The 288,358-nt window shown below is 31.0% G+C and overlaps 2 protein-coding genes across 2 annotated transcripts; one reads left to right on the top strand and one right to left on the bottom strand.

Moving 5' to 3' along the window:
• Positions 1 to 84,952: 84,952 nt before the first annotated feature.
• On the top strand, positions 84,953 to 267,901 carry Bicra (BRD4 interacting chromatin remodeling complex associated protein). Its single transcript, XM_065515237.1, has 7 exons — positions 84,953 to 86,095; positions 255,453 to 255,610; positions 255,807 to 256,088; positions 256,229 to 263,412; positions 264,214 to 264,312; positions 264,377 to 264,515; positions 264,611 to 267,901. The coding sequence occupies exons 1-7, from the start codon at positions 86,065 to 86,067 to the stop codon at positions 267,503 to 267,505; spliced, it is 10,788 nt and encodes a 3,595-aa protein (XP_065371309.1). The 5' UTR covers positions 84,953 to 86,064; the 3' UTR covers positions 267,506 to 267,901.
• Positions 267,902 to 276,070: 8,169 nt separating this feature from the next.
• Positions 276,071 to 282,911, bottom strand: alpha-Man-Ib (alpha-Mannosidase class I b). Its single transcript, XM_065498204.1, has 7 exons — positions 282,470 to 282,911; positions 282,107 to 282,397; positions 279,275 to 279,824; positions 279,053 to 279,201; positions 278,800 to 278,991; positions 278,544 to 278,731; positions 276,071 to 277,012 (listed from the first exon to the last, which is right to left on the bottom strand). Exons 1-7 carry the CDS (start codon positions 282,584 to 282,586, stop codon positions 276,364 to 276,366), a joined length of 2,136 nt encoding a protein of 711 aa, XP_065354276.1. The 5' UTR covers positions 282,587 to 282,911; the 3' UTR covers positions 276,071 to 276,363.
• Positions 282,912 to 288,358: the final 5,447 nt, after the last annotated feature.

Genomic DNA, 288,358 nt, shown 5'->3' with positions numbered 1-288,358 from the left:
AGAGAAGACAATTGGTTACTTTATACATTCCAGGTAATATAACGTGAAGACAATTATCTCTAAGTAATCTAGAGTGTAGCCACTTTAAACATTTTGTGTGTAATTCGTACAAACTGATTTTATACAAATTGTGTTGATATAATTCTCATACAGTTTATTTTTATTTTTGATTAAGTATACTGATATCCCATGTGAAATGTCGTGAAGTCAATAGTCACTTTAGTGTCTCTTAGTAATCAATACTGAAGTCACTTTAAACGTTTATTTTGCACTGCACTTTAGAAAGTAGTTATTTTACCCACTAGAACTAATCTATTGATGAGTTGTCGAGGAAGAACTGTCTGTGATATGTCTTTTTAGCACCCGTACATGTTAAAATAATTAGTTATGTAGCTGATCAAGTAACCAGTTAGGTAGTTAGTAAGTTAACTGACGTATAGTAACCAGTATGTGAATCCAATGCGTTGACTAATTTGGACCAGTCTCATTGTAATAAAATAGCTATTACAATGAGACTGTAATTTATCTGTAACTAGTTGTCACCCTAAAAGATGATTAAAATCAGTAGTTCGGGACTGTCTCCTAGAACTGCTGGGTACAGATAAATATAATACTAATACTGCAGTAAAACTCTACATAAATCGATAAACAAAGATACCAACATATATTAACACACACACAGATACAAAAAATTATTATTATTATGTGCCCCATTAACACCATACCATAGTTATGACTAAATATTACAAAATCCATAAATTGAAATGCAATCCTAAAAAACAGCTAAATATTTAGCATAGCTAAACATTTAATCCAAAAATCCGGTTAATATTTAAGCATGATGTTAAATCATTAATTTTAATAAGTAATACAAGTTTAACAGAATAACTATCTGTATAAAAAAAATAATAATTGCAACTGTTTACAGGTAAAATTACTAAGATTTTCTTTAAACACAAGACTCTCACACAAACGAGTCTTCATCAAAGATTTTCAGCAAATACAAACAGACAAACAGACACAGATATGTTGTGCATATAAAGAAAAATGCGAACAGCAGCAAAAACTTATCAATATTTTCATAATATTTTTATTTTATTAATGAAAAAAAAAACTCATTCATTTCTACCACATACTTATTACCACATCTAAAGCGGTCTTTTCTTTAAGTTTTCAAAAATACTTAAATGCTGTTTGCTTTGGCTACCAGCTATGATGAAGATGTTGCTGCTAAAGTTTTCCATAGAAAGAAAAGCACCAATGTGTTACAACAAGCTGTTGCTGTTTATTTATAAATATTTGTTGCTTCCTTTTTGAGCGCTGTGTTAAATTAAAACTGCTGTTATGTGATCCATCATAAATTTAAACAAAAAATATAAACAGTCGTGTAATTTAATGAAAACTGGAAATTTTTTAGCGAAGCGATAGACATTTGATAAAAAGAAAATTTGCATACGCTCAAAGAAATAATGTTGGATCACAAAATTTTTCTCTGCGCAACACAAAGACTTGTTTTCTATCTTAAAAAGAGCGAATAATTTTCTATAGAAGATTTAATTCTCTCGAAAAGAGAGAAACATTTTCTTTAGAAAATTTCACTCTCACAAATAGAGATTTATTTTCTGTAGAAAGAGAGACAAATTTTCTTTTTGAGAGGCACTAATTTTAACAAATTTGTCTTTGCTTGTCTAATAAAATTTAAAAGGAAAATGTACCGAGAGAAATTTTCTATAAAAAAATGTGTCTCTGCTATTACAGAGTGAAATTGTCTATAAGAAAATATGTCCTTGTTAGTACAGGGAGAAATTTTCTATAAAAAACTATGTTTTTGTTAGTACAGATTAAAAAGTTCTATAAAAACTACGTTTCAGTTAGTACGGAGTGAACATTTTTATAAGAAAATATTATCTTTTAGTACAGAGAAAAATTTCATAATAAAACTTGTCTCTTTTTGTACAGAAAGAAATTTTCTATACAAAAATATGTATCTGTTAGTACAATTTTCTATAAAAAAAAAATATGTTTCTGTTAGTACAGAGTGAAATTTTCTACAAGAAAATATATTCCTGTTAGCACAGACAGAAATTAATGTATCTCTGTTAGTTCAGAGATACTTTTTCTCTAAGAAAAGGGAGAAATTTTCTATAAGAAAATATGTATCTGTTAACATAGGGAACATTTTTCAGTAAGAAAATATGTCTCTTATAGTAGAGAGAGATTTTCCATAAGATAATGTGTCTGTGTTATTCCCGATCTGAAGATTTTTTCTCTTCGTTCCATAAAAAATTACTCAATGTTTTTAGCTTCTATTTTTAAACATTTGTACAATATAAATTTATTCAAAATATTGAACTTTTCCCATCTTTCTGGCAACATATTGATTCCGATCCAAAAGTACTGCTCATCTTTTGAGAGCCTTCGATCGAAAGAAATAGTAGTCGGATGAGGTTTGGTCTGGACTTTAAAGCGGGAGAGGCAAAACTTCTCAACCACTCCATTCTAAATACTTTTTAACAGGTATTGCAACATGTTGTCAATTGTTGACATTATGATATATTACAGCTTCATGATATATCACAACTTCAAACGAATCAATTGCATTCGTTACAGGTTCCTTGTGATGGTCTGATCAGATCCCAACACATCATAATAGTTAGGACCCTTTTGGTTCTACCAAATACTGGGAATTACCTTAGCGCCATGGATATTTGACATTGGTGTCGATTCAGCTGGTTGGCCGGGCTTCACATACGATCTCTGAAATCAGGTTAATTTTAAAGCTGTGAAATATGCTTATTTTGGATTCCTTATGCAGAGTCTCTACGCGAGGAATCCCATATAAAAATCATGTAATCTTTCATGCGAAGTGGTAACAGTATACAAGAGCTCTCTGCCTTACAAACCTGCTTCCGAGGAAGCACAATTTTTTGCTGGGAGTAAACACACATAAGCTTCTAGAAAGTTATTGAAGTCATCGAAAGTTCGTACTTAAAGAGGGAGACTTCATAAGTTCACCACAGCCTATTGAATCAGGCGTACCCCAAGGAAGTATACTGGGTCCCTTCCTATATTTGCTATATACTTGTGATATGCCAACTAACAGTCGAACCCACATATCAACATTTGCTGATGACACAGCTATTCTAGCCATTCATGAAAACCCCCAAGAAGCATCTGTACTTTTACAAGACCATATACTCGACATAGATAGGTGGTTAAAACAATGGAGAATAAAAGTAAACGAGCAAAAATGTATAGATCTTACATTCACATTGCGTAGAGAATCGTGCCCTCCAATCCTAATAAATAATCATATAATACCTCAACAAACTGAAGTTAAATATCTAGGTCTGCATCTAGATCGACGTCTTACCTGGAAAAAGCATATAGCTACGAATTTGACTCAAATGAAGTTAAAATTACTACAAATTTACTGGCTAATTGGTAAAAACTCGAGATTGCGTTTAGATTGTAAACTTTTGCTGTACAGCTCAATAATAAAACCCATATGGTGCTATGGAATTCAATTATGGGGCACGGCCTCAGCTTCTAATATTGAAAAAATTCAAAGATTCCAAAATAAAATATTAAGAATGATAACAGCAGTGCCCTGGTATGTGAGAAATATCAACATTCCTGGTGAAAAATTAAGTAAAAAAACAAGCGGAGTCATATTTGAAAAAGTTAGAAGTTCACCCTAACCCACTTGCACGAACAATAATAAGAAGTAATGGCTACATCCGACTAAGAAGAAGGAATCCAACAGACCTGCGCTGATGATAGGATCTATAAATTAAACATAATTTTTCATCCAACTGTGGTGGGACGTAAATAAAAATTAATATTTAAGATTTGAACAAATTATTGATAGTTCACATTATTTTATGAATAAAAATACGAAAAAAAAAATGAATGGTTCGGTGCAAAAATTATTTTATTATTAATGACGTTCAAGCATAATTTCCCAAATTTGCCTGCTTTTGGATGATTCCGCACACGTTTTGCAAGCTCTTGTTGAGTTTGACAGCAATCTTCCTGGAGTAATACATCCAATTCTTGGTCTTCAAACGTTTGTGGCTGGCCTGGTCGATCTTTGTCTTCCGTGTCAAAATCACCACTTCTGAAACACCATCTCTCGTACGTTGAAACTGATGGAACACATTCACCATAAGCTTCAGTGAGCAATCTGTGTGCTTCACCTTTTTTTCAAATTAAAGAAGTAAAGCAAAACTTTATTGGTACAAAATTCTACATTTTCGAAGCAAAAAAACTTTGTTGTTTACACTATAATTTTCAATAACTAAGTGAGAATAAATGACAGATATGTACGTACCCTTCAAAATAACATAAAAGTTATTAAAAGCAAAAACCATAGACAACAACTAGATAGCTAACTGAGAGCCAAACACCTAAGTCTGTTGTCAAAAACCTAATTCATGAGAATGTATTGCATGTATTTTGTTTTTGTATCACCCGTATTGTGAAAAGATAGTATTTTTTTTACTCTATCCTTCCATTCTATGCGTTTATTCTATGGCAAAAACCTCGTTCAAAAGATGACTTAGATGGTCATACTCCCAATAGTTTTGTTTCTATAAAATGTTAAAGAAAATACTATGGGATGGCTTTGAGTGTAATTGTTTATGGATTTTAAATTTTCTTCGTACTCTTGTGGCGTTATTTTGTTAACACAAATTAACAAATTAATCCATTTTGTTTTTAAGAAAAAAAACTATTTATTTACATGACTACTGCCACACATGTTTATCCAATATCAATTTAGCTTATTTGTTTTATAACCATTAATTAATTGGCAACACATATGGCGGTTATAAATAAATATATCTAAAATATAGGTGGATATATAAAATGTGGAAAACGTTAACGATATCAATTTACATTATTTCCAGATTGTTTTTTTTTAATGTTAAAAGGCAGCTAATTTTCTTTCCGACTTTGTTTCTTATCAAATTTATTTTTCTATTAAATAAAATTTATTTTAATTCAACTTTTCCAATTAAACTCTGTTTCCTGTAATGAACGGATTCTTAAAGTTTTACTACCCCACATTAGCTTTTACCTTTACAGCCGAAACAGTTTCCCCACCAACAAACAAAAAACAAAAGAGTTAAAAAACATGCGTATGTTAATGGCATTTTTACGAGCCACTAAATATTTAATGAGTTTTATTGTTTAAGCGCCATAATAAATGTTTATTAATTAAATAATTTTCTAATAAAATTGATAGATAAATAAACAAATGTTTAAGAAAGTTGTAGAATTTGCCGCTACAAGGAAAGCCAGCCAGCTCTAGCAACTAGAAACGAAATGCAAACTTAAACAAAAAGTTGTTGGGAAAAATCCAATAAAATGAGAGGAGGTAAAAAAAAACCTTTACAACTGTCTGTCTGTCTGCTTGCCTGTTACATGTCACAAAAAGCCATGAAGTCAAACAAACACAATACTTTGATATTAAAGATATTAAACGATAATTTGGTATTCCAAACCATGATGTTGTCTAACAAAAATGATACAAACAGTGAAGGAAAGCAACAAATATTTTCCGTTTTATTTGTGCAAATAATCGACAAACGTACAAAGTACAAATCTCTGCCATAGACAATGAACAAAACCAAAAAAAAACTCCTCATCTTCTTCTTAAGACAATCAATTGCATTTGTTGTGAAAGAATTAAATGGAAGAAGAAAAAAATCAAACGACAATTTACCGCCAATACTGATGATGATGACGATGAGGTTGGAGAAATGTTTTTGGCAAAAAAAAAAAAAACAAAACAAAACTCAAGAAACCAAAATAAAACGTTTAAAAGCTAAAGATGGTTGTCATTTGACCACAGGTGCCAGCACGTAATGGCCTGTAAACTTAAATAACAATATAGAAAAACATTTTACCATAACAAGTACGAGTACTTAACTTTATTTTCCGTCAGTTTTTTTCTGTGGCTGCCACATGCATACATTCAACCCGACCCAACCATATGGTTTACGGTACTTGCTAACAACTTAACAAAGAAAATCACATACAATTTATTAATTATTTTCCTAAAAGCTTAAAAACATTCATTTACAGTACTTTAAACTGATTTCATTTGAAATCTCTAAAGCTGCAAATATTTTTCAAAGGTTCATTTTGGGTTTGAGTCTAAAGTAAAACACATACATGACTGACTCCCCCCTTGAGAATTTTGTTTGTGTTTATTAAGGTGGAAAGTGTTTTTCTAGCCGTTTTGTTAATCTTATGTTAAACATTTAGTTTTTTTCAAGTCTTCAATCAATAGTCAAGATCAAGGTTGGTCTTAATGTACAGTGGTTCAATAACAAAACTATTCCTATAGAATATATTTCTCTCTGTACAGATACAAATATTCTCATATAAAAATGGGCCTTGTATAAACAGAGAAACATTTTCTTACAGAAAATTTCTCTCTGTACAAACGAGAAACATTTTCTTATAGAAAATTTCTCTCTCAGTAAACACAGACACATTTTCTTAAAGAAAATGTCTCGCTCTACAATGGAAACGCATTTTCTATCTGTAGAATCAGAGACATATTTTCTCAATGAAAATATTTCTCTGTACAAACATTTTCTCTCTTCTCTTTTCCAACTGAGACACATTTTCTTAAAGAAAATTCTTCTCTTCTTTCTCCATCGCTTTGAAGTAAATACAAAATAAAATAAATAAGAATGTATAATCCGACCATATAATACCCTACACTTACTATCGGCAAATCAATATTGTATTAAAATTCCAATAATTTTATTTCGTGAGTGATTTTTGGAAGTCATCTGAATTCTAGAGACCAATATCTTGAAGTTCAGGGTATTGCGATCAGATCGAGAAATACGGAGTTGGAGTAGTATGTCTACATTCCGCCAGTTGTCCTACAGGCTACTATCCCGACATTAGGACCTTATAGGATGGTGATACACGTTTGGTCCTAGGGGATTTCAATGCTCATAGACCCAACGATTTCATCGTCTCTGAACTTACATCAACCAAAAGAAAGCAGACTGGCACGGCTTCAGAGAATTTAGCGTCCGCATCTTCAAATGCAGATTCCTTACAACGTGCTCAAAGAAGAGAGGAAGTTTCGCAAAATCGTCGCCGCAGTAGCCGCTCGCTTCATTCCCGCTGGAAGAATATCCGTATTGTGCCACTTCCCTGTAGAAGCAGCGGGACTCCAGAAGAGCGGGAAGCAGAAGAACTGCAAACTAAGTTCTGGAGTTGGCAAGTTGTTGTCTACAGTTCGGTCGCTCTCTCGAACCCGACAAAGAAGGATGATAGGGTAGCGATTAAGTTTGCAGACACTACCATATCCGACCCTAAATTTATTGAGCACCCTGAGAGAAACGAGACGAAAAGAAATATTGATCTTCCAGTCTCGAACACAACTTTACACTCCAACTGAAGTTGCAGAAGCCATCAACACAGCTAAGCCTTCAAAGGCAATAGGACCTGATGGAATACGCATGCTGATACTAAAAAAACTAGGCGAACGGGGAGTCGTGTACCTGACAACGGTTTTTAACCTGTCAGTAAGGAGCTTAACAATACCCGATGCCTGTAAAATGGGTCGAGTGATCACATTGTTAAAACCTGGTAAAATCGTGAGCGAGTGACAATCGTACAGTTCGAATTCGCGCCTGTCACCTGTAGCGAAGATACTCGAAGCTCTTATCCTCCCCCAACTGACCCGTCAACTACCAGCATAGATTCCGGAAGATGCACAGCACCACCACAGCATTATCCGCCATAGTCACTCAGATCTCACAGGGCTTAAATCAGCAGAGGCCTTGTGAACGGACTATCCTAGTGGCACTTGACCTGTCGAATGCCTTCGATACTGTCAGTCACGCCAAACTCTTTCAGGACATCCTGCAGTCCACTAACAACACGAAGAGATGGATAGTGAACTATCTGAGTGGCAGGCAGTTCGTTTAGTGACAAATGCTCAAAACCCCGTAAAGTTAAACGCGGAGTCCCTCTGGGTGGGGTCTTGTCGCCGCTCCTGTTTAACTTCTATCTCTCTAAACTCCCAGTACCCCCACAGGGTGTGGAGGTAATCACCTATGCGGACCACTGTACCATTTTGGCGACAGGTCACAACGTTAATGAGCTTTGCGGTTTGGTAAATGGTTATCTCAACGAAATCCACAATTTCTTCACTGCACTCTTCACCACCTGGACGAAGGAGGTAAAACTCAACTTAGGCATCATGGTCGACGGCGTATAAATTCCGACTGTGAACCACTCTATAATTTTGGGTGTCATTTTTGATAGCCTTTTTACCTGCTCAGTACAATCACACATAAACTGTGAAATAGGAACTAGGTCCTCAAGGCACTAGCCGGCAGCACTTGGAGTATGGACAAAGAAACCTTGGTATCAACCTACAAGACGATTGGCCGGTCAGTGGTTAACTATGCTGCTCCAGTGTGGTCGCCTTCGTTAAGTGATACTCAGTGGAGAAATATTCAAAGCTGTCAAATTACCTCGGAACATCACCTTCAAGAGGAAAATAAGGTTCTACCGGTCGGAGAACATAATGTTATGCTGATGCAACAGTTCATTCTGGGATGTCACCGGAGGAATCATTCAAACTTTAACATCACACAGTTGGAGTCTGCCCCGAGGCATATCAGACAGGAACTTAGAAACTACGAGGAGAGCACACATAGGTATGTGCAGGATACATTTGATCGCAGCTCGTATATGACAGCTTTGAACAACATTCACAGAAACGCGATCGGCAGGGTATAAATAACTGTGTATAAAATAATTTTCAAATTCTTTCACTTGATTTTGCTTCACTGTCCTATTGTACGGCTATAAATGCTATTGGTATAGTTTTATTTATCTTTTTTTTCTTAGCTGCTATTCAAAATCCCCTCCAGTATGTCTCGCACCAGCCAAAATCTCTGTTGTATTGTAGTTTTCTGAAAACTATTTTGTATTCAGTTAACGAAAAATATAAAAATACTTGACATCAATTTTATATAAACGATAGTAAACGAGTAAGCAGAAAGAAAAAAAAGGAAACCTGTAGTAAAAGTGTTTTCATTTTCCAAATATTGATCATGATATAGCACAATGTGATCATGATGTGGATGGAGATGATGTCGATCGATGCTGTTGTCGATGATCTGTTGGTGTTACACTGTTGCCTTTTTGGATGTGTTCGAAAACAAGGTGAGAAAATACTTAATGCCTCTACTTTAGCAACATCAATGGCTAGAAAAAACTATAGTTAATATCTATCTAATTCGTAGTCGTATGTACGATCAATGTTGTTTTAGATATTGGCAGTTTAACTCAAGTGTATATTTTTTTTTTTTTGCAAAATAATAAAAATAATTTTGTACTTGGCTATAGAAAAACACTTGATGATTCTCAACAAATTCAAGTACTTACAATTTATACAAAAATGTGTTGTGTTGATCTTACATACATTTTTTGTGTTTTTTTTTTTTGTATTATAATTCATGAAATTGAAAAATTATTAACACTAATAGAGGTCGTTTAATAAATTGTGTTTTTAGTGTTATTTTGATCTTTAAAATATTTAGTTTACTAACATAAATTGCATACAGAGGGCAGCACTATAACATAATATGTGTTACTAGCTGAACCCGGTGCGCGTTGCTGGCCTTTAGAAAACATCTGTTTTATACTGCATCTCGATCTCGATTTTATTTTGCAGTGTCGGACAAAACTAAAGCACGGACAGGTTGGTACTTCGGAACACTTATTATCTGAAACATTTATTATCTGTAGCCAGATGACAAAGTTCTGGCTGATTAAAAAAAGAAACTGATGTATTTAAGGCAAATGGAATATTTATAAATTCATCCTAAGGCCATGGGTCATACAATGTTTCTTGTTTTTGATGTGCCAACTCGGGAGCATGCCAGATACAAAAGTCAACGATTGGCCTTGTGCTTTGTTAGTGGTTATATCAAAGGCAAGTCTGAGCAGGAACTGTAGCCGCTTTAATTCAAATGGTAAGTCGTTGGGAATTATCGGTATGTGTGGAATTTGTACGTCTTCCCCTTTGAATCTGCTAGCGATGATTGTTGCCTCAATTAAATTTGGTGAATATTTTTTCAATCTTCAATTTCTTTCCACTTCATAATTTTGGCGCATTTAAGTTGCAGAGAAGCATTATCGGTGATCCAAGCTTCAATGTTAATACAGTGTGTTGGCATTCCGGCTGGTTCCAATGAAGTCAAAAATTCAGTAATATAATTCATATTTATTTATTCATTTTATTGATAATTGCCTTTGGATTACGAAGCAATTTCTAAAGTGCCATTGTGTATTTATGATTTAAGGATTGTGGTCATGACGGAGTTTTTGCTGATTTTGCAAGTTGGTCGCATTCAAATTCAAATGCGTCCGCCGCCAATAACGTCGCACAGAGGGGCCAAACATACTAATTTTGCAGATTAATTTGAAAAAACAAATTTCAAGTATCGTGAAAACTGAAAGAGCATTTGACCCCACTGTGTGTCGATGCGATTCCCGATGATACCACTGCGTTCGAAACGACGCCAATATTAAATTTATGAGGAATGTTTTGACTGTCCCTCCGTAAGCATTTTTTTGTTCAGTAACCAAACGTTTGGTTTGAGTTTTCACATATTGTTTTTGCTGGTTCATATAGAAGTGACGTTTTCGCACTAGCTCTCTGTCTTGCAAACTGTATAAGTCCCGTATTGAAGAGGGCATTCCTATATCAGTTTAGACTTTGTTGTTAATGGATATGCACTTGACCTCAATCAGCAGTAGAGCTTGATTGAATACTGCTGGTTAGGATCAGTTACGCGTGATTGTAGTTCCGCGTGATCACAGTTCTCGATGGTGAGAAAGTTGCTAAAATAATTGCAAACAAAGTGCGTATTTGTTTTGGGTAACATTTGAGTGATGTGTTGTGTTCCAATGCTGATCATTTTCAAGCAGCCCCATATCTGAAATTTGTTTCACGATAAGTCTTATCACAGCCGTATAATCATTTTTCGGCTTCTGGTCTAGAGCTATTTTGAATAATCGAATAAGGCTGTTGTGTTCGTGTAACATTGCTTGAAGACTCGAAACAATTTCTCGTCTAACTTCAGTACTGATTGCGCAACGGTATTCGGCTTCTGTAGCTTCATTTCCAGTGAAATAAATTTGAAAGAACTTCAGAACATCATTGGAAAGCGAGAGCAACTATCAAATTCTGTGGTACATTTGGCCTTGAACTTTAAGGGTGGGCATGAAGTCGACGTTGTTTACGTATTAGTTGCCCCGAAGGAAGACATTTGAAAGCTTGATTTGTACTTTCGGATATTTTAGGTGGAAGAACAACTTTAACGTTCGAACAGCACATTCCCGGGGATTTCTTAGAGAACTTCAAAACACTTCAATGTATGTCCTTGTAATTCATGTAGTCATCATCCTTATTGTAATGAAATGCCGCCAACTTTAAATCGATTATTATTCTTGATCGAGCCATTTGGGAGCATTTGCTTCTAGGCATTCGATATTTTGTTTGTTTCGGTGAAGATGCACTGCGAAGAATTTGTTGAAGCCGTGATTCGAGGTACTCTTTCTGTTTCCGCTTCTCTAGACATTGATGGCCTTTCCCGATTTTCTTTCCCTGATCTTCTATGATTTGGTTGTGATTTTAACAATGACTGTTTTGGTGGAATTTTTGTAAATTTTCGCTTAAAATAATTTTTAATCCAATTTTATTCTTGCATAAAATTCTAAAACACTTGTTACAGGACTGAGATTTAACCCAAACATTATATGATTTTTTTTTATCAATGTACCTTTGTAAAACATTTCAGTTATTATGTTCAATTTTAATTATGTTCATTTATTGTTAATCTGATTAAAATGAGTGACGAGAAAAAAGTACGAACTAAAATTATTAAATATTTTCAACAAAACCTTTTTTGTAGGACCAAGAATCAAAGGTCTGCCGTCAAACTGATTCCAATATTATTAAACAGTATCGGGAGAACTTGTTCGTTGATAGAAAACCTGGTTCATGTAGAAGGAATGGTCCACATGATGATTTTTAAGCGAATAAATAGAAAGCATTTTCATAAGAGCTCCCAACACATCCGGTAGGAAAGCAGTCCGGTTAGCTTAGTACTCAGACTATTTGGTACGAAAAGTCAAAGCCAATGCAGATTTAAAAACATACCAGGCTCAAAAAGTTCCTGACAGGAACTGTACTAAAAATTTAGAGGCCAAAGACAGAGCACTGAAATTGAAGTCAAATTGTATACAAAAAATATACCTGCAGCATAATGGATGACAAAACGTACATACGTATGGAAAATTTGTTCGCAGCTTCCGGGTCAATATTTTTATGTTGCTGATGGTCGAAGGAATGTTGTAGAAAAGTTTAGGATCCAAAGCAGAAAAGTTGTGGCAAAATAAGCCAAACATTTGCTACAATGGGCTCTATAAATACCGAAACTTAAATCAAGGAATGTTTACAAAAGAGGATGCTTCCATTCATAAAACTTCCTAATGTGTCCACTTATTTTTGCTCTGATTTGGCATTGAAGAACACAAAGATAACCGGGGCTTACTTGTTTTATCTAACGATATGAAGATTTGGTATGTACCGGACATGTGCTGCAATCTATTCCTTTCCTTCGTTTACTACAAATCATTTGCTTCAGAGTACACCACTCTGAATTAAAATTTCAGGATGAAAATTGTTATTGTTTGAAAGTTTGCAATGAAAAAAAAAACATTTAAAATTTTTTTTGACAAATTTCTTTTTTTTTTTTTGCCAAAATATTTTTTTTGTTTTGTTGTCAAAGCGGTATTGTGTACAAATTTGTTTTAGCCAGGCCCTACGGCCAATAGACCGAAAATCTAAAATCTGACTTTACAATGTCACCCGCTACAGTGTTTATATCAGCGAAATGCAAACTCACACCTCTACAGTTTTTGATATTGTAGTTGTATGAGTTGAGAATTATTCTCTGGCAAAAACAAAAACAAATAGCTGAAATAATGAAATAAACATGCATAAAAGCGTAACACAACCTGCTTCTATCAATGCTCATGCGAGACTGACTGTTTTTATACAATGTGTGTGCTTGCGTACATGTAAAAACAAAATCAAGAGAGCTCATTTGAGAGCTCATTGCATTTCGCTGGTTTATATAGATTTGAAAATTTTTAAAATTTACGGTGTGGAACATTTCCAAAAAACCATATGAAAATTGCATTTGCATCATGAATGCAGTTTTTCAAAACAAATATTTTGTATAATTATTCTGTCTAAACAAGACATATGCATATTATCTTTCAAATGTATCTTAAATCAATAAAATCCAACATCAGCTTCATAAGATTCACAAACCAATTTTTTTCTCTTTTTATAACATTCAAATCGCGAATAAAATCGATAGATTTCAAAAATTATAAAAAAAAATCTGAAGAGCGTGTGTTTACCTAATATGATCAATAATGGAAGACCCAAGATCAATTTGTTGATGTATTTCATGATATATTGAATATTTAAAATTTATCTCTTGACATAAGATGAAGAAACAATAGACAACTCAAGACATCAATATTAGTTTACTCAGTCAAATAGTTTGGAAACTAAGATTAAATATTATTAGATTTTTTCTTTGAAACCGATAGAGCATAGTAAACTAAGTTTGTAATGCATAAACATAAGTATGTATAATATGTGTCAAAACATTATAGTAAATTGTTGTAGGTTTTTGTAAAAAACCATTAAACAAATTTATGTCATTAAAGTAGAAACAAAAAAGAAATTATATTTGTATTGTCAAATACCATTTCAAACAAATAGGCATTTATTACCCATTTACAATTAATCACACCACGGTGATTAATAGCATTTGCTAATTTTTAGATTCTAAATGTGCTGTAAACAAATGTTTTGAAAAAACTGAATTTCTACTTTTGTTTTTTTTTATTAGCAGTTATAAGTTTCAGCCAGTAAAAGTCTAATAAAACATGACTTTAAATAATTTCACTTTTTTTCTAGCTGCTATTCTATTTTTTACACCCATAAACCTTTTAAAAGCTCATTTTCACACATCATTAAAATGAAATTTTTTTTCTTTCGTTGATTTAGAATGGTGTGTATTAAATACACGCTGGAACAAACTAATGTCATTTAAAAGTAAAAAAAAGTTTAAAGATTCTAACATGTTTCATTATTTTTTAATATTTTTGCTATTATTACTTATGTACTTCTTAAATGCTTTAATACTTTTATTACAACTAAACAAAAGCAGCTGAAAAAGAAATACAAGTTAATGGAGTAGGTTAGGGCTTGTATGACAATAAAATTTAATAAAAAAATTTCCAAAAATATGGCCTATTGTTAAGGCATTTTTTAAAATACTAAAATTATTTATAGAACGGTTCTGTTAGAAATTCAACAAATAACTAATAAAATGTCATACCGGTTTTGGTAACATTTTAAAATGAACCTTTTTTAAACGACCTTAGACTTAAAGAAATGTGCTTTGAAATGTTTGTTTCGTTTTTCATTCACAAATGAAAGTGAATTACATAGTTTGTTAGTCGTTTTCTTTTTTTTTAAGTATTTTCTGTCTAATAACACAGTGCAACAGTGAAAAAAACACACGATCATGACAGTATAGATTCGACTCTACTACTAAAGGGTAGTAAAACCCTATACTCAGTTTGCCCATTTTGGTGACCGATTTTTTTTTATGGGCCCCCAAAGTTTCTGAAAATCAGTGGGGCCTCTAAAAAAGGTGTCATCAGGTTTTGGTTAACAGCTAATTCAGACTTTGTGCTACGGCTTAACTTTATATGGCAATAATATAGCTAAGAGTCCGCCAAATAAATTTTGTTAAAATTTGTTTCCAAAAAATAGCTTTTTCGTGCACTTTTGTTGAAAAAATATAGGAAGAAAATTTTTTTTTTTTACTTTTTTTAGAATAACTTCCAGGGACTCCTAATTTTTCAATAACAATATCTCGCAAAGTTGTAGCTACGGTAAATTTGAATAACTCTCGTGAACATATCAATGCAATCCGAACATACCTAGGTATTCTAAATAGCTGTCAAAAATCACTTTGTAGCTTAAAATTTGTAGTTTTTTTTACTAATTTTTGACTCTAAAACAATAATTTTTTGTTAAAAATGTATGTTCGAGTGTATACTTCTCTATTGTGCTAGAATAACGAAGAATGGGCAAATCATTATCGGTATGATCCGGGCGCATAACTTTATCCAATCTTGATCATGCAAGACCGGCTTGATGCAAGATATGAAAAAACTTTAAAATTTTTGAAAGTGGGCAAGGTTTGTGGAACTTCTGAAGTGTAAATATAAGCTTTTTATATAAGTTTTTGATATCGGTGGAAACCTTATGACTTAAAGATTGACATTTTAGTGAAATGAATAATTTTGTGACGTCATTTACCTTAAAAACTAACTATATTATAAAATGGTGATTTTCCATCTAGAAAAATAAAAACTTTGAATTAATGTAAAATTTGAACAGTTACAGACATCACAATAAAATTTGGAAGTAATATAGACCTAAATATTCGTAAGTCAATGGCATCACTAATGTTGCCATTCTTTGTTTTTAAACACCGAAATTCCTAAAACGGCGAAAATTTGTTCCAAAAACTAAGTTTTTTTTAGAAAATAGCCCACTTTGACGTTATTTACAGCATGATAGTAAAAACGTTCTGTATGTATATAAACAACATATGGGGCTATACAAATGTGATGAGCTTTTGAGGGTCGGTGTTTTGCGTTTTTAGAATTTTTTACTCAAACCTAATTTTTTTTTTTCAAAATTGCCCAAGTTTGGATAGGGCTGGGGGGTACAATGTCCGCTTAAGTTAGTCAAATTTTACCTTATATGTTTTTGCATTAAGTTCTCTTTCCAGATCATAAAAAAATTTATATAGTCCCGAAGAAAATTAGTTTTTTATAAAAGAAAAAATATGGGGACTTTTTTGGGAAAAAACTTAAAAAACACACGCATACAAAGTTGAAATATATAAAAAGATGCTTCAACTTTGGATGCGTGTAACTTTTTATAGGGACGAAATAATTGTTATCAGATTTGTTTTATTTTCTTTAGAATTTTATCGCAAATATACGTCATATATAAAAAAACAAATTTCGACCTTTCGTAGGCCCATCAAATTTAAAATACGAAAAAAAGATCGGGCAAAATTTAAAAAAATATTAAACCCAAATATCTCTTGAACTAAAAGAGATAACTACAGATAAAATCATATTTTTTGTAGACCTTCTCAAGGTCTATCTATATTTGAAATTGCAGCTCATTCGGATCATAAATGACTTTTTGGCAATTTTTTTATAAATGTGTGACATTGAAGGTCCACCCACTGATCCCCAGTCCGAACACCTCAGCCGAGTAAATAATACAGCACAACATAGAAGTGTGGACTTGATAATACTATTTTTACAAAAAAATCTTTGTTTTAGCGTCAAAAAATAGGAAAAACGAAAATTGTTAAGGTACAAAGTGATCTTTATGTGCTATGTAGAGTGACTAGACACATTCAGAATGCATTGGTATGTTCACAAGAGTTATTCAAATTTACCGTAGCTACAACTTTGCGAGATATTGTTATTGAAAAATTAGGAGTCCCTGGAAGTTATTCTAAATAAAGTAAAAAAAAAAAATTTCTTCCTATGTTTTTTCAACAAAAGTGCACGAAAAAGCTATTTGTTGGAAACAAATTTTAACAAAATTTATTTGGCGGACTCTTAGCTATATTATTGCCATATAAAGTTAAGCCGTAGCACAAAGTCTGAATTAGCTGTTAACCAAAACCTGATGGCACCTTTTTTAGAGGCCCCACTGATTTTCAGAAACTTTGGGGGCCCATAAAAAAAAATCGGTCACCAAAATGGGCAAACTGAGTATAGGGTTGTACTACCCTTTGGTAGTAGAGTCGAACCTATACTGTCATGATCTTGTGTTTTTCCAAAAGTCTCCATTTGTTGCATAGTGTAATTTGTCGCCTCAAAACTAGACTCAAAGTGGTTTTTGAAATTGAGATTATCTAAAATGTCATTCAATTTTGTGTGATTTTGTTTTAATGGAAATTTACGTGGGAAAATACGATTATGGATTTAATTTATGGCATTGGGAAGTTTGTTTGTCACAGATTTCTTTTGATACATCCGCCTAAATGGGCAGGTGATTAGATGAGGTGATAATGAGATTTTAAACAAACGGTACATTTTCTTTATTCCATCTATGAAATGCAGTTCATATTAAAAAAGCTTAAAAAGCTAATCTGCTGCATTTCGAGGTAAAATAAAAAAGGGGGTATTTTGATTTTGTCATTCCGTTTGTAACAAATCAAAAAGTATATGAGGCATTTCATGTCAAGTGAACAAATTTCGGTCCAGAACTCTCTGAGTTAGAGGGGGTCCAAATTTTACATTTTGGCCAAGCAGCTGTTTTTTCTTATCTGTAACTTATTACCTATTGTTTTTAGCAAAATGTGTCCCAAATAGTTTAGATATCTCTTTCTTCAATTTTTCTAAAAAAAAATATTTAAAAAATAAAATAAAAAATGTTTAATAATTTTTTTCCGAAATCAAAACTTTTTTGACTTTTTTTAAAATGGGCCGTTTTTTTTCTTAAAATAAAGCTTAGATATTTTCCTTGAATGACCTATTTGGTCGCTTAGTGGGATGCGAGTGGGATATCTATCAAAATAAATATTTTCTAACTCAATACAATTTTTGACTTTTTTTGCAAAATCTAACTTTTTTCCAAAATGGGCCCTTTTATAATTTTTTTTTCCTCAAAGGAAAGTCTAGGCACATTCCCTCTAACTCAAAGAGTTCTGAATCGATCTTGTTGGAAAATTGTGTCTGAATTACTATCCAATGGAACTAACCTTGGTACAAATTTCTCATCGATTTCAAAAGTTGGTTCAGTTGACATGAAATCCCCCATATATATTCTGGGTCCTTATAGAATTCTAAGACGATCTAGCTTAAGACACGATCGGCCCGACAGGGAAAGACTTAGGAGAATGAAATTTTTGTCAAAAATTCTTTGTTGATCAGAAATGTCTGGTATCGGTCCATTTTTGAGGTCTATTTCCAAAAATTACTTAAATAGGTATAAATCTCTTATAAATATCGTCATCAGTTTGAAACATCAATACTCCTCATGTACACAACAATTCAATACAAACAATCATCATGTACAAAAAAAACATCGTACGAAATTTTATAAAGACGGAAGTGGTCCTTATAATGATAAGGACCACTTCCGAAAATCTCATTAATCTACCTATACATAAATAACTTATAAATATCGATATCGAAATAAAATTTGACACCGAGCAGTTGTGTGTATGCAAAACTCATATTACTGCATTTTGTGACTAACAGTCCATAATTGCCATAACTCCCACATAACATCCACTTTCGTTATAGATAACGAAGTCGATATAGCCATGTCCGTCTATCCATCTGTGCGTCTGTATGTTGAAATCAACTTTCCGTAGCCCCCAAATAACTTACAAATATGATTGATACATAAATATATCGGGAATTCTCCCTGCTCGGTTTCTACTTAGAAAATCGGCCCACAAATGGCGAAGATATAAAACCGCGACAACCTCGATTTTTGGCTTATTTTTTATCTTTATTTGGATTACTAATTCATTAATATAGACAATATGGATATCTAATGATAGATTTTTCAAATTACATTGCAACGATGCACAGTGGAGCAGAATCGAATTTATTTCGAAATAAATCTGGCATTTCTAAACGGCTCGTCCGATCGAAATAAAATTTGACATCAAAGGAGTATTCAAGCTTAAGTTATTAAAATGGGCCCTACAAATGCTGTTAAATGGAAACAAAATTTAGTTTTAGAAACTCAATAAATATGTAATAAAATCAATGTTGCCACAACCTTAAAATATTTGTAACCATGTTTGATTAAATAAATAACCAAAATGTTAAAAAAGTAACCAAAAAAAAGATTATTACAGACGTCATATTTTTAACAGAAGTTTGAAATTTAATTTTTTTAATACATTTTACACAGGTTTTTATACTTTAAGATAAATTTTATGTCAAGATTTCAACATTTAGAATATTATAAAAATACGTTCTTAATAGCTGAAAAAATGCTAATGGGGGCCAGTGCGTTGCCCCTCAAAGTTGGTCAGCAAGGGTCTCAATTTTTTTTAAAAAATTGCCAAAAATCCATTTATGATCCGAATGAGCTCAAATTTAAAATATAAATAGTGTTTAAGAAGATCTACGCTTATATGTTAGGTTATCTCTATTAGTTGAAGAGATATTTAGGTTTATTTTTTTTTTTTTCAATTTTGCTCGATCTTTTTATGGTTTTTTAGATGTGGCAAAATTTTTTATAAAATATCACCTATATTGGCTATATAATGTTAAATAAAAATAACTTGGAAAGTTGGAACATGTAAAAAGTGACGTATTTTTAAGAGTTTTTCCCAAAAAGGCCTTTATATTTTTTCTTTTGTAAAAAAATTTTCTTCGGGACTATATACAATTTTTATATGATCGGTAAAGAGAATTTAAAGCAAAATCGTGTAAAGCGGACACAACACATCCCAGACCTATCCAAACTTGAGTAAAAAATTTTAAAAAGACAAAGCACCGATTCTCAAAAAAGCTTCACATTTGTATAATTCTATATGCTTCTTAAATATCTACAAAATTTTTTTAACTATCACCCAGTAAATAACGCCACAGAAGGCACTTTAAAAAAAAAAAAACTCAGTTTTTGGATCACATTTTGCCTGGTTTAGGAATTTCGGTATTTGAAAATAAAAAATGTCAAAATTTGTAATGTCATTTAAGGAGTCTAAGATATTAGTTCCAAATTTTGTTATAATATCTTTAACCGTTAAAATTTTACATTAATTCAAATTTTATATTTTTCTTTATGGAAAATCACCATATTATAATTTTTTAAGTTTTTAAGGTAAATGACGTACCAAAAATTCATAAAATTATTTAATTTTACTAAAATATCAATCTTCAAGTCCTAACGTTTTCAACCATATCAAATACTTATGTAAAAAGCCTTTATTTACTTCTCAGAAGTTCCACAAACCTTGCCCCATTTGAAAAATTTGTACGTTTTTTTCATATATTTCATGCAAAATGTTACTAACATATCAAATGTAAATTTTAAATTCAAAAACATACTGACTTAACAGAAAGTTAGGTGTAACACATTTTGCATGCAATATATGAAAAAAACGTACAAATTTTTCAATTTTCGATCTCGTTAGGATCGTATATTTAAATATTGAAAAATCTGTCTATAACAAAATGTTTTGAAAAAAGTAACCAAAATGAAAAATAAATACACATCTACACATCAGGAAAAAAATAACCAATTTTGGTTATAAATAACCAAAACGGCAACACTGAATAAAATCCTTATTTACTAACAAAACTCAATGAAATTTCCCACATTTTTTAAATTTGTCATTCTAAATAACAAAATTGTCAAAAGGTCAAAGGAAATCCCGCAATTCCTTAAAATTGGAGCGAAAATCCCAAAAATGGTATTTTTTACAAATTTGCCCATAGGTTCCATATTTTTTTCGGGGCTGGGAAAATACTTTGGGGATAAATAGGCGACTTATCAAGGTTTCCAAAGCTGCGTTCGATTTTCAAATTCCTTCTTTGGGATTTTAGAAATTTTTACAAAAAAACAAGTAAGAGAGCTATATTCGGCTGTGCCGTATCTTATATACCCTTCACAAAATTATACTTCAAAATAAAAATTTTAAATATTTTTAGATAAAAAAAATTTTTTTTTTCCAAAGTAGTTTTTTAATTTTTTGGAAAAAATTTTTAGAATTGTTTTTTAATTTTTTATATTTAAAATAAATTTTTTTTTTAAATTTAAATTTTTTTTTTGTTTTTTAATTTTTTTTAATACTTAACGAAAAAAACTTTTGGTGAAAAAAAAAAATTCGGGATAAAAAATAATTTTTCCGATTTTGACCCATTGTAGGTCCAACTTACTATGGTCTTATATACGTCATTGCATTGAAATATCTATCATTATATATCCATATGTCTATATTAATGACTTAGTAATCCAGATATATCTCAGCTATTTGTGGACCGATTTTCTCGTTTGGGGGTTTCGGAAAGTTGATTTCAACAGACAGACAGACGGGCATGGTTTAATCGACTCCACCATCTATAAGGATCCAGAATATATATACTTTATAGGGTCGGAAATGAAAAATGTAGAAATTACAAACGGAATGAAAAAATTATATATACCCTTGCAACGAAGGTGAAGACTATAAAAATAGGTCAATTTTCGAAAGGCGTAAGGCCGACACATTTGAAAAATAGTGCACATTTTTTATACCAAAATGTTCTCCGTAAAGATACGTTACAGATAAACATAAAATTTTTACATGTTCTTAAAGAAAGTTCTTTTTTAATAAAAAAAGAGTTAAGTGACCTTTTCGCCCAAAAAATAGCAAAAATCTAATATTTTTTGAATTTTTAAATTGAAAATCGTTTATTTTTAGATTCATAATGGATATTGCTCTGAAATCTTTTGTATATTATTTGTAATTTAGTTGTCTAATTAACAATTCGACTCCATTCGGTCCAAAAATACGCCTTATATTTTTAAAAAAGTGGACCAAGGTATGGCAAAATTTTAAAATTTCAAATTTGAAATGCCTATAACTTGGAAATTATAAGAGATAAATAGCACACGTGAGCATGACCTAGCCGAGAGCTATACAAAAATATAAAAATATTTGAAATCGGATGGGAAACAAAAAAAGACACGTGTTTAAAAATTTTACATGTCGAAGGTATTGAGCACCCATAGCGCCGCCTCTGGAGCATTTGTAGGGCCCATTTTAATAAACTCGAATACTCCACGTCAAATTTTATTCTGATCGGACGAGCCGTTTAAAAATGCCAGATTTATTTCCAAAAAATTTCGATTCTACTCCACTGTGCGATATATATGGCTATAGTAAGTTGAACATACAATGGGTCAAAATCGGGAAAAATATTTTCTAACTCAAAATTTATTTTTTTTACCAAACAAATTTTTTTCATAAAAATTTTTTTTCTCAAGTAAATTTTTAAAAAAAATTTTGAAAAAAATTAAAAAAAAAATTTTAAATTTGGTTTACCTAAAAGTATTTAAAATTTGTTTTTTAAAGTATAATTTGGTGAAGGGTATATTAAATTCGACTCAGCCTAATATATAACACTCTTACTTATTTATATTCAATTTGTTAGAAAAAAAACACCAACTTCCGTTTATTATTGAAAACTCATAAATTAAATAATTTAGTAGCTGATAACAAAAAGCTATTTTATTTTAGCTGCCTCTACTTGTTTAAATCTTTAAATCATTTTTAACTTATTGACTGATTAGCAATCAACATCTCTGTTATAATTAAAATGAAATAAGTTTTCAAAAATACAGTTTAATGCATTTTTGTACAAAAACAACCATAAACATTTTCTTTATTATAATTAGACATAGTTATGCTAAATGCAAACTGAATTTTCATCTCTATCTGTCTGTCTCTACTCTTCCCATGTCATAAAAATACGTTTTTTTTTTTAATTAACAAAAAACATTTTGCGTCCCTCCTATAAAACTCCCATTGTTTCCTGCTAAAAGTTATAAAAACTTAAACAAACAAATTAGTGTTTTATATTTTTCCTTATTTCCATTAACTAATAGCTCTTACTCGTACCTATAATTCGTTATTTGTTTAATATTTTTGGTTCAATATCAATAGTTAATTAGGGATAAAGGCAAATGGTTGTTCTTGTTGAAATTGAATTAGTTTCGTTTTACGACCGTGTTATTAGTTAGTATTGAGTGCATTTTATGTTGCTAAACCTTTTTTTTGGTATTGTTGTAAGTTAGCAGACGATATAAACGTCTAATTTGCACGGAATGCTCATAAATCTATATTAATCACTTTTTGTAAAATGATTTTCTAGTATAATATAATGAAGTATACATATTTTAGGTTCATTTACACTGGAAGAAAAAATATCAGGTAAGCCTCCATTTACGAGGTACTTTATTTACACGAATTCAAATTTGCAACAATTTTTTTAAATACGCGACTTTTTTTTCACGATTTTTATATAACGCGGCAACAATGATGAGTCTACCGAAGATGAAAGCACAAATGCCACAACCGATACTTTTGATTCTACTAAATTAAGGCAACTTTTCAAATGGCTTAAGAGTTGGTTGAATTTTCTGCTGAAAATGATCCTTAAGGATCAAATCAACAATCATTCAAATTCATTTGAATATGCTGTTAAAAAATTCGTTGCATTGTATGAAGAGCTTTTCAAACAACAAGAAGCGGAAATAAACAGAAACGAATAACAGATTTCTTTTTTGAAAACTAATTGCATTTTTTTATTATTTTTAAATTACTTTGTTAATTTTCATGAATTTTTTGTTATGTTTTTTGTTTCTTATGTATTGGAATAATATTTTGTTTTCTTAATAGACATTTTTTTCTTAATTTTCGATAAGAAATAATTTTTTAGTTGAGTTTTTTAATTTACTTTAGTTTTAAGTTTTTAAAAGTTCAAATAAAATAGTTTACTTATTTACTAACTTACGATTTAACGAGATATTTAGGTCCCAATTTCGTTTTTGTTATGTGACTGATGTAGTGTTTTACGCGAAATAAAAAATTATTGGCCCACAGAAGCATTTCGTTCAACTGATTCAACTAATCAGCAAAATACATATTTGTTAAAAAGAAGTCCTTCACTTTGAGTAATATGTAAATCTTATTTTTTCCACTAGTGAAACTTATGAATTTCAATTCAACAACATACAGGAAATTTGCTGAATCTTACCGTTTTGTATTGTAAAATATTTTGTTCACTGCATTGCCGACTACTGCATTACCAAACATTGGAGAAACTACAAGCTGGAGCTAATTACTGCGAGTAAATTATTTTGAAGCCATTAATGGGACTTGTGGAAAACATAAGATAAGATACATATTAAATATGAAAGTGTAGGAAATTGTGTAATATTTTCTAAAATGTATAAAATTTTTAATAATAAAGAAATTCATAGATGATTTTTTTTTTGCAAAAATAATAAAAAACAAGTAAGAAAGTATGGTCGGTCAAGCCCGACCATATAATACCCTACACTAAGTAAAAGAGCAAAAACATTTTTCTTTTAAAAATTCAATAATTTATATTTTTGAGTGATTTTCGGAAGTGGGCCTTATATTGGGGCTATGACCAATTATGGACCGATCACCATGAAATTAGGTCGTGTGATTTGTGTCTATATGAAAGTTTACTACGTTGAATTTTGTGCGTATACCAATATTTATAAGCGATTTATGCACGTTAAAGTGATATATGGGAGCTATGACTAATTATGGACCGATCGTAACAAAATTTGGTGACATGAATTTTGTATATATAAAACTTATTTGGAGCGCAATTTGTGGAGATACATATATAAATTAAACATTTATGACCGATAAAGTCCAATACCCTCCCCACTATGGTGGTGTAGGGTATAAATATTGGAAAATTAAAATTTTTATAATGCAATAATAAGTTTGTTTAAAAATCTTTTTTAATCAAATTTTACAATAATATAGACAGTTTTGATTAAAAAGTAAAAGTGGAAAAACAATGTAAAATAACGTTGAACTTTTATTATGATATAATTCAGAAATGCAAATCTATATACATATGTATATAAAAATTAAATGGTCCATGTAATGGCATCACGTGAGAACGGCTGGAGCGATTTGGCTGATTTTTTTTGTATTCGATTCGGAATGTTTAGGAGATGGTTTGTAAAGAAAAAAAAAAGAAAAATACGGAAAATTGAATTTTTAATATATTGCCTTCTTTTGGAGAAACTTGAAGATCTAAGTCATCTAGTATCATATAAAACTGTATAATTTTATTTAAATTTTTTTAAGGTAAATTAAACATGTTCGATTAAAGAAGTGGCCACTTAAAATCGGTACGGATTAAAGCGAGCATAACTTTTAAATGCAACAACGTATGTTAACATTTTATAAATGAAATTAAAGGTAATTTATTAAGCTTTAAAAAAATATTAGTGTAAGTTTATGCGTCTTTATTGCGAATAAATTTTCTGGCTTTTCTTCTTATGCCTCCTATTAATAGCTGCACAACTTTTCTTCCCACTTCTACCGTTATTCCAGCATATTTATTCCACTTTGTTCTCATCAATATCTGGTTATTTACTGTACCTGCACTCTTTTTCACTGTACGTTTAACAATTGCCCAATATATCACGATTGGACAAGATTTGTGCAATTTGTTTAATTGATGTGTTTTGGTATAACATCAATATTATTCTCTTTAAACCCCTTCATAGTTGTATTTGAGTAATGACAACTTGTCATTGAGTAATGAAAACTTGGCTAAAACTTTGTATCAGATGTATGATGTCATATCGAGCCCTTAGCGCTAAATTATCGTAAGCGACAAAACACAAAATTTTCCGGGAGAAGGTTTTTTTGATTATTTTGAAATTTATAGAATTAAAAATATTGTGATGCGATATAATATGATTTCATACAAGCTATTTGTCTATTTTTCAAAAATATTTATAACTTTTTACAATTAAATATTCATGGAATACTTTATTGAAAACTATGACAAAAAATATTTTTTATTGAATTTTTGCATAGATACAAATTTTTCGAATTGAAATTAAATTTTTATTTATGAATAGTTTTTAATGAAATTTCACAGTTATGTAGATTTTTCTATTTAAAATGGAAAAATAAAAACGAATTTTGAAATTTATTATCAGCAATCCCGTATTCCCAAACAAGTTTTGAAAAATTCCAAAAATGGGAATTTTTAGTTTTTTGGCTATAATATCCATACCATGATCGATGTTATTGGAACCCTTTACAAAATAATTAGTAACATATTGGGCCACCTAAAATCGGTTACTATATTTTGATATCGAAAATGTGATTTGAGAATTTTTGCCCTAAAGTTTAATTTTACATAAAAAATAGGGGTTTTTTGAATTGACCTGGTCCCCTCGATAACAACAATTTTTAAATTGTTTTTTATTTAAAATATTTTATGAAAACTTAACTTTCAGAAAGTATAAATTCCTTATACATTCTCTTAGAAATTTGTTGCGATAACTTAAAAAGGAAAAAAGTTATTTTTTCCCAAAAAATTAGCGAAAAATCGCCTTTTTAAATTGTTTAAATTCAAATGCATATAACTTTGGACTTAGTCATTATTTTTAAACAAGTATTTTTCTATTTGACACATACATATGTTGTTAGTCCAATCGGGAAATATTTGGATATGCTGTTATCAAAAAACTAGAGTAGGGTGGGTAAAAATGTTGAAAATTTAGATTTCAAATGCGAATATCACCAAAGCTATAAGAGATAATTGATAGCTATATGTGTAATTTTTTTGAAATCGGACCACAAACGAAGAAACAGGATCGTTTTTAAAAAGTAACATGCCCGAGGTGTCCTACTTTGAGGACCTTTGGTCGCGCCTCTGGTAGGCCCATGAGTTCCATGTTCAAAGCTTAAACTCGACAACACTTTTACCTTGCGCATGTGAAATTTCATTCAAAACAATCTAACCATTTAGAAGTTACAGATTTATTTCCATCTTTTTTTCTATACCACTGTGTTTCGCTTACGATAAAATTCGTTTACGGTAAAATGTAAACATTGACTTACGATAAAATCTTACCCCCTATAATTTTGAAGTTATTACCAATTTTGATATTCTGAGAACGCTAAAACATCAGTCGGTACATAAAATTTTAATTTTTGCAATAAAAAAACATTTAGAATATGTCGCTTACGATAATTTGGCGCTAAGGGCTCCATATAAATGACAGCAATCGCTCTTCCAAACTCTCTTTTTATATATAATTCTGAAAATTCTTTAAAAACATATCTCAAAAGCTTGACTCTTCAAACCGCAGCTGCGGATTGCCTGCAAAATTAATATTTTTGTTCAATTTTAAGTAATCATATATAAAGGTCACACAACCTCAAGCTGCCGAGACGTAAAATTGTTGAACTGATATCTGCCGAAAATCAGATTTGGGCTATCTTATAACCCTACAAAGACGGATTTTCTAGATATTTGTGCACAATTTTTTCTCTAGCATCTTTTTCCATTGTGTCTTTAATTTTTAAAACTAAAGATAATGACTTTGCAATTCATTTTAGAATAACGGTAGATTTGTTGTTAAAAACGTGTGTAAATCTTTTTCCATTTTGATAACAGGGGGCGTTGTTATGATTACTACAGTGCGTACCGATTTTAAGTGGCCACTTCTTTAAAATTACACTATTTCTGCAGCATTTTATGTAAAAAATTTTAATTTCGTGACATATCCTTCAAATATGCTAAATGACACGTGTGAAACCTGTTCTGTAAGATAATTTAATATAGTTACATCCAAATTTAGATCATTAGCAGATAATTAAATATTTGAGAATAGAATTTTTGTACAGCTCGTCTTCATTATCAATTTTAAACAATTTGCAATTTTAAGAAGACAAATTTTCTTTCCATGTATCTAACAAACTCTTAAATATACACATTTAATCCCCCTACACTCATCATATAAGTCAGTTAAATTATGTTTAAAAATGTTGCTTACTTTTAGATTTCAATGCGTTTTAATGCCTTCATCTCTAGTTTTTATATACCTATTTTATGTATCTATGTATGTATATATTTATGTTTGAACACATGAATTGTTCGTGGTGCATGTTCAATAAATATTAACAATATTTACCTTTCAATACTCGCAATAAAAACGAAAACTAAAGTACACGTTGCTCTATTTATTAGTTTTTCTGTTTATGTTTTTAGTTAGCTTTTTTTCTTCAGCTTTATTTGTTGTAACTCGTAGAGTAATTTAAAACATAATACATGTGTGTACAGATCACCTGGAACAGCTAATGACAAGGCCATAGCTGCCGTTCAGTTAGAACTACGTTTTGGGAAAAAAGGAATTTTTAGTGGAATCACATGCGACCTTAGATGCAGCTACATAGAACATTTATTTAAAAATGTTCTAAAGGAATATTAGAATTAATGCTCAGATCCTAGCAGATTTTGAATACCAATCGGCATCGGCTGAATCAGGCTGAATTTGACCGATGACATGGGTTATGTTGGCTTTGAGGTCCGCTGTAGTTTATTCGCATCCACATATGATTTAAGAAACCATCACAAGAAAAAGTATAACAGGATCAAATCGTATGATCTTTATGGTCAGTTCACATCATATCCACGTGAGACGACCATGTCTTCAAATCTCTTGTGCAGAATGTTCAATGTGGCATGAGCTGTGTGGCAATTAGATCTGTTTAAATCACATGTCATCCATTCTACCCAAAACAAGTTGGTAGTCATCGATATATAGCGCTCGCCATTGACGATGATGTCCTGGCCAACGTCGTTCTTAATGAAATGTGGACCGCTGACGCCGCCAGCCCAAAATCCCCACCAATCAGTGATTTTTTCGGAATGCATTCGACGCTCTTGAATCTCAGACAGTTCGGCAGATGTAGCTTCAACAAAATGGCCGCTATTAACTTTCAATTTTCACTATTTCCAAATAACAAACTGTAGCTACCAAACGCCATAAAATATTTCCATATGTTTAAAGCTCTCCAGGACTACGAGTCTATTTTATGTTGTACTTGTTCGTTTTTCACCAGTTGTTCAACTGGGATGCATGTTTGTTGCTGTTACTTGAATTGTTAACAGCAAATGTTACGCTGTCATGTTGTTTTCATATAAAAATTTATCTAAATACATGCAGTTTTATTTAATTTTCCTTTTTTTTCATTCTTTATTACTAAAATGTTGGAAATTTAATAGTCAGTTGGGATTGGGTTGTTGTTACAGCTTTCAAATAGATGGTTTGTAGTTAAAATTAATAAAAAAAAATGAAAAACAAAAGTAGAAGAATAGTTGAAAATATTCAATTTTATTCTGCATAGACCTTTAAAAAAAAACTTGTATTGCGTGTTGTTTATAAATCACATTTAGTACTTAGTTACTTGGAAAGAATTTTATAGGTAGTTAAAATTTAAATGATCAATTAAGAGTGCTATATTGGGATGTCCGAAATCTTATGAATACCCTTCATAATAGTTCAAGTTATTGTTATGCTATGTATCCATTACTTTTTTCCAATTGTACTTTTTGAACATTTTCCATCGTTCTGGCGAGAATTTCGGCCAATATGTTCTTGATGTCTTGTAAGATATTCTGTCTCAGAGCTTCCAGAGTTTGCAGCTTGTCCACGTAGACCCAACAAAAAGAAGAGTGTCTTGCCCCCATCACAAATCGCCAAAACTGGATATAATGGACCAGTATACATTAATTCAAAGTGTTTGTACTATATTCAAGCAGTGCAGTTGTTAAATCCTGATGTGGATCATGTACAATATAGTAATCATCCGTATAATTCCCCATTTGGAGCATATCGCTCTTCTACAGGCAGCCAATATTTTACTATGGTCCTTCCTGAATAGTCCTGTATCGAGTACTAGTCTTTGGATTTTCACTTTTCTTGTTTTGAAAGACAAACGCTTTGTATTGAATACACAAATTTTCGTATTATCCTGGTTTGATTTTGAGTCCTCTCTCTCTCCGGTGCAGTTATTTGATATTGTTACATTTTTACCTTTTAAAAGCAGTGGTTTATTTCCTTTAAATAAACCGGATACTTTTGATTGCAAATAAAAGGAGTTTAGTAGTTTAAAATTTGTAACAACTCTTTATTTATTTATTTAAATTTATACAAAAACAGTTTAAATAGTCACTCGCGTTTATAATTCGCAGAAATACGCACACTTAAATTATACAAGTATACACTGGTAATGCAGTTGATGTTTACAGCTCACAGTAAGGTAGAATCGATTTTTTTGGAAATAAATCTGGCATTTCTAAAACGTTAAATCTAATTGAAATATTGACTTGACATTTTTTTTGTAAGACCAAAAATTAACATATCTAAACAAAAAAATTAGTTCGGAATTAATGTGGCCTAATATTTGCAATCCTATTAAAATTTTGATACAAATTTTAGTTTTAGAAACTCAATAAATATGTAATATGTAATGAAATCGTTACTTAAAGACAACCGTTTTTTAAATTTGTCATTCTAAATAACAAATTGTAAAAAAACTTATCAAAAGGTCAAAAGGAATCCCGCAAATAACAAAAATTGGAGCAAAAATCGCAAAAATGGAATTTTTTAAAATGTTTCCCATAGTAGATCCTATGGGACTGGGAAAATGCTTTGGGGATAAATAGAGAACATATCAAGGTTTCCAAAGCTGCTATCCGTTTTCTGATCCCAGCTTTGGGATTTTAGAACATAAGGACCAATGTTGAAATTTTGATAAAAAATAGGTCGATTTCCGAAGGGCATAAGTCCAACATATTCGAAAAATATAACCTATTTTTTATATCAAAATGTTCTCCATAAAGATACCTTACAGAAAAATATAAAATTGTTATATGTTCTTAAATAAAGTTTTTTTTTAATAAAAAAAAGAGTTAAGTCACCTTTTCGCAAAAAAAAAGCAAAAATTTACTATTTTTGGAATTTATAAATTGAAAATCGTTTATTTTTGGATTCATAATTGATATTGCTCTGAAATCTTTTTTATATTATTGGTAATTTAGCTATATAACTAACAAATTCGACTCCATTGGGTGCAAAAGTACGCCCTATATTTTATGGCAAAATTATAAAATTTAAAATTTATTTTGAAATGCCTATAACTTGGAAATTATAAGAGATAAATATCCAAAAATATAAAAGTCTTTGAAATCGTATGGGAAAGAAAAAAATGGCACGTGTTTAAAAATTTTACATGTCAAAGGTACCCTTTGTAGGGCCCATTTTAATAACTTAAACTCCTTGGCTACGCCCACGTCAAATTTTATTCTGATCGGACCAGCCCACAGAGGGGCCAAATATACTAATTTTGCGGATTAATTAAAAAAAACTAATTTCAAGTATCGTGAAAACTGAAATTACCAGCTTAAATGGCACAAAATTCTACATCAGCAGGCAAAAAATTAATGTGAAATAAGAAACGGTATTTTTATAATCACGTGTTGAAATTACTTATGTGAGAAAAAAACTTAAAAAAGTGTTAAAAAAAACAATTGCGCAAATAAATACTATTTGTAATAAGTAATTTCAAAAAATTAACAAATCTAATTATGCAACCATCATATGCAGGTATTTATCGTTATGTTTTGGTTAAATTTAAATTTGAATTATTTGTGGAAGTGGCTTTTTTATTAGTTTTTATATAGGAAGTGCAAAAACAATGGATTTTATCAGTTCAAATGGACATAAAGTTATTAGCTGGGCTCAGCTGGGCAGAGAATTTAATAAAATTTAAAAGCCTGGACAGTTAAGCTTTGTTTCAGAAAAAATTATGTTGCGCATCGCTTCGCCTCATAAGTTATATGTAAATTAGTAACAGCTTCACCCGTTAAGTCTACCAACAAAAAGCACTTTGCGATTCTGATAAACGTTTTATCGGTGTCGATGTTATTGTCATTATTTTTTTTTATAATAGATGTACAAGTGTTATGATTAATAATACGAGAGTCACGTGTGAGTCAGTCCTGGATGTGGCTATATTCTTGTATTATAATGAGATAAACAATAATAAACTTTAACTAATTACTTTTCTTTATTTCAGTTTAGTTTACCATCCGTGGAGTTTCTAATCGTGAATGAATATCACGCGGAATTTTAACAATTTAACTCTCACGCACTCACGCTTGTATATGCTTGTTTAAAAGTTTTTTTTGTGATTAATTCGAAGTTTTTTCTTGTAGTTAATTCGAAGTCATCCGATAGCAAGCATAATCGCGACCGCGAGAATTTTAAAGTTTTATATCGGGAGCCAGTTATCACTCACGTAGCCATTTGTAGTTTTTATATTATCTCATTTTAAATATTGTGTTATATATATTTCAATGAAAGTGCATTTAAACTTTGCAGGAACCGACAGGTGTTGGGAGAGATCTCTATTATTCAACCTCTCATTACTAGTTAATATAATGTTATCATCTTAAAACAATATTGTAGTTTTTCTTATCAATAACATGCATAAATTTAGTGTGTCTCACTGATGTAGTTCTATAGAGGAGAATTAATAATTCATTGGTATGGGGGGAACCCGATTCCACCCTCGTATATCCTTCCGATTTTGGTGGAAATTGTAGTTTGTTTTTGGGGCAAAAAAAAAATTTTTGTTACAATATTAGTCTAAGAGCTACCCACGTAAAATTTTGCAAGCGTCGCTATTATTGTTGTTGAGATATTAATAAATCCGTAAAAAAGGGCATTTGACCCCACTGTGCAGCCGTTTAGAAATGCCAGATTTATTGCCAACAAATTCTGCCCCACTGTACAGTGTATATAATAAACTGCAACCTCTGCCACTATTTATAGACAGCGCCATCTTTCGAGTAGTATCTACAACGATATTTACGGACAAAACAAGTATATTCGAATTCTAGAGCTTTCGATGTTAATGTTAGCAGCTTCAACATTTAGTGTTGCCATACTTACAAACAATGCTAATAACTGCATGCTATCAACAGTGTTGATAAGTAGAATCTTCTACTGATGGACATGTTTGTAAACATGATGAATGTTACAGGCAATCGGTACAGACTGTTAAATTCAAATCGCTATTGCAAATTCGTAACAATATGTTTGTCCTGATCAATATTGCTACGTCATCCCCATAAGAGACGTATTTTAAATATTCATGAGGTAAAATCCTTAGTAGACTATGTAGGGTAAATATCCAAAGTAGGGAGCATAAAATACCACCTTATGGTTCTGTCTCTTATTTTTGTCTCATTTTCCTAGAAATTTATACAACTATTTAACTATTTACCAACATGTGACTTATATAAGTGGTTTAGATCCAATTATCATAAGGAATATATAAGACTCAAGGTTAGAACATTATATAAAGCTATTTATATTTCAATAAATAAATCTGTGGCATGTATGCCTACATCAGATTATCTTTCAATAGAGTTTTCAACTTCATATAGAGCTGCCTCAAAGGATCTACTCTTGATATTGTCGCAAAGATGCGTTTATGTTTTTAATTTGGAATTTAAACACCAAGACTTGTGGCGCAGCCTCAAAGACCCAAAGTGAAGTACCTCCTGGATTATGAAAAACTAAAAATGATGCCAAATTTGAAAGATTAGAGAATATTCAGCATAAAGTTTATAATTTCCATAAAAATAGTTCTTCTACGGAAGGCTCTGGACCTCGCAGTAATACAAACTTTGAAATTATTTTTCATTTAAAATGATTAATTTTAGAAAAATATTAGCTTTGTTCGAATAAATTTCTAGGAAAATAAAAAATATTCTGAAAAATTCAAAAAGTAAACGAACGAAATTCAAGCAAATTTTTTCTACTTTTTTTTCGACATATGGGAGGATCCATATCAAAACGGACATAAAACTGCTATTATCGGATTTGACATCTTCAATTTTAATGAAATTTACCACACATATTACGGTTCCAAAGGGTTCCTCAAATAAATGACTTTTTCATCGGAAGCCCTTTCCATTTCAAAAATATCGCGATTTGAAAATTGAAACATTTTTTAAAATTGTCTAAAATTATATTCATTGAAAATACCCAAAGTCCGAAATAATTTTTGATTCCATTTTAAAGGCAAAGATATTGTCCTTAAAATGGTGTGAATAAAATTGTTTAATTCCAAAAGGTTAAAGGTCAATTTTCTGAGTTTATATTTCAATGTAAAAAATAAAAATCGCGGTGTTAAAAATTCAAAAATAACATATAATGAGGACACCTTACTCTCTATTATATTCGTGCAAAATAATTTCGATGGAGACTCGATTAGTTCATAAAGAAAAACGTTATTAAAACTACGTTTTTTCATATAAATTCATATAAAAATTTAAGCATATAGAGAACAGAACACAGTTGAATCAATTTCAATTTATATGGTAAAACACAGGTCCTTAAATTTGTATATGAATTTATATTTTTAACACCGCGATCTTTGATATTTTTTACATTGAAATATATGCTCCTAATATTGACCTTTAAGCTTTTGTAAGTAAACAATTTTATTCACACCATTATAAAGACAATATCTTTGGCTTTAAAATGGAGTCAAACATTTTTCTAGTCTTTGAGTAGTTTGAAAGTTATGGACAATTACATATAAGTTTAGACAATTTTAACAAATTTTTCAATTTTCAAGTCGCGATATTTTTACATCGGAATGAGTTTCCATTGAAAAAGTAACTGATATGAGGAATATATTGGATATATTATGTATGTGTTAAATTTCATTAAAATCGGAGATGGTAAATCCAACTGCTGTCTGCTTTCACATGGATCCTCCTATATTGAGGAACTGGTACTATTTGTACTTTTCGATAAAACGAACAAAACATTTATGACATTTGATGAAATTTAAATATTTCACTAAAATTGTTTCCAAGATTTCTTAGTTATTTGAATTTATAAAAAATGTGTTTTCAGTATTCGCCAAATTACACAAGTTTATTTCTTAAGTCTTTTGTTTTTTCATATAAATTTCTCCCCGTAAAACTAAAAAACAAAAAATACAAAATTATTAAATTTAATTTAAAGCCAACATAAATATAAAAATTATTATTATCATTATAACTAGCAAATATGACCCTTATTTTCACGTTATTGAAACATATTGTTCAAATGTAGCACAGACTCGTAGATACAACAAATAAACAACCCAAGAAAACCTATCAATTGCATTTAAAAGAAAGTGAATGAATTGTTATGCATATTTCCCGCACATTAAATAAAATACAAACAAAAAAATAAAACAAAAAAAACGATAAACCAAACTGTAACTGAAATAGAGTACAACTATAATTATAGTTTAGGTCACACATAAAATGCTCCAAAAAAATTAACCAACAAACACACATCCATTGACTGGGGCAGAAACTGTTGAATTTTGTTTAAATGAAAGTGAAGATGATCGTTTAAAAATACCAACAATCTACAAAAAAAAATAACCGTTAACAACAAGGGCTACAAAACAAAAGTGTTTACAATGAAAAGAAGAAAAAACAACCCATGTTACCAATAAGCGTTAACTTATTTTTTTGTTTTTTAAAAAAAATTTCATGGAAAACGGCAGTCAAAAGGTTTTCCTATGTTTACAAGACGATTACAAGAAAAAAATTATTTACAATAACACAACAATACTGCTCATATAATGAAATGAAAATAAAAGTTAAAAAACGTTTAATGTAGTTATGCTTGTATGTTTGTGAGTTTCTGTCTGTTCATGATTATTATAAAACGTTTAGAAAAAAAGGTCTTGTGTCATTGATGCACCACAACAAGCTTGCATTTGTTTTGGACGGACACAGCAGCGGGCTTAAACAAAGTTCAAATAGCAAACACATACTCACACGCCCCTTGCAAACACGAAAATGCTGGAAATAGAAACATATTTGAGGCACAGTGGTTTTTGGAATTTTTTTAAGTTAGAATTTAATTTAACAAATTTAAGATTAAAATATTATTGACTTAAATATTTTTGTAATAAATCCAAAATATTAGCTTTTTCTTGCCATCGAAGACTTTCAGTTTTTCTGAGCTCTTAAGCGGATATCTATTGATTTTTGTGATACTTCGACTGTCAAAATAGGCAATCACGGAATTTATGAAGATGGGTTTTAATCTCATTCAATTAAAAAGATGGAGAACCCTGTGTTCAATTATGAAATGGCTGCATATCGCCAAGCATCACTGGACAGGATTAGCCTTATTGAGTTGCAATAGGTGTGATGTTGAAAGTTTCTATTATTTCTGGAGCAAATATCCAAATAACTTATTCGATCAGCTTCATAAAAGGGCGTCCGTGCATCGCGACATTTGGTAAATCCACCTATTTTTGGGGCTACCAGATGAATCCTGAGGACTTCTGCACTAATCATCATACATATATGAGCTACTAAGTACTCCATCGCGAGCTTTGGCCCAAAATTCAGCGGTCAGGCTCAGTACTGTGAGGGATGTCTATTTAACATCCCACAGTGGGCAGAATCAAAATTTGTTGCAAATAAATCTCATGGCGTGGGCGTAGACAAGGAGTATTCGAGTTTAAGTTATTAAAATGGACCCTACAAGTGATCCAGGGGCGTCGCTATGAGAGCTCAAAGTAGGGTACCTTTGACATGTAACATTTTTAAACATGTGCCATTTTCCCATCAGATTTGAACGACATTTCAAAAATTGATATTTTAAAATACCTTGGTTCGTTTTTTTAAAATATAGTGCGTACTTTTGGCCCGAATGGATATTTTTGAAGGACGGATATTAACTTGAAATCTTTTTTATAAGGCCAAGAATTAACTTATCTAAACAAAAAAAATTAGTTCAGAATAAATGTGGATCAAATTTTTATAAAAATTTTTGTATTAGAAACTCAATAAATATGTAATATGTAATAAAATCTTTATTTATTAACAAAACTCAATGAAATTTTCAACGTTTTTTAAATTTATTATTCTAAATAATAAAACCTTGTCAAAAGGTCAGAGGGAATCCCGCAATTCCTAAAAATTGGAGCGAAAATCCCAAAAATGATATTTTTTACATTTCCTTTGAGACTGAGAAAATTCTTTGGGCTGAATATTGAACACGTCAAGCTGCTTTCTGTTTTCTTATCCCAGCTTTGGGATTTTAGAATATGTGTCCTAAAGTTGAACTTTTTATAAAAAATTGGTCTCATTCCGAAGGACGTAGAGAAAAATAGGACATGCTTTTTATACCAAAATTTTCTCTGTAAAGATACCTTACAGAAAAACATAAAATTGTTATATGTTCTTAAAGTATGTTTTTTTATTAAAAAAAGGGTTAAGTCACTCTTTCGCCCAAAAAACAGCAAAAATCTACTATTTTCTGAATTTTTAAATTGAAAAAGAATATAAAAATCTTTGAAATTAGATGTCGAAGGTACCCTACTTTGAGCCACCATAGCGCCGCCCCTGGAGCATTTTTAGGGTCCATTTTATTAACTTTAATCAAATACTACCTGTTTTCGCCATATTTTGTTTCCAAAAAATTTTGATGCCCTACTGTGCATGCGTGTAAATATTGATTACTACACAGTAGGGTGAACGGCCCGGTTTTTAATAACCGGCTATAACCGGTTTTTTTGGTTAAGTCGGTTTCGGTTTTTTCGAAAAGCTCACATTTCAAATATCGAAGAAACCGGGTTTTTCTCCTCGAATAGCCGGTTTTTTCTAAAAGTATTTTTTTATGTTTTAGTGTATTAAAAACTTTAAAAATATTCAAATTCCAAAAGACTTTTTTAAAACAAATACTTCAACTATTTTAAAAGATTTTTTCAGCAAGTATGATGAAAAGAGAGAGATATATATTAGAGCTACTAAAGATATATTGAAGTGCTACCAAAGCTCTGAAAAGATTTAACTTAATCGTGGGTAACAAAAATTCAAGATTTTTGCTCCAGGTCAAATGTGACCCAAGAACTTTAAGTGCAAATAATTTTATAGATATTTTTTTGAATTTGTTTTTCTAAAAACCTAACGTAGTTTTTTACATTTTAAATTAAATGAAATTCAAAAAAAAAAAACATCTTTTAGAAAAATTCCATTTTAATTTCAAAATGGGTAAAATTTTACCCGAAGATCATGTGAAGGGTTAAAGAAGTAATCAAAATTGTAATTAAAAAGTATTTAAGCATTTTGAACAGGCTTATTTTTTGTTTTAGAACTGGTTTGGTTTTAATAACTATTATTTTAATACATAATACGTTTTTTCTTCTCATTTCTAGGCGTTTTAATATATTGCCAAAAAAAAAACCGGTTAACCGGTTATTATTAAAACCCCGAAACCGAAACCGGTTTATATTAAATTGCATTTTTTCGAATAACCCAAAACCGGTTTCTAAAAAATGTCGAAGAATCGATCACCATACTACACAGCCATACCTTCCTTGACATATGTTTTTCTGTATCGATTGAGGGCGGAATTTTATATTCCCCGATTTCGAATTGGGAGTTTTTCAGGCTACATGATAAATGTAATCTAGATTTCGTCCATTAAAAGGAAACACTGCTTTAGGTACTACAAGATATTCGGTGAGAATATCCGGATTTTTATCGTCAGTAAACCTGTAATTAAATCTCTCAATCCCAAAATATCGGATGTCTCTCAATGAGATGGCGTGACATTCTAACCTGGAGTTATTCAAGATGTCGGATCATTCTGATGCACCTATCAATTTTATCTCGCAGGAACTGCCCAAAGCTGGCTCTCGCTTGCTAGATGACGATATCGATATTTTGATTGGTGTACCGCTATCACGATGTAAATCTCATATACAACTCGATCTTTATGGATCTGCTCAGACTTTTATTACTTGCTCGATATCGATATATCCCATATACGATTATCAAAAGTCAGCTTCTTTGGCTCATGATGACTACTTCTGATTCTGATAGCCGTGATGACAAAACACTACTGTAGAATTTGTCATCATGAATACGAAGAGGAATCTTAGGAACACCTTCTCCGTCTTTACCCTGTTCTATTTGGGACTAGGACATCCACAATAGGTAGTACTTTATGGCAAGCCTGCTTTAGACTAGACACCTCTTCCCGATGACCTCAACAACAATATATAAAGGACAACAGAAATTATGTTTCAGGAATTTTAGAGCAACATTCAGTTCGGAGCTATATTTCATAAAAGCCAGTTATCGTATATGTAGAGTACAAGCAGATTCTTAACAACTATGCCTAACATCGAGACTCGAGAATGTTTAATTTCCAAAAACTTACATACGGCTGAATAATTTGTATATTAGCTGTATAAAAACTCTAAAATTTTGGCCACATATTTGAAATAACAAATCTGTTTTAACTAAATATTCATTGTAATCATTTTAACTCAAGTATCGAAAAACCAACTTTCCTTTTCCCTTTAATGAACATATTTATTCCAATTAATTTTTAAACCATAATTTCAAAATTATTGCAATAACTTCATTCCCATTAACTGCAACCACTGTACTACTTCTACCTAAAGTCAATATTTACCTAGCAACCATTAAAATCATGTAAGTCTTACATGCAACCAAGTAACCATGGTCAAGACAATTGAATCTTCTTTTGCTTCTTCCACATTTTACCCAATACATGCATGTGAAATAAAAGATGATGATTTCAAATGACTCTCACTTTTTTTCAATGGTTTTCAAATCAAATGAAAAAAAAAAAATCTCATCATTTAAATGGGCATAATTTGAAAACCCAGAGAAAACACCAACAAGCAAATAGGAGGCACACATAACTACATTTCTACCTCAAATACCACAAACAAAAAATATACAAAACTTACAGTAAAATTATTCTTATTCCAGATTATTGATAGCCAAAGGCAAAACAAATAATGCACAAAGCGTAAAAAAAAACAAATCATTTGAACTCATGTTTTCATCACTTACACTGCGCCATTTAGTTACACACTCACATGTTGTGCAGTCATAATAATTAATGAGAATTGGGTTTTAAGTGCGATCACAAGAGATTAACAATATTTTCTATGTGAGAGTCTTAAATTTTCCAATGATTCATTTATCTTTAAATGCTTTGGAGTTGTGGTCTATTGTTACAAAAATATTTGTAGATTTTGGGGGCGTGTGATTTGCTTTGTTTATTTGGATATCCAACTAGATATTCACTTTGTATGCCTGAATGTTAACATTTCTTGTTTGTATCTGAATGTTGTTGAAATGATATCAGTGGGGCGTCATAAAATCGCACTCTATGGTGGGTCTCCAGGCTGTGTTGCTCTGCTTTGTTTAATGAAAAGGTTTAATTATTCATTGAGTACAAGTACTAATATTTACAATTATCTACATATTTATTTTTATGCTTTAGTTTTTTTTTTTTTTTTGGTTAAAAAAATCTTAATGAATCTATTTTTAATTCATTGGGGAATGGAAAAGATATTCTCATGGGAACATAAGAAAATAACTTTCGATTTTAAATAAAGTGGTTATTGTATAGTTTGATTGTATTTTAAACTAATATAAAAGAAATTAGGGCAATTAAATCAAAACCATATTTTCATCGATTCATTAATGAGTTTTTGATGGTGGTTTAAATGAATTTGCATACTCTAAATAGAAGTGAACTATCGACACAGTCGTCATGTGATTATTTAATGAACGGTTGTAGATTACATTAAAGTGGACCTAAATACCAAGATATTTTGTGTAGCCTTAAAGTTTTCCATAATAGATTGAGTTCTCAGATGTATTGAAAGATTTAAAACATATCTTGATGACAATATCTCCTCACCAAACAATTTCCTTCTACATGACCTCAGTAGCGGCCGGTCACAGATTACATGCTCAAGCTTACTAATGGTATCTAAAACCACAATGTAAAATACATAAAATCCCCTAAGTACCCTAAGGTCGCCTTTACCGACATATCCCACTATCCAGATTTTTGTCTGACATATTAGTTAGGGATCGCATAAAAGTACAACAACAATTCGAACCATATATTCCCATGGGAATTGCCCATTGAAAATTTGATTCACAAATACACACTCCGATTCCGGCATTTGTATGTTTGGACCATTCACATGCAATTATGTATGAAATATAAAATCCGAATACAACCCATCCGAAATGTAAAATTTTCCACTACTCTGGCTCACATATCAGCCTGAATTTGACCGATGACATAGGTTATGTTGGATTTTAGGGCAGCTATGGTTTGAGGATTATTCTCATAGACCTACTACTTAAAAAAATTCTACAAGAAAAAGTATAACGGAGTCAAATCGCAAATCATTCGTGGGAAATGTAAGTAGCAAAGGAAATAGCACCGAACATGTCATTGAATTCGGGCCAAAAGTAGTTAGTAATTGACCAATAGAGTTCGCAGTTTACCATGATGACCTGGCCAATGTCTTTCTCAAAGAAATGTGGACCAATGACGCCGTCAGCTCGAAATCTACACCAATCAGTAACTTCTTTGGTCGCTCTGAGATCTTATTTGAATTGGTAACCTCGCAATTTGACAATTTTGTTTTTTTGACATAACCATTTATGCAGAAATGGTCCTCACGATTTACACGTGTTTTTGAATTCTATATTCGTGCATACTGATTTGGCAAAACAAACTGAATAGGTTAGGTTCCATGGGCAGCCGTTACTCAAGCTGCTCACTTGGGTCCATTCAAATCTGATCCCATTGTGATACTCAAGGAGTAAACTGCAGGTTATTTACAATACCTCCGATGTCTCCAAGTTAAACCAACCAGATTCCCTGATGAAGGAGTAGATTCGTCTAATATTCATCCTTGATAGCTCATCCAAGCATGATAGGAATGGAAATCCGAGGTTGCGTTCCCTCAGGTTTGTCAGAGCCAGGCATTGGAAGATTCTACAGTAATCATTATACAGTAGGCCCATTCCAATTAAACAGTGACCTGTAATAAAGGAGACAATTAGCCTTATTTGCTCACGAAGGTATTCTATAAGTAGATTCATCCTGCTGGCATCATGTATGGACCAAGTCGACCTCGTTGTAGCACAGGAAGGTTCATTAGTTTCGTGCTGTCTCATATAGAATCTGCTGAACAGCCATCTTGCATTTAACATGGGAAATACCAGAAAAGGTGTCGATCGCACCCCTTTTGGCCAATTCATCTGCTATATAATTACCCTGATTTCCACCGTGTCCAGGGACCCATATAAGCGTTATGCTAGAATGTCTTGCTATCTCATTTAGGGATACCCGGCATTCCTTGGTTAACCTAGATGTCATGAAGTCAACAGCTATTCCGTTAACGGCAGCCTTGCTATCAGTAAATATACATACACACAGCCTCAAAAGTGAGTAAAACCAGCGAATTTTTTGATTTTCTTAGGAGCATGAAAATCATTATAGTCCGACTTGATTCTTTTTTTCACAACAGAATCTATTATTCAACCCATTCTGCAACAAACCGAAACTTTTAAATTTTAATCGATAGATAAATTTTAAGATTTTCATTATCTTAAAAAAATCAAATAATTTTTGGTGTATACTCACTTTTGAGGCTCACTGTATATGCACGTTTAATGGCAGTAATTTCCGCCTGAAGAGCACTACAGAAGTTAGGTAGCCTAAAGTTATTATCCCAAAGTTTTTAATATAGAAACCTCCAACCTTTCCCCTATTAGAACCATCAGTATATATCCGTATGACTTTGTCTGGGTATATCCGTATGACATCGTCTGGGGGGAAGAGTCCATGATGCCATAAATTACTATTCGGGATCATAATATGGAAATGTCTATCGAAAATAGGTTTTTCGATGCAGAAATCGACATTACTATGTATGTGCCCATAATAATTCAGTATCCTATAGTGTCCAATGTCCTTACCAGACCACGAACAACCAGTATTTAGTCTCACAGCAGAGTTGAGAGCCATTTGTATCACCATCAAATCCACTGGTAACCAGTTTAGAATAGTAAAAAGTGCCTTAGTGCCTCCTAAATTTTGGGTCGTTATAAAATTCTAAGACGATGTAACTATGTCATAATAGGGTAAAGAGAGACGGACTTATTAGATGAAATGTTCCTAAATATATTCTTTAGTGATTGAAAATGGGCAAAATCGGTTCTAGAACAAAATGTCCTTCGTTGTTTAAAAACAATTAAAATACGAGGAGACTTAGAAAACTGAAATTTGCCACAAATAGTTACTGCTGTGGCGGCATGGTGTAGTGGTTAAAGTGCTTGCCTACAAAACCAAGCACCCCAGGTTCGATTCCTGGCAGAGGACGAAAAATTTTCATCATGGTTTTCGAGTTTTTAAAATAAACACCCCTCTAAAACAATACATCCCCTCTAAAACAATACTGACCACCGCTTCCAGATGGAAAAGAGGATAACATCATGATAAAGGTCAGGAACCCGCCACCCCCTGGGAAAAAGGTAGGAATTAAAGAATTAAATTAGCAAGGTTCCCCACCAGTACACCAAATACACAGAGGGCGTTGTTTCTAGACAACGACAGCTGGCAGCACCATTATCCTAGACCAGCTACAGCAGACCAATCATATATTTAGTTGGAACAACAACCGATTAACGAAACTGACACAAGGCAAAAATAAGAACAGGCTAGATCTTATGGCAACATCCTACATGTATCCTTGGACCCGCCACAGCAGACCAATCACCTACTTAGCAGGAACAACAACCGTTTAACGAAACTGATAGAAAAAATAACAACAGTCTGAAGTACATGAAGACGCACGATACTCCAATAACAAGGAGTGCAATCTTACATGGGAAATATGCGAAAAACAACTGCAAAATAAATCGTATAAGATGGAAGATGCTTTGTGGAAGCCAAATGCTCCCAAGAGGGGTAATGGAGAAAAAAAAAATTACTTCTGATAGTCAAACATTTTTTGTTTTTGCAAAAACAAAGTAAAATTTTTTTTTTTAAGAATAAACTATTGAGAAAAATTTTGCTAAAAGCAATACGTTGATGAGAAAAACACCTGTCTCTAACTTATAGAGTTCTTGACCGATCTTGTTGAAAAATTGAGTCTAAATTACTATCCAATAGATCTAACCTTTGTACAAATTTTATCCCGATCGGAAGAATCGGTTTCAAAAATTAGTTCACTTTACATGAAATCACCCATATATTTTTTACAGTGGGTCAAAGTTTTAATTTTTTGATCGAAGGGAGAATTATACTAAATAAAAAAATGTTTTACGGTAATGTGTAAGAGAATTCCTATTGTCAGTGTTATATTGTGGACACATTTATCGAGAAAATAAAAAAAGGTCCTTTCAAAAAGGAAATTTAAGGAATTAATTTTTAAAAATTTTTTTTTAAAAAAAGTGAAACCCAAGGTGGTGTGTAATTTTGCTAATTAAGCGTAAAGAGCTTTATTTACAAGTTTGGTATCATGAGTGACCCCCTTTGAAATTTTCCGGCATAATTTTTCGTAGAATATTTCAATCCTTAAATGAAGTGAAAGGACTTTTTTTACTTTTCTCGATAAAAATGTCAAACTGACCCCTAAAGAGAGGAGCTATAGGGTTATTAACATAAATTTCGACATATGTCATATAAAGTTTAAAGAAATGAATCACCCTATCAAATTCTGTACAGTTCGAATCATAACTGATTCAAGTCCCCATAGAAGGCAAAAACAAGATTTGGCATTGCCGAATAAAACACTCTTGCTTACTTTTATATATATCTAAGTTAACCCTGATCACAAATAATAATAATATAAATTTCATTTTAAAAATTCATTAAACTTAAAATTCAATCTTCTTTAGGAAGATTCATACATGTTTACATTGCATTATTTTATAACCAATTAACTTTTTATTTTTATAAAATTAATAAAAACCAACAATGAATTCTTAACTGTTTCATATTTTTTCAGAAACAATCATAACACTCCGTTATTCGTACATGGCTGCTGGGGCACTTTTAATAATAATTGTGATAATTTTCCAAAGAACAACACATCTCTACACACAAATATACAATTGAAAAAAAAAATCGCAAATGAAGTCATTTTCCGCAAAACCCTACTAACACAAACCATTTAGCACATTTGACCATATTGGGTGCAATGCAGCAAAGTCCGTATGTAAGGATGTATGTAGAACATCAGCACCAACTAACCATCCAACCAACCAACCAACAAAATCACATCCATTTAAAGCCAGTATCCATTACAAAAATCTAATTCATATGTGAACGTCAGGTATGTCGTTTTGTGGTGATTGCTGTTATTGCTATTTCTATTGCTGAAGATGTTGATGTTGCACAAGCAAAAAACAAAACATTTGTTAATTAACACATTTTTGCAACAGTTAAATGTTCATAAGCAAAAATACTTTAACCATAATTTATGGACTCATTCTGCGCTTTTCGCAGAGTTGCTTGCGGAAAAACGAAACAGCAAATATTTAGTAATCTTCAAAGCTCTAAAGCTTTCAAATAAACTCAAACATTTATGACACATACTCACAATGAAAATTGTAAATACCAACAAATTATACACTAAAATTAAACATGGATTGTGGTTCAAGAGGTTCTAGGTTCGTTTCCTGCCAATTCTTATTTGAAATGTTTTCCCTGTAAATTTTAAAAAAAATACCTTCTTAGTTTTGACCGGGGAATATAGAATTAGTCAGTTAATAGGTTAGCTCTCTCTGTATAATTTCTCAGAAATTTCCAATTCGAATTCCTAAGATATGCTACGTTTGGTATAGTGTCCTTATGAAAGTGTTCGTCTTTAATTCATTTCGACTTCCTCTTTACACGCTCTACAGATTGTTGTCGTTGGATATAGTCAGGCGAGCCAGATGAGATTTCAGTTATGTATGTCCTTTTAAGATATTAACTAGTATTCTGAGTGTTGATCTATTTAGGCTCAGAATCTCCTTTCATGAGCTTTTATTTTAATATTTATCAAAATTTGTTAATTTTGTTCCTACCTTTCATGTTCAAGTTGCCTGAGACACGTTAATGGCTTGGCGAATTTTTAATAACTTTAAAATTTTTGACCAATTTCTGTTTTTTATGTCTCATTAGAACGACAATTACGTACACATTTCGATTCTTTTAAATTAAATTGCAAAAGTAATTTTTTAATGGCAAAATTTTTACAAAAACTGAAAAAATGCATTTTTCCCCTTGTAAATGCATCTCAAAACTTCAGAGGGCTTGCGGCACGTCTTAACCCCAACCGATTTACTTAAAATTGTTTCAGGATGATTTTTTTACTAATGTTCACCAAACCAGAGGGTGAGAATGGCCAAACTCCATAATGATCACTAGGGTGGCTCTTAATAAACAAAAGTTGTTGAATATTGGTAAAAAATCATCCTGAAACAATTGTAGGTAAATCGGTTGGGGTTAAGACGTGCCGCAAGCCCTCTGAAGTTTAGAGATGAATTTAGAATATTTTTTAAATTTTTTGTAAAAATTTTGCATTCAAAAATTACTTTTGCAATTTACCAAAAATCCATTTTTTATATAAAAACTCAAAATATCTAAATTCGCTAATAACTTGGCCAATAAACGTTTAATCAAGAAAAGGAGCTCGATCTGTGTTCACTCATATTTCTGACCAAAATTCGATTTTTTATATAAAAACTCAAAATATCTAAATTCGCTAATAACTTGGCCAATAAACGTTTAATCAAGAAATGCAGCTCGATCTGTGATCACTCATATTTCTTAACAAAAATAGATTTTTTATATATAAACTTAAAATATCTAAATTCGCTAATAACTTGGCCAATAAACGTTTAATAAAGAAAAGGAGCTCGATCTGTAATCGCTCATTTTTCTGACCAAAAAGCGATTTTGTATATAAAAACTCAAAATATCTAAATTCTCTAATAACTTGGCCAATAAGCGTTTAATCAAGAAAAAGAGCTCGATCTGTGATCCCTCATATTTTTTAACAAAAATCGATTTTTTATATAAAAACTCAAAATATCTAAATTCGCTAATAACTTGGCCAATACGCGTTTAATCAAGAGAAGGATCTCGATCTGTTATCGCTCATATTTCTGACCAAAAATCAATTTTTTATATAAAAATTCAAAATATCTAAATTCGGTAATAACTTGGCCAATAAGCGTTTAATAAAGAAAAAGAGCTCGATCTGTGATCACTCATATTTCTGACCAAAATTAAATTTTTTATACAAAACCTCAAAATATCTACATTTGCTAATAACTTGGCCAATAAGCGTTTAATCAAAAAAAGGAGCTGGATCTGTGATCACTCATATTTCTGACCAAAAATCGATTTTTTATATAAAAACTCAAAATATCTCAAATCGTAAGTAACTTGGCCAACAAGCGTTTAATCAAGAAAAGGAGCTCGATCTGTGATCACTCATATTTCTTACCAAAATTTGATTTTTTATATAAAACCTCAAAATATCTAAATTCACTAATAACAACAGTGAAAAAAACACACGATAATGACTATATAGGTTCGACTCTACTACCAAAGGGTATTAAAACCTATACTCAGTTTGTCCATTTTGGTGACCGTTTTTTTAATGGGCCCCCAAAGTTTCTGAAAATCACTTGGGCCTCTAAAAAAGATTTCATCAGTTTTTGGTTAACAGCTAATTCAGACTTTGTGATACGGCTTAACTTTATATGGCAATAATATAGCTAAGATTCCGATAAATAAATTTTGTTACAATTTTTTCCAAAAAATAGCTTTTCCGTGCATTTTTGTTGAAAAACTATAGGAAGAACATTTTTTTTTTTTACTTTTTTTAGAATAACTTCCAGGGTCTCCTAATTTTTCACTAACAATATTTAGCAAAGTTGTAGCTACGGTAAAGTTGAACAACTCTTGAGAACATATCAATGCATTCTGAACGTGTGTAGTCACTCTAAATAGCACATAAAGATCACTTTGTACCTTAACAATTTTCGTTTTTTCTATTTTTTTACGCTAAAACAAAGATTTTTTGTTAAAATATTATGATCAAGTCCACACTTCTATGTTGTGCTGTATTATTTACTCGCATGAAGTGTTCGGAATGGTGATCAGTGAGTGGACCCTCAATGTCACACATTTAAAAAAAATCGCCAAAAAGCCATTTATGATCCGAATGAGCTGAAATTTAAAATGTAGATAGTCCTTGAGAAGGTCTACAAAAATATGCTTTTATCTGTAGGTATCTCTTTTAGTTCAAGAGATATTTAAGTTTATTTTTTTTTAAATTTTGCTCGATCTTTTTTTTGTATTTTATATATGATGGGCCTACGAAAGGTCGAAATTAGTTTTTTATATACGACGTATATTTGCGATAAAATTCTAAAGAAAATAAAATCAACCTGATAACAATTATTTCGTCCCTATAAAAAGTTACACGCATCCAAAATTGAAGCATCTTTTTATATATTTCAACTTTGTATGCGTGTGTTTTTTAAGTTTTTTCCCAAAAAAGTCCACATATTTTTTCTATTATAAAAAACTAATTTTCTTCGTGACTATATAAATTTTTTTATGATTTGGAAAGAGAACTTAACGCAAAAACGTATAAAGTAAAATTTGACTAACTTAAGCGAACATTTTACCCCCCAGCTCTGTCCAAACTTGGCCAATTTTGAAACAAAATTTTAGGTTTGAGTAAAAAATTCTAAAAATGCAAAGCACCGATCCTCAAAATCTCGTCATATTTGTATAGCCCTATATATTGTTTATATACATATAAAACGTTTTTACTATCATACTGTAAATAACGTCAAAGTGGGCTATTTTCTAAAAAAAACTCAGTTTTTGGAACACATTTTCCCCGTTTTAGGAATTTCAATGTTTGAAAACAAAGAATGGCAACATTAGTGACGCCATTGACTTAAGAATATTTAGATCTATATTACTTCCAAATTTTATTGTGATGTCTGTAACTGTTCAAATTTTACATTAATTCAAAGTTTTTATTTTTCTTTATGGAAAATCACCATTTTATAATATAGTTAGTTTTTAAGGTAAAATACGTCCGAAAAAACACAAAATTTATTCATTTCACTAAAATGTCAACCTCCAATTCAGAAGGTTTCCACCGATATCAAAAACTTATATAAAAAGCTTATATTTACTCTTCAGAAGCTCCACAAACCTTGCCCACTTTCAAAAATTTTGATGTTTTTTCATATCTTGCATCAAGCCGGTCTTGCGTGATCAAATTTGGATAAAGTGATGCGCCCGGATCATACCGATAATGATTTGCCTATTCTTCTTTATTCCAGCACAATAGAGAAGTATACACTCGAAAATACATTTTTAACAAAAAAATTTTGTTTTTGTGTCAAAAAATAGTAAAAAACTAAAATTTTTAAGCTACAAAGTGATTTTTGACAGCTATTTAGAATGCCTAGATATGTTCGGATTGCATTGATATGTTCACAAGAGTTATTCAGATTTACCGTAGCTACAACTTTGCAAAATATTGTTATTGAAAAATTAGGAGTCCCTGGAAGTTATTTTAAAAAAAGTAAAAAAAAAATTGTTTCTTCTTTTCTTTCTTTAACAAAATTTGGCAGACTCTTAGCTATATTATTGCCATATAAAGTTAAGCCGTATCACAAAGTCTGAATTAGCTGTTAACCAAAAACTGATGACATCTTTTTTAGAGGCCCAAGTGATTTTCAGAAACTTTGGGGGCCCATAAAAAAAACGGTCACCAAAATGGACAAACTGAGTATAGGGTTTTACTACCCTTTGATAGTGGAGTCGAACCTATACTGACATGATCTTGAGTTTTTCCAAAAGGCTTCATTTGTTGCATAGTGTAACCTGGCCAATAAGAGTTTAATCAATAGGCCCATAGCATGAAAATACATTATCCTCTAGTAATGTCAACTTTTCCGCATATATTTTCTAGTAACTGAAAATATAAATCTCACCAATCTCGAGAGAACCATAAAAATGTTTTTACACCAATTAAATTGCGCTGTCTGATATTTGTTTTTTACCATTCATCCAGTAAAATTTTCAATAAACATCTAATTTCTCCTTATGGATTAAGTACATTGTTTCTATTATATAACATTTTATCTATAAATAAACATAAATACGGACAAACATTCATTATTAATGATGTTTTTTTCAAACTCAAAATATCAAATCTAACAATATAAACATTTAGTGAGGAAATAACGATAAGACAAATACGTATTAACGTTGCTCAAAAAATGAAAACCACACACGCATGCATTCAATGTACACAACATACATTGTGTTGCATCCCAGCAGTTCTAGGAGACAGTCCTAAACTAGTGTTTTACCCATTATTTAGGGTGACAACTAGCTACCTAACTGGTTACATGATCAGATACATAACTAGATATTTTAACATGTACGGGAGCTAATGGACCTCAAATAGTCAGCTAAAAAGCCACCTAGACGGTCCAATAAACGATTGCTTGTAAACAAACATTACACGGAATATCAGTATACTTAAGAAAAAATAAAAATAAACTGTATGAGAATTATAACAACACATAAAACTAGTTTGTACGAATTACTTACGTTAAAAGTGACTACACTCTAGATTACTTAGAGACACTTAAGTTACAAATGACTTCAAGCTAGATTACATGGGTTGTATAAAGTAACCAAATGTCTTCTATCTGCATTACAAAGAGTACATAGGTGACAAATGACCCAAAATATATAAATTGGAGTTAGCCAAGTGATAAGACATTTGTGACAATTACTGTCTATAAGGGATACATTGACTACTTGCTTAACAGCTGGGTTATGCAACCAACTCTCCTCCACACTCACACTCTTTTAAAATACAACAAAACAAACTTAGCAAGTTTGCAACTTTTTGTTTTATTGTTTTATTTTTAATTTTGTCATTTTGTATCAAGACTCTTAAACAAGTGACAAGTATTAATGTTTCAGCTAACGACAGTTGGTCGGTCGCAGAAACAAACGGCAACAAGCAGAATCCACAGCAGGCCACAACATCTTGAAATCAACTCATCGGTTAAAACAATTTATTACCACACATTGCAAAATGCGTTTTGCAATGATTTGTTGCCATCTTTTCCATTTGGCAAACATGTGTTAAATTATACACTCGTATGTACAAACATATGTATGCAACACACTCGTCAAATGCTCCCAATAACTGGATCAACTGGCTGTGATGTACCATTCATTTGCTGTTGCAGTTGTTTTGCATCTTTTACTAAACATTCATGTTTGGCTCTATCTGTCTGTCTGTATGTCTGTCCATGGAACTACTCGTAGCCAAAGTCTCATTCTCTATAACTTTGTCTTGTTTGTTTGTTTAACTTAACTATCTATGCTGTAATATTCATGCAACTTACAGCACCTAACGACATAATCTTTTTCTTGCCACAAGAAGTTTATATGAAGTATATTGAGAAACATAAAAGAAACAAAATCCGAAAAAAAAGATAGTTAAAACTGTCACACTTGTTAATAACTTCCACATGATCAACAAACAGCAACAGACAATGTTATGAAGTGTGGGGCCTAATTGGCCAAACTGTGGCACATTTTTATGAAAATCTACTAGTTTTTACTGTGTCTCAATTTTAATAAAACAATGGGAAATAATGTCATCCATATGAAAATAAATATTGTTACATTTTTACCTTTTAAAAGTTTGGTTTATTTGCTTTAAATAGCAACTCTTTAAATAGTACTATTATGATTTTAATATACACACACTTAAATTACCCTTTATAATGTACAAGAATGCAGTTGCTGTTAACTATAACAGCGCCTAACGACTACAACCTCTGCCACCATTTATACACAGCGTAGACTTGCCACCTTTTGAAATTTCCAAAACGGGACACCACTAAATGATCAGAGAACGATGTAAAAAATATGGAAAATTACCTAGTGTGGGTTATAGGACTTGCTGAGTACATTACAAATTGTGTCAAAAAATTTCAGAAACACCTTCAAATTCAGAAGTTATTCTGAAAAAACCGTTTACAGTGAGTTTTTCAACTTATCGATCTGTAACTCAATCAGTTTTTGTTAAATTTTTATTTTTTTTAACGTGTTGGGAAAGAAAACTTATAACGCTTCAAAATGACATGCATTTATTGATACATTTGTAAGTTATAAGTATTGTTTTTGTTACGATCTTTTTTGATTTGAGTCGCTTTTCATTGCTTATTTTGATATGAAAGCTTATAAAAATTTATATCAATGTATAAAGAAAAGTTCTTAATAAAACATGGTTTTAATTTTTCAAATCGGATGAAAACTGTAAAAGTTATTCAACTTTTCATTAATACCTTTTTGAGTATTTTCTCCCCCAGCGCATATAAATGTAAAAAAAAACAGGGTAAATATTTTCGAACTTTTTTCGAAAAAGTTTAATAACTTTTGCAAATATAAACCGATTTTAATAAGTAATATCTCCTTTTTTCTATATAAAATTGTCTTTAAAGCACTGTGCAAAAAAAATTGGTTTTCATAGAAAAAAATTAAAATAACTATTGTTGAATTTGAAAAATTACGAAAAAAAAAATAAAAAAAAAATTTAACTTTTTTAATAACTTAAACAATTTCTTAGATTATTTTTTAAAATTTTGAAATCGGTTTTAAAATGTCTGAGTTAGAGGTATTGAAGTACTACCTACCCTAAAACACTTGTATCAAAATAACTCAAAATTTTGAGGGTGTTCAAAATCTTTGAAAACGGTTTTAGCATGTCCTCACCTAGGCATACAACCTCCATTAGGACGCTTTTCAAGTTCTGACAAAAAGTGTTATTTTGAAGCAGTGTTATTATCCTATTTTATTTATTAAAATCAACAATAACACATTAATTTTAATTGTGTAAAATCTGGAGAACTATTACTGTGAAAGTCTTCGAACTTTCTTGTCACTATACGGAGATTGGCTGAAAATGGGCGAGACTGAAATAGTTATTTTCAAATATCTTGAGTTCTAAAAATACCACACAAAGGAAAATAAATATTTTCAGAACTATAATTGCGATATTCCTCAAACTTGTCCGATAGCTCACTTATCATTTTACATAGTTTGGCTGTAAAATGGTCGGGATTGGATTAGTGGGAGTGACACCTCCCATACAAAGTATATAGTTAATTTCGAATATCTGGAGTAATTGAAATGTATTTAAACTTTGTATGAATCAAATTCTTATCACTGTACAGATTTTAGCTAAAATGGTCTAGATCGGAACAGTGGGTGTGAAACTTTCCATTCAAAGTACATAGTTAATTTTGAATATCTGGATAATTAAATTTGCGAGATTCTTCAAACTTTGTCTGAAAATTAATTTTTTTATAATTTTACCTAATTTGTTTCACCTCATTAAAAAAATAGTTTATAAAATCTTTAAAATTTTTTTATTTTACTACGTAGGAGTAACGAAGCGCAGCGTGTTATTTAATAAAGTTTACCTATTTCAGTCCATAATTTAAAATTTATATTTTTAATCGCTTTATCAGCTTTTTTATTATTATTTGAAGTAATAAATTCGACAAACTCAGTCCATTTCAATGGACCAACAACTCACCTTTAACTAAAGGTACAAGCATCCTAGAGCGTGCCATTTATTTTTCATGAAAGTTAAATAATGTTTACTAATGAGTTTATTGAAACTCATAGAAGTTAATGCACTAAGTACCTATGTATATTGTTAAATAGTGATATTCAGTTTTTAGAAAATACTATATTTCAAAAAATAAAGCATCCTTGTTTATCGGTATTTCCAATTTTTGATTTTTTATATTTTTTGTGGTAATTAATGAAAAAGTTGTTTTTTTTAAACGGGACAAATGGCGTCCCGTTCAGAGTATCGCCGGGACACGGGACATTCGACTCTAAAACTGGTCTGTCCCGTCGAAAACGGGACGGTTGGCAAGTCTAACACAGCGCCATTTTTCGAGTAGCATCATGATTGTTCTTAACGGACAAAACTAGAATATTCGAATTCTACAGCTTTCAATGTTAATGTTAGCCGCTTAAACATTTAGTGTTGCCAGGTTTTGGATAAAAAATCATTTTATTTTTCAACAGAGTCTTCTTTGTGCTCTTTACACTTTGTCCAACTTTTCTCCAATTTTCGTATCCCTTTCAAAAAATAAGATTTGTCGATGTCATCAAAATAGGTATTTGTTTGTGAGATGATTTCATCGTTGGAGTCAAATCTCTTTCCGCCGAGCCATTTCTTCAGGATTTGGAAACAAGAAATTGTCACTCGGGGCTAAATACGGAAAATAGAGAGGAAGAGGAAGCTCGTCGTAGAATAATGTCTGCACCCTTGCATTGTCCTGGTAAAAAAGAACTTTCTTGGCCAAATACATAATTTTTTCCAAATCCTCATTAAATCGATCCATGAAGTTGGCATAACATTCGCCCTTTTGTAGGTAGTAAATGTGAATTATATAGCGTGCATCCCAAAAAACGGTCGCCATGACTTTATTGACTTTATTGGCTGGGTCTTGGCTTTCTTTGGCGCCGATTCATCCCGATAAACCCAATGTTTTGACTGTTCTTTGTTGTCGGATGTGTTGCGATGGTTCCACGTTTACGAAACGGTGCAAAAAATCGTCCATATCTCTTTTGAACAACGCCAAACAATCCGACGAAGTTGTGACACGATTGCGTTTTTGGTCGATTGTGATCAAGCGCGACACCCCTCTTGAGGAACGCGTTTCTTGCAGAGTTCCCATATTACTGATCAAGCTTAGCCTTGAAAATAATGCTTAATGAGGACACGAAATTCACTTTTTACCAGTTCTTGCTCATATCACGCGGTAGTCTGCTATCAATTGCTATCAAACACAAACTCAATAACGCAGCTTGATCAAATTTAGACAGTAATCAACTGACAGATGCCTGTTGACAGGAGAAGTGTTGGCCATTCAGTTAGAAATACTACTTTTTTAAAGAAAGGAGTAGAAATACTACTTTTTTTGAAAAATTAGTAGAAATACTACTTTTTGAAAAAGGAGTAGAAAAAAAAGAGTAGAAATACTACTTTTTTTAAAAAAAAAGGAGTAGAAATGCTACTTTTTTAAAAAAAGGAGAAGTAATACTAATTTTTTAAAAAAAAGGAGTAGAAATATTACTTTTTTAATAAAAATTAGTTGAAATGCTACTTTTTAAATAAAAAGGAGTAGAAATACTAATTTTTTCAAAAAAATTAGTACAAAAACTACTTTTTAAAAAAAAGGAGTAGAAATACTACTTTTTTAATGAAAGGAGTAGAAATACTACTTTTTTAAAGAAAGGAGTAGAAATACTACTTTTTTTGAAAAAGGAGTAGAAATACTACTTTTTTGAAAAAGGAGTAGAAAAAAAAAGAGTAGAAATACTACTTTTTTTTAAAAAAAGGAGAAGTAATACTATTTTTTTAAAAAAAGGAGTAGAAATATTACTTTTTTAATAAAAAGGAGTAGAAATGCTACTTTTTAAATAAAAAGGAGTAGAAATACTAATTTTTTCAAAAAAAGGAGTACAAAAACTAATTTTTAAAAAAAAGGAGTAGAAATACTACTTTTTTAATGAAAGGAGTAGAAATACTACTTTTTTTGAAAAAGGAGTAGAAATACTACTTTTTTGAAAAAAGAGTAGAAATACTACTTTTTTGAAAAAAGAGTAGAAATACTACTTTTTTGAAAAAAAAGGAGTAGAAATACTACTTTTTTAAAAAAAAAGGAGTAGAAATACTACTTGTTTTAAGAAAGGAGTAGAAATACTACTTTTTTGAAAAAGGAGTAGAAATACTACTTTTTTTAAGAAAGGAGTAGAAATACTACTTTTTTGAGAAAGGAGTAGAAATACTACTTTTTTGAGAAAGGAGTAGAAATACCACTTTTTTAAAAAAAGGAGTAGAAATACTACTTTTTTTTAATTACCGCTAAAATACCTTTATCTTTACCTTTATCGAAATAATCCAAATTATCAATACCGTTACCTTTTTTGAATCGAAAGCGAACCTTGAATTTTCTTTTCAAACTACACAATCGTCAACCCATAAATACACAGAAACCCCCAATTGTGAAATAAAGTTTTCCCACAACTGATCTTTACATAGTGACACACCTCTTGCATAAGCGACAGCAACAAAATGGCTCAAACTCTAATACAAACTACTAATACCACCATTTATCTTAAACGTACGCCAATACACTACTTGAGTAGTCATTTGTGCCGACTTCAGATGCTTTTTTTTTATTCACTACATGATGCTTTACTCATACAACTGCAGACATACATATATTTGTATACTGTAATTTTCATTCCACACTTATTGTCTTTTAAATATTTAAAAAAAAAAATAAAAAACCATTCGAGCATCAGGAACAGTCACAAGTAAGTACTAGTACAACAGTTATGATGTACTGACTCCGTATGAAGAAGTCACACTTCTTAGTAAGTGTATGACGATATTTGCCTTGGTTCACTTAAATGTCTTTGCTTATCGTTGACGGTGGTGGTGGTTGTGATTGCTTTGTTGGTGCCACCACAGATCTCTACTCGTATCTGGAATAGTAGACTGAATGCATATTTATCTTCCATTAACTCGCGGTTATACCAGGCCAGTTAAAAAATAATAATAAAAAAAAAATGAAAATCTGAAATAGAAAAACCCGTCATTAACATTAGCCTTAAGATGTTTAGAGACAATGTTGTCGTACTAGTTCCAGATCAGTTAAGCAGGCTTGCGAGCTAAAGGATTGTATACCATAGCAAAAACTAAACAAAAAACTAAATTGAAGGTGGAGTTTTAAATTAACACAAACGACAGGTTATTATTACACAATAATTTAGAACATATTGCAAGTGTATAAACTTGCTAATACAAGGTGAGTGTGTCGGTATTTCCTATGTGCCATTTTCATTTAGTACTTATTTGTGTATCCTTTTTATTCATTTCATTGATTTAAATGTTTAGATATAAGTTTCCCTGTTGTTTGGTTGCTAATTTATGATTTCAACTCAATTTTCAATAAATTTCTTAACACCTCTTTAATGTTAAAGCGGCGGATGTTTTATAAAAAAAAACACCGTTAAAAGGATAAATAACTTCAATAACATGCTTAGGTTTAATTAAATTGTCTAGCATGAAATTTTAATTAAGGTTTTAAAATTTCATTATTAACAAGTGTGCTGTATTCTTCGCTGCCGAATCTTTACTTACGGGTACCTTTAATTCAAACTAGAAGTAGAGAAACTATGATCAGCAAACTCATGATCATACACATATTCTATGCATTGTCCCTAGTGTGCTGATGACTCTTCTCGCACTAGTGGCTTCAAACTAGTTCAGTTAAAATTGTTTTTCTTTCTAAATCGAGCACTTAATGGCCAAAATCTCATATGAGAATTTTTCGCACTTTAATTATACGTTCCTTAAAGGTCGTACTTTGTTGGTTTCTATTGAAGACATTCACAAAAGCGTCCTAAAAAGATGACCTAACGGATCAGGAGAGGTATCACACTTCTTACTGTAATGGGAATTTTCTCTAATTAATTTGACCTATTGCTTTCTCTCAGATTCCGAAAAATAAATTTGTGACGTCATCCATTATTATCAGCGTGAACATCCAATGCTTAATTCAAGGCTCTAAACTCCAACTTTATAAAGTCGAAATGCATTCTGAATTGCCAGACGCAAATTGGACAACACCTTACTGGGTTAGTATAGGTTCAATTAGACGAAATTTTTTGTGCAAAGAAATATTCATATCCCCTTGGTCGCGGAAGGGAAGGGTCGCATTTAAATAGATCGAATCTCTTTTACTTATTGACTATTAATAACCTTACAATTATAATTTGGTGAAGATTTTGAAAAAAACTTTTGCTTCACATTATATAATAATTATTTAAACCTAACAATACTTATAAGTAAAATATTATACAAAACTATTTAAAAAATATTGTAAATATGTAAATATTAAACGCATTTGAGTGCCCGATTTTGGGACTATATTTGCAAAAAATGTATTTTATTAACTGTTTGTTTATTTGCAGTTTAAGTTAATAATTTTTTTTGATAAATAAACGAAAAAAAAAAATAGATCGAAATTAAGTGATCTACGATTACCGCTTGTAAGATATTAAAAATTCTCTGGAACGGGAAAAGACCAGTTCTTCCCAGGACTAGTCACTATGTGATTAGACTTATTTGGGAACGAATGCGTTATCACCGTAACAACCTTCAAAGAAGTTGTATGAACGAAGTAAAATAGGAAACGCTACAACAACTGATATGTGACTACGCCAGTGATGTTCATCCCATACAACAATTGTTTAAAAAATTTAAACACATTTGTTACGCTCTTTTAAAGAGCGTAATAAATGTCTCATTTTTTCAGAAATTCAATAAGCATTGTTGTTGGTTGGTTTTTGGATGAAGCATAGCAAACACACGCGTTTCAATTACAATTGAACACAAAAAAAACAAAGTTAAAAATAAATAAAAAATTTGAGAGTATTTCGGCCGTATAATGTATATTCTTTCATTTCCTTAAAATTTAAATTATATTCATTTAATAAATTGGTTTTATTTGACAAAAATTCTAAATTTAAACTTTCTTCATTTTGTTGTTATTTTAAGTGTTTGACATTATGTTTGCTGGGTAGCTCTCTCACCAAATATCTTCATTTTTATTTTTGAACATTACTGGACTACGCCAGTGATGTTCACGCCATACAACAATTGTTTGAAAAATCTACACACATTTGTTATTCTCTTTTAAAGACTTTTGTTCATTCATCGCTGAGCATGCGAAGAAAACACATGTGACGGACTATCGTCATTTTTTTCAGAAATTTGTTAAGCATTGTTGTTGGTTGTTTTTGTTCGAAGCATAGCAAACACATGCATTTCAATTACAATTGAACACAATAAAACAAAGTCAAAAATAAATACAAAATTTAAGAGAATTTCGGACTTACAATGTATATTTTTCATTTCCTTGAAATTTAAATTACATTAATTTAATAAATTGGTTTTATTTGACAAAAATTCTAAATCTAAACTTTCTTCATTTTGTTATTATTTTAAGTGTTAGACATTATGTTTGCTGGGTAGCTCTCTCACCAATACATCTTCATTTTTATTTTTGAACATCACTGTAGAGTGTGTAGTCACTACGCACTCTACAGAAGCGCAGGCTAATGGCATTTCGTTTCTGGATTTTGTGTCAGAAAATAAAACACCAGAAAGAGGTATCATTCTTGTCTATCTCAAATATTTGTTACCGACGGATCTAGAAAAGTTGTTGTTATTGTAACAGTTAAACTGTTGTCGAACGTAGATCCAATTATGTGGGAATGAGTCAAATTTGTAAAAGTAAACGGTTGGTACTCATGTCGTCTGTATTGGAAGGGGCAATTTTTAAATATTTTGAATAGAGCTTAAGTCTAATAAATAACAAAAATTATTTCAAAATTTATTTTTTGTTGTATTAAACATTTCGATTTCGCGATAGGGTTTCTCCCCCTGGATACGCGCCTAATCTGAGGACTCAAAAGCCTTGAATACGCCGATGATATATGTATTTTATCACAAGGCTATCACCACATGCCCCACATCCCTCGAAAGTAATGAGTTGAACCTAAACTAACACAATAATTGAACTGCAGGTCAAAATTCGGTATGAAGAACATGAACCTGGAAAAAGCTACTGAATATTGGCAGAATACGAATAAAGACTGAAGGCAGAAGATATAGCCGTTGAAATTTCAGAGGCTAACCAGACTACGGACAACATTTGGCGTTATATACATCGTTGGAAGCGTATTTGGAAAGTATATCAATAGATATCCATATTGTCTACATGGGAGGGTCAATAAGTCTGTGACTATTTGAATTTCCTAGCTCTTAACTGAATAGACAACACTGCTTCTGTCAACAGACATCTTTCAGTTAACTCCTGTCAAAATTTGAACAAGCTCGTTATTTATTGTTTATGTTTGACAGCCATTGTTAGCTGACTACCTCGCGACTTGGGGAGAAATTGAAAAGTAGTGCACATCGTCTACCCATTCAGCATTACTTTTAGAGGAAACCATCACTCAAGTAAAGACTAAGCTTGGTTACTAGGGTATTCAATCGTTTAACCGTTAATCGGTTAACCGATTAATTTTGCACGGTTAACTGTTCGAATAATTTAAAATTGACGATTTTCAAATAACAAATAAACCGATTAATTTGTGTCGATTAACCGATTAACCGAAATTCCTCTTTTTTACACTTTAAAATTTTTTTTTGTGTTTATTTTTCCCTTTCAATACAAATACAAATTTCAAATTAAAATTAGATTTTTTTAACATCCAATAAACATGATTAGTGAGTATGTATAACAACTGACATATTTAATTTACATGTCTTTGAAACTTTGTATTTACATTTATAGACGAAACTTTTTTTGAAATGAGTCTTTTATCATAACTAAACGAAACTATTAAATTAATCAAAATCTAAAACAATCCAAAAAGGAATATTCTTTATCATGCTTTTGATTTCTCCAACATATACAATCAGCGAGAGAGTTTTTTTTCGAAGTAAAGTTTTATTAAATCTAAAGATAATAATCGTTTAAATTATATTCTTTTTATAAAAAAATATTTCAGAAGATCTCACTAAAACCCTAAAAAACTCACACATCGCTCATTTGCTGCAACAACGTCATAATTCAAAAAAAGTCGTTTCGAGAAAAACACCTTTGAATATTTTATGACATTTTACTATTTATTAAATAAATTTTCAACAAATCATGCGATTTCAGAAATATAAATAGTAGATGTTAATATCTTTCTATTCTGTATTTAACCCAAATTTTTAATTATCAAATATACGAGAAAACATGAATTTTAATTTTGATGTTTACAAGAAAAAATACTGCTGCAGCAAATAGGCGATATGTTTACAAAAATAATCTCAAATACCGCATTTGCTTTTTTTTATGTTTTTGTACACAAAATTCGTTGTTGTATTTTCAATTTAAAATTAAAATAGAAATTATTCGGTTAAACGAACAATTTTAAATTAACCGATTATTAACCGAATAAATCTAAACATCGATTAATTATTTGCTCGATTAAACCAGAAACCCGATTAATTGAATACCCTATTGGTTACTCTGCACCATCAATTTCAATGGTAAAAAAGGGGTTTACTGAATTTCGTTGTGGACATACAAGCACGGAAAATGCCGAACTTTCAGGACGCCCAGTTGAGGTCTATAACCCTAAACAATTGAAAAAGATCTGAGATTGAAAGTGCGAGAGATTGCGAAAGCCATAGGCATCTCACATGGCTCAGTGGTTTGCTCACAATCAGCTACACAAAAGGGTACACACATGTGCAATTTCTATGGCAAAAATCCACGAATTTGGCTACAAAATGCTCCCTATTACACCAATATAATAAAAACCAAATTTTTTGATGAGATAAATCAAAGAGACTAAGTTGTAAAATAAAATAATTTTTTATCCAAAAACCTGTGTTTCGAATTTAAATAGCAACCGAACCAGGACTATAGCAAATATTGATAAATAAATCATATATGTAAGTTATTTGGGGGTTGAATTCAACAGCTAGACGTTCAGACAGACTAGGCTATATCGACTCTACTATCTATAATCACCCAGAATACGAGTATATACTTTTTGGGGTCGCTTTATATTATAGTGTAGGGCACATACTTATATAGATTAGACGTCGCATACCTTATTTATAATTAATTTAAGCTGGATAAAAATGGAACAGATTGAAAGGAGAACCTTAAATTCTTACAGGAATCACAGTACATACATTTTAACACATTTGGAGATGACAATTTGAATCGGAATAAATCAATGAGATCTAAAATAAAAATGTTGGTTAAATTCAAGAGCCTTCTGGAACCAAATTCAAATAATACAGTAAAAGGAACGATTCGGCAGCCATTTCCCCTTCCAGAACTATAACTGATCGATAATTGCTCATTTGATCACATATACATAAGTATTAAGTAGCTTTTAAAATCCCAACTCCATTGAACTTCAGCTTGCTATATTTCAACCAAACATTCACAGAAAATTAACATATCTTAACTATTAGGTTTTCCTTTAAATTTTACTTTCATTTTCTAACAAATTTTCCAGCTATTTAAGCAATGGCAAAAAAAGTACTCCATACTAAATACAGCAAAACAAATTCACACGCTCCATTTGGCCAATGGAGCAACTGCAAAACAGAAACAAAAATCCCAACATTTGGAATGATCTTTAAACAAACAATTTGATCAAACATTGTGTCCAACTGACTCGTATAAAATAGAGATGCAATGCAAGTTGCAGTAACACAATAAGGAGCTTGTAGTTTAAACATTAAACATTTTGTATAAATAACCTTTATTTCTTTTACCAGTTTTTTTTTATCCGTTTATATTTCAACTTTAGAAAATGGACACAAGCATAAATTTATATGCAACACATACGGACGGACGGACGGGAGCACGGACGACTGCTGAAGTAGTCTCTGACTCTGACTCATTTTTCGATTAAATAGAAAGATGCCAAATGCACTTTAACAAAAAGCGTACAAATATATAAATAAATAGACATCTTCATATGTGAATCTGAGACTGAATTTTTTTTATAAATTTTAGCCTGTGAATGAATATGAATGTTGTATAATATAATATTTTTTAGTTTTCTCTAAAAAATTTCGGTTTTTTTTTTGTTTGTCCATTATTGTAGTTGTTAAATTTTTAAAACAACAAAAAATTTCACTGTCAGTTGGTCAGATTTCGAAAATGAGAAACAACATCCAGTCAATTGAATATAAAATAGAAATATAATAAACTAAGAAGTCATAAGGTGGCCAAATAACATATTCATACACAGACTATCCAATTAGACAAGTACCCTACTTTATGTAGGTTTTCCTTAATATTTTTTTTTAGTTTAACAAAGTTTATTTAATTACAGAACCTGGTATTGAAGACTGTCTGTCAGAAATCAAGTCTAAACCTCCTACACTGACAGATTAATTGCCTACTAATTAGTCTAGAATATTGTAAAGGTTCCACTGTATAAAAACTTCAGATATTCAATGAATATCTCATAAGTTTTGTCAAATTTCAGCAAAGCAAACCTGCTGGTGAAAAGGAGGCAAATTCCCTAGGAGGGAAACTAAAAAGAACTACACCATTTTGAATTGTATATCAGAAGTTTCTAATTGTTTTTCAGAAATTTCGGAATATAGCTGTTCTTGATAAAGATCATTTGGGACGTCCAATTTTGGATCACTTTTTTGAGCATTGCTGACCGTATGTCACGAATAACGCGAACAATATTGGACACCAAGGCGTCAATTATTGCTGTTTTATCAGCATAAATCAGTGATTTCACGTGACCTACAGGAAACAATTGAGATGTGTCAAATCGCACGACCTTGGAGGCTAATTGTCAGGTCCATTTCTCGAAATAAAGTTATCGCCATATTTTGATTCAATAAATCGATGATTGTGATCGGCTTATGGCACTTAAAGTCATCCTATTGAAACCGCATCGCGCCCGGATCAATGTCATCCATATTTTCAAAAAAAAAATATCATCGATCGTGGTGCGGTAACGATCTCCATTCATCGTAACTCGAGCTCCGGCTTCTTTTTTAAAAAAAATAAGGTCCGGTGATGACGCTGGCATCACACCACCAAACGGTGTATTTTTCTGGATGTAATGGATTGGTCTGTTGCGAATTGGTATAAATTTTGTTTATTTATAAACCCTTTAAGCCAAAAATGATCCTCATAGCTGATCACAATTTTGCGATAAAACAGTTGTCTATAAGTCGATCGAATCGATGACTGATTTTTAAAGTAAATTTTTATAATTTGATGGCGTTGTTCAAACGTCAATCTATCATGATGATTTGCCAGAGTATACTGATCAAAAATGTCAAAAAGTGAGCAAAGTATGACAACTAACCCTTCATAAGTTCTATCGGGCTTATATCATCAAAAGTATCGAGTTCAACTAAATCAAATAAATTATAATACAGTGTTTAAGCTTAATGTTTTCGTGAGTTTTATGCGGCCCCCTGTTAATGTTTATACGGACCCCCATTTGAGAAACGTTGCTCTATACAGTCACTGTTAAGTCGTTATCATCAGTCTACATAAATGTTTCCACCACTTTTCTTATTTTTGCACACAAACAAAAAAAAATTGCATTTATTATGTAGTTTTTGGCCAGGTTAACCATGATTTTAAGGAAATCTGCGCAATACAAACTATTGAAATGAAAGCAAACTTAAACTTTAATACAAAAAAAACCTGCAACCGCAAATATACTGTGTTCACATGTGGTACAAGAAATTGTTACTCTTTTTTCTTATTTGTTTAATCTTACTACAAACTATGAGTATGAATTTTAAATTTTCTTTTTACAAACAAGCAAAAAAAAAGAAATAAAGTTGATTGTGAAAATTTACGTCCCCCTACAATTTAATGTAAATGAATTGTTATTTTTTTTTGGCTGGAAATAAAAGTTGTAGTTGCGCATTTGACAAGAGTAGAAATGTGGAATTTACTTTGTTTTTTTATTGGTCAATATAACATTTTGTATGCGAATTTGGGTCAATATTAGGATATAATTTGTGAAAAAAAAGAAACTGAATGAATCTATTTAAGTAATGAAACTTAATAAATCTTCCAAAAAAGAATTCTTTAAATATCTTGGATATGTTTACATAAATGCTTGAGCTCTCATTCCATAGATCAATGTAATATTCGTTATTATACATTTAAGATTAGTATTAATCCGGTTTATATGGAGAAAAATAAATCAAATTTTCATAGATTTGCATACGTTCACATTCTACAGTCTTCAGTGATTTACGAGTATATATATAAAAAAGTAAAATTACTCCCTCTCCCTATGTAGATCCACTAAATAGGGATTTTTTGCAATTCAAAACGGGTCAAATCAGTAACCTTATATCTTCTAAACAAATACAGATACAAACAAAATTTAAAATGCTCTTCATCTACTTAACAAATTAGCTGAGAGATCTGCGGTACTTTTTTGAAGATCTTACCCTTTAGGGTAGAAAAGGTGTAAAATCTATGCTTTGGTACTTTTTTGGCACTTATGTATCTTTTAAATCAACAAATATAGAATTAAATTTTAAATCATATTCTTAACATTTCAAAAAATTACAAATTCAGATTTAGTACTTTTTGGAAATTCGAACCCTTAGGTATACAAATTTTATTTATTTTTTGTACTTTTTTCACAAAATATGTTTTTCTATAAATTGACATAAACATGGTATAAGCTCAAACTATGATACTAAAACTTATTTGAATCAAATATTTATCATAACAACTTGGACAAAAAAAAGTACCAAAAAGGGGTATAAAAGGGAAAAAAATACTTTTTATCACTAATTATTAACCTAATTTTGATAAAAGGTTAAACATTGGTTCCTCCAGTCATACAAACATTAACTAAAAGTTTGTTATTTGGAACTCGAGTGCGAAGGGTAAGATTGGAAAAACAGTTTGGTACTTTTTAGATTAATCCAAACTCGTTTGAAACAAAATGTGTCACAAAAATAATAGCCAAAATGGAGTATTTTAACAAAAAAGTACCCGTCAAGATTTATATTGGCGGGCACTTTTTAAAAATTATTTAACATATCGACATAAGAGTTAGCTGATATGCTTCTGAGTGAAGTAAGAATTAAGGATAGGGCGCTCAAAGGTATTACGGTACCATAAAGTGAGAACAAATAGTACATTTTTGTTCCTCTAATGCTACCATTTGAATTTATGATTATCGGCCCATAATTGGTCATTGATGGAGGCTAAGAACCAGAAAACACATTAACCTACACAAATATTAAAAAAAAATACTGTACTGAACCAAAATTTTACACCGATCAGCAAATTGTATCCAAGAATCATACCAGGTTACATACAGCATACAAGATTTTTTAAATATCGGTCCATAATTCGCCATAGCTCCCATATAAGGTCCACTCAAATACTAAGAAATTAAGTTACAATATTATATGGCGATAGGCCCATAATAGTTCATAGCTCCCATATATTGAACCAAAATAATACACAGATCAGTAATTTGTATCCAAAAATCAATTTTGAATTTTGTATATGTCGGTCCATAATTGGCCACAGCACCCATGTAAGCTCCACTTACGATAATAACTTACGATAATAACATAAAACTATTGTTAAGATGAAATTCAATTAAAATACATAGAAATCACTTGAACTTTGTCTAAATATATTTGTATACCCCCTGTAGGAAATGTCAATAGTGAATCTGTGCTGACTTACTATTGACACAGTCACCAGTACTAATGACTTCTTATACCCCAGACAATGTTATTTACTATAGACATTTAACATGTGCTTGTCATTGACTTCGGCACTATAGACTATGTAGTACTTATGCGACCATATGTAGACATTGGACCAGAGATTCACTAGTACATTTTAGCAATTCTAGTCCACATTTTTGAATCTTTTTATTGAATTTTCACTCTATTAATAATCCCGTTAGAACTATTGACTATGCAGTTCTTATGGGACCATATGGAGATATTGGAACCAGATATTCAGTAGTACATTATAGTCATTCCAGTCTACACTTTTTAAACGTTCTATTGGAAACAAACTCAGTCCATACACTTGCATATATTCTTTTAAATAGCATGTTTTATTGAATATAAAAATATTTTTAACATATAAAAGTAAAAAAGGTACAAGTTGCGTTCTTTGCCAGAAGATTCGTTTTAGTTCTTTTTTGACTTGCTGTGACTTGTTTACTTAAAAAATTTTTTCTTTTGACGTTGAAAAGGAGTTTTTAATGTGCAGATTCACTGAAAGTGGATATAGTAGATGGGTATTAAAAAAGTGGTGATATTTTAATCAAATATGCATAATGGAAAATAGTTTTAGACATTTTTTACCTATCAGAGCCGAAAATATATTGCGGAAAATATATTTGCCGAATGATCCGACAGCATTAAAATTCAGAATTATATTGGATCCAAATATGTTATGTAGTTTACGTTCGGCATTACCACCGAGAAGTATCATAATTTGTCGTATCTAGAGAATATAAACTATCAATTTTATATTATTCGTTAATTTCAATCTGCATAAATTTAAATACTTACATACGGGTCTCTTTGAATAGCTAAAATATCGTCCAACTCTTTAAATTTTATCTCAAAATTAATTGGGAAATGTCCATTATATTAGTTACAACAGCTTTTTTTTATTTTAAACAAAACAGAAAATAAATTAATATTATTTCAGTTGTCAAACATTTCTCTACACATAAACGGCAAAGTAAAAAGTGTAGACGATTTGTAGACAATGTCACCAATTTATTCGTCAAAAGTGGTGACTTGAAGACACTTAACCCCAGGTTTCCTTCAGGGGGCCCCTTCGCCTTCAAGAAAAACTTTTACATTCCGTTTGTAATTTCCACAATATAATTTTCCGAACCTATAAAGTATATATATTCTGAATCCTTATAGATAGCGGAGTCGATTAAGACATGTCCGTCTGTCTGTCTGTTAAAATTTTCTTTCCGAAGCCCCCAAATAACTTACATACACGATCCATACATCAATATCACCGGAATTCTTCCGGCTCGGTTGCTATTTAAAATCGAGAATATCGGTAGACTAATGGCTGATTTTTTACCTATATCTGGATTATTAAGTTAATAATATAGACAATATGGATATCTAAAGATAGATATTTGAAAGACCTATATAAGACCATAGTAAGTTGGATCTACAATGGGTCAAAATCGGAAACGCAATTTTTTTTTCACCAAAAGTTTTTTTTTAGATAAATATGTATTAAAAAAAAATTAACAAAAAAAATAATTTTAAAATTTAAAAAAAAACAATTGGAAACATTTTTTCCCAAAAAATGAAAAAACAACCGGAAAAAAAATAAATTTTGTTTACCTAAACACATTTAAAATTTTTATTTTGAAGTATTATTTGGTGATGGGTATATAAGATTCGGCGCAGCCGAATATAGCCTTCTTACTTGTTCTTTATTCGAATGATACTTTCTTAATTCTATAAAAATAAAAATCAAATGTTGTTCGTTGGTAAATGCATCAATTGAAAATGGCTGGACCGATTTGGACAATTTTTTTTAAATGTTTTTTGTTTGTTTTTAATGTTGGCAATAGTCCACAAAAGTTTCTTACAGAAAGAAACATTTTCTACGCCCACTAATACGCCCACTTATCAAATACATCTGTATAAGGAGTGAGATCGAAAAATTCTTAACACACGTTTTTCATTACATTTTTTAACCCAAGTATTATTTGAATTTTTTTTTGATCAAGTTACCTTTGAAAAACATGTCAGTTATTATGTGTAATGTCAATTATATTAATTTTTTTGTTAATCTGATTAAAATGAGTGACCAGAAAAAAGTGCGTACTGAAATTATTAAATATTTTCAACAAAACCCAACTTGGTCTTACAAAAAGTTGGCCAAGCATACAAAGGTCTGCCGTCAAACTGTTTCCAATGTTATTAAACAGTACCGGGAGAACTTGTCAGTTGATAGAAAACCTGGTTCAGGTAGAAGGAATGGTCCACATGATGTTTCTAAAGCCAAAAAAATAGAACGCATTTTCAAAAGAGCTCCCAACACATCCGGTAGGAAAGCAGCCCGGTTAGCTCAGTGCTCGGACTATTTGGTACGAAAAGTTAAAGCTAATGCAGGTTTAAAAACATACAAGGCTCAAAAAGTTCCTGACAGGAACGCTACTAAAAATTTAGAGGCCAAAAACAGAGCACGGAAATTGAAGTCAAGTTTTATAAAAAAATATTCTTGCTGCATAATGGATGACGAAACGTATGTTCTGGCAGATTTTTCGCAACTTCCAGGTCAAAAATTTTATGTTGCTGATGCTCGAGGGAATGTTGAAGAAAAGTTTAGGACCCAAAAGCAGACAAAATTTCCCAGAAAGTTCTTGGTATGGCAAGCAATATGCAGTTGCGGCAAAAGAAGCCACTCATTTGTTACAACGGGCTCTATAAATACCGAAATTTACATCAAGGAATGTTTACAAAAAAGGCTGCTTCCATTCATAAGACTTCATAATGTGTCCACTTATTTTTGGCCTGACTTGGCATCCTGTCACTATGGCAAACAAGCCCTTGAGTGGTACAAGAACAATAATGTGGTATTTGTACCAAGAGAGGCAAATCCTCCAAACTGCCCGGAGCTAAGGCCAGTGGAGAGATATTGGGCTCTTGTTAAAAGAGAATTGAAGAGTACAAAAAAGGTGTCCAAAAGTGTGGTAGATTTTAAACGGAGATGGACTACATGTTCGAGCAAAGTGACAGAAAGCACTATAAAAACGTTAATGGAAGGGTTTCCGAAAAAGGTTCAAAATTTCATCACTAGTGATTAAAACTATAAAAATAATTTTTTTTGTAAATTGTAATAATAATTTCAATCAAATAAAAAAAAAATTAAAGCTGTAAGTTTAGTGGTTTCTTTTTTATAAACATATATGTATGTTAAGAATTTTTCGATCTCACTCCTTATGTAACCCAAGACAGATATGGCTGTGATTGGAGTTAGTGGGGAAAATTCCAACGATGAAGTCACTCAAATTCAAATGGGCTGCTATTTTAGCAGTAACGAAGAAATTTGACGGATTTTTCATTCATTCATATCCAACTGTTGTTCATTTAGCCGTACATCTGGAAAATAGTCAAAGAGTGTAATTTACAAGGAGTTTCTACAACATTGACCATATTGAAATGTGCTGGAATGATTAATTTGCCCGAACGCTGCTATACTCCGAATCAATCGTCAAAGAAATTTCAACGGCGGAAACAAGAAAATCCCATTCCAGGTTTGCCCCTATTTATTTCTCACCGACGCATTCGGTCGCATTTACACAGTCCATCCAAGTAACGATGAGTGTTTCTATTTACGTTTGGTATTAGTCAACGTTCGTGGCCTAATATTAATCCATGATTTGCGAACTATAAATGGTGAATTGTGTGACACCCACATCAAATACGAACATTGTTTTCGATAATTGTCTCCAAACCGACTGATTTGTGGAGCTAATACAAAGATGCTATGTGTGATGTTCCACAAATGTTCCACTGTAGAATCGACAACAAAAATATGCGTACGACAATCTTATTAAAGTTGTGAATGATGGAACTGGCGGAATTTTTTTGGAAAAACTTTTTTGATTGCGTTGATTTTGGTAGCGAAGGAGGTGCGATGATTCTGTTGGCTGGTGATTTACGACAAACATTGCCAGTGATTCCAAGGTCAACGCCAGTCGATGAACTTAATGCTTGTTTGAAGATGCCCGTTTTCTAGAAACACGTCAAGAAACTAAAATTGACTGTGAAAATGGGCGTTGAGCTGCAGAACGATCAATCTGGAGAAGTATTTTCAAAATAATTGCTGGACATTGGTAACGACAAAATCTTCGTTGACATTTTCACCGGTTGCATTAACTTTCCCGTCGCTTTCTGTCAGTTCACCGAACCAAAATTCGAACTCATCCGAAAGGTGTTTCCAAACATTGTACAAAATTACAAAAATCATGATCGAACGTGCCATATTGGCTGCGAAAAAACATTGATGTCGACGAATCGAATTTAAAGATTCAAAGTGAAATTGCTGTATTAGTTTAGATTCTTCAAATTTCCAATAATTCCTTCATAGTTGATCTACATAGGGAGGCGAGAATGTATAGTTCAAATTTCATGTCTCTACCTTTTGGCGTTTGGACTGGGCGATCTTGAATCAGTCAATCACTCAGTAAAGTTAGTCTTTTATATATGAGAGTGGGTCAATAATTTCGCGATATTTTGAATTTCCCGGCTCTTAACTGAAAGGGAAACCCGGCTCCTATCTATAGGAATATAAAGAGATTTGACTCCAACGTGTTTCAAAAAAAACCTATTTTGATAACCTTGACAAATCTTATTTTTTGGAAGGGATACAAATATTGGAGAATCATTGAACAAAAAGCATAGAGCTCAAATTAGACTATTTTTAAACTAAATATAATAAAATTAACAACAATACAATTTGAGTTAGATTTTAAAGTTGACTAATCCATCTTTAAATCTTCCTCAAGTTTAACTAACCAAGCATAAAGAGCAAAACTTAACCAACCTCTCTCAAATCCAGCCTCACATACGACAATTTTCACTTCTTTATATCACATTAACCATTGCAACAAAAAAATACGAAAATAATAATAATAAAAAAAAAACGAAGAATATCACAAAACCCCGAGGTATTCAGTTTATGATGTATTGTCTTTTTTCTATTGCCAACAATTTGAGAATGATAAACTTGTAATAAAAATTTGTAAACACTATTTATGGGATTTTAATGTTACAGAACTATTTGAGACTTTATTCCATTTATTTTTTTCTTCTGCTTCTCATGTGCCAAACAACTCATGTTCTGCAACAAGACTTGTAAAAGAAAAAGCGACCGACGACGACTTTGATCTTGAGAAGAAAAGAAACCAAACACCACCATTCAGGCGCATACAAAACAATTTCAAATATCAATAGAATTGTAGTAAAAACTGAAATTGAACATAAAAACCAAAAAAATTAGAAGAAAAAAATATACAAAAATATTGTCAGCCACAAAATTGCAGCAGCAATAACAACATTTATGAATTGACATTTTGCCAAATTTGGTTAAACTTCATAAGTTTTCTTTAACAATTTTATGCTATTTTTTTGGTTTGTTTGGCTTCGTTCATTGTGATAAAAGCGTAGTATGGGCTTTTGAAGCTTAATAGGCGGTATTTTTGTTTTTAAGTCTGTCTGTAGTTTGACATCCAGACGGACAGACTGTGAGGAAATATCGCTGTATTTGTGCTAATAAAATATAAATTATACATGCGGTTTGTTAAGGTAATAAAATGTTCAAACAGAAACATTTCATTTTATTTATTACGAACAACAGCGAAAGTCAAACACTTTCTTTAACATTTTTTGTGAAATAAATCCATATAATGGTCAGCTGCTCTCCAATATTTTCTTATTTATATCCTTATCATTTCATTAAAAAAAAACTCAAATTGTTTTAACAAGTGATTTAAGTGATTTGATGGTGCTGCAAACAGTAGTAATGGCAGTTATTCCCTTTGTTCTTGCCTGCTTCAGCGACCCTCTAAGCCTTTAATGCTCGATAATCTTTTCATTCTACGCATGCGTCACGCATATCATAAATTTAGTGATTGGTGGAAAATAAATAACGCAGTAAGAAATACATTGTACTGTTTTTCTTAACATATCCATTTTATTTATACACATTTATGATGCTCATAATGATGTGGATGATGATGATTTTGTTGCAACATTATGTTGCAACTACTACTGTGTGCGGTTTCAGCTGCGTTTAAACTTTAAAGCGTTGAATGGCTCGTGTTTTATATTATTATTGTTGTTTTTGTTGTTGTTGCTGATTGTTTGTTTGTTTGTTTGTTTGTTGATCTCTGAATGCTTTTATTTGCTAAAAACTTTTTATAACTTCTGACACAAAGTAGCAAGTTTTATGAGTATCTTAATATTTTGGGGTATCTATGTATGTGGAGAGTAGAATATGCCAAACTATACAACCGGCAGTAACTCTAAAACCAAAAAAAAAACAAACATATGAATCTATAAAGGAATTTCAAAGCACAGTGGACAGTGATGCTGATCTCCAAATAAATGATAATACATATGGAACTTCTAAACCATTGGCTTTGTAGCATTGAAGCAAAATAGAACGCCCCCATGCTGGCGCCAATTCAAGACACCAAGTGTTTTCAGAACTTGTTACACCTGGTCCTTCCAACTGAGATTGTGAAGCCCTTTTCTGCATTGCCAATCAGTGGGTTCTTCGTTGTATGCCTTAAGAGCTGGATCGTCATTTTCCATTCGCCAAACGTGTCCGAGCCAGCGCATGGTTCATTCTAATTCGGCATCCATCAGCAACCCATTTTTCCATAAGAGCCCTTCCGAGCCATTTAGTTCTGCACGTTGCCAGCATTGGATAGTCGCATAGAACATGTTCAGAGGTTTCACTATGAAGTTCACAAAACCTGCATTCTCAACATTACCTAAAATAAATTGGTGATACTTTAATCCACAGTGTCCGATGAATAATCCACCCCTACCGAGGGAAAGTAATGACTGGGATCTACGTCTGGATAAGGTAATGAACTTTTTGGACTGTCTTAGTCCTGGTAAATAACTCCAAAAATCTATCAAATTCCTATTCAACCCAGTAACGAATACGTTCTACAGGGTATCCATCTACGTGGTATGCCAAAGAATGGTTAAGGACCTATAAACGAGCGTCGGGCGACTCAAATTGGCAAGACAATCAGCGGGTACATTGTCAGCATGACATTCATGGACAGGTACCCAGCACAATGTGAGTTCTTAACAACACCATACCTCATCTCATACGATGATAAGGCTGTAAGAGCAGCTTGGCTATCTGACATAACAAATAGCTTAGTATTCCTAAATCTCCTTCTTAAACATTCATTGGAGCATATAAGGATGACGTAAATCTCCGCCTAAAATATTGATGGGAATGTACACTTTGGGATACCCGTGTCAGCCCCAGCCACAGTATCACCATTAGCCTGTTTGGAACCAGCGCGTTCATTGCCAGCATGACCTTCATTGTCAGGTACCCACGGGATATCCCCGGTAATCTGGATGCACTCCTATAGGCCTCCTCCATTACAATATATGTAGGGGTGGAATGTATAGGATTGAACCCAGAGCATGAGTGGGACATATCCTCATGGACCCAGTAATAGAGGCGTTATTCCTTGTCAAGAAATATTCTCGCGGTCATCTGTTCCACTTTTTTCCATCATGCCAATACAGCATATGTTATTATTGGCCTAATTTCTGTAATAAAATACCAGTAACTCGTCTTCGGTTTTAACCTCCACGTTTTACCAAAAAGTCGCCGGCAGGCATATATTGCCCTAGTAGCTTTTTTGATAGTGTTGGATGAATGAGAATTCCAATTGAGAGCCCAATCAAGTGTAATTCCAAGATATTTTACCTCCTTATAAAACCCTATAGATGCCATTTTATGAGTCTAATAACTCTCCGTTTGGTAAATGATACGAGAATTGTCTTGACTGGGTTAATGGTTAACCCCCTTTCCAAGCATCACTTGGCGGTTATATTCTGCATCATTTCCCATATCGTTAGGTCATCCCACCCCGTAACAGAAATTACTAAGTCGTCGACGTAACCATATTTGCGAAACCAAAGTTGTTAAGATCTTCCAGGAGTTCATCAATAACTAGAAGCGATAGTACGCCCCTTGTGGACGTTCCTTAGTTGCCCTAATAATCTTCGATGATCCTCCTAACTCCAACTTAATAACCCTGGATGACAGCATTTCCAAAATTCATTTCCTTATAAGGATCCACTTATCTATGCAGTGCGTATTATCGAAGACCCCCTGAATGTCAATATACTCACAAAGCGAAATGTAATTGACACCTATGGCCTTCTCGATTAGTGTCGTCACATGATGAATGGCAATCAACGTCGATTTACCAGGTTGATAAGCAAACTGGAAGCGGTGTATTGGATTCAGGGTGCCCCGATAGACCAGTCGATAGTGTGCTGGACTATTAATCTGAGGGTTGCGGGTTCGATTCCCGTCAGAGATTCTGGGTGTATATGACGACAAGCAAAACGCTTGATTGTTTAAAAAAAGTATATATAACTATCGAGTATTTTCTCCATCGTTTTCAAAAAAAAACAAGCTGACACTAATTGGTCTATACGATTTTGGCAGTTGTTCTGATTTGCCCCCAGCCTTAGGTATAAAGACCACTTTTACCTCACGCCAAGTCGTTGGCACATGACCAGTCAGTAGACTTGACTTGAAGATTCTCGATAATTGGGGGACAATAATGTTGCCTCCTTTTTGTAGAAAGTATGGAAAAATTCCATCTGTTCATGGAGATTTTAATAGGTTAAATTTAGATAAGGCACACTTTACCCGTTCAACACCAAAGACTCTACCTATCAACCGGCGATTACCTTTTTATATTGAGGGAAACCATGTTTGAATCGGAGTTGGAATAAAAGGCATTGAACCAGGAAGGTGAGTATCCAGAAAAAATGTACAGGTCTCCTCCGGTGACTCAGTGTAGGTACCATCTGGACGTTTCAGCATACAGAGACCATTGGTATGATCCCGAGATAAGGTATTTTGCAGCCGAATAGTTTCCGGCAGATTATCAATGTTCTCGCAGTAGCTACGCCATGTTGATCTTTTTGATCTCCTGATTTCCCTAATCGTCTTGCATGTACTCTTAGTTTCTCAAGACAACAAGGTACATCCCTCTTCGGCCTCCTTGAGGTTAGTTGAGAACTGAATTCGAAAGCATTACGAATATTCGAACTTAATTCATTGGCCTCAATAATGTTTCAAACAGATCAGACCAGTTATGCGATCGTTGGTTAGTTGCTTGACGATCGTAGTCACCACTGTAGAATTCTGACTTTTATGATTGTCATCATTATGTTGTTATTGTTGTTGTTGCTGTTCCCGCTGCTGCTATTGTTGTTGTTATTTACAATGAATATGATGGTGTTGTTTATATAAGGAACCGCTTTTGAAATCTCTCTTACACTCTCGAGTGGGGTTCTATTATTTATTTATGCCTTTTTTTCTATCATTTTTATTATTCGTTCTTCTTTTTTTTCATTCGTTCGTACGTTCGTTCGTTCATTCATACATTCTTCTTTATTTGAGTTTAATGTTTAAATGCCATTTTATGTCAATATTATTGCAAATAAACATTAGACAAGCAACCAACAGCCAGCAACAGGCAATAACAACATCACATTAACCAGCAACACAAAACACAAGTAGCAGCAATATCTTTTTCTTTTTTTCCCCTGTGAAGTTTGTTCCTTTTTAAACAAATAGTAGAGAAATATTGCATAATCATCATTTTCATAATACTTGTGAACAAAAGGTTTTATAAATTTTCAACTATAATCACAAAATAAAAATAGATAAAAAATTATTTGAAAAAAAAACCTAACAGAAGTTGCAGTCAGTAAGTATCATCATCATATTCATTACCGGTGGGTACTTGTTGTTTTTGCTGTTGCATGTGTCAACAATTGTTTGTTTAGATCTCTATGTCGGTACATGAGTTGCAGCATTTGCATCAGCATCATCATCATCTTCATCCTCTTCTAAAGAAATATTACCCTCCTCTTGCGCACTCGTGCAGCGCAGTAGCAGGCAGCATTTGTTTATTACTGCTCGTATCTTAAAGCATTAATCGCATTGCGTGCCTTTCATAATTCTTTTAATTTATTTATTTGTTTGTTTGATTTTTTTGTAATATTTTTGTTCTGTAATACAATTACTTATTATGAGTATGAGTTTCAATTTAGTAATAAGTGGCAGTAATACAATCATAACTACTCTAAGTACTGACAGACGGACAAACGGACAGTCAGCCCGACAGATGGAACGTTGCATATACAAAACTTGCTCATATATAAAATAATAATCGAAAATTGTAATGTTCCTATTACTGTGTGGCAAGAAAACAAAAGTTTAAAACAATTGTGGCAGTTGAATGGCATTAAATTTAATTACGGAAGTAGCTACCAAAAACGAAACAAACAAAAAAGATTCAATTAAACATAGTGCTTCTGTTCTACATATAATTAAGAGCCATAATCAAACTAATTCTAAGTTCATTTTAACATTGTAATATTTTACAAGGATTTTGAGCAGTATAATTTTGTATTCTATGAACATACCGCAAGCGATCTCTTTAAAAATGTGTACTTTTAACAAAATCATAAATAAATGTATATGACAGGATGTAATAGGATAATATGATAGAATAAGATAGATATAGAATATATGATATATACGACTAAATTTAATCGATATTGTTTTTGAAAAAATCTGTATTTGAATGATGGGAATGACTAGATATAAATGATTGTAAGACAATTAAGGCGAGGTATATCTCTACAGTTTCTTGGGAACAACGATCTATCCTTAATCAGATTTTATTTGAGTAGATTCATTAATTTTTTATTGAAAATATAACAAACTCATTAACAAATATTTCTTTTTACAATATATCTTTCACACTGAATTATTTGTGCTACCCTGCGCATTTTCTGGGTACTGGTCCAATCCGCAATAGTGGGAAATGAACGAGCTAACAACATCGCCATCAGAGGTAGGGATCTCGTTGAGACAAATTTGAACAAATCGAAACCGTTCGAGGCAACAAGATCGGATTTAAAAAAAAACAAGTAAGAGAGCTACACACAGCCTCAAAAGTGAGTAAACACCAGCGAATTTTTTGATTTTTTTAAAATCATGAAAATCATTATAGTCCGACTTAAATCTTAAACCGAATCTATTATTCAACCCAATCTCCAACAAACCGAAACATTAAAATTTTAATCAATGGATAAATTTTAGAATTTTCATTATCTTAAAAAAAATCAAATAATTTTTGATGTATACTCACTTTTGAGGCTCACTGCCGAACCTTATATATCCTTCACCAAATTATACTTCAAAATACAAATTTTAAATATTTTTAGGTAAACAAATTTTTTTCCAAAGCTGTTTTTTTTCATTTTTTGTTAAAACATTTTTTTCGAAAAGTTATTTAAAATTTTTTAAATTTAAATTAAAAAAAAAATATTTTTTTTTAAATTTTTTTTTTTTGGTGAAAAATATTATAAAATATTTTTTCCGATTTTGACCAATTGTAGGTCCAACTTACTATGGTCTTATATACGTCGTTGCAAAGGTCTTTGAAATATCCAGATATAGGTGTTTTTTTCCTCATATCTCAGCCATTGTGGACCGATGTTGCTGATTTTAAATAGGAAACTTCTTGAAAGCATGTCTGACAGAATTATTGAAGATTTGGATCCCGAAGATATCTGGGGCTCGATTCTGGTTCTGTGAAACGGTGAAGTGAAAAGTTTTTTTTCATATTTTCGTAGAGTTTCTGATTCTCGTTTAATGAAAAAATTATAAATAAATTCAAATGTTTTCATATGAAAAGAAAAAGTTGAATAAAATAAATTGAAGAACTGGAATCGGAATTTGTGTAATTAGTTTTGTTTACATTTGCAACCATGTGTTTTAAATATATTTTTATGTTGATATTTTTTACTGGACAAAAAATGTCCAGTAAAAAATATCATGATCTCTATCTATGAACTGTCACTTTTAACACTCTCTTGCTCTCTCGTTACAAGTCTTCAGAAAATTGATTTCAACAGACAGACATGGCAATAAAGTTTTTCATTAAATATTTTCAATTATTTTGAAATACAATGTATTTTATTTTAATAATAACTGCGGATATACTTCAAAAACCATCACGTGGTTGTATGCCAAAAGGTGAAGGGTATAAAAACTGGGATAGAGAAGCTCAGGTGACTCTCTGGTCTAGCGAAACAGTGGGTAGGACCACAAGAATCCGTAATTAGTTGATTTGTTCACATTTACAGACCATTCTAGTATAAGAGCACAGCTATATTAAATGGACTGTGCAGAATCTAAGGAATGTAGGGCATATGGGGAAGATATACATAGAAATCATGGAAAATAATTTTCTTTTATAGCGTTTAAGCATAATTTCGGACATGAAAAATCGTCTTTCAATGGTACCCAATTTTCCTGCTTCTGGATGAATCCTGCTGCTCTCAAACATCTTGAAATTGCCCAATGATTTTGCAAGCACTTGTTAAGTTTAACAACAATCTTCATGGAGTAATGCCTCCATTTCTTGATCTTCAAACTTTTTTGGCTGGCCTGGGCGCTCTTTGTCTTCCGTTTCAAAATCGCCACTTCTGAACCGCACAAACCATCTTTCTCACTTTGAAACCGATGGAAAACATTCACCATAAGTTTTGGTTAGCAATCGATGTGCATCTGTGGTACTTTTTTACAAATTAGAGAAGTAAAGCAATACTTCTCGCATATGAGGATTCGTTGGTACAAAATTCGACATTTTCGAAGCAGAAAAATCTTTGTTGTTTACACTAAAATATTCAATAACTAAGTAAAAATAAATGACAGATATGTACCCTTCAAAATGACATACATGTATTTAAATTATTAAAAACAAAAATCAAGTTCAAAAAATACCCCATCTGTTGTAAATCCCGCATTTTTAAGTCATACACCCAATAAATTTTTAACAAAAATTTTATTTATCAACCATTCTTGCAAAATTTGCACAACTTGTTATCGTAATGTTAGCTTTATCTACTACAATAAGCTACAAAAATATGCAAAGCTTATAGAGTCTATAGAGTTCGGAAATTGTTATTGTTTTTCTCGATTACTTCGTTTAGTACTTTTTAGACCCTACACCACCATAGTGGGGAGTGTATTATGCATTTGTGCTGATGTTTGTAGTGTCCAAAAATATAATTCTAACATCCACCTTAAAGTATACCGATCGACTCAGAATCACTTTCTGAATCGATTAACCGATGTCTGTCCATCTGTCTGGTTGGCTGACTGGATCGAAGCCTATTGAAGCTAGATGAAAAATGAATTTTCCCATTTAGCTTAAACTGCCACAAAGCTGGATGGGCCTGGTATATTTCCAGAAACTGGCTCCAGAATACATTCTTATTATTTTCTGCCATTTTTTTAATTTTCAATATTTGGTCTGTATCAACACAAAATTTTATTTTATTATTAAAAAAAGTTCACAAACTGTGAATCTTAATCAGTTAATCTTACCTTGGAAAATTAAGTTTTTCTCGGTTCGAGTAACAACAACAACGTTGGCTGTGCCGAATCTTATATACCCTTCACCAAACTATATATTTCAAAATACAAATTTTAAATATTTTTAGGTAAACAAAATTTATTTTTTTTCGAATTGTTTTTAAAATTTTTTAAAGTTAAAAATTTTTATTTTGTTTTTTAAATTTTTTTCTTTTTTGGTGAATCGGCTTTGTGTATATTTATATTGTTACGTTTTAACCTTTTCAAAACGTTTGTTTATTTCCTTTAAATAAACCGGATACTTTTGATTGCAAATAAAAGCCGTTTAGTAGTTTAAAAATTGTAAGAACTCTTTATTTATTCAAAATGTACAACAACCATAGAATTAAATAGCCACTTGATGATTTGTATACACGTTTATAAATTCGCAGAAATACAGACACACTTTATAATGTACACGAATTTACTTGAAAAACACAACACACTTTAAGGCACTCAGTTGATGTTTATTCGAAAAGCGTCTCTGATAAACTCTTATTAACTGAATATTCGAATTCAAACAGCGTTGCCAACTTACGATCAATGGTCAACTGAAAGCTTTTATTTAATAATGCCCACAGATATGTTACAGTTTGCTATTACAGCACTGTTATTTGAAAGCATTATGCTTCTTTTAAAACAGCCCTTAAATCGTTATATTTGAATTCAAGTACAATTTCGTAACAATATGTTAAAATTAGTTTATCATAAAGAAAGTAAATATGTTTGTTTTGTGTTCTTTGAAAATTAATTAAATTATTTTTTTATTTAAATTTTTAATAAACTCTTCTTTCGATTACGAAATTCGGTAAGTTTTTTATATGTTCTAAAATTGAATTTCTTATGGTATTTTTTTGGCTCATGTACCCCCCAAATCTAAATCGCAAAAACTTCATATAAAACAAGTAAGAGTGCTATATTCGGCTGTGCCGAATCTTATATACCCTTCACCAAATTATACTTCAAAATTTTAAATATTTTTAGGTGAATTTTTTGGAAAAAAAAATTTTTCGATTGTTATTTAATTTTTTTTTTTTAAATTTTAAAAAATTTTTTTTTTCAAATTTTAAAATTTTAAAATTTTTTTTTTTGCTTTTTCAATTTTTTTTAAAAAAAAAAATTCGGGTTCAAAATTTTTTTCCCGATTTTGACCCATTGTAGGTCCAACTTACTATGGTCTTATATACGTCGTTTCAAATGTCTTTGAAATATCTATCATTAGATATCCATATTGTCTATATAATGTCTTAGTAATCCAGATATAGGTAAAAAAATAGGTCAAAAATCGAGGTTGTCTTGGTTTTTTCCTCATATCTCAGCCATTTGTGGACCGATTTTGCTGATTTTAAATAGCAAAATTCTCGAAAGCATGTCTGACAGAATTATTGAAGATTTGGATCCCGAAGATATCTGGGGTCTTCAGAAAACTGATTTCAACAGACAGACAGACAGACAGACAGACAGACGGACAGACAGACGGACAGACAGACAGACAGACAGACAGACAGACAGACAGACAGACAGACAGACAGACAGACAGACAGACAGACAGACAGACAGACAGACAGACAGACAGACAGACAGACAGACAGACAGACAGACAGACAGACAGACAGACAGACAGATAGACAGACAGACAGACAGACAGACAGACAGACAGACAGACAGACAGACAGACAGACAGACAGACAGACAGACAGACAGACAGACAGACAGACAGACAGACAGACAGACAGACAGACAGACAGACAGACAGACAGACAGACAGACAGACAGACAGACAGACAGACAGACAGACAGACAGACAGACAGACAGACAGACAGACAGACAGACAGACAGACAGACAGACAGACAGACAGACAGACAGACAGACAGACAGACAGACAGACAGACAGACAGACAGACAGACAGACAGACAGACAGACAGACAGACAGACAGACAGACAGACAGACAGACAGACAGACAGACAGACAGACAGACAGACAGACAGACAGACAGACAGACAGACAGACAGACAGACAGACAGACGGACATGGCTTAATCGACTCCGCTATCTATAAGGATCCATAATATATATACTTTATAGGGTCGGAAATGAAAAATGTAGAAATTACAAACGGAATGACAAACTTATATATACCCTTCTCACGAAGCTGAAGGGTATAAAAATGGTTTGGCTGACGTCAGCCGCGGTGTTGCCACCAATGCAAAATATAATCAAAGAAATCCACCTTGATTTTTATATTTGTTAATGTAACTATGATTTTTGTTGGCAACGTAATAAATTAGTATTTGGTATATTATATGGTTCTCGTCTCGGCTATCACAACATTTCTACAGTGTAAAAAACGTATGTTTACTTACTACATTAATAATGAATTGGTAATTTGGCTATAGTAGCACCGTTTTATCAATTAAAGAAAATGTATATAATGATAATGCAGAATTTGTTTTAAAAACGGTTGTTGTCTTGGGTATGTTTTCCCGTGATAATAGAGTGCATTTCAATTTAAGTTGCCGGTTCAAATTTTTCAATTTAATTTTAATTTAGTTTTTTTAAATGAAACAAGTATATTCTTCGGCTGTACCCATTTTAATACTTTAACATTAATTTCTGTGAATTTGTCAATAATTAAATTGGAAATGTAGCACATAAAAACTAAATCATACTAAATTACAAATGTTGGTGAAAAAAAAACTTGATGAAAAGGAACTAGCTTATCCCCCAACAATAAATTTCAGTGAATTTATCAATAATTGGGAATTCATCACATTAATTCTTACCAAAAAAAAAAAACATGCAGTACATGATTATAAACAGTTTTCTTTTGATATGAAATTTAGTTGTATTGAATCTTATTTGAATACCATAATTTTTAAGATATTTATGCTCAATAAAGTGTTTCTCGGAAGTTTGCCTTATATGGGAATTATGACTAATTATGGACAGATCGTCACAAAAATTGGTGGGATGTTTTGCGTATATATGAAACATATTATTTTGAATTTTATTTTATTTATACTAACATATTTCAGATATTTATCCACATTAATGAAATTTTCGAGAATGGTGCTTCTTGGGAGCTATGGAAAATTGTGGACCGATCGGTACTAAATTTGGTAGTACGAGTTCAGCTTATATAAAACTTATTTATGCTGAATTTGTTTTGGATATCTTTATAATTAAGATATATATGAGATGGGGCAGTTGTATGGGGGCTAGGAGAAATAATGGATCGATTCTAACCAAATTCAATTTGTACCAAATTTTGAAGAATTATGCATTGTATCATAGGTATGGTTATTGTTGTTGTTGCTGTTAGAATGGAACTTTTCCGGGTGTTTGTTTGCAGATAATAATAATGCGAAATGTTATATTGCTGTTGGTAAATGTTGTGGGACCACGTTCATTTAAACATTTGCGAACAGTAAATGACCACTTATGCTTCTTCTCGATATCAAATATATAAACATAATAATATATAAACATGCGTGCTCAGTTGCACAGTAATTAATCCGAAGATCGGTTCTGGAGGCAATTGTTAGAAATCGGAAATGCAAAATTCGAATTCCATTTTCCCAAATACATATTATTCAAAATTACAGGAATCACGATTGGTTGAGAGAACGCGCAATACTCGCACCAAAAAATGTGCAACGCAATCAATTATCACATTCAAGAAAAGTTACCAGGTCCGGTGACATCATACAAATCTGTTAATACCGCAATGAGTCAAGATGACACAGTCAATTATCCAGTTGAATTTTTGAATTCATGGGAACCACCTTATATCTTATACCGCGTATTCCACTGAAACAAACAGACATATAAATTCAAGTGCTTGCAATTCCCAGTGTGTCTATCATTTGCCATGTCCATCAACAAGGCGCAAGGATAAATGCTTCGTGTATGCGGATTGAATTTGGAGGAGCCATGCTTCTCTCATGGGCAGCTATACGTGACCTGTTCAAGAGTTGGCATTCAAAATGCTTTATTTATTCATGCTCCAGATGGAAAAACGAAAAATGATATGTATCCATTAAGAATTTAAATAAGACCTCAAAAATAAAATAAATTCTTGAAATTTTCATATAAAAAAAATTCTAGAGCTTTTCATTCTTTTTAGTGTAATGAATGAAGCACTATAGACCCAACTTACGTTTATAGTGCAAATTTTTCATTTATAGGCGACAAAACAAAAAAGTTAAAGGCAAAATAATGATTCCTCTTCAACCACCTTGAAGGCGAAACAATGTTTGCCGGGTCAGCAAGTTATTTATAATTATAAATATTTTATCGATGGTCTCGATTGGAATAACATTTCGTGATTAAGTAATGGGCTTATATTGATTTTGTCATTTCCGTTGGAAACTTTTGTTGTGTTAAAGATGTTTAATTTGCTTTTGTATTGGAATTGACAAACCTTACATTTTAAGAAATGTCATAAACAATTTTTTTAAAAACTTACTTATTTTTTTAATTGTTCTTTTTTCTATTTTGTACATCGACATTCTAAACGCCCTAAAACCAAAGAATAATAACCCTGAAACTTTCTGAAATATTAAAGTACACAGATAACAGTTATTAAGTAATTTAAAATATTTTTTGCAATATGATTTAGATTCTAGAAATGTTTGAGTGTAGAAATGATTCAAGAACAATAATGGATGAACAAGCTGCTGGACAATTCCTATTAAAGGTTAAGTTATTTATACATTTCCTTTAATTAAACCGGATTCTTTTAATCTGTATTTATAGAATGAGATTTTTTTTAACAAACGTTAAAAAGATTAATCAATCTTGGGCAAATTTAAGATACATTCTGTAATGTGTGTTATTATACAAGATATGGTAATACTGATTATGTATAGACTTACGCCTAATAAAGACAACTCTGTTGTCAGATGTTACAATCCCACCACTCTACAAGAAAAAACTGTATACACACCACAGACAAAAAGGTGAAGTCTGCCACAAACACACGTTCGAGGTTCCTTTACCAAATTTGCAAAATTTACGGGTTTTAACGTAAAATAATTAACAAAATTTAGTGAAAAACAATAGATCAAGGTAGACTCAGTGAGTGTGCATAAAAATTCATTTAAAAAAGTTAAAATATTAAGAGTAAAATGTAAATAAAATCTGTAGACGTTCCTAGTGACAAAACTTTTTTTTTTTACTACAAGCAGACAAGAAAGTTTGTGTGTCTGTTTTTAATGAAAAAGAAGACACATAGAAGAACAGACAGTGATGAAGTGCAACAAATAATAAAGCGTTCACAAAATAATTGCCAAGCTTAGTGATTTAAATTTAAAAAAACAGTGACAAAGTTTTTGAGAATTAAAAAATTTTAGTTATATTTTATTTACAAACTAATTTTTTCTTCGTACTTTTTTTTACTACAAATAAATGCAGTTAAAGAGAGAGCAAGAAGCACTATTAGTAATTATAACAATAGCTATCTCTTTCGACGAAGAGAGCTCATAAGTAAATGGCAAAATTGAAACATTATTGTGAATGATTTGTTGCAGTGCAAATTACACCACCTCTTGAGTGATTGTGTGTGTTTGTTGTGATTTCTGATCTGACAATTGACTTTGACGTTCTCACCACAGTTTTCTTTTAAATGGCTGCGTCGACGGCAGCGTAAAGTTTTTACGTGTAAAGAAAATCCCTAAAAAATATGGGAAAAAGTTAAAAATTAAAAGAAATTACACAAATGAACCAATTAGTTTGCAATAAATTAAGTGTAAACCAAAAATTTGTGAAAAATCAATTTTATTAAGTGAAATAAAATTTTCAACCATCTTTGTTGTAAAATTAATGAAGAAAAAATAAAATTTCTAATTTATTTCGTTTTATCTCACCGTACGTACCACTGCCCAGAATGTGTGATTTGGCGACGTGTATGTGTGTGCGTATGTGAATTTGATTAAAAGTGTTGTATTGTGTGAATATTGTTTCACCTCGTCGTTTTAATTACCTTAGTGCGTCGACGTCTGATTTTGTTTGTTCTCCTAACCTACCATTCATTTCATTTGAATATCAAAAAATTTTTGCGGTATACTAAAAAATTTATAACGAAAGAAAAGTTGCAAAGAAAATACCTACATACCAACCAACAACTTTTGAAAACTTGAAAATAGTTAAGAAAAATGTTTTTAAAAAAAATTATATAATTAGTAATAATAATAATAATATTAAAGCGAATGTGTGTGAGTGTGTGTAATTTGAATCATCCAAATGTGTCAACAAGTTTTTAAACCTTTTCTTCCATTTGCTGTTTATTACCACAAGGAGTTCAAAACTCTGGCCAGTTTTTCTCGTCAACAACAATAGTTCTGGGATTTATTTAAATTAGCTGCTCTTCACAATACCAACAACAAAAAACTGCCAATGAGTCGACGACAGTCATTGGATCGACCAGGTATGTAAACAATTATTGTTGTTGTTGTATTACAATTATTATTTTAAATAAATTACATAGCGGCTGATGTCTGTTATATTTATTTATTAATTTTTTTTTTCATATTTTGGCCAGGTATTTTTCTATTGTCATTGAATTTTTTTTGTGGCAGCTCCTTTTTAGTTCGTTTTGCATTTTTATTTATTTCCACCTTTTTCTATGTGTGTTTTTACATGAATTTCACCATTTCATTTGCAGCTGCTTTGTTTATTCTTTGTTTTTGTTTCATTCTCTTTTTCTGTTTTGGTGTATTTTTTGTCTATGTGTTTTTTTTTTGCTTCCAACGAAATTCACCATTTGTTTTGAGAGAAATGTCATGTGTGTTGAGTTGGAAAATAAAAATGTAAACAAATGTTTGTGTGAAGAAGACAAGTTTAATGGAATGTAAATAAAAATGCAGTCAAATTATTTAGCAATTTTTGGGAAAGTTTTATGGAATGTTTTTTGATTTTATTTAATTGATAAACAAAAATATATTTCGAATGAATATATTCAATGTGGTCTATCCTAGATTTGCAAGAAACAATCAAGTTCACAATTGTTTTAAAAATTTAAAAGAAAAACCTATTTTGAATTTCTATATCTTAAATAAATATACATTCAGAATGCAAAATCATCTGAGTTTTTAAATAATTAATTTTGAAATCTATTATTGTATATAATTGCAAACTAGGTATGTTTTATTACTAATTTAGTTTATAAATCATTCATTTAATATATGAAATGTATGTCTTTCATTACAAGTCTTTTTTTGTGGGCTATCAAAAAAGCCTCAAACCTGGAAATTTTCTTGAAATAAATGCAAAACATGGACTTGTTTTATTTTATATAGGTATTTAAACATATTTTGCTTTCAGAGGCCAGCGCCGCGGCGCGCCGATAATACTTCAAAGCATTTGCGTCTAAATTTTGTAGGTTTCACTCAATACGTCATTTATTGAAATTACCATAATTGCTAAAATTTTACATTGAATGACTTATAAAAAGTGCAGTTTTATAAATTGACTCTAATCTAAAACATAATAAATAGCGACCGTTAGAGAATCGTACATTTGAACTTAATTATTGAGTCTGAAGGAGGCAAATACCATGGAATTCTAGATTCTAAGCTCTACTAGAGGTGCAATATCGATTGAAGAAAGGCACTATGTGCAGTTTATGTCTGTAAGAAAACCTTTGGCGTCTTAAGCTTTATATCGTACACTTACACAACTATTATGGTGGTATTGTCTGGCATTACTTGCTGTTTGAATTCCACTCCTCAAGTTAGTCTAAAGACGATGCTGGATATACACATCTGCTCAAAATAATAGATACACCAAAATTTATTTTTTAAAAACGAAAAAAATAATGGTATATTGTAAAATTATAAAAAAAATTCAGTCGATTTTTATTTATAGTTAAAAGGAGAGTAAAAAACAAAAACAAAATATTTCATAATTAATAATAAATATTATAAAGTAAATTAAATTTCTTAAATTTCGAAAAATTTGGTGCTCATAATAATAGATACATTTTTAAAAATTCTTATTAAACAAAAGCTAATAAATTTTATCTTAAAAAAAATTAGTTTATTATTAAAGTAAAGCTAGTATCCAGTATATCCACCTTTGTTTTGTAAAACTTTCTCCACTCTTCTGGGCATACTGGATATCAAGTTCTGACACTTCTCCAATGGAATCTCGTACCATATTTTTTGCGTTTTCTCCCATAAATCGTCTTTATTTTTGAAAACTTCCTTCGAAAGCCTTATCTTTAATTCACTCCACAAGTTTTCTATTGGGTTTAAATCAGGGGATTGGCTGGGCCAGCTTAAAACAGGTACGTTATTCTCCAAGAACCAGTTTTTAACTAATTTGGCAGTCGTTTCCAAACAAATTTATTTTTGTTTCGTCGCTCCATAAAATATTTCTCCATTTTTTTTCGCCTTCACACCCGGACCATTGTAAGTGCTCTTTAGCAAATTCTAATCTTGTCTTGATATTTTTTTGGCGCATTAGTGGCACTTTTCTGGCAATTCTTCCCGGCAATTTAGCTTGTAAAAGACGAAGACAAACTGTTTGTGGACTGATTTCGTTACATAGCTCCGCAGAAATAGCTTTCGATGATATGAAAGGGTATTTTTTAACCATAAGGACGATCCGCCTATCTGTTTCTGGACTGGTTTTCTTTGGTCTACCGCGAGTTTCTCTTTTTTGTTTTTTAGATAAAGCATTTTGGACAAAATGTAAAGATCTTCCTATGCTCTTTGCTATTTCCCGTAATGATTTTCCTTGATTTCTCATCGTTTGAACAATTTTTTTCTCATCTTCGGTACAATGATGATTTCGTCCCATTTTCTTCAAAAGAGTCCTATTTTTTATAAAATTGTTGCTAAAATTTAAATTATACTTACTGTTCCACGTAAATAGGATCAAAAAATTGCACAAAAAAAAAAATTGTATATAAACAAATTACAAATTACTGATGTGTATCTATTTTTATGAGCAAATAATTTTTTCTAATTCAAATAAATTCGTTTTTAAAAATCAACATGAAAGCAAATAGTTGCCAGATTTTTGACTGACATGACATTGCCAGATAGAAATTTTAATAATATGATGTATTCTTAACGCTTGCGAGGAAATTTTCAATGTTACCGCCATTTAAATTTTTTCCAATTAGGTGTATCTATTATTTTGAGCAGATGTGTATGTACCTCCCCTCGTAATATATATTTATCAAATCCATCTCTGCTAAGTCTGCTCTAAGACTTAATAAGTCAAACGAACTGATGTCATGGCCGTATTGGTCATGACACCATCCTACAATAGGTAGACAGGCCAATCTTGGGGCAACGAATGGACCATAGAGTTCCCTTATGTCGTTTTCCATTTAAATAGCTGCGAGAAGAATTTGGGAAAATTCTACCATAAATATCTACGTTGACTGCCTTGCGTCAATCGAAATGTCGTAACAACTGTATTAATCCTCTGGTAAAAACTTAGAAAACACTTTGTTGGGTTAATATGGGTTCCAGGTCACGATGGCATCCGCGGGAATTAAATCGCTCTTTCACAAACTGACATTTATACATCCTTGGTTGCAATATCGAATTTGTCAGATATCCAGAATGGTCTGGCAATCTGTTGCAAGAAAAAGTGCCAATACCCTCTTGACTCTTGGTAGCGATTCGATAAAACTTCTATCGTGTTTAATTACTGAGCACTGTAAGATTGGATATTCGTCGAAATGTATGGTTAGTTTAGACGAAGCAGAAGAGGAATCGGTAAAGATGGGAGATTATTACATATTACATAATAGCAGACCGTTTCAATCGCCCAAATATAAAAAGCTATTTAAATATTTTTTTTTAACTTTATAATTACTTTCTTTTTACTACATTTATTAATTTGTCAAATATTTACTCTAATAAGTCAACATCTATTACTTTTCTCTTACTTCGCAAAAATTTTGAATATTAAGTAGTTTTTTTGGAAAAATACCTAAAACGTATAATCAAATAACTGTCAAACAAATAAAACCCCACAACAATGACTCTTATCTTATTGTGTCAAACTTAAGTTGACAAACTTTTAATCAAATGCCTGATTTGCATTTGTTTAATATATATACACACATTTACATTAAGACCATGACCTACAAAAACATTCAGACATTTGCTTTTTTTTCAATCATATAGTTTATTCGCGCAATTTAGGAAAAAAATAATGCTTGAGCACAAATTGAAAAACACTAAAGGGAAATTTTACTTTTATTCCCCTGAAAAGTAAATTAACTGATAAAAATCCCACTAAAATACATATATAAAAATTAAATTCAAAGAAAAGAGTATTTCATTATCTTTATTACACAATGAATTGATCAATTAAAGAGACTTTAGATTTTAAGTAATCGGCCATTAAAATGTGCATTAAGACTAAATAAAAACTTAATCGGCGACAAATAATGCTGTATTTAATTATTCATTTTAGTATTCATAACATGTCTAGCTGTTGGTTTTATCTTTTGAGTACAATTTATTTTTGCTTAATAAACTGTATTGAGTTATTATTGAAATCCAAGCGGTGTGTATGACTAATTTATTTATTTATAATAATATATAAAAATGTTTAAATTAGTGATAGATTCAGCAAATCTAAACTATAGCTTGCTCCATTATTTTTACCCAAATATTATATTAAACAATACAACATACCAGTTTTAAAAGAATTTCTATTTCATTGGCTGTAAAGGAAAATGTTTAATATCCACTTTATTTGATTTACTTTTACTTTTTCTGTTTACAAAGCTGATTTTTTCTATAAAATTTAAATACTACCATATTTATATGAAAAATTTTGAGGAATGCATATCTGATTTGAATTAAAAGCATGAAAAACACAATCACGTGATTTAACTGAACAGCGCTTTAAGCTACGTTTAACTGACAATCATTCAACTTCAACTAACAATCAGTCTACTCAGCAATCACTGCTGCTACAACAACAACAATTAAATAAGCCTCTCTTAATGTAACAATATACATAATAAGTGTTTAAGCTTAGTTTAAATATTTTTATTTTTTAGTTTACTTATTTTGTTCTTTGTTTGTGGTTTAGTTTAATATTCTTTCTATGAATCTTTGTAGATTTTTGCTTAAACTTGGTTTAATTCAGATTAAGCTTAGTTTAACCTTTCTGATTTTCAGTTTAAGCCTTTTTAATTGTTTTAAATATTAAACGAAACAGAAACAAACATCATTCAGTTACCTATAATGTAAACTTGTGAGAATATATTTATTATTGCTTTTAGTTAAACTTGAGATTTTTCACACTTTCAAAGATGCTTTGCGAAATTTTACTTAAACTTAGCTTCTTCTGTTATATAAATTATGTTTATCCAGGTATAATATGAGTTTAAGGATTTTAAATTTTAATTTGAAGTAAACCAATTATCATTATTAGAAGTTGAACGTGAGTTTAAGCTTAGTTTAAATAATTATTTTTTCAGTTTACATATTTTGTTCCTAGTTTGTGGTTTTAATAGTATTATTTCTATGAATCTTTATAGTTTTGCATTAACCTGGTTTATTTTAGTCTATGCTTTGTTTAATCTGTTTGATTTTAAGTTTAAGGATTTTTAATTATTTTAAATATTAAAGAAAATAAAAATAAACATCACTCAAACAAGGTTTAACTTTTTATGAATAAAGTTTATTATTGCAATTATCTGGAGGTGATAAGATTCAAAGATTCTTTATGTTATTTTACTTTAGAGTAAACATTTATATTATGAGAACTTAAGCTTAGTTTAACGTGAATTTAAACGTGCTTATTTGTTCCTATTGTTTTGCGTCAACCCTTCAATGCATATTGTTGCCAATTGTCTACATTCCAGTTCAAATTAATTTTAGACGAATTTAACCTTGATACTAATTCAGATTCTAATTCAGAAAAATCAAATGGAGAACGAAAAGTTTCAGTTAAAGAAATTCTAAATCAAACTAAAACTAAACTAAATATAATAAATAAAAATCAACTAAATATTTGATAATTTATAGAAAAATAAAAGTAAAAATCATTCATTTAAGGGTTAATCTGTTTGATTTTAAGTTTAAGGATTGTTAATTATTTTAAATATTAAAGTTTATTTATTATTGCAATTATCTGGAGGTGATAAGATTCAAAGATTCTTTATGTTATTTTACTTTAGTGTAAACATTTCTATTATGAGAACTTAAGCTTAGTTTAACGTGCATTTAAACGTGCTTATTTTTTCCTATTGTTTTGGGTTAACTTGAATTTTTTCACACTTTAAAAGATTCAAACTTAGCTTTTTCTGTTAAAAGTTGTATTTATCCAGGATTTAAAATAGTTTTAAATGTTAACCTGAAGTAAACCCAGCCATAGGGGAGAATAAAGTAAAATTTATTTGACATTTTTCTTTTTTTGTGGGGGGAAATTTCCTATTTTACTTATTTTGATCATAGTACGTGGTTAAATTTTATTGGTCAATTCACAAGCTCTCTTATCATGTCATATTGTCATAATGTCCTAATATTTCACAATGGTTTTTATTGCTTTTCAAAAAATGTACTAAAATAATACTACTCTGTATGCTGTTTATTTTGTTATCGTAACCAACCAGAAGAGACCTGTGCCGAATGCCTAAGAGTCGGTTAAGCCGAGCTGCCGAGTCGTGATATATTAGGACATTATGACAATATGACTGATAAGAGACCTTGTGAATTGACCAAATATTTTTTTCTATGAATCATTATAGATTTTTGCTTAAACCGAGTTTATTTTTGTTTATGCTTGGTTTAAGCTATTTGATTTTCAGTTTAAGGATTTAAAAAAAACACAAACAACAGCAATAATATTTAATTACTTTTAGTGTAACAATGTGCATTATTATAGTTTAAACTTAGTTTAACTTTTTATTGAAGAAGTTTTTCCCAATTTCAGTTAAAATATGAAAATTTTCAACCAGGTTTTATTTAATTTGTAGGTTTTAAAATAGTATTAAATTTTATTATAAATATTATTGAGTGTTCATGTGTGTTTAAACTTAGCTTAAAAATTTAATATTTGGTTAACTAGGTTTATTTCAGTTTAAGCTAGATTTAATCTGACTGATCTTGAGTTCAAGCATTTTTAATAGTTTTTAATATTAAACATAATAAAAAAAATAGTAATAATGTACATGAAGGCTTAAACTTAGTTTAACTTATCATTAACAAAGTTCATTTATAATCGCTCTTATATAGTAATGAGGCTTTAAATTCTTTTAAAAATTCATAAAAGCACTTTTACCATATAATTCTCTTCATGTTTTTAATTAATTTCAAGTTATCAATTAGTTTTGAATTATGCTAAGATTAGATTTTGTTAATTTCAAGCTGACTAGAATGATATTATTTATTAATTTGATTTACTTATAATTTCTATTAAACCTTATCTTAACTAATTAACTTCCTATTAGCCAAAACATTTCATTAGACAATCCCTCAAACGATTGTCAACAGAATGACAAGAGGCTTAAACCTATTATTAACTATATGTATGTATGTACTTTAAAAATAGTATGTATTTACAAAGTTTAAACAAAAGCAAACAATGGAAAATATTTCATCACTCTGCCATGTCATGTTTTGTGGTCAGTTAAGAAAATAGTAATTTTGCTGTTGACTTTGCTGGTTTGTTGTTTTTTTTTGTATTTGTTTTAATATTTTTAAAAAGTTTGTTTTATTTTGTTTTTGTTGCTTTGCTTTAATGTTGAGTGGTGTGTAAAAAAAAACAACAAAATACTTTCTCTTTTTGCTTAGAGCGGGAATTAAACAAACGAAGAATAGAAATTAAAGAAATGTATGGCAAAATGTTGATTTTTTTATTTGAATGTTTATAGTTTATGGCGGGTTTTTTTGTTATTAAGCTTTTTAAATAAAATGAAAATTTTGTATTTGTTAATTTATTAAAAAATTGCTAATATTGGCAAAGAGAAAAAGTTGTATAGTAATAAGGCGGTAAATGATAAAAGGTTGTTTGATTGAAACAAAACTATTGAGTATAAAAAAGAACAAAACTAAGCATGCAAAACATAAACTGGATAAAATCAAATCCAATTCAAAGGCTGGCTTTAGTGTAACAAAATATTTCAATGAATGAAATTTTATAATTTTTTATACTTATTGAACTTTTTATTTAAATTTTGTTTGCTTAGTTTATTTCGTATTTCATATATGCCTTTATTCAATTAAGCTTTTTATTTTTTTTTATTGAATTTTCTATTAATAGTCTCTTAAAAAATATTTACTCACTATGAATAACAATTAGTTTTGTATATTATGATAATTATTCAATGATATTTATTCTATTTTTAATCAAATAATTGCAATAGTCTTTTAAACAAACCATTAAACTTGTTTTTCTGTATTTTTTTTATTTTTTTTTTCAATTTTGTTTTGTATATATTAGTTTTCTGAATCAGTTTAATTTGTTTCCATCTATTCAGTGATTGATGTACAACGTATAAATATGCGAGGTATAATTTTAAAGTTATTATAATTTCGAAAAAAATTTAATTCACAATTATTAAAGAATATTTTAAAAAACTGACATTTTATTTTAAATTTTGTATTTAATTTTTTTTAAACACTTTTCAATTATCCTACTTTGTTAATAATGTTCATTATATTTTAATGATAACTTTTAACCTCTTGTGTAGCATTTATTGGGGTTTTAATTTTTAGTTTTGTTTTAATATATATTTTTTTTTATTTTTAAAATGCCATTCAACATGCATTTAGTTCGTGCGATTTTGCTCAACTCATTTCACTTTCTCCACTTTCTAATGATATTCTAATAAAACAAACAAGTTATTTAATTCTTTTGTTTACAGTTTATTAAGCACATTTAAGTATTTAATAAACTGCATACAAAAAAACTTAAAATAGCAAATGAGCAAACAAAATATTTAGTTTATTTGAAACTGAACGAAATGAAGGATTGTTTTTTAATTACATTTAATAATGCAATTTTAATTTGTTTTATATATTCCTTATGGCTTTTAGCTTAGTATTTGTTTTTTCTCCGAACAGAACAGCCATTTTTTATAAAACAATTTTATAATTTGCACGTGTTGTTGACCGCTATATCATTCCATGGTGATTTGATAAAACAAACTGAATAAATGACAGCCAATTCGATAGATGTAGATTCATGGAAGTCCCCATTGGGAGATCCTTTATTAAACTGAAATAAATCAAATATCCTTCAAACGATTTTGGTTTATAATAAGGCATTGGAGTTTAAGCTTTGTTTAACTTTTATTTAATTCAGTTTATTTAGTACAGCTGTTTGTTAGGGCTTACATTTAATTTCTTTCCATGAGTCTTTAGAAATTTTAACTTAAACTTAGTTTTTTCAAGTTTAAACAAAGTAAACCAAAGTTTAGGGATTTATAATAATTTAATATTTTTTACCATAGTAAAATAATTATCAGTCAATGAATTTTAGTTTAGTAATGTATATTAAGATAGTTTAATCTCAGATTAACTTACATATCAATGTAATTTATTTTTTTCGAGTTTTAACTAGGAAGTCCTTATTAAGATACCCTATATTAAACTTAAATAAATCAAATATGCTTCGAAGGATTTTGGTTTATAATAAGCTACGTTATTTGAGTTTAAGCTTTGTTTAACTTTTACTTAATTCAGTTTATTTAGTACATCTCTTTGCTAGGGTTTACATTTTTTATTATTTTCATGAATCTTTAGGAATTTTAACTTAAACTTAGTTTTTTCAAGTTTAAACTAAGTTTAACCAGAGTTAATAAAAGTTTAGGGATAAAGTCATATTTTTGACTGAAGTAAAAATTATCAGTCAATGATACATTATTGAAGTTTAAACTTTGTTTAACTTTTACTTAATTCAGTTAATTTAGTACAGTTCTTCGATAGGGTTTAAATTTTTTATTCTTTCCTTGAATCTTTAGGAATTTTAACTTAAACTTTTTTCAAGTTTAAACTAAGTTTAACCAGAGTAAAAAAAGGTTTAAGGATTTATATTAAATTCATATTTTTGACTGAAGTAAAGTAATTCTCAGTCAATGAATTTTAGTTTAGTAATGTATATTAAGATAGTTTAATCTCAGATTAACTTACATATCAATGTAATTTATTTTTTTTCGAATTTTAATTAGTAAGTCCTTATTAAGATACCCTATATTAAAATTAAAGAAATCAAATATGCTTCGAAAGATTTTGTTTTATAATAAGCTACGCTATTCAAGCTTTTTTTAACTTTTACATAATTCAGTTTATTTAGTACATCTTTTTGCTTGGTTTTAAATTTTTTATTCTTTCCATGAATCTTTAAAAATTTTAACTTAAACTTGGTTTTTTCCAGTTTAAACTATGTTTAACCAGAGTTAATAAAAGTTTAGGGTTTTATATTAATTTCATATTTATGACTGAATATTAAGTGTATATTAAGAGAGTTTAATCTTAGTTTAACTTATATATTAATGTAGTTTATTTTTTTTTTTGAGTTTTAACTAGGAAGTCCTTATTGGGAGACCCTTAAACTTATATAAATCAAATATATTTCAAAGGATTTGGTTTATAATTAAAATTTGTTTAATTTTTACTTAATTCATTGTAATTGTACAGATGGTTTCACAACCTCATCATGGCGCCTTTTTTCGCCAAATCATCAGCAACACAGTTTCCAAAAATATCTCCGTGTCCATCCTATTTAAGGATGCTCGGCATTCCCGTACACACCTTTCAGGGATTTTATTGCGACTTGACTATCAGTATATACGAATATCCGTGCCTGATCTTGTTATTATAACTGAGCTTGAGTAATGCTACAATCATTTGGAATTCTTATTAAGTATTCATTATGTTAATTAATGGTCAATTTTGTTATGCCCATTTTTACTTTGAATTTTAAGGAGTCTTTAAAAATCCTTAATTACTAGCAAACATTGTTTAAAAAAAGTTCTACCTTCAGAATTCCTTAGTAAATAATAATTTAATTAAGATTGTTCTAGCAATTTCTTTTACTTTAATATTTCCTGTTGCCAAACCCCCTAAGGAAAAGAAATGAAAACTTTAAAAGCATTCAAGGTCATCGTTTGTTTTTTTTTCATGTGAACATTTTCTTTTTACAAAATATAACAAGACAAATTGATTTAATTCTTATAAAAAATAGACAGACTGTTTTTTTCTTTCTCTTTTTTTTACATTTAACTTACCAAATCCCTATAAAAACCAATGTAACGATGACTCCTTGTAATATATTTTATTAAACTGGGTGACGTTTGAGTTTTGTTGGTTTTTTATAGGAATTTCAAATAAAACAATGAGAGAAAATACAACTGTCTAGACTTGTTTCTCTTGAAGATAGAATTATGTTTATCAATGTAATTGTTGGGTATTAAAAGGATATTTTTTGAAAGGTTGCAATAACTTAGAGGATAACTTAATTGTTTTATTGGCAGATAATTTAGTTGTAAATTGTTTTAAAATGTATTATAAAAGCGAGATTTGGTTGGCAAAGTAAAGATATGCTGTTTGCCAAATATCAAAATATATTTATTTGGACAGTTAACTGCAATAGCTTCTTGAGTAAATAACATTATAGCGAAACTACACACAGCCTCCAAAGTCAGTATATTCCACTGATTTTTTTGATTTTGTTAAGATCATGAAAATCATTATTATAGTCCGACTTAAATCTTTTTTTTTTCAGTACCCAATCTATTATTTAGCCCAATCTCCAGTAAATTTTCATTATGTTAAAAAAAATAAATAATCTGTGGTTTTTACTTTAAAAATAAATTATTGATGATGGAGCTCTTTTAGATTGAAATATTTTTTTTTCGAAAAACAGCAATCAATTGCTGTTTAATGTTTGAAATGGAATTTTTTTGGCTTTGCTCAGAATGCGTAATGCAAAACAACTTTTCTGAGCGAAGCCATTTTTTGATACAACCCAGAGGAGGAAACCTTTGCGTACGGCCGAAGGCCGTCAATGCAAAACAACTTTTCTGAGCGAAGCCAATTTTTGATACACCCCAGAGTAATTTCATTATGAATTAATCCCCAATTTTAGAAATGAAAAAAATTTTAGAATGAACTATGTCCCTAATTTCGTTGTTGGTTTTTTCTATATAAAATTTTGGGTCCTTTGTTCTTTGGGGACTTAGTTCGTAGCGACTAAAATCAAATGCTACTTATATGTTCATAACGAAATAGCTTAAGCATACAAATATCATTTTAAGGACAATTGTACAAGGCCATTTTTATGACAATTTAGGCTCTTTTTACGACGAGAACTACAGGCGATAAGTTCTCGCTTTCTTTAAAAGGCTCCAAGCAGATATTTTGATTGAATGTAAGGGCTATGAAGATTCTCAGTGCCACAGAAGCGCACAATTTGTTTGTTTATGTATCCATTCAGATGAACATGGGCCTTCTCAACCAAATGATTCCTTAAAAACATTGGCTGTATGACTTCAAAATTCAGGATATTTTTAAATTTTTTTATTTTGAAACATTTGTACAATACAAATTTATTCAAAGTCTTGGCCATTGTTAGCTATGATCTTATCCCATCATTCTGGCAACATATTGATTCCGAGTTAAAAGAACCGATCATCTTTTGAGGCCAAGAACGAAATCCAATTTAGGATACTCTGTTCTGAAGTGAAGCATATCCCAGAGAGAGCATTCTGCAGCGGTCGAAATAAATAGCAGTCGGACGGGGCAAGGTCTGGACTATAAGGCGGGTGAGGCAAAACTTTCCAACAACTTCAAAAAATAGTTTTTAACAGGTATTGCAGCATGTGGCCTAGCGTTGTCATGATGGAATATTACGGTTTCATGTCTCGCTTCATACGAATAAGTTGCGTTCGGTACAGGTTCCCTGTGAGGGTCTAGTCAGATTTCAGCAGTTCCCACCAAATACAGATAATTGTCTTAGCGGCATAGATATTTAGCTTTGGTTGGCCGGGTTTCATATACGATCAAAAACTGATTTTCTTTTATAGTGTTCAAGCAGGATTTCAGACATACAAAATCGTCTTTCAAGGTCTTGTTGAATTTTACAACAATCTTCATGTAGTAATGCCTCCAATTCTGGTCTTCAAACTTTGTTGGATGGCCTGCACCATTTTTCTCTTTCGGGTCAATATCGGCACTTCTGAACCGCTCAAAACATCTCTGAAACCGATGCAACACATTCACCATAAGCTTCGGTGTGCTTCAGAGGCATATTTTTTTTTTCAAATTAAAGAAGTAAAGCAAAACTTCCCGCATATGACGCTTTGTTTTTCGAAGCAAAAATGAACTTAAGTGAGAATAAATGAAAGATATGTACCTTTCAAAATTACACATAAGTTATTAAAAACCGCGATCGAATTTTTACGCCATCTATTGTAAATCCCTCATTTTTAAACCCTTAGCCTTCGTGAGAAGGGTGTATATAAGTTTGTCATTCCGTTTTTAATTTCTACATTTCATTTCCGACCCTATAAAGTATATATATTCTGGATCCTTATAGATAGCGTTGTCGATTAAGCCATGACCGTCTTTCTGTTTGTCTGTCTGTTGAAATCAACTTTACGAAGCCCCCATATAACATACATACACGATTCATACATCAATATCTCCGGAATTCTTCCGGCTCGGTATTTAAAATCGAGAAAATCGGTCCAAGACAACCTCGATTTTTGACCTATATCTGAATTACCTATATCTGAATTACTAAGTCAATAATATAGACAATATGGATATCTAATGATAGATATTTCAAAGACCTTTGCAATGACGTATATAAGACCATAGTATGTTGGACCTACAATGGGTCAAAATCGGAAAAAATACTTTTTAATCCGAATTTTTTTTCACTAAAAGTTTCTTTTTTCGCTAAATATTAAAATAAAATTAAAAAAAAAAATTTAAATTTAAAAAAAATTTCAAATTTAAAAAATATTTTTTAACCCGAATTTTTTTTCACCAAAAGTTTCTTTTTTCGCTAAATATTAAAAAAAAATTTTAAAATTTAAAAAAATAAAAAATGAGTTGAAGTTCTGTGATATTAGTATTAAGTTTGACTTATAGTATATGTTTGTGTTGTAATGATTATTTATTTATTTATTAATTCTGTGTCGTGAAGTCCAGTTTTTTAAATAATAAGTTAATTGACAATGTAAACAATAGAATTTCAATTCAACAATAAAAGAAAACCCCTGAAGAAGTTTGAAACAAACAAACGAAACGTTGGGTAAATAATAATAAAAATGAAAATACTTTGATTTTTATTTACACATTTGGTAACAAATGATTGACCATAAATAGCCCGTAAGATTGGAATCTTAAAAAATAAAAAAAATAAATATTTTAATTTTAAAAAAAAAATTTCAAATTTAAAAAAAAAATAAAATTTAAAAAAATAAAAATCAATTCGAAAATTTTTTTTCCAAAAAATGAAAAAACAGCTTTGAAAAGAAAAAATAAATTTTTTTTACCTAAAAATATTTGAAATTTTTATTTTGAAGTATAATTTGGTAAAGGGTATAAGATTCGGCACAGCCGAATATAGCTCTCTTACTTGTTTTAATTAAAAAACACCCAATATATCGAAACAAAACTAAGAGTTATGCTTTTAAAACATAGAATACATCGAACTCATTTTAAACTTTATAAATGCATTAACAATCAAGGTATTTTAAACAAATAAATTGATTGGTTGGCGATGTTGCTGTAGCTGACTACAGGTCGACGATAGCTGCCAACGGCATTTGTAGTCGAGTAGCTGTGTAGCCTGCTTTATTCTAAGCATTTAAAGCATTAAGGTTAAAGATATACTGTGGTACATTTTGGGTTTATTTGCATTATTTGTATGAACTTTAGTGTTTAACTGTGTCCATAATTAAGTTTTTTATAATTTTTTTTGTCTGAACTAACACCGGAACATGTCTCAACAGGAATAATTGTGTAAAAGAAATGGGAGACAGCCATATTATTAGTTACTTAGTTTTTAATATTAATTTATTACTTAAAATAGAACTATAATCTGTTTCTCCAATTAAACAATGTCATACACAAGCAATTCTAAAATAGAAGCTTCACTTTTCATTTCGTATGCTTAGATTTTTTCGTACAATGTTCTAAATCAAAACTAATTTCATAATTTAAATATTATTACTCCAAAAACGTGTTTGTCATTACACAAAAATCAGACTCTTTAAAATAAAAATTAACTCAAGTTTGTATTTTATGAGCATTTACAACTTTTGACAAAAAGCGGATGTAATAAAGGCAATTACTTCCTATAGACATATTACAAACAATCTACTTTTAATACAAACTAAATTTATTTATTGCACAAGTTCTATTTTATTAACATTAATCGCTATTAATGACATACTTTTATCGTAATATTCTCTTAACACTGGAATTATTAGTCATATTAAAATAATTATAAGCAAATAATTTAAAATTGAATAGTTTTCTTTTTATTTCTTATTCCAAACATTTAGTAATTTGCACGATTCTAACTATTTGAAGACAGAAATAAATTTTATTTATTACTACTAGTAAATATTTCTTATCAGTCAAGGAAACAAAAAAACTATGGAGAAGACAAAATACATTGGACTGATTTTATTTCTTATATTTATTATATTCTTATCAGCAAATTTCAAGAAAAAAAGCAAATATCAAAGAAAAACATTGTTTTAATAAATCTACATTTGTTAGAGTTGCAGTTATTGTTATACTAAAGCTATTTAAGAATTATAAATACTAGAGGGACACAAAAAACAGCGATAAGACAGTTTTACACGTATGTTAAATGTTGTTTTAAAACAATAAAATTAAACTCTGAAAAGCCAAAAGAACTTTAAAAGATATTGTTTTAAAAAAACTAAATAATTGTTGAGTCATGCTGTTAAAAACATATAAAACAGCTCAAGGGCAAAAATATTTAACTAATGAAGTAACTAAATAATTAAATAAATAATTTTATTCCTAATTTTAACTTTAATGTATTGGCTATTCTTTAAAAAATATCATTTCTAAATATATCATATTTAATAGCCTCTATAAAGTTTTTCTAATCCCTTAAAACAAAACTTTGCCCTTTTAATTTTGCTTAATTTGTTTTGTATCTCAAAACTTTATTGTTTTTTTTTTTATTTGTGAAGCTGTGAGAGTTTTCATTTTATAGTTTTAAGTTCGTGCACCCTTAGAAAAACATCTCAAATATTTAAACTTTTCTCTTTACGTTGGCGTTGTTGTAGTCGTCATAGGAATTACTTTTTTGGGGGTTTTGTGTTGTCTTTATATATTTGAGGGTTAATCGCCGTTATGCATTTTCTCAGTTGTTTTTAAGTCGTCAAAAGATATGTATCTATCTAAAATAGCAAGACCAAATCAACAACAACAACAACAAACTTTAATAGATGCTATTTAAGTTTGAGGTACAGAAAATGTACACAAATTCTAAAAACGTGCGCCATCTAAAAGACGTGCCAACGTCGTGTGGGCTCCATTGAGAGTTATTGAAAAGTTTTCTGCTCTCTCCCTTGAAAAAATCTTGTAAAAACTCTGAGCATCTATATAAAAACAAGAGAATTATTATTATATACTCAAATTAAATGTACTACTTGTCGTTCTGACTATGGTCGTAATAGATTTCGTTGTTGTCGACGATGTCTGTGTCATCGACACAGTCGTCAATTGTTTCTATGTATTTTGTTCCTTTTTATCGTCCTTTTTACTTCAAAAATTTCCTGCAATCATTTATGTTTGGTAAATTGTTTTTGTATGCATGGACATAGACTGTTATAAAATTCATGACATACACGAAGAATGTATTTGAGCCTTTTATAATCGCATGTGCGTTAGGCACACGTCTAAGAAAATGAGTTGCCAGATTCAGGATTTTTATACCCTTGACCAGGTGCTGCAAATTTGGTTAAGTTAATTTGGGTTTTTTTTTCACAATACTCCTCGAAGAATGATAGATTCCTTATCATCAGCGGAATTCAAAGATGCAGTTTACTTATCCTTCAATTATTTTAGACAAGTTTTAGATTCTCTACAGGATTTCGTTTGTATACACCCCGACGAATTATTACACATTGTGTATGTAGCAAGTCGGAAGTTATCATCCTTTATTGGCTTCTATACTGAATCAAGGCCGGGTAAGTTCGCTCTGACCCGTGTTAATTCATCCACAGTTTCACTAAATCCAAAATTATTGCGATCACAGAAAAAATTATATTTCAATACAAACATTTATCCCATATTGTACTGGTTTCAATTATTTCATAATTAAATCAAGTATTCATTTGCTTAAAAACAAAATTTCTTGATATTTTCTAATGAATTTTGAGTTTTCAATTTGATTATTTTGACAATTGAATATACAATTTTCGTTATTGGTTGAATTTCAAATACAAAAATTATTGAATAGATAATTTTCGTAATTAAAACACAAAAATGTGTTTTCAATTACGAAAATTATCTATTCAATAATTTTTGTATTTGAAATTCAACCAATAACGAAAACTTTATATTCAATTGTCAAAATAATCAAATTCAAAACTCAAAATTCAATAGAAAATATCAAGAAATTTTGTTTTTGAACAAATGAATACTTGATTTAATTATGAAATAATTGAAACCAGTTCAATATGTGACAAATATTTGAATTGAAACGGTTTAAGAAATAGTTTTTTCTGTGATGAGGACATCCGCAGAAACACCCAGAGTCTTTATCTGGACTAGGTCACGGACAAAGGAGGTATTGCATTAATTACTCTTTATGACAACATCTACAGAAGTCAATTTAATGCTAAACGTGACCTCTAAACAAATCTATCTGAACCCGTAAAATATCCATTGATTTGCCACGGTCATATAGGGGTCAAATTAGTCTCTATGTGGAGCATGTTGTCAGTGTAAACCACACAGAGAAAACAGATTCGTGATAGCAACCGAATTTTTCGAATGATTCGGTTGCAGATATAGAATTTTTCGGTTCTATCAAGAGAAAGACAGTTGATAAAGAAAAAATTAAGTTGAAGCAACCAAACTTTTGTTACACTTTCTAAAATTTTGTAGCCACAACTGTAAAATTCGGTTGCCAGGGTAGAGTCATTCAATTGGCAACAAATTCGGTTGCTATCACGAATCTGTTTTCTCTGTGCAGCTGCTTTCAGCAGACCCATAAGTTCTGCGCTGTTTAGACGACTTATACCATGATAGCAAAGCACCAACCAACAAATCCAATTACTCGTATTATAGACTAGAACCGGTTTTAGCTCTCAGCTACATTATTGCCAGTTACGTCAGCTAGTCCCGGTACCAGCTCCACCAATAGCAGTACATCATGTAGTACTTAGCCTGTATACCGTCCTCTTTAAAGACATCTATATTCTTTGTAGAATGCGTTTAAAAAAATCAAACAAATCGGTTCATAAATGGCGCTGAAATTATATTTTCCTAAAGAAAATCATTGTTATCAGTAACTATCTGTTTGTAAAGAAAATCGACAAATTCTAAAACATCCCTGTTATCGATAATAGAACTTCCTGAAATCGATAATAGAAAATAAAAAAAGCCTGTAATCGATAACAATTTTGTTTTTAGGAAATCCCTTTGTTCGGATAAAAAATTTATTTTATCGATAACAAAATTGTCTAGAAACAAAATTGTCAAGAAACAAACCTGTTATCAATTACATAGAAAAAATTCCTGTTATCGATAACAAAATTTTCTAGAAAAAAATCCCTGCTATCGATAACAACATTTTCTAGAAAAAATCCCTGTTATCGATAGCAAAATTTTCTAGAAATAATCCCTGTTATCGATAACAACATTTTCTAGAAAAAAATCCCTGTTATCGATAACAACATTTTCTTGAAAAAATCCCTGTTATCGATAACAACATTTTCTAGAAAAAATCCCTGTTATCGATAACAACATTTTCTATACAAAATAACTTTAATCGATAACAAAATTTAAAAAAAATCCTTGTAAATCGATAGCATTATAAAATAGAAAAATCCCTGTAATCGATTTTTTTTGAAATCCCTTTATTCGAATAAAAACTTATTTTTTTTAAGAATCCCTGTTACCGATAACAAAATTATTCTAGAAAAAATCTTTGTAATTGATAACAACATTTTCTAGAAAAAATCCCTGTTATCGATAACAGCATTTTCTAAACAAAATATCTGTTATTGTTATCTGTTATCGATAACAAAATTTTCAAAAAATCCTTGTAAATCAATAACATTATAAAATATTAAAATCCCTGTAATTGATTTTTTAGAAATTACAAAATGTTTTCATCTGGCAACTTCAAAATCTACCTTGATGATTGTTGCTCTTAAATCGTTGCCACATTTGCCGTATATCTATATGTTCTATGATGTTATTGTTGCTTTTGTTCCAAAAATACATTCCACCGCCCATACAAATGTCTCAGGATATTCTTATTGTCGCTGCTGTTGTTATTATTGTTATTGTTTCTGTGTATCGTTTATTTTTATTAGATACATACACAAATTTTATTAGTTCTCACAAAATTATGAAGACAAACAAAATCACAAATTTTATTCAGGTCACAAAAAGTGTCAAGTACTTTAAAATTTTTAACAAGAAACATTCTAAATTCATTATTTTAGCAATACATGATCACAAACCAAAGTTTTATATTTAGCAATAGAATATTATTTTTAACTAAATCCTTTTTTTTGATTAATTGCTTCGGCACTTTTGTTTAATTTCAGCTTAACCTTACAATTTTATTTAGTTTCTTCGTTCGTTGTTGTTGTTCTACGAGCTTTTGTTTTTTTTTCTTTTTCTATTATTCCGTGTTGTATGTACTCATTCATTTAATCGATTTGTAGCTCTATTTTGTTAAGGGTTACTTTTGTTGTTGTTGCTCTACAATTCTGTTGTAGGTTTCATTTTTATCCCTACTCCTTTTAACTTGTTTAATGCCTTGTGTTTGATTTCAATTTATTTTTCCTGCAACCAACTTATAAAGGATTTCTGCTGTTTCTTGTATTTTATTTACATTTGCAATTTTTTTGCAATAATTTTTTACTATTTGACTTTCTCGCTGCGTTGGGTTGTGTTGCTTCCATTCTTCCCCTCCCTAGTCTTGCAAAATATTTACTCTCTGGAGAGTGTTATTATTTTGTTTCCCATTTCATTTTTTAATTCAACCCTTTTTTACCGTTTTATTTTTAATACATACACATGCACTATTTTGTTGGTTTTTGTAGCACTCTATTTTATTTTTTCATTACATTAACGGTAAAAAGAAACATAAGAGAAAAAAAAAACATTAAAAAATCTGTGCAAATGTTTGTTTTTCTATTCATACTCGTTGTTATTGTTTTATTTTCTTTTTGTTCTATTTGTTAATTTCATCCTGTAGTAATTAATTTTCGTCTGTTTGAGTCTACGGTGCGTCTTTTGATGTGTTGGGAGTGAGAGAGTAAGTGAATGACATGATTTATAGGAAATTTGACAACATGGCCTAGAAGTTTTTGAATAAAGGAATCAAAAGTACTGGTTTATGTTTGTTATATCTGTAATTAGTAAATTACAATACTTTCGGCTAGAAATCATAAAATCTTTATAAAGGATTAAAATTATACAATATGATGCTAACTAATGTTAAAAACGAAATAAACAATACCCTCTTTAGAAGGAATGCTGAACAATTTATAAGAAATATTAATGTACTAATAAAATACAAAACAAAAAGATAATAAAATATTTAAGGAAATCTTGTAATTGATAATAGAATTTTGTTTAGAAAAGTGTGTTAGGTTAGCTAGTTATAGTCGGCTCCATAATTTGGTCTATTTGCGATACCCGGAAAGTATCATATCTTGTCGATCATAACATATCGATGCCAATGTCGCAATCCTTATTCCCGATAGATCAGGGCAACCCATCTCGTCATCATCCACTTCTGCAAAAATCTTCAAAAGGTAGATTCATTGTCCTCGCATTTGCTGCCATCAAACAGTTAAAAACATCTATCAGAATCCGTTCCTGATACCCATTATAGTCGCCGACCTACAGAAGACATATAGCGTCTATTTAAGCCTCTATGCCGAGCATATAGTTCGAAAAGATCATCTGATGTCAGCTTTTCCGGCTGTATAGAGTGATATATAGATGACCAATAAGTATATTGGTCTACTGTTGATTGCGGAAGAACCGCAATATACCCAGTTCACACGGAGCATTATTGCCAGGTTCATTAGCATGATCTGGCACCCAGAATAGCTTCAGGTTTGAATGTCTAGTCATCTCATTAAGATACACCCTGCGTGTACCCATCAATATGTATTGTAGACACCAGAAAGATATCGGTGGTTTACTTGATCTGGAAGCCCGAAACTAACCCCCCTCCGAAAACGGGGAATGTAAAAGCCACCATCAACCTATTTCCAGACTTAGATCCACCTGTATACATCTCGAAAGTGAGCCGTTCCTGATCGATATAGAGAATCGTCTGTCAAGGAATGATCTGACATTGACAAATCCAAAAATGTTCGCATGGCCAGCATTTCCAAGCATCCATACACTGAGCCTGTCAGCCGAGTTTAGATCCAACTTTTTGGACATTGATTTTCATAGGAAACTGCGTAGCACACCTGTGACTATACAGAAGTGCAGAAGTCCGCCGGATCTTTTCTATAATCCCGAAGTAGTTGGATTTATCAAGTAACATTCAACAAAACAGTGCACCGTACATAAGTATGGTCGAATACCGATTTTGATCATGTCCTTATCCGTCAAGGATCTGGTTGTGACCCTGAGTAAATATTCACATGGCCAGTATTTGCAAGCATCCATACGCCTGTAATACTGAGTCCCTGACCTCCGAGTTCCGTTCCAACTGTTTTCCGTAACAAACTGCGTAGCACACCTGTGATCATACAGAAGTGCAGAAATCCTCCGGTTATTTTCGATAATCCCGAAGTTGGATAATTCGAGTTCAGACCCAACTGTTTGGCCATAGATTGTCTTAACACATGTGATCATATTGAAGTGCAGAAGTCCAACGGATCTCTTCTATAATCCTGAAGTAGTTGGATTTTCACCAAAAAGTACATCGTACATTAGTATGGTCTTAATTACCATGTAAAATAGCAAATTTCAGCAGGTTGTCCTCCTTACGGACCTTGGATATGCATACATGGCATATCCTCTCCTCGCCACTTTTGCCCCTTTGCATGCTCTCTGTGGTTAATTATTTTCTTGTAGTAGTGTTGAACCGGATCTATCGATGATCGATGATCGCAGATCCAAATCGATGATCATTTCCATGGCTATCAAGAGGAAAGACGACGATTTAATGGGATTAAGGTTCTTTCGTCTAGATTGACATACCTTTCCGCATTTAGAGATGAAGATAACAGAGTCCAAGAAGTCTAGTACGAATATATCCGAATCCATCTTAAGTAGAACTAAGCTAGGCAGACCGAATATATCCAAATCAGCCACAGGATATTTCCGATAGCGGAATTTTCTCTATTGTTTGAAAAAAAACTTTATTATCGATAACACGATTCTCGAGAAATTCTTGGAATCGATAACTCGATTTCTTGTTATTGAAATATTGTTATAGTGTCTATTTATATTAGATTTAATTAAATTAATTAACTAAATACATTAATCCTCAACTCTTAACATATAAAATGCATTTTATAGTTTATTAAAATTTCATTGCTCTCGAAATAATTTCTAAAATATTAAATAACAATTAAGGTAATTTCCATAAACATTTTTAAATGTATAATGCAAACAAACAAATAAAACGAATGCAAACCACTCATTTAAACAATTCAATTAAAGCGGCAGACAACAATACACACAGCCTGCCTGTAATAATAATTTTGAACTTTGTGCAAAATATTTGAAAAAAATAAAAATAAAAATAAAACAAACTAAAACGTAACAAAACCAGCCCACAAAAAAATTTAAAAAAAAAATCACAACAAACAAAATTCATGAACACTGCCGCCTCTCTTTCCATTATTTATTTAAAAAAAATCCAACATACATACAGACAGACATAGGGCAGGCATATGCAAACTTACAAATACATAAACAAAAGCTATATACATGCAAAAATAATCACACGACTACAATACCAGACGAGCCCCCTGTGGTTTATTTTCTTCATTTTTGTTGATACTTTTTTGAAAAAAAAAATATATATGTATATTTGGATATACAATAAAATGACCGGCCTATAGCAATTCCGGTATTACATTCGAATTATAATTAAATGCAAAAATAACAAAAAAAGAACAAAAATAAGCATAAACTTTTTGGTTTATTGGTGTGAAATCGGAGTAGACTTAACCCAGCTGTTCTAGGAGACAGTCCCGAACTAGTGATTTTACCCATCATTTAGGTGTGGCAACTTGTTACTTCAATAGCTACGTGACTAGTTAATTTAACACGTGAATGTCCTAAGCACCCTTTTTGATTACAATGAGACTATCCGATAGCTGGTCCAAAGTAGTCAACGAATTCGATTCACATTCGCATTGGATTCACAACCTACATATTTACATAGCGTCAGTTACTTTATTAGCTATCTAACATGTTACTTGATCAGCTACATAACTAGTTATTTTAACATGTATGGGTGCTAATTGACCTCAAATAATCAGTTAAAAACACATGTCATAGACAGTCCAATAAACGATGGCTTTTAAACAAACCTTCCTCTGAAAACTCTCCAATAAGTAACTTCTGGTTGATAAAATAACTACTTTCTTAAGTGCAGTACAAAATAAACGTTTAAAGTGACTTCACTATAGATTACTAAGAGACACTAAAGTGACTATTGACTATATGCTACGTTACATGGGATATCAGTATACTTAAGCAAAAATAACAAGTAAGAGAGCTATATTCGACTGTGCCGAATCTTATCCCTTCACCAAATTATACTTCAAAATATAAATTTTAAATATTTTTAGGTAAACAAAATTTATTTTTGTTCAAAGTATTTTTTCCCAATTTTTTGTTTTCGATTTGTTTTTTTTTATTTTTTTTTTATTTTTTTTTATTTTTTTTTTTTTTAATTTTGTTTCTTTCAATTTTTTTGGTGAAAAAAAAAAATTCGGGTTAAAAAATATTTTTTCCGATTTTGACCCATTGTAGGTCCAACATACTATGGTGTTATATACGTCGTTGAAAAGGTCTTTGAAATATCTGTCATTAGATATCATTAATGACTTAGTAATCCAGACATAGGTAAAAAAATAGGTCAAGAATCGAGGTTGTCCTGGTTAGGAAACCAGTCGAAAGCATGTCTGACAGTATTATTGAAGATTTGGATCCCGAACATATCTGGGGTCTTCGGAAAATTGATTTCAACAGACAGACAGACAGACGGACATGGCTTAATCGATTCCGCTATCTATAAGGATCCAGAATATATATACTTTATAGGGTTGGAAAATTCTATTGTGGAAATTACAAACGGAATGACAAACTTACATATATACATATACTCTTCTCACGAAGGTAAAATAAACTGTATGAGAATTATATCAACACAATTTGTATAAAAAAAATGTTCACGAATTACTCACAAAACGTTTAAAAAGACTACCCTCATCTAGATTACTTAGAGACACTTAAGTGGCAACTGCCATCACGCTAGATTACCTGGGATGTATAAAGTAACCAATTGTCTTCTTTCTGCACTACAAAGAGCACATACAAATGACCAAAAATATACAAATTGAAGTCTGCCAAATGATAAAACATTAGTGACAAATACTGTCTATAATGGATACACTGACTATTTGCTTAACTGCTGGTTTAATAAACACAGTCTTTCATACATGTATCATGTACACAAACATATAGGTAGGGTAAAGTAGAAAATTTTCATTAACAATAAAACACTTGAATGTTACACCATCAATATTCCAAGTAATCCATGAAATCTCCAACATCATAAACATGTCCGCCAGTCAGCATTTGCTCATTGATGTTTAACCAAAATATTCAAAATGTTGTTTAGGCTTCCAGTTTGATTCAATTGAAAACATAACATTTATTTTACACATTTGTTGTATTAAGTCATTTTTGTCGTTATTGTTGAATATTTATGAGTTTTTGTGAATTATCCATAGTCTGCTTCAGAATATTTGTGAATTGTAAACTTACCTCCTCCTAGACTTGTTTTTTTAATGTAAACAATATTTAAGTAGAGAACGTTTGGTTGAAGGTTAAGGTCAAAAAGAGACATCGTCCTCAAACAATTTTTGTTTCTGTTAAGTTTCAATGTTGTGCAATTCCAACTTTACACTGGTCCTGAGTAGTTTTATAAATAGGGCTTTTCAGGAACAGTATCAAAAGTGTTAGCTGCCTCAAATGTAGTAAATATTTTGTTCTCAATAAATTTTGTAAACAAAAACTTGTCTTCCAAAAAAAAAATTATATTTATATGAGTAAACGAACTCCAAAGTAAACATGATACGATTTCACTATGAAGAGGAAACTATCCGCCTGTGATACTTAATAACCTTAGCATTCACTTGAATAAACGTTTCACTTATCGTACATAGAAGCCATGATGTTCCATGTTTTAATTTCCACTGAATTGTCAGTGAATTATCAGTTGGCAGTCAATTAAAAGTCTTGACTGTCAAGTCATCTTGTAAGGAGTGAGATCGAAAAAATCTTAACATACATAAATGTTAATAAAAAATAAACCACTAAACCTACAGTTTTGATTTTTTTTGTTATTTGATTGAAATTATTATTACAATTTACAAAAAATATTATTTTTATAGTTCTAATCAAAAGTAATGAATTAATGAACCTTTTCCGGAAACCCTTCCATTAAGGTTTTTATATAGCTTTCTGTCACTTTGTTCGTGACAATCTTCCACACCTTTGGACACCTTTTTTGTTCTCTTCAATTCTCTTTTAACATGAGCCCAATATCTCTCACTGGCCATAGCTCCAGGCAGTTTGGAGGATTTGCCTCTCTTGGTACAAATACCATATTATTGTTCTTGTACCACTCAACACCTTGCTTACGATAGCGACAGGATGCCAAATCAGTCCAAAAATAACTGGACACGATAAAAAGTTTTATGAATGGAAGCATCCTTTTTTGTAAACATTCCTTGATGTGAATTTCGGTATTTGGAGAGCCCTTTGTAACAAATGTGCCGAAACTGCATATTGCTTGCCATACCAAGAACTTTTTGGGAACATTTTTTGCTTTTGGGTACTAAACTTTTCTACAACATTCCCTCGAGCATCAGCAACATAAAAATATTGACCCGGAAGCTGCGAAAAATTGTCCATAAGTTTCGTCATCCATTAAGCAGGAGGTATATTTTTTTTTAAAATTTGACTTCAATTTCCGTGCTCTGTCTTTGGCCTCTAAATTTTTAGCAGAGGAACTTTTTGAGTCTTGTATATTTTAAAACCTGCATTGGCTTCAACTTTTCGTGCCAAATAGTCAGAGTACTGTGGTAATCGGACTCTTTTGAAAATGCTTTCTATTTATGGGCTTTAAGAACATCATGTGGACTATCCTTCTACCTGAACCGAGTTTTCTATCAACGCTCAGTGGTTTAGAAACTCTTTTGTTTGGAAATAATTCGGAATCTAAGGAACTGTTGCAGATATTGAAATTTCACATGCTTGGAGCTGAAATGTTGTCGAATTGGATTTTGGCGATTTTTATAAAAAAAATTGAGGTGACCAACTTTGAGGCGCCACGTACTGGCCCCCATTACCCCTAGGAAGCTGAATAACAGTAAATCAATTCGAAAACACTTCAACTCCAAGCATGTGGAATTTCTGCAACAGTTCCTGAGATACAGAATTATTTCCCAATAAAAAAAAACGTTTCTAAAACCACTGTGCAATGGACAAGTTCTCCCGATACTATTTAATAATATTGGAATCAGTTTGAAGGCAGATCTTTGATTGTTTGGCCAACTTTTTGTAGGACCAAGTTGGGTTTTGTTGAAAATATTTAATAATTTTAGTACGAACTTTTTTCTCGTCCCTCATTTGAATCAGATTAACAACAAATGAACATAATAACTGAAATTACTTTTCAAAGGTAATTTGATAAAAAAAAGTCAAATAATACTTGGATTAAAAGTTTTAATATCTCGAAAATTCTTTATCCTCAAGCAATGTGAAATTTTCCACAGATATTTTCTAGTAATAGATATTGGTGCTGGGACACAGCCGAATATAACACTCTAAGTTGCTTTTTTTTAAATTTTTCATTAATTAATTTCCCTCTTTTAGTTGTATCTACTTGCAATCATCCATTCTATTTTTATAAAGATTCTTTAAAACTGTCTGAAGGATTCTCTTTTGTGTATTTGTTGTTGCTTCATTATACTGTATTCAACAACCTTTATTATTATTATTATTAATTTTGTTGTTGTGGTTTTTCTCTTATTTGTTTGCAAAAAAGATAATATCATAAAAAAATACCATAAGGTTATGTTGAATTTGTTGGCTCGTTATAACATATTTCCCTTGGATTCTTCATGTTTTTTATTTCTTCACTTTACTGCTGCGTATGTGTTGTTTGTGTTGTATTTGGAGTGTGTAGTATTTAGTATATTATTACCATATTTACCGCCTATGGAGTCAAGTAGAATTTACTCTGCTTTTAATGTAAGTAAGCAAGTAAAATCTTATTATGCTTGAGTGCCGAGTAAACAAACTGTTTTATAATTCACTCTATTTAATTTATTTTTCTTGCCATCGTATTCTTTGGCATCGTTTTTATTATCTTGTTCATTGGTAAACTTGACATTTTAGTGTAACTGTGCTTAATTGTTCAAATTCTGCTATTGCATTATTTGTAAATGAACTGGGGGAAGAGTTAATTTTCTAAAAGTAAAATCCCATAAGTAAATACTTACCAGATAGTCTATAGGGTAATGGGAATTAAGTTTTGGGTTACAATTTATACCACTTCCAAGATGTTATTTGGTAAGTGATCTCCTTACTAGAAAAAACTCAGCTCCCTACTTTATAACATCTATATTTTGTAGTTTAGCCCCTTACTATTCACAGCCCCAATTATTTTAGTCCTAAATAAATTTCGGTAAAAAAATTCAGTTTTTCTGAATTTTAAAATTTTATTATAAATTTTCTGTTGATATAACATATTTTTGTAAACAATTTTTTTACATTGCAAAATATACATAAAAAATTCACAGCATCTGTTTTTAATTTTCAATTGTTTTTATATAAAAACAACTGCTCGTACAAGTACCCGAAAAGAAAAAGGGGAATAATGAAGGATTTTATGCAATTTTTTTTTTGTTATACAATATATTTTATTTTTCTTTTAATTTGGTATACTTCGTTAAATATGCATGTATGAGTATGTACAATATTTATTCAAGTGTCATCGATTCTCTGTTCAAAATGTGCAGACATACAGACTTGACGACTACTACACATTGTAGGTAGAGAAATAACCCAGCAGTTCTGGTTGAGTTTCCAGAACTTGTGATTTGACCTCTTGTTACAGAATTAGCTTTGTGACTAGTTAATTTTAACTAGTCCCAATCCAATTGTAGCTACATACGTTACAAATACAAATCTCCGGATTATACAAGGACAATTAGTGACAATTGACCCGCTCATAAATTACTTAGAGACAATAAAGTGACAATTGATTTCACATTAGATTACCAGTAATCTATAAAGTAACAAAGTGACTTAAATTTGTATTACCAAGAGCACATACGTGTCAAATGACCCAAAAATATTGCAGTCGAAAAAACCTTAATACACGTTTTTCCTTAAAACTTTTAACACAAGTATTATTTGATTTTTCTTTTTGATCAAGTTACCTTGAGTTTATGTTCATTTGTTGTTAATCTGATTAAAATTATTGACGAGAAAAAATATTTTCAACAAAACCCAACGTGGTCCCACATAAAGTTGGCCAAACAATCAAAGGTCTGTCGTCAAACTGACTACAATGCTATTAAACAGTATCGGGAGAACTTTTCCGTTGATAGAAAACCTGGTTCAGGTAGAAGGAATGGTTCACATGATGCTTCTAAAGCCAATAAGTAGAAAGCTTTATCAAAAGAGCTCCCTACACATCCGGTAGGAAAGCAGTCCGGTTAGCTCAATACTCGGACTATTTGGTACACAAAGTTAAAGCCAATGCAAGTTTAAAAACATACAAGGCTCAAAAAGTTCCTGACAGAAACGCTGCTAAAAATTTAGTGACCAAAGACAGAGCAGGGAAATTGAAGTCAAATTTTATAAAAAAAAATATTACTGCTGCATAATGGATGACGAAACGTATGATCTGGAAATATTTTCGTAGCTTCCGGGTCAATATTTTTAAGTTGCTGATGTTGAGCAGAAAATTTTATCAAAAAGTTCTTGATTGCGGCAAAAGAAGCCAAACATTTGTTACAAAGGGCTCTATAAAAAGAGGATGCTTCCATTGATAAGACTTCTTAATGTGTCCACTTATTTTTGGCCTGACTGAGTGATACAAGAACAATAATGTGGTATTTTTACCAAGAGAGGCATATCCTCCAAACTGCCTGGAGTTAAGGCCAGCGGAGAGATATTGGGTTCTTGTTAAAAGAGAAATGAATAGCACAATAAAGGTGTCCTAAAGTGTGGTAGATTTTAAACGGATATGGACCTGTTCGAAAAAAGAGACAGAAAGCACTATAAAAACCTTAATGGAAGGGTTTCCGTAAAAGGTTCATAAATTCATCACTATTGATTACAACTATGAAATAATTCGATCTCTCTCCTTAATTAGACAATTGTTAGCGTTTTAATTGTTGAATAATATTACAAAAATAATGAAAGTTTGGCGGCCAAAGTTTCAAGCAAAATCATTCTAAGTGATGAAGCATATTTTCGCTTTGATCGCTTTCTTAATCGTCAGAGAACCCACATGTGATTGTCAAAAAAACAAATGAATTTACAACGTGTCACTATTTAGACTGGAGGCATCATTGGAATATACTTCTTTGAAAATGAGACTGATCGAGCGTGACTGTTACTCGATATCACGTCGTGATAACATAACTATTTTTGCTTAAATTTGGTGATATTGGCCGTGAAAGAATTTAATTAATGCATGATACATTACCTGGCAGTGTACTCTCTCTCGTTTCGGTGATCATAATTGATCCCTAGATCGTGTGATTTAACACTTTTGGAGATCATTTTATGGTCTAATGTCTTTGCCGATAAGCTTACAATCAGCCTTACATTGAAGGGTATAATTCAACGATGCATCAACGAAATTCAGCCACAGCAAATATGTTTATCTCTTGTGACCTTATCCTGTGTACTTTATGATTCAATAAGAAAATAATAATCTAGAAAAAAACCGTGTTTTCTATTTAATTAAATTCTTGCGTAAAATTTGGACATTTATAATAAATGATTTGAGGTCTCTACATCCAAAACAATTGAAAAAATCACCATATGGTGTTGGCCGATCGGAGATTGAAAGTACGAAGATTGTGGAAGCCTCATGGCTCAGTGGTTTCAATTTTGAATGAACACTTGGGTATGAGAAAGCTTTCCGGTACACACGTGTGTAGATTCCATGGCAAAAATCCACAAATAAGGCTACGAAATGTTTCCTATTAAACCCTATTTTCCGGATTTAGCCCCTAGTGACTATTTCTTGTTTCCAAACCTGAAGAAATGTCTGATCATCTCACAAACAAATGCGTATTTGGATGACCTAGACAAATCTTATTTTTTGGAATTGATAAAAATTTGAAGAAACGTTGGACAATAGTTCTCAAAAGAGGAGACTATATTGAAAAATAAAATAATTTTTTTTATCCAAAAACCTGTGATTCACTCAAAAATACACGGACTTTTTGACCCAACCTCGTATATTCTGGTGCTTTATACAATTTTGAGATGATCTAGGTACAGGGAAGCACCTAGGGGGATGAAATTTTCTTGAAATATTTTCAGCCGATAAGAATTTGTCTCTTCTTTATTGAAAATATGCTAAATTGGTCCATCCAAAAAAATCTGTTGAAGACACGAGAGACGGACACAGGAGAATGTAATTTTAAACAAATATTATCTGTTCATTGGAAATATTTGGAAATAAAAATTGGAAAATCGGTCCAATATTTAAAAACGATTAAAACATGATAGCTCCTAAACAAGAAGACCTAAAAACCCAGTCTTATATTTGTAGGGAGTATATAAGATTCGGCACTGCCTAATATAGCACTCTTACTCTTACGCTCTTTGACATTTTGAATAAATTTTGCGTTCCTGGTAGCTTACTGTGATTTTTTTTTAAATAACTCGAAACATTCTTTATTATTGTGTCGTTGCTGGGATATAATGCGCCATTTTTGTTCATGAGCAACTCACTCCTTAGCTGTTTTTTCTTTTAGGAGATTGTGAAGGATTTGTTTAATTTACTTTTATACTTTTAAGTTCAGTATATTTCATTATGGCTGAAGAACGAATCTTTGTTTTATTATATTTATTTAAAGAAAAATCTTATTTAGAAAAATGTATTACATGTTTTTGTCGGTTTCTATATCACTACTCAAGCTGCTGTTGTTGTCTACTGCTGACGTGTGCATTTTGAAGTTCGTTGTCAATAACAGCAAAAGTAATTGCTGTTTTCTAAGAAATACCTACGATATTTTAGCTTTTAATGTTATACATACTATGAAAAAAAGAAAAATTATGTATGTATATTAACTATTCGTTTTATTTTCGTTTCTTTTCAGGTAAATTTCCATTACATATCTGTATCCATATTAAGAGACTAAATCAAGTAAGTCAAATAAATGTTGAAAAATGTGTGTTCAAATGATGAAGATAGAAAAGAAAATTAAATCATAAGAAGCTTTCAAACATTAATAGATTTTTATTAAATATGTACATATAAGTAACAATGCTATATTCTTAAATACCATCTAGTTTAAATGAATAAGGAATGAGATCGAAAAAAGCTTAACATACAATAAAAATTAAACCACGAAACCTACTGTATTTATTTGTTTTTTATTTGTTTTAAAATGTTATTAAAACTTACAAAAAATATTATTTTTATAGTTCTAATCAATAGTGATGAATATATGAACCTTTTCCGGAAACACTTCCATTATGAAAGTCAATCTCCGTTTAAAATCTACCACACTTTTGGACGCCTTTTTAGTGCTCTTCAATTTCTTTTAACAAGAGCCCAATATCTCTTCACTGGCCTTAGCTCCAGGCAGTTTGGAGGATTTGGCTCTCTGGATACAAATACCATGTTCTTGTAGCACTCAAGACCTTGCTTACTATAGTGACAGGATGCCAAATCCGGCCAAAAATAAGTTGACACATTAAGAAAGAAGTCTTATGAATGGAAGCATCCTCTTTTGTAAATTCCGATATTTATAGAGTCCTTTGCAAGAAATGTTTGGCTTCTTTTGCCGCAACTCGGTTGATAAAGCTAACATTTTGGCTGAATTTGCAAATAATTCGAATTTACAGGAAAGCAATCAACCACTACCCGAGCTTGAAAGAGTATCAGTAACCATGCCGAATATATTCTTTCGCGCTCGCGCAGTTAAAAAGGTTTTAGCGGATCTCAATATAAACAAGTCACCTGGACCGGATGGTATACCAGCACTGGTCTTGAAGCAGTGTTCTTTGATGCTAGCCCGTCCGTTAGCCAACCTTTTCAGCATATTATACCGTGCCGGAAAATTTCCTATATTTTGGAAGGTTGCTAATGTAACGCCAATTCCAAAAAAGGGAGAGGCTAACAACCCTGAAAATTATCGCCCAATAGCAATTTGCTCTGCACTTTCCAAAGTAATGGAGAGTATGGTTAACCATCATCTTGTGAAATATCTAGAGTCGAACAATTTACTTAGCGACCGACAGTACGGCTTTCGTAGAGGACGCTCTACGGGGGACTTGCTTGCCTTCCTATCGGAAAAATGGTGTCGTTCCATTCACCGTTTTGGCGAAAGTAAAGTGGTGGCTCTAGATATTTCTAAGGCATTCGATAGGGTGTGGCATGGTGCGCTCTTATCAAAACTTATTGCTTTTGGTGTCGGTAACGACTTCTCTCGATTTATATCGAGCTTTCTCAGAGATCCCACTATACGAGTTGCTGTAGATGGGATCTCATCAAATGAGTTCAAGATTAATTCAGGGCTACCGCAAGGCTCCGTTCTTTCTCCTACCCTTTTCCTTATTTTTCTAAATGACCTTCTAAGTCAAACTTCCAACCCTATCTATTCTTTTGAAGATGACAGCAACATTTGCCATTCATATTCATTCAACTATAGGCCAAGCCTTTTGGAGATTGGGGCAATGAGGCAAAACATGAATGATACACTTAACCAAGATCTTGTGACAATCTCCGAATGGGGTCATGCGAACAGAGTCGATTTTAATGCACGTAAGACTCAATGTTGTATGTTAACACACAAACGCACGACAGATCATGTTGCTTCATCTGTTTCTATGGGTGGTGTAAATATTAAGGAATCAGAAGCTCTCGATGTTCTAGGCATGAGAATTCAGTGTGATGTTCGCTGGACAAAACTTCACTTCATCTGATCTCCTTACTATTTACACCACTTATATCCGACCCAAAATGGAATACAACTCTCATGTATGGGTCGGTGCTTCGAAGTCTATTTTGGAGTTACTCGACCGCGTACAGGAGAGGGCGAAGGTGCTTATCGGCGACAGTAGGGTATCCAGCTCTATTGATTCTCTGAGTGCTGGTCCAAGCAAAAAAAAACTGCTTATTGCTTGCCATACCAAAAACTTTTTGGGAAAATTTTCTGCTTTTGGGTCCTAAACATTTCTACAACATTCCTTCGAGCATCAGCAACATAAAATAGTGACCCGGAAACTGCGAAAAATTATCCATACGTAAGTTTCGTCATCCTTTATGCAGCATGTATATTTTTTGTATACAATTTGACTTCAATTTTCGTGCTCTGTCTTTGGCCTCTAAATTTTTAGCAGAGTTCCTGTCAGGAACTTTTTTAACCTTGGCTTTAGAAACATCATGTGGACCATTCCTTCTATCAACGGACAAGTTCTCCCGATACTGTTTAATATCATTTGAATCAATTTGATGGCAGACCTTTGATTGTTTGGCCAACTTTTTGTAGGACCAAGTTGGGTTTTGGTTAAAAATATTTAATAATTTTAGTACGCACTTTTTTCTCGTCACTCATTTTAATCAGATTAACAACAAATGAACCTGATAGACATTAAAAATAATAACTGACATGCTTTACAACGATAACTTGATCAAAAACGAATCAAATAATACTTAGGTTAAAAGTATTAATGATCAACGTGTGTTAAGGTTTTTTCGATCTCAGTCCTTAACATACACTTTAAATGAATACTACATAAAATTACCCTAAATTCAACATTGAGTCTCATTAACTTTAATTCCCAGCAGTTAAGCAAGTAGTCAGTGTATTACTTATTGACAGTAATTGTCACTAATGTCTGATCACTGGGATAACTCTAATTTATATACTTTGGGTCATTTGAGACATATGTGCTCTTTGTAGTGCAGAGAGAAGTCAATTGGTCTGTCTCTAAGTCAATTAAGTGTCTCTAAGTAATCTAGAGTGTAGTCACTTTATCCAAAAAAGTAATCTATTGGAGAGTTGTCGGAAGAAGGAAGGTTTGTTTACAAGCAACCGGTTATTATACTGTGCTATGGATATATTTTTAACTGATAATGTGAGGAAAATTAGCACTATTCACGTAGCTAGTTATGTAACTAGTTATCATCCTAAATGATATGTAAAATCACTAGTTTGGGACAGCCTCCTGGAACTGCTGGCTTGAGTAAAAAGCATGTTGCAAAATATTTTCCAAAAAAAAAGTATTTATATTTTGGTTTATATCTTTGTTTCTAATGAACCGATTTTGTTGATTTTCAATAACAAACTACTTAGAACAATGATAAATATTCTAGGTAAATTTCATCAATTTAAAGTTTGCAGTTTGTCCATAAGCGTGTTTTACACAGACATCTAAATAGTCTTAGAATTTAATCACACAGAGAAAACAGATACGTGATAGCAACCGAATTTGTTGCTAATCGAATGATTCTATCTCTGTGGCTACATTATTTTGGAATTCGTAACAAATGTTTGGTTGCCTCAACTGAAATTCTTCTTTATCAATTGACTTTCTGTTGTTAGAACTTAAAAATGCTATGTGTGGAACCGAATCATTCGATTGGCAACAAATTCGTTGTTATCACGAATCTGTTTTCTCTGTGCAGGACTTAATTTTTATTGAAATTATGTATATGGCCAATATTGTAATAAAACATTTTAAACATAAATCTAATTCAATTTCATTAGCAAAGTTTTAAGCAGATAATTTTAAAAGTGGTTTATATTTTAAGCACTTAAACAACTCTCATAAAAATTAAAAACATAAAACATTTATTACTTTTTATTAAACGCCAACACAAAAACCAATTCCAGTGAATATAAATAAAATCATAGTAAAATAACTGGTGCATATTTCGTCTACACTTTGTCCCATAAGCCATGCATGCCTGCTTTAATGTAGAATGTAGAACATGAAACATTTTTTGGAGAATTTGTTCTAAATAAACTTGAAACAAAATGCGTGTAATAAAATACACGTTAAACGGAGTGAAACTCATAAAATTAAAACACCCTTGGGAATTTCCCAAAAGTCTAAGCTTTGGCATATTTAGCACCAACAACTGAACTAAACTGAACCGTCAGTCACTGCCACAATTGTGGAAGTTGGGAAAAGTGAGAAAAAGAGTGTTTGAATGAATGGGCTATAAAATTACCTAAATTGTTGCATTAAATATTGTGTTTATAACCCAGAAAATTAAAAAGAAATACAAAAAAAATAAAAACACCAAACAATTTAGGAGTTTACTCCTTTCCTCCCAGATCCACAGCACATGCCATAAAGGGGAAGAACTTAAAGCAAACATAAAACCTTTGACGTGACAAGTTTTATTAAAATTTTGTGAATCGTAAAATAACAACAATTGTTGTAAGGATCAAAAATTCAAAAACCAAAAAAACAAAACACAAAAATGTTTTGTATTTATGCAGGTTGCATGTTATAAGGGTAGACACAAGAGAAACGTTTTTTTCTGTTTTTTAACAAGCAAAAACATGCGTGTTAAATAATTTAACAATTAAAAACCTTTAAACAAATATAAATTTACCTCGTTTTAGGTCACATAATTTAGGGGAAATATGCCGCTATTATTAAGTTGTTAAATTAAGTCTTTGTAAAACAATATTTACGGGTGTGAAATAAAGAGTTTCGAATTAAAACTTAAATACACAATTAACTGTTTACAGTAATTTACTTTTGCAAATATTGCTAGTGTAGTAAAAATGCAAAATTTTGCATAACATTCAAATATATCTATCGATAACAGCGAAAATATTTTAACCAACAATTAATTTAAATTTGATTTTAATTTTTTAATACAATCCACAATTAAATAGAATCATTTACATTAGCTGTTGAAATTACATATGGGCAATTCCACGATAATGAAAATCACGACTGAAAAAACAAAAACCGTTGAAACTTTTTTTCAAGATGATTTGAATAGGATAGGAGAATAGGAGAAAACACAAAATGTTACTAATAGGGGGGTCAGACGGCATGTATTGCTTGTGTATTGGGACATGTATTCGATACATATGGAATTCCATGTGTATGTCAAAATTCACATTATACATACGATTCATAATTTCCACGTTCAAACGTACATATGTAATTGTATGTGACATAACCTCTATTAGTTTATATGTTTGTTGTTTTTAACAATATATTTATTTGAAACATTTTTAAATAACAATAAATATATTTAATGCAATGAAACTTATTTTGTTATGATTTTTCTTTACTCTTTTTTGTTTTTTTTTTTTTTTTATTTTGCACTCACACAGTGTTGTATTTCAAAATACAACACTGTTATACACACGAAAATAGAACATGCTCTAATTGCCAAAAATGTCACGAGTAATACACATGTATTTTACATACACAAAGTTTCATATGGATCACACGCCGTTTGACCCCCCTTTAAGTGAAAGTATTTGGAGCTTATTACAACAATTTAAAGGCAAAACAAAATAGTTCAAACTAACTATATTTATTTTTTTAATTTAATTGGTTGTTTTAGGCTAAGATTGCGGCGAATTTATAGAATTTATATTGTTTTATTATAAGAGAAAAATCGGTTTAACTAAAAAGGTGTAGTTTTGAAAAAACCGGTTTTGGTTTTTTTCTTTTAAAAAAATCGTTTATCCGGTTTCGGTTTTTGTCTTCAAAAAAACCAGTTAAGCGGTTTATATTAAATTTTTATTCAATATGAAAAATACGCTAATTTCAAATTTGTGAATTCTTAAGGCAATTATTTTATATATTGTACGAAATATTGTCAAATGCTTAAATTTTCTACAAAATGAATCAATGTTTTTAAAAATGCTATCAAAGTTTTCCAAAAATATGTTTAAATGAGCTTTTCAAAATATATTTCATTAAAACTGGTTAACCGTCTTACAAAAACCGGTTTTTCAAAAAACCGAAATGTTAAAGAAACCCGAAACCGGTCGAGTTTACAAAGATGAAAAAACCGGTTGACCGGTTTTGGATACTGTAACTTAAAAATTACTTCCGTTTTATGTCCATTTATTTCGAAAATCCTCCCATTTAAGATTTTATAGTTGCTTCCGTTACCTTTTTGGACGAGATGTTCTTTAATTTCCTGTGTTCTTTAATTATTTTGTTACAAGTGACGAATACCTTTCCATAGGCTGAAGTTCGGGACAGTTGGGTGGATATGGCTCCCGAGGTACAAAATTGTAGACACTCCGTAATATATATTTCTATGTTTATCGTGCCTGATGTCACACATTATTGGATTCTTTTGACACAACTGAAAATGACATGCCACACAAGAAATTTCTTGGGGAATTTTGATTATTTTTTTTGTACGCTATTGTTCTTGAACATTACTTCGTTTATCAGCCACATAAAAATCTTGGTACTCGGAAGATAAGTCTGCCAGTAAGGAGTGAGAGCGAAAAAACCTTAATACACGATTTTCCTTGGTTAAAACTTTTAACGCATGTATTTTTAGATTATTTTTTATGAAGTTACTTTTGAGTTAATCTGAAAAAAAATTTGTGACGAGAAAAAAGTGGGAACTAAAATTATTAAATATTTTCAACAAAACCTAACTGGTCCTACAAAAGGTTGGCCAAATATTCAAAGGTCTGCCGTCAAACTGATTCCAAAGTTATTAAACAGTATCGGGAGAACTTGTCCGTTGATAGAAAACCTGGTTCAGGTAGAAGGAATGATCCGCATGATGTTTCTAAAGCCAATAAATAGAAAGCATTTTCAAAATAGCACCCTACACATCCGGTAGGAAAGCAGTCCGGTTAGCTCAGTACTCGGACTATTTGATAAGAAAACTTAAATCCAATGCGGGTTTAAAAACATACAAGCCTCAAAAAGTTCCTGACAGGAACTCTGCTAAAAATTTAGAGGCCAAAGACAGAGAATGGAAATTGAAGTCAAATTTTATAAAACATATCTGCATAATGGATGGATAAACGTATGTTCTGGAAAATTTTTTGCCGCTTTTGGGTCAATAATTTGATGTTGCGGATGCTTGAGGGAATGTTGTAGAAAAGTTTAGGACCCATAAGAAGATAATTTTCCGAAAAAGTTCTTGGTATGGCAAGCAATATGCAGTTGCGGCAAAAGAAGCCAAACATTTATTACAAAGGGCTCTATAAATAACGAATTTTACATCAAGGAATGTTTACAAAAGTGTATGCTTCCATTCATAAGACTTCTTAATGTGTCCATTTATTTTTGGCCTGTTTTGACATCCTGTCATTATGGTAAGCAAGGTGTTGAGTGGTACAAGAACATTAAGGTGATATTTGTACCAAGAGAGGCAAATCCTCCAAACTTCCTGGAGCTAAGGCCTGTGGAGAGATATTGGGCTCTTGTTAAAAGATAATTGAAGAGCACTAAAAAGGTGTCCAAATGTGTGGTAGATTTTAAACGGAGATGGAGTACCTGTTCGAACAAAAGACAGAAAGCTCGGAAGTGTTTCCAGAAAATTCATCACTATTGATTAGAACTATAAAAATAATATTTTTTTAAGTTGTCAATCAAATAAAAAAAACTTTTTTATTAACATTTAAGCATATTAAGATTTTTTCGATCTCAGTCCTTAACAATTTATATCAAACCTAGTACGTGTTCAAACAGATTTCTGTTATATGTTTAATTAAATCTTTTCGACAATACCTAAAGATTTGTTTTTAAAGTTTTTGTTTCCCTTGTAGAATTTTAAAAAAAAACTAACAATTAAAAATCACTGATAGATAATTTGTTGGAAAAATATTGCTTTAACATTTTGTGAACTTCAAATCATAAACAAGAAAATAAACTCTTAATTTCATAACAATTCCCAAAAATAAAAAAATTGCAAACATTTTAACAAGAATCGAATTTAAGACCGAAACTTGACCCACATTCTTTTGTGTTGAGTCATGTTTCACATTCACTACATCAGCACCAGCAACAAAAGCAACAATAATAATAAAAAATAAAATTAAAAGAAATCCACAAAAGAAAGTAAATGTTACTGAAATAGCTCCTTGTTATTCACAACTTACTTTCAAGAGAATTTTTATGAATAATGAAAAAATTTCACTTTCTATTTTCTGTTATCAGATGATAAAAATAAGAATTAAAAATTCAGTTTTATTTTTGTAATTTGTTCACAAATAAAAACTTCAATGACCGGGTTATAAACTGCAATAGTTAACATATATTCCTTGAATTGAAAAGTTTTATTAGTTCTAAGGAAAACCCTTTTTGTATGACCTGTTTCCTTTGGAAAAGTAAATCAATTTTCTATGCCTTTGAGTTGAGGTACATGTTAAAAGGATGTTAAACATTTTACTGTAGCACCACTTACTTTTGCCACTTGCAACTGTCTAAATACTTTTGTTGTTAATTTAATTTCGTAACAAACTTTTATAGAATCATTTCCGTTTGTGGGTACTTGGTTCTTATCTCATTTAGTTTACTACAGTTTGTTTCTTAGTTTGTGCATATTGAAGTACTATTTAGTTTGGAATTTTGTGTTCCAGTTTAAAAGAGGTTACCACAACAGATGAATTGGGAATGAATCATATTGTTGCTTGTAGACAGACTCCTCTTCCAAATAACCCTTTTTTCTACTTGGGTCAGACATGCATAAGGCTACACTCTACATATATTTTATCTGTATGGTGTTTTGGGAGCATCAAGTTAAAAAGCAATAAAAAGTTTTTAATAAAATAAAATTTCTATCCAAAAAATGTAGAGCAGACAAAGTTTGTTTTTAGAAATGTGGAAGCAAAAAAGATCGACATAATAGTAAAAACATAAAGATATAAAATAAAACTATTTGTTTTTGAATGCATTTTTATGTTTTTGTATGGGGAGGTTTGTTGTTGATTTGTTGTCTAAATGTTTTGAGCAAACAAAAGTTAACAAAAACATGTGCGAATAAAACAGACAAAAGGACTGCAATTTTTCATATCACTGAGTTTTCGTGTCATTAACCTAGTGACCAAAACACAATTGCAAACATTGCATAAACTATTCAAAGTATAGAAATAAAAACTACTGTTGCAGTACACTGTGCAAAACGATGTGTTCAAATAAAGGAATTGCAATTTTAAAAGCTGATAAAATCAACTGGTGTAAGAAATGAGTCTGCAAAAAACTTCAACATATATACACTTTAATCAATAACCTCCCCTTTAAAATTATCAAATGCCAAATAATTGTTTAAAAGGCAAATTATTATTCATTACTTATAAATTGAAAACTCGCTGTAATCAACATTAATATAACGTGATGTTCCGCCCTCTAAAAACATCCTCAAACAAAACTATTCTCAAGAGAATGAGCTGTCTCCAGGAAACCATTCTCTGTTCTCAATATTAAGAAGTCAGACATTATTCCTCCATCTGGTCCTTAACCCCAGACAAGTAAGCGGAAGCCGTTTATCACATATACGAGGTCAATAAGTCCGTGACTTTGTGAATTTCCCGGCTCTTAAGTGAAAGCGCAACACTGTTCCTTTCAACAGGCATCTGTTAGTTGTTAAGGACTGAGATCGAAACAATCTTAAAGAGCCCAATATCTCCAGGCAGTTTGAAGGATTTGCCTCTCTTGGTACAAATACTATATTATTGTTTTTGTACCACTCAAGACTTAGCTTACCATAATGACATGATGCCAAATCAGGCAAAAAATAAGTGGACACATTTATGAAAGGAAGCATTCTCTTTTGTAAACATTCCTTGATGTAAATTTCGGTATTTATAGAGCCATTTGTAACAAATGTTTGGCTTCTTTTGTCGCAGCTGCATATTGCTTGCCATACCAAGAACTTTTTGGGGACATTTTCTTTTTTGGGTCCTAAACATTTCTACAACAATCCCTCGAGCATCAGCAACATAAAAATATTGACCCGGAAGCTGCGAAGAATTTTCCAGAACATACGTTTCGTCATCCATTATGCAGAAGGTATATTTTTTGTATAAAATTTTACTTCAATTTCCGTGCTCTGTCTTTGGCCTCTAAATGTTTAGCAGAGTTCCTGTCAGGAACTTTTTGAGACTTGTATGTTTTTAAACCTGCATTGGCTTTAACTTTTCGTACTAAATAGTCGGAGTACTGAGCTAACCGCACAGTTTTCCTACCGGATGTGTACGGTGCTATTTTGAAAATGCTTTCTATTTATTGGCTTTAGAAACATCATGCGGATCATTCCTTCTACCTGAACCAGGTTTTCTATCAACGGACATGTTCTCCCGAAACTGTTTAATAACATTCGAATCAGTTTGACGGCAGATCTTTGATTGTTTGTCCAACATTTTGTAGGATCAAGTTGGATTTTGTTGAAAATATTTAATAATTTTAGTACGCACTTTTTTGTCGTCACTAATTTTAATTAGATTAACAACAAATGAACATAATTGACATTAAACATAATAACAGACAAGCTTTTCAAATGCAACTTGTTCAAAAAAAAAAAATAAAATAGTACTTGGGTTAAAAGTTTTAAGGAAAAACGTGTGTTAAGGTTTTTTCGATCTCACTCCTTATAATATGCCTCTTCATCTGTACTGAACATATTGAACTAGACAAGAAAGACGTAGGACAAAGGGGGACGGATCAACTGTCGATACAAAATAAGTCAGATTTTCCTATCGAGATGTCCAAGAATCTATCAGTATGACGCACACGTATGCTTACACAGAGAAAACAAATTCGTGATAGCAACCGAATTTGTTGCTAATCGAATGATTCTATCTTCGTGATCGAATTTTAGAGTTGTGGCTACAATATTTTGGAATGGGTAACTAAAGTTTTGTTGCCTTAACTGAAATTCTTCTTTGACAACTGACTTTCTGTTGTTAGAACTGAAAAATGCTATGTGTGCAACCGAATCATTCGATTGGCAACAAATTCGGTTGCTATCACGAATCTGTTTTCTCTGTGTAGAACTTTCCCCAGGGATGAAACTGGAATCTGTCTGTTACATATCCTAAGACTCTCCATGTGAGCTGAAGATATTCTTAACTAAACAGGAAAGGTGTATGTCAATACTTTTTACTTTTGCGATATCAAAGAATCTTTTCCCATACAAGCAACCAGAATCAGTCTCTATCATAACCTTAACCTCTCCATATTTACTGAAGATAGTCTGTACAAGACAGGAAAGGTGTAAGACATTAGAGAACGTATCAAAAGTATCTAGATCATCTAGAGCCCACACAGGAATCCATTCATCACCAATCCAAACATGATTTCTTATGGGTTTTTATACCCTTCACCCTCGTGAGAAGGGTATATGTATATAAGTTTGTCATTCCGTTTGTAATTTCCACAATATAATTTTCCGACCCTTTAAAGTATATATATTCTGGATCCTTATAGATAGCGAAGTCGATTAAGCCATATCGGTCTGTCTGTCTGTTGAAATCAACTTTCCGAAGCCCCCAAATAACTTACATACACGATTCATACGTCAATATTTCTGGAATTCTTCCGGCTCGGTTGCTATTTAAAATCGGTCCACAAATGGCTGAGATATAAGGAAAAAACCAGGACAACATCGATTTTTTACCTATTTTTGACCAATATCTGGATTACTAAGTCATTAATATAGAGTCTATATTAATGATATTATAGACAATATGAATATCTAATGATAGATATTTCAAAGATCTTTGCAACAACTTATAGTAAGTTGGACGTACAATGGGTCAAAATCGGAAAAAATATTTTTTAACCCGAATTTTTTTTTCACCAAAAGTTTTTTTTTCGCTAAATATTAAAAGAAAAAAATTTAAAATTTTTTTTAAATTTAAAAAAAAACCGACAAATTTTTTTTTTCCAAAAAATATAAAAAAAAAACTTTGGAAAAAAATTTGTTTACTTAAAAATATTTGAAATTTTTATTTTGAAGTATAATTTGTTGAAGGGTATATAAGATACGGCACTGCCGAATATAGCTCACTTACTTGTTTTTACTACAATACGTTTCTTTTCATCATAACAGTGAATGTTTTCCAATTTTCTAAACATACTACAGATTTTAGTAACACCAAAATAATCAGCAAAATGTGTAATTATGATATTTGTATGCTTAGATTATTTCATTCGGAACATAATATATCCAGATTTTGTACTTTAAACAACTTTTTACTTTGTATGCTTACAATTTTGTTTGATATAATACTATTGCCCAATTCACAATTGATGTCGCGACATGTCGTAGTGTTGTAGCATTGAATGTCATAAATATTTTTCAAACAAATTTTTCGAAACAAAAACAAAATATTAGTATAAAAAATTACGACATACAACGCTACGACACCAATTTTGAATTGGGCAAATGTAATAAGCATAGTATTTCCTCAAACATAATTAAAAAAAAAACTAGAAATTATCTAATTTTGATTACAGTTATAATTTGTATGCTTAGATTATTTCCAGTTTTTGTCCTATATCGAACTTTTTGTATGCTTAGATTTTTTCCTGTAGTACATTTTTTTTTGATAAATTACTCTATTTAATAAGCAAATGTTATGTCCCCTTTAACATGCTTTTTATTTCAGTGTATAAATATAACTTAACTACTCTTGCGTGCGATAATAAGAGTATTTAAGGGCCAATCAAATCAAGCATGTGCATAAAAATACAACAAAAAAAGAGATATTATATTGTGACCAACAACATTAAAAGACATGTTAACTAATTATGTAATTACAAGTACTTAATTTAATTTTATTATGTACGAAATATATATTATTTCAGTATCATCGTCTTACCTTCGTGACGAGTCATACACATTTTGCTGTCTTTATGCATAAATTTAAAACGTTTAAATTGTTTCTCAGAGACTTTAAACAAATTTGAAGTGGTCACTCATTCATGTCCAATCAAAATTACTGTATTTTTGTGGGTTGTTCTTCAATTAATTCATTTATTATCCACTAAAAAAAAATTCTGAGACGGGGTTTGTTGGTTTCTTTATAAAGCCCCCATGGTGTTTTACTTGTTGTATAATCGGTTTTAATCTTAATCCAATTATTTACTTGACCACTTGGTGTCATTTTGATTTTTTTTTATATTTTCTTCCATGTGTCTGTTTGTTTTTTGTAAAATAATTTAAACAAAAAAACAAATTTGTTCCATTTATTTTGTCAATAAATAGGAAATCAGAGTAATTTAGTTTTTGTTTTACAGGATATTTAGAGGAATGTTTAAATAATAATTTATTTTTTAATTTACAGAAAACAAAATCAATTTTATACTTTACAATTTGATATATGATGCTTAAAAGATTTTGTTTAAGCTTAACAAATATAGAAGACTTAGATTTAAGCCAAACCGTCAGTTCTGCACAAATTCATGCTACTACTCCTTAGATCTGGGATTAGATTAACACCATAACAACTTAAAATGGTAAAAACAGGAAAAGTGAACAACGAAAAACTATAGCTAACAGCCATACAGCATATAATCTTTTAATATTAGTTACATACACTCCTATTCATCATGATTTTTGTTTTATTTTTATTTTTTTTTTTTCAAAGAATTGCAAACATTTAGCAATAATAATAATAAAAAAAAACTAAAAGTAAAACATTTTGTAGATACAAGCTTGAAAGATAATTTTCAAAAACAAATTACCTTTTAGTCTCGCTTGAATAGTCAGAGTCAAGCAACCAACCCTACTCTAAGCAACCAACCAGCAAATCAGTCAGTCAGCTTACAAGTGCATGCTACTTACGGATACTTACTTATGAGTACCAAAGGATGCTTCTCTATTGTTAAAAAATGAAAATTATTTTTGATTACTTTTCAAGCGAAAACAATAAAGTAGATTTATGTTTTTAATACAGTCGCATAATATGGAGAGTAAAAAAGAAAATTACATAAAGAACGAAAATATCTAAGCAAACAAAACAAAACAAATAGAACAAGTAAGAGAGCTATATTCGGCTGTGCCGAATCTTATAAACCCTTCACCAAATTATACTTCAAAATAAAAATTTTAAATATTTTTAGGTAAACAAACTTTTTTTCGAATTGTTTTTAAAATTTAAATTTTTTTTGTTTGTTTTTTAAATTTTTTTTTAATATTTAGCGAAAAAAAAATCGGGTTAAAATTTTTTTTCCGATTTTGACCCATTGTAGGTCCAACTTACTATGGTTTTATATACGTCATTGCAAATATACGTCTTTGAAATATCTATCATTAGATATCCATATTTTCTATATTAATGAGTTGGTAATCAAGATTTAGGTCAAAAATCGAGGTTGTCCTGGTTTTTTCGTCATATCTCAGCCATTTGTGGACCGATTTTGCTGATTTTAAATAGCAAACTACTCGAAAGCATGTCTGACAGAATTATTGAAGATTTGTATCCCGAAGATATTTGGGGTCTTCAGAAAATTGATTTCAACAGACAGACGGACGGACAGACAGACGGACATGGCTTAGTCGACTCCGCTATCTATAAGGATCCAGAATGTATATACTTTATAGGGTCGGAAATGAAAAATGTCGAAATTACAAACGGAATGACAAACTTATATATGTATACCCTTCTCAAGAAGGCGAAGGGTATAAAAATCTTAGTAGTCTAAGATTCTTAATAAAAGTCGTATCTTATTATTCAGTATAGAAAGATAGATATTTCCTTGACTACCCGCATTTCAAAACTACAGCCCACGACCTGTGGAAACTCTGCAATGATACGTTATTACACAACATTGAAAGTTTTCAAACACAGATTTTCTGAGAAGCTTGTCTAGTTTTGTCCTTAACATTCTTAATAACGTTTTTATCTCGAACAACTTGAACTGTGACTAATTAGCCCAAAGTTACCATTGACAAGTCGTATTAAGGTTTTAAAAATTGTTCACACAGTGTCACATCTCGCTTAGAAACATTTGGATGTGTCCTTAGAAGCTTGTTCAATTCCTTCTTAGTAGTTTTGTTTTACCTGTTCCAGGTTGCGCCTTAATCATCATCGTTCTGATCACATGTCACAGTATATCTTGAATTATTGGCGCTCTTCTCTTTTTCTCTTTATTGCGAAACCAAGCAATTTTAAAATGTTCTGTCATATTTCTAGACTTCGGCCCAATATTTGGTTTCGGATTAGTTAAAAAATTATTTTTCGGTCAGTATTCGATCATAATGATGAAGAGTCAAAAATCAATTTGATCAAAATGAGGAAGTCACTGTGTCTCACATTAATATTTCTAGACTTCGTGTGAATATTTGGTTTCGAATTATGACAATAATCGGGTTCGAACAGATTTTGGGTACAATTTGACCGAATTTAGTCAAGGATGAGGAATATATGAAATCTCACTCAAGGAATGAGATCGAAAAACCTTAACACATTTGTTGTTAATCTGATTAAAATGAGTGACGAGAAAAAATTAAATATTTTCAACAAAACCCATATTGGTTCTACAAAAAGTTGGCCAAACAATAAAAGGTCTGCCGTCAAACTGATTCCAATGTTATTAAACATTATCGGGTGAACTTGTCCGTTGATAGAAACCCTTGTTCAGGTAGAAGGAATGGTCCACATGATGTTTTTAAAGCCAATAAATAGAAAGCATTTTCAAAAGAGCTCCCAACACATACGGTAGCAAAGCAGTCCGATTAGCTCAGTACTCGGACTATTTGGTACGAAAAGTTAAAGCCAATGCAGGTTTAAAAACATATCGGGCTCAAAAAGTTCCTGACTGGAACTCTGCTAGAAATTTAGAGGCCAAACACAGAGCACAGAAATTGAAGTCAAATTTTATAAAAAACAAGTAAGAGAGCTATATTCGGCTGTGCCGAATCTTATATACCCTTCACCAAATTATACTTCAAAATAAAATTTTTAAATATTTTTAGGTAAACAAAATTTTTTTTCCAAAGTATTTTTTTTTATTTTTTGGAAAAAAAAAATTCGGGTTAAAAAATATTCTTTTCCGATTTTGATCCATTGTAGGTCCAACTTACTATGGTCTTATATACGTCGTTCCAAAGGTCTTTGAAACATTTATCATTAAATATCCATATTGTCTATATTAATGACTTAGTAATCCAGATATAGGTCAAAAATCGAGGTTGTGCTGGTTTTTTCCTTATATCTCAGCCATTTGTAGACCGATTTTATAAATTTTAAATAGCAACCGAACCGGAAGAATTCCGGAGATATTGATGTATGAATCGTGTTTGTAAGTTATTTGGGGGCTTCGGAAAGTTGATTTCAACAGACAGACAGACGGACATGGTTTAATCGACTCCAATAGCAGACAATTTTCCCAAAAAGTCTTTGGCATGGCAAGCAATATGCAGTTGCGGCAAAAGAAGACAAACCATTTTTTACAAAGGGCTCTATAAATAACGAAATTTACATCAAGGAATGTTTACAAAATAGGATGTTTAGAGGATTCATAAGACTTCTTAATGTGTCTACTTATTTTTGGTCTTAGTATGGAACTTTTTGAGCCTTACATGTTTTTAAACCTGCATTGGCTTTAACTTTTCGTTGGGTTTTGTTGAAAATATTTAATAATTTTAGTACATACACACTTTTTTCTAGTCACTCTTTCAAAGGTAACTGATCAAAAAAAAAAAATAAATCAAATAATACTTGGGTTAAAAGTTTTAAGTAAAAACGTGTGTTAAGGTTTTTTCGATCTCACTTCTTATATTGTACCATCACAGAATCTAGTTGATTCGAAATGGAGATGTCGATTGAGGGACCTGGTGTTTACCCCTTTTGTATCGCAATGTGATCAGTATTTGCTGCCCAAGGTACCTCTCCTAAAGCATTATTTTTTGGTTGGAATAGTTAACTAATTTTGTTCGTCCTGTACCATGTAGTTAATGCAATTGTATGCATATAAAATACGAGAGTTAATAACACTAGTGCGGTCCCGATATATTGATGATCGGTCCATCAATGGCAGATTTATAAGCAAATAATATTAATTCTATATACACAGATCTGTTAGAAATAAGTTGTTGAAAGTCTCTATAAAATGACGAAATATATGTAGTGTATAAGTGGCCAGCAAATAAAATTAATTTTGATTTTTTTTTACCCTAATCCTGATTATTTCTGATTACGACTTTTACACTTAAGGGATTAAATACCCACCTCGAATTTATATAAATAAAATAATATTTATAGTAATATTTCCTGCATAATCATCTTTTTGGGTAATTTTGAAATGAAAGTTATATAAGATTTTGCACGTTTTTGTCTCGAACAACTTGAATTTTGACTGTAATTCACACAAAGTTACCATTGACTAGTCGTATTAAGATTTTTCAGAAAATTGTTCACACAGTGTCACACCTCGCTTAGAAAAATTTGGATGTGTCCTTAGAAGCTTGTTCAATTCCTTCTTAGTCATTTTGTTTTGTGAATATACATAGCTGTCTAACTTCTTGCTTTTCATTTTGTATGTATTTAGTGTTCTGAAATGTGTTCGTTATTACTTTATCAATGTGAATGACATATTTAACTTAATTTTTTTTACAAACATTTCTGGATGAGTGTAAATAATTTGATGTCGGTGCAGCAAAAGTCGGGACTTTATTATTTCTGCAGCAATTAGGGTGAACGATTATTAGTATTTTTCTAACGTATGTTTTATAAAGAAGAGTCCTTGTCGTTTTTGAATAAATAACAATTTCGTTTGGGATAAAAATGGCTAAATCATTTAATAAATTATTGCTTTTGGTTAAGATTCCAATAGTTAAATAAATACAACGGTTAAAGTGTTCATTCCACGATCAGTTATATCAATGTATCCTTTGAAAAGCTGTTATTATTCGAAAAATCAACATTTCTATAAAAAACCAGCAGCTGTAAAACCGAAAAAACTGGTTCTTACAATGGATCACCCTAATTTCAATATAAAAAAAGTTGAAGCTTAAGGGTACAAAGTAATCATAAAAATCATAGAAAAAAGGAATAATAACAACAGCAAGAAATCACAAAACATCTGAATTTTTTTTTCTCCTGTAGTCAAGGTAAAATTGGTGCTACACAATATTTAAAAATGCTCATGACCAAATAGCTATAAAAGAAAAGAGAAAAACTATTTCAAGTTTAAGTCTGAAATCCCAGTAAAAACTACAAACAATTATTCTTGTTGTTGTATTAAGGTTAAAGCACGATATTATAAAACTCAAACAATACAATTTTTCTTTTTTTCTGTTTCACATTGGTGTTGCTTTTAGCTTGTTGTTTGGGTCATCATTTTAATGTTGTCTGTAAACGTCAGTCAGCCAGTCAGAGTTAGTCAGTAGGAATATGTTTGTAGAGGGAACAAAAAATTCATTTAGCACCGGGAAATTGTTACTGACTGTCAGTAATAGTGGCAGAGTACAAGTACAAGTGCAAGTAGTAGATATGTAGTTAGAGGCAGGCAAACTGGAGAATGGAGTGTGGAGTAGAAATTGTAATGACAGTTAATGTATGTCTGTTGATTTTTTTTTGGTTTCATTCCTTCAATGTTTCCTAGCTGTTCTGGGCGACTGTCTTGAACTAGTGATTTTACCTATCATTTATGGTCAAACACTAGTTATATAATCAAGCTATGTGGCTAGTTATTTTAACATGTCAATAGTGTCAATTGATTATACATAGATTACAAAGCTACTGTCCGATAGCTGGACCATGGGAGTTACTACTAGTTATTTTAACATGTACCAGTTCTCACTCAACCTATCCAGATACCAGCTACAAAGAGACAGTCTAATAGTCTGTTCTTAGTAGTTAAAATATTTTCTGGTGGGTAAAACAACTACTTTCTAAAGTTCAGTACAAAATAAACGTTAAATGTGACTACATTCTAGATTACTTAGAGACACTAAAGTGACAATTGACTACATTATAGATTACCTGGGACGTATAAAGTAACCAATTGACTTCTCTCTGCACTACAAAGACTACATACATACGTGTCATATGACCCAAAATTATATGAGTACAGCCAGTAATTTGCTGAACTGCTGGGTTATACTTATTACACATCCATCATGATTCATGAACCATACATTTATTTGTATGTTTAGCTATGAAAAGTTTACGGTACTTTAATAATCTTAACAACAAATGATGGTAAATAGCAACCAACGAACCAAACCAACAAACTCTATCCAACTATGTAACCAACCAGCCATTAAGACCAAAAGCAAAACAAATAAAGTAGACTTCTTTCATTCTTTCTTTCTACAAACGTAATGATTAAAATCTTTTCAGTTGCTGAAGTAACACTGAATAGAAAAGCAGTTGTTTGTAGTCCTAACCGAAACTGAAATTGACATTAAACAACATGTTGCCAAGAGAAAAAGTGAGAATTTATTACGAAATTAAGAAATAAAGTAACAACAAAATGTGAAAAGTAAAACAGCAACATAATGTAATAAATGTTACAGTAAACGACTGTTAGTTAAAAGTCAAACATTAAAACAATTATTAAGTTAAGAATTGTTGTTGCTGTTTAAACTTAACACGCAACTTACTGTAAAGAGGCAGTGGCGTGGCAGATTCCAATGTAAGAAGTGGTAATAATTGGGAAGAAATGCAGTATTAGACTGCCACTCCACACATTTCTCAAAAATCATGACAGATCGGATATTGTTAACCTACAGAGAGCCTCAAAAGTAAGTAAACACCACAAATTATTGGATTTTTTTATGAAAATCCTAAAATCCTATCCATCGATTACAATTTAAAAGTTTCGGTTTGTTGGAGATTATGCTGAGTAAGAAAAAAAAAATTAAGTTAGACTATAATGATTTTCATTTCAAAAAATTCACTGGTGTTTACTGACTTTTGAGGCTCTCTCTCATGTTTCATGCCTCAGACCATCAGAGATATAAAAAAGCAGTCACGTCAGTGAGATAATATTATTGGGAGTATGACTTAAAAATGTTGGATTTCTCTTCTGAACGCGGCTTTTGTTTTTAATAACTTCTATGTCATTTTGAAGGATACATATCTGTCATTTATTCTGACTTAGTTATTGAACATTATAGCGTAAACAACAAAGCGTCGAATTTTGTGTCAACAAAGCGTCATATGGCGGAAGTTTTGCTTTACTTATTTAATTTGGATACAAGTGACGCTGATGCACACCGATTACTCACACAAGCTTATAGTGAATGTGTTCCAACGGTTTCAACGTGCGAGAGATGGAGGCAATACTCCCTGAATATTTATGCCAAACTTAACAAACTTGCAAAATCATTGGGAGCTACTCCATCCTCAATTTCAAACCGTTTGCAAGCAGCAGGATAGATCCAAAAGCTGAGAAATTGGGTACCATACGAATTGAAGCTGAAAGACTTTAAAATACGATTTTGTATGTCTGAAATGCTGCTCGAACGCTATTAAAGAAAATTATTTTTTTTGCAGCGAATCATTACTTGCGATGAAAAATGGATCCATTACGATAACCAGAAGCGTAAGAGATCATATGTAAAGCCCGACCAACCAGCCGAATCGACACCAAAGCCAAATATCCATGGTGCTAAGGTGGGAGCAAATGGGTCCTTTCTATTATGAGCTGTTAATATCTGGCCAGAACATCAGGGAACCTGTACGCGCCCAAAAAAAATCCCTCCAGTTCCATCTTTCATAAGAGCGTCGTACGCATATTTTTGTTGTCGATTCAACAGTGAAACGTTTGTTCCATCACAGGTGGCATCTTTGTATTTGCTCCACAAATCAGTCGGTTTGGATGTTGAGGTAATTATCGAAAACAATGTTCGTATTTTATGAGCATTTGACGAAAGCGCATTATCGAACAATCGCAAGCGTTGACACGCTTCTATATACGTGTCACACAATTCACCATTTATAGTTGGCAAATCTTGGAATGATGTTGGGTCACGAACGTTGACTAATAACAAACGCATATACGACCTAATGTGGAAAATAAATGAGGAAAACCTGAAACTAGATTTTCTTGTTTCCGCCGTTGAAATTTTTTTTTTTGACGATTGATTTCAAATATATCATCATAGCAGCGTTCGGGCAAATTTATCATTTCGGCACATTTCCAAAAATCTGGTCAATGTTGTAAATGGCGGTCGATCAACTTGTAATACATTCTCCTCAGTAATGTACACTCTTTGACCATTTTCCAGATGTACGGCTAAATGAACAACAACAGTTGGATATCCCTCATGAATGGCATAGCCACTACATGCAATAACTAACTCCAATCACAGCCATGTCACTGCCTTTGGTCACATATTTGCAGATGTATTTGATAAGTGGGCGTGTACAATTTTCTTTCTGTAAAAAACCTTTGTGGACTATTGCGACATTTAAGAAAAATTAGCCAAATCGGTAAAGGCGTTCTGCGATTTTAGATACATATATCGAAAAAAAGTGGGCGTGGACAAATTTTAATTCAATAAAAACTTAAATTGAATTACTACGAACATTCGATGCAGCCGTTTCCCGATTTTAGATAAATCAAAAAAAGTGGGCGTGGTCAATATTTTTTCTTCAAAAACCTAAGTTTAAAAAAAATTTGAAAATCGCTCCAGCCGTTCTCCACTGATGCAATTACCAACGAACGACATTTGATTTTTATTTATATACAGTGAGCATCAAAAGTAAGTATACACCAAAAATTATATGATTTTTTTTAGATAATGAAAATCAAAAAATTTATCTATCGATTAAAATTTAAAAGTTTCGGTTTGTTGGAGAATGGGTTGAATAATATATTATGTTGTGAAAAAATATTTAAGTCGGACTATAGTGATTTTCATCATCTTAAAAAAATCAAAAAATTCGTTGGTGTTTACTCACTTTTGAGGCTGGGTGTAGATAGAAGATGAAGAGGTTGGGAAGTTTTACCTCACCCGCCTCTCTGGGATACGATTCACTTCAAAACAGAGTATCCGAAATTGGCTTTATATGTTCTTTGCCTCAAAAGATGAACAGTTCTTTTTCTACGGAATCCATATATTGCCTGAAAGATGGGAAAAGGTCATAGCTAACAATGAATTTATATTGTACAAATGTTTCAGAATTCTGACGTTGGGTATAGCAATACTACAAAGTTTAAAGTAGGACAAGAAAAAATAAAACATTAAACATGAAAGATAAAACATTAGGAAACATCTATTCTTAGATTAACTAATCTGATTATTAATTGACATTTGATATTCAAGACAAAAACTAATATTATTAACTAGCAAAAGTCATTATCTTACCGATTAACATGTTTTGTATTGACTACTATACACCCTCTGCATTACATAGACGCAATTTAGTAGTGTATGGCTTATAAACTGATATATGAGTGTATTAATTAAGTCTAAAATGAAAATAAAAATTAAAAATAGCCATTACATTTAATTCTCTTTTTGAAAGACTTCCTTCCAACAGAAAGTGTTATTGAATATTTAAAATTCCAAATTCCTTTAATTTTCTCCCACAAATCTCTACGTTTCACAAAAAACACTTAAGCCAAAGTTTAGATAATCAGTCAAGTAGGAAAAAGACATATTTGCTCTCGTAATAATGTCAAAGTAAATATTGTGCATAAAATGATGGATGTAATCACTCTGTCACTTACGCTCTACAAATAAATACTCTTTCCTCGTAAACATATAAATCTCAGGCAAAAAGCACAGCTAAAGTGAAAAATATTAAACCTGTTTCTTTTGCCACAAATATTATGAAGATGATAATGAAGATTGGTGCAATAACCTACACACCACCATCCCATCATCGACCGCACACACATGTGTCATTTATAACAGCTGATATTTTAACTTTAAGAATCTCATAACAAATCAAAATTCTAACATTTTTTAAACATTATTTTTTTGTTTCTTTTCTTAAACCTTTTCGACCTTTTTTGATTCTGTGCGGTGTCTTGGTTGGCTCTATGTAATTGTTATACGTTTTTTCAGTTCTTCGGTTTCATCTGAAGTTGTGTTTTATTTTATTTTGTTTCGTTTTTTCTTTCAGTTTAAACTCTTTGTTTTTATCTTCTTTCTTTTGAAATAGAGGTTCATTGTTCTTGCTATTTTATTCATTTGGGTTTAATTGTTTTTTGTGCTGCAGATACTTCTTATATTTTGTGTATTGGAAAACAAAAAAAAATCTGCTCATCATCATTATCATGTTGCAAAGATCATGTGTCTGATGTTAATGCTGTTTTCTTGTTTATTTTCTTTGCCTTCTAAGGATACAACGATTAAAAGGATGATGATGCTGGTGTATTTACCAGAAGAGCAGCTGTTTTTATTTGTTTTATTATTAACAGATAAACAAACAGCAACTTGTGTTAAAAAAGCAGGAGAGATGAAGAAAAAAAGGAAATGAATTAATGAACACCTTGTCTTTTAGTTTTGTGTTCCTTTTTTTTGGTCTTTAAACGATATTAATCTTTTAAAGGATAATATATAAATATTTAGAGTATGTTTTGTTTTCAATTTACACAGCTAAGTTCATTAAGATAGTATTAATATTAGTAATGCTGAGTGGGATTTAAATTTATTCCCAGAATTAAGTATTTCCGAAATAGGATTTTTTACTCTCACTTTATCAATTATGAGTTTTATGGTTTGTAAGTCTTCTGTTCTCTATTAGATATATGTGGCATTATATTAAATTTGATATTCTTTACACACCTCGAAATTTATGTTCTAAATAAATAATTCATTAACAGAACTGGAAGTAAGGAGTGAGAACGAAAAAACCTCAACACAAGTTTTTCCTTAAAACTTTTAACCCAAGAATTCATCAAGTTACCTTTGTAAAGCATGTCAGTTATTAGTTATTAGTGACGAGAAAAAAGTACATACTAAAATTATTATTATAGCAGTCCGGTTAGCTCAGTATTCGGACTATTTGGTACGAAAAGTTATAGCCAATGCAGGTTTAAAAACATACAAGGCTCAAAAAGTTCCTCTGCTAAAAATTTAGAGGCCAAAGACAGAGCACGGAAATTGAAGTAAAATTTTATTAAAAAAATATAACTGGATGACGAAACGTATGTTCTGGAAAATTTTTCGCAGTTTCCGGCTCAACATTTTTATGTTGATGATGCTCGAGGGAATGTTGTAGAAAAGTTAAGGACCCAAAAACAAAAAAATTCCCAAAAAGTTCTTGATATGGCAAGCAACATGTAGTGGCGGCAAAAGAAACCAAACATTTGATACAAATAGCTATATAAATACCGAAATTTACATGAAGGAATGTTTACAAAAGAGGATGCTTTCCATTCATAAGACTTCTTAATGTGTCCACTTACTTTTTTGGCCGGATTTGGCATCCTGTCGCTATGGTAAGCAAGGTCTTGAGTGATACAAGTACAATAAAGTGGTATTTGTACCGAGAGATGCAAATCCTCCAAACTGCCTGGATCTAAGGCCAGTGGTGAGATATTGGGCTCTTGTTAAAAGAGAATTGAAGAGCACAAAAAGGTGTCCAAAAGTGTGAAATGCATCACTATTGATTAGAACTATAAAAATAATACTTTTTGTAAATTGTAGTAATAATTTCAATCAAATAAAAAAATCAAAACTGTAAGTTTAGTGGTTTCTTTTTTATAAAAAATTATGTATGATAAGATTTTTCGGTGTCACTCCTTATGCTTTCATTGGTACAGAAATAAGTATAAATAGTTTACGAAATGTCAACAAGGTAGACAAATTAAATATGAAGATGCTTGACAGTTATATAATTAAAACTGAAAAACTATATTTCCAACAAAGGTTGTAGCTAATGTAAGTATGTATCACTTCCCTCATTATTTTCGGGATACAATTAGCAGCTGATTACTAAATGTATTTCAACACAACTTTAAGAAGGTCATCAAAGGAAAACAAAAATAGCCACATCAACATAATTCCAGATTCATTAAATAAAATAAGTATTAACAGCTAAAAATAACTTGAAATGTCAAAGTTTAGTTAATGTTGTCTTAATGACATTTATAAATAGAAAAGGAATTAAATAAATTTAATATGAAACAAAACAGTAAAGGAAATACTAAAAATAAAAGGTATTAAATATACAAATCACATAAATGAATTACGAGTGTAATCTGAGAAAAAATCCTGAAGATGGAACCTAAATAAGTCTTATAGATTGAAGCGAACATATTTTCTTTTGCCATACAATGCAGAGAACCAACACAAAACAATTGAAAAGAAATAAAGCAGAGTTTTATAAAGAATCATAAAATTACGATATCAGTTTGAAATCTGAAAAATGGTTGTCACAAACATATATTTGTTTACTGCAACCATAAATATGATTGACATAATCATGTGAATCGTAAGTTAACCATATTATGGTTACCACGATCATATAAATAATTACTGTGGCTATAATATTGTTAAAAAACTTTTAAAAATGTTGAAATGGTTACAGTAAACATGCACAACTATATTTTTTTCTTCGTTTTTTTACTTCGTTTTACTTTCCCACATCAATAATAAAGTGTGAGATAAACATTTTTGGCTGACGAAGCGGTTGATGTTTTTGAAACAAATCAGATCAATGAAGAAGCGAAAGGCCATCCGATTCAAGGTTAAAGATTGTCCGGAATTCCTCTGGTAATTATATTTAAAAGTCCAACCATTTGGACCACTCTCGTCATACAAGCTGTAGATTCAATTGAATTGCCACGGCTATGAACAGGATAGATTATTGGACAGCGGGGCGATTATGTTGTCTTAATATTTTAGGCGATTCAATTCCTCCTACAATGAATTCTGCAGAAGTAGTCATAACGATAAAGAGAGGGGACTCTAGTGTAAAACATTGCCTTCGCGGGACATGTAACCTAATTATGGTCTCATTTAATCACGATGTAGCGGATCTATTGAAGGTGGACGTCAAAAATTTTAATTCTGCGATACGTGTGATGAATTCTGTTGGTTCTGACCTCTATTATGTCAGATTTTAGTCCTTTTCAGGTTACAGGAGGGGTCCCAATTGTTTCGTTCTCAAAAAATATTCTTCCCCGAAGGCAAAGCACGTGTGGGAACAGGAAAATAAAAATTTTTAATGCTTCGATTTAAGCAACGAATTGGCTTTGTTAATATGTTTTGCCCTTTTTAGGTAACACAAGTGGTCCCATGATGCCTTCAACAGACAGACGGACGGACATAGCTAGATCGTCGTACCCGGAATATATATGCGATAAATATTTCGATGTCTTTTTGATGGAGGATATAAAAACTGATGGACAGCAAATAAATGTATGATTTCTCATGATTTCTTATCAGTTCATAGCGATAATGATGATTTTGGCGACTGACAAATGCAAAATTCTTTCAACAAATGATTTCAAAATGCGTATCCGTTTTTTGTTTTATAGTAATATACAACTAAATTTTAAAGTGTTGATTCTCATTTTTAAAATAAAATTATACAATTTTATAAAATACGGTTATGTTTTTTACCTTTTAAAAGCGGTGACTTATTTCCTTTTAACTGTAAATAAGAGCGATCAGTAGTTTAAAAATTGTAACAACTCTATTTAAATATAAACAACAATTTAAATAGTCATTTTCTTTTAATATACTCTTTAAAAACGCACTGGTAATACAGTTGATGTGAAGTCTAACAGCGCCTACAATACACTAACTATCTGCAACTTACTGTTATTATTTATATACACAGTGTCATCTTCTAGTGGTTTCATGAATTGTCTAAACGGACAAAACTAGAATGTTCCATTTCTAGAGCTTTTAGCAGCTTTAATGTTAACAGCTTTAACAGTTAATGTTGTCTACTTATAAACAATGTTAATAATTGCGTGTTATGAACATTGTTGATAAGTAGATGTTTCTAAACATGATGAATGTTGCAAGCAGCCGTTACAGGCTGAAAATTTAAATCGTTAGTGCAACTTCGTAACAATACTTTACTTTTTAATTATTTTTTCCCAGGAATCTGTGGAAATGAAAATTTTCATTTCATTTTCATTTCTCGGTTAGAAAAATTATTTCTGGAAACCCCAAATTCTCTAATGATAACTGAATAAAATGCTTATTGTAATGGGTTTAATAAATTGTTTAGGAAATGCCTTGGATGGAGTTCTTTACTCTTAATTTAAAAGAACTTCTCAGATTAAGCTCGTATGAAAATATATTCATGTAGGCATACTTACATACATATATAAGTAATTTTTCCATACTAATGAGGGAATTACATGTTACTCAGCAACATGCTAAAAATCTGACTGTTTGATTGGTTCGAATAAATGTATTTAACACGAAATGTAGGCGCTGCTATTTATTTACGTGTTTTTTGGTTTTTGGAATTTCGTTTCCTCTTTAAAACTGTCATGATTATTATTTATGTGTGTTAGTAAGTGTTTGCTTGTGTCTGTATAGTTTTTTTTTATATCCTGTTGAAATGTTTTCACTTTTTTTTTCACTATTTTGTATGTATTTATTTAGTTGTTTGTTCCATTTGTTATTTATTTCATTATTATATGTTTGGCCAGTGACTGGTTGAGTGAGTGCATGAGATGTGTGAGAGCTGATATTGCATTGTAAATAAATAGTAAATGTTGCTGTTGCTATTGCTGTTAGTGTGCAGCCGTCGTTAAACATTTTTGAAATGTTTATTGACATTTTGTAAACTGTGGCATTAAGTGGAAAACTATTTTCTCTTCGTATACAATTTTATATCCTGACATGATTTATGACACATTGCCCTTGAGTGTAAATACTCGATGGTGTGAATGTGAGTTGTTGCTTGCCATTTGCCGGCTTTTTAAAAATCCCTTTAAAAAGTGATGGAATGTAGGAAAATGTTGAACAAAAAAAAAAAAACATGACTATTTAGACAAATTAGCAAGTTATAATAGTGAGTTTGTTTAGTAAAATAAAATTTAAACGGATTTTAAAATTTCAAATGATTTATTTAAGCTAAAATGCGCTTTGAGTCATATATATTGGAATGTGTGTGCGTGTCCTTTAGTTTATGATTTCACTTTCATAAAGTGTTACAGTTTTAAGTTTAAATTGTTTAAATTTTAAATTGTTTAATATTTTAAATTGATTTTTTTCTTTTTTATACTAATTAATTAATTTACTTTTTATCTTTTCAGGTAATTATTTGCGAAAAACTGTGTTCTTTTAAAAGGGAATTTTGTAAGTTTCAAAATTATGTGTATTTTCTATAGAAACCAGTGTGTATAGCTGACTTTTATATAGAATATTTGTGTGTATAACAGTTTTTTCTATAGAAAATGGTATGTATAACAGTATTTTCTATGTAAATTTTGTGTATAACAATATTTTCTATAGAAAGTTGTGTGTATCACCGTCTTTTATATAGAAACTTGTACGTATAACAGTCTTTTCTATAGAAAGTTCTGTGTATCACAATCTTTTCTATAGAAACTATTATGTATAACTGTTATTTCTATAGAATATAGAAATATTAAATTTTTTCCTAACTTATCAAATAACGTTTGTACATAATTTTCAAAATATTTAATCGTCCTATTCCATCTGATTCCTATTTAATTTAATTTTTCTAGGTCCATTATTATAGAAAATTCAAAAAGTACCTCAAATAAAGAAAAAGTACCATAAATCCCCACTTGTGGATTCCCACTCGCTCAGGTCCATATAAGCTTTTTTCATGTTTTTATGTTCATTGGTGAAGAGAATACAAAAAGTACCATTCAAATAAAAAAAAGTCCCATACTGTCACTACTTGTAGCATAACGTTTCTAAGTTCATTGGCGAAGAAATAAAAAAAGTACCATTCGAATAAGAAAAAGTACCATAAAGTCCCTCTTTGAATTCTCACTCATTTAGAAAAAAATATCAAAAAACAAGTAAGGAAGTATGGTCGGTCAAGCCCGACCATATAATACCCTACACTAAGTAAAAGAGCAAAAACATTTTTCTTTTAAAATTTCAATAATTTATATTTTTGAGTGATTTTCGGAAGTGGGCCTTATATGGGGGCTATGACCAATTATGGACCGATCACCATGAAATTAGGTCATGTGATTTATGTCTATATTAAAGTTAACTATGTTGAATTTTGTGTGTATACCAACATTTTTAAGCGATTTATGCACGTTAAAGTGATTTTCGGAAGCGGGTCTATATGGGAGCTATGACTAATTATGGACCGATCGTAACAAAATTTTGGTGACATGAATTTTGTATATATAAAACTTATTTGGAGCGGAATTAGTGGAGATACATATATAAATTAAACATTTATGATCGATAAAGTCCAATTTCGGGAGGACATTTGTACGGGGGCTAGGTGAAATAATGGACCGATTTCAGCCAGTTTCAATAGGCTAGGTCCTTGAGCCGAAAAAATAATATGTACCAAATTTCATCGAAATATCTTCAAAATTGCGACCTGTAATCGACTCAGAAAGTGATTGTAAGACGATCGGTATACTTTAAGGTGGGTGTTATACTAATATTTTTGGGCGTTACAAACATCTGCACAAACGCATTATTGCTATTGTGGTGTAGGGTATAAAAATTCAAAAAGTGCCACTAGAATATAGCAAAGGTAGGTTTCCCACACACTCGGTCCATATAAACTTTATTTCGTGTATCTATGGTAATTGATGAAGAAATTACTAAAAGTACCATCGAGTAAAGAAAAAGTATCTAGAATTTTCACTCAGTTAGGACCATACATGCTTAATTTCATATTTTTAGGTTCATTGTTATAAAAAAATTTAAAAGTACCATTAGAATAAAGAAAAAGTACCATAAAGTCCCCACCTTGAATTTTCATACATAAAGTACTATTCTAATAATTAAAAATTACGGTAAAGTCTCTCCATTGAATTTCCACTCAGTTTATTAAAGAAAATTCAAAAAACCCTTAAAAGAAGAAACAGTACCACTAAATACAACTTTTGCGGAAAATTCAAAAAATACCTGATTAGAAAAAGAAATAGTACCACTAAATACAACTTTGCGGATTCTCACTCATTCATTTTATTCAGGACTATATGTGTCTACTACCAAGATTAAAGGTTCATTATTATAAATGTATTCAAAAAGTACCATAAAGTCTCCCCCTTGGATTCTAACTTATTTAGGATCATACGTGTCAAACTTCATTTGTTTATTATTATAAATGTACCATTAGAATACACAAAAAAGTACTATAATGTTTCCCCCTTTTATTCATATTCACTCAGAACCATATTTCTAAGTCCATTATTAAAGAATATTCAAAAACTACCATTAGAAACACGAAAAAGTACCTATAATTCATTTTCTCACATTTCTCACATTTTGGTACCTAAATACTATCCCCTATTCCTAACTCTTCACACAGATACAAGTTAACTAACTTTAATGGCGATAAGTTAAATAATTTAAAATATTAAAAAAATACCATTAGGAGAAAAGTACTAATTGCTCTTTTCCTTCTTGAACACCCGTCAAAAATATTCCATTTTGTCAACAATGTTTGTGCTACAGACATGTCTCAAACAATTAAAATCTGTATTAATATGCTCAAGAACAATATGTTTTTTTCTCTGTTTGTTAATTTTTGTATGAATCCAGGAACCAATGTTAAAAAAATTATCAAAATTGGCTTAATAACTTTAAATAAAATGTATTTTCCCGTTTTTACCCCCTTTTTTGGTAACTTTCTTTATATCGTGGTGGGAGCTAATAATAAAATATTCGTGTGTTTATGTCAATTTATAGAAAAACTCATTTTATGAAAAAGTACCAAAAACACCATCTTTATTCTTAAGCATTTCGCATTTCCAAAAAGTACCAAATTTATATTTGTTAATTTTTGATAAATAAAGAATAAGCTATAAAATTTGTTTCTATATTTATTGGTTTAAAAGTATCAAAAGTATCAAAGGTATCAAAAGAGTACCAAATAAACTGTTTTTACCGTTTTCTCCCCTAAAAGCTTAGAATTTCAAAAAAGTACCAAACACTTGTCAGCTTTTTTTTTAAGTTGAGTAACATGCAATCTTAATTTTTTTTGTATCTTTATCAGTATTGAAGATATAAGGTTACCGAATTTACCCGTTTTTACCCTTTAAACGTTCGAATTTCCAAAAATCCTTCTTAGTTTGTTTTGGGTAGGGAGGAACCCACAGTTAAAATATCATGCTTCAGTCAGTAACGTTACTCTTTTATATATAACTAGCTGACCGGACCGGCTTCGCTCGGTATACATTTTTAATTCGTATGGGAGGTGCCACGCCCATTGTACCTATATATGTCAATTCTGAATCTAAACCATCCACTCGAACACACAAACAATTTCATCCAAATCGGCCCAGCCGTTAAGGAGGAGTTCAGTTCAGTTACGTACAGATGAATTATATACATATAGTATAAAGATAATTCAGTAATTTATATTAGCCTTTTAAATTTTTATTTTGTATGCTTAGATTTTTTCATGCAGAGTAGCTAAAACCTTGTATTTTACATAATGTACAACGAATTCTTTGAATTTTCTGTTTCTTGTGGTCAAGAATCTATTAATATTCTTTGTGCTTTAAATTTGTTTTGAAAGGTTTTCTTTTTTTATTCTTGTTAAGGTTTAATGAGTTTCATTTCAAGTTCCCCTCAAATAAACTGTGCTGGCTGTTTATACTCTTCTTCAAAATTTTTAATACTTATTCCTCTTTCTACTCAATTCTCTTCTCTCTTTAGCATGTCAAGTTCATTTATTCGTTTTGTGTTCTTTTTTGTATTCAATCACAAAAGATGAGTAAGAGCAAAAAAAATTCTACACAAATTCTCAAGCATTCTTTACGGCATTCGACACGGTATTTTAAATGAAATTATAGAAGAAAAAAAGTTCATATTTCAGCTAAACTTAATGATTTTATATGTTTTAATTGTGTTTAATTAAGCTTTAATAATACAGTATTAAAAATACTACTCAGCTACAAGCATTTGAGGTAGATTTTTTTATATTTTGTGTAACAATGAACTGAAATTATTTTTGACTCCTTTTGTGTTCTTACTAACGTTAGAAGACCAACTGGTGGGGAGTTTGTTGGTTTCTTTGCATTGTTTTGTGTCAGTCATTGAACCTTAATTTTGTGTTTTTTATTTTGGGAATTTCATTCATGTTTTTGAGCCAGTTTTTGTGGCGTTAATTTTGTTATAATTTATTTTAAGTGTTGAGGAGGAGAATGCGTGTGTAAGTTTTAGGTCGGTGGTTATTAGTTGAAATCTTAAATGTTTTTTTGTGTGTTGTTGGTGGTTATTGAGAGCTGGTTATTTAGCCACGGAAACGGAAGTAGTGTAAATGTAACTGTGTGTTTTTATTATTATAGTTTTGTTTTGTTTTCAGTTTGAAGACTCATTTTAAAAGATCTGTCATTAATTTGTATTTAAATAAGATTCAAATATGTAAATAAAACATTTGTATTTTGCTAAAAAGTACTTAAAATATTGAACTAAAGACTGAGATCGAAAAAATCTTAACATACATAAATGTTAATAAAAAAGAAACTACCTACTAAACCTAATGTTTTGATTTTTTTTTTATGTAATTGAAATTATTATTACAATTTACAAAAAATATTACTTTTAAAGTTCTAATCAATAGTGATGAATTTATGAACCTTTTCCGGAAACCCTTCCATTAAGGTTCTTATAGAGCTTTCTGTCACTTTGTTCATCTCCATTTAAGCTAGTTCATCTCCATTTAAAATCTACCACACTTTAGGACATCTTTTATGTGCTCTTCAATTCTATTTTAACAATATCTCTCCACTGGTCGTAGCTACAGGCAGTTTGAAGGATTTGCCTCTCTTGGGAAAAATACCACAATATTTTTATTCTGCCCCTCAATACCTTGCTTACCAAAGTGACGGGATCCCAGATCAGGCCAAAAATAAGTGGATACATTAAGAAGTCTTGTGAATGGAAGTATCCTTTTTTGTAAACATTCCTTGATGTAAATTTCGGTATTTACAGAGCCCTTTGTAACAATTGTTTGTCGCAAATGCGTATGGCTTGCCATACCAAAAACTTTTTGGGAAAATTTTCTGTTTTTGGGTCCTAAACTTTTGTACAACATTCCCTCGAGCACCAGCAACATACAAATATTGACCAGGAAGCTGCACACATACGTTTCGTCATCCAGAAATATGTTTATACCCTTCACCATGAGTGGCAAGGGTATATATAAGTTTGTCATTCCGTTTGTAATTTCTACATTTTTCATTTGCGACCCCACAAAGTATATATATTCTGGATCGTTATAGATAGCGAAGTCGATATAGTCATGTTCGTCTGTATGTTGAAATCCACTTTCCGTAGCCCCCAAATAACTTACATACATGATTCATATATATCGGGAATTATTCCGGCTCTGTTGCTATTTAAATTGATATAATCAGCCCAAAAATGGCTGAGATATAAGGAAAAAACCGTGACAACCTCGATTTTTGGCCTATTTTTTTTACCTATATCTGGATTACTAAGTCATTAATATAGCCAAATTGAAGATCTAATGATAGCTATTTCAAAGTCCATTGCAACGATGTATATAAGGCTATAGTAGCTTTGACCTGCAATGGGTTAAAGTCGGAAAATATTTTTTAAGCCGAATTTTTTTTTCATCAAAAAAATATTTTTGTCATAAATTCAATTTCCGAGCTCTGTCTTCGGCCTCTAAATTTTTAGCTGAGTTCCTGTCAGGAACTTTTTGAGTCTTGTATGGCTTTAACATTTCGTACCAAATAGTCCGAGTACTGAGCTAGCCGGACAGATTTCCTACCGGATGAGTTGGGAGCTCTTTTGAAAATGCTTTCTATTTATTGCCTTTAGAAACATCATTCTACCTTAACCAGATATCAACGTACAAGTTCTCCCGAAACTGTTTAATAACATTGGAAACAGTTAGACGACAGATTTTTAATTTAATAAATATTGTTACGAAATTGTACTTGAATTCAAATATAACGATTTTAACGGCTGATTAAAAAGTAGCTAATGCTTTCTAATAGCAGTGCTGTAATAGCAAACTGTAACATAACTGTGGGAATTATTAACATTGAATAAAAGCTTTCAGTTGACCATTGATCGTAAGTATGGCAACACTGTTTGCTGCGACCGTATATTCGAATTCGAATATTCAGTTAAAGAACATTGTAGAAAGTACACCACAGATGGCGTATGTATTAGAATGAAGGCAGTTAAAGAGCAATCTAGAGTGCAGATGACAGTGTTATAAATAGTGGCAGAGGTTGCAGTCGTTAGTGAGTTGATCAGAGACGCTTTTCGAATAAACATCAACTGAGTGCCTTAAAGTGTGCTGTGTTTTTCAAGTGAATTCGTGTACATGGGTCTGTGTAAAGTGGGTCTGTATTTCTGCGAATTTATAAACGTGTATAAAAAACATTGAATGAATATTTAATTCTGTTGTTGTACATTTTAAATAAATAAAGAGCTGTTACAATTTTCAAACTACTAAACGGCTTTTATTTGCAATCAAAAGTATCCGGTTTATTTAAAGGAAATAAACCAACGTTTTGAAAAGGTTAAAACGTAACAATATTAATAATTGCTAAAATGCGTGGTTATTTACGATTATTTATTATAAACAAATTTATATTGCAATAATCATATATTTTGAACCACTAAACGTCATTGTATGCTTAGCATTTTTCGTTTAAAATAATTTCACTTTGAAAAATTTCTTCACCGTTTTGAAGTTTCAGTTTTTTAAATTAATAAATATCCAGCAGAGCATTTCAAATAACTAAAAATCAATTAAATGTATTTAGAAATGGCATGACAGTGAAATAAAAATTAATTTATTATAATAAACCACATGAGAATGATTGTTGGTCAACAATAAAGACCAACAAAAAAAAGCATAACGCTAATAAAATTATAAATCCTTTTGTGTTGGGATTTTTAGCAAATCTATGGCCACAACTAGAAATTGGTGTTTTATTAATTAAAATTATTTTATTTACAGCTAAATACATATAAATTTATGCAACAATTTATATATTTTTGTACAACATAACCAAGGGTATTTTCACATTTTATCAGGAATAAAACAAATAGAACATAAATATGTTAACAAACTCATCAAAATGTTAATATCTACATAGTTTCCTTTATTTTCAATTTAAATTAATTTCTCTTGATTATAATGACCAGCATCATCACCAATTCGATGTTGTTGCTGGTAATTGTATCAAAAAAAATGATGCTTAAATTATGAAAATAATTTCAATTCCAATTCATTATTTCCCACTGCCAAGTTTGAAGAATTGTGAATATTTTTGTATATGATCTTCTGACAATTTTTGTTTGTTGGCTTTTGGCCAAATTGTAAATAATTTTTTCTATTTTGAAAAAAAAAAATAATGTCAAATTATACCATGAAATGCTAATTTTTCACAGTGTTTAAAAATGTTTTCGTTTCGTTTTCATTTGTGCTTTTAAATTTAAACATAAATACTTTTATAGATTATAATTTATTAAGGTTTTTTGTTGTTAGTTGTTAGAGTTTTGTTTTATTTTTGAAATAATAAATTTCCAATGTGCATACATGTTCTATTTTTAAAACAAATTTTCATTCATTTAGTTAAATATTAATTTAGATTTTTTGGTTGGTGTGCTAAATTTCTATAGCATTTCATCAAATTGTGATGTTTTCTTGGGTGTGTGGGGGTTCCGTTTTAGATATTTCTTTGGACAAATGCAATTAATAATGCTTTAATTAATTTTAATTAACGTGTCTTAACATCATTTTATATTTAATAACTTAACATTTCGGGAGAACTTGACTAGAAAACCTGGTTAAGGTAGAAGGAATGGTCCACATGATGTTTCTAAAAAAATAAAATGCATTTTCAAAAGATCTCCCAACACAACCGGTAGAAAAGCAGTCCGGTTAGCTCAGTACTCGGGCTATTTGGTACGAAAAACTAAGGCCAATGTAGGATTCAAATCATACAATGCAAGCACTATGCAGTTGCGGCAAAAAAGCCAAACATTTGTTACAAAGCGCTCTATAGATATCGAAATTTACATCAAGGAATGTTTACAAAAGAATGTGTCCACTTATTTTTGGCCTGATTTGGCATCCTATCACTATGGTAAGCAAGGTCTTGAGTGGTATTTGTACCAAGAGAGTCAAATCCTCCAAACTGCCTGTAGCTAAGGCCAGTGGAGAGATATTGGGCTCTTGTTAAATAAGAATTGAAGAGCACACAAATGGAAGATGTCCAAAAGTGTGGTAGATTTTAAACGGAGTTGGACAACCTGTGCGAACAAAGTGACAGGAAGCACTATAAAAACCGGAAAAGGTTCATAAATTTATCAGTATTGATTAGATCTATAAAAATAATATTTTTTGTAAGTTGTAATAATAATTTCAATCAAATAAAAGAAAAATCAAAACTGTAGGTTTAGTGGTTTCTTTTTTATTATCATTTATGTATGTACTGTAACCGCATCCACTATTTATATACAGCGCCATCTTTCTTCATGAATGATCTTAACAGACAAAACTAGAATATTCAATTGCTAGAGCTTTTAGCAGCTTCAATGTTTAGTGTTGCCATACTTACAAACAATGCTAATAACTGCGTGCTGCGCCACTTTGTTTAAAGTTTGGTCATATTTTTTTATTGTGATTTATCACATTCTTGATTAATGCTGAAGACGCAAACTCTGGATCGCTCTTCCTCACTTATATACATAGATTCGACGAGGATGATTTCATTAATTTATTAAGAATTCATAAAGGTTTAAAAACAGGTTTCTTTAATATATTTGAAATAATTAAATCCAATTGAATGATTTATTTAATGTGGAAATTTGACAACCTTATTCAACTTTGTATGCTTTGATTATTTCATGCGTTAAAATCATGTTTTTAGAAATCAAATCAAACTTCTTTGGCATAAAATTATTAATTGCTTTTACTTGGCATATTTTACGTTGCATATATTTAATTAAAAACAAATAGCAGGATATCAAAAGCTCTTTGAGTTTGCCAGGCTCAATTTAAAATTACCTTTACAGAAATAATAACAAATAACAGTTTCATATGTATGCAAACATTTATATATAAATATTTAATTATATTTCAATATGAATGTATGTATCTTAGCAATTGCAATACTGAAATCAAATAACTCACATATGTATATGTTTACGAAGAAAATGTATTATAAAAGAAAGTAATTAAAAAAAAAATGTTATATTATACATGCTGGCCATAGAAATTCGAGACTTCATGCAGCGGAATGATGTTATATATCTTAATAGGGTTTTGAAAAACAATTTAATAATGAATAATTTTCTCGAACTTATTAATTTAAATGTAATACATTGAAATAGTGTATAAATTTTTCACACACACAGTAAAGAGAAGTAATTTACCAGCTACACTACGTATTTTGTCAGCATTATTCGTGCCCTGTGGTCTTGCAAACGATAATTGTAACTTCAATACATCTTAGTTACAACTGACCTTTAGCACGAATAATGCTGACGAAAATCTTTGCAGCTCTAAAAGTATATTTCATTATACTAGTGTTTAATATTAGCTTTTTCTATGTTTTCATAGCAGTCAATAATCCAATAATGAAAATAATAAATATTTTGACAGATTAAAAGCAACATATCAGCAGCAATATTCTAAAACCACACAAAATGATATGAAAAATTAAACCATTAACGTCTGATGGGTAGAAAAATACCCACAAATAGAGATTGTTGGGTAAATTCTAATTAGAGCTGTTTTCATAATACACAACGAAGACCGATTCGTAATAGCAACCGAATTTGTTGCCAATCGAATGATTCTGTGACCGAATTTTACAGTTATGGCTAAAAAATTTTAGAAGTCTGGTAGCTTCAACCGAAATTCTTCTTTATCCACTGATTATCTGTTGCTAAAACCGAAAACTTCTATTTGTGCAATTGAATGATTCGATTGGCAACAAATTCGGTTGCAATTACGAATCTGTTTTCTCTATGTAGATAAAGCCAGGGTCATGTCTTGGGTGGGGAATCAAAGCTCCTCAAATTCACAAATTAAAAAAATCTAAACATAAATGACTCAGAAAATACTTTTCTTGCCTTATAGCTTTAGATGTCCTCTATATTAAAAAAGTATATTCGTCTGGGTTGATCTCCATATTTTAGACTTTTGGTAGAAAATAGTAGTAAACCCGATTTTATTATATTTATATTGAGAAATTTCTGACAAATTCAGCAGAACCACGGATGCATTATTACCATTGATTCAACAACAGGCAGATGAAAATGCAACTGTAAGTACTTTTATGTATATTTGTTTATTTCTAGAGCTTTCTAGTAGTCTCCGAAGACCATGGAAGTTTAAATTCTTCATACTAAGGAGTGAGATCGAAAAAATCTTAACATACATAAATGTTAATAAAAAAGAAACCACTAAATCTACAGTTTTGATTTATCTTTTATTTGATTGAAATTATTATTACAACTTACAAAAAATATTTGGTCAAATTAGCAAGGTCTCCTATCATATTGTCATAATGTCCTAATATTTCACGATTTGGCGGCTCGGCTTAACCGACTCTTAGGCGTTCGGCGCAGGTCTCTGCTGGTTGGTTACGATAACACAATAAACATAGCTTACATAGTAGTATTATTTTACCTCAGGTCTCCATGTAGCAATATTTATTGCTGCAATTGTCAAATTTGATTGCGTCAATGAAATTTGCAAGTGTAGACCGCAAATTGCCATATGTAGCAATCCATTGCGCAATGATTGCTCTACTGATTGCCTGAGCAATTATTGCTAAGCAATAAACTGTCAGTTCAGTTGTCATTAATGTAAAATTTCTTCTTTCTATGATTCGGTGCGATTAATTTCTACATATTAAATTTATTTAAGTACGAAAAGTAAAAAAACAAAGAAATTAGTGAAGAAATCATTCAATACAAAATATAAGCAAAATACACCACAGTTTTTCATAGAACTTCTCGCGTTGAAAATAAAGCAATCAGCAATCACTGTTCTTCTGCCGACGTTATTGCTTGTGCTTAGCAATAAAAATTGCTACGTGGAGACTTAGGGTTAGGACACTTTTTGTTTGAAAGGCATTAATAACATTTTGAAACCATTGTAAAATACTAGGACATTATGACATGATAGGAGACCTTGTGAATTGACCATTTGTTTTTAAAGTTCTAATTAAAAGTGATGAATTTATGAACATTTTCCGTAAACCCTTCCATTAAGGTTTTTATTGAGCTTTCTGTCACTTTGCTCGAACAGGTAGTCCATCTCCGTTTAAAATCTACCACACATTCGGACACCATTTTTGTGCTCTTCAATTCTCTTTTAACAAGAGCCCAATATCTCTCAACTTTCCTTAGCTCCAGACAGTTTGGAAGATTTGCCTCTCTAGGTACAAATGCTACATTATTGTTCTTGTACCACTCAAGACCTTGCTTACCATAGTGACAGGATGCCAAATCAGGCCAAAAATAAGTGGACACATTAAGAAGTCTTTTGAAGCATCCTCTTTTGTAAACATTTATTGATGCAAATTTCGATATTAATAGAGCTTATTTTAACAAATGTTTTTATTATTTTACCAATAACTTTTTGGGAAAATTTTCTGCTTTTGGGTACTAAACTTTTCTACGACATTCCCTCGAGCATCAGTAACATACAAATATTGACCCGGAAGCTGCTAAAAATTTTCAAGAACATAAGTTTCTTCATCATGCAGCAGGTACATATATTTTTATTTATAAAATTTGACTTTGGCTTTCTATTTATTTGCTTTAGAAACATCATGTGGGCCATTCCTTCTACCTGAATCAGGTTTTCTATCAACGGACAAGTTCTTCAGATACTTTTTAATAACATTGAAATCAGTTTGACGGCAGACCTATGATTGTTTGGCCAACTTTTTGTAGGACCAAGTTGGGTTTAGTTGAAAATATTTAATAATTTTAGTATGCACTTTTTTCTCGTCACCCTTTTTAAACACCCTTTCAAAAGTAACTTCATAAAAAAAACAAATAATACTTGGGATAAAAATTTTAAGGAAAAACGTGTGTTAAGGTTTTTTTCCTTACAATGTCAATAGTTCTACAGATCATTTCATATCTATGAGTTAGTGGAGAGACTTTCCGGTATAGATATGATACACTAGTTTAACTCTTTGCGGTTTGGTGGTTAGTTTACTAACCACATTTTCTATAGTCTTGAATACAGAGTTTATTGTCACCTATAGCCATTTTGCTAAACAATTATATTTTTTTAAGTCATCGTTTATGATTTTTTGCAAAACTTTGCCGTCAGGATGCTCTGGTTAGGATAAATTTCACTCATTCAATAAAAAAAAGCACAGAGTGTTTATTATTCATCGAATTCAATGTTAATTTGATATTTCGGATGTTTAGTGAGAAAATTTAGTAAAAAATATTCGATATCAAAAATATGTATACGAAATAAAAATTTTTATCACAGCTATTTTTAATGCCAACCGCCACGGTGGTTAGTAAACTAACCACTTCACTCCACAAAAAATCTTGGAATGGGATGGTTTTTTTATGTTTTGATTAATTTTTTCTTATTTTTTAAAATAAACTAATCTTGATTAAAGTAAAAATGCAATTGTTTTTAGGACTATAGAAAATGTGGTTAGTAAACTGACCACCCAACCGCAAAGAGTTAATAGCTATTTTTCAGATTGTTACGTTAAAATAGGAAAAAAAGGAGTGGTTAGAAAAATACACAGATGACACAGGTTCAGGTGCATAAGATAAAAATAAAATATATTGTACATATAAATATAAATGTCTTAAACATCGTTTGTATGAAATTTCTTAAAAATTCCACAATTGAATCGAGGATTAGGCGTTAAAGGGTTAATTTCTTCTTTTGAACGAGTAAAATTCACTTCACGCTCTTTTAATTTTATTTCAATATTCAATAGTCTGCCAGTAATTGTTAGTTTTATTTAACATTAGAAAATTGTTGTAGATTTTATAGAAAGGATATACAATTTACATTGCAAAAATTATTCTAATTAAATACTACAATTAAATAACATTATCTAAATGTATATTTTAATATAAATAAAATAAACATATACATGTAATAGCCCTGCAAATCTAAAAGTAGCCATAAACAATTTTGTATTAACTAAAATGTTTTATATACAATACACTAGTTACAGTTGTGACCACTAGTATTCTTTAAAGTAGTGTAGTGATTTAAAGCACATGATAACATTTGGTTAGCTCTGCATTAAAGTCAATTCGCTGAAAAAATATAACCATATTAAGATATTTATGTGAAGTACTACTTGTGTAGCGATTTTACTAGCCACTGGTAATCAAGTAGGAGACAATTGTAATAATTGCCAAATAAAATCCTTGGAAATGTGTTATTATGTTGTGTACACAAACTGCCGGAATATTTCTGTACCATTTTAATTGATTATATAAATGTGTATCATTATATTTGTGGATTTCAAATATTTATATAGAAATAATCCTCTTCTATGAACACAGGCATCAGCATTAATAGATGAAAAGTATTGAAAGATATTTTTGTAATGAGAGTGTAAATTTATTCATAACAATAATGCAACTCGTAAGCTAGTCAAAAGAATTGATATATGTACATTTGTTTGTGTGTTTTTGTTTCTATTTGCCATTCATTATAATTAATAGAAAATCTATAAAGTTTATTGAACTGGAAAGCATATTATTTAATATGGATACATCATACTTACACATGTAGAAATTTTGAAGGCACAAATAATATGTAGCAAAAAGTTTTGGATTATGGTCTGTGGCTGTGGCTATTGGACATTTAAAAAGATGAATTAATGTAAAATATTGAAAATTCAAAGGGATTTGGAAACTGAATATTTTCTTTCGTTTTCTTATGGGTTTTTAAATGTATGTCTAAGTTTGAATCTTTGCTTGGTTTACACTTTTTGTCTATATCTCTCTACAGAAATATAGCGGATTTTAAGTAAAATTAGAAATTTTTTTACTTTTTTTTATCTTAAATCGTAAATTTTAGATTACGAAAATACAAATTGAGTTTCTATTTCTATTATTAATTTTTGGGATGATCCATCCTAAAGCAGTCGGATTTATCATCTCCGATTTTAGCAGTTATTATTTATTGCAAGTGTTTATTAAATCATAGACTTTTTGGCTCTAGACCCTTTTCAGTCCAAAAATATGACGTCTTAAAATTTAAAAAAATTTAAGAATTTCACAAAAAACAAGTAAGAAAGTATGGTCGGTCAAGCCCGACCATATAATACCCTACACTAAGTAAAAGAGCAAAAACATTTTTCTTTTAAAATTTCAATAATTTATATTTTTGAGTGACTTTCGGAAGTGGGGGCTATGACCAATTATGTACCGATCACCATGAAATTAGGTAGTGTGACTTATGTCTGAAAGTTTACTATGTTGAATTTTGTGAGTATACTAAAATTTTTAAGCGATTTATGCACGTTAAAGTGATTTTCGGAAGCGGGTCTATATGGGAGCTATGACTAATTATGGACCGATCGTAACAAAATTTTGGTGACATGAATTTTGTATATATAAAACTTATTTGGAGCGCAATTTGTGGAGATACATTTATAAATTAAACATTTATGACCGATAAAGTCCAATTTCGGAAGGACATTTGTATGGGGGCTAGGTGAAATAATGAATCGATTTCAGCCAGTTTCAATAAGCTTGGTCCTTGGGCCGAAAAAATAATATGTACCAAATTTGATAGAAATATCTTCAAAAATGCGGCCTGTACTCTGCGCACAAGGTTTACTTGGACAGCCAGCCAGCGAACCAGACGGACGGACATCGTTTAATCGACTAAGAAAGCGATTCTAAGTCGATCGGTATACTTTAAGGTGTGTGTTAGACTATTATTTTTGGGCGTTACAAACATCTGCACAAACGCATAATACCCTCCCCACTATGGTTGTGTAGGGTATAATAAGGGGCAGAAAGAACCCTTTTGTAAAATTTTATAATAATTTCGATAGCCAGCCTTAATGAATAAAAATTTCTTTATGTGCAAAACTTAAATCTTTGATGTTATAATCGTTATATTTACAATTAAACACAAAACAAAATCCCTAGAATTTTCCATTTAAAGTTTATATATAGTTTTTTTTATTTATTTTATTTTCTATTTTATTTATATAATACCCAGAAAACACAAACAAAAATATACTATAAATAAAGAGTTGTATTAAAAATTTATTATAAAACATCAAAAAGTAAAAAATTCATAGGAAATTGAAGGAGTTTTTTTTTTTGCTGCTGTTGTAGTTGTGATGCATGTTAATAAAATATTTTAAATACTCAGCAATAATTACATCCCAAAGGGATAAAGGTAGTAATAAAGTGGCCTTTCTTAAGGCCTTATTTGGCAGACACAAGGACTTTCAGAGTGTCAGTGGAAGCAATTCCTTGCCTACTAGCTCCTTGTTAGATGACCGATAGAAGGACTACTTAAGAAAGGCTATTTATTGGGTGATCTTACATTAAAGGCCTGCATGGAGACTTTCCGACTTTCACATGTAATGTCTGCACAGGTACTCATATTAACTCTTTCAGCCACGTTTTTTTGTGTCTAAGTTTAACCCTCTAACACCCAAGAGTGCCTCAAAACACCAATTCGGGGTTGTCACAGAATCCAATCATTGTCGGAATCGGTTTTAAAAACGACAGAAAAAGAACATTGGTCTCGTTTTGCACCTGTTTTGTTTTGAAGTTGTATCCGGGACTATCGGTTTATGTCTTACTAGATTGAAGCGCTTGGTGAATTCGATAGTTAGATTTGCTTTTAACATTCGACGTAGAGAACATATTTCCGAGTCTGTGAAATGCTTTCTTGGTTGTTCTCTTAATGAATTTGTAAAGCTTCGTAATTTGCTAAAGTTTTGTAAAATTATGAAAACTGGTAGACCTTCTGTTATATGCGATGCATTTATTTTTTCTCCTCGCAACAGAAATCCTCACTTTGTTCCCCCTATGATATTTAAATCTTTTTTCAGTAAGTCTTTCGTTGTTAGGATCACAGGTTATTGGAATAGTCTGACATTTGAGTTGTGTGTTTTCACGCACTCTAATAATGTTTTCAAAGTAAAACTTTTACAGACCCTTTGTGATCTCTTCAATTAATGTTGTTCTTGTTTTCGTTATCCCTAACTGGACCGTATTTTATTTGTCTCTTTTTTATTAAATCTTGACATACTTATCTATACTTTTTTTATCACCCATTTGATAGTATTGTAACATGAAATTTACTGAATATTTAAACCTTGTTTTTTATACTTAGGTTTATTGTATTACTATGTAATATTATTTTTGCCAAATTGGCTTTTTATTACTGAATAAAAATAGAAGTAAAATTAGTTTCTAAAAAAATTATTCAACAACTTTTTTTTTAGCTTTTTAATGTTTCCCGGTTAGAGGGTTAAAATCAAAACAATTTGCATTTTTACTTTAATCAAGGTTAGTTTGTAATTAAAAGTAATAACCAGGGAAACCAAAATATGCAAATGCATGTTTTTTCTGGTGAGTCTAATGAGCACATGGATAAGATATTTACACGTTTCAGAACTATTTAAGAATTTTGGCATCGATTTGTTAGTGCATATTTTACCCTTAAATACATATTTTTACATATATTTGTTTTAAGAGCATATTTATGTCATATTTTGCGTTTTTAGAGCATATTTTACTGTTTAATAGCATATTTTGAGTTTATCAAAAACAAATTTTGTCTTACTTATTTTTCGCTGTTGTGTTACAGGTTTTTACTTCCTTTGTTTAAAATTCAAAATTGAAAAATAGATGGCTTTTCACCAAAAAAAAAAATTTAAAAAACAGACATTTTTTTTAAATTTAAAATAACAATTCGAAAAATTTTTTTATCCAAAAAATTAAAAAACAGAAAAAAATGTTCACCTAAAAAAAAAAAAATTTTTTTTCCAAAAAATTAAAAAACTGAAAAAAAATTTTTGTTCACCTAAAAATATTTAAATTTTTTATTTTGAAGTATAATTAGGTGAAGGGTATATAAGATTTGGCATAGCCGAATATAGCTCTCTTACTTGTTTTAATATAAAATAAGCACTATTTTAATATAGCTCCATCTAAATATCAAATTTTAGTTCTAATTCAAACTCAACCATTCTAAGTGTTAAAGAAATATTGTCTTTTAAATTTGCTCCTGTAACATCAGTTGATGTCGAAAGAAAATTTTATATGTATAAAAATGTTTTCAGATCCAATAACAACGATTTTTATTTGAAAATTTAAGTAAATTTTTTTTGGTTAAAAATTATTAAAAATTAAAAGTTTGTTTTTTTAAGAGCATATTTTTTAAATTTTAAGAGCATATTTTAAAGTTTTTACTGCATATTTAAAGCGCCTAAAATGTTTTTTTTAGAGCATATTTCCGGTTTCCCTGGTAATAACAACTAAATCAAAACATAAAAAAACCACCCCAATCCAAGGTTTTTTATGGAGTAAGGTGGTTAGTTTACTAACCACCATGGCTGTTGGCTAAAAATTTTCGTTTCGTATACATTTTTATGAAATCTAATAGTTTTGACTTGAAATAGCAAAGTAACACTGAATTCGATAAACGACAAAAACACTCTGTCCTTTTTTATTGAATGCGTGAAAGTCTCTTAAAAAAACTGATTTTTACAATATTTTCAAATTAATATATTTATCCTAACCAGAGCAACCTGACAGCAAAGTTTTGCAAAAAAACATAAACAATGAATTCCAAAAATTTAATTGTTTAGCAAAATGCCAATAGATGGCAATAAACTATGTTTTAAAGACTATAGAAAAGGTGGTTAGTAAACTAACCACTAAACTGCAAAGAATTAAAAGGCCAGAAAAGGCAAGCCTAATTTCGGAACCTTTTAAGACAATATTCTTAATGAATTCAGCATACAACTGAGTCCGATCGAATATTTAGTTTTGATATGAGATTAGGTCTTAATACCAGTATTCGGAATTCTGGCAAAATTTGTCTTTTATAATGTGTAAATAGGTCTTTTAAAAGGCCCTACAGCTGAAGTCCTAACACGTTATCCCGCTGGGTTACTACTACTGGATTTGCATCTACAATTGTACATATATAGTAACCATTTGAAATTTGCGTTCATATAAAAGCAAGTGCATATGAAAAATCAATATTTATTTTAGCAAAAAACCAAAATATATATATGAAATGTAAGTAAATGTTGAAATATGAAAATGTAAAATATGTATTTTTACTCTTGATTCTTATTTTATACAATTGAAGTACATATATCTACAGTCATTACTACGTATCCCAGAACAATTTCTTTTATTAAATCCAACAAGCAGACACTCCATATGTACTTAAAAGTACAAAAATGTAAACATTTACAGGAGAGTATAAAAATATTTTTATAATTTTCAAAATGTCTACAATATAAATGATAAATGAGTAATTTCTTAATAACAACTAAATATTTTGGTTCCTGAGAGTCCTAAAATATATTCTTCAATTTCCTTTTGGAGTTTCTACAATATCCATTTGCGAAAAGTATATATATGTATCATTACAGCTATACGAACTTCTGTATATCGGATGAAATCCACTTTCCGAAGCCCTATAATAAACTTAGGAGCATTAATGTTACATCAATATCGGGTAGGATTCAAATTAAAATTTCTTTATTATGTTATTTAATTAAACAATTTTATAGCTCTGCTGTTTGATTTATTTATACTTGAAAGTCATGTAGAAACAATTACATACATACTATTTATATTTATTTATTTGTAAGTATATAAGGAGTGAGAACGAAAAAACCTTAACACAAGTTCAATTATGTTCATTTGTTTTTAATCTGATTAAAATGAGTGACGAGAAAAAAGTGCATATTAAAATTATGAAATATTTTCAACAAAACCCAACTTGGTCCTACAAAAAGTTGGCCAAAAGTCTGCCGTCTAACTGATTCCAATGTTATTAAACAGTATCAGGAGAACTTGTCCGTTGATAGATAGGAATAGGAATGACCCACATGATTTTTTTAAAGCCAATAAATAGAATGTATTTTCAAAGGAACTCCCAACATGTCCGCTAGGAAAGCAGACCGGTTGGCTCAGCACTCGGACTATTTGGTACGAAAAGGTTTAAAAATATACAAGGCTTAAAAAAGGTCCTGACAGGAACTCTGCTAAAAATTTAGAGGCCAAAGATAGATCAGGGAAATTGAAGTCAAATTTTATACAAAAAATATTTGTACCAAGAGAAAAAAATTCTCAAAACTGCCTGGAGCTAAGACCAGTGGAGAGATATTGGGCTCTTGTTAAAAGAGAATTGAAGAGCACAAAAAAGGAAGGTGTCCAAAAGTGTGGTAAATTTTAAACGGAGATGGATTATCTGTTCGAAAAAAGTAACAGAAAGCTCAATAAAAACCTTAATGTAAGCGTTTCCGGAAAAGGTTAATTAATTCATCATTATTAAATCAAAGCTGCAGGTTTAGTGGTTGCTTTTTTATTAACATTTGTGTATGTTAAGATTTTTTTTCGATCTCACTCCTTAAATATCTACATGTATTTATATACAACTCACAAAAGTAAAACCTCAAAAAGATATTTCTGTTTAATATTTGTCATTTTTATATATTTGCAAAGAATTTCTTTTTAAGAATAAATGTAATTTATTTTATATATTTTATTTGAATGTGCATAAATAAGTGTGTTTTTTTTTTTAATGAAATTCTCCTACTAGACATACAACATTGTATATGGGCAATTCCATGAGAATGACAACCACGACTGAAAAAACAAAAACCCCTGAAACTTTTTTTCAAAATGATTTCAATAGGAGAAAACTCTAAAAAGTTACTATTACTATAAGTGCAAAAATAATAGTTTAAAAAACTAAGATCCCAATTAGCATGTAGTATGAAATGAATTTGAGTCTGATTGTTTTATTTGCTATTATCAAATTGTTTATTGAAACCGAATGTATATTTTCAATTTATTTTTTAATTTTTGTATACATATATTTACAGAATATATATTGTTTTATTAGAAAAGAAAAATCTGTCATGTACGGTATGTCACGTACGATATTTAATTTTATTTATTATAAAATCATCCAAAGATTGTTTTTATTTAAACAATCATATTTGGTTTAGCGTAAGATTCGCAAATTTTCGCATATTTCTACATGTACCTCAAAATTACTTCCGTTTTATGTCACGTACGCTATACCCTTATTTCGCTTGATATTTTGGACAACAATGTTTCGAAAGAACTTATTTTTTTTTTTTTGTAAATATAGTACCCTCTGAATGGAACATAAAGAACAAATTATACTCTTTGCAAAATCTATCTCGTACAATCTAGGCGTACAAATGTCACGTACGATATTAAATTTTATTTATTATAAAATCATCCAGAGATTGTTTTTATTTAAATATGACGGATTGTAAAGGAAAAATATTTGGATTAGTGGAAGTAATTTTCGCATATTTCTTCATGTACCTCAAAATTACTTCCGTTTTATGTCACGTACGATATACCCTTATTTCGCTCGATATTTGGAGAACTATATTTCGAAATAAACTTTATTTTTCGAATTATTTTTCAAATACTCTTATTTTTGCAAAATCTATTTCACTCTATAGGCGTACAAATGTCACGTACGATGACATGGAATTGTCCATATGTAACTAACTATTGCTGTAACTATATCAACAATGAGTTGGATTATTTCAAATATTTACTACTGCTTTTACTTTGTTCTAACTAAACATATTTGTTTTTTCATAATATGTGCATAGATATGTGTATATATTTTTATACCCTTCAGCTTCGTGAGAAGGGTATATATAAGTTTGTCATTCCGTTTGTAATTTCTACATTTTTCATTTCCGACCCTATAAAGTATATATATTCTGGATCCTTATAGATAGCGGAGTCGATTAAGCCATGTCCGTCTGTCTGTCTGTCTGTCTGTCTGTCTGTCTGTCTGTCTGTCTGTCTGTCTGTCTGTCTGTCCGTCTGTCTGTCTGTCTGTCTGTTGAAATCAATTTTCTGAAGGCCCCAGATATCTCCGGGATCCAAATCTTCAACATTTCTGTCAGACATACTTTCGAGAATTTTGCTATTTAAAATCAGCAAAATCCGTCCATAAATAACGGAGATATGAGCAAAAATCCGAGACAACCTCTGAAAATTTCATCAAAAAACACAATGTATTGCATGCTTTGAGAAAAAAACAACAAAACGTATGGTTGGATGTGCAAGCTATGCGTATTTTGTTTTTTTTTGTGTTTTGTTTCTTTTGGCGTTGTTGTTGTTTTTTATACAACTAACCGTTTGTTTGGTTGTGTGGATGTGCAAGCTTTGCGTATTTTGTTTTTCTTTTGTGTTTTGTTTCTTTTGGCGTTGTTGTTGTTTTTTATACAATTAAACGTATGTTTGGATGTGTGTTGGTTTCATTGCCTTGCGTATTTTGTTTTTGTTTTTTCTTTTGGTGTTCTGTTTCGTTTGGCGTTGTTGTTGTTTTTTGTGTTCTTGATAAATTTAGGATGCTGTACGCTGAAAGTGGGCAATGTACATTAGAGTGCTCCAAGATTGTATGGACGGAAAAAACTTTCTAGGTACAGGCCGTCCCCCCCTCTAGAATTGTTCTATGTATTGTAGAAACACGTTGTGTAAAATATTAGGATGATAGGATAACGCTAACTGGTGGCGCAACGACGCTGAAGTTTTGAGGTGCATTTACAAGGGGAAAATATGCAATTTTTTCAGTTTTTGTAAAAATTTTGCCATTAAATAACGACTTTTACAATTTAATTTAAAAGAATCGAAATGTGTACGTAATTGTCGTTATAATAAGATATAAAAGACAAAAATTGGTGAAAAAATTTTAAAGTTATTAAAAAATCGCCAGGCCATTAACATGCCTCAGGCCACTAGAACAAGAAATTTATGAACAAAATTAACATATTTTGAGAAATATTAAAATAGAAGATTATTTTAACTTAAAATATATCCATATTTACTTGTATATGAGTTTTTGTCCTCGTAGGATATCGTTAACCTATTCGCAGATATGACCAAAAAAATTAAATTTTTTAACGGCAGTTTCAGAACTCCAATTTCAAATTTTTAAAAATTTTGTTAAACAAATTTCAGAATTTTTTGATCATCACATGGGGATTTATTGACAACATAATAGGGAATAAAAATGTGAAAAAAGTATGTCAATACCTCCTATAGTTTTTCCGTACCTGCGATATAAATTTTGCGATTTTCGAGAAAAACTATTTTTTTGGCCATATTTTGGGGAATGACCAGAATTTCCTTACTGTAATGATTTTTAAGTAAAAGCTATTCAGAATAATATAGTCCAGGTAATTTTAAATATAGTCTGAAAGTTTTACTAAAATCGGAAAACTTTAACCCTTAAATCGTGAAGGTCAAAGGTCAATTTTTTCAATATTTGGAATTTCTCATGGAAAGATAGCGAAATATTATATATTTTTGGGCCGGTTTTTATGAAACTTAAGAAAAATATAAAATGAAGTCTAGTATTCACATTAACAGTACAAAAATGGAAATTAACCCTTAATAGCACTTGGGGTCCAAATGACCCTCAACTTTTAAAATCACGAAAAACACATTAATTTTGACCCCAAGTACTCTTAAGGGTTAATTTCCATTTTTGTACTGTTAATGTGAATACTAGACTTCATTTTATATTTTTCTTAAGTTTCATTAAAATCGGCCTAAAAATATATAATATTCGCTATCTTTCCATGAGAAATTCCAAATATTGAAAAAATTGACCTTTGACCTTCACGATTTAAGGGTTAAAGTTTTCCGATTTTAGTAAAACTTTCAGACTATATTTAAAATTACCTGGGCTATATTATTCTGAATAGCTTTTACTTAAAAATCATTACAGTAAGGAAATTCTAGTCATTCCCCAAAATATGGCCAAAAAATTAGTTTTTCTCGAAAATCGCAAAATTTATATCGCAGGTACGGAAAAAGTATAAGAGGTATTGACATACTTTTTTCACATTTTTATTCCCTATTATGTTGTCAATAAATCCCCATGTGATGATCAAAAAATTCTGAAATTTGTTTAACAAAATTTTTAAAAATTTTAAATTGGAGTTTTGAAACTGCCGTTAAAAAAATTAAATTTTTTTGGTCATACCTGCGAATAGGTTAACGGTATCCTACGAGGACAAAAACTCATATACAAGTAAATATGGATATATTTTAAGTAAAAGTAAGCTTCTATTTTAATATTTCTCAAAATATGTTAATTTTGTTCATAAATTTCTTGTTCTAGTGGCCTGAGACACGTTAATGGCCTGGCGATTTTTTAATAACTTTAAAATTTTTTCACCAATTTTTGTCTTTTATACCTTATTATAACGACAATTACGTACACATTTCGATTCTTTTAAATTAAATTGTAAAAGTCATTATTTAATGGCAAAATTTTTACAAAAACTGAAAAAATTGCACATTTTCCCCTTGTAAATGCACCTCAAAACTTCAGCGTCGTTGCGCCACCAGTTAACGTTATCCTATCATCCTAATATTTTACACAACGTGTTTCTACAATACATAGAACAATTCTAGAGGGGGGGACGGTCAAAATTCGCAATTTTATTTTTTTGGAGCACTCTAATGTACATACATATATACTAATTATAAAAAATAATAATGCATCCACAACAAAGGTGAAGGGTATATAAGATTCGGCATAGCCGAATATAGCACTCTTACTTGTTATATTTCTGACTGTTGTTGATAAGTGATATTGTTGAGTACTTGTATTTATTGTTGTATTAAATTTATGTTCAACACAGCAGGTGTATAAATTGCAATTTAAATAAAACATAAATTAATTTATATTGCTAAACTACATGCAACCCTGCACTTAAGATTTTCATTTTAGAATGTCGCATTCAGCATAATAAATACAAACAAATACTCCCATTTTCATAATAAATTTTTGAATTTATTAAAGCTTTACAAAACCTAATTTTTTATATAAATTTAACGCGTTTCAATAACCCAAAAGTCTAATTTCTTTTTAGTCAAAGCTTTTTTGAAAAAAAGGAAACACTGTAGATTGTCCCGTTTCACTTTAATCACATTAAATATGTTCCCTTTTCCCATTTTTCGTTCATTAACTTTGCTCACGTGAAAAAATTCCCCAATTTTTAAATGGAATTTTGTAAACAATAAACAGCTATTGTGAATAATATTCAGAATATCACGATAGCACTTTTCCTTTCGAGGGAAATGGATATTTCATGGGAACATTAATTTCACATGTTATTGCCGATAGGGGTGAATGTCTTTTTTAATTTTGTTCAAATGGCAAAGTTTTATTTATGATTTTACCAACTATTAAGACAAAGTGGTCGACGTCAGAGCCGCGTTTGTGAGTACTTTTCTTCAATTATCTACACGAAATATATGCAATGCAATATATTTAATGCCCTTCTTTAGGCCTCTCAGGTTTGGGAACAATCAAAAGGAAATTTAGTATTTTTTTAGGCATCTAAACTTACACGTTCCAAATTTGTAAAAAATTTGCTTTATAAAACTAAAAGCTTCTAATTTATACTGGCTAATCAGCCATCATACGAAATTAGGCCTTAACTGCAAAGTCATCCTTTAGAAGACAGTTTTAAAATCAATTTGAACCTACGGAATCCAATTATAGGGAACAGCAAGCAACAGATCTCAATCCAAAATTCTTGGAACCATGACGAGAGCTCAATGGTAAACATTTATTAGAAAATAGGTAACCTTTATCTTATGACATCCTTAGAATTCCATTTCCAATTTTTGTCTGGTTTTTCCCCACCAGTATAAACTAATTTTTGTGAGAACAAAATACAAAAATTAACGACATGAATTTCGAGATATCCGTTTTTAAAGGATACTATTTTCAAATGTTTAGTTTTTATTTTGAAACATCTATACAATATTCAATTTATTCAAAGTATTGGCCATTGTTAGTGATGACATTTTCTCATCTTTCCGGAAACATATGGATTCCGAGCAAAAAGAACTGCTCATTCTTTGAGGCCAAGAATGAATCAAGCCAATATCGGAGACTGTGTTCAAAAGTGAAGAGTATCACAGAGAGAGCAATCTGCATCGATCGAAATAAATAGTAGTCGGACGGAGCAAGGTCTACCTACACCTTTTTCAATTGAAAATGAGAACTTTTCAATTCAATTCAGAAAATATCAATTGGAATTGAGATTTTTCATTTGATATTCAGAAAATCCCAATTGAAAATGAGATATTTAATTTCAAATTCGGAAAAGAACAATTGAATTTTAAATGAAAATTGTCAATATCAATTTTTCTTTTCCGAATTATAAATGAAAATTCTCATCAATTGTTCTATTCCGAATTTGAAATTAAAAATCTAATTTTCAATTGGGGTTTACGGAATTTCAAATAAAAATTCTTAATATCAATTGTTATTTTCTGAATTTCATATGAAAATTCTCATTTTAATTTGTTCTTTTCCGAATTTTAAATGAAAATTCTCATTTTCAAACATTTCTCACACATTGAAACCGATGGAACAATCGAAATTATCTTACTTTTAACAAATGATCTCATATGAAAGTAAATTCATTATACTTTCTAGAACGTTTTGATCATAATTATTGATAACACTGTTACGTACACATAAATTATATCAATATTTCAGATATATGTTTGAAATCTGATAAATCGGTACATAAATGTTAAAGAACAAACAAATGTTTCTTTGTCCGAATAAAATGCATTTAACTTATTCAAAACTTCTTTCTCCTAGTCATTATAAATTAGGTTAATCAGTAATAGCAGTTTTTGTTGGCTGGAATACTAAGATTCCTTATTTTTCTTATACTTACATATTCTCGACTTGAAAAAAATAAGCATAAAAGATGCTGTAAAACATAAAAAGGAGACAGGCATCATTAGACGAAAGTGTTAATGTTTGAAGAAGTGTAATAATGTTAATGTTAATTATTGTAATAATGATGATAATGACATCAAAGCATACATGTGTATCTATTAAATGATGCTACTGTTGTTGCTGTTACATCATTGTAATTATAAATCTGTTTGAATTTGAAAAAAAAAAAACATTTTAATGATAATTTTTCTCATTCAGAATTACCTGTAAATGCAAAATACATTAGGGCATATCATAAGCTTCTCTCAACCAAAACCCAGCAAGATTCTAATTGGAAAAATTTTGACTTATATCTTAGCATGTATTTGTCAGTTAAATATACATACAAGGGCGGGTCAATAACTCCGTGACTTTTTGAATGTAACACAGGTTTTTCTATAAAAAATCATTTTATTTTTCAACAAAGTCTATTTTGTGCTCTATAAAATTTGTTATGCCTTCCAAAAAATTTGATTTGTCGAGGTCATCAAAATAGGCATTTGTTTTATGATTCCATCGTTGAAGTCAAATCTCTTTCCGCCGAGCCATTTCTTCAGGTATTGAAACAAGAAATAGTCACTCGGGTCCAAATCCGGAGAATTGGTCGAATGATGTCGTTTTTATACCCTTCGCCATGAGTGGCAAGGATATACACATCTGCTCAAAATAATAGATACACCAAACGAAAAAAAATAATGGTATATTGTAAAATTATAAAAAAAATTCAGTCGATTTTTATTTATAGTTAAAAGGAGAGTAAAAAACAAAAACAAAATATTTCATAATTAATAATAAATATTATAAAGTAAATTAAATTTCTTAAATTTCGAAAAATTTGGTGCTCATAATAATAGATACATTTTTAAAAATTCTTATTAAACAAAAGCTAATAAATTTTATCTTAAAAAAATTAGTTTATTATTAAAGTAAAGCTAGTATCCAGTATATCCACCTTTGTTTTGTAAAACTTTCTCCACTCTTCTGGGCATACTGGATATCAAGTTCTGACACTTCTCCAATGGAATCTCGTACCATATTTTTTGCGTTTTCTCCCATAAATCGTCTTTATTTTTGAAAACTTCCTTCGAAAGCCTTATCTTTAATTCACTCCACAAGTTTTCTATTGGGTTTAAATCAGGGGATTGGCTGGGCCAGCTTAAAACAGGTACGTTATTCTCCAAGAACCAGTTTTTAACTAATCTTGAACTATGTTTTGGGTCGTTGTCCTGCTGGAATGTCCATATTAATGGCATATTTTCCGATGCATATGGAAGCATTACGTTTTCCAATATGTCTCTATACCCACTAGCATTCATGATATCTTCTATTCGGAATATCGGACCAACACCATTCCATGAAAAGCAACCCCAAACCATTATGTTTCCCCCGCCATGTTTTACCGTCTTTTTTGTAAATTTAACGTGGAATTCTTTTCCTTTTGGTCGGCGTACATTTCTTTGGCAGTCGTTTCCAAACAAATTTATTTTTGTTTCGTCGCTCCATAAAATATTTCTCCATTTTTTTTCGCCTTCACACCCGGACCATTGTAAGTGCTCTTTAGCAAATTCTAATCTTGTCTTGATATTTTTTTGGCGCATTAGTGGCACTTTTCTGGCAATTCTTCCCGGCAATTTAGCTTGTAAAAGACGACGACGAACTGTTTGTGGACTGATTTCGTTACATAGCTCCGCAGAAATAACTTTCGATGATATGAAAGGGTCTTTTTTAACCATAAGGACGATCCGCCTATCTGTTTCTGGACTGGTTTTCTTTGGTCTACCGCGAGTTTCTCTTTTTTGTTTTTTAGATAAAGCATTTTGGACAAAATGTAAAGATCTTCCTATGCTCTTTGCTATTTCCCGTAACGATTTTCCTTGATTTCTCATCGTTTGAACAATTTTTTTTCTCATCTTCGGTACAATGATGATTTCGTCCCATTTTCTTCAAAAGAGTCCTATTTTTTATAAAATTGTTGCTAAAATTTAAATTATACTTACTGTTTCACGTAAATAGGAACAAAAAATTGCACAAAAAAAAAATTGTATATAAACAAATTACAAATTACTGATGTGTATCTATTTTTATGAGCAAATAATTTTTTGTAATTCAAATAAATTCGTTTTTAAAAATCAACATGAAAGCAAATAGTTGCCAGATTTTTGACTGACATGACATTTCCAGATAGAAATTTTAATAATATGATGTATTCTTAACGCTTGCGAGGAAATTTTCAATGTTACCGCCATTTAAATTTTTTCCAATTAGGTGTATCTATTATTTTGAGCAGATGTGTATATAAGTTTGTCATTCGGTTTGTAATTTCTACATAATTTCTATATTCTGGATCGTTATAGATAGCGAAGTCGATATAGCCATGTCCGTCTATCCGTCTGTATGTTGAAATCAACTTTCCGTAGCCCCAAAATAACTTACATACATGATATATACATCAATATATCGGGAATTCTTCCGGCTCGGTTTCTATTTAAAATCGAAAAAAATGGTCCATAAATGGCTGAGAAAAAACCGGGATAGTCTCGATTATTGGCCTATTTTTTATACCTTTCACCATGAGTGGCAAGGGTATATATAAGTTTGTCATTCCCTTTGTAATTTCTACATTTTTCATTTTCGACCCCACAAAGTATATACAGTGCAACTTCGACAATCCGGACACATATAGTTTTAGGCTCGGTCGGATTATCGAGTTGTCCGGACTATAGCAGTGAAAATTCTTGAAATAATCTGAGTGAATTAAATCATGAATCTACTCTTTTGGTGCATATATATTTATTCTAAAACCAAAATTCCTCTAATCCTGATTTTCTGCTTATTTCATAACTTTTCTATTTCCTAAAAGAAATTTTTATATTCAGTCCAATTATGATTAAAAAATTCGCTGGAGATTTTCCCTTCTCCCATTTTTATTGAATTTGAATATCAAAAATGGGAAAAGGGAAAAAACTCTCGCGGATATTTTATTCATAATTGGACTGAATATAAAAATTTCAATACATTAATTTGGTTCAAATGTTAACGGGTCCACATTATAGGTATACGGAATACATTTTTTTATCTTCTAATTATTTTTTTTTCCGAATCAAGACTTTTGTAAAATATCCACTATTACTTTGAAGTTAATGTGTTTTATGTTTGCGAAATTAGACAAACACGTTTTTTTTTTTTTTTTTAATTTAATTTTTGTTCTTGCATAAAGAAACATTTGTCCGGATTCTAGAGGCAAAAATTTTAAATTGTCCGAAAAATATAAGCGTCCGAATTATTGGAGTGACCGGACTGGCGCATGTCCGAACTGTCGAAGTTGCACTGTATATTCTGAATCGTTATAGATAGCGGAGTCGATATAGCCATGTCCGTCTTTCCGTCTGTGTGTTGAAATCAACTTTCTGAAGCCCCCAAATAACTTACATACACGAATGATACATCAATATCTCCGAAATTCTTCCGGCTCGGTTGCTATTTAAAATCGAGAAAATCGGTCCATATAAGGAAAAAACCAGGACAACCTCGATTTTTGACCTATTTTTGACCCATATCTGGATTACTAAGTCAATAATATAGACAATATGGATATCCAATGATAGATATTTCAAAGTCCATTGCAACGATGTATATAAGGCTATAATAAGTTGGACCTACAATGGGTCAAAATCGGGAAAAATATTTTTTAAGCCGAATTTTTTTTTTCATAAATTTTTTTTCCAAAAAAAAAATTGGGAAAAAAATTTAAAAAAAAATAAAAAAAATTGGAAAAAAATTTTAAAAACAATTTAAAAAAAAATTATTTTGTTTAAATAAAAATTTAAAAAAAAAAATATTGTTAAGTATAATTTGGGAAAAAACTTTAAAAAATTTGGAAAAAGAATTTAAAATCAATTTAAAAAAAAAAAATTATTTTGTTTAAAAATTTAAAAAAAAAATATTTTTAAGTATAATTTTAAATAATTTAAAATTCGGCACAACCGAATTTTTTTCAAAATTATTAAAACTAAAAATGGAAATGATTGTGTGTCAAATTTGAAAATTTTTTTTATAATTGTTTCATTGAATGAATGATATGTATATCGATGGCTTAATATAAAAAGGACCTAATCGTGTTTTTTTTTTTTGTAAGTCCAGATTTTCGTTTATTGCGATAAATGGTACGATCATATATCATAATTAGCCAGAAAAAATCACGACATAAAAAAACACGAGTTAGGGACTTTTTATATTAAGCCATCGATATAGTGTTTAGAACTATCACCAAAGGGCAAGATAATGCTGATGAAGTTTGTAGTGTATCAGAAAATTTGCTGATTTAAAAATTGTGTTTGTTTAGTAATATGTTGTTTTCCTCCACAAAAATATCTTTCATCATTTACGTATAGAATAATTGAAATCCTAAAATATTTTGCTGGGCTATTAGCACTTATTCATTGATTCATGCCTTGTTGGTCTCTGCTGTTTAAGAAATTATCTCATTATGTTAATGCAACTTGTGAATGTCTAGAGTGGCTGTAAATACATTTTTTTCTGAGAAATGAATCCCATACTTATGACATTATTCGGTTTGTAACACATTTTACTTTAGTGGCAGCTCATTGGTATGAAATATTTGTAATTCGCATTTTTCCCCCAGGTTGTTAAATTTGTTATGGATTTTAAATATCAGCTTGATAGCTGAGCTTTTAACCTCTGAAATATTGCTCTAAATAATAATAAAAATATTAAGCAAAAAAAGTATTTAAAATTAGTTTCATCTTAAGCCTTAAGTATTTTGTTAATATCCTGATTATTTTAGGGGATCTTAGTATGATGAATTACAAAAATAACGTAAGAATTTATGTAAATTTTATTTGAATATGAATGTAAACAAATGTTTTTTCACTCATCTTTTTTCGTTTTTATTTTGTGAATTGAACTTGACATTTTCATGTGTAGACAAAACATAATTAATTATGACACGCATTGTATCTGATTTATCTATGTATGTTTGCAGACATGTGGCATGAGAAGTTTACATCTGTAAAGGCTAATATTTGAAATTGTTTACATAACATTTTTTATGATTTATACCGGTTTGGTTTATTTATACACTGCAAATCTATTTGACTAAGGTAACGAGTTTTCCTAGAACTCACTGATCAGAAGTACTTACAGAAGTCGTTATGAGTTAAAAGGAAAATAGGGTATATTATGGATACGAACAAGTTATGGGCTGGTTTCGTATTTCGGAAAAGCTGTGGCGAAGTACAGCGAGGTCAACTTAACGAAAAATTGTATAAACTAAATGAGAATTATACAGCCCAATTATGAATAAATAATTCCGCGGGATTTTTTTCTCATTGAAATTGAATAGGAAAAATGAGAAAATAATTGGGCTGATAATGATTTTTTATAATTTGAACTTTTCGTGTCTACATTTAAGTCAGTTGAAAATTTAATATTTGCATGAAGTGGTCTAATAAATAAGCCATAACTAAATTACTTCGAATGTATTTGTTATGCACTAGTTATTACTGAGTTTTTCTAGGTTAATTTCAATATTCGAAAAAAAAATTGAACAATTATAGACAAAGGTAAAGATCAGTGAGCTATGACCCTCAATAGAGTTTGATAACAAACTGTCACCCATAAGTACCTTTGCTATTTCCTGTTTGCGATCGAGAAACTCTGAAATCTCTATTTTGCAGCACTTTTCGTTTGAATAGGTATACACGCTGAAAAAAAAACATGGTTCGAAACTACAACTATACCGTGTTCTTTGTAACAATATATTGTTGTCTGACACAAATAATTGTTATTTGAATTTGGATTTCAACAGTATTTTAGTTGCTGTAATCATTTGTATGTCCATCACAATTATAAATTTGAATATGGTTCACTGAAACATAATTATTATTCCAGCAATTAAAAAACGGTAAATAGGCAAACATATTCAGCCCAATTATGAATAAGAATTCCTCGGGAGTTTTTCCCCTTTTCTCATTTTTTCTATTCAAATTCAATGGAAAAAAACTCCCGGAAAACAAACTCCCGCGGAATTTTTTATTCATAATTGGGCTGATTGTGATATATTTCCATATTGGATCGATCTCTCATTTTAAAAGTTGGGTATCTAACTAAAAAGTATTTAAAGATTTGACAATCTAATCAGAAAACAAGAAATCTTATATACCCTTCACCAAATTATACTTCAAAATTTTAAATATTTTTAGGTAAACAAAATTTAATTTAATTTCGATTGTTTTTTTAAATTTAAAATTTTTTTTTTGTTTTTTAATTTTTTTTTTGTGAAAAAAAAAATCGGGTTAAAAATTTTCCGATTTTGACCCATTGTAGGTCCATCTTACCATGGTCTTATATACGTCGTTGCAAATGTCTTTGAAATATCGTTCATTAGATATCCATATTGTCTATATTAATGTCTTAGTAATCCAGATATAGGTCAGAAATAGGTCAAAAATCGAGGTTGTCTTGGTTTTTTCCTCATATCTCAGCCATTTGTGGACCGATTTTGCTGATTTTAAATAGCAACATTCTCGAAAGCATGTCTGACAGAATTATTGCAGATTTGGATCCCGAAGATATCTGGGGTCTTCACAAAATTGATTTCAACAGACAGATAGACAGACAGACAGACAGACGGACATGGCTTAATCGACACCGCTATCTATAAGGATCCAGAATATATATACTTTATAGGGTCGGAAATGAAAAATGTAGAAATTACAAACGTAATGACAAACTTATATATACCTTTCTCACGAAGGTGAAGGGTATAAAAAACACAATCACTTCAACTTCCTTCCAATGTTAGTCAATATCGATAACGCTAAATAATCGCCCCCGACTATTGTTTTCAATATTGCGGTAAAGCCTCAAAAACATTACGCGATTCGTTATTTAAGGAGTGAGATCGAAAAAATTTTTAACCCAAGTATTATTCGATTTTTTTTTGTAAAGCATGCCAGTTATTATGTTTAATGCCAATTATGTTCATTTGTTGTTAACCTGATTAAAATGAGTGACGAGAAAAAAGTACATACTAAAATTATTAAATATTTCCAACAAAACCCAACTTGGTCCTACAAAAAGTTGGTCAAACAATCAAAGGCCCGCCGTCAAACTGGTTCCAATATTATTAAACAGTATCGGGAGAACTTGTCGTTTGATAGAAAACCTGGGGCCGAATTACCGCATTCGTGATCGAATGAACTATCGTATCGAAAAAGAATTTCGATATCGTAATTATAACAAAATGTATTAAATTTCATGCTCGATATCGAATGCCGTAATCTCAAATAAGAAAATTACTATCGAATTTACTCGATATCGAATGCGGCAATTCGGCCCCTGGTTCAGGTAGAAGGAATGGTCCACATGGTATTTCTAAAGGCAATAAATAGAAAGCATTTTCAAACGATCTATCAACACATCCGATAGGAAAGCAGTCCGGTTAGCTCAATACTCGGACTATTTGGTACAAAAAGTTAAAGCCAATGAAGGTTTAAAACCATACAAGGCTCAAAAAGTTCCTGAGGGAAACTCTGCTAAAAATTTAGAGGCCAAATACAGAGCACGGAAATTGAAGTCAAATTTTATGAAAAAAAAATATAACTGGATGACGAAACGTATGTTCTGGAAACTTTTTCGCAGCATTCAGGCCAATATTTTTATGTTGCTGATGCTCGAGGGAATGTTGTAGAAAAGTTTAGGACCCAAAAGCAGAAAATTTTTCCAAAAAGTTCTTGGTATGACAAGTAATATGCAGTTGCGACAAAAAAGCCAATCATTTGTTACAAAGGGATCTATAAATAGCGAAATTTACATCAAGGAATGTTTACAAAAGAGGATGCTTCCATAAGACTTTAGACTTCTTAATAAGTCCACTTATTTTTGGCCTGATTTGGCATCCTGTCACTATGGTAAGCAAGGTTTTGAGTAGTACAAGAACAAACTGCCTGGAGCTAAGGCCAGTGGAGAGATATTGGGCTCTTGTTAAAAGAGAATTGAAGAGCACACAAATGGTGTCCAAATGTGTGGTAGATTTTAAACGGATTAAAAACCTTAATGGAAGAGTTTCCAGCAAAAGGTTCATAAATTCATCACTATTGATTAGAACCATAAAGATAATATTTTTAGTAAGTTGTAATAATTTCAGTAAAAAAAAAATCAAAACTAGGTTTAGCGGTTTCTTTTTTTATTAACATTTATGTATGTTAAGATTTTTTCGATCTCATTCCTTATGTCTGGGAAGTTTCAATTGAAACCGTTTATATAAAAAAATGTACGACATATTAAGTTGTTTCTTTAAATTTAGAATTTTTCGAAAGAAAAAAACTTCTGTTTATAGAATGTTCTTTTGAGTGGGTGTGGTTCATTTCCAATTATTTGAATGTTTGTTTTTGTTATCCCTTTAAAAAAAAACCAAAAATCCTCCCTCAAATTAAGTCGTAGATCACTCGTTTCCAGACATTATAAAAGTCAACGAACTGTAACAATATTAGAGGTTTTAATCCTTGTTAACTTGTGTCGTTGTTAATAAAAATAATTATGGAATGAGAACGATAGACATAGAATTATAGATGTATATTGCACTCTTCACTTAGCACTTAGCTATAGCAGGCAGAGTAGCACTGTTTTATGAATATTATAAACCAAATAAACAAACAGACAGACAAACAGATAGACAGTCAGTTAGACAAACAAATGCTCAGTTATGTTATTTGTAATTCGTTTGAAGTTTACGCTTCAAAAATGATGGTAATGATGATGATGAGGAGTGTCATAATGTTGACAACATTAACCAGTGTTTTTGTGTACAAATAACCCAGACTACAGCCTGATAAAGGAAGGAAGGATTCCTTGCAATATTAGCATCATCATCGCCAACATCCTCAGCAAGCGCCTCTATAACAATCTCATCAGGTTTTGTCAATAGAATACGAATACAATATGATTATGAAAATAACAACAGTGAGACATTAAGACGAAAAAGGTGGTGGTAGTTAGGTAAAAGGGAAATGTTGGGGGAAATATATATTCAAATAAATAATTATTTATATATTTTTCACATATCTGTAGTATGTTGAATTATGTGGTGAGACATAAAACACATGTGCAATCCATTTAGACATTCATCCGCTTGTTTGGCGGTCTCTCTCATACTCTTCGTCCGTTCTTTTTGCATTTGTTACTTGTTTGTCTACGGAATGTTGTGCCACCAGCCATCCATCCGACCCTTGTGGCCTGCCCTGCCACCCTTTTCTGTGTTCTCATGTTGTTGTTGGCATTACCAATAATAACAAACATTATAAACTTGAATTACATTTTGTTTGCCCACAGTTACAGACCAACACAAAACAAATCGGAAACAGTTGTCAACCTCAAATGTGAGTGTATGTATTAAAGTATTTGAGTGTTTGTGTGTGTGTGCGCCTATGTATAAACAATGGAATTTTCATCTATTGATTTTCTTTCCTGTGGACAGCATTTTTTCACCACCACAAAAACTAAAAATATTTTCAAAATAATCACGCACTCAACATTACAACCCTTGTCAAAAGTCAAACAAACAGGTCCGTCCACTGCACAAAATAATTGACCGGAGATTATAAGGATTTTTATATCATACGCAGGACAATTACGTATAGGTGTGAATTCGATTTGTATTCGAATTTATGAAATTGAAAGAAAGATTTTTTAAATTTTTTCAATAACCTAAATGTTTTACAGAATATATAAAAAAAAGAATCATCTGATCAGCTTTTGACACTTTTTAAGATTATTAGTACGCACTTGCTGTCCATTCTTATCCTCAGATGATAGAGTTCAGAATAGTAGTGAGAATTTAAATTTAAGGCCGCCGAATTTCAAGATCATGTGGGAGCATAATGCTAAAAACTCGTATTGCCATGCTTTCAGAAAAAGTTCCAGCTATTTTTCTTTTTCTAATGTGACACTGACTGGCTTTTTTCTCAACTTTTAAGCCAAATTTGATTACAACAGATGAATGTACAATTATGAGTGGATTTCTCTCTGGTTTATTATTATCTGAGAAATTTTTCTTTAAAATTTTATTTATTTATTGAATCTGCCTTTCTTTAGCCTAACAATAACTATTAAATGTTATAACTAAAATTAAAACTAAATGATCTATAGCGAGAGCTTCGGTGAACAAATGGACCTCATCTTAGAGGGGTGGAAGATCGGTTCTAGCCTTGATCGTGTTTGGCTCTGTGCAATAAGTCTTGCAAGTTAGTTCGGGTGGACTTTTAGTTTTATAATCACTCCTATCGGCAATAACATGTGAAATTTTGTTCGCATGAAATATCCATTTCCCTCGAAGGGAAAATTGCTATCGGGAATATCACGATGAACTTTACATTCACAATAGTTGATTTTGTTCGTAGCAGCTGCTTATTGTTTACAAAATCCCATCTAAAAATTTCACAACAAGGGACATTTTTTCACGTGAACAAAGTTGATGAACGAAAAAAGGAAAAGGGAAAATATTTCATGTGAAATATTTATTCGCGATAGGGGTGAATGTGTTTTTTCATGAACATTCTTGAGCTCATCCTTAACTAATGGTCCCTATGGATGTTCTCATTTCTTATGTAATTAAGGACTGAGATCGAAAAAAACCTTAACATACATTTTTCCTTAAAATTTTAACCCAAGTATTATTTGATTTTTTATACCCTTCACCTTCGTGAGAAGGGTATATATAAGTTTGTCATTCCGTTTGTAATTTCTACATTTTTCATTTCCGACCCTATAAAGTATATATATTCTGGATCCTTATAGATAGCGGAGTCGATTAAGCCATGTCCGTCTGTCTGTCTGTCTGTCTGTCTGTCTGTCTGTCTGTCTGTCTGTCTGTCTGTCTGTCTGTCTGTCTGTCTGTCTGTCTGTCTGTCTGTCTGTCTGTCTGTCTGTCTGTCTGTCTGTCTGTCTGTCTGTCTGTCTGTCTGTCTGTCTGTCTGTCTGTCTGTCTGTCTGTCTGTCTGTCTGTCTGTCTGTCTGTCTGTCTGTCTGTCTGTCTGTCTGTCTGTCTGTCTGTCTGTCTGTCTGTCTGTCTGTCTGTCTGTCCGTCTGTCTGTCTGTCTGTTGAAATCAGTTTTCTGAAGACCCCAGATATCTTCGGGATCCAAATCTTCAATAATTCTGTCAGACATGTTTTCGAGAATTTTGCTATTTAAAATCAGCAAAATCGGTCCACAAATGGCTGAGATATGAGGAAAAAACCAAGACAACCTCGATTTTTGACCTATTTTTTTACCTATATCTGGATTACTAAGACATTAATATAGACAATATGGATATCTAATGATAGATATTTCAAAGACATTTGCAACGATGTATATAAGACCATAGTAAGTTGGACCTACAATGGGTCAAAATAGGGAAAAAAATTTTGAACCCGAATTTTTTTTTAAAAAAAAAAAAATTGAAAAAACAAAAAAAAATTTTAAAATTTAAAAAAAAAAATTTTTTAAAATTTAAAAAAAAAAAAAAACAAATTTAAAAAAAAAAAAATTTTAAATTTAAAAAAAAAAATTTTAATTTCAAAAAAAAAATTAAAATAACAATCGAAAAATTTTTTTTCCAAAAAATTCAAAAAACAACTGGAAAAAAATTAAATTTTGTTTTCCTAAAAATATTTAAAATTTTGAAGTATAATTTGGTGAAGGGTATATAAGATTCGGCACAGCCGAATATAGCACTCTTACTTGTTTTATCAGTTATTATGTTTAATGTCAATTATGTTCATTTGTTGGTGATCTGATTTTTAAAATATTTTCAATAAAAGCCCTACAAAAAGTTGGCCAAACAATCAAAGGTCTGCCGTCAAACTGATTCCAATGTTATTAAACAGTATCGGGAGAACTTGTCCGTTGATAGAAAACCTGGTCAGGTAGAAGGAATTGTCTACATGATGGTTTCTAAAGCAAATAAATAGAAAGCATTTTCAAAAGAGCTCCCAACACATCCGGTAGGAAATCAGTCCGCTTAGCTCAGTAATCGGACTATTTGGTACGAAAAGTTAAAGTCAATGCAGGTTTAAAAACATTTAAGGCTCAAAAAGTTCTTGACAGGAACTCTGCTAAAAATTTAGAGGCCAAAGACAGAGCACAGAAATTGCTGCATAATGGATGACGAAACATATATTCAGGAAGTTTGTTCGAAGCTTCCGGGATGTTTAGTACCCAAAAGCAGAAAATTTTCCCAAAAAGTTCTTGGCATGACAAGCAATATGCAGGTGCGGCAAAATAAGCCAACTATTTGTTACAAAGGGCTCTATAAATACCAAAATGTCCATCAAGGAATATTTACAAAAGAGGATGCTTCCATTCATAAGACTTCTTAATGTGTCCACTAATTTTTGGCCTGACTTGGCATCCTATCACTATGGTAAGCAAGATCTTGAGTACATTGAAAATCAGGATAATCGGTCCACAAATGGCTCAGATACGAGAAATAAACCAGGACAACCTCGATTGTTGGACTATTTTTGACCTATATCTGGATTACTAAGTCATTAATATAGGCGATATGGATATCTACTGATAGATATTACAAAGACCTTTGCAACGACGTATATAAGACCATAGTAAATTGGATCTACAATGGGTAAAAATCGGAAAAAATATTTTTTAACCCGAATTTTTTTCTCACAAAATACAAATTTTTTTTAAACGGAATTTTTTTCACAAAACAAATTTAAAAAAACAAAAATTTTTTTTTAAAATTTAAAAAAATAATTTTAAATTTAAAAAAAAAATTATTTTAATTTTTCGAATTTTTAACAATTCGAAAAATTTTTTTTCCAAAAAATTAAAAAAACAACTGGAAAAAAAACTAAATTTTCTTTACATAAAAATATTTAAAATTTGTATTTTGAAGTATAATTTGGTGAAGGGTATATAAGATTCGGCTCAGCCGAATATAGTTCCCTTACTTGTTTATTAATATTTATGTATACTAAGATTTTTTCGATCTCACTCCTTACTTAAACTCGTTTGAACATGAATCGAGTGTAATTATTTCCTAGATCTGTGGCTTGAAGGAACGTTCATATTTTGTTGTTGAGTGTACAGTTAAGGCGAGGATCCTGTTCAACAATTTGGAGAGGGGAGGTTAAATAAATTAAAATTTATTTAACATTTTTCTTTTTTCCATTTCTATATTAAAACTTTTCGGTTTTGAGGGGAAGAATTTATTGTTTTCAATGCCCTTTTGATACTGACACATTTGGTAGACTTAAGTCTTTCGAGTAGTTTTTATTTTCTTGTTTCCCATTTTTCCTATTCAAACTCAATTGGAAAAAACTTCGTGGGAACAAATTCCCGGGGAATTTTTTATCCATAATTGGGCTGAATATTTAAGAATTCAGATTATTAAAAAAAAAAAAATCTGGGATCTCATAAAACAATTCTCCAATAATACTCGTAAATATGGTCCATGTTATGTCTGGCAACAAAAACAAGGTCATTCACAGTAAATACTATCATGTAATGCTTGATGTTGTTATAGACAATATTGAAAATTTCAGTTGCTCGGTAAATTGAAATCAATATAAAAATGATTATAATTGAACGACGTCGTGACCATGCTACAGCTGTTACAGTCTACACAGAGGGTGAAAATATTAAATGTAGACATATAAATGAGAATGTCTACATTATTTACACCTTTGGCCAGACAATTTTAACACAAACATATTAACAGCAACAACAGGAACCTATCACGAGGTCTGTCAGTCTGTCTGTCTGCTGTTGTTATACAAAAATTACCAAACAGTCAAATAGTTATTGATTCCATATTTCAACTCTCAGGTTTTTTTTTTTTGTTTTGTTTTAATTTTTACTCGTTTTTCATCCTGTGTATCTATACCGGAGGGGTTTTGGTTGTGTTGTACAAAAATCTTTCCTGCTATTCAAACAAAATTTATGCAAATTCATTGAACATGAAGTTATTGACTTGTTTTGTTGCTGCTGGTCGGTCCGTCGGTCGTTTGGTTGCTTGTTGTTGGCTGTATATTTGGTTGGTGGAGTTGTTGCTATTTTCGAACAATTCGAAAATAATTGGATTGCAATAGTCCCTTGTGTGTTGGTACGATTGTGCATATTGAGTTGTGTTAAATAAGCTTTGTTTTCACTCATGTATTGGTATGGTCATCATTATCATCATCTTCATCATCCTCTCCATCGTCGCTTACATTCTCATTTAAGTTGGCTTGATTATGCCTGTTTAATGACGATTATCCTTGGAGATAAGTACATTTGGCGGATTTGTGACTTAGTGGAAATCATTTAGTTCCAATTATTTGTTAGAGGGACAAGAATTGAATATTTACATAGAATTGGAAATTTTCTTATTCTAAATACGAAGGTAAAAATAACAAGTAAGTGTTTGTACATACAATTATGGACCGATCCTTACTAAAGTTGGTAGCATTTTTGTAACAGAATAGCGACCCTTTAATTGTGAAAGGGAACGTTAAGTAGATCATTTTTATACCCTTCACCTTCGTGAGAAGGGTATATATAAGTTTGTCATTCCGTTTGTAATTTCCACAATATAATTTTCCGACCCTATAAAGTATATATATTCTGGATACTTATAGATAGCGGAGTCGATTAAGATATGTCCGTCTGTCTGTTGAAATCAATTTTCTGAAGACCCCAGATATCTTCGGGATCCAAATCTTCAATAATTCTGTCAGACATGCTTTCGAGAAGTTTCCTATTTAAAATCAGCAAAATCAGTCCACAAATTGCTGAGATATGAGGAAAAAACAAGGACAACCTCGATTTTTGACTTATATCTGGATTACTAAGCCATTAATATAGACAATATGGATATATAATGATAGATAATTGGACCTGCAATGGGTCAAAATCGGAAAAAATATTTTTTAACCCAAAAACCCAAAATAATTTTTTTAAAATTTAAAAAAAAAATTTTAAAATTAAAAAAAAAAAATTTTAAAATTTAAAAAAAAAAAATATTTTAAATTAAAAAAAAAAATTGTTTCCAAAAAATTAAAAAACAACTGGAAACAAAATTAATTTTGTTTAATAAATATTTAAAATTTGTATTTTGTAGATTTTTTTAAAAAATGTGAAACCCAAGGTAGCGTGTAATTTGGCTAATTAAGCGTAAAGAGCTTTATTTACAACTTTGGTATCTTTGATGTCCTTTTTGAAAAGATTTTTTTTTTATTTTCGCAAAAAAAAGTGTCAAACTAACCCGTAAAGAGAGGAGTTAGAGGGTTAAGATGTTCCACAAAAATTATCCCCATAAAATTCTACAATATAACTCTGACAATAAGAATCCTCGCAGACATTAACTTACAACATTTTTTTCTTTTAGTATAATGCTCCCTTCGATCAAAAAATTAGAACTTTGACCTGCTGTAAAAAAAAAGAAACTAAGAGCACTAGAATATAAGTTTATCCTACAAAAATTATTTACTCAACAAGCCCTATCCGAATTATAGAATTATATTAATTATGTTCCAATCAAAAAGTCTCAATTTTGTTATTATAAGACAATTCTGACTGTTCAAGTCATTTTCAAATGGGGACTGGGGACAAATGTTGCCCGATTTTTGCCATACTTTACAGTATAATTTCAGAGTATTTCGAACTAATTTGTGCAACATTTGGCATAATCAGGATTGTGGCATAATCAATATATTTATGACTGCTCGAACAGTATTTCGGAGGGACATTTGTATGGGAGCTAGGTGAAATCATGGACCGATATTTCCCATTTTATATACCAAACAAACCTTAGTATTTGTGGAAAATTTCAAACTTTCGTTTGGGCCATATCGTGTTTTCAACAGACAGACAGACAAAATAAAATTGAATTAGATCAATTTCCTAAGTGGGAAATGGATTTCGTTAATAATGCTTCATTAAAACATATTTTGTTAGATTTTTTTTCTTTCAGAAATCTCAAATATTATAAAGTCTGTCCTTTGGCACTTTCTTCTGAGTAAATGAGTCTAAAACAACATTAACCATTTCATTAGTGTAGACCAACACTACTTAACAATCACATGCTACTAACCACTGAAATGTCATAAAGTGACAGCTGTCACTTACAACTGATACGATATGCACAAAATTTAAAACAACTTGCCTTAATGAAACAAACGGCCAAATAAACAATGTCAATAAATATTAAAATCCAATACGTTATTAAGAATATCATGCACTCATACGTCATTATGACCAATAACTCCACAATACACATTACAATTTCCCCTATAAGTATTTCAAAATATAAAATATTGAAAATTTGATTTTATGTACGCGTATATATCAACAATATTACGGTTGACAAGTCAAACCAGGGCCAAGCCCCAATATTACAAAACTATTAAAAACTGAAAAAAAAAACAATGTGAATATACATAAGTAACGACAACTGTAAAGTGCATGTTATATGTGTGTGTTTTGTTCGAATGAACATTCGCTGAAGAGTAAGTAAAATTGTTAAGACCTGCCGGCCAAATAAGTATGACGACGATTATTATTTAACCACAAACTGTATAACAGCGAGTTCACAATGCAAATATTATGGGTAAAAACATGGCTACATATATACAAATGTATATTTTGTATTTGTTCATCAACAATTCAATACTTGTGTATATAAGTAGGAGGGAGCACGAAAAAAATTATGGGTACGTTTAGATTTTTAAATTTGTTTACATATAAGCGAAATTTATTTTTTACTGGGGATATGCAATTTGAACACCCTGATTACATTTTGATTATTCATATCGTTAATTAATTGAATTATTTTAATTTATATCCAAATTATTTACAAATTTTAATAATTATTTGAATTTTGTGTAACTTTTGTTTTCTTTATATTTATAATCAATCTTAGTTTTGTTTAATCGTGTTAAATCTTATCCTAAGTGTATGCTTAGTTTTTCTAAAAATTGACATTTGGTAAAAAGTACAAGAAAGAATTTTTATAATTTTCAGTGAATATCAATGCTGTGTCTGAATATATTGTTTTTAAGTAATAAGGAGTGAGATCGCAAAAACCTTAACACAGGTTTTTCCTTAAAACTTTTAACCCAAGTATTATTTGATTATTTTTTTTGATCAAGTTACCTTTGAAAATTGTGTCAGTTATTATGTTTAATGTCAATTATGTTCATTTGTTATTAATCTGATTAAAATGAGTGACGAGAAAAAAGTTCGTACATATTATTCAGCCCAATTATGAATAAAAAATTCCGCGGGAGTTTGTTCCCCGGGATTTTTTTCACATTGAATTTGAATAGGAAAAATGAGAAAAGGGAAAAAACTCCCGCGGAATTTTTATTCATAATTGGGCTGTTAAATTTTAAATATTTTCAACAAAATCCAACTTGGTCCTACAAAAAGTTCGCCAAACAAGCAAAGGTTTGCCGTCAAACTGATTCCAATGTTATTAAACAGTATCGGGAGAACTTGTCCATTGATAGAAAACCTGGTTCAGGTAGAAGGAATGGTCCACATGATGTTTCTAAAGCCAATAAATAGAAGGCATTTTCAAAAGAGCTCCCAACACTTTCGGTAGGAAAGCATTCCGGTTAGCACAGTGCTCGAACTATTTGGAACGAAAAGCTAAAGCCTATGCAGGTTTAAAAACATACAAGGCTAAAAAAGTTCCTGCCAGTAATTCTGCTAAAAATTTAGAGGCCAAAGACAGATCACGGAAATTGAAGTAAAATTTTATAAAAAACAAGTAAGAGAGCTATATACGGCTGTGTATATATATTCTGGATCCTTATAGATAGCGGAGTCGATTAAGAAATGTGCGTCTGTCTGTCTGTCTGTCTGTTGAAATCAATTTTCTGAAGACCCCAGATATCTTCGGGATCCAAATCTTCAATAATTCTGTCAGACATGCTTTCGAGAAGTTTTCTATTTAAAATCAACAAAATCGGTCCACAAATGGCAACAAGGATAACCTCGATTTTTGACCTATATCTGGATTACTAAGTCATTAATATAGACAATATAGATATCTAATGATAGATATTTCAAAGACCTTTGCAACGACGTATATAAGACCATAGTAAGTTGGGCCTACAATGGGTAAAAATCGGAAAAAATATTTTTTAAACCGAAGTTTATTTTCACCAAAAAAAAAAAATTAAAAAAAATTAAAAAAAAATTAAAATTTAACAAAAAAATTTAAAATAACAATTCGAAAATTTTTTTTTCCAAAAAATTAAAAAAAAACCACTCTGGCAAAATTAAATAAATTTTGTTTACCTAAAAATATTTAAAATTTGTATTTTGAAGTATGATTTGGTGAAGGGTATATAAGATTCGGCACAGCCGAATATAGCTGTCTTACTTGTTTTTGGCCTGATTTGGCATCCTGTCACTATGGTAAGCAAGGTCTTGAGTGGTACAAGAACAATAATGTGGAGAGATATTGGAGTGTGGTCGATTTTAAACGGTTGAACAAAGTGACAGAAAGCCTACAAAAACCTTAATGGAAGGGTTTCCGGAAAAGGTTCATAAATTCATCACTATCGATTAGAACTATAAAAATAATATTTTTTATAAGTTGTAATTATAATTTCAATCAAATAAAAATAAGAATTTCGAGGTTTCTTTTTTATTAACATTTATGTATGTTAAGATTTTTTCGATCTCACTCTTTACAACTTAAAGAAGCTTTCCAAACTACACCCTTTCCTATTGCATTGCAGAAGTTTCTAATAGTATTTCAGAACCAGCTGGGAATTAGAGAAAATTGCCAATTGACCTGTTCGCAATGACATGCTTGTAACAAATTTCTCCCTTCAAAAGCTAACAAGTGGGTTGGTGGGTAACTATAGCAATATTTTGTGGCTAACAAAATCGTCAGCGCTGAATAGGCTGCAGGCTATTTACTTCCAACAAATAATCCAAATGTGTAAAATTAAATGTTTGGTAATATTCAGTATTAATAATTCACAATCAAAAATATATGTTAAAACTTTTATTATTAATAATTATTAATTTTTTATCAACAGTAACATCAAGAGAAATTTATAAAAATATCCGTAATTATATATTAATGTTAGTAGTGTGTGTCTGTGTGTATTTGTGGGCATCCACGTTTCCTGATAAAGTTTTTGTCGTCTGAGCTTTTAATAACATGGAAAGCAAAAACCACAAAACACAGTTAATAGCAGAAGTATGAAGGAAGTAATTCATTACTTTTACAAACCGAAACTATTGCAGGCCTTCTTTTAGCTCTTTCAGCCACGGATTTTAAAAAAAGCCACACCATTACAAGGTTTTTATGGAATGGGGTGGTTAGTTTATTAACCACCATGACGGTTGGTATTAAAAATAATTATGATACAAACTTTCGTAGCGTATAACTTTCTTTGAAAGCTAAAAATTTTGACTAAATTTTCTGATTACCTTATGTATTTTTCACTCAAAGAATTAACTCCTTTAAATCTACTAACCCACACAATACACCTTGTTTGTTGCAGTTTAAAAGCGAAACAGATTTCACACAAAAAAATATTCATACATATATTTTTAGCTCTTAATAAAAAAAGCAAACAAACTCTTAACTTGTCGTTTTTAACTTGACCAGTTTATGGCGGTGGTATTTAAATCAACGTCATTCATTCTCCAAAACATCAACGTTTTTTTCCTCGTTTTGTTTATGATGAGTTTTATAATTTTTCTTTTTTTTTTTTGCTGACTTTTTACGACAAAAAAACCTACAATCTTTTATATGTGCATGTTCAAGCATATTAATTGTGGATGTCATCAGAAGTACAACAAATATAAAATATCTGTTTATACGAAAATCATAAAAAAAAAACGCAGAAAGCGTTTGTGTATGCAACATTTTGCGGTTTGTTTTTGTTTGGCGCCATGGCATTAACCCATCATCATCATCAGCAGCAGCAGCAGCAAGCAGTATTGTTATTGTGATCGTTTTTCGCAGTTTTAAAAACACCGGTTAAAAATTATTGTGAAATTTTTGTTTTAACTATTCCGCTCATAGTTTTTTGTAGTGTGTTTATATTACAGATTCTTTTTTGTTTGTATCATTTAAAATGTCCAGTCGATTTTGTTATAGTTTTTATATAACATGTAGGTACCTACGTCTGAATTGCTAGCAGTTGAGTGAGAGCAAAATCAGTTGCAGTACAACAGTGCTGATCACTTAATTAGCACATTATCCCGGTTATTAATAATAATGTCATTGATATAATATTAAGTTTTAACAGGTAAGAGACCTATATTCGTGTGCCGAATCTTATATACCCTTCACCAAATTATACTTCAAAATACAAATTTTAAATATTTTTAGGTAAACAAAATTAATTTTTTTCCAATGTTGTATTTTTAATTTTTTGGAAAAAATTTTTTTTGAATTATTATTTTAAATTTTAGTTTTTAAATTTAAAAATATTTTTTATTGTTTTTAAATTTAAATTTTTTTTTTATTGGCGAAAAAAATTCGGGTTAAATTTTTTTTTCTAATTTTGACCCATTGTAGGTCCATTTTACTATGGTCTTTTATACGTCGTTTCGTTTCGAATTTTTTTTTTAAATTTAAAATTTATTTTTTTTTTAAATTTTAAACATTTTTTTTAAATTTTTTTTTTTGGTGAAAAAAAAAATTCGGGTTAAAAAATATTTTTTCCAATTTTGACACATTGTAGGTCCAACTGACTATGGTCTTATATACGTCGTTGTAAAGGTCTTTGAAATATCTATCATTAGATATCCATATTGTCTATATTAATGACTTAGTAATCCTGATATAGGTAAAAAATCGAGGTTGTCCTGGTTTTTTCCTCAAATCTCAGCCATTTGTGGACCGATTTTGCTGATTTTAAATAGGAAACTTCTCGAAAGCATGTCTGACAGAATTATTGAAGATTTAGATCCCGAAGATATTTGGGGTCTTCAGAAAATTGATTTCAACAGACAGACGGACAGACGGATATGACCTAAAATGGAATACAACTCTCATGTGTGGGCCGGTGCTTCGAAGTATATTTTGGAGTTATCCGACCGCGTACAGAAGAGGGCGAAGGTGCTTATCGGTGACAGTAGGGTATCCAGCTCTATTGACTCACTGGAACATCGTCGCAATGTGGGTTGTGTTTCACTGTTCTACCGATACTACAATGGTATGTGTTCTGCAGAAATTAGGGAACTTGTTCCCGAAACCCGTAGTTTTTTTCGCAACACACGTTCTTCGGCAAGGGCTCACCAATTCGTTGTCGACTGGAAAGTGGATCGCACCACACATTACAGAGAAAATTCGTTCTTTAGCTGTACTGTCCTTTGGAATAAGCTTCCTCCTGAAGTCTTTCCTGACACTTTCAATATAGGAAAATTCAAATCTAATGTCCACAAACACTACTCCCTCTATTCTCCCATAACCTAATTTCCTAGTTCCAACACAATGCTTTGCATGAGTAGGGGTCATCCCCTGAGTGCTGGTCCAAGAAAAAAAAAACTTATTATACCCTTCTCACGAAGGTAAGGGTATACAAAATGTTTGAATATCTTCACAGAATCTTCACTTAATTTAAGATCCATATTTTTCCCTATTACTAAATATTTGTCGAACTATATATAGAAATGTAGGTATGTATTTTAAGTATCTGTATTAACGATTCATTATAGTAAATTTGTTTTACTAGCGCCCATATTTTTATAAAATATTTCTGTATCTATCCGTATTAAATGTACGTTTTTTTTAATATTTATTTGAGGAATTCAACATTTATTGTTAACGCTTACATGCATATTTTTACTAATTAGCAAAAATTTCATTCACGCATGCATCCATAGCATACAGATACATACATTTCTACACTTAAATATGTGCATTAGTACGTATCCCAGCAGTTCTAGGAGACAGTCCCGAACTAGTGATTTTACCCATCACTTAAGGTGGGAACTAGTTACTTTAGTAGCTACGTGGCAAGTTATTTTAACACGTCCATGTCCTAAGCAGGTGGTCAAATTGACCCTTTTTGGTTACTATGAGACTGTCTAATAGCTGGTTCATAGTAGTCAACGCATTGGATTTGCATACTGGTTAAATAGCATCAGTTACAAACCTTCCTTCGAAAATTCTCCAAAAGATTGCTTCTGGTGGGTAAAATAACTTCTTTTTAAAGTTTAACACAAAATAAGCATTTAAAGTGACTTCACTATAGATTACTAAGAGACACTAAAATGACTATTGACTTTACGTTATGTTAGATGGTATATCAGTAGACTTAAGCAAAAATAAAAATAAACTGTATGAGAATTATATCAACACAATTTGTATAAAACCAGTTTGTACGAATTACTTACAAAACGTATGAAGTGACTACACTCTAGATTACTTAGAGACACTTAAGTGGCAATTGTCTTCACGCTAGATTACCTGGGATGTATAAAGTAACCAATTGTCTTCTCTCTGCACTACAAACAGTACACACGTGTCAAATAATCCAAAATATATAAATTGGAGTCAGCCAAATGATAGGATATTAGTGACAATTACATTGACTACTTGCTTAACTGCTGGGTATTTATTTATATATTTGTTTGTTCGTGTATATCTGGAGCTTAAACAAAACCAACAATAACAACCATGACAATTACAATTTGTAAATCAGAAAGAAAAAAATGTAAAGTAGAAATAACTCGTAAAGTAAATATTTTTATCATTGATGAGTTTTGTATTTTTATTTTCACTCTTTTTATACATATTTTATTTTATATTCATTATTTATATTTATACATTTTTTTCTATTTTAACGTAATATGTAGTATTTAATTGTTGTAAATGTGAATGACTGTTTTATTTAGTACAACTTTATTACGCTTAAGTTGCTTTTTATAGCCAACATAAAAAATTTTTGATTTTGTCATTCCGTTTGTAACACATCAAAATATTTGTCTGGGTCCTTATAATATTTTAAGGCGAAGTAACTATGTCTGTCCCTCTGTCTACCTGTCTGTTGCAAATACGTTATAACCCAAACGAAAGGATCAAGGTTCAACTTTGGTTTTATATACGTCGCGACGCGTCGTTGCAAAGGCCTTTAGATATCCATATTGTCTATATTAATGACTTAGTAATCCAGATATAGATCAAAAATAGGTCAAAAATCGAGGTTGTCCTGGTTTTTTCCTCATATCTCAGCCATTTGTGGACCGATTTTGCTGATTTTAAATAGGAAACTTCTCGAAAGCTTGTGTGACAGAATTATTGAAGATTTGGATCCCGAAGATATCTGGGGTCTTCAGAAAATTGATTTCAACAGACAGACGGACAAACAGACGGACATGGCTTAATCGACTCCGCTATCTATAAGGATCCAGAATATATATACTTTATAAGGTCGGAAAAGTATATTGTGGAAATTACAAACGGAATGACAAACTTATATATATCTTCCTCACGAAGGTGAAGGGTATAATAAAGAGTGATTTTTAACCATGAATCGACTTACAAACGAGCAACGCTTGCAGATTATTGAATTTTATCATAAAAATTCATGATCGGTTAAGCAAATGAATCGTGCTCTTTTTTGCCGGAAAATTGTGTTCAGAGACGAGCTCATTTCTGGTGGATTATAGACCGGTCAAAGACGGCGAAGCACAGTGGGGGAAATGAAAAAAAAAGTGAAAATAAATGTGTGACTTCTAAATCGATAGTCCGATTTTAATAAAATGTCCCAGGGCTATAGAGGAGGTGTTGCTGAGTTTATGTTTTGAATTTGAACTTTAAACACTAAGGTGGGTCGGAGCCTTAATGGCCCAAAGTGGGGTATCTCGGGTATATGAATAATATGGGGCCGATCAATTAATTGACCACATAGATCGTGTGATTTAACGCATTTAGACTATTTTGCGGGCAAGCCCGCAACGGTTAACCCACTGAAGAATTTATTCTTGAGATACCGGCCGATATGTTGGAGAGAGTATGCCAGAATTGGACCCAGCGTATAAACAATTTAAAGCGTAGCCCCAAAATTCTAGTGTTTATAACAAAAATAACAACAAAATCATTTCTTAATCCCATTAGAAACATATTCATGATCTTTTGTTATTTGTTTATCCCAACTTTCTGTTATAGACCATTAAATCTTATTGACATGTTGTGAGAGTCTTAAGAATTTCCCGAACAATAACAATTTGTATTAATGTACTTGCTAATGACCATCATCAGCCAAAACAATAACAGCAGCAGCAGACGTCAAAATGTCTAGAAAATAAAAAAATAAAAACATTTTGGCAATAATAATAGAAAAACTTTCATAATCAAATAATATTGATAATATTAATTGATAATGTGGTTGGATAACATAATTACTTTTAAAATGTAGTGAAAATTCTATATTTTAAAAATTGTTAAAGGGTCGGTGGGGTGTGAATGGTATGTTAGTGTTACAATAACTTTTATATTTTTCCCTTCCCTTAGTTTATTTCAAAACTAAAACTAAAAGCAAACGTTTCCGGTGTTTAAATTGAAAACTGAACTTGAATGTTCTTTAGTTTTTATACATAAATAATTATGCTCTAAATAAAGTATGTCATGTCTTTTTTTCTTTCTATATTGCCTCATTTTTCCTTTGTTCGTTTTGTTGTGATCACCCCAATTTGAATTCATGTTATTTTTTTTTTCGTTTTTATCATAATTTTATGCCATTTTTCTTCCTTCCCCATCTCAGTATTCATCTCATCTCTTATCTTATGTTCGTTTTTGTTTTATTTATTTATTTAAGTTCATTGTTTCCTCGCGCGCTACACTGACGTTGCATCCTCCACAATTTTGTTTTTATTTTTAGTGTTTTTCTTCTTTCAAGCAGATGCACCAATTCTTTACTGATCCGCACATCCTGTCTTGTGTAATTAAAGAAAAGTACTACTAACGTTGCCTTTAGTTTTTCATTAAGTTTTTTTTTGTCTTTGTTTCTTTTTGTTTTAATGTTATTTTGTTTAATTTGGATTTTTTTGTTTTTGATTAATTGAAATTCAGATTTATTGAAACATGTGTGATTTCATATAAAAATTATAGGATCAAAACTTACGAGTAATAAGAGCATGATATTATTATAAATTATGTACAATGTTGTCCTTCGTACCAAAACTAAACCTAATTGTATTTTACCAAAGTTGAATGACGATACGAGCGGTTAAAAGCTATCGCTAACGACAATTTGAATTATTTCGGTAACGATAATTTTAAACTATTTAAAACAAAGATAATTACAATACAAAAGAACTATGATTATAGATAAAACTAAACTAAGACTTTAAAACGAACTACGATTATAGCTAAATTTAAGGACTGAGTTCGAAAAAACCTTAACACGCGTTTTTCCTTAAAATTTTTAACCCAAGTATTATTTAATTTTTTTTTTTTGATCAATTTACCTTTGAAAAATAAGTCACTTATTATGTTTAATATTAATTATGTTCATTGGTTTATAATCTGATAAAAATGAGTGACGAGAAAAATTTGCGTACTAAAATTATTAAATATTGTTACGTTTTTACAATTTCAAAACGTTGGTTTATTTCCTTTAAATAAACCGGATACTTTTGATTGCAAATAAAAGCCGTTTAGTAGTTTAAAAATTGTATCAACTCTTTATTTATTTAAAACCGGTATCATTTACTAATGTTAGTTCTTCAAGTTTCTCCAACCCGAATTGAATAAAAAAAATCAGCCAAATCGCTCCAGACGTTCTCACGTGATGACATTACATATATGGACCATTTCATTTTTATATATATAGATGTACAACAACAGAATTAAATAGTCACTCAATGTTTTTTATACACGTTTATAAATTCGCAGAAATACAGACACACTTTATAATGTACACGAATTCACTTGAGAATACAGCACACTTTAAGGCACTCAGTTGATGTTTATTCGAATAGCGTCTCTGATAAACTTCACTCCCGACTGCAGCCTCTGCCGCTATTTATAACACTGCCATCTGCACTCTAGATAGTTCTTTAACTGTCAAAACTCGTGTATTCGAAGTCTAGAGCTTTCGAATACACACGCTATCTCTGGTGAACTTTCTACAATGTTCTTTAACTGTCAAAACTCGTACATTTTGAATTCGTATATACGAGTCGCAGCAAACATTCAGCGTTGCCATACCTACGATCAATGATCAATTCAAAGCTTTTATTCAATGTTAATAATGCCCACACGTAAGTTACAGTTTGAGAGGCACTGCTATTTGAAAGTATTATGCAACTTTAAATCAGCCGTTAAAATCGTTATATTTGAATTCAAGTACAATTTCGTAACAACATTTTCAACAAAACCCTACTTGGTCCTACAAAAAGTTGGCCAAACAATCAAAGGTCTGCCGTCAAACTGATTCCAATTTTATTAAACAGTATCAGGAAAACTTGTCCGTTGATAGAAAACCTGGTACAGGTACAAGGATTGGTCCACATGATGTTTCTGAAGCCAATAAATAGAAAACATTTTCAAAAGAGCTCCCTACACATACGGTAGGAAAGCAGTCCTACCGTATGTGCTCAGTACTCGGACTATTTGGTACGAAAAGTTAAAGCCAATGCAGTTTTAAAAACATACAAGGCTCAAAAAGTTCCTGAAAAATTTAGAGGCCGAAGACAGAGCAGGGAAATTGAAGTAAAATTTTATAAAAAAAGATATACCTGGATGACGAAACGTATGTTCTGGGAAATTTTACGCAGCTTCCGGGTCAATGCTGATGCTCGAGGGAATGTTGTAGAAAAGTTTAGGACCTAAAAGTAGAAAATTTTCCCAAAAACTTCTTGGTATGGCAATCAATATGCAGTTGCGGCAAAAGAAGCCAAACATTTGTTACAAAGGGCTCTATAAATAACGAAATTTACTTCAAAGAATGTTTACAAAAGAGGATGCTTCCATTCATAAGACTTCTTAATGTGTCTGTCTGTCTGTTGAAATCAATTTTCCGATCCCCCAAATAACTTACATACACGATCCATACATCAATATCTCCGGAATTCTTCCGCCTATAATCGAGAAAATCGATCCACAAATGGCTGAGATATAAGGAAAAAACCAGGACAACAGCTAATTTTGACTTTAATATAAACAATATGGATACCTAATGATTACAACGATGTATATAAGACCATTGTAAGTTGGACCTACAGTGGGGCAAAATCGGAAAAAAAAAACTTTGAAAAAACAAGTAAGAGTGCTATATATATCTTATATACCCTTCACCAAATTATACTTCAAAATTTTAAATATTTTTAGGTAAACAAAATTAAATTTTTTTTCCAGTTGTTTTTTAATTTTTTGTAAAAAATTTTTTTTCGATTATTTAAAATTTTTTTTTTAAATTTAATTTTTTTTTTTAAATTTAAATTTTTTTTTTTTAATTTAAATTTTTTTTTGTTTTTTCAATTTTTTTTTGTGAAAAAAAAAATTCGGGTTAAAATTTTTTTTTTACGATTTTGACCCATTGTAGGTCCATCTTACTATGGTCTTATATACGTCGTTGCAAATGTTTTTGAAATATCTATCATTAGATATCCATATTGTCTATATTAATGTCTTAGTAATCCAGATATACAGTGGTGGCCACCAATTTAAGACAAATACTTGAATTTTTTTCATCAACTTAATTTTAAGTGCGATATAACCTAAATAAAAGGACCTCTAGGGTATGAAATTTATTATTAATGTTTCTAGTTTCTGAAAAATGTTTGGAAAAATCGGTAAAACATATATGGACAAAGATATGTGGAAATACGTTGACCCACCTCAGCGAACATCCGCTGTCCAACATGATATGACCGAAACTAATGGAACTAAAAATACGAAATTTGGTCCTAATATTCTATAATAATAAAAATATAATGATATAAATGTGAGAAAATATGTTTATTTAAAAAAACATTTTTTTGGTCAAGTTGTAGAAAAATTTTATGTGTTCGTGGTGGATATGTATGAATTGACACAGTCGAATAAAACACACTTGTGTGTTAAAACAGTCCTTATAAAATAATTGACAATCACGTGGAATTTAGCAAACAATTTTTGTCTTAAATTCCTGGCCACCACTGTAGGTCAAAAATCGAGGTTGTCTTGTTTTTTTCGTCATATCTCAGCCATTTGTGGACCGATTTTGTTGATTTTAAATAGCAAAATTCTCGAAAGCATGTCTGACAGAATTATTTAAGATTTGGATCCCGAAGATATCTGGGGTCTTCAGAAAATTGATTTCAACAGACGGACAGACGGACATGGCTTAATCGACTCCGCTATCTATAAGGATCCAGAATATATATACTTTATAGGGTCGGAAATGAAAAATGTAGAAATTACAAACGGAATGACAAACTTATATATACCCTTCTCACAGCCGAATATAGCTCTCTTACTTGTTTTTTTTTTTCAAATTCAGTGCGAAGGACTAAATTTGACTACACACAAAAATTATCTACTTCTGCTAATTTATAAAAACTGTTACTTTTTTCCCATTATTTCTGGCGCTTAAAAAACCTCTTCAAATTTTATTTCATTTTCTGTCTCATTTACATAAATACTGTTTTTTTGTGAAGCTTGTTATCAGTTCGATGATGACCTATAAAATTATTCATTCATTCTTACATGTTGTTGTACACTTCAGTATAAGCTGAATAGAAAAACGAAAATAAATATTTAAAATGTTTTTTTTTTGCACAAATGTTCATTACATTTCACTTTTTCCTTTATGTTTTTATTTTATTGCAAAGCGCAAAGTTATAACAACAGCCATATTTCAAAAACTTGAAATATTTATTCATGTTTAAAACTTTGCATAAATTATTAATTAGTTTACATTAAAGTTAATTCAAAAGAATATTTTTTACAATTATGTACCTACATTTTCCAGGAATTAATTATGTATAAAAAATATGTTGTGGCTTTGATTTAGTTTTTTGTGTATTGAACATCAAAGTATGTACTTTGAAATGTATTAATTTGTATTAATAAATTATATTTGTTTTTTTCTCTTTACAGGTAAAATTTGTGAAATATATTGGTTTATTTGCAACATCCTCTACAGCGTATTAAAAATCTTTAACTAAAATTGATAGAAATGTAAGTTTATTAATCAAATATAAGGGTTTTAAAACACTCTTATAGGAATGTAATGTCCTGTTTAGTTTTGAATGTGATTAAAAATGTTAAAAATAATACCAAATACCTAATTATTATCCTTTTTAAAATGATTAAATTTTACTGCTTTGAATAATTTTCAAATACATAACTAACTCAGTAAAGCAATTTCCATTTATTTTATTACTTTTTATAAACAAATTAGTTAAATATGCTATATTTCTTAATAGTATTCCTAGAAAGAGAAAAAAAAACAGGGCGTGGTCGCTGTTATCTTGTCAAGTCATTCTGTCAATCACACGTTTGTTATAATTTAATCCAATCTGGCATCTTCAATACACTACAGTATAAATTGTCATTAAAATATATAAAAAACAAAAACATATGTATTCACATACAAACTAACACATAACGAGTAAAAAAAGCAACACTGCGCTTAACCGTTTTCACTTAAATATTCAAAACACATACGAAAATGTTAAACGTTGAGATATTTTTACACACAAACAATACATTCCGCATACATATCAAACAACAAAGCCAATACATAGCTGCAACAACATCATAAGAAAATTAAACAAAAACAAAATAAGAAAAAAATAAAATATCAAGTACATCTGGTAACCATAATATGTACATAATTGCAGCGGCAATAATAACAACTACAACAACACAGTAACCACTTTGCCCTTATTTTGTTGGCTTTGTTTTTGTTGTCCCTCTTTCAACTCGTACCAATTGTTGTTAAAAGAAACCCAGAATGAGATTAATCAACAACTTAACTAATGTCTCAGAGCAGAAGAGCAAATATTTTGTTATTGAGCAAAAAACAACAATAACAAACCGTTAGTGAGAGCATGCGAGTGAGGAAGTGGTAATGGAACTATGAAATATGAAATTAGACTTAAATTCAAAGATTAAAGGACTCTAAAGAGGATATTTTACAAAAAAAAAACAAATAATGGAATAAATTATGTATTGAATGTAAAGACATATTTTTAATTGGGTATTTAAAAAAAATTTTACAATGTCGAACCCGTTTGATGACAAATAAGGACTGAGATCGAAAAATTCTTAACATACTACGTCCATAAGTGTTAATAAAAATGAAACCACTAAACTTACAGTTTTAATTTTTTTATTTGATTGAAATTATCATTACAACTTACAAAAAATATTATTTGTATAGTTCTAGTCACTAGTGATGAATTTATGAACCTCTTCCGGAAACCCTTCCATTAAGGTTTTTATACAGCTTTATGTCACTATGTTCGGACAGGTAGTCCGAACTCTTTTGGACACCTTTTTGTGCTCTTCAATTCTCATTTAACAAGAGCCCAATATCTCTCCACTGGCTTTAGCTAAAGGCAGGTTGGAGGATTTGCCTCTCTTGGTACAAATATCACATTATTGTTCTTTTACTACTCAAGACCTTGCTTAAAATAGTGAGCCAAATCAAGCCAAAAATAAGTGGACACATTAAGAAGTCTTATGAATGGAAGCATCCTCTTTTGTAAACATTCCTTGATGTAAATTTCGCTATTTATAGAGCCCTTTGTAACAAATGTTTGCCGCAACCTCATATTGCTTGCCATACCAAGAACTTTTCGGGAAAATTTTCAGCTTATGGGTCCTAAAGTTTTCTACAACATTCCCTCGAGCATCAGCAACATAAAAATATTGACCCGGAAGCTGCGAAAAATTTTCCAGACCATACGTTTCGTCATCCATTATCCAGCAGCAGGTATATTTTTTCTATAAAATTTTACTTCAATTTCCATGCTCTGTCTGTGGCCTCTAAATTTTTAGCACAGTCAGGAACTTTTTGAGCCTTGTATGTTTTTAAACATGCATTGGGCTTTAACTTTTCAAACCAAATACGGCGAGTACTGAGCTAACCGGACTGCTTTCCTACCGGATGTGTTGGGAGCTTTTTTGAAAATGTTTTCTATTTATGGACTTTAGAAACATCATGTGGACCATTCCTTCTACCTGAACCAACGGACAAGATCTCCCGATACTGTTTAATGACATTAGCAGACCTTTGCTTGTTTGGCCAACTTTTTGTAGGTCCAAGTTGGATTTTGTTGAAAATATTTAATAATTTCAGTACGAACTTTTTTCTCGTCACTCACGAAAAACACTCATTTAAATCAGATTAACAATAAATCAAAAAACAATCAAATCAAATAATACTTGAAAAGAACGTGTGTTAAGAATTTTTCGATCTCAGTCCTTATGCCACCATTTCATGACAATTTCGATTTCGGTTACCCTTTACGAAAGGGTACGAAAGGCCCTGTCACAGCAGACATCTGTCAGTTGTCTCCATTATAACAAGCTGCGTCTTTTAGTTTGTGTTTGGCAGACATTAATAACAGACTACCTCGTGACTTGTGGAGAAAATGGAACAAGTGAATTTTGTGCTCTCATTAAGCATTATTTTTTGCGGAAAAACCATCACTCAAACCAATGCTAAGCATTGGGAACTCTGCGCCATCAATTTCAAATGTAAACAAGTGGTTTACTGAATTTCGTTTTGGCCGTACACGAAAGATGCTAAACGTTCTGGCGCCCAGTTGAAAAAATTCACGATATGGTGCTGGCCGATCGTGCGAGAGATTGTGGGAGCCATAGGCTTCTCACATGGCTCTGTGGATTTAATTTTGAATACTTGGGTATGAGAAAGCTTTTGGACGGATGGGTGCCGCGTTTTCTCACAATCGACCACAAACGCAATCGTGTGACAATTTGGCAGGATTGCGTCGTTTCGTAACCGTGGACGAAACTTGGATCCACCACAACACACCAGAGACCAAACAGCAGTCAAACAGTGGGTTTATCGGGGTGAATCGGGATGCACGCGGTATAATCCACATTGACTATCTTCAAAATTGGGTAGATTTAATAAGGATTTGAATAAACGAATTGCTCCCTCTCCGCCCTATCACTGGATTTAGTCCGGAGTGACTATTTCTTGTTTCAACGATGAAATCATCTCACAAAGGAATATGTACTTATTTTGATGACCTCTACAAATTTTATTTTTTGGCAGGGATAAAAAATTGGAGAAACTAAAAGGATTTTTCATCCAAAATCCTGTGTTTCATTCAAAAAGTCACGGACTTATTGACTCGCCCTCGTACATTTTATTATTCATTGTTAACAAACAAATTATAAAAATTTGTTTGGTTTTAAATATATTTTATTAAACTATTCGAATAATATTTTTTACGCTTTCGAATAATCGAGGAAATTTTTAAAATTAATCATTCACTCGATTAATTTATTCGTTTAAAATAAATCTCGTATTATCTACAAACCTACTTGTCATGTATCTAGGAATATGTTTAAAAGAAATGCCACAATTTACTAGAGTTGTGTTCGGCCTATGTCATGACCAATATGTTTGAAGAGCACGACATGACAATTGAGAGCTCCCTCAAGAAGAATTAAGAAAGAGTATTATTTACAAAAAGAACAAATGTCATCTAAAAACAAATTAAAATATTATCCAAATATTATTATTAAGATCTTATAAATAAAAATCTGATTGTTTTAGCTTAATTCAATTAAAAATAAATTAACATTTTGTAAATCCTTAAACACAATAAAACTTCATTTGAATATTTAAGATAAACACTCCAAAAATCCCCTAAACATAACTTCAAATCTATAACAAGTACCACCGGATTCCATGACAAAAAACCCCATTAATATTTCACATGTTTTTCGATAAACAAATATTGAATCTATTTTTAAATAAAAAGAAAATAAATACCCACAAAAACAATAACATTGTCAAAACATTAAGAGTTAAATCAAACTGATACAACAATAAAGATATACATTTTAATACGTGTCTGTCTGTATCTATTTAGACTTAAACATGTTTATTATTATTATTAGCCATATATTGCAAAAAATAAACGCCACCAACTCACAGCAAACAAAAAAAAAAAAAAAAAAAACACTTCCATATCAATGAACTCTAAACAGCCAACAGAGACAATAAAAACCAAATAATACGTTTTAAAATGTAGATTCAAATAATCATATAAAATAAAATTAAAACACAAAATGAGAAAAATAACAAAACCAGTCATACAAATAAACATCGTTTGACTATAGAATCGAATAGAATAGATTTGTATCGTATCCAACCAACCAACCATCCATCCATCCACTCAACAAAAGACCATAAATAAATACTTGTACAGCAAAATGTTTTATTTAATTTTATTTATTTTATTTTTATTTTTTTTGGTTTCTGTTTAATATGTCAACAAAACAGCAACAATAACAACAATTTTATCTAAAAAAGCAATTAACACGATTCGAGAGATAATGTATCTCACGCACACCTTGCGCTCGGCGCATTGATTATTATTTTATACATTTCAAACATTTAAACAACAACAATTCGAAACATACAGTATAGAAGGAAAAATGTGTACGATACTACCGAAAAAAAATGAAATAAAATACATACCAGACAACCAACTAACTCTCAAGCCCCTGAGATAAACAAAAACCAACCAAAGATACAAATTTGTTGGTGTGTGCAGAGAACAGAACCGATGAACTAAACTGAACTAAACTCAGTGCGTCTACTAGATAGAGTATAAGAAAAAACCTACACAAATACTCGCACACAAATGAGCATACATTAGAGGTGAAAATTGCCCCGGCATGGTTGCCCAAAAACAGATACGGCGTTGCTGTCTGTCTGTCTGTCAGACTTGTGCAGTTTCCGCACACTGGTACATTTTGGATGCATTCATTTTAAAATGATTTCTTCTCGAATTTACAATATTTTTTATTGTTTTCTTAAACATATTATTGTGGAGATTATTCCAATATATAAAATACTACTTCACAGTTCCTTCCCAATTTTAAGCCAAAATTTGTTCTAAAATCCAAAAGCACGGAATCCCCAGCGAAATACAGTTTTATATTTCCTATACAGTTTTCAATATACCGTCTAAGTCATTTGCCAGCCTCAGAACAATAAAATTCCCATTTTTTTAAATTTTTTAAATATTTTTTGGAAATTATGGAATTAAGATTTATTAAATTTCATCTAAGATTAGTTAGAACAAAAATATTCGATAACTAATGGCGTTTTCTTTTTTGACACAAAATGTTGCCAACAATTTTCATAATCGGGCTTGTCATAGAATCCAATCATTGTCGGAATCGGGTTTGAAAGCGACAAAAAAAAGATACTTTTGTCTTATGAAATCCAAAGTAATTTGTTCTTTAATCGATAAAGAATTTAATTCTAGATCGAATATAAAACCGATAACTTTCGATTTCACGAGACCAATGTACTTTTTCTGTCGTTTTCAAAACCGATTCCGACAAGGATTGGATTCTATGACAACCCCGAATGTTTTACATTTTTAACGATCACAATAGAACAAAAACCATTACCATTTATGCAATTTTCTTCTAAATATTGTAAAAAAAGTGCTGTATTTCTAACCCTTTGATAAAATTTAGGGTGAAACGTGTAGCATATCTACGGGGTTTTAGGGCAACATTATTTGAAAAGAACACGTTATACCCTTACCAAACTACATTTGTTTTAGAATCTTTTGAATATTGAAATTTGCATTACTAACTATAGGTGATAAATAATATCTCCTATAAAATGTAAGGTCTGTCCGTAAAACTTACACTCGAATACTCCTCCTGTCTTTTTTCTCTTCAAAACCTGAAATGTTTAAACCGACCTGTGAGATTCCCTTTATTGGAGAATGTTTCATATTTGAGGTTGCATTTCTAATTCTCCATAGACTTTTGGAAAACATTAGTTGGAGCAGTATTCTGTCTACATTGCGTTAAGGACTGAGATCGAAAAAACCTTAACACACGTTTTTCCTTAAAACTATTAAATCAAGTATTATTTGATTTGTTTTGTTGAAAAGTATGTCAGTTATTATGTTTAATGTCAATTATGTTAGTATGTTGTTAATCTGAAATAAGTGCTTACTAAAATTATTTTTATTTTCAACAAAACCCTACTTGGTCCTACAAAAAGTTGGCCAAACAAATCAAGGTCTGCCTTCAAACTGATTCGAATATTATTAAACAGTATCGAGAGAACTTGTCCGTTGATAGAAAACCTGTTTCAGATAGAAGGAATGGTCCATATGATGTTTCTGATGTCAATAAATAGGTAGGAAGGCAGCCCGGTTATCTCAGTACTTGGACTATTTGGTACGAAAAGTTAAAGCCAATGCAGGTTTAAAAACATACAAGGCTCAAAAAGTTCCTGACAGGAACGCTGCTAAAAATTTAGAGGCCAAAGACAGAGCATAGAAATTGAAGTCTAGTTTTATTTTTTTCATTTTTTGGAAAAAATATTTTTCGAATTGTTTTTAAAATTTTTTTTTGGTTTTTTTATGTTTAGCGAAAAAAAATTTCGGGTTAAAAAATATTTTTTCCGATTTCGACCCATTGTAGGTCCAACTTACTATGGTCATATACATATACGTCGTTGCAAAGGTCTATGAAATATCTATCTTTAGATATCCATATTGTCTATATTAATGACTTTGTAATCCAGATATACGTCAAAAAAAGAGGTTGTCCTGGTTTTTTCCATATATTTCAGTCATTTGTGGATTGATTTTCTAAATAGCAGCCGAGCCGGAAGAATTCCGGAGATATTGATGTATGAATTGTGTATGTATGTTATTTGGGAGCTTCGGAAAGTTGTTTTCAACAGTCAGAGATACGGACAGACATGGCATAATCGACTCCGCTATCTATAAGGATCCAGAATATATTTACTTTGCTTCCGGGTCAATATTTTTATGTAGCTGATGCTCGAGGAAGTTTAGGACCCAAAAGCTGAAAATTTTCCCAAAAAGTTCTTGGTATGGCAAGTTGCGGCAAAAGAAGCCAAACAGTTGTGACAAGGGGCTCTATAAATACCGAAGTTTACATCAAGGAATGTTTACAAATAAGGATGATTCCATTCATAATGCGTCCACTTATTTTTGGCCTGATTTGGAATCCTGTCACTATGGGGTAAGCAAGGTCTTGAACAATAATGAGGTATTTGTACCAAGAGAATCAAATCCTCTAAACCGCCTGGAACTAAGGCCAGTGGATAGATATTATGCTCTTGTTAAAAGAGAATTGAAGAGCACAAAAATGATGTTCAAAAGTGTGGTAGATTTTAAACGGAGATATGGACTACCTGTTCGAACAAAGTGACTGAAAACACTATAAAAACCTTAACGCAAAACTGTGAAGATTACACCAAACATTTTCCCATTTTTTTTATTTTTTTTGCACCATAAACCACTGTGAATGAACATTTAGTGTTTTTGTCATAAAAGCTAAATAAACTCGGTGATGTGTGTAATAAACCAAAAACTCATAATATTGTATATTGTTGTTAAACAATTTTCAATATCGCGTGAGAGTTTATGCTTTGTTTATTTCCAATTTTAGGTTAAATAGACAGATAAAACTAAATGATTATGACATTGATTTTGTACATTATTTTGGCTTTTAATTTTTGTTATTGTTTCACCTGTGTTATTGGCAAAAAATACGGAAAAACTGACAAAATAAAAGTCATTTATAATGAATGTTTATAACACCTGAAATTTTAGCACCATTTTCAGAGGTATGTATTTATGCAGAAACGTAAACATCAGCTATCTAATCGTTTAAACGATTTTATTCTGTCGTTTTCGTGGTTATCCGTCTGTCTGTCTTTCTGTCTATTCGTTTGTTTGGTGGGAATAAGTAGTTGTTTGTTTCATATTCCGTTTTGGTTTTGTTCTAACGATGTTGTTGTTCTTGTTGTTGTTTAATATATATTTTCGCTGTTTCCTCTTCTTAATCTTTGTATATATTATTATGTTGTTGTTTTCTTCTTCTTGTTTTTTTTTTTTCAAATTGTATGTATCCATTAAAATTGCAACAACTTTGAGACAATCGCACATTGAAGAATAATTGTTGGCCAACCTTTATGTGATTCCTAAAGTTGTTGGTTGTTTTTCTCTATTTGTGTTTGTTTTAATAGGTTGCTTAGTTTTTGTTGCTGATTTTTGATTCAAATTCAGGATGTCAGACTGAAAAATCTTTTAAAATATTAGACATGATGCATTTAAAATTGAGGCTATACTGACATTATTTTAACAACTTTTAAACTTTTCGAACATAAGTTAAAATTTTCGAATTTAACTTATATTTTCGAACATAATTTGGAATTGTCATCAGGTGTATTCATGATCGACCTATAAAATCGAAACTGAATAGAATCAGTCTTCAGATCAGGGATTTTCCTGTAACACTGTGCATTCAGAACGGGATTAATAAGTAATATGTGACAATCTACTCTTGCAAGAGGGTAAGTGGAAGATTGGGCCGAAGGGCATCAATTGGATCTTCATTCTGTTCTATGGAGTATTAATGTGGTGGCATGCCATGTATAATGCTTCTCACCGACAGCCTGCTGAACGTGTTTTAAGGAAAACTCTATTCACTATTTTAAAAAAAGTGGCTATCAACTCTGCCGTGAGGCTGAACGCTGGAGGCTAGTGTCCTGACAATGTCTTGGACACTCTAAAATACTAGACTGCTATGGGAATATTAATAGCAATGTAAATGACTGCATCACAACACCATTATTTAACATGAAATTTTATACAATCGTTCTGAATAGGGATATGTAGCTGAACGGAGGAGGGGGCTCCACGTAGGTATCATCGAATATATGTATAAGGCAGCCGTGACTGGAATAGTGGGTGACTTTACGACTTCTAGGTTAACCGAAGAATGCCGGGTGTACATTAATTAGATAGCGAGATATTCTAGGATAAGATTTATATGAATCCCTGGACAAAGCGATAATCAGGGTAATGTTATAGCAGACCCTGAAAATTGCATACGATTATCCAGCAGAAACTATATGAGATTGCTCAGAACAGAAGTGATTAATTTAAGAACCTTTTGGGAAACCCTTTCATTAAGGTTTTTATAGAGCTTTCAGTCATTTTGTTCGAACAGGTCGTCCATTTCCGTTTAAAATCTTCCACACTTTTGGACACCTTTTTTGTGCTCTACAATACTCTTTTAACAAGAGATCAATATCTCTACACTGGCCTTAGCTCCAGACAGTTTGGAGGATTTGGCTCTCTTGGTACAAATTGTACCACTCAAGACCATGCTTTCCATACTGGCAGGATGCCAAATCAGGCCAAAAATAAGTAAGTGGACACATTAATAAGTCTTATGAATGGAAGCATCCTCTTTCCAACATTCCTTGATGTAAATTTCGGTATTTATAGACCCCTTTGTAACAAATGTTTGGCTTATTTTGCCGCAACTACATATTACTTGTCATACCAATAACTTTTTGGGAAAATTTTCTGGTTTTGGGTCCTAAACTTTTCTACAATACTCCCTCGAGCATCAGCAAGAAGCTGCGAAAAATTTTCCAGAATATAGGTATATTTTATTATAAAATTTGACTTCAATTTCCTTGCTCTGTCTTTGTTTGGCCTCTAAACTTTTAGCAGAGTTCATTTCAGGAACATTTTGAGACTTGTATGTTTTTAAACCTGCATTGGCTTTAACTTTTCGTACCTAATAGTGCGAGTACTGAGCTAACCGGACTGCTTTCCTACCGGATGTGTTGGAAACTCTTTTGAAAATGCTTTCTATTTATTGGCTTTAGAAACATCATGTGCACCAACTGAAACAGATTTCCTATCAATGGACAAGTTCGAATTTTCCAATTTAATTTCGAATTGTCTTTCGTGCCAAATTTTAGCCTATTCGGGCTACGAGAACTAGTTCAAAATTCAGCTATAAATTTTAACCGTAATAAACAAACATTGAAAGTTGAATAAATGCTCCTAAAAATAAACAGATATTAAAGCACCTATTGAACATCTGACGCAAAAATTCAGGCTAATATTCCTGGAATTACCATACAAATTATAATCTTCAATTCTCCCTTTCACCGACCAGTTTAAATATTTCCCACAGATTTTGTCGAAAGAAACTTCACTATAACAGTTATTTTGCAGTGTTGGAAAAATCATAATATTTCGTAAAGAATTCAACTAAAATATGAATGTGTTTTTTATTGGTCTTAAATAAATTTCCAGCCTGCACTCGTACATTGCACTGTTTGATGTGTATTTCGCTTTTGGAAGCGTCTAACTCCTTTTTTTTAAAAACCATTTACTATTCACTTGTTTTGTTTTACCTTTTCTTCATCAACAGTTTCGTTTTTTATTCTGTTTTCTTTGTGTCCCTATGTCGGTGTCAGACCGTACAGTTTGGTAGAGTTTGTGTGTGTTTAAACTCTGATGTTATCCTGGAAATTATTCGCATCGTTTATATTTGACATGACACATACGTTTTAGACTAATGTTCGTTGGCTGGTTGGTTTGTTTGACTGATGGGTCTGTGAGATAAAAGATTCAGTTTTTTTATAATTTTTTTTCTTCTTCTTTTGTTTTCTATTCTTTTGCGGACGATTAATTGGCCTTTTATTTCCAAGGAATTGTTTTGGATTTCACAGTGAAAAAATATGTTTTCAATTGTTTGATGAGTTTGAGGGACTTTGTTTAGTTGTTGATTCCTTTTGTTTTATGAAACTATTTCATGTAGCAAATCAAAAAATTGTATCGAAAATTCATCAAAGATAAATGATTTGAATTGTATCACAATTTAAAGATTTGTATCTTAGCCAATGATGATCGTTATTTTGTGTCTGGGATGTATTGAAGTAAAGAGAGAGAGATCGAATAAACCTTAACACATGTTTTTCCTTAAAACTTTTATCACAAGTATTATTTGATTTTTTTGTTTGGTCCTACAAAAAGTTGGCCAAACAATCAAAGGATTCCAATGTTATTAAACAGTATCGGGAGAACTTGCCCGTTTATAGAAAACCTGGTTCAGGTTTTCTATCCCTTCTGCAACATTTTTATGTTGCAGAAGGGATGTTGTAGATAAATTTAGGAACCAAAAGCAGAAAATTTTCCCAAAAAGTTCTCGGTATGGCAAGCAATATGCAGTTGCGGCAAAAGAAGCCAAACATTTGTTACAAAGGGCTCTGTAAATACCGAAATTTACATCAAGGAATGTTTACAAAAGAGAATGCTTCCATTCATAAGCCTGATTTGGAATGATTTGACATCCTGTCTCTATGGTAAGCAAAGGCTTGAGTGGTACAAGAACAATAATGTGGTATTTGTACCATGATAAGCAAATCCTCCAAACTGCCTGGAACTAAGGCCAGTGGATGGATATTGGGCTCTTGTTAAATAAGAATTGAAGAGCACAAATGAAGATGTCCTAAAGTGTGGTAGATTTTAAACGGAGATGGACTACCTGTTCGAACAAACTGACAGAAAGCAGTACAAAAACCTTAATGGAAGGGTTTCCAGCAAAAGGTTTGTAAATTCATCACTATTGATTTGAACTATAAAAATAATATTTTTTGTAAGTTTTAATAACATTTTCAATCAAATAAAAAAAAATCAAAACTAAGTTTTTTCAATCTCACTCCTTAAATCTTATCTGATGAATCATTTTTATTATTCGCAATGTTTCTAAATAAATTGAAAACATTATTATGAAAACTGTTTCTCATACCACAATATTCTTAATGTTGTTTGTCCAAGAAACTATAGAATTTTAGCCTACAAAACAATAGATAATTTTAACATAAGAGAATCTTTCCAAGAAACATTCTCAGCCATTAGCAACTGTTTACCATTTACACTTGCTAAAGCAGCCAATAAGTACCCAAATACATACTAATTCTTACTCTTAAACACTGTTGCCACTTAAAAGCGAATTAGTATTTAATCTGGCAATAAACTGCAGCAAAACAAAAGAAGAAAACACGACAAGTGAGTGTGTAAAATTTCTGGCGGGCAATTTCTCGTTGTGTGTTTTTTGTTATTTTGTTCCCACTTTTTTGTTTGCTGGCTGGCTGGCTGACTGACAAATCATTTATGGAATTTATTTACACTCTCACTGGCCAACGACGACGATGATGAGGAGAATGATGATGATGCCATATTACAACAAACAAACATTGCCACCATGTGATACACAACAAACAAACATTTATAATCTCAGCATAAAATTTTGAACACCAACAGCAATAAGGTTCTTCCTTCCGTCTGCATACTGTCCATATGGAAAATAATTTATACATAATTTATTAAACAGGGGCTCTGTGTTGGAACCCAGTACATTGGACATTTGTACGAACATGTAGCAGACATTTAGTCTGTTTAACTTTTCCTGGTTTTGTTTATGTTGTTCTTGTTCTTGCCATGAATATTCAAAAGTTTTTACGTATTTTGTGTGTCCCAACTTTATTGTGGGTTGATTGATTTTTTTTTATTCTAATTCTTTGATTCGGTTTGTTTTTTGTTTTGTTTCTTTAACGGTGGCGGAATTGAATTTTCGTTCGTTTCAATTCCTTTTTTTACACATTTGTTGTTTGATTGTTGAAATGAACTCGGTGTATTAAGAAGAGTAACTAAGTATGTTCAGTGTTGTCAACAAGTTATTATTATTTCGGTGGAAATTTGAATTTGCTATTTTTCAAAATTTCTTGAAATGTGTTTTCTTTAAAGTATGTGGACCATGTGGAACTTTAGCAGAATGTTGTTACTAAAAAGTATTTTTAGCATAAGAAATGTAGATATTTTATTTTTGTGATGAGATACAAATTACACAATGTTACAAAAACAAACACACTTTTTGTCGACCTAGATCATTGGTAGGCAAATAGAGGCATTTAATTTGTATACATGTGTGGGTAAAAAATAAAATATTCGCAACAACATCAAGCAAATGAATGAAATGTGTGTATTTTTACGCTCTATTATGCTCTTTTGTTCACATTCGGGTTGTTTGACGAAAATCATCGTAACCTGAACAATATGAAAGCATACCATGGACCTAGATATTCTTAACAAAAACTAAACTTATAACTTATACATTTGTATACAAATGTATCAACAAATTCACGGCATTTTAAAGCGTAATCAGTTTTCTTTCCAAACCCTACAAAAACTGACTGAGATTTTTTAGAATAACTTCTGAATTTGACACAATTTGTAATGTACTCAACAAGATCAATAACCCATTAAATGAACTGACAATGAAATCTGAATCCTTTTGAATCGAAACTCCGATTAAAATCTGTTAAGTTTCTTTTTTTTGATTATGGTAAGATATATATCGAGTCCAAGAAAGGAATAAAAACCTATACCTCAATATCATTATGTATACGAAAGTCAAAAAGTCCGTACCTGATTGAATTAAACACAGTTTTTTTTGGATAAAAAATTATTTTATTTTTCAACATAGTCTAATTTCAACATTGTCGAGATCATCAAAATATGTAATTTCTTCGTTGGAGTCAAATCTCTTTCCACCGAGATATTTCTTCAGGTTTGGAAACAAGAAATGGTCATTCGGGGCTAAATTCGGAGATTAGGACGGATTATGGATCATTTCATAGCCTAATTCATAGATTTTTGAATTGGAAAGCCTTGCCGAAAGCTTTCTCATACCCAAGTGATCATTCAAAATTGAAACCACTGAGCCAACACCATATCGTGATTTTTTTTCAATTGTTTAGAGGCGTTCGGCATCTTCCGTGATTGTAAGGTCACAACGAAATTCAGTAAAACACTTTTTTACCCTTGAAATTGATGGTGCAGAGTTCCCATAGTATTTATCAAGCTTAGACTTTTTGAATTATGTTTTTATCCGCAAAAAATTATGCTTAATGAACAGACGAAAATCACTTCTTTCCAATTTCTCCGTATGTTGATATTAATGACTGTCAAACACAAACTAAATGCCGAAGCTTGTTCAAATTTTGACAGGAAAGCCAAAAAATGCTTAAAACCTAGAATTTGAGGCATTACTCCATGGTTGTTGTCAATCTCAACAAGAGCATGCTAAATCATTGGGTGCTACTCAAGCAGCGATTTCTAAATGTTTTCGAAATGTTTCATCCAAAAGCAGGAAATGTTTGTAACATACAATTAAAAGACGACTTTGAATGTCCGAAATTATGCATGAACAATGCAAAAATGGACGACCGGCCAAACAGCCGAATCCATGGCGTTAAGATGATTTCTCTGTATTTGGTGGGAGCAAAAGGGTCCTATATATATTGAAATTAGACCAGACCTGTCCGATCGTAACTGAATCATTTGAAGCGAGCATTGGTCGAGATACGCCCAGAATATGCCGCCGAAAATCCTTCCATTAAGGTTTCTGTACCTTTGTTCGAACAGGTATTCCATCTCCGTTTATAAATCTTCCACATTTTTGAAACAAAAAATTTGTGCTGTTCAATTCTCTTTTAACAAGAGCTCAATATCTCTCCACTTGCCTTAGCTCCAGGCAGTTTGGAGGATTTGCATCTCTTGGTACAAATACCACATTATTGTTCTTGTACCACTCAAGACCTTGCTTACTATAATGACAGGATGCCAAATCAGGCCAAAAATAAGTGGACACATTAAGAGGTTTTGTGAATGAAAGCATCCTCTTTTGTAAACATTCCTTGATGTAAATTTCTGTGTTTATAGAGCCCTTTGTAACAAATGTTTGGCTTCTTTTGCCCCAACTGAATATTACTTGCCATACCAAGATTTATTTGGGAAAATTTTCTGCTTTTTGGTCCTAATCTTTTCTAAAACATTTCCTCGAGCATCAGCAACATAAAAATATTGACCCGGAAGCTGCGAAAAATTTTCCAGATCCTAAGTTTCTACATAATGGATGACGATATATTTTTTTGTATAAAATTTGACTTCAATTTCCGTGCTCTGTCTTTGTTTGGCCTCTAAATTTATAGCAGAGTTCCCGTCAGGAACTTTTTGAGCCTTGTATGTTTTTAAACCTGCATTTGCTTTAATTTTTCCTACCAATTGGTTCGAGTACTGAGCTAACCGTACTGCTTTCCTACCGGATGTGTTGGGATCTCTTTTGGAAATTCTTCCTATTTATTGGCTTTACAAACATCATGCGGACCATTCCATTCCTGAACCAGGTTTTCTATCAACGGACAAGTTTTCCCGATACTATTTAATAACATTGAAATCTGTTTGATGGTAGAACTTTGATTGTTTGGCCAACTTTTTGTAGGACCAAGTTGGGGTTTGTTGAAAATAATTAATAATTTTTAGTTTTATTTTAAATTTTAGTACGCACTTTATTCTTGTCACGCATTTTAATTAGATTAACAACAAATGAACATAATTGACATTAAACATAATAACTGACATACTTTTCAAAGGTAACTTGATCAAGAAAAAAAATCAAATAATACTTGGGGTTAAAAGTTTTAAGGAAAAACGTGTGTTAAGGTTTTTTTCGATCTCACTCCTTACTAGCTAAATATAAAATTTCTTAGACCAGTTTTCTAAATGTATCGACAAACTGCCTGTTATTAAATGTCGACATAATCTTATTGGGTCGATAAACTGTCCGTTAGCAATTTGGTTTTCTCAATATACCGACAAAAAACATTATTTTCAGTTGGCAATACCTCTCAAAATAGATGTGAAAGTTGGGAACCCTGCCTACAAGTGACAACATGTTTACATAAATCAGCTGTTTAATGGGGCCATCGACAGCCGGAATCTTTTGAAAAATTCATTATCCTTCATGTGTGCCAGGTAGTTAGGCCTGGCATGATAAACTCTTTCAGCATTCACTTGGAACTCATGTTCTTCGAGTTCATCCTCCATCAAATTAATGTTAATTCTTCTATTAAACTTTTTTTTTTAAATCTATTTAATATGGTTTACAAATACACAAACACATAAAAACTATGAACAGCAGTCAGCTGATTGAATTTATCTGTACGATAAATAAATAATTGGCAGATGAGGTCAGGTTAGCTTTGCGTCAGAATGAGACATAGAGAAAACCAAATTTCTTAAATCTGCAGTTTTTCGTTGGGAAAAAAGATAATCACCTAAAGCCTAGTACTCTGTTCATATTTGCGAAAAATCATGGTTTTTTCATGCGAAAAATTTTATATGCAGTTTGACAGCTCGCTGTTGCTTTTAATTTCGTGCGAAATAAGTGCTGCGTATGTTATTTCGTGTGGAAAAATAAGGTTGCCAGATGTATTTCACATGTTTTCCACAATAAAAACAGAGTACAACTTTTGCGAAATTATTTCGCATATATTTCATTCCAAATATTTTATATGTAGTTTGACAGCATTTCGCACGAAATTTTGAACAGAGTACCTAGCTTAATGAGAAAACGGCCCTTAACATTTTGTAGGTCCGAGGTGAGCAATTTGGTAGGCTGCCCACTAGTCTATCAAGTCTCCATTTCAAGTACGAGCATATGCAAATACAAATCAATTCAAAACTTGGCTCAGCATTGGATGTGTGAAATTTCATTAAGATATCTGTAATCGTTCACGAACTAATCGAATTATTTCCAAAATAAAAAATTTCTAAATAATTGGATCACCTAGATGACCAACCCTTTATAACAATATTATTTTAAAAACATAAACAAGCTTATCGATTGTTATGAAGGAGTTGACAACACTTTTGTTCTACTAAATATTTTTGTTGATGGTGATAAGTTGCTGTGTTGCTGGCCCGCTGCCGTGTTCGTAAGTGAGTGAGTGAATGAATGAGTAGCCCGTGTATTTTATATCACGTTCAAAATGTGTTGTGATGTTTGGTGGGTTGTTGTTCTTGATTTTAGTTATTTTGTGAATGTTTACGATACGATTTTCATGTAGAATTCATTCTTTTTTCGTGTGTTTCCTCTGTGTATCTATGTGAGCGAGCCATCGAACGAACGAATGCATGTGTTTGTTTATTTCTTTTTTCACTTTTTTTGTTTTGTTGTTGTTGTTCTTGTTGCTGTGTTTCTTTTTTGATGGAATAACAACAACCGTGTGATGATGATGTTGATGATGACGATGAGAGAATGAACAACGACCGTCGTAACGTATTGTATCTATGTGTATACAAACTTACGTATGTATGCATGTATAGTTGTACGTAGTAGTAGTAGTAGAAGTAGCTGAAGAAGAAGAAGAAGAAAGAACGTACGAAATGTCGATGACGGGATGTGAAATTCTTTGTGTGGTTAACTGAAACTAGTATTACGTGCCGGGGTGCAATGAATGGCAGCACAATTTCTATTTGTCTCGCGTGTAATAATAAATTTTTGTATGCGAATTATTTTAAATAAAAAAAAAGAATACAACAAAAAGTGTTTTTGTTGTAGCTGTGTGTATACAAAATAAAATAAAGAAAATATTATATTTATATAAAAAAAATATTGAAAAAATAACGCGCCGCGCGCATATTGTATATAAGAAAATATCTATTATAAAAAAGAAAAAATATTTAAAAAAAATCCACAACAGATTTGAGTGTTTATAAATAAATTTAATTAATTAATAACAAAATATTTAAGCTTCAAAAAAAGAATTTTTATTAAAGCAATAAATAAGGAAAATATTTATAAATCAAAAGAAATAAATTTCAAATAATATTTGTGTGCTGAGAAAAAAAAATAAATAAAATTAACAAATCATATTTACCAACATGTTTGTTAATTAAACCAAAAATACATAAATAAACAAATTGTAAAATACAAGTGAATTTGTATTACAAGTGATTTTACCAGCAAAAAATTCAAAATTTTTTCTCAAGTATTTAGTGAGTAATCTAATCCCAAAGTTACAATATTTAAAATTCATTATATGTACATAATTATTTTCCTTTTCAAAAAAATAATAAAAAAAATATATCTTTGATATGTACCTATAATTTCAAAGTCTATAAGATTTTGTTATTGGCATTGTGTTGTTTTTGTATACATGACGAGGAAATTCATCCACAAAAAAAAAAATTGTAAAACAAACCAAACGAAACGAAAAAGGCCTGAAAATAATACACAACAAACAAACAATCTTGGTACCACACATTACTCAAAAAATAAGATGTAGATACATACAACAAACATACTATTTTGTAAAATAACTGTGTATTGTAATTGTATGTATCTATGAGAGTATGTGTTTATTTGTATTAGTGTAGTTGTAGTGTCGTAATTGTATAAATAGTAAGTACGAATACAATACCGCATTTTGTTTATTTTAGGCCCAATTCCCTTTAACAAGTTTTAGAGTAAAAAAAAAAACAACAAAAAACTAGAACTATAAACAAAAGTTTTTCTTTACCAACCGGCCAGTGTTTTGTTCAAACCAAAAAAGTTGAATAACTTTGTAAACTTTTAACTTCAACTCATAATTTTATTAATTTTTTTTTTGTATTTCCTATTCATATTTCGATTTTTTCCAAAAAAAAAAACCAAAAGAAACATGTCCTTTTTATTGCCTGCTCTCCTCTCATTGTTTTTATTACTCAAACTCATAGAATGTCTCTTGTTTTCTAATCTCTCTCTATTACTCTCACATTCACTGTGGCAAATCTAGCGATTTTTAAATACATTTTACGGGGGAAAATATGATTTAGCTAGTAGCAGGAAATCTAGCGATTTTTACAACATATTTACGTTAAATTATAGCTAATTAAAGTTTAAAGCAACAGAATGAATTTAAAAATAAATTGTAACGTTTTTAACTTTTTAAAAACAATGGTTTATTTTTTAAATAAACCGGATACTTTTGTTTGCAAATAAAAGCAGTTAAGGAGTAACAACTGGTTATTGTAACAACTCTTTATTTATTCAAATTTACAACAGCAAATTAAATAGTAAATAGTCACTCAGTGTTTTTACACACACTTCAACTAAACAATTTAAAAACCTACTTTATAACGTACAATAATATACAGCACACTTAAAGGCAGTTAATTTGTCTTTATTTAACGATGCTTCAAATTAGACTGAATGTTTGGTGTTCTCACAGCCAATTTATATACGCTGCATTACCATTTAGATGCTTCTTGATAGCTCTATTTCATATAATGATCTTCAAACTAGTATATTCGAATTCTAGAGCTTTCGATGTTAAGCTTTTTTCGGTAACCCTTCCATTAAGGTTTTTATATTATTTTTATAGTTATAATCAATAGTGATGAATTTATGAACCTTTCTGTCACTTTTTTTTCAGGTTTTTGAACAGGTAGTCCATATCTCCGTTTAAAATCTACCACACTTTGGGACGCCTGTTTTGTACTCTTCAATTCTATTTGACCAAGAGCCCAATATCTCTCCACTGGCCATGCAGTTTGGAGGATTTGCCTGTCTTGGTGCAGATACCACATTATTGTTCTTGTACCACTCAAGACCTTGCTTACCATACTGACATGATGCCAAATCAGTCCAAAAATAAGTGGACTTATTAAGAAGTCTTATGTATGGAAGCATCCTCTTTTGTAAACAGTCATTGATGTAAATTTCGGTATTTATAGAGCTCTTTGTAACAAATGTTTGGCTTTCCGTGCTCTGTCTTTGGTCGCTAAATTTTTAGCACAATTCCTGTCAGGAACTTTTTGAGCCTTGTATGTTTTAAACCTGCATTGGATTTAACTTTTCGTACCAAATAGTCCGAGTACAGAAATTACCGGACTGCTTTAGTACCGGATGTTTTGGGAGATCTTTTGAAAATACTTTATATTTATTGGCTTTAAAAACATCATGTGGACCATTCCTTCTACCTGAACCATTTTTAATAACATTGAAATCAGTTTGGCGCCAGACCTTTGATTGTTTGGCCAACTTTTTGTAGTTGGGTTTTGTTGAAAATATTTAATAATTTCAGAAGACAATTTTTCTCGTCACCCATTTTAATCAGATTTACAACAAATGGACACAATTGACATTAAACTGACAACTTTTGAAAGGTAACTTGATCAAAAAAAAAAATCAAATAATACTTGGTTTAAAAGTTTGAAGGAAAAACGTGTGTTAAGGTTTTTTTGATCTCACTCCTTAGAATCAAGAAAAAGTACCAATAATTGTTCTCTGTGGATTCATGATTCTTATTGACTCAGTATCATGCGTACGAGTCCATAAGAATCAAAATGTTAAAAAATAATTCAATAATTCAAAATACTAAAAGAAGTACCATAGAAGAAAAAGTACTAAATTCCCTTTGCCTTTTTGAATATTCGTCAAGTTTAAAATTTCAGAATACTGCATGTTGCTGATTTTTTTTGTTGAGATATGTTGCAAATGATTCAAATCTAAGTCCTTAAGAAAAGAACATACTTTAAAAAGTACCAAATTTGTTAACCGGAATTGGTCCAATCTACAACTTTGCACTCGGAGTTCAAAATAACACCCTATTAGTTAATATTTGTATGACTGGAGCAATCAGTGTTTAAAATTTTATTAAGATTAGGTTAATTAGTTTAAATTAAAAGTTTTCAGTCCGTTTTAAGCCTATTTTTGGTACATTTTTCCCTTTTAGTATCGAAACCTCATAATAAAATATTAATATTTTTATGTCAATGTGAATTTTTATGAAATGTCATTAAAATGTTAATAAATTTTCAGCAGAATTTTAAAATATATTCTTGTTTTTAAATTTTACTAATTTTTCTAGCTGTTTTTCATTTTATTTTGACGATATTTTTTGGAAAAATGTTGGCAACAGTTCACATTAAAATTATGTTTCATTCTCCTTTACTGTGTTTCTCTCTGTTGTGTTTTGATTTCACTGCGTTTCAACAACGTGCTTGATATGCTGTTTGATAATTTGGCAGGCACCCTCTCTTGTAGTTATTGTATGTATTTATTATGCTCTAAATCTTTTTATTTGTTTTAATTTCATAGCTATTTTTACTGTATTTTTGCTCGTTTGATGGTTGTTTTGAACTTCAAACCATTGGATGGATACATTTTTGAATTTTTCATTGTAAATATGTATGTAGTGACAACAATTATAATTGTATTATTAAAATCGTTCGTTTATAAAGAAAGAAAAAAAAACGATAATGTTTTAAAATCAATTCAAATGTAATTATTATTCCACAGAAGTTTTGTTAACTCTTAATAGAATATTAATTGTGGATTGTTTATATAGTATAAGTAATCATTGAAATAAATCACCATTTAATTGCCAAGTTGTTTAGTTAATTATACGGTTGTGAACAAATTTATTTACACTACCCATATTGCCACAGTTATTTTTATGTAGCAGCTAATTTCAATTTATATACAGTTGCCATATCATTGGAAGTTAATAAAGTGTTTAATTGAGCAAATAAATTATAGTTATATTTTCACTAATAATATAGAAAATTTATCACAAATATGGGCATAAGAATTTAATTTCTCAATAAATATTTTTATAATCTTTTTATATTTTTAAAACCTCACATCTTAAAAATTATTTTCCAGATCTTCATGAAATATGTTTTGAATTAGAGTACGATCACAATAAATAAAAACAAATTGCTGTATTCGGCAGTGGCGAATCTTATATAAGGACTGAGATCGAAAAAACCTTAACACACGTTTTTCATTAAAACTTTTAATCCAAGTATTATTTGATTTTTTTTTTTTTTTTGATCAAGTTACCTTTGATAGAAAACCTGGTTCATGTAGAAGAAATGGTCCGTATGATGTTTCTAAAGCAAATAAATAGAAAGCATTTTCAAAAGAGCTCCCAACACATCCGATAGGAAAGCAGTCCGGTTAGCTCTGTACTCGAACTATTTGGTACGAAAAGTTAAAGCTAATGCAGTTTTAAACACATGCAAGGCTCAAAAACATTCCTTACAGGAACTCTGCTAAAAAATTTAGAGGCCAAAGACAGATAGAGCACGGAAATTGAAGTCAAATTTTATAAAAAAATATACCTGCTGCATAATGGATGACGAAACGTATGTTCTGGAAAATTTTTCGCAGCTTCCGGATCAATATTTTTATTTTGCTGTTGCTCGAGGAAATATTGTAGAAAAGTTTAGGACCCAAAAGCAGAAAATTTTTCCAAAAAGTTCTTGATATGTCAAGCAATATGCAGTTGCGGCAAAAGAAGCCAAACCTTTGTTACAAAAGGCTCTATAAATACCGGATGCTTTCATTCATAGGACTTCTTAATGTGCCCACTTATTTTTGGTCTGATTTGGCATCCTGTCACTATGTAACAAGAGAGGCAAATCCTCTAAACTGCCTGTAGCTAAGGATTTCCATTTTCCGCTCATAGTTTCTGGTTGCGAGCTTTAAAGCTTTTATACCTTTGGATTTGAGTTCTTTATAAGGATCTAATGATTGAATAGAATCAGCCCAACATGATATTTAACTCAGCGTATATTTCCACATCCCGCCCACAAATGTCTGGTTTGAGTTCTTTGTAATGATCTATTGATTGTGCTTAACAATTGCGTTAACTCCGTGTATATATGTTTTAGAACATTCCACTCCCCGCCTATTAGTGTCGATTTGAGACCTCAAAAGCTTTTACATCCTTTTGGCTTTGAACAATTTTTTTTAACTTCTAGAACGAATAATAAGCTATATTTCATTCCTCAATTTATTATTATTTTTTTTTATCTACTTTCACTGGCCTATTAAAGTCAGTGTACCAAATGTGTGTGCCAAAAAATGTAAACAAATCAGTCTATCAATTCACTTGAGTTGTTAGGCTAATAAGAAGAAGCAATATAAAACAGCTGTTAACAGAGTTGAATTAAATAGGAGAATGCATGTAAATATGAAAGTAAATTCCATTACTATAATTAATATTATTTTAATACATTTTTAATTAAATTATTCAAATACTTCCTATTAAATTGTAATTTTAAAATAAAATATGCTGCTAGATAATTTACAATGAAAACTATTTTCATACTTTTTTATTAATGGTGTATTTTTCTCCGACTGTCTGCATAAATTAAATTAGCAATGCCGGTTGACCTTGTTAGAATCATTTAAATTAATTGTTATTATACTATTTCTATTTTCTATTACATATGTACGTTTAAATATGTTTATTTGGTGTGTGTGTGTATTGCATTTATTTTAATATGCATAATTATTAATTAATATAAAGTTTGTGTTAATGTACATAAATAATTAATTATCATTTTATCAGATTTAATAACTTGTACAAGTTTTCAATTCCAATTGCATATAATTTTTGCAATTAAACTCATATACAAACTAAATACTTTACGTATAACATTGAATTTGTCTGCTTATTTGGAATACAATTGTAGTAAAAAAAATCAGTAGTAAAATGAAATTAAATTTATGTTAAGGTTAAGTTTTGATATGATAAAATAAAATTTGCATAATACTTATTCATATATTAATAGTACATTGTTGTTATTAAATTTAGGTCAGTTATAAGTAGAATAGTAAATATGGATAATTATGCACAAATAACATATTCATTGAACATAAAAAGAAAATTATGTAAATTCATTATTGTAAACAAAAAGTACATATCAGCTTTAAACAATTTTCATTATTTTAATGAAAATGTTCATACAATTATAAAATTCACTTGATTTTCATTTAAACAGCTGTTTGCTTCTTCAGCTACTAGAATTTTAATTCAATGACAGCATTTTCTGCAATTCCTAGTAATTATTTGCTCCCCTTTTAATATAAATGATTATTTAGCAATACTATTAAATAACTGACTGAAATTGCACAAAATTTGCTTTATCTTATCATGTCCAATTTTTTTTTATTATTTCCCTCCATTTAATTGTATTTTAAGGTAGAGTATTAAAATTAAATAAACCAATCAACCTGTAAATAAACAAATCGCTCTGAAACGACCTACAAAAGAAATGTTGTTGTTATTGTTATTACATATAGTATATTTTAAAAGCTACAAAAAATGCTAATAAATTGAAATATTAATTGAATGAATATTTATGTGCTGTTTACTGTAAATGTGAGTACAAAAATCAACTTCATTAACAAAACAAACAAAACAAAACAGAAATGAATGACGAAAACAAATAACAAGAAATTTTAATAAAAATACTCGTAACAACGACGAGGGAGAATCACGCAAAAATAAACAAAAACAGAATCATAAAATAAAGTTGATTTGCTATATTTTAGCGCGCGCAACTTAAAATTTAAACAAAATCATTAAAAGAATTTAACAGAGATGTAAACAAATGCATTCGTTTTATGAAGGTTTTAATAGGAAATTTAAAAAATTCTCTTTTATATTATTGCGCTTTTTAATACATTTAGACTCTAAATTTTAGAGTCTTTACTTGAATGAATTAAATCAACAGTTGCACCAATTCGACATTACAACTTACGAACTAATAAACCAATTTTAATGAGAACAACACTTCGAAATTAATTGGGACAGAAGTAAAATATCTTGCAAATAGATCTGCGTTTTCTAACCGCGATGTTTTGAAGACGGAAGTACGTATTTTTGTGGTTCATCCAAGATTAAATACCTAAAGCTACTTATACACGGTTGTCTGATTGTCTGAAACATGCTCATTTATTGAACATTTTCTGACAATTTTGTAAGAATATGACAACACAACACTTGTAAAATTTACACTCAAAGCACACGTTTGTAAGCAGATACAATTTTGTGAAAATGAGCGAATTCACTTAATTGTGAATAAATTCGAAAAGAATCCATCGATTTTTGTGATCGATATCTGATTTTGTTCCTACTACATGTGACTTTGCGATAAAGTAATAAACCTAAAAAAAATTTTGCCGTTTTCGATATTTCATGATTTTTTTAAAACAAAAAATTGCTATTTTCGCTTAAAAAATATATTTTTTGCTTCTATTTGTTTTTATAACTCCGTGAAAATTTGTACATAGCATGGGAAAAATGTTTTCAAAATTTAATCAATCGAAAGAAGAACATTAACTACTCAATTTTATGTATATCAAACAAAAAAACTAAAATTTTGTAAAAATGAGCGAATTCACTTAATTCTGAATATATTCGAAAAGAATCCATCGATTTTTGTGATCGATATCTGATTTTGTTCCTATGGCGTGTGGTTTTATGATAAAGCAATAAATCTTAACAATTTCTGCCGTTTTCGATATTTCATGATTTTTTTAAAACAAAAATTGCTATTTTCGCTTAAAAAATATATTTTTTGCTTCTATTTGTTTTTATAACTCCGAAACTACTGAACCGATTGAAACGCAATATATATGTAAAAATTTGTACATAGCATGGAGAAAATGTTTTCAGAATTTAATCAATCGAAAGAAGAACATGAACTACTCAATTTTATGTATACCAAACAAAAAACTAAAATTTTGTAAAAATGAGCTAATTCACTTAATTGTGAATAAATTCGAAAAGAATCATCCATCGATTTTTAAGGTCGATATCTCATTTTGTTGCTATTATATTGGGCTTTGTGATAAACAATAAATCTGAACAATTTCTGCAGTTTTCGATTTTTTATGATTTTTTTAAAACAAAAAATTGCAGTTTTTACGTAAAAAATATATTTTTTGCTTCTATTTGTTATTATAACTCCGAAACTACTGAGCCGATTAAAACGAAATATATAAATGGATTAAAGACTGTGTAAATCTAAACTTTTCTAAGTTTATTTTAATAATATCGGACTAACCCTTTTTGAGTTATCATAAATTATGTGGAGAAACGTCTAAAAAAATTTACAATTTAAAAAAATAAAAAAAAACTTCTCCATAGAATTTAAAATTTGGACCATATTTGTACTAATAGAACCACAATATGTATATCAAAATTGGTTTAAAAAGCCTGTTTTTCGATTTTGTTGCCCTGTGTAATAGATGCTGCTTCTAGAGTTTTAAATAATTCGAGTTTTATTTTAATCGTATAAAAGTTCATAACTTTTTCCTGATTATTCGAACGAGTAAAAAATAATTCAAATAATTTGATAAAATATATTTAAAAAAAAAATTCTTATCCTTTCTGTCTTTTACCTGTTCCTAGTTTCCTCACAATCTTTAGTTTCCTTTTGAAGTTTCTGACCTGGTCACATATGCTGATCAATTGGAATGATCTTCCTTTCGAAGTAACACAACAACAGATTTAAAAAATTAAATTAAATCCACTTGATTTTAATATTCGAACCTATCGGTCGCTTTATTCTTCGAAGAACCCTGATGTCACCATGTCACTAATATGTTTGACAAACGTCTTTGAAGAAGTAAGACGAAATGGATGAAAAACATCAAAATGATGGGTCAAATTGTAGAGTCCAGATTTGTCACAAATTTAGTTACTCGAACTCTCTCGGTAGTAACATATGCCTTGTTAAGCTCTGAAAACATCATATTGAGGGATCATTCACCATTAATTCGGCAATTGATACCGAATTAACGGTGAATGTTTACTGATTTCAAATCCTCCCACCAGAATTGGAGAAAACTTTTATAAGCTAAAGTTTTCGAACAAAATTTCGATTTTTTTTTAAATTTTGTTAGTTTAATAAGCAAAATTGTTAATGAAAATTAAGATTTAAATACCTGTCACTCCTAAATATTCTGTTTTTAGCTGTCAATTTCAAATTAACGTTGCCATCCCTTTACACTTCTGTTATTAAACTTGGCAAAAGCGATTGCTGTAATATTTGGTCACTTTTTAAGTTGGTAAATTGTTGATGTTGTTTGTTGTCCAGTTACTTAAGTATGTTTTAATAACTTAAAAAAAAATCAACTTGCATCGTAAACAAGCAATTTTATGTACATATTTCAAAAACAAAAACGTAAAGAGGGAGTAAATTGAATGTGAAAATAAAGCTGTTGCCGCTTAAATTGCATAAAGATGTGGTTTCTGGCTACCAATGATAATGATAATGACAATGATGAGTATGATTATTACGTTCCTTGTATAAGGTTTGAATATGGTTATGCTCCAATGCATTTCCATATTTTTTATTCCCCCTCTTTATGTTTTTTTTTCTTAACTTTTATGTGCGTAGTACGGCCAACGTTATAGTTTTGAATGAAGAAGCGTTAATTATAAAAAAAGTATAACTAACGGTAAATCTTATTAAATAAAACGATGAGTGCATTTTAATAAGAATTTTTACACATTATGTTTATTTGTAATAGAGTTGGCATTCGAATAAAAATTATTCGAATAATCGATTAAAAATTTGAATTTTTATTCGTTTGAATAATATTAGTTTTTTAATTATTATTTAAGAATAAAAGAAAAAAATTATTTAAGAATAAAAAATTATTCGATTAATTGAATACTTATTCGAATAAATTAATTTAAAAAATTAAAAAAATAGCTTATATAAACAAAAATTTGGAGAACAATTTCTAGACTAAGTTGCAGTGCTATAAAATTGGCATTGAAATCAAAGTGATTTCAACTAAACTGATTTCAGATTTCAAAATTAAATCTGGTTAAAATTGCAATATTTTGTGATTGCAATCATTTTGAAATCATTTATTTTTTTGAAAATCATTAAATGCAATTAATTTAATTGAAAACAATTCGAAAATTTTTTGGAATTCATGCGATTTTATTACTCGGTCTATTTGGTACGAAAAGACAGGAACCCTGCTAAAAATTTAGAGGCCAAAAACAGAGCACGGAAATTAAAGTCAAATTTTATAAAAAAAATTTATTATTATAAACTTTTTATTCGATTAAAATAAAACTCGATTAATTGATAACCCTAGTTTTTAAGTAATGTGTACAATTCAAATAACAGTTTATTTTCAAATGTTTGTGTGTATGAGTGTTTATAATAGAATTTCAAAATCCCCCTACCCTTCCCTCCTCTTTTTTTGAACGTTGTTGGTTTTTCAGGTTTGTTTTTGTTTTTTTTTTCTTTCTTGTTCAACAACACCAACTTTTTTATGCAATTCATTGCTGTTGCATGAATGCCTGTCTACAAACAGCAGATGAATAAAATAAAAAAAAAGAAATAAACAAACTCTTAGAATAATAACAACAACATCAGTAGCAGCAGCAGCAGTACCAGCAACATACAGCAAAAACATTACAAAGATTAAACAAACAGCAGAAAAAAAAGTAAAACTCCATTTCAACAACACTTGAGACATGAATTATTATTTGATTCAAGTGTTTGTATATATTTTACTTTTTGTCTGAGTTTTTTTTTATTTACAATTGTTGGCTGGTGTTGCTGTTGTGATGACGATAATTTTGTTGTTGCTGTTGTTATGTTGGTGATTGTCCCGTTTTTTGGTTGTTTGTTTGTTTGTGTTTCATTTTTGCAGTGATTTGTTTAAAATTGTGTGGTTTATGGCTGTTAATGTTGTTTTCATGACCATTAAATAACATCAAATTTCAAAATAAAGAGCCGTGGTAAAGTGGGTGAATAATGAAGTTAAGAAAGAGAAGGAGGGTGGTGGTAGACGGATTGAAAAATAACCCATTAATTACTGGGAGGAAAGAAACAATTTCGACCATGTTTTAAACACAGCAATTGTAAGAATATTAAATACAGAACGATTCGAGATACAAAATATGAACTTCTTCAGCTTATAAATCAAGCAAAACATCAGAAATTATACTAGAACTAGTTGACCGCTCCGGCTTCGCCCGGTAGCATTTACTAATGTTAGTTCTTCAAGTTTCTCCAACCCACATACACCTGCCTTTTATTTATGTATTTGCAAATAAAATATCTAAATTTGTACTGCATACTTTAGGGAGCTTTTTTATTGGACTCAAAAAAATTTCCGAGAATTACCCGGAATTTTTCAATTTTTATTATTTACAAACCATCTCCTGAAAATTTCGAATCGAATAAAAAAAAATCAACCAAATCGCTCCAGCCTCGAAGGACGATATCAATAACGAATCATTACAAAATATCAATCGGATATTGTTTTTCGAGAATTATTCACGAATAATTTTTCTATTGCTAGTTGGATGGGTCAACGACGGTAACCTGTTGTTTGTTTCTTACAGGTTTTTAAATATACCATTTTTAACGAAAGTGTAGGTTTTTGGTATTAAATTTTTTCTTGATTGCCTTTAAAGGGTTAAAAATCCATTTGGCGCGCAAAATCATTTTCTTCTCTTAATGTTGCAATTTAATTGCTTTACCAGCATAACCAAAAAATACTTACTTACTGGCTATACTGTATGATTTTCGTTTGCTTTAATTTTATACTTCATCATCGACATTGTTCAGATTTAAAATGAGGAGGAGCATGTTCGGTGGAGAATTGTTAACATTTAATATCACTTAATACCGGTAGTCTTTCAAAAAGAAATGTCGTTTTTTTTGTTTCTTTGGTTGGTTATTTTTTTTTTGCACACTTTTATTTTCTTTTGAAAAAATAAATAAAATGTTTCAACATGTCTGTTCACTTTTCGATTCAAAACGGTTTGTTTTGTACTTCTTTATTCAAGTGTACACACTTTATTCTCTGCTGACTCTTTTTGCTGAAGTGGATGGATGATGGATTTTGGAATTTGGCGACGACGCTGTTGTTGATAAAGAATGAATGAATGAATCAACCTGTACCTGTTATTTTTTTATATTGGCCAAATTTGGTTAAATGTTTCATTTTATTCAAAATCACTTGTGTCAAGCTATGGAAGCTTTCATGAAACGTTTTATGCTTAAACAATCATTTTTAAAATGTGTTTTTTTTGGGCAATTTTTTTATGTTTTCGAAAACTTGAATAAAAGATCAAAGTTAAATTAAATGGACCAGCAATTTAATGAGTTTAAAATAAACATATTTTATATACGGGTAATGAGAAGTTAAGGGCAATAGACAAAAAACAAAAATTTACACTTTGATTCAGGCTTTTAATTATAACAAGCTTTGAAAGCTATTTTTCTTTTTTTGTTAAAAACAAATGGAAAACTTTTTACTTGTTTTAAAAAAAAAAATATCTTTCAATACAAAGTTATGTACAGGTTTTGAAATGAAAAGGAAACAAGAACCAGCAACAAAAGTATTACAATTTAATTAATTTTCTGTCAAAATGATAGGCAATAATAACTTAACGTCTAAAACCCTCCAGGATCCATTATATTATTTTTTTCCCATTTTTTTATTTTTTTTTTTTTTCAAAAAGAGAATTTACAAGCATATAAATTGTATACACTAACAGATATATGAACATATACATAGATACAATTTGGTTTGGATAGAAGGAGGATGGAAGCACCTAGGAGCAACACAAAATTCAAATGATACAAGAAAAGAAAAAAAATATTAAAAAATCGTGAAGCTTCCTAGAATATTTCCCTATAAACCCTGAAGAGTAATATGTTTGATGTTCATACATCTATACATTTTTCAATTTTTTTTATTTTTACCAAAATCTACATGTATTCGACATACATACGACGAGTACACATTAAAAGTTTTGCGATTTTCTATTTATTATTTTTTTTTCTTTAACTTTTTCCATTGTTATACATACAAGTCGAGAGTATGTACCAGAGTACAGCGACGTGTACTGAAGGAACGCAACCAAAAAAAAAACTGACTGGAGCAAGGAATGAATGTGTTTTTAGTCCATGAATAGTTTAGTCGTAACTCGTAGACAACTGGCAACATTTGTATAGTCAGTTTTGCATTCATAGAAGATGTAAAACCTAACGAAAAAAAATATATGTATATCCTTAACAACACATGAGGAAAGAAATACAAAATAAAAATAAAAACTTCCAACATCTACGAGTACTAGAATATATAACAATGGCATCATCATAATGGCATAAAAAGTTTTGGTTAAAATGCTTGGTTAAGAAGGCACAACAAAACACGCAATACTTTTAGACTCGGCCAAGACGAATATCATTTGCACTTTAGGATTTATCATAGTTTTTCATTACATTTGAGATTCTCTAATTACTCCTCCCAACCCTAGATTATTGTGCTCAGCGAAGTTATTTAAGCCAGATCCGTCTGCTTTTTCAAAGTCCTCCCTCGACCATTGCAGCTATTTCTGTTTGTATATAGTAGAGTCAAATCTTTGTTTTGACACTGTGGAAGGTTATATAATATTTGGCCCAGTCGAATACAGCACTCTCTGACAGTTCCTCGATGTCGAAAGAAAACAAAGTCGAAAAAATGTATATGAAAACCATTCGAATGAATTTTAAACACTAACAGCTAGTTTTTGAGATAAAGATAATCTACATTCCTTGTTTAAACCTAGCTTAAACCAAAATTTTAATTTTTTTTTAATATCTGAGTTTAACTGAGCATCATTGGTCAGTTAAATCTAAGTTAGAATTGTCAAAACATAAACAGCTAAACAAATAAAATAAGCAAACCAAACAACGTGTTAATGTACGTTTAACTAACAATTAAAAAACTAGTTCTAAGAGTTCTTTATACAAATTATTTCGACACAATTTTCTTTCGATATCGTTTTTTAAATTCATTGGAATCGTTTTCATACAACTTGTATCAACGCACATTTGTTTGAAGATCTTGGAACTGACAGTTGTATTTTTTTTTATTTAATTTCGTCAGAGAGACAACGAAATTAAAGTGATGCCTCTTGATGTTTTAGAGTATGACTTCTATCAAAACAAATGGGTCGATTATGGATGACAACCGAACTTCAGTGGCCAATTTGGCAACAGTAATGATAGCTGCCACTTGCCATCTGTAGACAACGGTTTCCATCCATAATCGACCCATAATGGTCTTTGGGCTGGGTAATAACTTATCTCAATTCATATTGAACTTTCTCAGATATTTTTATTGTAATTTAGTTCTTATCCAAGGAGATGAAGTATAATTCAACGGTTCCACAAGGCTACTCCACGTTCATTACTCTATTGAGGAGCCACAAAACAAAAGGTACTTTTTCGAATTTTTTTACAAATTGATTTTTTGGTATTTTTATAATAATTGGGTTGAAATCTTCTAGCAAAAATCAATTTCCCAACATTTTTAATTTTTCAAAAAAGTACCTTTTGTTTTGCGACTCCTCACTTATCTTACTAAATGATATTCTTTGTCAAACTTACAAATCTAGATGAAAGCAAATATGAATTAAAGAGTTAATCGATTTCTCTGAATGAGAACTTTTGATTAGGTTTGATTTTAATACTCGCAGTAATCAAGAGAAAATTGCCATAGATCTTGATCCTGATCTAAATTCAATAGTGAAATATCGTATATATCTCGGTTAATATGTTAAAATTTATACCACCCTCTAATACAGATGGACAGAGGACGCGATTAACTCTACCAATTTTGCAATAACTCCTAAACTCCGATGGTTTAGGATTTATTGCAAAATTGGAAGAGTTAATCGCGTCCTCTGTCCATCTGTATTAGAGGGTGGTATAAATTTGGAGGAGGCAGAAGCTCTTTATATTCCGGAATGGCTATTGAGTATTTTTCAAATGTCGAAGAAATCATTGAAGAATTTTTGCTTAAGTAGTTGTAGGAAAGAAGGATTTTATTGCGGAATGAAACATAGTGAAAATAATATTGTCATAAACCTTGATCCTGATGTTTTAAATGCAAAATATTAATAGTCAAATACCGTATATATCTCAGGTGTAATGCATTCTAGAGAATTAAATTTTCTAGATTGTGATAAAGGAAATGAATAAAGTTATGACAATTTTCCGTTAATAAAAGATTCATACTAAAATTTTATTATCTAACGTCTCAGAATCAGAATCATTTTCTGGTCCATAGTGGGATGTAATAAGATTACAGGTTACAATTGTGCATATAATTTGTCACAAACAATCTAAGTCCTCAAATGATTTTAATGCTATATCGCCGAAGGAGGGCGCTCTGATAAATATTAGTTATTAGTAAACTAATAATTATCATAAACTGAGGTTTATTGGCGTCGGCTGGGATTCGAACCCAGACCGCAATTACCATACCATGCTTAATGATCAAACAATAAAAAATAGATTTCTTTTTGACTTTTTATATCAAAAATTCGTTGTTCGAAAATCTAGTATAACGCACAAATAAATCTCAAGATATTTTGTTCTTATCTTCTTTTTTTAAAATAATTTTATTCCAAGACACAATTTCAATCACATAGGTTTTCAATATACATATCTTTTCCACATGTCAAATGTATTCAAAGTTAACAATACGCAATAAATTGTAAATAATATTTAAACCATAATATATTACTTAATTCCAAATTAGCACTACAAAATTTATGGTCCTTCGAACCCAACTTTATTTATTTTAAATAATTTTTAGTTAATTCCAACAAATTTACTTTTGTTCTCAAACTGCTGCTAGACACATTTGAGTTATTCCTCTGTTAAACATTTTCATGGCAAATTTAATGCTGCTTCAAAGAAAAAATATCTGTTTTCTAAATAATTCTAAGTTCCAAAATAGTACTTTTTTTCATAACATTCTATTCAAATTTGGAAAAAAATATTTCCAAAAAGTACTAAGTAGGGTGCTTTAAAATCACTTCATGTACAAAAGATACACATACAAATATTTTGCTACATGTTTGTTGTTGTTAAAGAGGGATAAAAACGAGACAGCAGCAACAAAAACCAACAAAAAATAAAAAAAAAAACTGGAGATTTATGGCACAGAATAGCAAAATGTGAAAAAATAAACTATACATATAAACACTGACAGGATAAAGAGTTTAATACAGAATATAAAAGAAACGAGACAAAAAAAAAACAAAAAACTTTAGAAAAACTACTATGAACGTATAAGCAGAAAACTGAAATAAAAAAAAATAACAGCAACAACAACTAAAACGTTAAAAAGGCTTATCAATGCCAATCGAATCGAATAATTCCTTTGCTTCAAATGTTTATGGTGAACGAAAAGATTTATTATTTTCTTTTTGAAATTTCTGTGTGTAAAGATGTGTTTGGAATAAAAGTTTTTAAAGATTTTGTATAAAAATCTTAAGTATTGTTAAGTTTTTTTTTCAGAATAAACTATTTAATTTATTAACCATTATTATTATCATTACATACTTATAAATATTAAAATACTTTTCCGTTATCTCATTTTTATTCTCATTATTTACACTTCATTAGCATATTGTTTTGTTTAAGAAGCATCCTTCAATAACAATAATCATGGAAAAATAACACCAGTAATATTAGTAAAGGGTATTTCATTAATAATTAAAAATATCATCAACATTTTTTATTCAATTGAAAAACTTATTGATGCCATTATGTATGGAATGTCCGCTGCTTCTTCGCTGGGTGGGGCGAATCCGAAATGTCCAATTTGCCATGACTATGGCGCATAAATCAGACTTAAGGTGACATGGGCTATGTTGGCTTTGAGGGCCGCTGTGGTTTGTGGTTTATTCTGTTAGTGCTGCGACTTATGAAAACCCTACAAGAAAAAGTCTAACGGGGTCAAACCGCACGATCTCAGTGGCCAGTTCACATCGCCCTCAAATCGCTTGGGCGGAATTTCCAATTTGGCATGAGCTGTGTGGCACGTAGCTCAGTCTTGTTGAAACCACATGTCGTTGGTCCATATGCCCAATTGGTAATCATTGAAGTATATCTCTCGGGATGAATTGGAAGCTTTTGGATCTCATTTTCAACAATTTTGTTTGTTGAAGTACCCATTCATCCCGAAATGGGACTCATCAAAACAGAAAACCCATTTTATCATTTGCACGTTTTGTTGAACGCTATTTCCGTCCATTGTGATTTGACAAAACAAACTAAATAAATGACAGCCAATTCGACAGATGTAGCTTCAACAATAGGGAAGCTATCAACTGTCAATGTTCGGAAGTCCCTATTGGAAGACCCTTTACATATCTATAGTAAGGTTAGTGTCAAAATTATAAGGTTACGTACTTTTCGTTCTGGTAAACGTGCCGGCGATTCATAACAAACAATCCTTGTTGCACAAATTAGGATTCTTTCTTGCAGATACCACAAATGTTTGTCTCGATGTTCTACCTAAATGATTTGAGAGCACTCCTGCAGCTTCCAGCTATTCATTCTAGTTGGTTACACTTGAGCTAAACGCAATCCAAACTATTAGGTAAATAATACAAGGGTTAACTTTTTAAATCAACAAAAGTCTCTAAAAACCGTTTGGACTGTTAAATTAATTCGTAATTACTAAATAAAAATTTTCAGAATAAAAATTTTAGTTAGTTGTCATATGCTTTTTCTTCCAAATTCTCATTTTCATTGCATTTGATTTTAGTACAATTAAGTTAGTTTGTATTTTTGACGCATTCAAACCCAATTCCACCTTAAACCTATTAGCGCTTCATACAAGCCTTTCTTTAAGTTTTGCGAATTTCACTTTCGAAATTTTCGGATATTTTGGTTTATAAATAGAACTAACAGTTATCAAATGAGAGCAAAGTATTCTTATCTGAACACGTTTGAACAACAAGTATTTTATTCAATAGTATAAATTTGTATTTTTGGATAACCCGAACCAAAAGTATGTGACCTTATAATTTTGACACTTACCATATAGTATGTTTTGTTGTAGTGAGCTGCAGCGTTTTAACATGTCTTTTTAAAATTGTTTCTTTTTCTGTTCCTTCAAAAAAAAATTCTTGGAAAAATACAAAACAATATCTCTTCTAAACATCTTATTTGCTTCCTCAGCGTATTCCCCCACCAAAAACAATCCTTCCAGCTTTAACACAACAACCATCATTCACAAAACATCACCTTCTTCGTTGTTGTTGTTGCTGTTGTTGTTACTATAATCATCATCATCATCCTTGTACGTTTTTGAATAACAATAAACCATTTTCTTCTGTAAATTAAGTAAACGAGCAACAGCAAATAACAATGGATCTTATGGATTCGTATTAAGAAAAAGAAAACTGCATAAAATATTCAGGAGTGGGTTAACTACATTAATTCTTTATTCATATTTCGTTCGGAAACAGAGTTTTGTTATGATTGTTTCACTTACAGGATAAATATTTATGCAGTGAGTTTTGGCAATCCTAAGTATTGTTGGGTGCCAGCTGACATTTCCTCAGAAAATTCGGAATGTTCTGAATTCAGCTAAAATCGAAGATTAACGATTTTCGATGATAATTATCAATACAAGAATCCAACAATAAACTTACTATCACTTTTTGTTACCGGCTTTTCAGGCCGAAACCAAACCGAACCTAATATTCGTTCCAGTCTGATTCCAAACAAATCAAAACTCTTTTAAAGATTCTGCTAAATTTTGATGTTCCCATCTTAAAAGAATTGGGTTGGAGTTGAAAGGACTCCGTTTTGAAGGTACTAAATCTAACCTGTAGCCGAGAGATATCTTAGTAGGTCATTATATATGGATCAAGATAACTCACAAGGATAGCTAGTACACAGAGAAAACATATTCGTAGTAGCAACCGAATTTGTTGCCAATCGAATGATTCTGACTTGGTTACCGATTTTTTTATTTTGTGGCTATAAAGTTTTAGAAGTAGTGTAACAAAAGTTTAGTTGCTCCAATTGAAATTCTTCCTTATTAACTGATTTTCTGTTGCCAAAACCGAAAAATTCCATATGTGCAACCAAATCATTCGATTGGCAAAAAAATTGGTTGCCACTACGAATCTGGTTTATCTGTGTTAGGACATGAAATATCAGGATGATATCTTGATATTTTCCACTATCCGATAAGCTAATTTCTCAATTCATTAACCGGGTTAACACTAGCACACCAGTTGTTGAGTAACCCCTAAGCGCTGGACATGATATCTCTTATCACATCCGGAAACAACCCCGATACTAGTTTCAACTCAACATTTAGGTTATTAGGAACCTGTTTAATTGCAAAAGTACTAACGTTATTGATAACTCCCTCTCTGTCTAAGAAAGCTTCCATTGTATATTGTTTAAATTCGAAAGATCTCTGTATAACTACACAGAGAAAACAGATTTCTTGTGATGAACAAATTTGTAGCCAATCGTATGATTCGATTATATTCGGTTCTAGCAAAAGAATTACGATTGAAATATCCGAATTTTTATCAACCCAATTAAGATTTATCAGCCACAACAAAAAAAATCGGTTATTACAACCAAAACTGCTGTATCTGTATCCGTAGAGTGAGAGTCGATGAGCCTTATCAACGTTTTAAGTTGAAAGGATGAATGATAATGGACTTTTCTCTCTATACTCCGCCTAGTATGTCTTTTGGATTTCACCAACAACCAATCGCAAAAATTCAAGGATTCCTGGCCAAGAGTCAAAGAAAATATGAGTATTTGCCTCCGTTTCTTTCAAGTAGTGGTCGATGTCGTAATGATTTATAAATAGTTAAACACAAATCTGCGGATTTTCGAACATTTGAATTTTAAAAATCCTATTTCTAAACTTCTTTACAATTGTATTAATTGGTTCTGTTTTTGATATGTTGCACATTCCTGGATATTACAGCCTCGTGTCTATTGTTATAAACTTTTTTTTCTTCTCATATTGTTGTTATTATTGTGAGTACGTGTGTATACATATTTGGGACTTGAAAGTAAAGAAGCCCTTGTTAGTTACCACTTCATCCTTTCGTATGTTCGTGTACACAAAAAGCAATGACGGCTAAACGTAGCTGATGCTGCTGATGAACATGATGTGGATGATGGTGATGGCGATGGCGATGGAGAGTACTACATACATACACAATAATGATGTTTGGTAATGCCTACACTTATTGATTTTTTTCCTCCCCATATTTCTCGTTTCCAAATAACCAACAAAAATATACATATTGTTTTGTTTTTACTCGTATAATCATTTTTATTCCGCTTTTGTTTTCGTAACATTTGCACCTCTTCGACATATGAGCACATTTGTTGCGCTATAGAATTGATAGAAAACAAGTAAGAGCTATATTCGGCTGTGCCGAATCTTATATACCCTACACCAAATTATATTTCAAAATAAAAATTTTAAATATTTTTAGGTAAACAAAATTGATTTTTTTTTAAAAGTTGGTTTTTAAATTTTTTGTAAATTTTTTTTTCGAAATGTTATTTTAAATTTTTTTTTTTTAAATTAAAAAAAAAATGTGTCCGATTTGGACCCATTGTAGGTCCAACTTACTTACGTCGTGGCAAAGTCTTTGAAATATCTATCATTAGATATCCATATTGTCTATATTAATGACTTATTAATCCAGATATAGTTCAAAAATAGGTCAAAAATCGAGGTTGTCCAGATTTTTTCCTCATATTTCAGCCATTTGTGGACCGAATTTACTGATTTTAAATAGGAAACTTCTCGAAAGCATGTCTGAAAAAATTATTGAAGATTTGGATCCCTAAGATACATATCTGGGGTCTTCAGAAAATTGATTTCAACAGACAGACGGACATGGCTTAATCGACTCTGCTATCTATAAGAATCCAGAATATATATACCTTATAGGGTCGGAAAATTATATTGTGGAAATTACAAACAGAATGGCAAACTTATATACATACATATACCCTTCTCAGGATATGAGCACAAATTATTTGTTTTACCCCCATTAACACGAAGCCTGGTTATGTGTTAACTAATAGTTATACCGTAACCAATCAGCAGAGACCTTCGCCGAACGCCTAAGAGTCGGTTAAGTCGAGCCACCGAGTCGTGAAATATTACGACATTATGACATATAGGTGATCTTATGAATTGACCAATTATAATTATTTAACTAAGAGCTAGTTTTTGCGATAAATATACTGTACATTCTTAATTTAAACCAAGATTAAACCAAAATTTGTATTGTTTACTTATTTTTCATTTAGTTTATAATCTTGGTTTAACTGAGCATCATTCACCAGTTAAACTTCAGTTATAACTGTCAAAACACAAACAGCTAGAAAAATAAAATAAAATAAACATTTCAGCAGACCAATTTTGTTTTGATTTGTTTTATTAATATCCATTTTATTTAATTAACTTTCACTTTTTCGTTTAATAAAGTTAAAATTTACAGAAAAAGTTTGAGTTGACTAAAAAGTATGGCAATGCTAACAAAACTGACAGTTCATAATTGATTAGTGAAAAACACAATCATTTGTTAAAGGCCGCCTCAATTTGTTTCAGGTTTAACTTAACAGCGTTTTAAGCTACGTTTAACTAACAATTAAAAATCTGGCTCTAAGTCATCTCTTATACTTTACAATATTTATAGAACTAGCTACAACAATTACTGATAATAAATTTTAAAATCGATATAAACGTGTAATGGTTGTTTAAAAATTAAATAAAAAACAAGTAAGAGAGCTATATTCGGCTGTGCCGGATCTTATATACCCTTCACCAAATTATACTTTAAAATAAAAATTTTAACTATTTTTAGGCACACAAAATTTTAATTTTTTTACAGTTGTTTTATCGAAATTGTTTTTTACATTTTAAAATTTTTTTTGAATTTAAAATTTTTTTTTTTAATTTTTAATTTTTTTTTTAATATTTAATGAAAAAAAATGTTTGGTGAAAAAAAAATATTCGGGTTAAAAAATATTTTTTTCCGATTTTGACCCATTGTAGATCCAACTTATTATGGTCTTATATATGTCTTCGCACAGGTCTTTGAAATATCTATCATTAGATATCCATATTGTCTATTTTAATGATTTAGTAATCCAGATATGCGTCAAAAATCGAGGTTGTCCTGGTTTTTCCCGATTTTAAATTTCGGAGATATTGAGGTATGAATCGTGTATGTAAGTTATTTGGGGGCTTCGGAAAGAGGATTTCAACACATAGACCCACAGACGGACATGTCTATATCGACTCCGCTATCTATAACGATCCAGATTATATATGCTTTGTGTTGTCGCAAATGAAAAATGTAGGAATTACAAACGGAATGACAAACTTATGTATACCCTTGCCACTCATGGTGAAGGGTATAATAAGCATCGAGTTATTCAAATTGCTTCTGAAATTTTATTAAATTTGTTTGAATAGATCTGTCATTTAAGTGTCATACGTCCACTCTAAAACGTGGACAGTGGAGCAGAATTTTTAAAAATTGTTTTTATTCAACAAATTAAACTATCATTTATTTTTTTTTAAATATTATTTTTTATTATTCATTAAAACATAGAAATAACCGTTTTAAATTTAAAAAATTATATATTTTATGTGCTTTAAAATCAAAAAAAAATAAATCTCTATGCATGAGCACCCAGAGAAAAAATATAGTTGTACATGTTTACCATAACCATTTCTACATCTTTACATGTTTTTTAAACAATATTATGGTAACTCTAATTATTTATATGATTGTGATAACCATAATATTGTAAATTTAAGATTCACATGATTAACACAATCATATATATGATTCTAATAAATAAATATATGTTTATAGCAATCATGTTCATGAAGAATCATAATATGTTGTTCTCAGAGTATGATAACCATAACCATCACAAAAATGGTTGCCACAAACATAAACTTAACTACTACAATCATATATATCATGTTAATGGTAACTTAAATATATTATAATTACTGCAATCATGTACATAATTACAGTGACCATAATTTAAAAAAACTTGTAAAATCTTTGAAAAGATTATGGTAATCAGGGCAGATGAAAACTAAAAACCGATTTTTCTTAAAATTGTGACGTATATTTGGCAAACAAAAAATATTTGGTAACAAAAATTTATGTTTCATTCAATGAACAAAAATAAATATATTTTCTAACACACATTACTATTCTAAGAACACTTTTTTTTCCTCTATAAAATCATTTTTGTGCTAGTCAATGTTTTATTACGTTTATTTAGAAGAGCCGTCAATATGGTTCATTGTTTTAGGACCACAACAAAAGCATAAAAACGAAAAAATTTAAAAAAACAACTTCAATGTGTAACATTTTTATCCTTAATCATCATTATTTTATACCTACTGGAAACACAACACAGTAGCACTCTTAACTCTTAAGCTTTTGTTTGTACATTTTCATTGTTTTAGGTTTCCTGGTATCTAAAGCAAAGAGATCATCATACAACATCCTCCCTCCAACTCCTTCTGTTCCATCCCATTGATTTTTTTTGTTTAGTTTAGCTTAGCTGTCGTTTTTTTTTGTTATTGTTGCCTTCGTCTTGTCATCTATCTGAAGGTATGGAGTATAAATGTTACTTTAAGTTGCCATAACATCAAATCAGCCAACAGATTCCATACCAACAGTTATTGCCCTCCACCGACCTCCCGCCCGCCTTTACAAAGGACAAAGACTAAGTAAAAAAATGTGTGTATATTATGCAGGTATAAGCCAAATTGAGCTGGGGAGTTAACAACAAAAAGTTTTTACTATTTTAAGTTTTTCTTTGTAGTTTATTTTCTTTTTCTTTTTTTTTCATTTCACATTAAACATTGTGACAATGTCTTGTATTCTACAGACTTTTAAGACTCAAGTTGAGTTTTTTTTTTTTTTTTTTTGTAAAAAAAATAAAATGTTTTAAAAAAAATAGTCTGTGTGTATTGTAGTATACGCTAAAAATATGCATAAATAAATAAAAACTTCAAGTTGTTTGCACACATCCATTGGATTCTTTTTTTTGTATCCTGTGTGCGACTTAACCAGGCTAAAACAAAAGAACATGGTTATGTCAGTCTGTTAATGCTGCTTGACTTTAACTATTACACGTTTCTTGTAATGCACTCAGAGAAAAAACTTTGTTGAAATAAATATTTTTATAAGTCAGTCTTTACATATACACCCAGTAAAAACTGACACTTCACTACTTCCAAAATAGCACTTTAACTTATTATTTGAACACGTTGATGTCATTTGATAAAAATACTTACCGCAACCGCTTTTAAATAAGTCATTACTTTGATATCTATAAAACTACAACTAAAAAAATACAAAATAACTCACAAATACTGTTATTAGTTAAAACAGAATGGGTTCATACAAATGTCAATAAGTTCTTAGAAATAATAAGCCATTACCCGACTACTTGCAAGTAATGCAGACGGTATGTAGTCGTCATGTTATTCAGTAACTGCGAGTCATTACAATGTGTTTTGAGCAATTATATAGCCTAGAAATATTATATTATATGTCCGATATAACTTGACAAGAAAATTCATCAAATACAGCACTTTTAAAGATCGTTTTGAACCTCTAAAATGTACAAAGAATTTCCACGATATATTAAAAGTGCTCTTCACACTACAATCTCGCATTCCCTAAATATACATCATCTAGCACTGGATTTAGTAGGAAAAGAGACGGCCATGTACTCCCAATTCGTCTACATTGTACTCTGCAATGGAGAGGAAACACCCGTGAAGGTTCAGCATGGATCACACCTCGATATACGATGCTGATATCACCTCGCGAATCTTGGAATTATGGATTTTCTATATGAATGATGTATACGGTCGGTGTATAATGAACTAGTAGAATGACTAGCGAAATCATATTCCCTTTAGGTGGAGTGTCATTAATTTATGCACAGATGACTATAAGTTGCATCATTTTGTGTAATATACTCCAGGGATCTCAATCTCCACATATCGATATTGCTACCGCATCATTCTAGTGATTTCCAGACAGATTTTTGCAGTTAGAGGAAGTTTGAGTCTGGTTGGATTCGAATGTTGTCTTAACGTTTCTCGTTCTGAAAACGAAATCATCCCTTGACTACCGACACACAGTAGTTTGACATAAACATAATTTGGGTTTCTCGGAGTACAGGTAATGTCAGTTCGGATAAGCTTCCAAGACCGCACACTTTCTTATGGATTCCATTCGATCAAATAGTCAGAGACTTTGGCGTACTACTGAAGATCTGTCGTATTTGAAAAATGTCACCATAATGTTTCGAAGATTACTTGGAGGCATATCTCTGTGGTAACAGGACACTGTCTCCATGGGTGGCAGTTCACCGAATAGGTGTTTAGTACAATGATTTCAATTTGAGCTATAAATATGAGAACAAGAAGCAGATTATTGAACTTATGTCACTGTAATTTTTTTAGTGAGAAAACAAATAATCTGCTGTCTTCGATGAAATGTCTGACTTATCGGCATTAAATTGGAGCGTAATATGAGTTTATAAATCTTAGCTAAAATAGTTTTATATGAAAGTGAATTTATTATAGTTTTTATAAGGAGTGAGATCTATTGAAATTATTATTACAACTTACGAAAAATATTATTTTAATAGTTCTAATCAATTATGATGAATTTATGAACCTTATCCGGAAACCCTTTTATAGTGCTTTCTGTCATTTTGTTCGAACAGATAGTCCATCTCGGTTTAAAATCTGCTCTTTGCTTTTTTTAACAAGAGCCCAATATCTCTCCACTGGCCTTAGCAACAGGTAGTTTGAAGGATTTGCCTCTCTTGGTACAAATACCACATAATTGTTCTTGTACCACTCCAGACCTTGCTTAACATAGTGACAGGATGTCAAATCAGGCCAAAAATAAGTGGACACATTAAGAAGTCTTATGAAAGGAAGCATCCTCTTTTGTAAACATTCCTTGATGGCATTTATAGAGCCCTTTGTAATAAATGTTTGGCTTCTTTTGCCGCAACTGCTTATTGCTTGTCATACCAAGAACTTTTTGGGAACATTTTCTGCTTGGAAAAAATTTTCCAGAACAAACGTTCCGTCATCCATTATCCAGCAGCAGGCATATTTTTTATATAAAACTTGACTTCAATTTCCGTGCTCTAATTTTTTAGCAGAGTTTCTGCCGGGAACATTTTGAGCCTTGTATGTTTTTAAACCTGCATTGGCTTTAATTTTTCGTACCAAATAGTCCTAATACTGAGCTAACCGTTAAGGTTTTTTCGATCTCACCTATTATTTCTGACGATATTAAAATTAAGTCCTGAGGAGTAAATTTGTTATCGTGTCGCAATTGAGCTATACACAAATCTGTCTAACAGAAATGTTTCAAAAATATAAAACTATCTGAAACTTTTTAGCAGTGGGAACGGTTTTTAGTTTTCAATTAAAAAAACTGCAACTGGTTTGTCGCAAATGAGCAATGTGTAAATAAAACTAAAAACACTGAACACATAATGAAAATGTTATGAAAAATATACATTCTTCCATAACTATATTAAACTCTTTTGCATAACTTTTTTCTTACAAGTTTCTGCAAAATGAAACAACACACATACAGTCCCCAAGTCAACCAACCAAATTTAACCCTTTATCCTTTTCCTCTTTTCAATTGGGATTTTATTCTTAACATACACAAAATAAAAACAAGTAAGAATGCTATATTCGGTTACGCCGACTCTTATATACCCCTCACCAAACTATACTTTAAGATAAAAATTAAAATTTTTTTTGGTAAAATAAATTGTTGGTGAAAAAAAATATCAGCCATTTATGCAAGTTATTTGGGGGCTTCGGAATGATGATTTCAACATACAGACATGGCTATATCGACTCCGCTATCTATAACGATACTTTAAGGGTTCTCAAATGAAAAATGTAGAAATTACAAACAGAATGTGAAACTTATATACAACAACTCATGGTAAAGGGTATAATAAATAAAAATTGTGTTACAAAATGTTTCATTTGTTACGAATGCACAGCTTCCAGCAGCATTCAAGAACTCGTGCAACGTAGATATTTTGAATGTGAAGTTGTTGGTTGGTGGGTTGTGAGGCTGCTGCCACTAGTTATACAGAAATAAGGATTATTGTGTGTTAATCGATGTGTGTAACATGAATATAAGGAAGAAATTGTACTCTTAAAAAAAGTAAAGGAAGAAAAGAATTGTTATAAATTTTATTTTCTTTACAAACATATTTTAATTTGAAGTATTTCACGTAGAAAACGGTAGTTGATGTTGTTTAAAATGAAATGAAACTTGCGGGATACTATTTACTTGTACATTCCAAATGTCAATAACAATAAACCTTTTTTGGTATTAACAAACAAAAAAAAAAGGGAAAAGGATTTACATAAAAATAAATCCTTTGAAATGAATTTGAAAACATTTTTATTCCTATTGTCAAGCTACATATATGTTTCTTTTGTTTAAAATTTTTGTTATTTTTTTATTATTAAAAGGGCAGCTATTATTAGTTTATTGTCGAACTACTTTTTTACGAATATATTAAGGTATTTTAAGACATAGTGTAGAATGTCTTATAATATCTTATATGAGGTAAGTTAAAGATTGGCCATGTGGACAGCCTTTTATCGATCGGCTCTTTTGGTTACCCATGTTCCCATCAGTAGGAGGGAATGTTTCTGCTATCTGACTCTGACCAGATATCACAGTGATATCGTGCTAATCGTCAGAGTGCAGAACCATCGCCTACAACTTCTGAGTGGCGGAAGTTTCCCCAAAGGAGTCTATCGATAATCCCAGAAAACCATCCACATCAAGTTGTATCACCTGTCCTTCATGTTTCAAAATCCTGTCATGAACGTCCGTTAAAGTGAAATCACCCTCAAGGATGCTGTCCGTTACCCCCTCCCCCCACCTCCAGCTCACCATTATCCCTGAAAGCGGAAGCTTCCATTGTATTTGTTTTTGTTGTTTGCGACTTAATGTTGTTCCCTTTGTGAATGTGCCAGAAAAACCTGCGCATACACAAAGGAGAGTTGGATCACAGAGTGTACTTAAGCCCATCGCATCGCTACAAGATCAGGTTTTTGAAAAACAAATTATTTTATTTTTCAACATATTCTCCTTTGTTTCCAATTTCTCCAATATTTGTATCTCTTCGAATTCATCAAAATAGGTTTTTTTTTAGAGCTGAGTCAAATCTCTTTCCGCTGAGACATTTCTTTAGGTTTGGAAACAAGAAATAGTCACTCGGGGCTAAATCCGGAAAATATTGCGTAAGAGGGAGCATTTCGTAGCCTAATTCATGGTTTTTTGCCATGGAAATTGCACATGTGTGTATCCTTTTGTGCACCCGATTGTGAGCGGCAGCCATCTTGCGGAAAGCTTTCTTATACGAAGTGATCATTCAAAATTGAAACCACTGAGCCATGTCAGATACCTATGGCTTCCATTGAAATTGATAGTGCAGAATATCAAGCTTAGCATTTATTTGAGTGACTGTTTTTTCAGCAAAAAAGAATGCTACTGAGCAGACGAAATTCACTTTTTTCCCATTTCTCCTCAAGTCACGAGGTAGTCTGCTATCAATGGCTGTCAAACATAAACTAAATGACGCAGCTTGTTCAAACTTTGACAGCAGTCAACTGACAGGAGCAGTGTTGCCCTATCAGTTAAGTGACGGAAAATTGACCCACCCTACACGGGTTCTCATGTAGCAATTCTTTTTGTTGGAGTCCATAAACAACAGAAATAGTTATAGTTTTTATACCCTTCACCCTAGTGAGAAGGGTATATATAAGTTTGTCATTCCCTTTGTAATTTCCACAATACAATTTTCCGACCCTATAAAGTATATATATTATGGATCCTTATAGATAGCTGAGTCGATTAAGTCATGTCCGTCTGTCTGTCTGTCCGTCTGTTGAAATCAACTTTCCGAAACCCCCAAATAACTTACATACACGATGCATACATCAACATCTTCCGGCTCGTTTGCTATTTAAAATCGAGAAAATCGGTCCACAAATGGCTGAGATATAAGGAAAAAACCAGGACAATCTCGATTTTTGAACTATTTTTGACCTATATCTGGTTTACTAAGTCATTAATATAAACAATATGGATATCTAATGATAGATATTTCAAAGACCTTTGCAACGACGTAGTAGTAAGTTGGACATGCAATGGGTCAAAATCGGAAAAAAATATTTTTTAACCCGAATTTGTTTTTCACCAAAATTTTTTTTTTCGCTAAATACGAAAAAAATTAAAATTGAAAAAAAAAAATTTTTTAAAATTTAAAAAACAATTCGAAAAAATGGAAAAAAAACAACTTTGAAATTTTGGAAATTTTACCTAAAAATATTAAAAATTTGTATTTTGAAGTATAATTTGGTGAAGGATATATAAGTTTTTGTAACTACCATCAAGTATTTTCACTATCAAATGAACCTGCTAAGGGTGTCAATTTTCCCCTTCTTAGTAGCATGTATGTAATAAATTCGACAGACAAAAAAGCCTTACAAGTAGGTTGGTGGGTAACCAATGGCGGTTATTTGAAACATACACATTTGTAATCAACAACTGACATTCTAATTAAAAAAGTGAATGTTATGTAAACGGAAAAAAGCATTATATGTTTGTTATTCAATTAGAAAATTGAAATTCGAACTCAAAAAATTCTATTCCTATTAATTCAATTCACATCTACATATGTACCTATTTACTAACCTTTTATTTTGTGTTTCTTGGTAATTTGCCTATGAGTTTTTGACTGTTTTGTTACAAAAATGATTACTTTAATGCAATTTTCCAAGTACGTGACCACAGAAGTAAAAAATTATTACATACAAACAAAAAACACAAAAAAAATTAAAAAAAGAATACAGCAGAAAAAGCGAAACTATGAAAAAGGAAAACAAAATAATAAAAGGGTAAATGCCTTTTGGGATTGAAACTTTATGGAACTAATGGTAAACAAAACGTTGGAAGGATGTATTACAAGTATAAAGTATCTGTATGTATGTTGCAAGCAAATATAACTAGTAAACACTGTTGCACATCACAACATTGAATAAGGAAATCACATACAGGAGAGTGAAAAAAAAATTAAGATAAAAGAAAAAAAGTAATTTTTTTTTCCATTTCGTATGAAATTTATTTTTTGATTACTTTACCACAAAAACAAAACAAGAAGAGAAAAGAAAAGCTTTTTTTTAGGAAAGAGAAAAAATATAGAAGGAAAAATCTCTTGTTTTTTTTCTATTGCTGACTCTTTGAGAGCAACAAAAAACACTAAAAAAAGACATTTTACCATTAAATTAATGAAGACAAGAGCAAATTTGGTTTTGTGTGTGTCTGTATTAAAAAGGGAATTAATGAAATTTATTTTTTTTTATATGTATGTATGTATTTCTTTTCATATCACTGCAAAAGATTTTTCTCTGTGATAAAGAAAAACTTGAAGTTACCAAAAACCATCATCATCATCATCAACACACAAATCATCAAAGTAATTCAGAAGAATTTCTTGTATCTCTAGGTGAATGAATGAATGAATGAATGAATGATTTAAACATAAATTTGAAATAATGTTTTGTTTTTAAATTTTTAAATTTATATTTAACGAAGTTTAAAATGCAAAGTATTTGAAAATTTAAATTATATTACGGTTTCAAACACCTTTTTCAACATCAGACAATTCATAAATTATTCTCGATCTACCTTAATCATGAAGATGAACACCGGTTGGGTCCATTTAAGGAGTGAGATCGAAAAATTCTTAACACACGTTTTTCATTACATTTTTTAACCCAAGTATTATTTGAATTTTTTTTTGATCAAGTTACCTTTGAAAAACATGTCAGTTATTATGTGTAATGTCAATTATATTAATTTTTTTGTTAATCTGATTAAAATGAGTGACCAGAAAAAAGTGCGTACTGAAATTATTAAATATTTTCAACAAAACCCAACTTGGTCTTACAAAAAGTTGGCCAAGCATACAAAGGTCTGCCGTCAAACTGTTTCCAATGTTATTAAACAGTACCGGGAGAACTTGTCAGTTGATAGAAAACATGGTTCAGGTAGAAGGAATGGTCCACATGATGTTTCTAAAGCCAAAAAAATAGAACGCATTTTCAAAAGAGCTCCCAACACATCCGGTAGGAAAGCAGCCCGGTTAGCTCAGTGCTCGGACTATTTGGTACGAAAAGTTAAAGCTAATGCAGGTTTAAAAACATACAAGGCTCAAAAAGTTCCTGACAGGAACGCTACTAAAAATTTAGAGGCCAAAAACAGAGCACGGAAATTGAAGTCAAGTTTTATAAAAAAATATTCTTGCTGCATAATGGATGACGAAACGTATGTTCTGTCAGATTTTTCGCAACTTCCAGGTCAAAAATTTTATGTTGCTGATGCTCGAGGGAATGTTGAAGAAAAGTTTAGGACCCAAAAGCAGACAAAATTTCCCAGAAAGTTCTTGGTATGGCAAGCAATATGCAGTTGCGGCAAAAGAAGCCACTCATTTGTTACAACGGGCTCTATAAATACCGAAATTTACATCAAGGAATGTTTACAAAAAAGGCTGCTTCCATTCATAAGACTTCATAATGTGTCCACTTATTTTTGGCCTGACTTGGCATCCTGTCACTATGGCAAACAAGCCCTTGAGTGGTACAAGAACAATAATGTGGTATTTGTACCAAGAGAGGCAAATCCTCCAAACTGCCCGGAGCTAAGGCCAGTGGAGAGATATTGGGCTCTTGTTAAAAGAGAATTGAAGAGTACAAAAAAGGTGTCCAAAAGTGTGGTAGATTTTAAACGGAGATGGACTACATGTTCGAGCAAAGTGACAGAAAGCACTATAAAAACGTTAATGGAAGGGTTTCCGAAAAAGGTTCAAAATTTCATCACTAGTGATTAAAACTATAAAAATAATTTTTTTTGTAAATTGTAATAATAATTTCAATCAAATAAAAAAAAAATTAAAGCTGTAAGTTTAGTGGTTTCTTTTTTATAAACATATATGTATGTTAAGAATTTTTCGATCTCACTCCTTAGCAATCGATATTGTGCCGTTTTTTTTCGATTTTTCGATAGCTTTTGGCATGAGGAAAAAAAGTTCCACTACGACATATCAAAAAAAATCAGCCTAAACGATATCATTTAAGCGTAAATTTTTTTTGCGAAATTGAAAAATCGAAAGAAAGAAATTTTTCGACCAAAACTCGTTCAAAATTATTTTTTTTTTTCGAATAACGGATGTCACCATCGCCTTTAACGTGCGAATTTCTTTAGAAATGAGCTACTAGATACGGGAGAAAATACATAAGAATTGGTTTGTAGCATTAAAAATAACAACAAAAAAAAGTAAAAAATTTAAGAAAAAAATTATCGTCACAAAACTCGATAGGAGTCGTGAAATATTAGGAGATTATGACAATATTAATTTTGTTTGGTAAACATTTCAGCATATATTTTGTTCCTTCGAAGCTCTGTATATATGTATGCTTAAAGTTTATTTTTTTCTCTTTATGTTATTTCGTATTTGTGTTTAATAGTAGGTTTGTATGTACATGTTTTTTTGTGTGCATTAAATTAATGTAATTATATAAAATTATATATAATACATACAGCACACCTTGTTGCCTATATAAAATGCTTTTGTTTTTTTTCCTTAAAAGAGCAACCATTCAGTATTTCATTCATGCATTTATACATTTTCAATTAATTTAAAAGTGTATACTAGGGGTGTGCGATTAATCGAATATTCGATTAGACCAACATTTTGATTATTCATATCCATTGAATAATTTTGATTTTGATTGTTCGAAGCAAAGCATATAGTAGTCCGGCTCTTTGACAACAGAACCTAACTCTAAAGTTTATAGTTAGGTTTAGAGTCTGAACATGTGTTAGTGAAACAGTGCCTAAATCTCAAAATGTGTATTAGTAACAAAAATATATATTTTACAAGGGCGTTGAATTCATTATTATTATTATTAATTGATTAATCATAGTTTTGGTTAATTAGAAATGTTGAATAATTAATTAATCTGAATGTTTAATTATTCGATTAATCGCACTTCCCTGGTGTATACATAAATAGAACATTCATTCATCCTTTTACTATTTTTTTCATAATTAATATTTTCTTTTTGGAACCAAAAAAAAATTGAGTTTTAAAATATTGTTAGCAAATTCTGAAAAAATTTTATTTGATTAATTTTTAAGATTATTAAGATTCTTCTTGACATTTTACCTTCAATATGTAGCTCGAGCTACAGAACCTTATTAAAAACGTCTATGTCAGCATTAATTTATTTCTATTCGTTCCTAATTTAACAGTTTTTAAAGAAAAAAAAGCTTATATTAATTGATTTAGTTATTATATATTTGGAATTGGATAATTTTTAGTTATTCAAACAATCAGCAAATCATATTTTTTGCTTGTAAGAAAAACAGTTAATACCAAAATAATTTCCACTCAATTTGGCTAAAGATCTTTTGATTTCCTTTCACATGCTACATACATTTTTACTATTAAAATTTTAGATTTGTAAAATTTTTTTTACAATTTAAAATATGTACTATTTATTTAGCCCAATTATGAATAAAAATTCCCCGGGAGTTTTTTCCCTTTTCTCATTTTTCCTATTCAAATTCAATGGGAAAAAACTCCCGGGGAACAAACTCCCGCCGAATTTTTTATTCATAATTGGGCTGATTGTGATATCCTATTGTCAACATATTTTTTCTTAATTTTTCTAATTTATTTCCATTTTCTATTTGTGTTATTTGTATTTGTTGATCATTTTATACAGTACATATTGTAAATGAAAATTGATAATAAAATTTAAAACATACATATGTACAAACAAAATTTACATAATCCTTTGTATTGAATGAGTAACAAACAAACTTATACATTATGATTATTTCCTGTTCCTTTATACTCATTTCTTCCACTCACTCTCTTTACAAGCGTTTCAATCCCTTTTTGTGTCGCGTGTTTGAACGTAAAGCAGCAGAAGAATAAAAAACTACTATAAAAATCAATTTTTACCCTATAAAATAAATTTTCCTTATATATATAAAAATAAAATGAAATGTGTGCAATAGTAGCATACAAAAAAATAAAAAAAAATAATATAAAGATACAAAAAAAAAATCGTTGTCGTTGACTTAATTTGAATTTACATACAAACACACTATAAAGCACAGAAAGAAAAAAAATTACAACCACCACCTTCATAAAATAGAATATGTATAACAAATAAAATATCTATGTATATCAACTTGTAAATGCTCATAAGTATCTATGCATATAATACATATAAAAATATCAAAAGTATCCTTCCTTCGAAACATCTAAAACAAACATTGAACTACTTGGGAGTGTGCAAAGAACAAACATTTTAAAGTATAAATTCATTTTCAAATTAATATATTCAGATAGGAATCTAATCTGAAACCCTTAGACTGATAGACTAGTATTCTACTAACTTAGCCAGTTACTTTTCTTTAAGCCATACACATATTTCAGACATTTTTAATACAAAAACATTTTTACAATTTCAATATAATGTTCTTAAGTTATTTGAAACTCATTTTCGGTTATGTATACTACTTTATTCAACAGTATGTCGTAAAATTTTCAATCGTAACCTAGCCAGATTTGAACTTATGTTATGTCTTAAATCTTTCAAAACTCTGATTATGCTCGCTTTCGCACATTTCATTTCTCTAAAACCATAAAATTTTCCGTTTCCTTTTCTTTTCGCCGTAGAAATAATTCAAATATAAGGAATTTAAAAAACAAACAAAATATATGTAGTTAAAAAAATACGATGTACCATCTTCTCTCCGTCAAATACATACATTTATTTGAAATATTAGGGTAGTTTTAAATGTTTTAAACATGTCAAGATAAATTTACATAAATATATAAAGGAAATATTAATTTTTGAGCTAAACTAAATGCATCTAAATAATATTTCATAGATTTCTTGCAAAAAAAATCCCATTTAAACTTATCCCAGTAATCCATAACATTATGTCAGTCTTAGTTTAACATTTCATTTACCGTTATAGCTGAGCTACCGTTTTCCCTAAAATACCCTGTCAACTCGACTAAAACTCCATTATTGAAAAATCGTTGCTTCTAAAATACTCTATAAATAATTTTAAATTATGAAAATAATCCAATTTGTTTTATCCATAGAAGTTAAAATGTAATACAATATCACCTTTGTCCACTTATTGGTAAATTGTATTAATAATTTAAATCAGACCTAAATTGCCAAAGTTACGGTTAAAAATAATTCAAAATATCGTTACCGCTAAATTGCCGTAACGAAATAATCCAAATTAGCGTTACCGTTACATTTTTTACCATTTCAAAACGGTAGCCAAGCTTACGTTAAAAACTCAGCCAAGCCAAATACAATGAGAGAGTTTAAAAACCTTCAGCAGTGGATCATTTCCCAAATAATTTACGTTATACGTGCAGCTCAGATCTGTTAGGAATAGATTTGACAATTTTCCTATTTAAACTAGTGTTTACAAGGTTTTTGGTCAAACTTTTGAGATATTTATTAAGAAAAAAAGAATAAAATTTAAATTATAACAACAAATTAATTATAATGGGTTAGGCCCGTTTTCTCAATGTATCGACAAACTGCCTGTTACTAAATGTCAATATATATTTATTATGTCGATAAACTGTCCGTTAAAAATGTTGGTTTTCTCATTATTGCGACAAAAAAACATTATTTTCAGATGGCAATACCCTGCCTTCAATTGACAACATGTTTACATAAATCAGCTGTTTAATGTGGCCATCGACAGCCTGAATCTTTTGAAAAATTCATTATCCTGCATGTCTGCCAAGTAGGTAGGCCTGGCATGATAAACTTTTTCAGCATTCACTTGGAACTCATGTTCTTCGTGTTCATCCTCCATCAAATTATTGTTAATTCCTCTATTAAACTTTTTTTATAAAATCTATTTAATTTCGTTTACACAAACACATAAAAACTATGAACAGCTGTCAGCAGATTGAATTTATCTGTACGATAAATAAATAATTGGCAGATGAGGTCGGTTTAGCTTTGCGACAGAATAGAAGCAAATGAGACATTGAGAAAACCAAATTTCTTTAATCTGCAGTTTTTCGTTGGAAAAAAGATAATGACCTAATGGGAAAACAGCCCTTAATATATTTTCATTTGTTGACTTCAGGACATTTCAAAAATATTATTCTAGTATAAGCTAGTCCGAAAATCCTTGATAATTTCGTACAAATCATGCACAAATTTTGGCAAAAATGGAGCTTAATTTCTTTAAATATAAATTTTCTCAAAGATAAAAAAAATTGTAACATTGAGGAAGTAGTAGTTTCAAATAATACTAATAATATAGTTAATGGTCGTTGCATTGGTTGTTGAGTTGACAGCCCTTGACCGATTGAACTCCGGTCATTCCAATGCGTTGAACCGACTGTCGTGGGAATGACAGACAATGGTCGAAAGTAGTGATTTTAAGCATTTTCAATTTGACATTATTTATTTTATTACTATTACTTACCAATAGCTATTACCTTATTCTAGAACATGTGGTACATGTTAAATTTGTACTATCCTCATCATTTTCATTGTCGGTTGGCATCATCTGCTGTAGGTAGTAGGTTCGTTTTTGTGACGTTTCTATGACTTCCACTTGTGAAGTTTTTATTTCTACTTGTGTGTAACATAAAAACAAAAATTATGTCCCGACAAACAAATTTTAAAAGCTTTTAAGAATACATACACATAATGATGGTATGCAAAAGTTCTCATGCTAAATTGTTATAGTCAGTTTTAGTATTTGTACACTGTTAGAAATTTCTAGAAATTTGAACAATCAAACATTTCATTGAATATTTTATTTATAAAAATTGCAGTTGTATGAATATTTTTCGAAAACCTTTAGAAAATAATCTGAAATTTTGAAATGTTTACTAACATCTCCAAAAAGAATTTCTTTCTGTGTTTTTAATGCAGACCATGTCTTTGACGTTGACTTTTCTGGGTTTTTTTTTGTATGCTTTATTTAAAAATAACTGCTGTGCGAACATGAAAATTTTACTACTCTATAATGTTGTTTATTATTTCCCTTTAACTACAGAGAAAAATCTGCAAAAGGACTTTGAAGTTTTCTTTTCCATAGAAACCTATTTAAAATAAATAAAAATTAAAAAAAGAAAACAAAATGAAATGAAAACACTTTACACAATGCAGGCTTGTATAATTAATATTTGAAAAAGTACACATGTCTCGAGAATGGATGAATTATGCAAAAATGTTGTTATGTAGGGAAGAATGCTAAAAACCTGAAAGAGATTTTTACTATTAAAATTATAAAACCATTCACATATCTCTACTTCTAAATGTTATTACTTTCGTTTTACTTATTATTTGTTTTTTTCTTTCTTTTTAGGAATATTGTCTCCTCCGGGTCCGTTTTTAACGCCCAGCCCATCACCATCGATCTCAGCTAGTCCACGCTTGCAACCATCACCCTCATTGTCACCATTTCCACAAGATGTACTTCTAGTAACGGGCAATCCTTTAACAAATAATAGTACTCATGAGCAGGTAATTATTTTATTAATACTTCTTCTCCCTTATCAGTCACAGAAAAATATTTTAGTTAAATAATATGAGAACCGCAAAGATTTTCTAAATTTTAACCAAAACCTTCCAATCTGACTTGTTCGTGAGCATATTTTCTTTTTCTAAATTGTTAAAAAACAATCCTAAATTTATTTGTTTTGATTTTCAATATTTGTAGGAACGTAAAACTGTAACACCAGGTCGCAGACAGTCAATACATCAGTTTACTAATGGTAGTCCAAGTGCGGGCACTGTGGTTTTCCAGCCCAGTCCGTCACAATCACCGGCCGCTGCTACCAGTGTTATTGGAGTAACGGGTGGTGGTGGCTTAAATGTGGTGGCAGGTTTTCCCAGTAGCGTCTCACAAAATACAATAACAACGACTTTACCTACAATAACAACGACTGGAAATGAATTGAATACTACTTTAGTAGGATCCAATAACATACAACTTAATAAGGTAAGCAGCAACCATCCATTATAAATACATACTCTGTGACAATGATCACAAAGAACAAATTCAATTAATTGAATAAATGTATCTACTTGCTATCAATTTTAATGAATTTATAATTAATTTATACATTCTACTTTCAACAGAAGGGTACGAAACGCCAACAGCAACAATTACAGCAGCAGCAGCAACAACAACAGCATCACCAAATATTTAGTTCCTCTAGCCACTATTCGCACCTACCATCCTTATCTACAACCACAACTATAGCCGGCGGCTATGGGCAATTACATGCAACAACGATCAACAATACACCGAATACGTTTGCGACAACAACTGTGGCTAGTACGCCAAAAAATCAAACGAAAAAAGCAGCTGCCAACAGTGCCACAGTTTTGCCCATAGGCCAGCAGCAATCACAGCAACCACTACAACATCAACAACAGCAAAATCATCAACCACAACAACAACAGCAATTTCAGCAATATCAAACTAGTAGTCCCTTAATAGCAGACAGTCCATCACCCAGTCCTAGTGGTACTGCTATAACATCGGCTTCAATTAAACCGCCAACACCACAACCGCCCATGCAAATGTTGCAACAACAATTTACCATTGCCAGCAATGGTAATGGTAATGGCGGTCCCCAGCAACAGACGTTCCAATTAATTCAGGGACCTCAAGGACAGCTTATAGCGGCTGCCACATCTCACCAACAACATCAACATCTGCAGCAGCAGCAACAACAACAGCAGCAGCAGCATAGATTTAATCCTACACCTACAACGAATATTGTAACATCTACATCGGTGGCTATGGGTACCAAATCCACCAAGGCTCCCCAACAAATTCTGCCGAAACCTCAGTTGCATCAGCAACATCAACAACATCAGCAACTTATCCAACAACAACAGCAGCAAATTGTAGATCAAATTAATTTTGCTCAACAACAACAAAAATCGAAAACACCCAATCCAACGCCTCCTCCGGCACCGGTTACTTCATCAAGCAATATGTCTCAGCCATCCTTAACGCAGATCTCACAATCAGCCCAGCCGGGTCAACAACAGCAAATAATTCTACCTTCTGGTGCCACAGCTAGTCTAACAACCACCGCTCAACAACCTCTGTTGCTCAACCAAGTACCAATGTTAGTGCAGCAAAACACCCCTCAGGGAGTTCAGTTAATTTTACGGCCACCCACACCACAATTGACCGGCACTCCCTCGCTTGTCATCCAGAATAGAGCTCAACCTCAGTTGCAGCAGCATCAACAGCCCCAACAAGTTTTACGTATTTTAGGTACTAATGGAGCGACCATGCAACTAGCAGCCGCCACACCCACTTTTATCGTTTCTTCTCAGGCTAATTTAATACAACAGGCAAACCATTTGCAGACCATTAAAACTCAATCACAGTCACCTGCCATAACACATCTGAGTGGTTTACATGCCGCTCTATCAGCAGCAGCAGCTGCCAATAGTCAGCAGCAAAGATCTCAACAGTTTGCCACCACAGCAGCCACAATCAATGGCCATTTATTGAGTCCCAGTGTAGCTGCCCAAATACAAAATCTTCAATTAGCAGCTGCCGCAGCAGCTAATGGTAACGGTCTGACTGCTCAAATACAAATGCCAAATGGTTTGACAACTTCCGGCGCTACGACTCTACTTTCCCAGTTGCCGGGAGCCGCTCAGTTTCAGCAAAATTCGCAGGGCTTTAATATCAACCTTAATCAATTGAGTGGCGCCAATTTACAGCAGATTGCAGCCGCTGCAGCGGCAGGTGCAACATTTCAGACTCCACCGCCACCACCACAACACACTCAAAATGCTGCTAATAATGGACAGCAACATAATCAACAGAATTCAGGAAATAACAATACCACCGTCAACAATAACAACAACACAGCAACAAATGATCTCTTTTCAAATTCATCCAATGCAATGAGCAATTTAACTCAATCATCACCGGCCCATTGTCCGGTGGCAGTAACACCAGAACCCATACGACAACCTACACCGGTATTACAAAATATACCCGCCGCTAGTCCGCAACTCCAACAGAACCACAATCCACCACAAATACAATTGAGCTTTAATGCTGCAGCCACCATACAACTGCAACAACACCAGCAGCAGCAGCAACAAGCACAAATTCAGCAATTGCAGCACCAGATACAGCAAACGCAAAATCAAGTACAACAGGCTCAACAGCAGGCCCATCAAATACACCAAGTCCAACATATTCAGCAGACTCAGAGTTTGCCACAGCCACAGCCTCAAGCACAGCCACAAACTGTGCAACAAGAAACTAAAAAGAAGCCAAAACCGAGGAAAAAGAAACCACCAGCCGCTAATTCCTCTTCAAATGCAGCAACGGCCAATAACAATAAAAGTTTAACAACCACCGCTAATAAATCATTAAATACCAACACCTCTACTACATCGGTATTGGCTCCCACCATAACCTCAACGAGCAACACGATAAACATGGTTCCTAATACAACAACAGGTCAAGAACAAACAGGTCAGCAACAAATCAACACAACCACCAACGCACCACCGTTGTTAAATCACATCAATCAGAATGTTCAGGATACAACAACGCCTGTTCTAAACCCACCATCTTCTCCTCCGCCACAAATACAAAGAGCCAGCAACGGAAAACTAGACTTGGGTAATGTTATGAAACTTTGCGGTATAACCGATGAAGATGATGAGGATTTCATGGATTCCAATCCAACCGAGGAACCCTCGCCCAACCAGTCGATAAATTCAACCCAAAATTACACCATATCCATACCGCAACCAAATGGCACCAGCGAAACTTTGCCCTATACTTTAAGCATACCTGGCGTTCAATCATCCAACTCTCAAAACGATAGTATGGAGTCTTCTCAAGAACCAGCAGCTAATATTGTCATTAAAATTGATCCTTCCGAAACAGGTATGGGAGCCGCGCCAAATGCGTCATTACCTCAACCGTATTCCATAACCATACCCCGACTACCATCACAGGAGGAAATACAGAAACAATCTCAACAACATTTGAACAACCAACAAAATGATAACAATTCGCTACAGCTAAAGCAACAGCAACAGCAAACGATGCTGACGTCACAGCCACTAAACACAAATATAACATTTTCAATGCCCATGCATTCTGCAGCCGCTTCAATGCCTCCCAATAATATACCCCAGTTAATAAGCAACAGTATGGCTCCATCGAATCCCATAAACAACAATAGTATTGTCTCATCTGCAATGACAACTACGACTGCAACCACTACGGCTACAGTAAAGCCAAGAAGGAAACCAGCTGCTAAAAGGAACAATAAAAAAGATGCCAATATTGCAACTGCAACATCCATAAACAGTTCTATTGGCAATTCAATGAATCCTACTCAAACTGTGGCAACATCATCGACTGTCATTACTCCGCCAGTCAACATTACTACCAATGCAATATCCACACCGCTGGCCACACCAGCTCTAGTACCTAGTCAGATTGGTAACATTCAAATCTCTCAAATCGACAACAGATTGGCCAGCAATCAAACACAAATGGTTTCGACGCCAATGACTTCGTTGGTCGAAAATAAAATACAAATAATGCCCATAATGGATAAAAATACTAACACCGCTCAAATGCCTCAGTTGCAGCAAACGCAAATTGTATTTCAACCCAACAATACCGGTAACAATTTGAACATGGGTGCTGGTCAAAGCCAACAGCAACTACAACAGGAACAGTCTAGGCCAATGCAGTTGGTGGCGTTACCCCAGTTCTCAAACTCTTCACAAGCTTCGACAACATCAACCAGCACTCTGAACCAACAGCAACACCAACCGCAACCAACGCTTACAATGCCTAGTCCACAAATTAATACGCCGGTCACCAACGCACCCCATGGCGCACAAAATCCACTAATGCCTCCGGTCACACAAACAACAATGTTACCGGGTATGTCCGGAAATGTTTCCATATCGGTGGGTACGCCAAATACAATAGCCGGAATTATACCACAGCTAACAGGCAGTTTAACGTTAGCTGTCTCAGAACATTGCGAAAGATTAATTCTAAGACACGATCCCAATCAGCCACAGGATCAACAATCCCAATTAATATTGCAGGCACTATTAAAGGGTGCTTTGCCCAATGTTACCATTATAAATGAGCCAACCAAAGTCGAGCCACCGAAACCACAACAACAGCCTACACTACCACAACCCATGTTAACTCCGACAGGCTTAGCAACATCCACAAGCAATTCAACAGGAGCTATTAGTAAATCTAATAAGAAAAATAACAAACAAAGTACAGAGGTCGCAAAACCGCCAATAACACAAAATTATGCCAATCAAATGCAAAAACCTGTGGAGGGAAATGGAAACAGCTCTACAACAAACATTAACAATCTTAATAGTAATTTTAGTAGCAACATTAATAATAATATGAATTTGAGTGCTGCTAATTCACAAATGCCAGCCAATGTTACTTTATCCCAGCAACGTTATATAGCATTACCCAAAATCGATCCTAGCACTCAACAGTTGTTCAGCTTGAATCCCTTAAATAATCAAATAACACCCATCAACGCGAATCAAACAACAGCATCAATTGGTCCAACAGAACGTTTGCTCATAGCTCCGGCTGGAATAAATGCCCAACAATTGGCCCAGTGTCTGCAGCAAGGACAATTACATTTCAATGATGTTAATCCATTAACAACACAACAGGCTCCTTCGACACAGCCCCAGCAACAACAACAATTGCAAAGTATGGGTGCAATGGGAAGTGGCACTAGTAATCAACAACCAAAACAGCAAATCGTGCATCCAATGACTTCACAAATGAATCCACAAGGTATGGTAACAACAACAACGACCACTTCTACCACAACATCAAATCCAACAACAGTGTGTTCCTCAACACAACCCGCTACATCAGCAACTACAACACCATCCACAACAACCAAACAAATAGCTAATGTCGCACCAATAATCGATCAGTCGAAAGCCAAACAGGATACAAAACAGATTAACAACTCAACCACGGGAAGCACTGGTGCGGTGCCCAAAAAGAAGCCTGTTAGGAAACCAAAAGCATCTACAACTACTGCTGCAGATGTGGCTCTCATGAAAAATGCTTCAGTGGTCAAGCCAATGCCAAAACTAGATCCCCTTTCCCAAAAACCCAACAACAATCCAGTACAAATAGTGCAGCCTAATACAGCAAGTGGCAAGCCAGTGGTATCAACATCAACCACCTCTACAACAACTACCACCACATCAAATGTTGTAACAATTCAGCCGTTTCAAACACAAACATCTACGGGCACTAAACTGGTGGGAGTTACAGCACCCATGCAACAGCAGCCGCAAAATAATATGCAACAGCAGCAGCAACAACAACAGCAAACGCAACAAGGCCGTGCACAATCCAATTTCACTCTAAACTTTTCAGCTGGCACAAATAACAACGGCAATACTGCCAATGCAACACCTAATATGAATACAAATCAACCGAACCATAATCTAAACAATGGTCTTCCGAATAATTCATCAGCTGGAACCAATCCGCCCGTCAATCAGCAGCCTCAACATACGGTTTCAAGAGTCCAAACTATACAACTAACACCTCAGCAACAACAAATGTTCAGACAGGTTCAAATGCAAATCCAGTATTTGACCGTAAAGCTGCAACACAAAAACTTACTCAGCTCTATGCCGTTACCAACCGATTTGGATCCTAATGTCGTGGCCGCTTTCAATAAACCTATGAACGATATGGAAATCAATACAGCCCTACAAAGACTGTTCATGGAACAACAGCGCATACTAGCAGCCGGCAAAGAAATACCCACTCCCGAACCATTCATAACGAATGCAGCCAATGCTGCAAATGCCGCCAATAGTTTTCCATTAATGCAATCCAATAATTTTACCGCCGACAATGGAAAAGTGAACGCCGGCAATATACCAGCGAATGTAGTGCAACCCAATAATCACTCAACACTGACAGCTGCCTCAAACGCTGCGGGAAATACAGCAATTGGTAATATTCAACAACAACAACAGCCAACACAAAAGATTCACATTTATCCCATACAACATAAGCAGACTAAACAGCAGCAAGTTACTTTCAATACCAATAATTTAAATATAAACAATTCGAATAGTAATATGACAACACCAACAACAATTGCCGCTGGCGGTGGCAATAGTGGTAACAGCAAACTAATAACAAAACAAAAATTGAATCAAACCCAACAACAACAACAACAGCAACTGATAAACGTGCAACAATCACAAAATAATAATAATAATAGCAATAGCAATAATTTGACAACAGCTTCAACTAATTTGGTGAATCCACCACCCACATTAAATCCACAATTACCGCAATTGTCGTCATTATCGACAACACCATCATTGCCTTCATTGCCATATCCCTCACTGCCGCCGCCTCACATGATCAATATAGCAAATATGCCAGCAGTATTACAGCAAAAGCATTTCACACAACATTTACAAATGCAACAGCAACAATTAATGCAACAACAGCAGCAGCAGCTACAGCAACAACAGAAATTACAAAATTCTAACACAAAACCCTCCAATAATTTTGCGACATTCAACGCAAACCTGAATAATATGACAGGATTTCAACAAGGACCACCACCGCTAATATTTCCCACATCCACAACAACCACTAATAATGCGGTTGTGTCTATAGCAGCAACAGCTACGTCAACATCATTGTCCACAATACCTCAGCTAGCAGCTCTAAGTCAACAACAACAACAAACACCTCAGTTACAACAGACGACGCAAATACAATTCCAAACTTCAACTCTGCCGGGCACACCAACATATGCTGTTTCGATAGGAAACCAAAAGGCCTATGTTCCCATTATTACCTGTGCCATAGCTACGGTGACGTCGTCCGCCCTACAACAAACATCAGTTGTGTCATCAGCATCTTCCATGAATACTATAGTCTCAGCTCTGCCGCAATTAATAACTGCCACGGCATCAACGGCTTCAACAATGACAACCACTACTGCCGCACCTACAGCTGCTCCATCTATATTAGTACCTACGTCTTCTACCATGGTGGCCGCAGGATCTGTAAAACCTCTCCTAACACTAACACCCTCCTCATCAACGAGCAGTCATCCATTGAATAATTCAATTGTTCAGAATACGTTATTTAATGGTGGCGTTAATGTTAATATTGTCGGTAACCCAATTGCTCAGAATCAAACTGTTGTTAAAACAGAGGAACCAATTTCACCCAAAGCAAAACTTGCTCGTCTTTCTTTGTGAGTAGTTGGTTGATATTAATCCTTTAATTTCTAACAAAACATAAAGAGATTTTTTTCTCGTTTTTTCCTAATCATTAACAAAACTCATCAATCATCGTAGGTGTACCTTTTTTTTTTTGAACTGCTGACTAAGAGGAAATAGGATTAAATAAAATATTATATTTGAATAAATGTTTATAATGTTTATAATGTTAATTTTTGACAACTTTAACCTTCATATTATCCACGTCTCTGACGCTGTACAATTTCAATATTTAGGTGTTATTTTTAAGTAGAAAAAATTACTATAATACTCTATAAAAATGTGCGCCAGGCCAAAAGCCGTATATTCATGTTAGAAGTTATTAACCATAAAGAATTATACATAGAATCGAGACACTCCGTTTTGTCAAACAAAAATACAACAAATCATATGTCTGATACAACAAAAAAAAGCTCAAAATATGTAACTCGCGTGTCTTTTTTATTTTTTGTTTGACTAGATCAGAATATGTAGAAGATCAGAAGTTTAGTCATGGAGTCGATGAATCCATCAATCAGTCTTTAAGCATTATCATTAATATATATTTAAAAGAGGGAATACAAATATGTATTCGAAATAATTAGAAATTGTACGATGATTTTTTCCCTAACAATTTTTAGAAATTCTAATTTGTAGCTACTTAGAACAATAAATAACATTATTTTATTAATTTTTTTAATAAAGATTGTAGCTAATTGTCATCTTCATCATATTTGAATTAAAAATATTTGTGAATTTGATTTAATATTGAAACTTTTTCGTTTACAAACAATTAGATTCCTGCGACAATTAGAAGTGGATCAGCAAAGTTCTTTAAATCCCGACTACAAAAGTCCATTTCAAAATAAAGAAGAGGCTGTAAAACGTTTGATAAGGTAAATAAGCTTTAATTTAAAATAAAAAAAATATCAATTTAAAAACTAATAATCTAATTTGCAGATATCATTGCATGTATCAAACTGATGAAGATATACCCAGTGAAGAGGAAGAAGAATTTGAAAAGACCGCCATAAGATTTCAAGATAAATTTCGTAAATTATCGGGCAAATTTCAGCAAATATTATTACAAGAATCAATGGTGAGAAGAGTAATTGACTAAATTTGGTTTATAAAAAAAAACTTATAGAAAAACTGTATATAACTAATATATTTCTTATTAAATCCTACCATTAGTTGGAACATCGTACATCAGAAATATGCCAAATGGAGAAATTAATGATTGAAGATTTAAGACAGGAAATCGAAGATTCAAAACAATTAGAAAAAGACACTTTAGAATATGAATTGTTGCAACAGCAGCAACAGGAAGATAATAAGGCCACGATAAATGCTATAGAAATGTCTGCTATATCCAACCCATCGCCTTGTTCGTCTACGGTTGGAATTTTTGATCAAATAAAAAATGAGATTAAATCCGAAACCCTTGATATTAAGCTAAATTTGGAAGAAGCTACGAATAATGACAGCAATTCGAATTTTTGCCACAACATGCAATCGTCCTCCGCTTCACTGGATTCAATTAAAAACGAAATAAAAGGAGAGCCCTGTGATAATTCTCTAACCTGTTCAAGTGGTGTAAAAAGTTCTTGCAGTTCTATGGATTCATTTGATTTGTTAAAACAAACTCCTGTAGTCAATAGTGCATTTAAAAAGCAAGCAGTTGCTGTCAAAGAACCCAAAAAGGAGGATATATCAACGCAATGGAAACAATCATATCTGGATGGTAAAAGTTCGAATAGTTATTATAATCATTTGGCCAGTGCCTCGGTGAATATAAGCAAACCTGCTAATCATGTATTTAATGGTGTGGTCAAAAAGCAACAACCAGTTGCAGCCACAACAGCTGTTGCTACTGTTGTAAATACAGAAATAAAAAAGGATGAAAAAGATAGCTTTGAAAATTTTGATATTGAATCGGAAATTACTCCAAGTTTCATTATGAAGAAGCAGGAACCAAAAGAAACCGCACAACCCACAGTGACTGACAGCACTGCAGCAACAACAGCAACGCCAGTAACCATACAATCTTCTACTAACTCAAATACTAAACATCATGGTGCTAAATCAGCTAAACAGGCTAAAATGAGCCATACATTTGAGAATAATGTTCACGCGACATCAAATATTACAAATACCCATAGTTTCCAACAAAATCTTGCCACATCATCTACTACAGCTCAACCGGAAGTTGTTGCAAATAATTTCGATTTTTCCCATCATTTGCCAGTGAATCAGGGAACTACAAAACAACAAGAAGATGACTGGTTGTGTATACAAAAGGAATTAAACTTAATGAGTTCAGTGGCCACCACAGCTAATAATAAGAATACTGACAACACCACTAATAACTCAACGCCACGAACTACAACTGAACCCTTGACAAAAACTTTGGATTTCTTATCGCATACAGCTTCTAATGACTTGTTTCCCAATGGTTGTATCAATAAAAATATTGAATCACAAGCTGCGAATCAAGACCAAACGAATGTGACCACCAGCAATTGCAACACGACTTTAGTAGCCAGCAGTTGCAGCCAACAAAATCAACAACCGTCTTTGCCTCTCTCAACACACGAGGAAAACCAACCAGCAGCTGATTTAAATGAATTCTTCAGTGGTTCTGAAGATAGTGAAGTTCAGAAGGATGTTGAAACTAGATTAGAAGCCATGTTCGGCGAATCGCCAGTACATCTGACAGGCGGCAATAAAGAGCGTTCCGATTCACCTGATGATATTGAATCTGGTTTGGAATCCATTTTTGGAGAATCAAATAAATCTCCCTCAAATAACCACTGTCCTGTCAAGGAGAAATCAAACTGGGAGGCTGATTTTGCCGGCAATTCCTTTATGACATCAACTCAACAACATCCAACAAACTTTATGAATGCCACCAATAGCATGCCTCATCACATACAATTGGGATCGGCCAATAACCCCAGATGGATGCAAAATATGGAGGCTCAATTTCCCGATTTTCTAACTAGCAGCAGTAACAACAATGCTGCTGTCAATGACTGTTTGACATCAAGAAAACGTCAGTGGAATGGTCATATTGTTGATCAAAATGCAGAACATGTACAGCAACAAACTCAAGATGAAGAAAGTCCCCAGAAGAAAATGTGTGATGGCAGCCTGAACAATGGAGGTCTCAATGACTCTTCCGCCTCTTCATCATCGCCATTAAGTATGCACCAGCAGCAACAGTCTCAGACACATCATCATCATAATCTAGTGCCAAATGATACCTCACATGCTCAGGAATTAATGGATGCTGCATTATTATCACTACATGATGGTTTAGGTGTAGATAGCACCGCCCAAGAGAATCCTTCCCAAACTAATGGTTTTGCACACATGATGGGCCATCAGAATTTTTCTTCCTACAACAATCACATGGAGAACAATCAACAACAGCCACAACATTTCATGAGTCTTGCCCAACATCAAAATATGACTGCACAGCAACAGCAAATGCTAAGCAATCACATGTTACAGATGAATCATCAACAACAGGGCAACATACACGGTCATCACCATGCAGGAACTGGAGAATTTGATGATGATATAACCCGCCATGTTCAAAATGCTATCGATAGCATATTGAATTTGCAGAGTTCCGAGGCAGATTCACTATCTTTCTCCTTAGATCATTCAATGGGCTCATTTCTAGGCGATACTATACTCAACGATAATCAAAGTGGTGGTGGCAATAATGCCGTCTCGTGTCAGGAGTCAACGAAACGCCGACAATTAGTCGATGAATTGGGTGATTGTTTAATGGGCAATTCCTCAACAGAGACACCACTGCTTATGGATACAACCGGTACCGCCACCCATTCTCAAATAATGAATCATAGTGGCCTGCACCACAATAACGTACAGCAACCACATCATGGCCATGTTGCAACAACACCAACCACTGAATCGCCAATGAGCAATCATCATCATACCAATGCCACAGGTGGCAGTAATATTTCGGTAAATCATACGCAACAACAACAATTAAACGATTTCAATTGTGTAGTTGGTGGCATTGATGATACTGTTAAGTCCATAATGACTTCTTGACACCAACAACCAGCAAATCAGAACCAAAGTAATCAGCAGCAGCAGGTGGTGACATCAACATCGTCAACTACTTCAGCAACATCTTCTCTGCAGCAACCACAAAGTCATCTTCACAATCACCATCCGCTTTCTACCACTACTACAAATGGCATTGGTGGCAACAATAGTTTAATATTAGAATTTAATTCAGCTGCATTATGAGACCTCATACCACACATAATACCACCACCGTTGGCTGTTTAAATAAATAGTAACTTACAAAGGTAGAAGAAAACAAGGTAAATATATGTAGATACATATTGTTTTTGTTTTTATGACCGATCTTACTATATATACATATATACAATTACATTCATTTACACAAACAATATTTAAAAAAGAGCCTTAAATGTTTTTTTTGTTTTGAAATTTAATGCAGTAAAAGATTTTTTAAAAGTTTGTTTTTTTAACAGATAATTCCAATTTATTATGAAACTAAAAATAAATGTTTATATTCGAAAACTTTGTGCTGTTAACGATGATCTTAGAAGAGTTTGCAAATATTGCTTTGGATAATTTAAATATGTAGTTGGACTGTACAGGAAATGATTTTTTTTAATATAAAAAATAAAATATTGGTTTGATACTTTTATTTTATATATGTGACCAATAGTTTGTTTATGTCATGAATTCCATACGACAGCACTTACAAATTGAATTAGGTCATCCGATTTTAATCATATTCCGTAAATTTCGAAAAATTCGCGATTTTTGTTAATCTTTAAATATTCGTATCTTATGAAGCTGATGAAGGATTTTATTGAATTAAGACACATTTATTAAGATTATTTGATAACATTTAAATTTTACTTTGTGAACATTTCCAAAAGTGCATCTGAAAATTGCATTTGCATCATGAATACATTTTTTGAAAACAAATATTTTTTTTAATTATGCAGTTATCTTTAATATGCATGTTATTAAATCAATCAAATCCGAAGTCAGATTCATTAAATACGAGTATTAAAAGTTACAGCAAATGTAAATTTTCTTGATTTGTACAAAAATTTAAATCTTTTAAAAAATCTCAAGTTTTTCGAAATTTAAAAGAATGAAAACGGACTTCAAACGAAATGTGTTTATGGTCAAAATCTGAAGACCCAATGTCAAAAACTTGTGTTTTTCTGTGCTCTTTTGTGGAATTCATAATATGGAAACTAGAGCTCTTTGATACGACGGTTTTGAATTTATTTGAGGTAGACAAAAAGACAATTATTAATACAATACTGATCTATTATGGCAATTAGTAGGACCTGACAAAAAGAATGAAACTTCTTGGTATATTTAACAAAAAAGACTCTTCAAGTGCACATCTTTTTTAAAGAAATATTTTATGAAGCAAGTCATTGGCTCACACAAGTGAAGCAATCTTTTAATCTTCTGAAACATACTCTTTTACCTTAAGACGATGGAATCTAAATTGAATTTCTAGATTGTTAATTGACACCTTTTAGACACTCTGTGACAGGTCGCGGAACTAAAAAAAAACTTGCTATGTTGACTGACATTGACATTTTTGACAATAATGCTGGTAATTTCTGACATATAACTTGACAAGTTTGACCACAAACATAAGATGAGTTGCATGAACATAAACGGTAGAGCCGAGCCTTTTCTGAAACAATATCGACAATAACCGAACGATTTTTAAAATTTATCCCAAATTATAGTTTTTACTATTACAATTTCCCAAGAACTTCAACCGAATGTATACAATTCTTCTAAATCTTATTAAAACTTTAGCATGAGGTTAAAAATTGAGAAATTTAGAAATGTAAGCACAATTTTTTTTTGGAATTTCTTTTATAAAATTTTACAATCATTTAGAATTTTTAAGTAAATATAAAATTGTAATTTTTTTAAAAATGTATAATTTAAAAAAAGTTTTTAATATCAAAATGATTTGTTTAATTTGAATAATAACTGATCCTTATAATTTCTCTGTTTAATTAAAAAAAATAATATTTTTAAAATAAAAGCTGAGAAATTTTTTAAAATTTAATTTTTCATTTTAAATTATAAAATGAAAAATTCCATTAATTATTGTTTAAATTATTTATATATTTATTTTATTGGAATTACATGTACAAGTTTTAAAACGAATAAAAAAATGTTAACTGCTTAAATTTCACAATCTTTAACAAAATTAGATCATCCATCCTCCCATTATCATTTAAAAACCTCCATGATTGAAATTTTTACAAAAAATTAAAACTAACACAAACATTATGTTTGTTTTTTATATAAAAACATGAAATAATTTTATCCCTAAGGCATTTAATTTATAAATAAAATTTTATTTTTAATATAGATATATTTTTCAAGTTTTTTTTGTTTTTTAAAATATAAGAGCAACCATATTGTGTATATAATTTTTTTTTAGCTAAAATTCGTAATTTATTTTTTTAATTTTATTTTTCGTTTTTGTTTGTTTATTAGTTTAATTATTTTAATATACTTAAAGTTTTTGTTTATTTATTAAAAATTATCGAAAAAAAAACAAAAATAAAGCAAATTAACGACACCATAGAAAATACAACAGTATTGTACAATTGAAACAAAAAAAAAACAAACAAACAATTATTAAATTAATTGCAACCTTAATGTGTCAAAGAAAATTTAGTAGAAATTTAAGCACAAAAAACATATAAATAGAAAATTATAGTAAAATGTAACAACAAATAAATAAAAGGTGTTTGTAAACAATATTTTTAATTAAAAAAGAGTAAAAAAAAACAAAGCAAAACTCCAGTGATTGGTGTTTTTGTTTAAATAGTTTTAATTTTAAAAATAAACAAATTTTAAGACTTTTATTATAATTTTAAAATGGTAAATATATGATTTTTTTGATTTTGTAAATATTTATTTAAAAAAAAAACTTTGTTTTATTTTTTGAGAAAATAATAAATTATGTATTTTATTTAACAAATTTTTTATTTTTTTTTAATTACTCCCTTTACTCCTTTCATCTTTTCCCAAAATTAGTGTTTGTGTATGTATATAAACATTTAAGACTCTTTTTTGTATTAAAATGAGCTTTTACACATTTTTTTTATTAACAATTACAAATTGTTAAAATAAAATTATTATTATTTTGTTAGAATTTTATATTATTTACAAAATTTTATTACTAAAAGTTCAAACTAGCAAAACTTGTTTAGGTTTTTATCATTGTTTAAAGCAGTTATTGACAAAACTCATTTAGTTTAATTTTAAATTGCAAACTAATTTAACAAAAGAAAGCAATACTATTATCACTTGCTAAAACTATTCTTCTTTCTAAATCAACAAATAAAACCCTGCAAATAAAATATCTTTTCTTTATAACCTACAATTGGAAGTAACCGGAAAGAAAAATTCCAATTAATGTTTAAATATAAGCAATATACATACTATAAATAACTAGAAAATTACCCAACAAAACTTAAAAAAATATTTATATAAACTCAAAACAAATCACGCTTTAATTTCCTTACCAACGAATTGGTTGTAACCATACAAAATCTACATCCTCATCTTCTTTACACTGTGAACTTTAATCGTAAACAGAGTTTACAGCTAAAAGCAGTTGTACGTTTAAGGACCTAAATGAAACGGTTGCCAAGAAAATATTTAATTAAACGTTGTAAATTTAATAAATTATTCAAATTGGTATTAATTATTAAGCTTAAATGTCGTTTGTTTCTTCTTATTTTTTAAATAAATAAATAATAACGCAACAATATTAAGTGTGACAAAACAAAAAACAAACTACTATTAATTATAATTCAATTTTTACCTCCAACTAATCTAAATATCTCTTGTGTGCGTTTTAATAATATTCCGAAATTTGTACAACGGAATAACAATAAATAGTACATATATATACATAATACATATGTATAGTCAATGCGAAATTTACAACTTCCTGTTTTAAACACTTATAAATATGTCAATGATTATGATTTTTATTAATTAAACAAATATTATTTGTTTTGCAAATGGTTTCTCACTTGGTCCAAATACATACATATTTTCATCAAAACATTCATCAGAAGTAGGATAAATAATGACATAAATTAGGTTGTTTTTTACACTAAAGGCGGTTACTAATATAATATCTATGTACTTCTGACTATGAGTAGATATTACGGTAATATCCAGCTGCTTGTCAGAGAGCAGAGCCATCCTATCCCAGAAACATGTCCATAATTCTGGTATTAATGTGCGTTACCGCAGGACGCCCACCTAAAGTACTATCTGTATCCCACCCTCGAATTCCCTGAAGGCCACAGCGTCTTCCCTTACATCCCTCTTATTCGGACGGACCATCTCAGACAGTGACAGAATGCTTGGACTAGGCGTCTACTTTACAACAGCATTTTTCGCGGACTAACTAACCATCCCGGCCCTCGGTACTGCACCAACGGTACTATACATTCGTGTTATATAGAATAGTTTTTACATTTCTTATATGTTATTTATTTTGGATCCTGTCCCATCTAGTTTTATTTCAAAAATCGTCTCTCTGTTCGCCAATTCCTATTCCTTCGTTAAATACAATAGTTTTAAAATTTAGTCTATGTTGTTTATTTTTATTTTATAAAAATTCCATTTTAAATTAGCTTCGAATTATTTAACTCAATTTTAGCTTAATTTACTAAAATCTTAATTCGGAATTAAAAATGTCAGCAATTCATTCCATTAAACAAATCCTTTACCTTCTTTTTGTATAGAATTCATTCATTGTTGAATTAATTCATATTGGAATTAATTTGTAATAAAATTCATTCAACCTTTGAATGATTGAATTTTTGTTAATTCAAATTTAATCCAAATTTAATTTAATATTTTCAAATGGTTTTTGTTTAGCTTTTAATCAGCCTTTAAAAACCTTTTTGTAATAGAATTGAATTGAAGAAAAATTTAATCATTCAATTTTAAAGCTTTTTTGTAATGGATTAGAATTAAAGAAAGTATGAATGATTCAATAAGAAATGAATTCTATTAAGAATGAATTCAATACGTTTGAAGTACTAGGGAATTAATTCATTTCAATCTTTGTGTACTGTACTAATTATAAAAGTGTTAACGGCCATTTGGGAAATCATATTTTTTTTTGTTTCTGAAATAAACATTTTGCTCTTAATGTTTAAATCATTTAAAAATAAAACAAACATTAAAAAGAATTAAATAATAGTTATTTTACAAATCTGAACGAAAATATATCAAAGAATAACCAATTGTTTTAGTCTATTTAAACGACAAACTCCCCCAATACATTAAATTAAACAACAAGGTCTTATAAAAATTAATTTATCTTTTAATAAATAAGCTGTAAATAATACAACTAAACAATATTATTAAGTAAATGAAACAATACATACATACATTGGAAGTTGTAAAACTTGTAAAAGAAATTACATGAAAATACGTACGAAACAATTTTTTGTAGCATAATAAATATGAATAAAAACAATTTACTTAAAATAAATAAATACTCAATGTTTGTAAATTAATTATGATAAAAATTAAGTAATTTTTAAATTAATTAAAAAAGTAAATTAATAACAAACAATTAATTAATATCTTCGTCTAAATAAATTTAATTGAATATAACAGATATTTCCAAAAATAAAAAGAAAGAAGAAAAAGTATCATAATATTAACAACCAAAACAAATTAACTAAACTAAATTTAATTAAATGTAAAATAAACAATTCAAACATATTGACCTTATTATAGACTATAAATTTCATAAACGAAAATCTTAAACATCGTGTTTTCTAAAGAAAAAATAAATAATAATAATAATAATATAATAGGACAGCATTAAATTTTAAACATTAGACTTAAAACGGAAAACAAGAAAAGCTAATATAATTTATAAAACAAATGTGAAGAATGAAATGGAAGAAAAACAAAACATATGAATTAATTTAATCAAGAATACACAAACACACGCACACTTTAAATTCAACAATATAACGTATTTTTAATTATTCAAAATAAACAATAAGAAAGTGTCGTTGTTGTATTAAAAGGAAAAAAAATCATTAGAGGAAATTAAAACAAAAACAAAGTATTTAATTAAACTGAAAATATACGATAAATTATGAAAAAAAAGGTGTAAAGTATTTTTATATTCAGTATTTCTATGGTAAGTACTTGATATTTTAAATAAATAATTCATTGCGTGTTAGTGCATAAAATATACTTTAAATTCCAAAAAACCGTATTCAAATTGGTTAATTATTTTAGGAGTTACGATTTTTTTTATTTAAAATCACACTATTTGTGAGAAATTTTGTTGGTATTGCAGGGGAATCCTGCAATACCAACATTTTTGTGTTCCATTCCATTTTGTTCCCTAGTTTTAGATAATATTTTTGTTTCATTCCATTTTGTTCCGATTTTTAGCCATGTTTCAATTTCATTTTGTTCCTCGTTATTTCGGTTCTGGTCTTGGATAACAGGGTGCTTATTTTTCCTATATATTTAGATTGATGGGGTGTCTCATATATTAAGTGTCTTTAATAACAGGGTGTTTTGATGTAAACAGTGTAACCATACTTGCGTACAGGGTAGCTTAAGGTTGTCGCCTTTGATAAGTTGGCTGAAATGAGTTTTTCTATCACCACCGTCAGCCGCTGACATCAGCCAAAAAATCCCAGATCCCAATCCCGTTAGCATGTGATTGATCAGCCAGTTTGGCTGATGTCAGCCGGAGCAGGAGTATAAAGTTGCCAGATTTATTGAAATAGAACAATATTCTTTTTTATTAATATTTTTTTGAACGAAAAGAGCGGGAGTTATGAGTTTATTTTTTATAATTTTGCAATTTTATGAAAACATTAACGGATTTTTTAATAAAGAAGCCTTTGAAATATGGCTGATGCCTGGGATGATATCAAGGCCGTGAAAAGCAAACGTAATACGCTGTTATTGTAAAAAGAAGAGACATGGTATTCTGCAAGCCACCGGGCCACGAATTTAGCCGATGAAAATAATATTGGAGTTGTCAAGAATCCAGGGGCCGACTTACCGCATTCGTATGAACTATCGTATCGAAAAATAGTTTTGATATCGTAATTATAACAAAATGTATTAAATTTCATGCTCGACATCGAATGCCGTAATCTCAAATAAGAAAATTACGATCGAATGCGGTAATTCAGCCCCTGATTATCAGCCCAATGTATATGTTGAGAAATGTTCACTCCTTTAGTTTTCTTTAAAATTAATTTAATAAAACACTTTTGCAGAACATAAACTTGATGTCAATTTTTTTAAATTATGAATAGAACATATTTGTTATTTAGTTATGTTGACATTAAGTTTATAGATCATAATGATTTAAAGGATAGGTTTATACATGATATTTGATTTTAAAATATTGTTGAAAATTATTTATCATTTAAGATTGATATTTTTTACGGATTCCTCTACACTTTTTTCAGAAATAATATAACTAATTAAAAATATATGTTTTATACCTACTACGATTGATTTAAAATACTTGAAAATAAAATTTATCAATTTCGTTCACTCCAATTTATCGGAGGCCGAATTACCGTATTCGTGATCGAATGAGCTTTCTTCGTATCGAAAATAATTTCGTTTGCTAAATTACTATAACACATATTTAAATAGTAAATTACGATCAATTTTACTCGATCACGAATACTGTAATTCGGCACCTAGGTTTATATTGTGTAATTCGATTCGAACAAAAACATTGCCACACTGTTGCTGTAAACCTAAATAGCTGTCAAAGTTCTTAGTATCAAGTGATTTCTAATATTATGCTTTTATTAGAATTCTAACTAGATATTGTGCATTTGTTTCTGATTAAGCCAAAATTTCGGTATTTGGCCGAATTTCGAAACATTAAGGCTGAAATTTCTTTTTTCTCAGTGTAATCTATTTGAAAATGTATATTTTTTTGATTGCAAACTTTACTTTAAATAAATATAAATCAATATTACAATGGACGTATTATATAAATTGTTGACTTGATAATTAAATGAAAAATATCAATTATTTTAATTAAAATATGATGATGTTTAATTTACAACAAAAAAAAAACACAAAATACATTAAATGCACATAGATTCTATGATATTATTGCAATATCATAAATTAATTAAATAAAATAATAAAAAATTGATTGTGTTAAATAAGTTTTAAGATATTTGGAGTATAAATATTGCTTAAAATTCATAATAATAGTAACTATTTTAGTAATGTTTTCGTTTGTTTTTTTTTTCTGTTTACGTAATAATATGTATGTATATTTATATAATATATTAAGTTTAATTAGAGAGACAAATATCATTATTGGTGAATGTTATGATATCATTAGCTATTTGGCTTTAACGCTTGCTTATTGGTTTAAGTTATAATTTTTATACTAAAAAAATACTCAACTACAGACATTATTTTCTACTATAATTACAATTTTAAGTGCAACGAAACGTAAAATATATATATAGGAAAATATGATTAAACACATTTTTAGGTTTTCTTTCTTTATTATAATTTTCCATCAGCTTTTAGTTAATATCATGTACGTTTCGTTGCAATTTGTATAATATATGTTTTATAATAAATTATTATAATTAATATAAGAAATAAAAATTGTTTTTTTTCTTATGCACAGCACTTTTGTACACAGACAACACTTATACACAAATTATTAATTGAAAATTAAAAAAAAAAAATACAATAACTTAAACATATATACGCGTACATATTTACAATTATCGCAAATGTTTGTTTGCTTGATTTGTTTTAGTTTCGTTTTGAAATTCAGACTCTTACATAGTTTAGTTTACTTTTTAGTTTTTTCTTATAGGTAAAGGATGCGCTTCCGTATTGAAAACCCATTGCTCTAAATCAATTTCTTTGGGATTATCACTAAATAGTAAATAAAAGTATTTAAGGGTTTCACCCAACCAAAAACTTTCCATCATATCACGCAGTCTGGTATTGAAAATATTCTTCACATTACCAATCGAACTATAACCATGAGTAACTTTGGTATACTTTTCAAAAGCCTGGAATATATTCCAACCCATTTCTTGATATGTTCGATTACCGGTCAGCGCATAGAAATAGTATAGACTTTCCACAAATTCCGGTCTCAATAGATTATGAGCATCATTCGGTTTCACATAAATATCCAATTCCTCGTGTTCGCCCACGGCAAAATAAGAAATTTCTGGAGCTAGTTGTGTTGGTTGTTTCATATAAGTTTGATAACAGGTTTCCAAGAGATCGCGGGCTAATAATAAATGAGAATCTGGCATGCCATAATGATGGCCCAACAGTAAAGTTCCAGGTAGGTAACAGGTTAAGTGGTCCATTTTAGGTTTAAACTCTTTGCCATTAATAAGTTCGCCGATGTAAACATGATTTTCTTTGGGAGTTCGTCGCAACAATTGCGAAAATACGCCATCGATGGCACGTATATAGTCCGTTACCAAGCTATTATTTAGGGGGGTTTAAATATTTTAAAATCAGTTACGTAACGTGTTATGAAGCCGAAAAAGACCGACTAATTAAACAAAATTATATTATGAATTTGTTTGTTTTGTAGAAAATAGAATTTATATCTGTTTTTATACCTTAATCATCTAATGCATGGCTTACATTTATCACATACTTATGGAGAGACCATTCAGTCCATAGCATAAACTTACTGATTGATTAACCTATCCATTAAAGCGAAAAAGAACACATTTGGACCTATTTTCAATCAATTTCAATTAAAAAAAATCTAGATTGGGGTAACGAATACCCCTACTACTATAACGCTATCAGATAACCCTACCAGATAACTTGAATTTCTAATATATAAAAATCTCGTGTCACAATGATAGTGTTTGAACTTCTCCGAAACGGCTCAACCGATTTTAATGAAATTTTGTATGTATGTTTGGTAGACATGAGAATAGGTCGTAAAGTTTATTTCATACTGCTAGGTCATTAGAGGGTCAATATCCAGAAAAAATGTTTCCATTTTTTGCCCAAAAACTTTTTTTGCATTTGTTTTATTTGGCATCAAAAAATACATATAACCCCAAATTTACACATTTTTCAATCGCGATTTAAGTATTTTTATATTATCAAAATATCCAAATAATTCAAACAGAACGAAACGGCTCTACCGATTTTTATGAAATTATGTTTGTATAATTGGTAAGTATGAGAATAGGTCGTGGAGTATATTTCATACCGCTGGAACCAAAATATTCACTAGAAATAATTTGTATGGCAGAACAACGTTTGCCGAGACAGCTTGTTTTATTATTTTATTATTTATTAATAGCAAATTAAATTTACATATCAATATAACAAGAAATTAGGAAACTGGCTACTGTGGCCTTCGTCCTGCTTGTTTTATATAAAAGGCAAATTCATACAAAGGCAGTAGGATTCAGTTATATTTATCGATGAAGCCAAGGAAGTTTGAGATAAAGTTGTATGAAAGAAAAATGTGTTTTTTAGTAAATCAGGGTTGGGACTTTTCGTAACGTATATTTTGTTTATAGGTAGTATTAAAGCAATTTTGGACAATTTCTTTTGAACGACACTGTACTTGAACCGATGTTCTATATTGTATAATTCGTTATAAGCCCATAAGTTTATGGGGGCTTCGGAATGTTGATTTCAATAGACAGGCGGATGAAAAACTTATCGTGAATTTTTTAAATAACAACTAAAAATTACAAACAACTACTGGTCATAATGTCTATACTGTCCTCTCAGCAAACAGTTTTAACAACTTAAATTGTTTCGCAAAAAATATAAATTATTTTGTTAATCGCTTCATCTCCCTTTGAGAAAATTTTCCTAAAAATTGTGTTTGTTATTCAAAAATTTAAACAGAAATATTTTCAAGGTGAGTTGAAGTATTTAACAAAATAAGGGGCTCCAAAAAATTCTAAATTCATTAAATTTTCCAACAATTTTCGTACAAGTTAAATTCAAAAAATAATACTTTAAATACACTTACAAATCATTTTCCTTGTGGCCAGTTTGAATCCATTGCTTTACAAGATACTCATAGTAGGAGTCACCTCTGGCACCCAGAGACACGGTGGCATAATTTCTAAATGTGCCGGTATTGGCATTAATGAAAATGGGCACTAAACCATTTTTCTTTTCAAGAGCATGGACTTTTTCATTGACACGATGAGAAACCTACAATAAAATTTAAAAAAAATATATAAAATAAGAAAATTTTAAATAACTTGTTGTTCCACACTTACACTTTCATATAAAGTAACATTTGTTATCCTACTTAAATCTCTAAATTCCAATTGTATTGTGGTAACTTCACTAGTTGAGCTATCGGGCGACCATTTGGGTGCATGAGCAGATAAAGCAGCTAAATTAACATCGGAATACGGAATGCCAGAAGGCGAAAGAAAACAAGGCAGCAAGCGATTGCCTAATTCAATCTGAAAATAAATCAAAATTTTAAGAAAAAAGTATAATTAAAAAACTTTATAAAGTACTAACCGATTTTTGTAGAAAAACCTTATCAGCACTTAAATGATACGCGGATAATAAGCCACCCAAAACACGTATAGTAACTTCGAATAAGTTAACATCACGGTTTACATCAAAATTCAAATTTTCACTAATCCAGTTGCGGGCCTCAGTAAATTCTGAAAGAAAAAAAATCAATTTAATACAAATTTAAGTAAACATCTAGGTTTAAATACTTATCATAACACCTACCATCATCCAAACCCATTATATAAATCGTATCCAATGAATCAATTAAAGTCAAACCTAAACCAAACCAATCATGTGAAGATTCCGATATGGGTTTTAAATTATCATGACCCCAGGCGTATTTTTTATAACCAGTCCATGAGTGTCTAAAAGCATTTACCACAGCCTCTTGCTTTTCATTGCGCGCCCCATGAAAATGTTGTTTTTTGGGCAAATGTTTAAGATCAATACGTCCCAAAAATTCTTCAATTGTTACACCATTAGTGCCCGGCAAACTAAGTGGATCCTGTACGGCTGATTCTATGGTTTGGCGATCGTCTTCGACATTGTTTGAATGTACATTACTTATTTTAACCTCGGGCGTATTGTCACTCAAATCATTGTTATTAATATTTTGTATTTTAACTTTTCCAAAGGGTTCATCGAGATTTTGAGCACTAATTTGATTTTGAGCTAAATGGTTCTGGTTTCTTTGTGTTTGCGGTAAATTTACAACATCTTCGACTTGTTGATCGGCTTGCGGGAGTTCACGTTTTTGTTGAGCTACATTATGCTAATGAAATTGTAAAGCAATTGATTTAGATTAGATAAATGGAATACAAATTCAATTATTAATTATTCTTGAGTCTAAGATTATCATAAAGAGCTCAAGTGCCTCTGAAATCGCAATTTCAGAAAAACTCTACTATTTCAATATTGAATGTGTGCCTCATCACATGAACATAACTAAATATACGTGGTAATGAATATGTGGATGAGTTTTTTTTCGGTTTCTGTTTGATACTATCAAAGTGAAAACAATTGAAATTTTATTATCGCAAAAATATAGGTTCGTTGCCCCCAATCACTCATATTCTTAATGACCAATTTACCTGCATTTAAGATTAAAAATACTGACCTATACCACATATTTTTTTATCAATAAGTAATAAATATGAAAAATAGAAGTTGTCACGTTTTGAAATGTTATATTTATAATATTGGGTTTTATAGACGTTGCACAGTGTGAGGTTTTAATATTATATCTGATCAAAAACCATAATTTATATGACTTTAAACTGTAATGAAGGTGAAGACAAAATAACTTACAGTACGGAGAAAAATCTTTATAATATTAAAGTAAATAGTCAATAGTTTTTCAGGATCTTTTAGAAAAATAAAACTATTTTAAGTTTGAAATATCCGTGTATATTTTTCTTTCTAAAATTAATCTTTAATCTGCTATCATTTGGAGAATATATACATATGTAACTTGAAATCAAAGAAATCATTGCCGACCTATTGTACCAACATAAATATGTTTAATTACATGTTGACACACTAAACACTGATACACGTAAACTTAATATTGGGTTGTAGAATAATAATCCAGTGATATATTCCGTTTTAGAGGATTTTAGTGTGACAACTAAAGTTTTCGAAAGTTTGGTTGCCATCCATAATCGACCCACTAGTTATCATCTGAGATTAAAAGTGTGAGAGATTGTGGAATCCATAGGCACCTCACATGGCTCAGTGGTTTCAATTTTGAATGATCATTTTGGTATGAGAAAGCTTTTCGCTCACAATTGGTTGCACAAAAGGGTACAGAAATGTGCAGATTCCATAGCAAAAATCTATTAATTCTCCGTTTAGCCTCGAGTAACTATTTCTAGTTAGAACGAAAAAATAATCTTATAATACCTTTTTTGATGACCTCGACAAATCTTATTTTTTGGAAGGAATAACAAAAATTGGATAAACGTTGGACAAAGTGCATTGCGCTCAAAGGTGACTATAAATAAAATATTTTTTTATTCAAAAAACCAGTTTTATTTCGGCACGGTCTTTTTGACCCACCCTCGTACTATTACCGCAAAAACTTAAGTTCATTTCACCGCAATCTTGTTATTCAAAAAGACCAATGTAATTGTGGTTATGGAAAGAAATACTGACCTACTGCAACACACAATAAATAAATATATAAATATATAAGATAGCAATAAATCAATACAAATATGGAACTCCTGGTTGATTTATCTAAATGGAGCAATGGTTTCAATATACACTAAAACAACAAAAATCACTGGAAGAATTGAAGAGGATTTTAACATCGGAATTAATTTTAAAGCACTACATCGCTAACTTTCCTAAACATATTGCTGCTGAAACATCATTTCAAGGCATCGGAGCTGTCATAAAACAAACATATTCCGATAATAACATTAAAGCCATACACCACATGGTCCCGTCTTCCCTAGCGCTTTTATTATCTGTACAAAGTTATCACAAAATTGTTTTTGGAAGAAAGATGATGAATTTTACTCTCATAAGACTTTGATATAAAATAATATTTTAGTCATGCCGATGTACTAACAAGGCTCGTAGGTAAACATTAAAATCCACCAGACAATTCCATCAACGCATCAAAAAAAGGAAAATATTAAAAATATTTCATGTAAATAAAATAATTTAGCACAAATCTGCCTCTGATAACCATACTTTCTAAAGATATTTGAGCTAAAAGTGTTTGTATACAAATAAGAAAAACTTTAATTAAAATTTATAAATTACCACCTACAAAACGTTCTTTAGGTGGCACTACTAAAACAATTAGTAATTATGCATGTTTAACAAATAAATATCAATCATTATTACAAGTCACACGTTGTCCATTTATGATTTAATGGTGATAAGAACAAAATAATACTTTTGGCGGCGAGCAGTGAAGTGAGCAGAAAGTGATAAAGAATATGGTGTGAAAATCAATATTATTGTTTTCTTATCTTAATTACTACTTTTATTTACTATTTTTATTAAGCAAATATAATAAATTTAATGAATTACTTAACTTACCTCATTTTCACTTTGAGCATTATCAGTATCTGAATTAGGATATACATTTTTATTATCATTTGCAGCAGCTGCAGGAGCCTCTTGACCTTCATTGGAGTAATTATTATTTCTTAAGCTGCCCAGGTTTATTTTTTCATTAGTATCGCGATAGGGTAAGACACCGCCGGTTAATGATTGTTTACTGTTGAGGTCCAGTTGGTCGGACGGCAGTAGGAAAAGTAAAGTTATGCACATGGCAGAAATGCCTAAAATAATGAGATTACGTTGACAGCGAGGTAGTTGATTCCAGTACTAAAACATCAAAAAAAAATTGTACTCATTAAAGGCAATATTTAATATAAGATTTTATATGGCAAAACTTACACGTCTTAAGCTTTTACGAGAGCTGGGTAAATTGCTGTTACCATTTGGTGACTCCTCAATGCCACCAACGCTGCCGGTCGTAAGTGTAAGCGCTACATGATCTGATTTTTCCAGCATTTTGTTATTTTTATATTTAATTACTCGCTTTGTTAACTATTAGCCAGAATCTATATAATATTTAATCGATATTGAATACTATCATTGAAAAATTAATGAAAATCATTGTTTTCCGCATTACAACTCATTCAAGCAAACATTTTATTTTTGCACTTCTTTTAGCGATGTTCACAAATACTTTTGAATCTTTTAGATTTTATTCAATAGTGACCCAACTTTATTTCCTACTTAAAAATACTTTAGTTATTTATATTTTAATAAATAAATTTATTTTTTTTAACAACTTTTATATAAAATTTTGCCCAGCTCAATTTTTTTTCACAGAATCCGCAAGACGAATGAAAAATTGTCAATTGTTAAAAAATAATGGCATTGCCACCCTTTGTAATAATAACAATTCCCAAAATGTCAAATTAAGCATAATCATTAAATAAATGTAATTATTTACTAACGAAATAAATATATTTATATATTTTTTTATTGTTTATTTTCGTTTTGGTGGTTTTATAACCAAATCGTTTTAATAAATAATTAAAAAATATTGATTTTGTGTTTTATTAGCAACTCTATTTTACAAATGAGAGCAGTGATTCTCAAACTACAAACAGCTGTTGGGTATCTTTACAATAGGTTTGTGTTTTAGCTAAGTTACTAGTTTCTTTATTTACATGCCAGATGGCATAAATAACAAATTCACGGAAGAAAATAAATTAACCCCCATATGCATAAACAGTTTATAAATTTATCAAAGGTTTATGAAACAGATTTTGTATGGAAATTTTGTTTTATAAACCTTTGATAAATTTATAAACTGTTTATGCATATGGGGGTAACACTAAACCGCAATTCTGTTTCTCTATAGTTTTAACCAGAGATCGAAAATAACTCGTCCATATCCCAAAAAACCCAAATTGTGATTTATATTTTTGTGATAAAAATAAAACACTGAAAATAACAGTTATAAAATGATTTTTATTTAAATGGTTTGGTATGACCTTTATTAGTTTTTGTTGTTTTTTAATGGTTTGGTATGAGATAAACAATTCATTTGTTCTTGTTCTTAATAACTGTACTTTCTATTTTATTTACATACAATAACATATTATTAGCAATTTTTAACAAATTATGGAAATAATATGATAAGTATGAAGTAACGAAGTCTGAGTAATAGAAATGAGAATTTTTTTTCAAATTGTTATTAATCTTTTGATAAATTTGTTTTTGTTTCTTTTCTGTTTCTCTCAACTCCAAACCTAAAATGTTCTCGAATAAATCACTCTCTCAGTGATATATCACAAAAAATTATTTTTAAATGGCTGCGAATGTGAATTTACCTTTGAAATGAAAGTGAACCCGTTATTTTCGGTCTCTGGTTTTAACACTAAGCTATCGATATGTTTATAATTTTTAATAGTTTTTATTTATTTTTGTTAAAAAGTAACAGTCAGAAAAATATTCCTAATAAAATGTTAGTTTTATGAAAACTCAATCAAAAGATTTATAATGGAAATGTTGTTTGAAGAAACTTTTGAGTATCGAGTATTAGAAAAAAAAATAAAATTTTTTTTTCGAAAATCAAAAACTTTTTTGACTTTTTTCAAAATGAGCTCTTTTTTCTTTTCCAAAAGAAAGCTTAAGTCTTAACTTTAAGAGCTTTTTTGGTCGCTGAATGAGATGTGAGTGAGATATCTATCAAACTAAGAACAAGTTTATGGGATAAAGATAATCGACATTCTTCGCTTAAACCTAAATTAAACTTTTTGAATGAAACACAGGTTTTTGGATAAAAAATCATTTTATTTTTCAACATAGTCTCTTTTGAGCTCTATACACTTTGTCCAAAGTTTCTCCAATTTTAGAATACCTTTCTAAAATAACATTTGTCTAGGTCATTGAAATATTTAGTTGTTTTCAATACGATTTCATCGTTGGAGTCAAATCTCTTTCCAACGAGACATTTTCTCAGGTTTGGATACAAGAAATAGAAACTTGGGGCTATATCCGGTAAATAGGTCGGATGAGGTAGTAATTCGTAGCTTAAATTATGGATTTTTGCTGCACATGTGGGCACTTCTTCATTGTCCTGGTGAAAATTAACTTTTTTCTTGGCCAAATGCTGTCGTTTTTTTTCAAATCCTTATTAACTCGAGCCAATAATATTCACCATTGATTGTATCTGGTGTTTTGTGGTGGATCAACGTTTCATTCACGGTTATGAAACGGCGTAAAAACTCGTCAATATTGAAGTTGAACATCTTCCATGCTTGTACGGCCACAAAAAATTAAAATGAAATTCACTTTTTCCATTTTTTCGTCAAGTCACGCTGTAGTCTGCTATCAATGGCAGTCAAACACTAGCTAAATGATTTTCGGAAGTGGGCCTTATATAGAAGCTACTATTAACTATGGATCGATATTCTGAAAATAGGCTGCACAATTTATGTATATATAAAACTTATTTTGTGTTAAATTATATTTGGATACCGAAATTTTAATGAGATTTATGCTCGTTAAATTGATTTTCGCAACCTTATGTAGGAGCTACGATCAATTATGGATCGATTCACACACAATTTTCAAATGTAATTTCTTTTTATATAAAACATATTTGTGTGGATACCTATATTAATCAGACATTTATTATCAATAAAGTCATAATTCAGTGGCTAGATGAAATAATGGGTAGATTTTAAACAGTTGCATAAACGCAGACTAAAAACATGGTTGTGGTAAACATAATCTAAGGCAGAGGTTCGCAAAAATAAATCCTCTCACCAATACACTTACTCTCACCAACACATTCAATTCTTTATTTTATTCAGTGCACCTACAAACACACAAATACAAAAACTGAAAAAATAAAGAAAAAGTCATACACCAGTGCTCATGCGTATTCCTAGTTGTCTCGTTGAGTGGACAACGACTACTAAAATGTAAGAGCATAAGAATACGTGTGATTTGATTCTGCACAATTGTGCTATGGGCTGCGCATTACTGATCTAAGGGCAATATATGATACGATTTATGATTACAATCCAAACATATAATGATCATTGTTAGTATCGAATCAGAAAGTGATTCTGAGATTATGGTGGGTGTTAGACTATTTTTAGACTATACAAACATCATTGGAAACTCAATATTCGCTCCCTATAATAAATTATGTGAAATTTAAAATTTTTAAAAAAATTACTTTGAAATTATGGCAAATTAGCGTTCATATAAATATTATAATCCCAACATTAGCTTTAAATCGACGTATATAGTATTTAGAAGTTTGTATAGACAGTCCCACTTAACGTCCAGAAATTTATGTTTGGATTCGTAAAAAATTACAAAAATCAGTTCTCTATATTTGTATTATTAACACAAAATGTATCAAAGCAAATAAACTAAAACTACTTTAAGATCAACGTTTTCTCAAGGTCATTTTCTTGTGCCACTGCCTGCCTGCCATGTGTTTAAATAATGATCAGTGATGATCATTAAACCTATTATATGAATGAATTAAATTACAATTGGCTCCAACAAGTCTCCATATGAGTAGACAACAACTACAAAGCAGTCAACAACAAAAACAACAAGATGAATTATTACTAAATTTACATGACAGTGAAAATGAGACATCGAAAATGCACACATGTGTGAAAAAAGCCATGATCATCATATAGTCGTTTTTATGGTATAGAGTCTGAGAAAAAATATATAATCCGGAAGGAGTTGTTTACAACGCTTAACAAATTAAATATAACAAGATTCATATTACAGATAGATAATAGATACATACATATACAATGATAAAGATAATAATGGATATAGAAAACATATTGCAAGAGTGGCACATGATGTTAAAATATATAAAAAATGAAAATGACTAAGCTTCTAGACAGAGTTACTAAAGAGTTTAATCATTGTGTTTAATTTTCACATTTATTTAAAGGAATAGTATTTAATGGTGCTTGGCTTTTTGCTACAAAATTTAAAATTATAAATTTCGATCTAGAATTTTAAAGAGACTGTATGAGAGGACAAGGCAGCATTAAATTAAAGCATAATACTGTCTTGGGGTTCTTTAAACCTCGATTGTTTGTTCGTCTTGGACCAGCACTCAGGGGATGACTCCTAGTCATGCAAAGCATTGTGTTGGAACTCGGAAAATAGATTATGGGAGAGAGTAAAGATGGAGTAGTGTTTGTGGACAATCGATTTGAACTTTCCTACTTTGAAAGGGACAGGAAAGACTCCAGCATCAAGTTTTTTCCACATACGGACAGTGCAGTCTCAATTTTGACAGCCAAACTTTCAGTATTTTTTAGATATCCTTCAACAATGTTGTAATGCTCGGCTTTTACTAACACTTAATTATCATCTTTCAAATTTATTTTAATTCGCAACGCACAGTGGGGCAGAATCAAAGTGCAATATTTTTGAAGAACTGAGTTTTAAAAGTGGCATATTTTTGAATCTAACTGAGATATTGACTTGATTTTTTTTGTTAGACCAACATTTAACTTATATAAACAAAAAAAATTAGTTCGGAATAAATGTGGATCAAATTGTTGCTAATATTTGCAATCATATTAAAATTATGATACAAATTTTAGTTTTAGAAACTCAATAAATATGTAATATGTAATAAATTCTTTATTTATTAATAGAAGCTGAAAGGGAATCCCGTAATTCCTTAAAATTATAGCGAAAATCCCAAAAATTGTATTTTTTTAAATTTTGCCTATAGGGTTTACATTTCCTTCGGGGCTGGGAAAATGCTTTGGGAATAAATAGGGAACACATCAAGGTGTCCAAAGCTACATTCCGTTTTCTGATCCCAGCATTGTGATTTTAAAACTTATGGGCCAATGTTGAAATTTGGATAAAAAAGAGGTTAAATTCCGAAGAGCGTAGGGGCGACATATTCGAAAAATAGTACAAAATGTTCTTCGTAAATATACCTTACAGAAAAACATAAAATTGTTATATGTTCTTAAAGAAACATTTTTTTTAATAAAAAAAAGAATTAAGTCACATTTTCGCCCCAAAAAACATCAAAAATCTACTAAGTATTTTTTTTTTTTGATAATTAAATTGAAAATAGTTTTTTTTTGGAATCATTTATCTGAAATCTTTTGTATATAATTGGTAACGTGTTTAATATTTTACATGTCGAAGGTGCCCTATTTTGAGCCTCCATTGCGCAGCCCCTGGAGCATTTGCAGGATCCATTTTAATAAATTAAACTCGAATACTCAATGTTTACGCCCAAGTCAAATCCGTCATCCGTCCGATCGGGATGCCATATTTATTTCCAAAAAATTTTGATTCTGCCCCACTGTGCAACGCTTTATTGGACAAATTGCGCCAAATTCAAACATTGAGACTACATATATTAATTCCACATATCAGTATCTCCGTTATTTGGGGATTCGGATGGACATGACAATATAATATAATGATCCGCAACAAATATACTCAATTTGATCGCAAATAAAAATTGTGTTAATTACTAACGGAATGACAAATGGTATGAACATATTGTCATCAATGCTGATAAAATGTTTAAATTTTTTATTTAATTCATTTCAAAATATAATTAATACCTTAACGATCTGTTACCAACACTTGACTGCATTTGAAAAAAACCGCGAGACTGTGACAATATGTTTAGTTTTCAATTAATTGTTTAAATTTGTAACAACAATAAAAACAAACAATATTAAACAAAAAAAAAAAAACAAATTACAAGAAGGGGCTTTATAAATCTTCACAAAATAA

Source organism: Calliphora vicina, chromosome 1, assembly GCF_958450345.1.
Source record: "Calliphora vicina chromosome 1, idCalVici1.1, whole genome shotgun sequence".
NCBI lineage: Eukaryota > Metazoa > Arthropoda > Insecta > Diptera > Calliphoridae > Calliphora > Calliphora vicina.
The sequence above is the reverse complement of the archived record's forward strand: the minus strand, read 5'-3'. Positions and strand labels throughout refer to the sequence as shown.

Excerpts from the sequence above, each read along its gene's own strand:
- Bicra (XM_065515237.1), top strand. The coding sequence starts at position 86,065 with ATGAGTCGACGACAGTCATTGGATCGACCAG. Across the intron at positions 263,413-264,213 it reads AAACTTGCTCGTCTTTCTTT|ATTCCTGCGACAATTAGAAG; the intron begins GTGAGTAGTTGG and ends ACAAACAATTAG. Across the intron at positions 264,516-264,610 it reads TATTATTACAAGAATCAATG|TTGGAACATCGTACATCAGA; the intron begins GTGAGAAGAGTA and ends TCCTACCATTAG.
- alpha-Man-Ib (XM_065498204.1), bottom strand. The coding sequence starts at position 282,586 with ATGCTGGAAAAATCAGATCATGTAGCGCTTACACTTACGACCGGCAGC. Across the intron at positions 279,825-282,106 it reads ATGCTCAAAGTGAAAATGAG|CATAATGTAGCTCAACAAAA; the intron begins GTAAGTTAAGTA and ends CAATTTCATTAG. Across the intron at positions 278,732-278,799 it reads ATGTTACTTTATATGAAAGT|GTTTCTCATCGTGTCAATGA; the intron begins GTAAGTGTGGAA and ends ATTTTATTGTAG.